Source organism: Helicoverpa zea, chromosome 28 (genome assembly GCF_022581195.2).
Source record: "Helicoverpa zea isolate HzStark_Cry1AcR chromosome 28, ilHelZeax1.1, whole genome shotgun sequence".
Classification (NCBI taxonomy): domain Eukaryota; kingdom Metazoa; phylum Arthropoda; class Insecta; order Lepidoptera; family Noctuidae; genus Helicoverpa; species Helicoverpa zea.
Genome location: NC_061479.1, coordinates 4,533,594 through 4,794,793, shown reverse-complemented (window position 1 = coordinate 4,794,793; position 261,200 = coordinate 4,533,594). Strand labels below are relative to the sequence as shown.

Below are 261,200 nucleotides of genomic sequence, written 5' to 3'. Positions count from 1 at the left end.
GATACATCTGAATGACCGTCAAATTAGACCAGGTTAATGAATCCTGGCTTACCTCGAGGCGACTGACCCCCCCTGGCTAACCTCGAGGCGACTGACCCCCCCTGGCTAACCTCGAGGCGACTGACCCCCCCTGGCTAACCTCGAGGCGACTGACCCCCCCTGGCTAACCTCGAAGCGACTGACCCCGTCTGGCGACTGAGTAAAATGATGACAATAGAAGTAACTTATTAGATTTATGGATCCACCTCAAAAGTATGCCTTTTCCTATTAGAAAAATTATAACTAAAATCGATTGGCACATGCCTATATGCATATAAATCCAAAAAAAGAACTAGCCTGGCAGAGAAATCGATAAATTGAGAAAACTCTGACACTAGCGTATCCCAGGTGATTATACCTGCAGCTAACTCCCTACACCGCACATTTCATGAAATTACCAAATCAACGATATTTATGGTTGCGACATACATAACCAATGATAAGCACATAACGTATTTTTTACAGAAGTCGGTAAACATTGTCATTGTGGAAACCTAAAGCGGTGTCTCCTTAAATATTAATTAAGTTCCGAACGAAAGTGCTGCTGCAATCATGTATATTCATCACTACTTACCGGACGGTAGAGGCAGGTCACTGAAAACGTTACATTTACTGTACCCATACACTGAAAACTTTTAGTCGGCCGATACTTTGTTTGAACTCATCAATCAGTATGAAAATGAATAGTATAGTTATCGGCACGGATAATGAGCTCTCGGTGGAAGAGTGGGGATCGCTTTGCGCAGTACACTTATGGCGATAAACCAATAAATCACTTCTGCGCACGCAGGTAAAGGTCAGGGCTTCCTTCCATCCTTGCCGATGATTATAATACGCACATTACAGCATCATCTTCCGAGCCCTTTCCCAACTATGTTGGGGTCGGCTTCCAGTCTAACCAGATGCAGCAGAGTACCAGCGTTTTACAAGGAGCGACTGCCTATCTGACCTTCTCAACCCAGTTACCTGGGCAACCCAATAGGTACTCCTTGGTAGACTGGTGTCATACTTACTGGTTTCTGACTACCCGCGATGACTGCCAAAGACGTTCAAGTACGCACATTACGAATATCAGGTATTTAATCGATATCAGACCGACTGAAAACTTTGATCGGAATCGAGATTTTCAATTTTTTTTTTGTCGGCCGACTATTTACTTAGTCTGCAGTGTACGGATACATTTAACTTTACATGAATAACATGTTCATTTATATTTCAGGAAGGTTTTGACCTTACTAAAATCTAGGTATATCCTAGGTACTAATACTTTTAACTAGCTGCTGTCCACGGTTTCACCCGCTTCCCGAGGGAAGTACTTTCCTTGCGTGGATGAAAAGTAAGCAGCCTATATTTTATTATGATATACCTGCAATTAAATAATTATAGCCTCGTTGGTCTAGTTCCCGCGTAGTGCGACTAGGTCTAGTGTTCGATTCCCGGGACAGACCGGAATCGCTTACTGGGTTGTAGAAACTTTCACAAACCAGCTCGGAGTCAGGAAGTTGGTGATTGATACACCCGTGCATCGGAGAGCATAAAAAATATCAGTCCTGCTTGTGATCTCTTTCCGGTTGTGTCAGATTGCCGTCCCATCGCACTATGAGAGTGAAGTAATAGTGAGTTCACCTGTGTCTGCGCAAATGCTTGTGCACTATAATATGTCCTGCGCAGCTGGCTGATCTCCTTAGAGATAATGGGTGTTTCGCGTAGTTCGTGCACATTCTGTGATATTTAGCAATTTCAAATTATTGTCAAATAACTTTGTTTTTTTTTCTAATATCGTCAAAATATAGGTAATCCTTCAACTTTGTGTAGTTTCTACCTTCCTTTGATAGAAAACAATGGAATTACAATCATGTTAACTTTTCGGAGTGAGATGGTAATGAGAACTTCAACGATGGTAATGATTTTGTTTAGTTTCCAGAGGAAAATCGAGAAGTTAAGGTTATGAAAATGAAAAGAATCGACTGATAAAAACTTGGATAAGAAAGATTTATTTTTATATTCAATAAACTAAATAAAGAAATTAAAATTAGACTTCTAAATGATCGGATACTTATGATAAGGGTATTTTTCTTGCCTTTTTTAATTTTTTACTTATTTTTCTACACAATAATCATAATCTTTGAGAATAATGAGACAAAAAATCAGAAGCTTTTATTTTTCTTCTATAAGCTAAGAATTAGTATAATATGGAAAAGCGTTAGGGCCAGGTGGAATACGAGTGAAAGTGTGGAAGGTATTAAAGATGGATGGATGGAAATGGCTGACTTTATTCTTCAATAAGTGTTTGCAAGAGGAAACAATACCAGACGAGTGGTGCAATAGTTTTTTTAAGAACAAGGGTGAATTTGAGTGTTGGCCACTGAAAAAGGGGGATGAGAAGACAGTACATGTAGCAGAAATGAGAAAGTTGAGATGGATGTGTGGTGTGACAAGAATTGATATAAAGTGAGGAATGGTTACATTAGAGGAAGTCTGAAAGTAGCGCCTGTTACAGAAAAGATGAGAAGTAAGAAGGTTGTCATGGTATGGGTATGTAATGAGGAGGGATGATACGCATGCAACAAAGTGTGTGCTAGGTATAAATGTAGATGGATGGAGAAGAAGAGGAGGACTTAAGAAAAGATGGATGAATTGTCTGACAGATGACACAAAAAAGCAGAAGACATATTGCGCCGACCCCAAATAAAATTGGGAATAGGGCAAGATAACCTAAGAATCAGACTACAAAACTAAAATTAGACTTCTCGCAATGTAATTATATACTTTTAAAAAAATATTTCGAAAATATGATATCAAAAACAAATGAATTAAAATAACTCATAGTATTAGGAAATATTTTCATCGGAATCATCATCACAAAAATTTTGAATTTCTCTCTTTGCGTATACTCCTTCTACATTTTCTTTGGTATCATGCTCTGGTTCGCTATTGGACATGATAAATTTCCCTAAATCGGTCTGAAAAGTTTTGTCAACGGGTTCCTTTTTATCAACATAAAATTTTCTGTTTTCCCAATCAGTCACATTAATATCAGATAATTTTTTGACTTTCGGTGACTGCGGCCCTTTCGAACACTGATCTTCTTTATACTTTTCAGGACCTGGCTTAATTGCTGCATATTTTTTTTTCTTTTGAAGTCTATCGTGCTCTCGTTTTTGTTTAGTTTTTCTCGGCATTCTTAATTCTTGGTCCTCTGCGAAAATAAATACCTTACACGTAAGTAGATTCACAAGTTTATCAAAGGTAATTTATAACGTAATTAAAATTACTTATAATTATATTAAAAACAAAAATGAAGCACAAATTGCAATAGGCATGATGACAGTAATCAAAGATCATTAAAATAATATATTTATTAAATTAAACTTGAAGCTTGGAATATAAAACGCGCATTGTTTTCTTTATTAATAATGTGATTAATATGTATTTTTATAAAATAAAATTACAAAATAAGGCAATCCGCCATGATATCTTGAACACCAATCAGAGCTCGTGACGTCATTTCTCAAAACAACTCGCGCGAAAGCGCGCGAACGTCACATTTCGTTATTGTGAACTTCCACTGCGATCTTTGTTTTTAATTAATTAATTGTTTATAACACGAGTTATGGAGCCCGGATTTATCAAGGCAAACAGCGCTAATTTGCCTAGAATTGATATCATAATGCTGGGAAAGTTTTTGGCATCAAATAAAGATTTTTGTTCAGCTGAATTTAGAAATGTTAAAACTTCAATGTAAGTATACTAGTTTAATTAAAAAACAATGAGAGATGAAACCTAACCTCGAAATAGTTATTTACATTATAAACTATGCTAGAATCTAGAGAACTACGTAATAACTTACATCAAAGTGATCTTCACAAAAATAAAGTTGTACCCTGGGCAATATTGCTTTTGAATCTCGCCTTGCAAGTTTAAGCCACTTGTTTCGTATTTTTTTATTGTGAGGAACGTACACAAATAACTTATCAGGAGTTGTTTTGGATGTGTTCTTACTTGGTCCCCCAGTGACCCCACAACACCTATGCCCTTTCGAATTCATATTTAATAACACAAAAAACTTAATTATTGCACGAGCGTTGTTTACTTGCGTCTTGTAATTTCAGTCGTGACGTCACAAGTGACACCATGACACTAACAAGCGTTTTCGCGCCGGATTCAAAGTGGACAGAGAAAAATGCAATTATTTGATAAAAAATCTTCGCATTTTCTTAAAATTAATAATTTTTCATATAAAATAGACGTATACCTACATCATACAAAGAAATTTAAAAATTTGTCATCATGCCTATTAAAGTATTTATAGATTCTAAATACCATCGTTTTAATCTCATTACCATCGCTAAAAAAAACGAGGGTAAACAAAGGTGGTGAGGAAGAAGGTAATGAGGTTTCAATCCTTTTTTCAATTTATCTCATAGGATATCAAACTTACGGAAATCTTAAATATTTTAGTAATCGAAGGTTATTATTAGAATCTATAATTAGTAACATTATAAACTAAGTCATAAATACTTACTTAATTATGGCAACGATAGGAGAGAGAACAATTCCAGAATAATCACCTCCTGCGCCACTTTACACGAACATATTTTATTATCATAAGCATGCGTGCACCTGCTAAGACGTTTACTGGCCGACTGAGGGATGTGCGCGGGGTGTGTTGTCGGTGTATCAGCGTTAAGGGCAATACGCAGAGTATAATTCATAGATCCGTCCAACCCGATGGTAATGACAAAAAAAAAATGAGAAACATTTATGAAATAAAAAAAATATAAAATTGCGGAGCTAGCTTTGTCTATGTAGATGAAAAAGTTGTACTTTTTAATGTAGTTTTTTAGTACGGTTACTTATAAATAATTAATAATGATACTTTTGAATAAAATACAAGTATATCTAGGACGATAGCATATGGACACCGAAGGAAATGAGAATTAATTATGTTTTTAATTTATATTTTGTTAATTAGGTTACTTTCATCAGTAAATATTACATGCATAGAAGCCTAACTTTATAACATTTGATTTCCTGTATACAAAACATAGGTATTCAGTTAGTAAATTAAGATTTTTAGGTTGGACGCGTAATATGCACGAAAAAAAAGAATCACCCTAATAGCCGCCATTCAGTCTAGACGCCATTACTATTTATTTCAGTATATCATAATATTATTATAAGGAACACAAAAAGAAAGTGAGTTTTGAATAATTGCTAGGTACTGATTACCAATTGCCGTACTTCTTTCTTCGTCATACTTTATTCAGGCCTACTCTTAATTAGAGCAGTTATTGACCTTAATTTATACTATTTCCCGCGGTTTCACCCGCGTCTCGAGGGAACTTCTTTCCGTACCCAGACGTCCGGGATAAAAAGTTCTTTCTCAAGGTCAACTCTATCTCTGTACCAAATTTTATTAAAATTAGTTCAGTGGTTAAGACGTGAAAGCGTAACAGACAGACAGACAGACAGAGTTACTTTCGCATTTATAATATTAGTAGGGATGTTACTTGGATAGTGTAGCTTTCAGTGAAATAATTTTCCAAACAAACAAAATAATGCTTTCTCTTTATTATATTAGGTACTACAGATGTTGTTGACAAAATGAGTTAGTATTTTTTTTTAATGTCAATGACCTCCTGACTTAGTTTACGATTTAAATTATATAGGCACCTAAACTTGTTGTTTACCTTTGTTTATATACACATGTAGGCATCTAAAAAATTTTGTAGTATAGTTATCGGCACGAATCTTGAGCTCTGACCTACATCTGCGCAGAAGTGATTTATTAGCAAAGAACCAATCCCGAGTGACGGCTATGACGCGATGCGCTGCGGGCTAATCACTGCTTTAGCCCGCCCCAACGCCTCACTTCATACCACAAAAGGGACCCAATAAATTACTTCTGCGCAGGTGAAGGTCAGAGCTTAAGATTCGTGCCGATAACTATACTTGGACCTACTAACTAACATGTCTTTAGGTATAACAAACGTCTCAAGCGGTTCAGACATTTTCAGTAAAAGCGTAATCATTAAATTAACAAACACATTTTCGCATTCAAATCAAAAATAATATTCTTAGCCCTATTTAATGATTTTGGTACATTCTTTCTTACTACTTCTCGCACTTGATACAAAAGTAGCTAGTAATCTTGGGCTGCGGGTTGTTCGAAAGAGTTACCGCGGCCCTGGTACATAAAAGGCCTATGACGGAACACGACGGTTTTTAGTCAGTAAGAGTCTGACACTCCCTCACCGCTGCTAACCCACAGCGGGAGGGGTCATTTGATGATTTTTAACGTCGTAAAAAAAAAAAAAAAAAAAAGCTAGTAATCTTTCAGAGGACTTAAACTGTCTTTGTATCATCATATTAAGTTTATAATGGCTTAATTTTATTCTAGTTTTCAGTTGTTGTTATAACAGCAACATCATCTGCGAAAATTTTAATTTTATAACTATCACTGTTCATGAGACACAGCCGGGTGACAAACTGAACGAAACCACAATAATAAACTTGAAAGTAAAGATTACAGGATAAGGATAATCTAAAATAAACAACCAAATTAATCTTAAAACCTTATATTTCATACAATTACACATTTATTCCATAAAAACTATTTTATCAATTCACGAATTGTTTAACATTTTCAAAAATATATCTCCTTCTTCCCTTCGTTAAAGAAACCATGTATGTAAACCTGATGTTTGTTCAGACATTGCTAAAGAGGTTGGATATAAAATTTTGTACAAAACTCAAGTGTAGGAACCACCAGAATACATAGCCGTAGAAGAGTATTTGGCTCATCGTATCTAGTATCAGCATCCTGAAAAATATAAAAAAGTATTATTATCTCGCTATTTCTAGTAGTTTTATATGCGTCCACGGAGAACTTCTTCCCGTGACTATTTAAACTATAAGAACCACTATAAGAACTACTACTATAAGAACTAGTCCCCGGAAACACAACTACGGTACTTATAGTTTTCTAATCTAGTGAAATAAATTAGTAAAATTCAAATCGGATCTGTAGTTTTGGAGCAAAAGAAATAGACTCCTGTTAGGATTATAAATGTCATAATCTACCTAGTTCTCTAGAACATCATCATCCTCCGAGCCTTTTTCCCAAACTATGTTGGGGTCGGCTTCCAGTCTAACCGGATTCAGCTGAGTACCAGTGCTTTACAAGAAGCGACTGCCTATCTGACCTCCTCAACCCAGTTAACCGGGCAACCCGATACCCCTTGGTTAGACTGGTGTCAGACTTACTGGCTTCTGACTACCCGTAACGACTGCCAACGATGTTCAATGACAGCCGGGACCTACAGTTTAACGTGCCATCCGAAACACAGTCATTGGTGTCTAAGATATACTTAGAAAGTACATACAAACTTAGAAATGTTGCATTGGTACTTGCCTGACCTGGAATCGAGCCCGCGCCCTCATACTCGAGAGGCTGGTTCTTTGCCCACTAGGCCACCACGACTTTTTTTTTAGTTCTCTAGAACATGACCCTCAATAAGATTTTTTTACAAGGAGGGACTGCTCATCTGGGCCCCTCAACCCAGTTGGCCTTGTAACCCAATAACCCTTCCTTATACTGACTGTTAGGCTGGCTTCTGACTAACCGTACTGACTGTCAAAGATGTTCAAATGACAGCCAGGAGCCAATTTAATGTGCCTGCCGAAACATGGAAGAACTCGTCATGGCATATAGTTAAAAACTTTGTTTGATCGACCCGCGTGGCTGAAACTTAGCCATGAGATGAAATGATTCTTATAGATAGACTGAATCTTTACCTCTGATAATGAATTTTAGCTTTCGGCAAATCTTCATCTTTCTCCTTCAGCAAATACTTTTTCCCTCCTTTGACTGAGTTCACAAAATACTCATACTTGTCAACATTTTCTATTTCATAATAGAATGATTTCCTGTCGACTTCCTTGATCTTGGATCGGAGGAGCACCAGGTTTTTATTGTCAAATGTCCACTGCTTCGTAATGTAGTACATTAGAGCAAGGTTTGCTATGTAGATGCGGCGTTGGATTTTGACCAGTCTGAAAATGTCAAAGGTTTGTGTCAGAATTTGTAGTGGACAGGAACTGCTTTGAAGAAGCATTATTTCGGAGTGTAATGAGAACTAATGTATGTTTTCGGGATGAACTTTAGCTTGGCTTATATAGCTCTGAAATTAGTTATACATATTAATTAGTGTCCAGCTTAGGTAAAATGACTATGCAACTGTGATATGTATGAAGAAAACAATATTGTTAATGCGAGAGGTATCAAATGATGAAACCTGTAGTGTTTTTTCATAAGGCATTATACACTATGGTAGCTACAGCTATGGTTTGAATCAGTAGTTGTCAATGGGGGCTACCGTTTTTTGTTTCACCAGATGGCGCAACTGTAGCGTGAGGTCTACGGCATTCAAAGTTCTTTCAAAACTTATATCTGCATTAGGTGATTATATAAGATCATATTTAATACAATAGACCTATATTGTGAACGTATTGGCGATGCCACAGTGTTGCGCAGTGTCGTTTTGCTTGAAAAAGAAAGGCGGACATAAGTTTCCGAAAGATAAAAGTGTGTCAAAGCAGTGACATTTATAGATCCCTAATCTGTATTTGCCATAATTAATCTAAAGTATTGTTAAATACTCACAATATTAATTTAATTAGAAATATAAACCCGCGCGCGTAAAGAAACAGTGACATTTGACGTTTCGATTTGACGCAACACGAGCGCCCCTAGCGGCGATTTCATACGCGGTAGCCCTCAATGTTCCTACAACCGTTCGATCCTTGCGGAATTACATTAATTATGAATTAATGGTAATTGTTTTTTGTTTGTGTAAAACGACTACGTACAGAAACTGTGATTAGAAAGAGACTGGTAATTAATTAAATATACTTACAAGGGTTTTCTACCCATTGCCCAAAGAATGGTGTCCACCAATATGGCCGGTAATAAATGCAGCAATATAACCTGAAAAAATAAATAAAATATAATCCATGTCATAGACAAAATGTATTTGGTCGGTCTTTCGCCCTTCACGCCAGTCCTACTGAAGAGCAAGACTTCTCAGTGTTTCGGATAACACAATTTATGAATGGGTTCCAGCTGTCATTTGGACATCTTTGACAGTCGTTACGGGCAGTAACTAAGGCATCGTTCAGACCAAACGTATTGTCGGCCGCTGACTGTGAGCGCGCGTTACGCAGTTTATTGCCTTTCCATATATATTGAAATTGTCGTTCACACCGAACCGACTATACGCTATTACGTCGTCTGTTGTCGCTGACTCTCAGTGGCCGATTATTTTACTACGCGACTATGCACGGCGGACGCGGATTGGCTACGCGGACGCAGTTGCCGAATAGCGCCGCTCCGCCGCTCGAGAAACAAACTTCAATGAGGACAGACGTGACACGTGACACCTCGCGATGTTCGACACCGAAAAGTTTATTGCAGAAGTACATTCTAGAGAATGTATTTGGAATGCGAATTCAGAAGAATCTAGTGATAGAAACTTACGAAGATGCGCTTGGGAATGCATAGCATCTGTTATGTATGAAGATTGGGGGGTTCAAATACTGAGCTCTTTTATGTGTAGAATAGTCAGCCGCTCAGCGTACGCATCTAGTGTGAACCTACACGAGCCTATTCTTTTGTTCACACATGTAGCGCATCGTACGCTATAGCTTACTGTCGGTTTGGTGAGTACGCTTACTGCAGATTGAGTCGACGTTCACACTGGGGCAGACAGTGAGTATACTCACAGTAAGCGGCGGACAATACGTTTGGTGTGAACAATCCCTTAGTAGTCGGAAGCTAGAACCCTGATAACCAGTCGAATCAAAAATTATCGGGTTGCCCAAGTCACTGAGTTGACGAAATCAGATAGGCAGTCGTTCCATGTGGCACACTGGTACTCACCTAAATGCGGTTAGACTGGAAGCCGACCCCAACACATTTGGGAAATGGCTCGGGAGATGATGATAAGGCTACTATTCATCCATTTTTTTTTTAAGTATTTCCCTCAAAACGCAGGTGATAAATCAAGATTAGAAATATACCCTGCTGTCACCGTAGTTTCCTTACCTTAATATAATGTACAGTCTTGGACGTAGTGAGGTCTCCTCCCACATGCCACAGCATATCGTTGAGGGGCACGGAGGGGTAGATCTGTCGGCCTATAGTCACCATCTCTCCCATGGTGATGTTGTTGAGCTTGCCGGCACAACAGTTGTAGATTGGCACGTCGTCTGATGGTGATAGTCTGGAAAGTATGGATTATATTTAGTAACATATATTACACAAACTTTTCACAATAAAATAAAACCAACTTTAATAATAGGTATGGTTGAAACTTATATGCACATATTATACCTACTTATGGCATATATTTTACTGAAAACTGCATCAACATCAGTTCAGCCAACCTTGAGGTTATCGCGCCTAAACATAGACAAAACTGAGAAGACCTTTTTTGAAGTTGGTTAAAAAACATTCAGGTCTAAAATCTTCACCTTTACTTTAGCTTACAGACAAGATTTGTAAATGTAACTAAAATTATAATATAAATGCTGTTTATTTGCAAAAACATAAAAAAAATACTTCCGAATTGAGTACCTCCTTATTTTTGGGTAGTCAGATAACAATTCATAGAAACAGCCTAAAACCTGCTCCTTTTTGGAAAGTCAAAAAAAAATACACACATCCGAATTGACAACCTCGTTTCTGAGCAGTAGGTTAAAAGTATACTTACTCCTTAGTTCCTCTTAACCAGGACGCTACGATGAAGCTCTTGATAGATATATCGACTGGCATGTAGTCCGCTATGAGGTCAGGGTCCGTGTACAGACTGCGCATGATACCTGAAAACATTGTTATAGCAAACAATATTATTCAAATAAATATATAATATTTAGATTAAAGCAAAGCTTTGTGGATCGATCGAACAAGGTTAAGGAATGTGGATGGGTGACCGTCTTGTCATGACGAGTTCTTCCGTGTTTTGGTTGGCATGATTATATGAGGTCCCGGGTGTCATTTGAACATCTTTGGCAGTCGTTACAGGTATTGGGTTGCCAGTGCAACTCGGTTGAGGAGGTCAAATAGGCAGTCGGTTTTTTTGGCACACTAGTACTCACTACATCTGGTTAGACCCCAACATAGTTGGGAAAAGGCTGGTAGCGCAGTAGTTCACTAATTGTCACCTAATTTTATGAAACTATGAATTAGTTATTTCGGTCTTTTACATGAAGATTCGTTACCTTTTCCACAAGCAACCAGTAGACCTGCTGGACCGTTGAAGTTTTCAATCCATCCTGGCACTGGTTCTTCCACGCTTGATATTACTGAAAACAATACAAAAAACAACATTTTATATTCGATTCTAAATAATTTAGAGGCTCAAAATCCCTAAAGTAATAAAAATAACAATGGCTTCCATACAGAAAGAAATTCGGTTATGGCAGTCAAAGTAGATCATACGTCTACGGAGGACATATTATAGTGCACGCACATTTGCTCGGACACAGGTGCACTCACTATTCCCCCTCTCACATAGCGCGATGGGACGGCAATCCGACACCACAGTAGATAGATCACAAGCAGAACTGACGTGCTCTCCGACGCACGGTTGTATCAATCACCAACTTCGAGGCTCCGGGCTGCTTTATAAAAGTTTCTAATACCCACAAAGCTTTTCCGGCCCGACCGGGGAATGGAACCCACTATGAGATAGCTATACCAACGAGTGCAGTTAAAATTATATAGTAATAGTGGTACAATAATGTAATTACAAATATGCTGCTTACTGAACCAAAGAAACGATGAGACGAGAGGAAGACCAAAGAAACGATGGATGGATTGTGTGAAAGTAGATATGGTAAGAAAGAATGTTACTTGTGAGATGACGGCAGATAGAAGAGTATTGAAGGAGAAAACATGCTGCGCCGACCCCAAATAAAATTGGGATAAGGGCAGGAGGATGATGATGTTGCTTACCGATAGAAGGCCTGATGATGACAACGGGCAGTTTCCCGGCATACTCCGCTACCACGTTTTCAGCCAACTGCTTAGAGAATGTGTATGTGTTTGGCAGTTCTCCTAAATACCTGAAACATAAGTAGAAAGCGAGAAATTAAGCGAGAATTCAGGAATTCAGGAAAGATAGATGATATGATCTTTTGTGTAATTTATTGGCTGAAAAACATATGTAATCCTTTCTGGTACAGTCAGGTAACACAATATTTTAAAGGGGTAGACTGTTTCTTGGATTTCGTAACTATCTTTTGCCAGGTTCTTAAAGACATCTAAAGGAACTAGTTCGTTGATATTATCGAAACCTTGGATATAAGTATATAGTACACTGTGAGCTCCAGAAGAAACATGGTTGATTTTAGTCAGTAAGAGTCTGACACTCCCTCCCCCTGGGTGCGAACCCAGGGAAGGTTCATTCATACCAACTACCAGTCATAATCATCAAACAAACTTACTTAGGAGTAAGAACCTTCAAGATATGAGGGTCAGTCTTCTCGCAGACATCCAGCGTGTCTCTCCAGTCGGCGTGAGGAGGGTACAGGATCTCCTCAATGGGGTCTCTGTTTGTGTTGGAGTACGAGGTCGATACGTGGATGAAAGACTGTGGAAGAAAGAGGATCTTTAGTTATAAGAGCTGATTTCTTCATGGCTAAAAAAGATACTGAACATAGTAAATATTGTTACTGTTACAGCCTTTGTATCGTCCCACTGCTGGGCTGCGGCCTCCTCTCATGGAGAAGGATTGAACATTAATCACCCCGCTTGCTCAATGTGGGTTGGTGATTTCAGACTATATGGTCCATATTAATTATTTATTCATAAGGTGAGCTTATGTTCTTGTGAGTTCAGTAGTATGATCAGGGGTTGACTCGCATAGCTTTCTCTACGATATGACATAGTTACATGTTTCCGAGAAGCTTCCGACCTTTGGCCCAAACTGTATTTTTTTGTAAGTCTAACTATTTGTATAATTATGAAGTTAGAGTCCTATAATAGTCTTGTCTTGTAAGAAAGTAAGACAGATATGCTCCATGACAGGCTTAGGCATCAATTTATTGAGAACAGGTCCATGATTCAACTAGACTCAATTTAATTTGGAAACTCTCTACTGCGTGCTAAGTTAGTATTTGTTTAAGAACTTACGCATAAATTCCTCATATCTGCAGCGAGTTCCACCATCTCCTTGGTGCCTCGGAGGTTCATCCTGACAGCATACTCCAGAGGATCGTCAAACCTGTAAGTATTATAAAGTTTCCATTAATAACTATGTAATTTAGGTGTTGAAACAAATGATCAGCCTGGTAATTATTTTGAGGTCTAGGTACAGAAAGATATCATTCAATTATTCGACAAGAAAGAACCCAAGAATGCTTATCATAACTTTTGTGACAGCTAGTTTCTTCGTGTTTTGGAGGCGCGTTTAATTGATAGGGCCTGACATCTTTGGCAGTCGTTTCGGGTTGTCTGAAGCCACTAACTCTGACAACCAGTCTTACCAAGGATTGCTGGGTTGCTCTGACATCTGAGTTGAGGAGGTCAGCAGATAGGCAGTCGCTAAACGTAAATAGTAAAACACTGGTACTCAGCGGAATCCGATTAGACTACACCAATATAGCTGGGACAAGGCTAGGCAGATGATGAATTGATCTTACCTGACACTAGCAGCGACATGGAACACGATATTGACACGGTTGACAAGAAGAGTTCGATCTTCTTCCGATAACCCTGAAACACATAGATTATCCTTAATAATGTATATTTCCCATATCATGCGTCTTTCGCACACAATCAATACAACACATTTACTTGGGGCTATAGGACTTAAGGAGAGGTTCCAAGGTTCAAGAGGGTCCCAACCGTCATTTGAACTTCTTTACTTTAAGAAAATCCTGCTAAAGAAGTCAAAAAGTTTGACCCACAGACTGAGCAAGGGGTACTGGAGTAGGCCCGTAACCGGGTTGAGAAGGTCAGATATCCCGAGGCTACATGTAAAAAACTGGTACTCAGCTGTGGATAAGACTAGGCAGACATTCTTCAGCAGCACACTTCCATGTGTCTTCGGCACATAGGTCAAAAAACTGCTGTTTACTTACCCAGTCCAACTTCCAAGACATCTCCAGCGATGACGAAGACTTTTGACGCAAATGATGGTCTCTCTCTACGAAGTCGGTCGAAACACTGAAATTAGGAACCGCGTACATAAAAAACAACATTGAATGGGAAAACATATATACATATGTGGTATTTAATTATGAAAGGTTGCACCATTTAACTATAATGATAACCGAAAATTTTTCAGTTGTCAAATCGACGATTTGTTTAATAGGTGGCACAAATACGGCTATATAACACTGAAAGTAATTTTCAATTCGGACCAGTAGGTCCTAAGATTAGCGCGTTCAAACAAACTTTTCAGCTTTATAATATTAATATACCTAGATTAGCATAGGTTTTTTACACAGGTAATATCTAGATTATTCTCTACAAATAGCTTCTTAAAAAATACAAGTACAACCGTGAGAAACGTGTATACAAGTATTTAATCTATGCATTTGAATTATCGAGGTCAACAGTCAACATCTATTGTTAACGCTAAACTCAGAATAATTTTGTAAAACCATTGAAATAGTCGACAATAGTTGAATGCTTGTTTCGAAATATTTAGTGAGTATTGTTTCTGAAATTCAGGGTAGGAAAAGGGCGTATGTTATTTGTAATGTACCTAATGTTAAGATATTTTTGTACTTGGTGTTAGAAATGCGATAATTTGGTATTTATTTTGAGTTTAAACAAACTTCATCTTCACAAATAATTCATGTTTACAATAGTTTAAATTATACTACCCTACACGTGTGTTTGTTACTTCTTCACACGACAACCGCTGTACGGATTTTGATGAAACTCGGCGATAATGTTTTACGATTTTAATGTTTTGCATTTACATTAGAATAAAAGATCACAGTCAGACTGTGTAAAACGTGTTTATTTTTAATTTTGTGAGGAAACTATGTAAATGTATGTTATATTTTAAAAAAGTACTTTGAAAAACATTCAAGTCACTTTTTATCTGGGTACGGGCAGTAGCTTCCATGGAGGGGTGAAACCGCGGGAAGCAGTTAGTATAAAATATTCTTGTCTCAGTTATGGTCCCTAATTACCATAGCAAACTAATACTTAGAAGAGAGGGAGACGAATTTATGTACCTACATATTATGTATTTTATACATACACAATAACTATTTTAAATATTATAATTAATCGAATAAAAGTCTTTACTTACCAAAGAAGAAAGCAACTGAGCAAGTCTATCTTCTGATTTAACGCCCTTCTTGTTTCTGAGAAGAAGGTATATCCTATCGAGATCTGGGCAGGAGTAGAGGAGTTTCTCCACCAGGACCTTGCCCATAAAACCTGGAAAAGTTGGTATTCGATTATCAGTCTTAAGTATAGGTCGTTAGAATTGTAAATTGCTTGATGGTGAAGAGCTCCTGGCTAAATAGCAGCCGCACGAGTCGTTCGATCATAAGGTTAGCAACGATTGGCGCGGTCGGTTCGTAGATAACCATCTTGTTATGAAGAATTCCTCTGTGCTCCGGAATGCACGTTAAATTGTTGGGATCCGGGTGTCATTTAAATATCTTTGGCAGTCATTACGGGTAGCAGAAACCTGAAAGTCTGACACCTACCAAGGGTAAAACAGACAGATCAGATAGACAGTCGTTCCATGTGGCTTAGCTGCTTCCAGTTAGACTGGAAGCCAACCTCAACTTAGTTTGTGAAATAGAGTAGGCAGATGTTGAAATGGAGACGTCGGCGATCGTTTTATAAGAACAAACACCAGAGGGATTTGAAGAAGGCGTTTGTTTCTTTATAATCTGACGAGTTTTGCATTACGATGGGCTAGTGTACAATTCATCATCATTACAGCCTTTTTATCGTCCCACTGCTGGGCACAGGCCTCCTCTCACACGGAGAAGGATACATACAATTGATTCAAAGTAGGAAGTGTACAATTTATAAATAAAAAAACAGTCATCCGCAGGAAGCTTCTCTGCATGCGAAAATATTTTTTTTCAGCAACATAAGTTTAAATGTGCCAGTATGCTAATTAAAGATCATTCAAGAAAAAAAGTTAGCTTATAACATGCCGACTTTACAAAACAAACATGGCGTAAAGTATGACGTCACAAAGAAATTTAAATTTCGAACTCACCAGATCCACCAGAAATGAATATAGTCTTCCCTTTGTAAAAGTCTGCTATACTTGGTACACTACTTAGGTCTCGATCCTCTAAGAAACCCATTTTGAAAACTTAAAAAAAACTCGAACTTAATAAAAAAAAACTACAACTCGAATTCAGAATCCAAATTCAAATTTTCATAAAAAGAACGTCGTCGACGTCAACGGTTCTAAATTCAACTGAAGTGTTCTAAATTCGAAATATTAATGACGGAGTTCTTTTTTCAATTTGTTGATTTTGAATTAATTTCGACCAATTAGAGTTGAGTTGTTTTGTTTCGAACCAATAGTTGAATAGAATAGTGACGATGGTATGCGCCGGAGTTGCAATGTCGTTGAAAAACGATACCTTGATTGCTAGTACTTTATTAAGGAGAAGCAAATACTTTTTTTTTCGATATTTTAGACAAGTGATCTTGGGCTTTACACGTGTATAGTTGGTATTTGTGTTGCTTTGGCTGAAACGGCTAAACTGATTTAGATGAACTTAAACCGTAAGAAAGACCACCATGATACGAAAAGACACCCACAATGTTTTTTCAAATCAAAATGGAAAAAGGATGATATTATCACGTTTCAATTTCTCAGCAACAATTTTTACCTGTTATACAACACACATACAAACATTATATATGCAAAAATATCTAAACCGTTTAATGTTACCTGTGGGAATCAAACCAAGGGGTATTGGGTTGCCTGGGAAACTGCGTTGAGGAGGTCACATAGGCAGTCGTTCCTTGTGAAGCACTGGAATTTAGCTGCACCCGGTTAGACTGAAAGCCGACCCCAACATAGTTGGAAAAAGGCTCGGGAGATGATGCGATGATGATAAATAGTTCAGAATACCTATGTAGTATATCACTTTCTCAGCCGTGAAAACTCTCTTTTTTTTAAGTAGAATACTCGCTAGTCATCATTCGTACAAAAAAAAAACAATTGAAATAAGCATTTCTCCTTAAATGTTAATAAGCAGTTTGTCATTGATTACGTAACGCAATGACTACGCTACCATTTACAATTTATGGTAAATCATTAACCGTGACAATGTTTCTTATCAACGATGAGTTTCACCATTTAATTTTACTCGCGATACCTTTTTTTACACACGTAGTCAGAAACCAGTAAGTCTGACGTCTAACATAGAGGTATCGGCCCGGGTAACTGGGTTGAGGAGGTCAGATAGGCAGTCGCTTCATGAAAAACACTGGTACTCAGCTGAATCCGATTTGACTGGGAACCGACCCCAACATAGTCGGGAATAGGCTCGGGAGATGATGATGACCTTTTTTACACACGGTCAGTTAGCCCCATGGTAAGATTGATTAGCTTGAGTTATGAGTGCTATAGTTATCGGCATGAATATTGAGCTCTGACCTTCACCTGCGCAGAAGTAATTTATTGGGTCCCTTTTGTGGTATGAAGTGAGGCGCGGGGGCGGGGTAAAGCGGTGATTGGCCCGCAGTGCATCGCGTCATAGCCGTCACTCGGGATTGGTTCTTTGCTAATAAATCACTTCTGCGCAGATGTAGGTCAGAGCTCAAGATTCGTGCCGATAATTATAACACAAGTGATAAACTACATCAGTATACGCATATTAAATAAATACATACTATATCACCCAGACCACGACCAACAGGCATGTTCATCACACAAATGTAGAATGTACTGGAAATCGCACACGGGACCTCAGGTCATACTCCAAGATATCTGAACCATTTTTAGCTGAAAAAGCACCGATTAGACTGACGAACCAGCGTTTTACAAAGAGCAACTGCCTATCTGACCTCCTCAACCGGGCAACCCAATACCCCTTGGTAAGACTGGTGGCAGACTTACAGGCTTCTGACTACCCGTAACGACTGCCAAGGATGTTCAATGCCAGCCTGATGATGATGATGAGATTAATTAAAATAATTTTGCAAAATGGTGAGAAACGCAAAACAACCGAGATCTAGGTCAATGAAATAATACTATTTAATTGTTTGAAACAAAGAATCCAAATATACATTAATTGTATGCGAGCAATGAACTTTGCACCCGCTTCCAATGGTACCACAGATTAATTAGAAACAGTTTGAAACAGAGGTCAATGGTATTACCGTAAAAATATATTAATTTATTCTTAAGACGAAAGAAGTCAAGAAAGTTCCTACACTGAATTTGAAGAGGTAATAAACTAAAGATAAACAATCTTGATATGACATTTTATTTAAAACCCAGGTTTAATTACCTTATCAATTGAACCTTTAGTTTAAATAGTAGCAGTATAGTTTATCTGAATAGGTAATAAATGTGCATACTCAAATCGAGTACCTACTTAGGGTCCGTTAACAACAGACCGGCTCGGAGAACATCGGCGCGCATTTTCTTTTCACACAGACCGGAGTCGGCTCCGATCGGCTCCGATCGGCTGCGTGAGATGCAATTGGGGGCAAACGTCAGTAAGACCGAGAAAAAGTACACAATCGGAGCCGATCGGAGAAGGTCGGCTCCTCTTATTATTTCACACCGAGCGGCTTCGAGCATTCTTAATGACAAAAGCAGTGCGCATGCAAAAATAAACCTTACTTCAAATACTAAGTACTCAATTTTCAACGTGTTAACAATTTGCTATCCTCTCCGAGCCGATCTGTTTGAACGGCCCCTTATAGCTAGCTAGCCTTGCGGAAGATTGGTGGGTTCATTTCGACCTCACTCTTTGAACTATCATCATCTTTTCCAAGCTTCATCGGTTTCGTATCACCTGTTTTGAGTTAAACAAAACATTTATTGAGATTAGGCTAAATTTTATCACATTTTCACGACAAAATTACAAAAAGACAGCACGCCCAAAACACCTCCCTTTCACCACTTCCTAGTGTTATGGGTGGAAAGAAGAAGCTGTGAAGAACAAACTTCCCAGCAACACAGCTGTCTATTACAATTTAATTGCAAAATAGAAACCTTCGTCTGGTGTTTTTGTCAGAATTTTGCGATAAAAATGATTTGCTTTGTGCGTCTGACACTAGGTGACTAGACTTGCAGCTCACTCGATATGGTTTTCGTTAAAAGATAAAGTGAATCATGAGGATGGTTGTATTTTAAAATTCTACGCGACGGATAGGGGCTCTGTATGCCTATTTATAAGCCATTGAACTCCATATAAATAAAATATGTAAACACACGTAAATGAAAAAATTGTGATGTCAACCGTTTCACAAGTTTTGATAAAGTCGTATAAATCATCTGCCTAGCCCTTACCCAACCATGTTGGGGTCGGCTTCCAGTCTAGCTTGATGCAGCTGAGTACCAGTGTTTTACAAGAAGCGACTGCCTATCTGACCTCCTCAACCCAGTTACACAGGCAACCCAATACCTCCTAGTAACACACGTAAAGACTGCCAAAGATGTTCATATGACAACCGGGACCCACCAATTTATCGTTCCTGCCGAAACACGGAAGAACTCGTCATGACATCCCCGACGATCACCCATCTACGAATCGACCGCGCCAAGCGTTGCTTAACCTTATGATCGATCGATCCGCTTGGACTAAGCCACAAGTTCTTATAAGTTCTTACAAGTTCTTATAAGTTGGGCAAATAAAACCTTTTCAATGCTTTTTTTATTAGTGAACGCATTACAAAGCAAAAAAAGTTTAAAAATACCAACTAGTTTGTCAATGTCAAATTTTAGTAATATGTCACGAATTTTCTAAATATATATACTTATCAAAAACACATATATTATAATATAGCTTAATATTTTTTTACTATATTTTTGCAATTTAAACATTTCTTTTGTATTTTATTGTAGGGCGATCTTAATTTATACAAAATGGCTAAGAAAAAGGATAAAAAGAAAAAAGTAAGTATTGAGAAATTTTTATTTGTCCATTTAAATAAAATTAAAATTTTTATTATATTGTAGTCTAGTAGTCAAAGTTCCTCTCAAACACGAGTGTGCGAGTTCGATTCCAAGTCAAGCCCTTTAACATACCGTAACTTAGTTTAATTCCCTACGATTTTACAATCAACTTATTATACTAAACTATGAAACAAGACTAAACAAAACTTTTTCCTCTTTTCAGGAGGCAGAACCTCAAGGTAATTAATGTGAAAATCTTTACGTACCTAGTAGAGAAATAAATTCTTATAAAATAAATTGATAGCTTAAAATACGTTTTGAATCCTTGCTGCCGACCGCACATGCCGCGACTGCATGAAGTCGGCCGCAGCTGCACTACTGGTTTGTATGTATTTACATGAAAAAGTTTTGGATCGAAGCGGCAGCAGCACGTGCAGTCGCCCTCAGATATAGCTTTTTTTTTAACGACGTCAAAAATCATCAAATGACCCCTCCCGCTGTGGGTTAGCAGCTTTGAGGGAGTGTCAGAATCTTACTGACTAAAAACCGTCGTGTTCCGTCGTAGGCCTTTTATGTGCCAGGGCCGCGGTAACCCTTACGAACAACCCGCAGCAATCCTCAAATATAGCTGCGGCCGACTTCATGCAGTCGCTGCATGTGTGGTCAGCAGTTGCAGTCGGCAGCTAAAATTCAAAACGTACCCTTAATCTGGCGTAAGCAAAAAGAAAGTAGCGCGTGGGGAGGAACGTACTGTCTTCGCCCTTATACGCCTTCTTTGAACCCGACCATTTTCAGTAACACCAAAAGTCATTGACAGACGTCTCAAAAACCCGAACGCCTCGTTAGTTCACTCGTAACTGATGGTTCTGGTCATGCCCACCGTAAGAATTTGAAGTAGAAGAGGGCGCCTGACCTACCTGCATTATGGCATCTCCGCTCATTCATTACTCCTTATCTATGATTAGCGTTGCCAGGCGTCCGGATAAAGCCGGACATAGTTAGGCTTTCTGATTGCATGTCCGGCTAAAATAAACGGTGACCGTCTTGTCCGGCTTTAGTTAGGCTTTTTACATTTCGCAAACAAGCGAGCATTGCCGCCGCGCCGCCAAGCGTGGCCGAGCGTAGGCGAGTCGACTACCGAAAGGATTTTATTTATTATTTCACTAGAAATTAACAAGATTTATGATAATAATCAAAAAGACTTGATTTTACATAAAAAAAATTGTCGTACCTATTAATACTAAGACAAAACCCTCAACAATATAGGGTGTCCGGCTTTTTTAACCAAATGTCCGGCCAAACTGGCTGGTCTGTCCGGTTGTTAGGTTTGGCGACCTGGCAACGCTATCTATGATTGATAATAATAGCAGCGTTTTACCTGAAATAAAACGCATATTAAATACTTACCTTATTTGAAGCTTACTAGTTTGAGATAGGCACCTACGTGTTTTCCGCTTTTATCTCTGTCCTTTTCTACCCCATATCTTGCATCTCTCTCGCACACCGACCAGTTTCACTCCCCACCAGGCAGGAGGCGACGAGTGTTCTCGGCGGCCACAGTTCGTCATTGAGTCGAAAACACCAGGCAGAAATTAAAATGTAAGCTTCAAATAAGGTAAGTATTTAATATGCGTTTTATTTCAGGTAAAACGCTGCTATTAAATTCTTGACCGTTATTTGAAGCTTACTAGTTTGAGACGTGTTTGTTATCGCCTGGTGGAAGTGGACGCCAATGTGAGCAAAAGCACAATGAAATTGTGTATGTAAATAGGTACTTAGGTACACGAGTAATCACATGTAAGTATGTGTATTGCGTCCTGGAATACTAATGTAATCAAAGTTAACTGGTACTGGTACTCAGCTGCATCCTGTTAGACTGGAAGCCGACCCCAACATAGTTGGGAAAGGGGCTCGAAGGATGAGTAATAAAAATTAAAAGAGAAATGCAAGAACAAAAGCAAAAATTGATTTCATTTTCTAATAGTAATTAACAAAAACATTGCGATACTTCTTAATAACAATAGTAACAAAAATATAGACATTAATCAGCTGGATTAATTAAATAATCGAGATAACTTGCTACTTCTATTTAGTGGGTATCTTTCCCTTCTGTAAAAATGGGCAAATGTATTGCCTGATCGCCAATTACCCTTTGCTAATATATCGTCCAAAGGTATATTGTCAACACAGATTTTGACGCTACCGCCGAGTGGAAGCTTCCTGGGGTTGTAGTTATTCCTGCCTCTTTTAACAATGTCTTAATCCACCCGCATCATCGTTCGGGTGCCTGCCTTTGGTTGGCCTCTAACGGATATAAATAAATTTAAGGAATTAGCCGATGTCCGTCTATCTTCTAACAAGGCTTTAGTCTTTCTGACCCAATACACTGGACTTAGATTTATATTTTCCTGATTATCCATCAAACAACAACCCGACTGCCTATGACTAGAACTGTCGGTCTTAGAGCCAAAGACTGGCCATAAGATTAAATTATCTTTGTTGTTTTTGAAATGTTCTGGGTCTATTGCAAGCAAGGAAAGATCATGGACTCGCCTTTCCGAAACAAGCTAGCAAAAGAAAGAGCAGCAGTGTGCCTGGAAGTTGCAAATGGATTATTCTCGTCTACGTTTACTGCACTTAAGTAGGTTACCAATTGGTCAATATTCCAGATGGACGGCTTCCCGGGGAACAGGTTTGCTCAGCGCTATTGATTTTAAAATGTGTCCGACTAGAACGTGTGAACCTAGCTCTAGAGTGGTTTCTGCATTGCATAGTGTAGCTATAACTGACTTGTGTAATAAAATAGTATTGTATGCTAGTTTATTTACTATGTGTAAGTCCGCTAAAAATTGGGTAAGTATAGGTCCAAATAGGGATTCAAGGATTCATAGGATCCAATTTCATACTTTTCGCCCCAATTTAACCATCGACTCCAAGCTGATTGATAAGTGTTGCATGTGGATTGAAGAAGACTTCAGTCGGAGAGACTCCTTGTCCCTCCCCCCCCCCCATTTCCTTGACCTTGGCAGGGGGTATCCCCGTTGCTGTGTCTATCGGTTTCTGCTCGAGGTTCATCAGTGTGTAGGGTACTGCTAATGATCGGGACTTCAAATCTGCTCGCCAAAATACCTGGTGCCACCGAAGGAACTACTATGAGATTAACTCCCGTTCCTGAATTGAGATGACTGAGGACCTACGGTATAAGGTAAGGTGGCGGTAATACCCATGCTAGCGGGTAAGTCAAAACTTGAGAAAAATGCATCGGGGAACCCCGCTTTCGGGTCCTTCAGATCTAGGGGCACGTAGTACATAACTATGTGTCCCTGGGCTCGCTTCGAGGCAAATAGGTCCACTGCTGATACAAGATGCCACTCCGGTGGAGGTTTGTGTCGGGAGAGATGGTCTGCCTGACTGTTGAATAGGGCTGGTATATGATTCACGACGTGATAGATTTGATACAGCTCAAGATAACTGAATACTCTGTACGTCAAGTTCGGTAGGCTCCTTGATCGGGTGCCACCTTGATTTCTTAGATATGACGCCACAGTCCCATTTCTGCATTGAAAAATGGCTGTTGATCTCTTTAGCAACTTGCCGTGATTTTCCAGTTAATACTGCAAGCATCTCTTTCAGATCGCAGTGAAAGCCTTTTTCTCTCTCGTTCCATGAACCCATTACGGGAGTTCCGTTCAGTTGTGCCCCCATCCTACATCGGAGGCGTCCGTGGTTATAAGGTGACAGGGAAGTGGCGAATGAATATCCAAGGTTTGGTGGCAGCTGACCAGCCACCACTTTAGATCTGCTAAGGTATCTGCTGGTAGGTTCAACATTGCTATACTCCATTCACCGAGCCGTGAGCCCACAATGTAACCAAAGACTGACACTTTTTCAAAATGGTGGGTATAACCCGACCGATGACAAAAACGTCACATTTTTATGTAAAATGTTCTTAGTATCTGTGGTCTTCAATTAAGTAGGGTTCTATGTATGACAGTCAAGACTTCTAGGTTCATTTTAAATGTAAACGATTTACTACATATTTCATTAAAATTAAGAAAATAATTTACGGCATTTATTATATATATTTGATTTCAATTAAGTTTGAAAAGATTGCATAAGTTCCACAGACATCGTTCTAAAATATCATTTCTAATGTTGTCAGTATATTACTTTCGTAGTTATTTTTATAAAATATGATCATTACTTCAATCGTGACTTATAAGAACCCTTTTTATGGTTTGTTCACCGTTTGGCTCACGGTTCCATGAATAGGGTAGGTATAGATTGCTGTTCAACACTGCATTGAGGAAAGTGAGGAGAGCCCGGTAATGCAGTCTGCCGTATGGAACAACGAAAACTTGCGAAGTTTAAAAGTCCTATCAAGCTCTGCAGGTCTTCTAAGTTTGTCGTGCTGTTTGTCACGTAGTGCGTTTTGTCATTATCTTGTTGATAATGCTTGCGATTTATTCACTTGCCATCCAAAACATGGTGCAAATGATCCCAAAGTAGGCAAATATATCTTGGTGAGCCACCAGAAAATCGAGATACACAATTATAAGTAACCCTTGAGTTTTCAAAGTTTGAGCCACCCAAATTGGTCACTGTGGCGAAGGTCTTGGGTGCCGTGCTTAAGCCAAATGGTAGGCACGTAATCTGAAGCAGTCTTCTTCTGTATACTAGTCGAAGAACATATCTGTGACCTTCGGCTACCGGAAGGTAGAAGTAAGCCTGGGCGAGATCCACTTGCACAGCCATTCGTCTTTCTGAAGAAACTCTAGCACCCGAAAAACATTTATTAAACTGAAGGGTTCCGTAATTATGAACTTGTTGAGAACCTTGAGATTGAGTATTGGACGGTTCTTTCCGTCGCCTTTTGGGCACAAGAAACATATTGGAAAGAAAGCTGGCAGAATTTGCAGCTATCAATAGAACTTTTTGTTTTATCATTTGGGATATGACGACATCCATCTCTTTGGACTCTCTGGTCAAATCTGGCATTATCTATCAAAGGTGGCTTTTGGCCAATGGTATGCGATACCCAGTTATTATTTTTAACAAGAAAGGCGGAGCTCCCATTTCTTTCCATTGGTCCTGATATAATGTTAGGCAACCCGCCTGGAAAGTCATAACTTACGTGCCTTGTTGGACGCATCAAAGTCCGCCTGCGGTCCTGGACGCTTTCTGTTTCCTCTGTTGGACATGGTTCCTATTGTAATTTACTCGTGATATCCCAAGGGAGCTTTTAGAGTTTTGCGTCACACGCCATTCAGCGTGAGTGTGATTACCATTTCCCTTCGAGGGAAGGTTATAATGGCGACTCTTCGAAAGTCGATCCAAAAAGCCACCCTGCGAGGGTAGATTGCAATGATGGTACGACCCGCAACATGCATGATTGGTACCCTGCTATTGTGAGTATATTATGAGGGTCCGTGATAATGAGCCGACCCCTGCGGGGGATGGCTAGTATACTTACTGGTCCCTGCTTTGTTTCAAGTGCGGTAGTGACCAGTCCGAACTAAGGAGATGCTGGTTGGACCGCACCTCACACCATTCTTTTTTGTCAAAAAGTTGAACGCCTTGCAGGATTGAACTAGGGCCACAGGTGCCTTAGGAACTTCGGGCTTGCTTTCTTTTCCATAGTCACGTGCACGGGCTGTGGTAGCTTTATTATTTACCGCATCCGTATTTGCTTTATAAGTCACTCATTCTGAAAACAAATTACTGAAAAAAAAAGTACACGGAAGAAACTCGTGACAAAAAAAGGGGTAGATGTACAAAATATTAACACTTGATTTCGCAAAATCGAATATCGAACGGTAAAACCGTTAACAAATTGTATAAAATATTATAAACTCACCTGTGTTCTGCGAGAGCACTGAGTTTATTTTTCAACGAAATACTACAGCGGTTGGTTAGACCAACCTTCTCGGGCGGAAAACAAGACGCCAATGACGAACTGTGGCCGCCGAGAACACTCGTCGCCTCCTGCCTGGTGGGGAGTGAAACTGGTCGGTGTGCGAGAGAGATGCAAGATATGGGGTAGAAAAGGACAGAGATAAAAGCGGAAAACACGTAGGTGCCTATCTCAAACTAGTAAGCTTCAAATAACGGTCAAGAATTTAATGTCTATGTTTTCAGAAGCCGAAGTGCCAGAAGAGGTGGTGGTGATGACCACAGACTTGGAGCCTGAACCTGAAGAGATACAGTTCACTGACACCTCGTACACTAGCGCCTCCTTCGAGGATCTGCCTCCTATGCCTATTGAGGGTAAAATTTTTTTGTTTTTACCCTCAATTGCTCTTATAAAGTTAAACTGGCGTTCGTCACGTGTTTAAGAAAGAAATGTAAGGAGAATTTCCCTGGATAAGGCCAAAATGGTGTAATAGCAATTTCATACTAGCGGATTTAGTAGCGCGTGTAGGTAAGGTACGCGTGGTAAAAAACCTGTCACACACCTGGTCAAATTCGATACTTTTAAAGAATAAACGGTTACTTTTTACGCAATTTATACAAAAATGCGAACTTTTTCGTCACAGATTTTTCACATTTATTTTTACACTAGCTTTTGCCCGCAACTTCGTTCGCGTGGAATAGTGACTACCAGCAGATTTTTGATTTGACCTATAGATGGCGCTATATGTCCGGAATATTTTTTTTTTTGTAATAAAAACTATCCTATGTCCTTTCTCAAGTTTCAAACTATGTCTGTACCAAATTTCACACAAATCGGTTCAGTAGTTTAGGCGTGAAGAAAAGACAGACAGACAGACAGAGTTATTTTCGCATTTATAATATTAGTTTGGATCTTGTCGACAAGTGAAAGTGGCCTTATCACAAAATAGTATAAAACTAAGTCGCTTTCTCTGTACCTAATATATTCCTATGTATGCTTAAATCTTTAAAACTACGCAACCGATTTTAATGCTGTTTTTTAAAATACAAGCTGTTGATTTGCATCCGTGCCATATTCAAGAAGGTAATTATTCTAATGATTCTCGACCCAAATCAATAAAAAAATTGGTACGTAATTTTTTTTTCCTTAATTTTTTTTCGGAATTCCGTAAATGTCATCTAGCCTTATTTAAACTTGGCGCGTGTGTTACTGGCGTTAAAACCGTGCTGCACCCTCACACAAACGCAAACACAAAGCATACGCAACGATCACTCATAAATTTCATTCATAAAATTGGATTACTTCGGAAATACCACGACATTACAATGACAAAAAAGGCAGTGCATATTAGTTATTTCCCATCTACTGTAATTCCAATCGATTATTTACGTATTGTATGTCCTCCTCCTGAACTATGGCACAAATGCAAATCAACACCTTGTAGATATAGTGATTGAAGAGGAAGGTTTATAAGTATAGTATGTTTTTACCATCAGCATTGCACCCTTTCGAAGCCGGGCGGGTATGTAGGTATATAACCAAATGAATATGATAAAGGACCCAATTAAGTACCTATGTTTGTCGTCACTCATATACGTAATGACCCGTAAGCTTAGCCACGCGCAGAAAATCCGCTAGTCTGAAAGCGGAAAAGTCTACAATCTCACCAAAAACTCTTCCAAATTAAATCAATATCCCGTTGCTATGGTAACCGATAAACTTGTTGTGAGACGATAAAATAAAAAAGCATCGAAACAGTTTTTCATATAAATAGCTTTTCAATGGATTGGTAAGTACGATTCAATACAATTTTAATGTTTATATTATGCATTCTGATTGTTACCGATTCTTACCGATTCTTTCCGATGTCGGTAATAACTGTAATGGGCTTGTTTTTAGATATTTACGGGAACATTTAGGGTGATTTTTTATTTTTTTTGTTTTTGAAAATGTATGTTTTAATTTTTATGTATTTTTATCTAGGTGTATGAGTGACGAATGGGATATGACTGAATAGGATAGAAGTTGCAGTTTTAAAAGATTAAGATCAAAGTTAAAAAATATCTTTTTACAGGGAGTTTAACCCAAATAGATATTAATTAATAAGCGCATTTTGACGCTTTTTATTTAATTTTTCATCATTTCTGTAGTTATTAATATATCTAATATTTGTTATTATTACTATACTATGTATAATTTAGTCATAAAAATATAGGTAATAATTTCTAATTTTTTACAGAATTGAAACCTAAGAAAAAGAAGAAGAAAAAGCTTGGGGTATGTTTACATTATTTATACTTCTATACTAATACAATAAAGAAGAAAAATTTTTAATGCCGTTTTTCAGCATAATGTTTGTTTTTTAGGTTTATTGTATGTATCTATGTATTATTGAAGTTTCTTTATTTTTAAGGCTGGAAACAGTGCTCGGCCGACGGTCAGAACTGACCGTAAGTCCAGACCGAATCACATACCAAATCACGCGCGTACCGTCAGCGTAGCTGTGTGCGCGTTCATAGACTTGCACAGATATAGCTATGTCGACACACTCGACACTGTTTACAACCTAAAGCTTTTTCTTATCCCATTTTCTGTTCTCACAGGAACAATCTTCTGTTGTGAAGAAGACCAGCAGTGAACTGTTTGCGTGGTCCGAAGAATCTTTGCCTCGCTATCCAGACTTATGTATGTCCCATCCTTTTCTGTTAAGCCATTTTCACCTATGTATTCACGATTAGGTGATCGCTTGGTTAAACTTTAATTTTAACTAGTAAGAGAAAATTTTCAACAGTTGGTTCAAAGTCAAAGATTTTTATTTTATATAGGCCTATTACAGGTGCTTAAGAAACCAAGCTTAGGACCTCATGCCCAACATTTTATCATCTTCCTGCTTTGTTCTTAAGATATTTGTGATCAGCGCAATATACATATTTCGCTTCCGCAGTCCGATTGCAGTTCAATTGCAGTCGGCATACAATCGTGTGAAATGCATACCCACGGTTGATTTGCAATTATATTGCAGTCGTGTCAACTGCATTCATACATACTGCACTTAAACTGAAAGCAGTTAGATTGCAGTTGAAATGCGGTCCGTCTGTCTAAAGTCTAAGCCACTGACCAATTTTATCAGTCCATCCAGGCTAACCCAACTATCCAACATTTGTAGTGGCAAAATCTATGAGGCAGTTTTACTTAATTAAATTAATAGAATACAACTTATTTTTACATCAGCGACCTTAGAACCGAAACCAGTGCTTCCCAGTGAGCAGCCCGTTGAAAAGAAGAAAGGAAAGAAAGGTAAAAAGGACAAAGGTAAAGAAGAGGAAATACCCGCCTTTGATAAGGTAAACTTCATTGTAAAGGGCTCTAAGGAACATAGTGGCTTTTATGGTGAACACATACCTACTTATCAAAATGAAGGAATTGACCGTGATGAAGGAAATGAATTCTGTGAAGTATGACATTTGTGATTCTTCTAGATTCTGGCGATTTGACCGATTCTCGGCGCCAAGTGTGCGAGGTTTTAACCGATATCGTGTAAAGAACTACAAAATTCGATTCCTTCGCCTCGGTCGGCTCTGACAGATGTGTGTTTTCCATTAGTAAGTAGAGTTCGTCTAAGCTGAAATGACGTGCATCACTACCTTATAAATGCCTTGTCATCATCGTCATCATCAGCCTCCTCTCACACAGAGAAGGATTGAATATTAGTCACCACGCTTGCTCAATGTGGTTTAATGACTTTATATTCAAGGTTTTCTGCCTGTTGACTAAAACCTATCATGTTCCTTCTGGAGCCTACAGTGTACCAGGGCTGCGGTAACTCGCTCAAACAATCCCGCAGCCCTGGGAGCGTCATTTCATCTTGTACGAGCTATAATAGACCATTGCCGTCAAATGGCTTTGCTTCTCGCAAACTTAGACCGCTTTAAATATTTACACATGCATGTTAAAATCGATAGCTCACAACCACAAAATCCTACCTAACCCCTTATTTATGTTTTCCTTTCAAACTTTCTTCGTTACCAAGTCATAAAAATTCGTACTATATAGCCCTTTTTACAATTTTATTGCCAATATTTACGTGAAACCGCAATAAAAGGTACCCTTTTACAATACAAGGCATTTTAATTCCATGTTATGTTGGCAACGCACGACATTTTCTTGTTTTTATTCTTAAAATGTTTGTAGAATTCAGTCGCCATTTTGTATTTTGAATAAAGTCGTTGTAAGGTCAGGTTCTATTGTCAAATTAATATAAATTGTTAGTGGCGTGTTTTGTTTTGTGTCAAATTAAGTGGTTTAGAAATAATGGGATTGGTTTTTGAAATGTGAAGTTGGTTTATTTAAGTGTGGTTCAAAAGAAAATGGCTGATTATCATTCGCTTGTAAGTTTTTAAATTATATTTTTTTTTATCTCGGAATCTTTGGGAATTTATTTAATGTAGTATAATTATCATAAAAGTAAATAAATTTAAAGTTTCAAAAAAGGCAGATTATTAAATGTAAAAATACAATTGGCTATAACTTTTTCGGTACATCTAAAAACATAGCAATTAACACATTGTTTTATTTCTAAGAAAAGCCATTTATTGACAATAGTTTCAAAACAAAAATAGGTACTACGAGTTAACAACTAAAAAAAACGGAATATTTAATTCACTTGTGTACCAATTTAGTAGAATTTTCAAATCTTTTTTCGAATAACTACGGTAACTCTTGGTACAGCCCAAAGCTTGGAAGAAAATGAACAAGAAGGAGCGCGAGGCGTGGCTAGTGCAGAGGATCGAGGATTGGAGGGCTGAGAAAGAAGCCGCTAAGTCAGTTCTATTGTTTACCATCCTGTCCTGTCATCCTTGTTTGTGATTGTATCCTGTCATACTTGGTCATGATCCTTATTTATTTTCTGTCCTACGATAGCAATCTAAGATCCTGTCCTATTAAAGCACTATAGTTAGTTAGCTAGTTGTAGTAGGTAATAGTTTAGAAGTATTAGCGAGATTTTGTAGTGAAATGCATTTAGGCTTTAATTTGCTTTTACTGATCTGCTAGGTTTAGCTTTATATATTTTCATCCATCTCGTGCTAACGTATCCAGACTACGTTTAAATAAATAACAAGTACTCATTACTAATCTAATTAAATTATTATATTAATATTTAAACCTAGTCAGGTAAGCAACACAAATGTACCTACTTATAGCACCTTATTACTTCTGGAATTAATCTTCCCTGCCTTCTAAGTATGTATGATTGCGAAAATAACTCTTCCTACAAGTCTGTCGTGCCAAAACGAATAAACATTTTCACTTAAAAGCTGCCTGGAGTAAGTAAAATAAGAAGTAGCTAGCTTATGTCCTTTTGCAAATACTTGGCTATCTGTTTACCATTGTGTATTTTTTTTAAATCCATTTTACACATATTTTTGCAATCACAGCGCGACAAAAAGAATTAGGTTCTCGTTTATAACAGTAGTACTTTAGTCTTCTCTGATGTTCCACCTGTCTCCAGACAAGCAATCCTGGCCGGAGCCAAGGAGAAGCGGGCAGCAGCCGCCAAGGCAAGGAATGAGCTGATGGCCAGGGAGATAGCGGAACAGGATGTTAGGAGAGATGTGCTGCAGAAGGCTGTTAATCTGTTCCAACGTTTGTAGTTCCATTTATTTACTACTAGCTATAAATGATTCTGACTTTCGACAAGAAGTCGTGGTGGCCTAGTGGGTAAAGAGCCAATCTCTAGAGTATGAGGGCGTGGCGATTCCAAGTCAGGCAAGTACCAATGCACATTTCTAAGTTTGTATGTAGGTACTTTCTAGGTATATCTAAGACACCAATGACTGGTTTCGGATAGCACGGTAAACTGTAGGTCCCGGTTGTCATTGAACATCCTTGGCAGTCGTTACGGGTAGTAAGCCAGTGAGTCTGACACCAGTCTAACCAAGGGGTATCGGGTTGCCCGGGTAACTGGGTTGAGGAAGTCAGATAAGCAGTCGCTCCTTGTTAAACACTGGTACTCAGCTGAATCCGGTTAGACTGGAAGCCGACCCCAACATAGTTGGGAAAAGGCTCGGGAGATGATGACAAGCAATCCTGGCCGCAGCCAAGGAGAAGCGCGCTGCAGCCGCCAAGGCGAGGAATGAGCTAATGGCCAGGGAGATAGCGGAACAGGATGTTAGGAGAGATGTGCTGCAGAAGGCTGTTAATCTGTTCCAACGTTTGTAGTTCCGTTTATTTACTACTAGCTATAAATGATTTTGACAATAGACAAGAAGTCGTGGTAGCCTAGTGGGTAAAGAGCCAATCTCTAGAGTATCAGAGCGTGGCGATTCCAAGTCAGGCAAGTACCAATGCACATTTCTAAGTTTGTATGTAGGTACTTTCTAGGTATATCTAAGACACCAATGACTGTGTTTCGGATGGCACGTTAAACTGTAGGTCCCGGCTGTCATCGAACATCCTTGGCAGTCGTTACGGGTAGTCAGAAACCAGTAATTCTGACGCCAGTCTAACCAAGGGGTATCGGGTTGCCCGGGTAATTGGGTTGAGGAGGTCAGATAGGCAGTCGCTCCTTGCAAACACTCAGCTGAATCCGGTTAGACTGGAAGCCGACCCCAACATAGTTGGGAAAAGGCTCGGGAGATGATGACAAGCAATCCTGGCCGGAGCCAAGGAGAAGCGCGCTGCAGCCGCCAAGGCGAGGAATGAGCTAATGGCCAGGGAGATAGCCGAGCAGGATGTTAGGAGAGATGTGCTGCAGAAAGCTGTTAACCTGTTCCAACGTTTGTAGCTCTTTGTTGTTCTTCTTCGTCTATATAGGACCAGCTGTTTACCCGAGTCACTATATAGGGAACTTCTTCTCGTTCCCAAATAAAATATAGATTATGTTACTTTGTTGTTGTTAGCTTTCCAATAGTGAAACAATTTTTCAAATCGGTGCAGTTTGTTTTGGAGATTCTATAAACAATAAACTATTTTCTCTTCTTTATGTTAGTATAGAAGTAGAGATTGGTCTTTTTCCGCGGTTTCACCTGCGTCCCAAAAGAACTGCCCGTACACATAAGTAACAAGTATCCTTAATATAATATTTAAATTATTTTTTTCTTGTTTCATAAAAATCCATCCGATGTTTTTTGCGTGAAAGACGAGCACTTACACTTACACGAAGTCCTTATTCCACTAGAGAGAAATAATCACGCATATCAATTTATTATTTATAGTTCGCTTCCAAAAAGTACCCAGATATTGATAATGTCACGTGTTTGTAGGTTTCGAAAAGCAGAAGTTGGAGTATGAGCTCAAGAAAGAACAAGATGCAGAGGTTAGTAGATTCTTATTGGACTAGCTGCCTCCCCCAGTTTCCCCAGATTTCAGAGGTAATGTGTATGAAGGATATCCGACAGTCCGGATGCAAACGGTATCGAATAAAGAAAAAAACTATATATTCATACATATCGTGGTATCCTTCATACAAATAAACGTAAGATTCTACCGGTGTGCAGTACTGGGATGCCCACAAATGTTTCTCTCGGTCTACTCTCTCTAGCAAATAGTAAAAAATTGCATGCGAACATTTCTAAAATATCTGCGAAACTGCAACCGCAGTGCGCAAACACATGCTAACTGTGGACTCGCGGCACCGCAAACACATTTCTTGTTCACGAACAAACTTTGATAGAATCGCTCAGGCTGCTGAATCTACTTATATCTACAAGAAATGACTCAATTTCTGCAATTCCTCACAGTGGCAACAGTACCTCCGCTGCGACGGTCTCCCCGACCCTCGCGTGGTCACCGAGATGAACACCTTCCTCCATCTGTGGCAGCAGACGGAGATATGCGATGATAACGAGCTCGACAAGAAGTTTATTGAAGTTCTGCCGGTTTGTATATATATTGTAAGGTGCATGCCAGGAGATGAGTTAAACGACCGAATGACGATTTAAGACTGCCTTTATTATAATAATAATTTGGGTTATATTGTTAGGATTACACGTGTATGTATCGCGAGCTCAACGCGCTCTTATAAAAACAATGTATTTTAAAAAACGAAGGTACCCTACAGAAAATCTCTATCAGATTAGTGATCTACTCTCGGTAAGAAAATTATATATTATACAAAGCATATTAAAAACACATAAGACCCTACCTTATGATGCATCCAAATTAAATAAAAGAAGGAAAGACATTATTGCACAAATCCCTAAAACGAACACCCGCTTTGCCAGTATTCAGCATAAAAAACGTTCAGCTAAATTATACAATAAAATAAATAAAGAATTATCTATATACAGTAAACAATATCGACAGTGTAAAAAAGATATAACTAAATGGATAAAAGAACTTACCTATGAGGAGACAGAAGCACTCTTAAAATAAGCTACATAATACACATTTATTCATAATAACATGTAAACACTCGCGCTCTCACTCATAAACACACACACGCACACACACACTCTTACACTCACATACACATACATACACACGTACACACACACACACGCTTCGGCAAAACTTAATGCATACTTAATTGAATGTAACAAATAGATTTTCTTTTCTTTTTTAATTATAACGATCTCTTGATATGGAAGAGTGGAGTCTACTAATACAAGCATTATTTGCTTAAAAGTAGGCTCCAATCACATACTGATTGTAAACTACTTATTGAAGAAATAAATATTTTGTATTTGTATTTTGTATTTTGTATACTTATTACTACTACAACTTAGGTACTACTACAATATACAGAATGTTAGAAAAGTAACCCTAAAGCCGAAAGTGGTTAAGCGACCCTTTGTAAAGAGTCAGTTAACCATATTTATATCTTTATTTGAATTTCACAAACCATGTTTTATATTTTAGTGGTGACCAAGGGCGAAATAATTTAATCAATCAAAATTCTACTTGACACGACAATTTTTTAATACCAACTTATGTTAGTACTTGATCGAATTAAAATGTATTCTGGCTCGTCAATTCAAAGCATCAAGAGTGGTGTTAAAATCAATTATATTTCCAATGGAAAGGAATGTGGAGAATGCAGTCAATTTATATAAATGTATGTCCCTTCCAGACCTCGGGACTATAGAGTCCCGGATTTTTGGGAGGCGAACGTGGGGCCGAAGCCAACACGCTGAAGCCCTTTTGAGACAACTTTAATGAAATGGTGACATATTATTATTTATCTTACAGATCTTGGACATGCTTGAGATATTTCGCTTCAGGACGAGACAATATACGGAAAGGCAAATTCAGAATTATGACGAGGTAACTTTCATTTTTAGGGTTCCGTAGCCAAAATGGCAAAAACGGAACCCTTATAGTTTCGTCATGTCCGTCTGTCCGTCTGTCCGTCTGTCCGTCTGTCACAGCCGATTTACTCGGAAACTATAAGTACTACAGTGATGAAATTTGATGGGAATATGTGTTGTATGAACCGCTACAAAAATATGACACTAAATAGTAAAAAAAAGAATTGGGGGTGGGGCCCCCCATACATGTAACTGAGGGATGAATTTTTTTTTTTCGATGTACATACCCGTGTGGGGTATCAATGGAAAGGTCTTTTAAAATGATATAAAGTTTTCTAAAAAACATTTTTCTTAAAGTGAACGGTTTTTGAGATATCAGCTCTCAAAGTCGTAAAAAGTATGTCCCCCCCCCTCTATTTTTATAACTACGGGGTATAAAATTCTAAAAAAAAATAGAGGTGATGCATGCTAATTAACTCTTTCAACGATTTTTGGTTTGATCAAAGTATCTCTTATAGTTTTTGAGATAGGTTGATTTAACTGTAATTTACGGAACCCTTCGTGCACGAGTCCGACTCGCACTTGGCCGGTTTTTGTACATATGTAATTAAACATATTTACCGTATATATGGAAAGTAGTATGTATAGATAACATACCTCTTTATTTTTTTGTAAAAGTGTTAAGTAAAAACTGTTTTTTTAGTCTTCGGTTTCTCACAGTTATCCAAACTAATATTATAAATGCGAAAGTAACTCTGTCTGTCTGTCTGTCTGTCTGTCTGTCTGTCTGTCTGTCTGTCTGTCTGTCTGTCTTTTCTTCACGCCTAAACTACTGAACCGATTTGTGTGAAATTTGGTACAGACATAGTTTGAAACTTGAGAAAGGACATAGGATAGTTTTTATTACAAAAAAAAATAAAATTATTCCGGACATATAGCGCCATCTATTGGTCAAATCAAAAATCTGCTGGTAGTCACTATTCCACGCGAACGAAGTTGCGGGCAAAAGCTAGTATCATATACTTTTAATTAATACCATAAGGCTCCAAGTTGGTCTGAGGTTACACCATGTAGCTACAACGATAACCAAACCACAACCCGTCGACAAACAGTCAAATCGGCGATTCAATAGCTGATTATGGTTTTTTTTTTGCAATAGGTAGCCTTAGAGCTGAAAAATTCTACAGACAACCTAAAAATTTGAATAGAAATGTGCAATGTGTAGTCTGTGGCGTACAAATAAAATAATGATGAGGTAACTTTCATAAACATAAGCCCTTACTTTTAGGTCCGTCTAGCCCTCAGAGCAGAATTAGCCAATGCCATCCAAATGGCTTCCTACAACCTACTCCGTGATATTGAGAGGAATCTGGTGTCTGAATCTACGAAGGTGTCCACGTATCAGAGGGAGTTTAAGGGTCTGAGGTTGAATATATGGGTGGCTGTGAAGTGGCCTACCAGGAAACCTAAGCCGGTACCACAGGAGCCGTGAGTAGAAAAAAACATGGTGAAATTGTAAGCTACGAAAACCAACATGTACCTCTTCAAAAGTTCACTAAGAACACCCCTTCAAATCGCCAAATATTTCTCTTGAGGGTAGTTTTTGCCAAGGGAATCAAAAAAACTACTTCTTGGTATGGCCATGTGCCATTTTCAGAGTCCACTTGAAAACTAGCTGTCTGGCATGGGCAAATTCACATCATTTATTCAAACGTGTCAGCAATAAGGGTCCGTTCAGACAGACCGGCTCGGAGAGGGGAGCAAATTCTTAACACGTTGAAATTCGAGTACTTACTTAGTAAATTTAGTAAGGTTTATTTTTGCATGTGCACTGCTTTTGTCATTAAGAATGCTCGAAGGCGCTCGGTGTGAAATAGTAAGAGGAGCCGACCGGCTCCGATCGCGTACTTTTTACCCGACTGCCAAAGAAGGAGGGTAATGTTTTTCTCCGATTGCTCCGATCTCACGCAGCCGATCGGAGCCGATTCTGGTCTGTGTGAAAAGAAAAATGCCCGGCGATGCTCTCCGTGCCAGTCTGTCTGAACGGACCGTCTTTCGGTCTTTTGTCCAAAACGCCTACCATTCTCCACTTCCTATGTCTTTTGCTGGGAAGCATAATTTGCCTTTGCACGATGCTAGTCTGGACTACTGATTTCGCCCACATACTATTTTTCATACTTTCTATTCCGCGTTTTATCTTGTGTTGTATCAATAAATGTTATTTCTTTCAGAGAACCAGTAGAACTATCTTTCCCCTCCATGAAGGTTACAGTGAAGCTGCCAAAGATTATAGACGGTTCGTGTGTCTGCGTACGCGCAGCTCGCTCTCTCATCGATCTGCTGAGCGAGAGTTCTAGATCCTTCGCTCTGAAAGCTCCTATGCCGAAACTTTATGAAGGTTTGTTAGTTTAGCCTAGTATTTTTTTCTTAAAACAACTCAACTTTGAAAATTGAACATGAACATTAAAAGTTCTTATGAAAACTTACGGCTATTTTATCGGCGAACGGGCCTTAAAATATAAAATTTAGAAAAAATACATATAAAATACCTGCTATTCTGACATCATCGCACAAGATATAGGTACTCTTTGCAAATGGCTGCAAAGAGTACCTTTATCACACAATGCATTAAAATAATTGATACATTAGAATATTTCATTCTTTTACTTTTTTTTCTTTCATTCTCAATTATCCAGGTGTTCAAAAGTTTCCTTCAGGAAGTAGGTGAAGAATCAAAAATCGTTTATCAAAGTAGGCTGAAAAAAAGCACTTTTCCAACGTCGCCATTACATGCCAGAGCCAAAAACGGCCACTCTTCACCACTTTCTATGTGTTATTACTGGTGTATTTACCTCTGTTAACATAAATACTAACTTTGCCTTTTCCAGATTTGTTCACCTTCAATGTAAAAGAGTTAATAGACACACAAAAGTTGAAGAAGGAACAGGATGAATTCAGATCGAAGTTTTTTAAAGAAGTGAGGGAAAGGATTAAGGAATTAGAAGCCTTCATCAAAGCTAATGTGTGAGTTACTATCGGCCTAGCCTTTTCCTATTTTGGTGTCAACTTCAAGCGTAGAAGAAGCTTTTTATTTTTCTCGCTATGAGTGCAGCGTGAGGGAGTGTCAGACTTTTATTGACTATAACCCATCATATTCCTTCTTAAGCCCTTTATGAACCAGCGCCGCGGTAACTCGCGCGAACAATCCCGCAGCAGTGTAGAAGAAGCTAAGGTAGACTTATTGATTTATTTCTCGTAGCGATATCGGATGAGCCATACTTCTGTGTACAGAAACCATCACGTAAAGTAACTTACACCTTTCGGTTTAATAGATTTTCAACCTTAACTTTAAAGTATAAGGGTCCAATTTTAACCGGGAAAGTTTTAGAGATTGGAATGGCGTAGAATGCTGGTATACACGTGGTTTTACATAAACATTGTCTATGTATGTGTAAGCTCGGGAGCCGCTCAGCAGTGGTCGAATCGAGTCATACTAACACAATGTGCATGTACATTTACACACACAAGTAAGGGTCATTCGCTTTCGTGTAACAAACCATCTATAGCCCAATTTCATCCTGCCGGGGCTACGGGATTGTTCGAAGACGGCACTGGTATATAAAAGGCTTAAGAAGGCACATGATGAGTTTTAGTCAGTAAGAGTCTGACACTCCCTCACGCTGCACCCACAGCGAGGGGTCATTTTGATGATTTTCAATAAAAAGGACCAATTCCATGATTGTGTTTTTCGAAAAAAAATGTTAGTTACTCTTCAATTATTTTAGGTACCTAAAAAATGATAAAGAAAAAGAAGATTTGGAGAATTTGAATATGGCAGAACCACCATTCATGCCTCCCCCAAGAGAACAAATTGCTTACAATAGTGGTAAGTCCTTAAAAACGAACAAAATCTTCTTCTTATCGAGTACGCTGCAGGTTTAATCTAGCAAGCCCTAGTGTCTGAGTTATCTCAAAGCCGCCTGACGGCCTCTGACGTGGGTATGTAACAACGACTGCTACTGAGTAGCATTGCTAAAAATGTTTAATCTGAAAAATTCTTCTCTGTTAGATAACTACACCATTACCGAGTAACATAGGCTATATTTGATCCCGATACGGGCAGTAGTTCCCACGAGACGCGCCTAGAAACCGCGGGAAAATGTCTAGGATGAGATACGATTCAAGGCTCAATTTTAAATCCTAAGTTAATAGCTAACAAAATATTCTATTCGTTTTTTAATACATAATTTGTTTTGTCTTCAGAACGAGAATTCAAAAGATATTTAAGATCATGTAGAACGAGGACTCGAACTGGTGAACTGAATTTAAGGAAATACAGGTCAGTATTGTAAATAGTGGATACCATATATTTTACGTTAAAATGACAAGTTAACCCATGCATGGCAGTTGTACGGTAGACCGCACATCAGTGGTAACTGTCATGCACCTTAACTCAATAGTAATAAGTACGATTTTCCTATAAAACTGTTACCACTGACCTGAAGTTGACTGCACTTATAGCACAGTAATCATTTTTCGTTTTCATAATTTATAACATCACTAGCTTCTGCCAGCGGTTTCACCGGCATCCCGTGTGAACTACTTCCTGTACCGGGATAAAAAGTAGCCTATAGCCTTCCTCGATAAATGGGCTATCTAACACTGAAAGAAATTTTCAAATCGGACCAGTAGTTCCTGAGATGTGTAAAGCAGAGATAAAGTATAGGGGTACCGATTTTTTGTGCAATTGACAGCTGTCAGTTTTCAAAGGAAAATGCGGTTGTTCTGACCATAGATGTAATATGTTCTGACTATGGTTCTGACTGACTCACTAGTGGTGTTTTATTTCGCGCACATAAATATTTTTTTTTTTTCGAAATATGCTTTTTTTTTGGTTCTGCGCATACTTAATTTTTTTTCTTCGTGCTAATAGACTCACCTTTATAAAGCAATCTATCAAAGTATTTAATTTAATGTGATTAGGTTTGACACAATTTATATAATATCACATTGAGGAATTTAAAAAAATAGATCTCAGTGGCGTGCACTTGGAGAGGCCTATGTCCAGCAGTGGACTGCGATAGGCTGATGATGATGATGATGATGATATAATATCATCATCATCATCATCCTCCGAGCCTTTTTCCCAAAGACTTCTCCCAACCATGTTGGGGTCGGCTTCCAGTCTAACCGGATTCAACAACAAACAATTTCTATACTAAATAACCCCATACTCCATACAATGTATGGGATTATTCCAAAAAATATTTCTTATATGTATTTCAATTTTATTAGTGTATAGTACATTACTATAAGTTTGCCTTATTGGACTGGTGTAACGTAACCATACCGCGATTAAGTTTCGCAGAACACGGGGCACCGCCATCTATTGAGCAAATGTGGTAACGTGCAGTTGTGAGATTTTGTTATGTCCCTTATTTATTACTAGCGACCCGCACCGGCTTCGCACGGGATAACAGTATTTCCCCACTATTTAATGTATGTTATTATACATATAAACCTTCCTCTTTAATCATCTTATCTATTAAAAAAAACCGCATGAAAATCGGTTGCGTAGTTTTAAAAATTTAAGCGTACAAAGGGACATAGGGACAGAAAAAGCGACTTTGTTTTATACTATGTAGTGATTCGTTGTTTCTTGCGTCATTTGTGTGTTGAATAAATGGATTTTCTTTCTTCTTTCTTTCTTTCTTATGCTTGTTTTCAGACATAATCATTTGTTTGTCCGTTTTAGAATATGTGGTGGTGTCCTGAACCTGGATTTGCTCGTCACTCCGCCGCAGCCGAAACGCATGCGACACGCTGTCACTATAACCACATGTAAGTTTCTTAATTTCACTGTAATTACAGAATTACATAACAAAATCATGGCAAGTCAGCTAGTCCCGAACTAAGCAGAACCTATACTATGGGTACTACACGATTTTTGAAAATACATAAGTACATATTTTACATAGAAACATCTAGATTCAATCAAACAACCATGTTCGAGAGGAAGCCTGCGATCTATTATTTCACCTGGTCAATCATCTGTCTTATTTTTGAAAGATTCAGAAATAGCCTGGCAAATTCGCATATGATATTTAGCTATCCGTGGGTGACGTAGACATCATCATCATCCTCCTGCCCTTCATCTCACAAGTACATTCATTCTTACTTTCACACAATCCATCCATCGTTTCTTTGGTCTTCCTCTCCCACTATATCCGTCCACGTTCATACTCATCACCTTCCTCACAACATGACTCTCATTCCTCCGCATCACATGCCCATACCATGACAGCCGGTTTCCACGCAATTTTTCTGATACCGACGCCGCTTTCAAACTTCCTCTTATATACTCATTCCTCACTCTATCCATTCGCGTAACACCACACATTCCTCTTCATTCAAGATTCTCATCTCTGCCGCATGCAAAGCGGTAGAAATTACACTTTGCACCATGACAGGCTACCCTTCTGACAAAGGTGTAATATCTGATAGATCATGTAACAAAAATAAAACAAAACCTTTGTATGAATGTTAAACTACAAAAATATATTATTGTGCCAGATTTACAATTGCATAGTTGCCTTTCATTATAATTTATTCTTATATCCAAGATCTTAAGTTTAATTAATATTATTTTATTATTTTACGCACTTAGATCTAAAATCCCTTATTATTTTTTATTAAAACTATAAAACTTCTTTATTTTTCTATAAAACTATAAAACTTCTTTGACTTCGACTTCAAATGACTTCTTTCGGCGACTTCCACAAGACAATACAGAGTGATTCATCATAAAATTGTTTTTAACACCCTGTATTTTATAAGTGTAAAATTTCATTATTTTTAGTTCCCCAGACAGATCTAAAAAAGACTTTAAGCCAGAGACGCATTTTCTGTGGGTTTGTTCTTTTGGGCAATCAAGGTCTTCTTAAGTCTTTTCCAGAAGACTGGTCTTTCGGATTCGTCTTTTGGCCATACTATGTAGGTCTTGGTCATCATAAGATAATGCAGAGTGTTCGGTCGAAGACGTCGCGGAATGTCTTCTAGAAGAATCAGGGTTAAGTCTTCTCTGCGAGTTTCTAGAAGCCTGTAAGATATAAAAGTTTTTATATTAACGTAGGCAAAGAATACAGATTTATTTGACATTTAATAATGTGGCAACACTTCATGAGTTCCTTTCAGAATTCTATCGAGGGAAGAAATTGAGTAGATAAATGACTGTCTTGATGACTTTATGGAGCATTTGAATACCCTATCTCTATTTATTAATTTACTTACTAGAGATAGAAATCTAACATTACTTTGTAACTAGCTTCCACCTACGGTTCCACTCGTGTCCCATGGAAACTTCTCCATGCACCCTGATAAAAAATAGTCCATAACCTTTCTCGATAAATGGACTACCTAACATTTCAAGATTTTTTCTAATATAGTTCCAGTAGCCCCCGAGATTAGTACTTTCAAAGAAACAACTCTTCAGCTGTATAATGTTAAGTAGCTATAGATCTCAAAAGATCGCTACTAGAACGACTCCTGAGATAAGTGCTTTCAAAGAAACAAACTCTTCTGGTTCACAATATAAAGTAGGTAAATATAGCTATCGGCACGAATCTTGAGCTCTGACCTACATCTGCGCAGAAGTGATTTATTAGCAAAGAACCAATCCCGAGTCCAATCACCGCTTTAGCCCGCCCCCGTTCCTCACTTCATACCACAAAAGGGACCCAATAAATTACTTCTGCGCAGGTGAAGGTCAGAGCTCAAGATTCGTGCCGATAACTATACGTCTCTAGTTAACAAATGGATACACAACTGATGATGATGCAAGGTCTTACCTATGCTGCGCTAAATGCATCTCGAACTGACACCACTGGCTGAGCAGGAACCGCTGTGACAGGATCAGCATGATAGACCGGGAGCGGTCCATGCACGATACTATGTTCTCCAGGATTGAGAGACCGACCTGGAAGAAGTGACAAATTATTAAAAATGGAAGTTTGCCGTCATGCTTAGGATAATATCGTAGTCCACACATCGCCTCTGATCGAACCTGGCAAAAATTATATTATTCAAAAATGGGCTTTAAGTATTGCTTTGAAGATATATTTTCCATTGGAAAAAAAAATTAGTAGACTGTTATCAGCTTGTGACCGTCAGACTGTTAGGATGCGAATTTAAACTATATCTACAGTGCAATATTTATAAAACTATCCATAGTTAATTTAGTACAAGTAAGACATGACGTGTCTTAAAAATAAAACCCATTAGAAAAATGATCCACAGATCCTCTCTTCTCCATGGGATCCATTCTAACAAACAAGATCGTTCAACGTATTATTTATTTATTAAAATTAAACAAATATATTTTTGACAATCAATAAATGCTGTATATGAGGTAGATCCAAATCAAGCTTCATTTCTCTAAATTAATATTTGGAAGGATCAAGTAAAACAGTACATACTCTTTCATATCCAAGAATCAATAAATGTATTTCAGCAAAACAACACTTACTAGAAAGTCCCGCTCATGTAGACAGGCACTGATGCTGCACTCGGCCTCCATGTGTGGAAGTAGATGGTCCAGGACCCATCCCCGGTCCTCGTTGCAGTAAGACACGAAAACGTCGTAGTTGAAGATTGTGTTGTCTGGAAGATAAATACACAGTATATATAAGTATAGTTATCGGCACGGATAATGAGCTCTCAGCGGAAGAGTGGGGACCGCTTTGCGCGCCGTACGTTATGGCAATAAACCAATAAATCACTTCTGCGCAGGTGAAGGTCAGGGCTCAATATCCTTGCCGAGTCTCAATAATCGCGGACAAACATACATACAAACAGGTCAAACTGACAGCCGATTTTTTTAAGTTGGCTAATAATAGACAACTTCAGAGGTCCTATGTTAATTTTTTTAATATAAAAGATTCTATCATTCAAAATTGTTTCCAAATTCGAAAAATAAATGTGTAGGTATGGCCGGAGTCTACTGCTTGCTTGTGTTCACGCACAAAAATATATTTTCGTTTTAACTAAAACTTTCTGTCATAATGAAACTGGATTGTAAGTGATGACCTGAAACACAGGTTTAAATTAAACCTAGTTCGGGCAGTCCACTATCAAATAATGCATTTTCCGAATCTATCGTTATTCATATTCTAGTTCTAGCATATTTGTAAGCACATTAATTGTATCATCCTTGTAATAGGAAAACTTGTTTCTGTTGGATTAGTGTTCTTTTTTGTAAACATTATTTTTAATAAATTTTATTTATTTAAAAAAAAAAAAAAAAAAGGTTGCAGTTTCGAGGATATTTTTGGAATGTTCGAGCGCAATTTACTAGAGCGAGTAGGTCAGAAGATGACATTGCTATCAATCTATTCTATGATTACAAAGCTGAAGTGTTGAGAGCGGTAATCATAGGAACTACCAGCTGGTCCGATTTGAAAAAATATTTCAGTGTTAGATAGCTCATTTATCCAGAAAGCGGATATTATCGGAGTGCGTGGAGTAGTATAAGAGACTTTGGTGAAACCACTATTTAAAATACGTTATTATTTTGAAATCGGAACTTACTCTTACCATCTACAGCATCTTTCTTATTAATCAGACTCAACATGGCGGAATTCCTCATCGTTATAAAGAAATACTTGATACGCCGTCTAAACACGAAGATCAAAGCCACTGGTAGTAAAATACACGGTATTATCAGCAACGCCAATAGTTTCTTCCTACTTCCATTCAATTCTTGCTCATAGTTTATTTCTCTTGCCAATCTTTCACAACTATATACATCGGAGATAAATATAGTCTTGCTTTCTGGTACTTGAAGACATACGTACGCTTCTGGGTAATAATCTAAAAGTCGGAATGAACCTGAATGACCAATATCATCAAAGCATAGTTCTTCACAATCTTCTAAGCCAACTTTAGATCTGTTTTGGATTAAATCATTGTAGTAACTGTATATGTTACGATGCAGTAATTCCTCTGGTAAATCAATGAAGTCTTCTGTGTTATTTTTCTCGTTCTTAGCAGCCATTTTGTATAAGTCTTTCGCGTGACAATTGCATACCATGAAGTTGCCAGATAGTGCTAAATAGTTAACGTTGATCAAATCCGCAATCATTTGTTCGGTTATAACATTTATATTATTGTCCTGAAGCGACAGCAAATGTAGGTTTGGCAGCAAAGAAAATGTCGGTTCAAACCAGGAGTTCAATCTATTCTTATTCAAATTCAGCACTTTTAAGGATCTCAATGTTCTGATAGTTTCCAAATCTACAGTGTTTATTTCGTTACCAGCTAACTGTAGTACTAAAAGATTAGAGAAATTTTGAAATTGATCAATCCTTTGTAAGTTTATCTCTCGGGCGTATAACGCGAGTAGTGTGTCTTCTAGACCTCTTAAAGGTCTTTGGTTGTTCAAAATTCCACTGTTTCGTGATAAATCTAAGACATGCAAAGATGTGGAATTAAATATATCATCTTGAAGAACGGTTAACCCAGTATCACATAAGGATAAACTTCTCACACTCTTGCCTAAACTTTTCAACATCCCCAAGTTTCTTAGTGTCAGTTTTGTGTGTGACAAATCTAAAGAGACTAAACTTTCCAAATAGTTGAAGACTAAATAGTCATCTGTAGCTAGATTTTTCGGATTCCCGTTTTCGTCAAAGGCCTCGTTCCTACTGAAGTCTAGATGTACTAAGTTTTTTAGACCATAAAATGCGGAGGATGATATGAAGTGGATTTCGTTCTCTCCGATGTATAATGCTGTTAGGTTTGGCATTCCTCTAAAGAGGTTTTTTTCTAAGGTCTGTATTGAGCAAGATCTTAAATCCAGTTCTTTTAAGTTTGGGAAGTTGACTGCTGTTAAGCCTGATGACCAGACGCTGACAACTGGAAAAATGAGAGACAGGGTCTTAATTACATAGAAAAAACGTATATCAAGTGTATAGGTAAATACCAATGTAGGTAATATTGTTTTTTTTTTTATAGAGAAAGAAATCTCTTGCACCAATTTCCTTTCTTGTATCAATTTTAAATTGTCTCCTTTTTAATTAGCCAATGCTGTCCCACCGCTGGGCAAAGGCCTCCCCCATAGCCTTCCATCTTTCCCTATATGGGACATACTCTGGAATCACTGTACCGATTTGAAAAATTCTTTCAGTGCTAGTTATTAATCCGTTATCGAGGAAGCTATATAGGAATATTTTCGTGCTAAATAAAGCAAAGCCATTGAAATAACACTAATAAATAAAAATCCTCACCCTGTCTCTGCGGAGAATTGCTCAGATTCATAACAGTAGTCCCCGTAGCGTTAAAACTCAACGTATAGTGTTCACCAGCGGTGCTCATGCCGAGGAAGTTGTTGCCGAACAGGGTCATGTACTCTAACATCATAGCTAGGGGCCTCATTTCGTTGTCTCGCAGTTGGAAGATCTGGGAAATTACAAAAGGAATCATCATTAAGAAAGTCAAATTAATTCATTTCAAACTAGCTGATCCCGCAATTTAAACCTTACCTGGACCTCTACAAACATTTTAAAACCAAAAAAAGCCAAATCGGTCCAGCCATTCTCGAGTTTAGTCATTCTAACGAATAGCAATTCATTTTAATAAGATTGAGCCTTCTATAATCAGAAACAAGCTCAGCCGAGCCTTTTCCCAACATAGTTGGGGTTGGCTTCCAGTCTACCCGGATGCAGCTGAGTACCAGTGCTTTACAAGGAGCGACTGCCCTATCTGACCTCCTCAACCCAGTTACCCGGGCTGTGTGACTGTCTTACCACTTATAAACTTTCTCTTTTACAATAAGGTTTGCTGTAAGAAAATCCAATTCTGGGTTAAGTTCGCCCTTTTTCATTGTTTTCTCCAAAATGTTTATGTGTACCATATTAATAGCGTGTGCTATGAACAAAAAGGTGCTAATTAATAAGTATGAGAAGAGTTATGTGTATCTTTCAAAATACTTCCTGCAGACTTTTTTATCTTCAAAACGAAAGCCTATCTATTAATTAAAATGTCAAAATAACAATGATAAAGCACTGAAAAATAAGTAGGTATTTATTTAATCGTTTATATACTTATTATCATCGTCATTTATTATATTTTTATCGAAATAAGTGATGCGTGTCATTTTTAGATATTTTATATTAGATTAAGAGGATACAAATTGGCATTTTCTTTTGTTTTAATTGATTAATTGTATGAGCCTCTTTTACAAAGTTTTTAGGTAAGAGTTCGTGGCTAAGTCAAAGCCACATGGAACAACATCCTCCGAGCCCTTTTCCCAACTATGTTGGGGTCGGCTTACAGTCTCACCGGATGCAGCTGAGATCCAGTGCTTTACAAGGAGCGACTGCCCTATCTGACCTTCTCAACCCAGTTACCCGGGCAACCCCTCGGTTAGACTGGTGTCAGACTTACTGGCTTCTGACTACCCGTAACGACTGCCAAGGATGTTCAATGAAAGCCGGGACCTTCAGTTATAACAATCGATTATAAAGGTAAGCAACGCTTGGCGCGGTCGGTCCGAAGATGGGTGACCATCTTGTCATGACGAGTTCCTCCGTGTTTCGGAAGGCACGATAAACTGGTGGGTTGCGGCTGTCATTTGAACTTTTCTGGCAGTCGTCACAGTTAGTCAGTAGCCAGAAAGTCTGAGGGCCAGTCTTACCAAGGGGTTTTGGGTTGCAGTCTGGGTTGTAAAGGTGAGATATGCAGTCGCTCCTTGTAAAACACTGGTACCCAGATGCATCCTGTTAGTCTGGAAGCCGACCCCAACATAGTTGGGGAAAGGCTAGGCAAATGATGATCTCTTTATAACGTGTCGTCATATTTATAGGTTAGGTTCAGATAAAAATACTATCTGAATAATCTGAGATCAATAATAGCACCATCCTTATGTGTTTTATCTCAATAAATACATGGAAACATAACCTGTATCGTGGAGTTTATCTAAATCGTATCTTATCACTTCACAGATTATAGGAGCTCCGAAATTATTTCTAGTCTTTTTTTTGTTGCGAAATTTCGTAAATTCTAAGCCTCTGTGCGCTAATTTTGTAGCAAATGTGGTTCTTGAGAAGACCTGGATTTTAAAGTCTGAAATCGCTATACGATCATTTATTCTCCTAGCCCTTGATCGTATCTACGTGGTGATTAACGCTCATTCCTTCTCTGTATGTGAAGAGGCCGCAACCCACACGTGGACATTTAAAAGCCTGATGATGATGATGAATTATATTCTTCAAGTACCGCATTTTTTTTTTTAAAGATTAGGTATGATCTTTTATTATCCTCAAATTACTTTTGCGTATTTTCCGTGCATATGAAAAGGGCAATGTTAGTATTTCTCTATGTATATTACTTATTATGATAGCTTCTACTTTTTTGAAATAATAATTCAATTTGAGGAGCTCGTGCTATGTAACAACCTCACGGGTTGATCGATCATAAGGTTAAGCAACTCTTAATTGGCGTGGTCAGTCATCTTCTTTCATTCTTCTTTCTTCTCATTCATTCTTCGTCTATCATTCTTTTTGGAGAAATTGGTAATCAGTTAAATCCTAAGTGAATGCAACTAATAACCAGTCTCTGAGTCTCCGAGTCTGGAAGCTCACCCCAACATAGTTGGGAGAAAGCTAAACAGATGATGGAATATTATCTTACCGGTGGCACTCTAGTGAGTTGACACTTGGCCAGGCTGAGGTATCTGACGGTTCTGCGTCGTCTGAACAGGTTCATCTTTTCGTTCAGAACTTGCACGGGATTCGTTGTAGTGGAGAGGTCTATCACATTGTCTGAGTCGCCTGTGGAGTATAAGAACATAATGTGAGATAATTTATTTATAGATAGACGATGAGACCAGTCTTCAAGAGTTTGTTGATGAAGGAATTTTATTTTCATTTATTTTCTTGCTGAGAGGAAGCAGAGGCGATATGCGGCCATAAACTTCCAATCTACTAACAGATAGCAAGCGAATCTTGCTTTTCTTTGCAAATCATGGCCAACTATTCCCAAAAAAGGTTACCCTTACATCTCATGAAGTTCAGCCAGTAATCTAGCCATAGATAACGCAAGCCAATTTAAACCTTATCACTCACAAAATAGAGTTCAACACTCACCTGGTTTTGGTGTCAGTCTTCCGTTCTCGTCGACCCAGTTCTGAACATCCGTCATGTAGCCTGACAGACATTTGGGTGGTTTGGGCGGGTGTCCATGCCCGCACAGACATGGTAGAAAGTAGCTGAAGAATCTGAAAAATGGGGTAGATTTTTAAACGACTGTTAAAGAAGGTGTGGGAGTTTTTTGATACAGCAGAGTGAAAAAGGAGTATTTTCGGGAAAGTTTTGTTACGTTTGTAAACTATCTTTATGTAAAAGTTTATATTGTTGATTATTGACCAGTTGCTTCTGTTAGTTACTGTTTCACCCGCTCCCAAATAAAAAGTAGACTTTATTACTCCTTGCAACAGAAAATGTGCATAGAAATCAGTCCAGCTGGTTCAGATGATAGCCGAAATAAACAGCCAGATAGACAGGATAAAAATGATTTAAATGCTCTTATTAAAAAGCATTTTTTTATTACAAACAGATAGTCTAACTTTATTTCTATAAAAATACCAAAATACGTAGATAAAGTTTTTGAGTAATCTATAGGTATCACTCAAAAATTAGGTAAAACATGAATGAACCGTCTACGAAAACCCAGGTAGGTACGTGGGTAATCAAAATAAACGTTAATCAAAGTAGGCCTCTAGACACACGGGTCTAGATAAGAAAAATTGAAGAAATTGAAGGCAATAAATGTATTAAAAACAATATTGTATTTTCAGATCAACATTTAGGTCTTAAACTAGGCCAGAATAAAAAGGCGTCAAAGGTAACCTAGTTACCAATATTTATGGCCCAGACTTCACCAAAGCGGAGTGGAGTTTTTAAACAAGCAATAGATTTTCTTCGCTCAGGGATAAAACAAATCGTTTATTTTGCAAAGAATTGTCAAAGTAGAAGCACAAGAAGATTGTCATGGTATAGGCATGTAATGGTGGAGGGATGATACGTATGCAACAAAGTGTGTGCTAAGTATGAATGTAGATGGATAGAGAGGAAGAGGAAGGCCTAAGAAAAGATGGATGGATTGCCTGAAAGATGACATGAATAGGAAGGGAGTGAGTGTCAGTATGACGAGTGACAGGGGAAAATTGAAGAGGGTGACATATTGCGCCGACCCAAAATAAAATTGGGAACAGGGCAGGAGAAAGAAGATTTTGCAAAGAATATGGGTACAAAATAAGGTGTTAAAGTTATACATAGGAGTTCCAACACATTCTTCCTTACGGCATGTAAAAGATACCTATTACTGGCATACTTCGATACTAAAATACGAGACGAGAAGTTTGAATACCGACATTCTATTCATTATCATCATCAGGCTTTTATCGTCCCACTGCTGGGCTGCGGCCTCCTCTCACACGGAGAATTATTGAGCGTTAATCACCACACTTGCTCAACGCGAGTTGGTGATTTCAGACTTTAAATTAAATAAATTGCCGTCTCATCGCGTTATGAGAGTGAAGGAATAGGGAGTGCACCTGTGTCTGCGCAAATGCTTGTGCACTATAATATGTCCTGCGCAGCTGGCTGATCTCCTTAAATGAGAACAGCCGCCGTGGCCGAAATCGGCCATGGACGCCATTATTATTTTTAAATAAATTGTTTATTTTCTCCGTCTAAGCCTAATTGTTTTCAGAATTGATCCAAACTCCAAATCTTATCAGTTTATCTACATCTACATGTACTATAAAGCAATTAAATTGATTTGCCTATTTCTTATCTCAAAATAACATGTAATTTATCTATAGGAAATCAAATATCTACGCATGTAGGCAATGTACGCTACTTATCAGCCTTTTCTCAACTATGTTGGGGTCAGCTTCCAGTATATTCGGATGCGACTGCCTATCTGACCTTCTCAATCCAGTTACCCGATACCCCTACGTAACACTGGTTATTAGACTTTGTGGCTGACATTTGATTCTCACTAAGTATGAATGTAGATGGATGGAGAGGAAGAGGAAGACCTAAGAAAAGATGGATGGATTGCCTGAAAGATGATATGAATAGGAAGGGAGTGAGTGTCAGTATGACGAGTGACAGGGGAAAATGGAAGAAAATGACATATTGCGCCGACCCCAAGTAATATTTGGGAACAGGGCAGGAGAAAGAAGAAGAAGAAGAAGATTTGATTCTCACTAATTCAACGTGTCTTCCGTAACACGGAGGAATTCGTGTCATAGATGGCCACTCATCATCAACGGATCTACCGCGGCGATCATTGCTTAATCTTATAATCGTTCAGCGAGCTCTTCTCGAGTAATATTTTATGCCTCCATAGAAATAAGAGCTATGACCCTCCCGCTGTGGGTGCAGCGTGAGGGAGTGTCAGACTCAAAAACCCACCATGTTCTTCTAGAGCCCTTCATGTACAAGGGCCGTGGTAACTTTTTCGATCAATCCCGCAGCTTCAACAGCTGGGTATTGAACCTGTGACTTTTATCATGCTAGCTAACCGTGACTTCTGTCACCATCAACAATTATAATGTTTTCATAATCATATGAATCAGTAAACAACTTGAGTAATATCTTATCATTTCTATATTTGTCAATCGAATGATATATACCTCGAATTTTATGAGGAAATTAATTAGAATCTGCAAAAAAGACATATCATTCATCAAGAATGGTTTTTAAACTTCGTGGATACGCCGCGATTTTTTCATGCAATATGTTTTCCGAAACCTGGACTATATATTCTGAAATCACCAACCCGCACTGAGCAAGTGTGGTGATTAGCGCTCAATCCTTCTCCGTGTGAGAGGAGGCCGCAGTCCAGCAGTGGGTCGATTCAAAGGCTGCAACTACTACTATGTTTTCCGCTTCCATTCTTCTCGTCGCCATGCTAATATATACACCCCCTTCTTATTCATGTCCTCTTTCAGGCAATCCATCCATTTATTTTTCGGTCTGCATCTCATTCTCGATTCATCCAATCATACTTAGTACATGGTACAATCATACTTGACACATATAGTACATTCATACTTGACACATATAGTACATTCATACTTGACACATATAGTACACACATACTTGACACATATAGTACATTCATACTTGACACATATAGTACATTCATACTTGACACATATAGTACATTCATACTTGACATATATAGTACATTCATACTTGACACATATAGTACATTCATACTTGACACATATAGTACATTCATACTTAACACACTCATTGTAGCCTGTGTGTCATCCTTTCTCGTCACATGTCAATGTATATCGGGTGTGTCGTTCACAATCACATGAAAAATCAAAACGAAAAATGACTCCTGTGGTTAAACCACTGAATGGATTAGGTTTTTTTTTTTACAATTTGCCATAGAATATCATAAAGTATATGCGATAGGATTTAATGTGATTGTGAACGACACACCCTGTATGACAAGAGCTGACTTCTCATTTATTTCTGTCACTGGCACCAATCTCTGACTCTCTCTAATACACTCATTCTTCATCTTATCCATCCTGGTTACCACAAACATTCGTCTCAACAGTACATAATTTTTTTTGTGATTCAGTTTACTTGACATTATTATAATTACTATTTTTCTTTTCTTTTTAAAGAATGGTTAACTAAATATTTCTGCACAAGCAATGGTAGTGTATGTGAAACAATATTCAATGTAAAACCTCAATGTACCATATACTTCGAAGTAAATGATATTCTATCTATTCTATTCTATTCTATCAACTCTATCAAATTCTGCCAATCGAACATTAACCTTCCACTATTGTGATAAGGTAGAAAATCTACTGAAGAAGACAAATTGAGGTAGGTTGATGTGCTATCTCTACATGCACTTTGATAGCACATAATTAGACTTGTAAAACCATCATTGATATATTGTCGTCTCTTCCAAAGACAACTGCCGAACTGATGGATCGTTTATATTTTAAGGATATAATTAGAAATCCATAGAAGGACATAAGATAATGACAAAAACATGAAAAATCACATGAAAAATGTACGTATATATTTTAGATTTTTCTTTTATATTTAGTGCACCTGCCATGAAATTTCTCCTCCACCTAAAGGTTGACTGGTAGAGAACGCCTAAAGCGTTAAGTCCGCCTTTGTACATTGTTTTTGTGTAAAATGTGTGCAAAAAGTGTAATAAATAAAATAAATAAATAAATAATAATAATATACAGATAGATACCTGGTATTGCAAATTATGATGTAACTCATTTTATCTATATTAATTAAACAATGCTTGACCGCGCTAATTTTAATCAGATTTGAACAATTGATTTTGTATTCGATGTCTGTCCGGCTTTAAGAGCTCGTGGCTAAGTTTCAGACGCATCTGTTGAACGATCATAAGGTCAAGCAACGCTTGGCGTAGTCAATCCGTGGATGGGTGAATTCCTCCGTGTTTCGAAAGGAACGTCGACGAACATCGTTGGCAGTCGTTACGGGTAATCAGAAGCCAGAAAGTCTGACAATTAATGTTAGACCTTTATCATGTTGCCCAGATAACTTGAATGAAGGGGTAAATGAGTGATCACTCCATGTAAAACACTGATACTAAGGCTAAGCTCTATACGGTTCGACTGGAAACCAACACAATTGGGAAAAGTCTTTGCTTCAATCTCAAGATTGCGACACTCAAGAGGCCTGAGAATAGAACGAATCTAGTCACGTTTATATCGCAAATGTGCACTTTTTATCAATGTATGTTTGTAACTCATTCACATAAATACTACTTATTGGATTTCTTTCGATAAAACTTTATACTATTTAGGTTCATCAGAATAATACCTAAAGAGGCTACTTATTTTATTTATTTTTAATATTACTTAGGCAACTCTGGCAGATAAACAGAGCCACAGGTCTAGTGGTTGTAAAAGCTATAGGTAGCTAAACATGATGTCCTAGGTTCGATTCACACGTCAGGCAAATGTGTTTGTCATGTTCTCTGACTAATCTTGACTGAAATTTATTAAAAGCTAAAGTAACTAGGTATCTGTCTGTCTTTCATATTTTCACGCCAAAACTACAAAACCGAATTTAAATTTGTAAGTAAAACAGATAGTCTAGAGATTGATAAAGGACAATAGGCTACTTTAATCCGGTTGTGGGAAGTTGTTCTCACGGGTCGTGGGTATAAGCCCTTGGAACAGCTAGTTTTTACACATTTTTTTTCTATCTTACAGAGATAATTTCAACAATTGAACTTACATGAATACCTTGAAAATCATGGCAATTTATCAATTGACACAAAAAAGTCTTAACTGCGTCATAATTTCGGAAATAAACACTTCATTCCTTCACATGGTCACAAAACACGACACTTATTTCGAAAAAAACACACCAATATTAATTATCTATGCACTAAAATACACACTTTCACTAAAATATACACTTTTCAGGTACAAAATAATAGTTTTTGTTCAAATATATTTTTGCACGAGTTTCGTGTGATAAATTTTATTATAATCTGTCTATCGCAGCCAATGTTTTTGATAATAATAATTTATCTTATCGACAATGGTCAAAGACAAGGATCCGCCATTTTGGATTTCGCCGTCAATATTAATTGTGACGTTACACCGTCTAGTGGAATAACACCTGCTTTTGAAAGCTGTTGCTAAACACTACGATGGCTTCCAATAAGCTGTCTGTAGGTTTATTTGCTATCTGGAGATTGCAATTTTTCATTCCTTGTATGGTGCTTATAATATGATATCCTCTTAGCCGATTATCGGCTACGGCCGCTGTTCTCATGTAAGGAGATTAGCTAACTGCGCAGGACATATTATAGTGCACAAGCATTTGCTTGGACACAGGTGCACTATTCCTTCACTCTCATAGCGCGATGGGACGGCAATCCGATACATTTACGTGCTCTCCGATGCACGGATGTATCAATCACCAACTTCCAGGCTCCGGGCTGCGTTGTCTTACAATATTGATATCAAAATTCTATCTCCAGTAGACAAATGGACACGTGGATAGGATTTATGATTCCGCTGTTGGTGTTATTTCATCATCATTATCTGTATACTATACGTTTTTTAATTCTGTGTTCTAGTAATATTAGAAATTATGTAAGAGCTTGTAAATATAAGTACATACATCATGTATACTTATGTTTGATACTCTTACACAATAAAACTACTGATTGTCAGTCCCGAGGCGGTTCTCTCTAAGGAGATCAGCCAGCTGCATAAGATATTTTATAGTGCACAGGCAGATACAGCACTCACTTTATGTCTCGACTCACATATACCCCGGGCTGCGTTGTAAAAAATTCTTAAAATCCACCCGAGATTCAAACCCGAGTAAGCAGTCACGCTATGCAACTACTAAACCAACGAATGTACCTTAAAATTACAAGTAAAATCCACAAAACTGTTACAAAATCTTCGACAGTGCAACTCCCGAAATGCCTGCAGCCTATGAAGTACCAAGTGCAGTACCGTGCCCCGGCACCCCCGCCGCCAGGAGTCACCAGGACTCCGGAGGAAATTGAACAGGAGATCAAGAAAGTTGAAGCCCAGTATGAGAAGTTGGCCATGGTTTTTATAGAGTAAGTATAAACCTTCCTCTTCAATGCGTAGTTTTAAAGATTTAAGCAAACATACTAAGATATAGGTACAGAGAAAGTGACTTTGTTTTATACTATGTAGTGATAAGTGTAATTTATCATTCTACCTTTTTGTTAGAAATACACACTACTTACTTGCTATCCCACCATTTCACTGCCAAAGCTATTTGAGGCTTACCTACAACTCATTTCCGAGCATGTATTCTCAAAAACCTACCTCATAATCCTACATCATCTCCTGCCGAAGAGTTTGTTGCGCTAATCGCAGGAATCACTGATCCGATTTGAAAAGTTCTTTCAATGTTATATAGGTTATTTATCGAAGAAGACCATAGACTACTTTTTATCCAGTTACGCGAAGTAGTTACAACGGGACGCTTGTGTAGGGAACTGCTAGAAGAAGCTAGTGACTAGATAAACCAAAAGCGACTCTCACAATGTTCCTGACGACAAAAAGTTTGGCGGGTCTATACTAAAGCCTTTTCTTTCAGGCTCCCTCAAGATGTGATGTGGAACGAGCCCCCTGTGGTAGTCCAGTGGCAAGACGGGAGGAAAATATGGACATCCAGCTATGTCAACGACTATAAGTTCAATGAGGACAAACTTAATATACAGTTCAGGACTGGAGTACTCTGTAAGTAAATTATATAGGTATCATCATCTGCCTAGCCTTTTCCTAACTATGTTGGGGTCGGCATCCAGTCTAAAGGGTGCAGCTGAGTACCAGTGTGCCATATGGAGCGACTGCCTATCTAACCTTATCGACCCGGTTACCTGAGCAACCCAATACCTTTTGGTAAGATAATAAGATTGGTTGTCAGACTTTTCTCTGGCTTCGTGACGACTGCTAAAGATGTTCACATGACAGTAGGAATCAGTTTAACGTGCTTTCCGAAACCCGGAGGAACTCGTTATGACATAGATAAACAGGAAGGTCTTCAACTTTCTTCCTGTGCCTTTTTTGCTTCAAATTCATCAAACTCCTGAATTTTTATATGCGAATCTAATTCCAGGGCCGATCGGTATAGCTACATTGAGGTACAGCAATCTACCGTATCAAGGATGGGACTTAAAACCGGATCCGGATGGGTAAGGCATTATTGTTAATGTGATTTTATAAGTTACATATGTATAGCTAGTTCTTATAAAACCCTAGGGAATAGTGTTCGGTTTTACAATAAGCTACCTAAATGTGTAACAGACCTTCATCATCATCATCATCATCATCTCAGCCATAGGACGTCCACTGCTGAACATAGGCCTCCCCCTTTGATCTCCACAGATACCTGTTGGAAGCGACCTGCATCCAGCGTCTTCCGGCGACCTTTATAAGGTCGTCTGTCTAACAGACCTTACTGAAAAAAAATTCAAGAATGTCGTCAAGTCTACTCTTATTAAGAGAGCATACTATAAAATCAAAGATTATATTGACGACAAGGATGTATGGCGTTAGTCCTACATTGCACGAGTGGCTTCCCTGGCGACTGGCAGGCTGTCTAGGAATATCTCTGTTTTCATTAATGTTCTTGCTCTTATCATGTTGTTATTATTATTATTTCTTTTTTCTTTTGCTTTATATAACTTGGTTTGTGTAATTTATTAACTTCTTAAAATAGTTTGTATAATAATTTTCTCTTATAACTTCCTAGTTCAACTTGCATTGTATAACTTTCACAGAGTCAACCCAAAAAATATTGTAAGCATTTCTTTTTCACGTTATTATCGTATGTATCAATACATAATAATTGTAACTTATGTTTTTAAAAAGAAACTCCATGGTTAATGGAGTTTCTTGCCCGTTCTTCTCCATAGGAAGCTACTTTTGGAATGGGCAACTAGAATCAAACTTATTTATAATTTTGTAGTTCATAAGTGCTTGTAAAGAGAAAGATTTGATTTGATTTGATTTGAAAAAACCCAGCGGTCCGTAACTAAGTTTCCAACGCGTATATAACCCGCCATACCTCTGTCTATATACTCCGTCACACGCCGATTCCTAAAATTGGTTACAGCTTGTGATCCATGACGACAAAAAGTCCAATTCGCTCAATCTAAACGAAAACAAAATAGTTCAATAGCTTAGGTACCCCTGAATTACTTACAGACAATCATTTGTGATTGAATGAATTTTAAACACAACCTACTTTTTGCCCAATTGCAGTTCATCGTTCATTGCAGTTCTCCCGAGACATCCCGGGTGAATCAACTGCTACTTTTACAGTAAGATTACTTACTTCTAACTTCTCCATTTTTACTTTCTCCAGGCGAGGAGTCCTGATCACAGTGACAGGTCTCTGCGTGACCGTCACCTGGCTGTGCGTCAGCAACTTCGTTAAACTCAAGTCTATCGCCAACGCGTCCACCACGGCCTTGTCAGAACACTTCAACAAGCCTTATAGTGTTAAAGCGATGGTTAAGGTATGTCAAAGTTAAAGAATTTATTCGCATATAGCACACAAAACAGAAACAAGCGAATGCATATAAAAAACACAAAGACATGGTAAAATAACAAAACCGACCAAGTGCGAGTCGGACTCGCGCACGAACCCTTCGTGCACCCCTACCATTATTTATAAAACGGTAAAAAAAACACGTTTGTTGTATGGGAGCCCCCCAAAATATTTACTCAATTCTAGTTTTCAGTATTTGTTGTTAGGTATAGCGGCAACAAAAATACATCATCTGTGAAAATTTCAACTCTCTAACTATCACTGTTCATGAGATACAGCCTGGTGACAGACGGACGGACGGACGGATGGACGGACGGACGGACGGACAGAGGAGCGAAAACAATGGGGTCCCGTTTTACCCTTTGGGTACGGAACCATAAAAAGAACAAGGTAGGTCCACACTGTCCTTAAAGAAAGCCAGCAAACTCCAATGAGACTCTCTAGAGCCAAAGCCTGCCGGGGCTGCGAGATAGTAGGTAAGAGTCTGATACTCCCTCGCGCTGCACCCACAGCGGAACGTCATTTAATTCTTATAAAAAGAAATGGTGATTGAATGTTACTTGGTAAAAACTTGTTATTTTATGCTTTCAGCTGATGCGCGATGCGTCCTGCGACTTCTTCCCGGACTTCGACGCTCACAACCACGTGGAAGGCTCGACTCCTAAGGAGTGGGTGATGGAGAGGCACACTTACCACGCCATGTCGTTCCTCTCTAGAGCATACAACTTCCAGTCTAGCAGGTAAAGACTTTAAGGGTCCGTCCAGACAGACCGGCTCGGAGAGGACAGCAAATTCTTAAAACGTTGAAAATTGAGTGCTTATATAGTATTTGAAGTAAGGTTTATTTTTGCATGCGCACTGCTTTTGTCATTAAGAATGCTCGAAGGCGCTCGGTGTGAAATAATAAGAGGAGTCGACCGGCTCCGATTGTATACTTTTTCTCGGTCTTGCTGACGTTTGGCTCCAATTGCATCTCACGCAGCCGATCGGAGCCGACTCCGGTCAGTGTGAAAAGAAAAATGCACGCCGATGCTCTCCGAGCCGGTCTGTCTGAATGGACCCTCAGGAATTAGAATTTGCAGTAGGTTAAATACTCTGCAGTCATGAATTAAAATTAATAAGCATACGTATTACAAACCTAAAGTAGGCTGATAAACAGGCAACAAGTAAAAATTGCCTTCATGAGACAGCCCCCAAAAACGCCAACCGTTCATCACTTCCCATGTATTATTAGGAAGAAGAAGTGGCGCAACAAACTCCACAGCAACACATGTCTGGTGAACCGATTTAAAAAAATCTATTACTGTTGCGAAGCTACACTATCCCCGGATAACATAGGCTATATTTTATCCGGGTACGGGCAGTAAAGGAATAAACATTTTTTTTTTTTCAGATGGAATCAAGGTGCAGGTTACCGCACTATAGTCCTTCAAGCTAGAGAAAACGTTGATAAGAAGAGATCGGTAATTTTTATTATTATTACAATATTTCGCTAGCTGTCTATGTATATATTTTCATGTTTTCTTCTTAACATACCTACCTTTTCCATACCTTTTATATTTGTGTGATTTTTCAGAACAAACTCCAGCTTATGACAGTGAGCCCCGAACGGGCTACAGTTCTGCAATGCAACGAATTGTCTCCTGAATTCAATTACGAACCCCAAGTAGGGTTGCCGGTGAGTTTAGCTTTATCATCATCATCATCAACCAATTCAACAAAACGATAATCAAACCATAACCAGGGCCCCGATTCTCCTAATTTTACTTAAGCGATATACGATTCACATTCGACTAAGATCCAATCCCGGCTCAATTACGATTGAAGCGTATGTGGCATTCCGCTATTTTTTCTTTTAAATAAACGTTTGTATCCTTTTCCGTCATTCAATAATGAATCACATTGTCTGCAAATTACTTACGATTGCAATATGATTGTAGAGCAAACTACCGTATAGACCAAAATCATCAAAATAGCAGACCAATCGCAAACCAATCGAATGTCGTTGGAATACGATTGGTCTTATATTAGTAGCAGAATGCCCGATATGGTTAGAACTGCTATAGCGATCATATTGCGATTCAATTTCTATTAGATTTTGACATTATTAACTTAGGAGAATCGGGCCCCAGAAGTGTACTTGCCGCACATTGGTCAAATCGGCGATTTGGTTTGGTTGGTAACTATAATAATACATAAATGGTAGAACCCATCATTGTTATACCTAGGTACTCCGTGGATCCTACTTCCTGCACCCTGATAAAAGTATTCTCATGCTCTAAATATAGTGTCCAGAGTCTAGACTTTAGAGCCTGAAAAGTCTGGATACCAAATGAATGTTCAGTAGTTTTGGCATGAAAGTGCGTCAGACAGTGTTATTTTCGCATTTTATAATATCTGTAAGTAGGTACTTAGGTAGATTTCATCATTTACTTCAAAAGTAAAACAAAATTATCTTGTCTTTATTTCAGTTTTTCCCGGGACTCTTCACATTTAACATGCTCTACGGATCCGTGGACGCTCGAAGAATGACATTCAACATGAAATATAAACTAGTGGAGACAGTCTTCGAGATGTTGCAAGAAATAAAGCCGTGTAGTTACTCTTAATTTGAATGGAGGGAAAAGGACGCCATTTTGAAATATTGTCTTGAACTTGATATACAAAAAACCCAAGATGCACACTCAACGTCTCAAAAACGTACTCACCAAATGAGCGCAACATTCAAAATTGTGCGCTCATTTTCTTTGTCCTAACCGACCACTTCGGTCGTAAAATGTTATTGCTTTATTAACTACAGTACGTTGTAATAACGACTTTAAGCAATTCGCGTAAAGTTGAACTTGCAATAACGTATGCTTGTACCTAATAGAAAGAGACAGAATTCGTGTTCGGGGACACTTTCGAGCGTAACTTTTATTCGAGACTGTGCATCTTGGGTTTTTGTATATGTCTTGAACATAGAAGTTACTGACTATGGCCTGTAGTTACCCAAAATAGGAACTGCAATTTGACAGTCCATTTGGGTCAGAAGCCAAGTTGTAAAAAACAAAACAAAAAAAGTTTTATTAAATAAATCCAAAATTTTATAATAATGTCAGACGTTGTTGCCATCATCTGCCTAGCCTTTTCCCAACTATGTTGGGCTCGACTTCCAGTCTAACCGGATGCAGCTGAATACCAGTGTTTTACAAGGAGCGTCTGCTTATCTGACCTTCGCAATATAGTTACCTAAGCAACCACTTGGCAATATTAGTTGTCAAACTTTCTGGCTTCAAAAAATAACAGTGCCCCATTGAGAAGTAATTTCCGAACATCAAGCTACTCTAATCTGTCAAATTAACCAATCGAACATTAACCTACCACTATTGTGATAAGGTTGAAAATCTATTGAAGACATTTGACAGATTGGATTCGACTATGTCGAGGCTACATACAGACCTACCTATACGTAGGTAAATTATGTAGTAAATAATTATTGTGATCAACTATAGATTCTGTACAAAAATTGGAAACTTGGAATTAATTGTACAAAATTTTATTAAAGAATCAGTTTATTAGAATCAAATTTTGTTTTATTTTAGTACCTACTAGCTGTTTTGTGTGGTTCCACCGTGTGCGTTCGCGCAGCGGAATGTTGTTGAATTTAAAGATTTTAATTATGCAGATAATTAGTGTAAGACTTTCTATAATTGTGTATGGTAAATAAAAAATTGTGTATGCAGCCATTGTGGAGAAATTCACCAAAAGCTGATTCCGCTGGGCGAACGTTGTCCTGGCGGAACTTTTTTTAATCCATAGACTTTAGAAAAAAAGAGATGTGTCCAAAAATTAGTGTGTATTTGTGTATAATTATTTATGTATGAATGAAATCAGTGCATGCATAAACTTCGGAGAAATTCAAGTTTCCGCTACGCGAACGTTTGGACATTAGCTAGTTTTCATATAAAGCGCTTACATAGAGAGCTGTAGATTTTTACATACGTTGTTTTGAATTTGTTTATATTTGTTTAAAAAACAGATATAAAAAAAGTCGTAGGGTTTAAAAGATAAAAATATAAACGTAAAATACACTTATTAGGTCTTAGTTCTTAAAGTATGCAGTTTAGGGTCTAGATTTTCACGTTTACAAAAACTTGTAAGTGTCTGCAACATGTTGCCAAGTATCAATGATGTTCCGTTAGTAATTAAAAAGTTATAGGATAATTTACCATGAATAGATCACTGTTTACAAAGCAGTCGAATATCACGACGTTCTAAAGGAATTGCATGGTAAAATGTTTGCCAATAATTAGTTTAATCATTCAACTATTCACTTGCAAAATTTCATGTCATTAAATTCAGTAATTAAAGAAAGACAATTATAATACTGACGAAGCATCGAAAACCTACATAATCCGACCAAGTTCGGATAGCTATAAAAAAACTATAAATAATTTTATTTACCATACACAATTATAGAACGTCTTACACTAATTATCTGCATAATTAAAATCTTTAAATTCAACAACATTCCGCTGCGCGAACGCACACGGTTCCACCCGCATCTCATGGGAAGTATTTCACGTAGTAGGTTAACTATATGAAAGCAAAGTAAAAGCAAAAAAGTATAGGTATATGTATTGTTGTATTGAAATGTTAGTTACACAATACCACTTAAACCTTATATTTCATGTAAAACAGTATACTGTTGGCTACCAGGGGCACGATTCTCCTAGTTTTACTTAAGCAACATACGATTCACGTTCGACTGCGATCCAATCCCGACTCGATTACGATTGAAGCGTATGTGGCATTCCGCTATTTTTTCTTTTAAAGAAGCGTTTTTATCCTTTCCTGTTATTCAATAATGAATCATTTTGTCTGCAAATGATTAACTATTGCAATATGATTGTAGAGCAAACTACCGTATTAACCAAAATCACCAATATAGCAGACAAATCGCAAACCAATCGAATGTCGTTGGAATACGATTGGTCTTATATTAGTAGCAGAATGCCCGATATGGTTAAAACTGCTATTGCGATCATATTGCGATTCGATTTCTATTCGATTTTGACATTATTACCTTAGGAGAATCGGGCCCCAGGAGTTACATTATGGTAATACATTTGCGTATTTGTTTCCATAAACCCGTATAATTCGGCCGTGATTCGGAACACGTCAAATTAAAATTTTCTCAAAGTAACAAAACTAGAATTAGCTGAGTAAGTGAGATACTGGCTTTAAAATTATATGATCAAGAATTTTAAAACATTTTTTATATAAAATCACTAGCTTTTGCCCGCGGCTTCGCTCCCGTCAACTGACTTCTCTACTTTACCCTATTTTTTTTTCATAAGAACCTTCTCCTGACAATAACAAACACAACAAAAAAAGAATTAGCCAAATTGGTCCAGGCGTTGTTGAGTTATGCGCTTACCAACACATTTTGCGATTCATTTTTATATTTTAGATGTAACTAATCTGTCGTATCTCTATTTGGATGACAGTTTGCTGACTTTGGAGTTGTTTTTAAAGCACCGTGTAAAACCTAATCTTATTAATCACTTTATCATGAAAATTTGTGCAACAATCTTCGAGTTAAAATGCTGTTTTTGAAGATATTGTGTAAAGGGAAATAAAACACACATTGTTTCTATAAACAATTTATACTATTTTTATTTTATCGGATAAAAAATAACTAAAAACTACTAATAGTAAAAAAAGAATACAACGCGACCTTTGCCTACCAAATCATGAAAAAACTATTTACTTTACAAAAAAAAAAACAAATTTCCTTTTTTTAACAATTTTCACGATTTTTTTATTTTCATATTTTATTTTATTTATTGGCAGTATGGTATATACAAATTTATATAATAATCTATATATTTATATTATTGCGCCTCACTTTTGCGTGCGTGTTTGTCGATATCGACAAATTTTATCGATAGTCAGGATCGTTGCTTCAATCACCAAATTAAAAATGAATGCGTCGATTACATTTATCGACATTTAGTCGTTCATACGTATTTCATAAATAAAGCTGTCGATTTTGATTAAAAAATATATCCATCGACATAGTCAAAACAGCCAATATATTAAGTTTATATTAGTTAATAATATAGGTATTAAAAGAGCGCACACAAAAGTACAAAGCTAATTGATTGCATTTGCTATAAGACTCGATTTTTGAGAAAAAAATATTTAATGAGTCTAGATTTTGGGCCAAAAAATATATGTTACCCCCGCTAATGTGGCCTGGCATGTAGATATGAGGCCAGGAATTAACTTTAGAACAACATTTTACATTTAACATATTACGCGGCAAATATTTAGCCTTAAAACTACATCCAGGCCACTTCTACAAAGAAAATATACCATTAAACATATAAAACTACCATCAAAGTCACATTAAATTTAAAACAAATATTAAAATGTGATTTTGCGTTCTGAGAACGGACTTTTTCACATCACTAATCACACACGAAAAAAAAAATACATTTATCGACCGTTCCTGAGTTGAAGAAATAGGACTCAATTTTGACGATCATTTTAAAGAATTATATCGAATCAAAAGTCAGTTCTCAGATTCAGCCAAAGACAGTAGGATCCACGATTTTTGTAAAATAAAAATATATGTGTGACGTTTCTCGCTTCACCCTTTGCCATTCGGCCTAAGTTCATGAAAAAAGGTGCATTCTAAAACATGAAAACTTTTCTATTTAAAAACCTATGGTATTTAGATAAAACAAACGATTTATGGAATTATAAGCTTCAAAATACGGTCAAGTTGTAATAAATGCTTGACATTGGAAAAAGAATTATAATGTGTAATAAATTGGGTTCAAATTAAATAAAATTAACAGTTAATCATCCCCTCACCCTTACATTGCCTGGTTAAAAACCCATTGAAAAAAGATATTGAACCCTAATTCTTATCACATTGATACAACATAGTTTTTTAAATGAAAAAACTCCAGTTTTAGAATCACCTTTCTCTTATTAATAATAATTAATTATTAACAATAACTATACTCCACGAATTTTTATGGATTCTAAAACATATGAGTTCCATAGTTTCTAAATTCAATGGATAAGCCCTTTTATATATTAAATAAAAGCATGATATTCTTTTTCAAGTTTAAAATTAAAAGCTACTAAATCTAAAAAAGAATAAAACTTTTTTTATTACTTAATATTTACAGGAATAAATGATTTAAATGATAAAATGTGTTTACGTTGAGTTACCGAAGTGAATTTTTACAAACATAATTATTTTTTTTATTATTAATAGTATCTACACAATTATTGCGTATTAGACAAGTGCTCATTTTTTTTAAATTTTAAGTATTTTTTTAGTAAAAATTGCGATTATAAGTTGGCAATACCGTTGTCATAGATAATATAACCCGTCATGGGGTTTAAAGTACCATAAACACGCGTGAATTAAGCTTTAAGGTCCAGAATGACCCCAAGTGATTTTGACATAAGAATAATTTCGAATAGATTTTTTTTAGTACATTTTCGATAGATTGGGTTCCGAATCCTAGCAAAACAAATTATTCGCCAATTTCGAAAATAGTTACGGACTTGACTAAATAAGGATTTGCAAGTTTTGAAAAATCGATTTTACAAATTGAAATTACATACGCTGAATATAAATATGTAAACTAAATACACTGTGACTTTTTAGTCGTCTTACAAAGGTGGTCCACTCAATCTATCCGACATAAAATACCACTAGACACGATTATTAATTTTATAGCCTTACTTATTAATTAAGATAATAGATGCAAAGAAAAATACTGAAAAAAAAAATGTACCTTCCCAACGCGCCGCGCTCCATTGATACAAGATACGCGCAGCGCTCACAACAGGGTGTTCTTATAATCTACGTCATGCATCATAATAATGAATTAATTTTTATTTTTAAATTATTCAAATCTCATAAATATATATATTTTTTTTATATGAACGTTTACTAGTCATTGGATACATGAAGTGGGCTGCCGTTGTAAGACGACTAAAAAGTCACGGTGTATATTAGTGACCAAACAACTTTCCCAATAGATAATAAATTAGTTTAATTACAATAACAAAAAAACTGTCTGAAAATTCGGGCGAGGATCAAAGTAGGAAACAGTCGTTAAGTTACTGTAATTAAAAAATAAAATTTCTCTGGGAAAATTGTTTATAATCATGAGTAGAATCGCGTGTTCAAGTGTCGATCACTAATTACCTGTCACCCTAACTAAATTAAAAAGCTTACCAAAAATGTTGTTTATTTTTAAAAGTTGAAATAAAAGATTTTTTAATTTCGGAAAACGTCCTAATCTCGTGTAAAAGCTTTTTTTGTAACATTTCAATATCAATACTTTTTGCAATATTATTTTTAATCTACCATATACTTTCGGGCAGTGGTTATTACCATTAAAAACTACTAGGAAAATATTAATCAATTTTACAACACTTGATGCGTTTTTTTTTTTGTAATTATTCTAATTTATTTCGCATGGGCAGAAATAGTAATTATCTAATTTCTTTCAAATACCACGTTAATATTTATTCTTGGTGATGTTTTTAACGTTCAAACTAAAATTTACAAAACAGAATATTCACAATTATTTGTAGATTAAGCCTGACACAAACAGTCGGTCGACAGTGACCCAATAGTTGAAAAAAATTTATAATAGTGAATTTAATAAATTAAGAAATCAAGGCTTTTTTGAAGGGTTATTCCCGTTCGGTAATACCCTTTCGTGAACACTGTTGACCATCGGGAAAAAAAGTTTCGTTCGTTCAGTGTCCATGAATGCTGGTTTTTATTTGTTTGGATTTTTAATTTGGATTATGCTAGATCTCTTAAAACACAATTAACTAGAAAATAAAAAAATGGCCTTATCATGTTCATAATAACCATTTTAGACTTTAAAAATAAATGACATGTTTTATTTTTATTTCTATATTAAAAAAATTAAAACCAGCATTCATGGACACTGTGAACGAACGAAACTTTTTTTTCCCGATCGTCAACAGTGTTGACGACAGGGTGTTACCGAGCGGGAATAACCCTTTTTGAAGGGATAAGCAGACTGAAATATGTAAAAAAAAACAGATAATTTGTTATTGATCAAAAAGTAAGTATGGAAATTATTTTACTTTGTGCAGTATTGCAAAACTGCGTACTTTTTTATTTCTGAAAATAATCTTAGCTGCACCTTTGCTTATTGTATTCTTATATTTTGAAGGCAAATAAAATATTAAAACTTGGAAGTCCATTGAGTGGTTAAATAAAGATGGATAATATATGAAAAATATAGTATCGTCTAGCAGTGGTCAATTTTTGACATATTATCCAGTAAATGTACTAAAATATTTATTTGTAAGGAAAGCTTAACATTCAGCGTTGATATACTGCCTAAAATTTTAATTTACGAAATAAAAACTGTTGTTTTTTAACGAAAATTATTAAGTTAAATTACGAATGCATTTTCTTTTTTCAAAGAAATATTCTGTCATTTAAAAAAACTACAATAAAAACACTTTTAAATAATAACTGTGTTATATTGATATATTTACACTGAAGTCGGCGACAAACTGATTTTATTTATAATGAATGAACTATTTAAATAAAATAAAAAAAAACTGAAGCGACAAACTTCATATCATATCCCAGAGGTTGAAAATTTCAACATTTCGACGTTTCATCAGAAATATCTTGTATCGAACGCATTTTTTTCTCTTGTCACTATCCTCTAGCCGTATCGATTGACTCGATAAACAACTCGATACCTAAACTAATCGATTATTCTGGAACCTTATTCCAAAGTAAATATCAACACAAGTACTTGATAAGTTGTTCAGCAACTTCGGTTTTGGTTAAGTCCGCGAATTCTGCAGTTTTGCCCCTTTGCAATATTTCTATTGTGGTCCTAGAATCCAGTTGTTTCATATGATAAGTTAGTTTCGTTGCGGACATAGGTTTTACGGGTCTTGCGACTGTTAAGGTCGTGTTTTTGAGGGCTCGAGCGAGTGTTTTGAGGAATTTCGACCATTGCCGTTCGTTGGAAGTCGCTTCGGGAGTGTTGACCAGCATCGATGCCTTGTCTATTAGCGCGCACACGCAGCTTAGGGTGAACTGGAAGGAAATAACGTAAAATCAAAACTTATTTCTAACAAATGTTTTAAAATTATGCGAAGGTATTTAATGCTCTATCTTATGTCTCTTTTATTCTAAGGTTTGCTGTAAAAGAACATACATATTTAGGGTTACTTTCGACTTTGTACATCAACTTTTCAAAATATTGTGTAAATAAATAGATGAAAAGGGAGACCAGTCGGTCTGAAATGAAAACCATTGTTCTCCCTACCTAATTTTAAATTTTAAATCTGACGTCTATAAAATGGGTCTTAAAGGAATAAAATGAATTTTAAAGATCTGGAACAAAATTTCACTGAAAGAATTCGGAAAGTTTTCGGTACTTATTCCCATCAGTATAATAATTGAAGAAGTTCAAAGCATACACATTACATAATTGACTGACGACAGAAAATGGGTAAATGTAAATGGAATTTTCTATAGAAAATGAAAAAACATAGGGAAAGGTAAAATGAGGAGGACACGAGATATCTGACGACTGAAAAATAACGTCACTACTGAAAAAAAACCCAGTAATTTTCCAAGGGCATAACTAAAAACTTACAGCTGTAGTTAACGCATAGGGCGTCCTGGCGGGGTCGAAGGCTTCCGACAGCAGACCGCACGACTCCAGTATCGGCGCCCAGCCAGATGTCGTTTGTATGTAGCTGTTATATAAAAAGTTGTTATTAGACTGATTTAACAGGAATAATTTCTCAAAATGAACTAAGCTTTCTTGAGACAATTATTTAGAAAATTGATCAATAATTTTTCCAAGTTGCACTTTGAATAACGAGTATTTTAATAGGCATGGCGAACGAAAAAATGTAATAGGTCCCTTAAATGATAAACACGTATTTTTTTTTTCTCTCACAAACTAAAAACAACGAAGATTTAACACGATTGAATTTTGTGTTACAACACTTCTGAGTAAAAATTTCACAGACGTGACGTCACAAACCCCCAATCTTAACCTTTGTTGCGTTATATCTTAAAAAATACGTGTCTAATATTTTGACCAATCTTTAATGCGGACTAATTAGAATCACAATTTTTTAACCTTTCATCACACACATATTGCACAAAATTTTTAAGAATTGGTTTTGCAAGATATAAGAGTGTTTATATGTATTTACAATATACTCACTCAGTATAATGCTTGGCGAGCGCCACGCAGGCGGTGTCGTCGCGCCGCGCCGCGTGAGGCAGGGCACGCAGCACCCGCGCCCACAGCCAGCGCAGGCGCCCGTGCGACGCCGGCACGCGGGATACGAAACGAGATATTAACGTCTGTAAGAACATATAATAGGGTTATAATTTATTATTTATTTATATCAGGCATCTAAGGTCCATCCCTACTAATATTATAAATGCGAAAGTAACTCTGTCTGTCTGTTACGCTTTCACGTCTAAACCACTGAACTGATTTTAATGAAATTTGGTACAGTGATAGAGTTGACCTTGAGAAAGAACACAGGATAGTTTTTATCCCGGACTTTTGAAGAGTTCTCTTGGAAACGCGATATAACCGAACTGGACGCGGGCGAAGCCGCGGGCGGAAGGTAGTAGAATATACAATACATAAATATTATAACATTAGTGTATGATTTCATGTTATAATATTTATGTATTATATATTTTTTTTAACATTAAATTATACACTAATAAGAGTACGAGTGTGTGAGTTCGATTCCAAATCAGGCATGTATCAATGCAACTTTTTTAAGTTTGTATGTCCTTACTAAGTATATCTTAGACACCAATGACTGTGTTTCGGATGGCTGTTCTCATGTAAGGAGATCAGTCAGCTGTGCAGGACATATTATAGTGCACAAGTATTTGCTTGGACACAGGTGCACTCACTATTCGTTCACTCTCATAGCACGATGGGACGACAAGCCGACACCACCGGAGAGAGATAAATCATAAGCAGGACTGCTGTTAACTTGCGTTTCGATGCACGGGTGTATTAATCACCAACTTCCAGGCTAACACAGCTAGACCAACGAGGCAGGTAGATAACAAATAATATCGAAACATGAACACTGTATTCATTATTAAATAACATTTTAATAAGCAATCAAAATACCTTTTTCAGCCAGCCAAAAGTATTACAACAAGAAAGAACGAATATAGCCCTTAAAGTATATTTTTTTCTTCAACATCCTTGAATGGTTATGCTATTAACTCACCCGTCCCTTCCTAACAGTGAGCATCTGTTGCACCCGGTCACTGTGCAGTAGGCCGGCAAACATCTTGTTTATGAGGTCATCCTTGTCTTCATCCAGGAGATTCTTGGTGGGAACCGGTTTCTGGTTCACTGCGAGGTTCACCACCTGATTGAAAATATAATTAATAAGTTAATAAATAATATAGTTAACAAAATTAAATTATAAATTTAAAAAAACCCCCGACCCAAAAAAAAGCACGCAATTATTATGACCAGTGGCGGATTTACAAATTTGCCGCTAGTAGGCCATTCAATTTTTGCCGCCCCTAATGATTGTGAACTTAATGATATTTCTGTCAGTTACTAGATTATTTTTGCAACCCGCTTTGTACCGAAGAGTTTAATGTTGACCTAACAAGTTTATCTGACAGCGACTTTAAAGCGTAAAACCTCTGTAACTTTTAAACGGCTCAATTGATTTTCATGAAACTCGCCCGTAAAACACCTGTAATACAAAAAAAATACTAAATTAAAATCGGTTCATTCGTTCGGGTAGGTACTTTATCAGAGGCGCACCCATCGGGTGGCACCCCCAAATTGTAATTGAAGTACTTAAACATTGTGTAGAAATCATTCATGGTGCTTTTTGCTAGGTTTAACATAAAGAAACCGGAGTCATACCACTGCAAAGTTATAAAGCGCTAACTAGTTTTATAGAAACCAGTGTCAAGTAAAAAAGCAGCGAGCGCAGCGAGCGCAAAATTTTTAAGATTTAGAACAGTAAAGTACCAAAACGAGTTTATAAAACCGGCCTAAAGTGAAAAAGTCGCGAGCGTAGCGAGCGCCAAATTTTTTGAGTTTTGAGGACACAAAAGCGAAATTATTTGGGACACAAAAGTCCTCCACCTCCTGAACAGCTTAGAAATCGTCAGCGTAGAGCGTCAGTTGTTTTTGCTACTTCGGTGCTTTAACTTTGTGTTAGATTGGACTCAAAGAGCGCAGAATAAACCAGAAAAGATGAAGAAACCGCGAGCGAAGCGAGCGGATTTTTCAATTTATTTTTATTGAAACGCTATTGGAATATTTTAAAATTCATGATCACATAAACCTAAGCATATATTAAATAAAATAAAAAATAAAATAAAAATAAAAAAAGCCTTTATTCAGACCTTGTTTACAGTATACAATCTTAATCTAACAACTCTGACGAGTTGATGACACCAACGACCTGGTCTGTTTGCCCAACTTTGGTAAAGGCCTCCTCCATTTCCTTCCACTCTGCTCTGTATTGGGCTCTCCTAGTCCATATATTCCCTGCTATGCTTTTAATTTCGTCATCCCATCTTCGGTACTGTCTTCCTCGATTTCTTTTCTTGTCCCTAGGGTACCAAGATATTATGTTTTTGTTAAACTTGTCATTGCCTCTGACTATGTGGCCGGACCATTTCCACTTTAGTTTCCTTATTCTAGTTGTGACATTCTCAATTTTCATGCGCCTTCGGATAGTGGTGTTTCTTATTCTATCAGATTTTCTTATATTTAGCATGCTTCTTTGCATTGCCGTCTGACACGTTTCAAGTTTCTTATATTGCGCTTTGGTGAGAGCCCATGTCTCGCAGCCATATGTCAAGACTGGGAGTATACAAGGTGTTGATTTGCATTTGTGCCATACTTCAGGAGGAGGACATAAAATACGTAAATAATCGATTGGAATCACAGTAGACGGGAAATAGCTAATATGCACTGTTTTTTTTGTCATTGTAATGTCGTAGTATTTCAGAAGTAATCCAATTTTATGAATGAAATTAATGAATAATCGTTGCGTATGCTTTGTGTTCGCGTTTGTGTGAGGGAGCAGTACGGTTTTGAGGCCAGTAACATACGCGCCGAGTTTGAAAACGGGTAAGTGACATTGACGAATTTCCGAAAAAAAATTAAAATCAAAAATTTTCGTACCAATTTTTTTGTTGATTTGGGTTGAGAATCATTAGTATAATCACGTCCTTGACTATGGCACGCATGCAAATCAACAGCTTGTACAAGTGTTATACAGTTTTGTTTTCACGTACGTTTTGATTTCTGTATTCTTCATTATTTCCTTAAACCCCCAGTAGCGTTTCCATGCATTTCCAATCCTTGTGTCGATTTCTTTTGTCATTATATCAGTGACCGAGATTTGTTGGCCCAAGTAAGTGTATTCTTTTACAAACTCTACTGGTTCGCCGTTTAAAAGAATATTGTCTTCCAATGCGTTTGTCATAGCTTTGGTTTTTGAAGTGTTCATCGTCAGACCTACCTTGCGGCTTTCTCTATCCAGATCAGTGATCATGTATTGTAGTTGGTCTTTGCTCCTTGCCAGTATTATTATGTCATCAGCGAACCTCAAGTGTGTAAGATTTTCGCCATTTATGTTAAGTCCGTAGTGGTCCCATTCCAGTCTCCGAAAGATATCTTCCAGTACAGCTGTGAATAATTTAGGTGACAGTGGATCTCCCTGGCGTACGCCTCTGTTTATGTTTATTTGTTTCCCTTGTTTCTCTAGTTTTATTCTTGCTGTACTGTTAGTGTATATGCTTTTTTTTAAAATCCTAATGTATTTCTGGTCGACTCCTTGTTTCTTCAGACATTGCCAGATACTGTTGTGTTCTATTGAGTCAAATGCCTTGTTGAAATCGATGAAGCAACAGTAGAAGGGCACTTTAAACTCTTTGGCTTTTTCAAAAAGTTGTCTTACCGTTAGTATATGGTCCAATGTCGAATAGCCTGACCGGAAGCCAGCCTGTTCCTTGGGCTGGTTTTCATCAAGAGTTTTGGTTATTCGCCTTAGGACAATTTTTGCAAAAATTTTGTAATGTTCGACATTAGGCTTATTGGTCTGTAGTTGTTAATTTCTCCTTTGTCCCCCTTTTTATGGAGTAGGATTATTGTTGATGTAGTCCACTGTGCAGGAATTTCCTCGGTGTGCAATATGTCGTTGAAAATGTGTTTAAGTAGTGGTACTAGCTCGTTTTTACAATCTGTAAGTAATTCGTTGCTGATATTATCAGGGCCGGGAGCTTTATCCTTCTTCTGTGTTTCTATTACCTTGTATATTTCTTCTATTAGTATAGGTGGAACCGCGTCGGTGTTATTTAAGTCGGTGTTTACTATTTGGTTCTTGCTGGCGTAAAGGTTTTCGTAGAATGTAGTTGCTATTGACAGTATATCATATCTTTTTGTTTTCGTTTTCGAAAGTCGGTCTTTCATATTGGGTATCCAGTTTTTCTTTTCTTTTAAAGTTTTTAGAGCTTTTTAATACCTCCGGTTTTGCTTATGTATTTTTCAAAAGTTTCACGCCTAGTGCGTTCTCTGTCTTTTCTTATTTGGTTTTTGATTTCTTTACTTATTTCGCTTATTTTGTTTCTGATAATTTTTGTTTTCTTTGTAGTATTTAACAGTTTTGATCTTGCTTCTAGGAGTGTAATTACTTTCTCTGACAAGTTTTTCTTATCCTTCGTATTATATTTAGTATCAGGTTCTGGTCTCAATGTCAATATTTCATGTAGTATGTTGTACTTCTGCTGAGTATTTATACCCTCAAAGGATGATTCTGTCACTAATTTCAGTTTGTCTTTGATGGTGTTTAACATTTGTTTGTTATTTGGTGTTGGTCTTCTGACTTTGAAGGGTCGACTTTTAATAGTGCCCATTGACCTGCTCAGACGTGCTCTGAGGACTCGGTGGTCGCTATTAAAATTTAGATAAATGGTGCCGCAGTCGTCAATTAATTTTGGTCTATTTGTTAAGATGTAATCAATTTCGTTTTTGAAACTGCCGCCTGGCGATTCCCAAGTCCATCTTTTTGAAGTTCTTTTCTTGAATAGGCTGTTCATTATCCTCATGTTATTTTCCATCGCCATTTCTATTAGTTTTTGTCCGTTCCTTGTTCTTTTCCCTCTGATGTAAGGGCCAAGTACAATATCTTCTCCATTTCGTGGACTTCCAATCTGAGCATTGAAATCTCCCATTACTATGCAGTGTTTGTATGTGTACTTTTTTAGGGCGATGTTGAGAGTTGAGTAAAATGCATCGATTTCTAAAGTAGATGACTGCTCTGTTGGTGAGTAAGCTTGCACTATAGACCATATTTCCTGTTTTGGAGGAATTTTAATATTTAATTTGTTGAGTTTTGAGGACACAAAAGCGAAATTATTTGGGACACAAAAGTCCTCCACCTCCTGAACAGCTTAGAAATCGTCAGCGTAGAGCGTCAGTTGTTTTTGCTACTTCGGTGCTTTAACTTTTTGTTAGATTGGACTCAAAGAGCGCAGAATAAACCAGAAAAGATGAAGAAACCGCGAGCGAAGCGAGCGGATTTTTCAATTTATTTTTATTGAAACGCTATTGGAATATTTTAAAATTCATGATCACATAAACCTAAGCATATATTACAGTGAGTTTATTAATCGTTTATTTATATATGGATTTTACAGTGAGTTTATTAATCGTTTATTTATATATGGATTGTGTACTCGTATAATTATAAAAAAAAAAAAACTGTAAAAAAATTCGCAAAATTTGCCGCCCCTCTAAATCTGCCGCTCTAGGCACTGGCCTACTTGGCCTATTGGTAAATCCGCCACTGATTATGACAAAAGGTTAAAAACGCTAAACCCTATAAAAAGCAAAAAATAACTTTTAACACTACGTAAGTACCAACTAAAGCATGTCAGACTAAACTAAATTTTGTCGTGTCGGGGGACCGCTCTAATTTATTAGCCTAACGTTAGAAGTAATTATATACTACTACATTACATATACTTCTTATACTTTTTATACAATTTTGTTTAGATACGTGTTTTTTTTAATACGAGTGTTGTAATTAGGTAGGTATCATTTGATTTATGTAAGTATTTTTAAAGGTAAAAAGCGGTCCCCCGACACGTCAAAATTTAGTTTAGTCTGACATGCTTTAGTTGGTACTTACGTAGTGTTAAAAGTTATTTTTTGCTTTTTATAGGGTTTAGCGTTTTTAACCTTTTGTCATAATAATTGCGTGCTTTTTTTTGGGTCGGGGTTTTTTTTTAATTTATAATTTAATTTTATTTCATGCTTTTTGAAGGAGCTCCTTAATTTTTCCTTCTTTCATTTAATTTCTTTTATTTTAAGATGGGGTCGCTATATGCGATCTTGGCCAAAAGAAGCTGTTTAACAATCCTCATGACAAACCAGCTCTGGGAGAATTGCACAGATTGAGAAACAACAAAGATTAACCTTTGGTCATTCTAGATTTTCAGCAAAAATATAAATCGGTTTATCCGTTTCATTCCGGCATTCCAGGGTTTCATCCGCCACATCCCATTTCCAGCATCAGGTTCTCGTCAATCAGAAACATGAAGAGAACTCGTCAAGACAAATTCAACGAGCCCAAACTCGATGGGTTTACTAAACGGCAGTTCAGGGTTACGTCTCCTATCTTCGTGTCCTAACAGCAGACCAGCTCAGTGGTTCCAGAAGACATTAGTATTTCAAATTTCAGATCCCACATATGCTTGCAAGTAAACTGAGCGTGTAACATTCCTATCACACCTAACAAACGAGCTGATGACCTTGAAGACCTGAACCGATTTCCACCAAACATAGCTAAGAACACTCCCGAATGACATTCCTTTCAAACAAAAAAAACCGCATTACAATCGGATCATCCGTTTGGGAGCTACGATGCCACATACACACACACACACACACACACACACACACACACACACACACACACACACACAGACACGTCAAACTTATAACACCCCGTCGTTTTTGCGTCGGGGGTTAAAAAGGTACTATCAACCAATGACATGTTAGACGCTCCTAAAATAAGTTTTCGTTGAGACAATCAAATACAATAAAGTCGAAATTCGGAACAAACTGTGTGTCATTGGTGGTTTTCGCAGTTTGAAACTATTTTTAGACAAAATAGATCAAATATGTCATATGTTGGTTAAAAGTTCATAAAAATTGAAGGGCTCGTACAGTTGCACGGTTCGGACGATCATAAGGTTAAGCAACGCTTGGTGCGGTCGTTAGGCCTCTGCCTCGAATTTAGCGGGCAGCGGGGCGGCAGCGGCGGCGGCGCGGGAGCGGGGCGGGCAACGCATACCTGTTCTCGAAACTAGCGGGCAGATCGCGCGGCACTATAGCAGTGTAGTGTTGTGTTCTGTTGTGTTTGCTGTTCCATATGGGTGTCCTCTCAAAGATGGCCGAAATAATTAGCTCTTGCACGTCCGAAGACATTTTGATACGTCACAAAAAAAAATGTATAATATATAAAAAATATAAAAAAATATAACGCGGGCGGTCACCGCGTGACTGGAGCGCACCGCTCGTTGCCCGCCGCCGCGCCGCTCCCGCGCCGCTGTATTCGAGGGCCGGTCCATTTGATTATACGCGTAAGATCCTGCCGCTCCCGCGCCGCCGCCGCCCCGCTGCCCGCTAAATTCGAGGCCGAGGCCTTACTGACTGATAATCTTGTCATGACGATTTCTTCCATGTTTCGGAAGGCACATTAAATTGGTGGGTCCCGGCGGTCATTTGAACATCTTTGGCAGTCGTTACTGAAAACCAGTCTTACCAAGGGACCCAGGTAACTGGGTTGAAGAGTTCAGATAGGCAGCTGCATCCAGTTAGACTGGAAGCCATTCTATACACATGTTTAATTTTTCTATCATACTACCTTCAAATTATTTTGATGAGATTTTTAAAAATCTTTATTGTTCAGAAATTGTTATTTTTTTTATAGTAATTTTCATACCTATATTCTCTGTTTTATTATTGCTTGTACTGGAATAGACGTCCTATCTGTCTACCTACATCTATCTACTCAATTTATCTATCTTACATACCTGTCTTTTATCAATGCTCTCGCTCTTAGGGCTGTCCTGCTTAGGCCTCCGCTGCACCGACTCGATATTCTTGAGGAACAAGTTGGAGACCTCTTGCTGTTCACTCTCCGCCTCTTTTTGTGCCGCCTCCAATTGTTTTTGTTTTTCTTCTCTTTCCTGAAACAAGTAAAGGAGTTTTATAGTTAAATGTTGAATATACTACGTTAGGCCACCGATTTCAGAACTTCTTTTGTGAATATGGATAAAAAGCAGCACATGTTATCTGATATGTAAGCTACCAGAGTGTTTTCTAGAGGGTTCAACCGCAACCCGGGGGAAAATTATTCCTGTACCTGGATTTAAATAAAGCCTGAGTCATCCGGGGATAGACCTCTGGCTGGAGGTCTTAAATTCCGCAAGGAAAAGTAAGTCTGATCAAGCAGTACAGGCCTCCTAGGCTGAACTGCGAAATGCCATACCAAAAAAACCAGGGTGAATTTTTCATTTCAGTTCAGTAGTTTCGGATCGTTTGGGGTACAAACAAACACACAATATTTCCCTTTATCATATAATTATTGGCGGTTTCACCCGCGTACCGTGGAAACTATTCAATTCACTGGTATGAAAAGACACTTTTTCATTAAATACGGAAAATCGACTGATAGTTACTGTTCAAAACATAATTCAAAAGTTCGGATAGAGCGAAGTGGAGGACAAAAAAAAAAGGAAAGCTTACCCCACCACCATGTGGGATAAATAGCAGGAAAGAGAGAGAGAGAGAGAGAATTCAAAAGTTCGTACATGTTACTACAGAAATACTTTAAAATATAACGTACCTTAAGTATAAGCGCGTTGGATATCGCGAGCGGGTCGTTGAGTTCTTCAAGCCGCAGCAGTATCAGGTATAGCGCTTCTATGTCGAGCAGGAGTTGTTTTGTTCTCTTCATTTCTCTGGGAACCTGTGGAAAAACATTATTCTTATTAGTTTAAGTGAAAATGTGAAGATTTGAGAAGTTAGTTTTTTAGGATATATATTAATGGAATCTTTTTTTTATGACAACATCAGACACTTCACTAGAATGAATGCATCACTTTTCTTTCACTCCATATTTACACGACTAGACTTGAGTGATAAAAATTAACTAATCACACAAGTAGATTGTCAAATGTTTAACTGGCCTTTCCTGGGGGGTGGTTATTATTTTTTTGCAGCTGACTCGACCCTGCGCCTGATCTCTCGCCCAGTCGTGTCGGATTGTCGTCCCATCGCGCTAAGCAAATGCTCGTGCACTATAATACATCCTGCGCAGCTAGCTGATCTCCTTATATGAGAACAACCGCATTATTATACTAATTTCATATTATTATTTCATTCCGAATAAAAGGTGAAAATGATATAGCTTTACATAGAAATAATAATGGTAATATTCTCACCTCAGTAGGATGCGTAGTGCTGGCGACGCTAGACGCTCTGGACATCCGTGCCGGAGCGGAGTCGCCGCCCACCACCTCCACGTCGATGATCTTACGCGGCGCCGTCACGCTGCCGCACTGGAACAAATAATATACGTTATTATTTAATATATTTTATTCATCATCTCTATATTTATTTATTTACTATCCTTATTACTAACATTACATATACTTACAATTTAATGCATTAGTGAGAGACTAAACTAATTAAAATATATGTAATTACAAAAAAGAAAGAAACAACATTTTTGCCAGTTGGGTAATAAAAAAGACAAAGTAATATATCGGGAGTGTCACATCAAATCATATCACATATACTTTATGATATTCTATGGCGAATTGTAAAAAAAATAACCTAATCCATTCAGTGGTTTAACCACAGGAGTCATTTTTCGTTTTTATAATTTACAACATCGTGTGTAAAGCAGAGATAAAGTTAGGAGTATCGAATCTTTTGAGCAGTTGTCAGCTGTCAGTTTTCAAGGGAGAATTTCAGTTGTTTGTAATGACTGACTTTTATTTGGTGTTCTAATTTATGCACATTTTTATTCCATTTACTTTGTTTGAAAAAAAAAAAAAATATTTTTACGTATTTTTCTTTTATCTTTGTGTTAATCGACATATATTAACCAGTATATTAACGCATTTCATTTAATGTGATTATGAACGACACACCCGATATATGGATTGACAAGAAAATTATGAAAATAAAGCGCAAATCAAAATGCTGAATTGACACCGTAGTTTAAAACTTACTAGCACTTTTACCTACACTTAAACTTTTAATGTGGACTTTTATTGCCTGAGGTATTTTCCATGGAGTGTCCATAGACTTTCTTGTTGGCTAATGTGACTTTCTAAAGGAACCCTATTTGAAAAAGACACATTCGACTAATTTTGATTTCTATCCTCGCTGGTCGAGTTGTGTCTGGAGTTACATACACAGTTAGCTATATTACCTGTAACTTGCCGAGCGAGTTCTCGAACTGCGTGGGCACGTATGTCCGAGGAGTGGCGCTGTCCTCGCTGGTCGAGTTGTGCCTGTTCGAGTTGTGACGTTCTCTGTGGGTGTGGGATTCTTGTTTCACTCCTGAAAACAGTAAAAATATGTCTTTAATAATCTTCTATGACCCTTAAAATGACCCTTAAACACGGGGAGTGTTTGGGAGGGCACGTGTCGCCGGCGTCCTCGAATGCTACTCAGTAGCAGTCGTTGTACCACACCACATCAGAGGCCTGCAGGCGGACTTGAAACTCTGACAATAGGGCTTGTTAGGTGATTAATGTGCCTACTCGATGAGAAGGTTGTAGTTTTCGAAGGTAGTAGGTAATTAGTAGTTCCCGCATATACGTATATTCTGATATATCAAGCTTTATTACAGTCGATATTAAATGAAATTTTGTACGGTGAATAATGTAAGCTATTTTTTACCCGATTGCAGCAAGTTCTACTTCCGAGACATGGGTAAAACTGTGGTGAACAGCTAGTAGACTATACAACGTTATTTTTTGTTTATGCGAAACCTGATACACCTATCTAGTATTTTTATGTAAAGAATCTATGCACGAAATTTCAAAACCGTATCATGAAAAATCACAAAGTTATAAGCTTGTTAAGTTACGGGACTGTCCGTAAAAATACATAATCACCACAAAACACACACATGCCGCGCGACGCGATAGCACTAGCGCTCGCGCCCGCTATGAACTCGCCGTGACCGCCGTTGTGCGAGAATAAATACCTATTTGTGGTGTCCAACATTCAAAGTTTTTTAGATAATTTTGGGAAAAAATATAACATGGTGTAAAAACTATTGGAATCGACTCAGTTACTAATTCTGAACAAACTATATTCAGGTTTCGCACAAACAAAAAATAACGTTGTATATTACCATGGATGCAAGTAATTTCCCAGAGACATGGGTGAAATCCCGAGAAATATTAACATAAACTATAACTTACCTCCGCTATAGAATGGATGATTCTGTTGGTTTGCCTTATGCGCCTCTTTGACGCCTTCCTTCTCTTTGCTGGCTTGTCGCTCTAAGAACACCTGTAAATAACATAAAAATGAATACAAGGTAAATAACTCTTTATAATTAATACAAATAAGATTTAAATTTTTAATCATCTGTCTAGCCTTTTCCCAACTATGTTGGGATTGGTTTCCAGTTTAACCAGATGCGGCTGAGTATCTTACGCATACAGACACAATTTGAATGTACATTTACACACACATATATGGTTCAACCGCACATATAGCAGTTCGATTCCAGGTCAGGCAAGTACCAGTAAAACTTTTCTATATTTATATGTACTTTCTATAGTTCGGCCATTCAGAGAATGCGTTCCTGACACGTCGCGATTGAACTGACGACGTAATAACATTCATTGATTATTGATATAATAATGTTGTTTTAATGCTCCTCAATTGTTAAAACGGTAAACAACCAGCAAAAATATTTTTATCGTAACTGCAACGCCATTGCAAAGTTACGTCGTCAGTTCAATCGCGACGTGTCAGGAACGCATTCTCTGAATGGCCGAACTATAATTCACTAATTCATCTTGGACACCAATGATTAAAGGGAAAAAAAGGAAAAAATCCCGAGAAAATTTCACTAAAATTCACTCACCATGTAATAAAAGTCGAGTACATAAAGACTGCTGATTACAAGTTGCAACATTAATGGGTGACACAAATGTCGAGGGTGACAGCTAACTAAAATTCACTCACCGTATAGTAAAAGTCGTGTATATAAGGAGTCCCAGTGTTAAGCTGTAACATCTGTATATTAATGAGCCACTGTTTCTCTCTGGCGGTCATGAGACCCGCATATTCGTCCGTGTCACTTCCGCTTGCGTCATCACCGTTTATTGAATGCCTGAAAGTTAATAAATAATTTGTAGCACTAATTATTATAAATGAGAAAGTTTGTATGTATAGATATTTGTTGTGCATGCAAAAACTACTGGATTGGGGTGGATTTTCATGAAACTTGGCATAGTTATCGGCACGGATAATGAGCTCTCGGCGGAAGAGTGGGGATCGCTTTGCGCACTGTACTCATAAGGCAATAAACCAATAAATCGCTTCTGCGCAGGTGAAGGTCAGGGCTCAATATCCTTGCCGATGATTATACATAAGGTAAATATCAGAATAAAATGTAGGCTACTTTTCTACCGGTACGGTCCAACAAGTTGTTTCGGGAAGCGGGTGAAACCGCTGGTGGAAGCTAGTTATATAAAATCTGAACTGATATATTATAAAGAAAAAATGTGTTTATTTAATACTGAACCAATTTAAAATATTCTTTCAGTTTCCTAAGATTAGCTACTTTATCCCCGGGTGACATAGGCTATATCCGGATTCGGGATGTATGTTCCTTCGGAAGCGGGTAGAACCGCAGGTTGCTAGCTAGCTAATCTCAGGAACTACTGGTCCAATTTGAAAAAATATTTCAGTATTATAGTCTGTTTTTTAATCTCGTAGACTAAACTGACATTACGAGTGTTGTCAGTTTGTTGCAAATTCTTAAATAGTGATGTGGCACGACCGAAACTTAGCGTTAATAAAATCAAGTATCGTTTTTTTTACAATAAGTCATCCTGAAATAATGGGCTTATTCTTGATGATTACGCATGGCGTTGCGTGGTCAGATATCCCTGGCAGTTTGTAGCACGACGTGCAGCCACGTGTACGTACGTGAATTGTAAATATAAAACTTTGAATGAATATTAAATTCGTCTATTATAGATAAAAAGTTAAGATTCAATAAACCGGTATCGTAAGTACAACACTGCACAAAAAAAGCTAGCAACATTATTTGTAAGTTTGACATTTTGCAAGTGTCAATTTAGTCTACGAGATTAAAAAACAGACTGTAGATAGCCCAATTATCGAGAAAGGCTATATGCTACTATTTATCCGAATACGCTATGTAGGTATGTCTCACAGGACGTGGGTAAAACCCATGCTAGAAGCAAGACTTACTAAAAATAAATAAGTTTAAATTATAACTCACCTATTATTAAAAGTACCATTCACCCTCTGATTATTGAACATAGGATGGCTAAACTGGCTGTTAGTAAATACATTATTTCTATTATTCAACATCGGATGATGATTGGCGTTATGAAAACTATTATTAAATTGCAACATAGGATGTGTATTTTGTATCAACTGGACCAAATTTTGCGAAGTCAAATTCTGACTTTGCTTCGAATTATTATACACCCGACTTTTTTGGACTTTCTGGTCTTTCGGAACCGGTTTCGGAGTATTTTTACTCTGTGGCGACTGGTTGATTTGGTTAATCTGGTTCATATGGTTCATTTGGTTGCTGGGTGAGTGTTTGATGTTGTTAATTGGTTGCGGTTGGTTTTTTATCAGCATTGGTTGGTTGATCATCATGTTCGGTTGGTTTATTGGTTGCTCTGGTTTTGATGGCATTGAGGGCTGAAAATAAGAAAGAGAATATAATAAATAATCAAAATACTTTGTAGGCATCGAGATTTAAAACTGCAATAATGTGCGCACCAAATAACTTTGCATTTCTGAAGTTAGCTATTTGACAGAAGTAGTCTTTTGATCGGACAATATCTGTTCGATCAAATGTGCAAGGAGTCAAATTGCTAACTTCAGACATGCATGGTATACGACTCGAAAAACACATTTGAGGAGATTTTGCTCAGAACAAGATAAATGCTACAATTCCTACTAAAAACTTATTTTTAATCTGAGAAGAAAATTAGGTATTTTTCATCATTTCTTTTTTATAGGATACTAGCTTTTGCCCGCGACTTCTTTCGCGTGGAATAGTAACTTCCGGTAGATTTTTGGTTTGACCAATAGGTGGCGCTATATGTCCGGAATAAATTTTATTTTTATATTTTTTTGTAATAAAAACTATCCTATGTCCTTTCTCAAGTTTCAAACTATATCTGTACCAAATTTCACACAAATCGATTCAGTAGTTTAGGCGTGAAGAAAAGACAGACAGACAGACAGACAGACAGACAGACAGAGTTACTTTCTCATTTATAATATTAGTTAGGATGTTGATAGATAGATTATATTATTCTTTATTGTACACCAAGAAAATGAACAACACAGGAAATCACAACACACAAAGAACAGTACAATTGTATGTAATTACTTTATCAAAAATTATATACTTACACGAAAATTAGGATTATACTGGCCCATATTAGAATTAAAATTTGGCCTCTGCATATTAATACCGGGAGGAGGCCCCATCATCCTAGGTTGACCCATCATATGCTGAAACTGACTCATACCAGGAAACTGGTTACCATTCTGCATCATCTGGTTAACATTCTGACCCATCTGATTAGGATTCTGACCCATCTGGTTGGGATTCTGACCCATCTGGTTACTACCCATATGGTTGTTCATCTGGCTAAGATTTTGACCCATCGACTGCATGTTTTGTCCCATCTGGTTGACGTTCTGTCCCATCTGACTCATATTCTGAGACATCTGATTGACATTTTGTCCCATATTCTGTCCCATTTGATTGACGTTTTGTCCCATTTGGTTCATACTCTGTCCCATCTGACCCATACTTTGACTCATATTCAAATTCTGTCCCATTTGGTTAACATTCTGTCCCATCATCTGGTTGTTTTGTCCCATTTGGTGAACACTCATATTTTGCGTGAGTTGGTTCATCATATTATTCCCTGGGCCTATAGGGTTGTTTTGAAACTGGTTGCCAATTTGGTTGTTCATGAACTGTGTTACGTTTTGGCCCATTTGGTTGACGTGGTTGGGTAGTAGTTGGTTGTTTTGTCCCATTTGGTTCATGAGCTTGGTTAACGGTTGATTCATGTTGTGGGACATTGATTGTTGGGGGGCAAATGGTAAGGGTACGGGGGCTTGAAGACCCGGAGGTCTTTGTAGTATAACTGGTGGAAATCTTGGCTGTGGAAAACAGAAAGATTTATATAAAACAATTACTGCTTTTGCTACAAATAGTCATGAATTTTGAATGAAAAATATTTAAGTCAACAGAAAAGTAAAAAAAAAACCAGAAAAGTTCAACAATTTATGATGAAACGTGACAGTTACGTAGCTTGTACAGTCAGCACCAAAAGTCGATGAACAGAATCAACATGACAAAACACCTGTTCACAATAAAATGCCATAAGTTATAGTCGCAACTAGGAAACAAAATAGACTGTACACCAGAAACTTACAAAAGTCGTTAAACACGAGTATTTCAAAAGTATCTGTGCACTAGTATTCCTAAAGTCACTGTACACCATCAATCCAAATATCGCTGAACATCATTGTATCAAAAGTCACTAAACAGCAGTAAATACAAAATCAGGTTAACAAAGTATATTTTTAATGTTGCCGTGTGTTAATGTACTTTTGACGCTTATGTTGTTCAGCTACTTTTGGGACAGTACTTGCTTGACCTTATATAATAATGTATGTTAACACGTTAGTATCTATTTCAATAATTTTAATAATTATTTTGGAAATACACTCTTTTGCAAAAAAAGCGGGTACCTATGCGAAATCTTAGTTTTAAGGACTTTACGTGTATTTCAAAGGGTTTTAATGATTGTAGTATGTTTCTAGCATCAAAAGGGTTAGCCAAGCATGCGTGAGAGTGTATTCTAAATTTGAATTTTGTACAATTGCTAAGAAATTGGTTAAACCTTGTTTTGGACTAATTGCTGGCAGAAAGTTCGTCGGTGTTTTGAAAAGTTTTTGAAGTGATTTTCAGAAAACTGATAATGCAGTCTTAATTAATGTACCTTTTTGTTAGATCAAAACATTTTTGAAAAACTATGCGTATTTGATAAAATTTTCACCTGCTCTAAATGGGCTATACTGATGATTGATGGCAATGTTAAGAGTTTCGGTATTTTAGTGTAAAGCGTTCTTCTGCTTAGATATTATACCCACGTGTTTTAAAATATCGCTTTTTCATAATTAAACACTATTTAGAGTATCAGTACATTGGGCTGCGACAAAACCAATTTAAAGTAAGCAGTGCCGATCGCAACTCGTCTCCTATCGTACTTTGACATTAAAAAATACCAAAGGACAATGGGCAATTCCGGTCCAAATGTCCACCACGAACGAGACGTATATGGCTAGATAGCCCATTAAATATAGAACATGTTTTGTTATGAAAGTAAAAAAAAATATAATGCCAGAAAAAAGTTATAGCAAAATCAAATAAAACATTTTATAGATTTTTTCAATTTCATTTTTTCAATTACTTTTCGTGATGTTCGATTTTCATACTTCTGTAACTTCTGACAAATAGAATTGTTCATTATAAGAGAGAAGACACCACCAGTTACATCGAACTTTCTTAGATCCAGGAACCGCTGAGTATATTCAAGCACTTCTGGCGCCTCTATTGGTTAGTGATTAGTACATCCATCGGGCAAAAAAATATGGGCTGTTTATATGCAAATGTGTCTTACTCATCTTAGTTTTAGATAAAATGCGGAAATGGAAGTGGAAAAAAATAAAAAATAATAATGATAACATACAAAAACTACCGAAAATGAAGAATACATTTTTGGCTATAACTTTTTTTGGCATTGTTTTTTTTTTTTACTTTCTTAGTAAAAGTTATTCTAAATTAAGTGGACTATTTAATTATATAGGTCTCGTTCGTGGTGGACATTTGGACCAAACTTCATACATTCTTGCCCAATCTCCTTTTGTGATAAATGTTAAAATTAACCACATGAAAAATGATGAGGAGGGTTTAAGCTATATAAAAAGTCTAATTATTGCCGCGTTGAAGCTCTCTATAACTCCATAGGTATCGGGTTACTAAATGATGATTTCGCTGAAAGGGAGTCAAGAAGTCAAAGGTATTGACCAAACGTATGTTTCTTAAGAAATGAGCAGATAGCCAATTATTGTTATGATTTAAGCAGGAAAGTGCTGTAGATGCTAGGAAATCTCGGTGCAGGCAAGTTTATTTCATAAAATGTCCGTGGGATGAAAACACGCTATTTGAACGCTCAGACTCATAGATCTTCGGAGGTCTACGGAGTTTCCCAAGAGACGAGATTGTTTGAAAATCAGTGATTACGAGACCTTAAGACCTCGTGCGCATGCATGTGCTATGCGCTATTTTCTGTATTTTGTAGAATTTCAAGATTTCAAAAAATGTTAAAGTCCGAAAGGAGACGAGTTGTGATCGGCACTGCTTACTTTAAATTGGTTTTGTCGCAGCCCAATGTACTGATACTCCTCTAAATAGTGTTTAATTATGAAGAAGCGATATTTTAAAACACGTGGGTATAATATCTAAACAGAAGAACGCTTTACACTAAAATACCGAAACTCTTAACATTGCCATCAATTATCAGTATAGCCCATTTAGAGCAGGTGAAAATTTTATCAAATACGCATAGTTTTTCAAAAATGTTTTGATCTAACAAAAAGGTACATTAATTAAGACTGCATTATCAGTTTTCTGAAAATCACTTCAAAAACTTTTCAAAACACCGACGAACTTTCTGCCAGCAATTAGTCCAAAACAAGGTTTAACCAATTTCTTAGCAATTGTACAAAATTCAAATTTAGAATACACTCTCACGCATGCTTGGCTAACCCTTTTGATGCTAGAAACATACTACAATCATTAAAACCCTTTGAAATACACGTAAAGTCCTTAAAACTAAGATTTCGCATAGGTGCCAGCTTTTTTTGCAAAAGAGTGTATTTCCAAAATAATTATTAAAATTATTGAAATAGATACTAACGTGTTAACATATCGCACGCCCAGAACAACACTGCACTAAGTCAAAATAGCTTATTTTTCAGAATTGACGAAAAAGTGTTATCTCACTTTACGTCGCAGTTTTTGTGAATGTCTTGCACATTATCTGTGAAGAATCCTATGGGTGTCAGGATTATACAGTGCAGTAAATTCTAAATGCGTTAATTAACCAAAATAATGGCTTTTTTTACTTACCTCACTGTTTTGGACTGACAGAATGAAATGAAAAAGTATTATTTCGAGTTATGTCTTTTTTACTGATTAATTATGAAATAATGCACTATTATTCTACAGTTTTTGTGTAAAGATTCAATGAACAATAAAGGCTTATTTGTTATGTTTTCAGGAAAAGATCTATTAACAATGAAATAAAACACGAAATTTTAACAAAATCAGTAGGTATATATTTTTAACATAAACTATTACTTGTTACATGTAATACTTAAATAAAAAACAACAGAACAATCTTCTCTTAATCATTAAACAAAAAAAAGGCAAATTTCGCTGAAATAATCATATAAAATATTAAAACAAGACAGTAATTATCAATAAACTCTTTGCCTCTCTAAATTACCCAACTGCCAAAACTGTTTAAAAATGTCTTGTCGTACCAACTTGTCTCTTTTAGTCTTGCATTTCTACTATGCTCGGTGTTTCTCTACGTGATCGAATCCGAAATGAGGAGATCCGTAGACGAACTAAAGTCACCGATATAGCCCACCGGATTAGCAAGTTGAAGTGGCAATGGGCTGGCCATATTGCTCGCAGAGCGGATGGCCGATGGGGTCGAAAAGTGCTGGAGTGGAGACCACGGACTAACAAGCGCAGCGTAGGACGTCCATCAACAGGGTGGACAGACGATCTTATAAAGGTCGCCGGAAGACGTTGGATGCAGGTCGCCTCCAACAGGTATCTGTGGAGATCTAAGGGAGAGGCCTATGTTCAGCAGTGGACGTCCTATGGCTGAGATGATGATGATGATGATGATTTCAACTTGCATTTGTCACCACAAGGTCTATAAAATTTTCTTCATTTGCTATGTTCAGATAAAAAAGAAGCAGGTACCTCCCTATCGTGTACTTCATCGACTGATGCCGCCACCGCTGACGTAGGTACCAGCAGTCGATTCTGCACACGATTTATTTTCGGTTTCTTTTTCCCCGCTGCCTTGTTGAATAGAAGATGTGGTTTCTTCTGTAGTTACTTCCATTGCCTTCTTCAATAACAAAAGACATCGGCCCTTCATTATCTCATCATCAACCTATCGCAGTCCACTGCTGGACATAGGCCTCTCCAAGTGCACGCCACTGAGATCGATTTTTGGCTTCTCGCATCCAGCTCCTGCCAGCCGTCTTGCGCAAGTCATCACTCCACCGTGCCTGAGAACGTCCTACACTACGTTTGCCGAGGCGTGGTCTCCACTCTAGGACTCGTTTACCCCAACGGTTATCGGTTCTTCGGCTAATATGGCCAGCCCACTGCCACTTCAGCTTGCTGATTCGGTGGGCTATGTCAATGACCTTGGTTCTCTGACGGATTACCTCATTTCTGATGCGATCCCTAAAAGAAATGCCGAGCATAGCTCTTTCCATAGCCCGCTGAGCGACTTTAAACTTGTGGACCAGCCGTACCATCAGTGTCCACGTTTCGGCTCCGTAAGTCATGATGTTAGAACTCGACGTAGCTTCCCAAATGCAGCCCAACCCAACTGAATTCTCCTATTCACCTCGTCAAAGTCGTCGTTCCTTCATTATCTGCGAAATAACAATGACAATTTAGATTTATTCAACAACAGTGCATTATTTCGAAAAAAGTATTTTATCAAGTTGTAAATATGGTACAAAACAAATTAGAATTATATTACTTTTAAATTATTATATAAGTAACAAGTCTGCGTATATAAAATATTTATTATGATTTTTTTAACAAAATTAGGTCATCATTTAAATCTACCATCAATACTGCATTATTTCACTGATTTTCACTTTTTACGAACAATACTGAACCATTTTCGAATAATACAAAAAAATTAACATACCTTCATCACCAACAGGGTATTATTTCGAAATAGTGTCAAACACGTTGTATAAACACAGTCACCAATACTGAATTAAAACGAAATAACTCGGAGTAATTTTAGCACTACATTCAACAACACCTCACTATCACAAATTAATTTACTGTTGCGTCGAGAACCTGCGTGCTGTTCCCTAGGCGGACAAGTTGCAACAGGAAATAGTTTTGTGTTCGCGGTATGATTCTGGCAACGCGTCGGCACCAATAAAGAGTTAGCACGCCATCTCTTAAGTATTTTTGTAAATATAAATATGCCTGTCTTCGTGGGATATGCAGCAAATTTTTGGCTATTCAAATACATAGATAACTCTGTTTTGCGATTTTTCGACATAATACAGTGTTGTTCTGGGTGTGCGATATATTATTAAGGCCAAGCAAGTACTGTCCCAAAAGTAGCTGAACAACATAAGCGTCAAAAGTACATTAACACACGGCAACATTAAAAATATACTTTGTTAACCTGATTTTGTATTTACTGCTGTTTAGTGACTTTTGATACAATGATGTTCAGCGACATTTGGATTGATGGTGTACAGCGACTTTAGGAATACTAGTGCACAGATACTTTTGAAATACTCGTGTTTAACGACTTTTGTAAGTTTCTGGTGTACAGTCTATTTTGTTTCCTATATAGTTGCGACTATAACTTATGGAATTTTATTGTGAACAGGTGTTTTGTCATGTTGATTCTGTTCATCGACTTTTGGTGCTGACTGTACGTACATCAGTATGATATAGTCTACTTGTACTAACGATAAATGTGAAAGTTAGCAAGGATGGTAATTACTCTTTTACGCAAAACCTACTGGACAGATTTCGATGTAACTTGGCAGCTCACACATCAAAATAAATTATTGTCTACTTTTGTCCATATTAGGGAAGGATTTCTTTCAAGAAGGAACAGATTTTCATGAAACTTGGCATTAATACATCTTAAACCTTAAACATCAGAAAAACATTTACTCTACTCTTGTCCATGTACAGGAAGTAGTTCCCTCAGACAGCAGGTAGTATATAATATACCTTTTTTTTACTCCCGCTGTGGGTTAGCAGCGTGAGGGAGTCATTTGATGATTTTTGACGTCGTTAAAAAAAAAGCCCCGGCCCGAGTGTTACCTTGGGCGGGAAGTAGTGGAACGTACCTGAAAGTAGTTCTGGTTGAAGTTTGGCTGCGGCACCTGCTTCTGCCGCAGTTGGCGTTCCAGTTCTTCCACCGTGCACACATTCTTCAATCCTTGCACCGGCTATGACGCAAGATATTATGGAATTTAATTATTTTATTGTGGCTTATTACAAATTAGTTGTAGTAGGATTATATCTAAGATTAGAAAAAAGGTTTTCTAACTCCCAAGGACTATCCAAAAATAGAATCTTTGAGCAGCTGTCATTGAACTAGTCTCAAGTCTCCGAGAAAGACGAGGTTATTTGTAAATACGTATGCATATTTACGGCTGTCATTGAACATCTTTGGCAGTCGTTATGGGTGTTCAGGCGCCAGTAAGTCTGACAACCAGTCTTAACAGAAGGTATTGGGTTGCCCCGGGTAACTGGTAGAGTTCGAGAAGGTCAGACAGGCAGTCATTCCTTGTTTTTCACTTGTACTCAGCTGCATCGGATTGGACTAAAAGTCGACTCGAGCATAGGTGAGAAGCAGATCTTGCCCTTACGAGTTTTGGTTGAAAATTGTGCAAAAAAACTCTCAAAACCGGCCTTTAAAAAAATTGATAGAAAATATGAGTAATAAAATTGTATTTACTGTGGGAGCACTTGGAAAGATGGGGTCATGCCTCCACACATTTGAGGAGAAAGACCTCGAGTGTGGTGCATCCGTCTCGTCCAACACTAGCTGTGATAACGACGCCTCTGTAACAACACATAATAATATTATATTAACAACAAAGGAAAAGAAAGAAATGACATTTATGGATACAACACAAAAAAGGCAGGAAAGTATATAAAAAAATTAATGTGGGTGCCAAATAGAACCTTTTATCTTTAGCTACTTTTTATCCTGCTGCGCGAAGTAGTCTCGAACCGGTAGAATCGCGGGGAAGGCTAGTCTATTCGTAGTAAGTTGAAAATTTTGTTTGTACCAAGCTCGGGTAGTGCAACAATTTGAAAAATTATATCACTGTTGGGTAGCTAGACTATCCCCAAGCAACATAGGCTATCTTACCCGATACGGTATGTAGTTTCATCGTCCCTCGGGTGAAACTGCGGGGAACAACTATAGATATCTCACCCAGCTGTGTGTTAGCGAGGTCGTCGATCCCGCTGTTGTGTCTGCGGCTGCTCTCCAGCTGTTCGGCGAGCTGCTCGTGCTCCACCTCCCAGTCGAACTCGTCAGCTAAGGAGTAATAGCACAACTTTAGTATTGTGTCCAGAACTTTTAGGCCAGAAGGGTTTTGAACAAGGCCAGATTAGCCCGGCAAAGATATAAAGGAGACACATTGTCATTGGTTATCTATTGTCTTATAACTGGCATATAGAGTCATGCGAGCATGGGGCCCGTAGTCAAATAAGCGCGAGGCTCTTATTCTCAAAAAGTAGTTAAATTCCTGATAAAGAGCGAAAAATAAATGCCAGTTTGGTAGCATAGAACTTTTAGAACTCTGTAAATCCAGTAAACAATTCTTTACTTACTCCCTTTATTTAGGAAATATGTATGATTTTTTTTCTGAAGCCCAATTACTACAAGGTAATATTTCTTGACAAACAGCACAATGGTGAGATGACGATGGCCACCTTTTTACGATGTTATTCAACCCATAAACCAAGTATGTATTAGTAATTCAAGCATCATGTTAGCTATGTTTAGGTTAACTGACAATTATTTTCTAAGGATGAGCAAGTTGAATGATCAGCGCTTATTTCTTCTATGTTTGTGCAGAGATTTAACGTGCCTTCCGAAATACGGAAGAACTCGTCATGACACGGTCACCCGGTCTTCAGTCAAGCCCACCACCCACCCATCCACTTTTAACCTTATGATCTATCTATCCGTACAACTGTTACTTAGCCACAACCACCTCCTTTCCGACGCCAGTTAAAACTAAAAGCTGGTTAAGGCGACGAATTGGTCAACAATAATTCCATAACCGACACGCGCATCTAAGGCGCCAAAAGGGGACGGAGCGTCTGAGCGGGGCGAGGATTACAATAGGCGCGCTAGCTTATAACTAAAATTCGTAAGCGACAAAATGGTTTTGTAATTGTATTATTTAGAAATGATAATTTAATAAAAAATCCTTCCACAATTTTAAAGAGTATGTATATACTCAACTACTAAAAAAGTTAAGAGGCTTAAATCGGTCCCGTTTGCCCATAATATGTGAATCTCTTTTTAAAAAGAGGTATGTTTGATATATTTTTCTCTGTTATAAAAGTTACCTAATCATGTTTTGAAGTCTAACAAAATAAGGTTTATATCATGAACTTTCAGGTAACCAAGTTGCATTTTGATCCGTTTTGTATTTACTGAGAAAAATTGAGATCCTTGGCGCCAAAATTTCCAATTCGTCCTCTTAATGAGTTAAGCGGTTCCCAGTGCACCAGCTAAACAGAAATACTCACAACCTTGGCCAAAGGTCTCATCGTTGAGAGCGTCATACTCGTCCTCGGATGGTTCACCACCACCTTCGTCATCATTTAAGTTCTGAAACAAGAAATTTGCATTGTTTTATTATTTATTCATACTTTTTTTTATTACTTATTCGGTGTTACAAGAGGTACAGTCAACTTCAGGTCAGTGGTAACAGTTTTATAGGAAAATCGTACTTATTACTATTGAGTTAAGGTGCATGACAGTTACCACTGATGTGCAGTCTACCGTACGTATGTACCCTGCGATGGGACTATAAAAGGGGTACCACACTTAAATGTTAGAACTTTTTAAGCTGCCGGTTGACGGTTACCGCGGCCAAAACTTTGACTATTTCTTTGGACTGTGTGACAATACTGCAAGCCGCGATGGAGAATATTTTTCACGCCTTTCAGTAGTTTTATGGTCTTCTCATTTTATGGTATTCTTGGTTTTATGGTTTTTCGTCCCATCGCGCTATGAGAGTGAAGGAATAGTGAGTGCACTTGTGTCCAAGCAAATGCTTGTCCATTATAATATGTCCTGCGCAGCTGGCTGATCTCTTTAAATGAGAACAGCCGGCCGTGGACGCCCTTATATTTTGGTATTCTTTTATTTTATTATATTGTTTGAATATATGTAACTAATATGATGTACATGTTTTCTTGCGGTGTTTTACACTTATTCGAAAACAACTGAGTCAGTCATACTGATACATCTGTCATACTTTCACGGAAAAATGGCTAGAATGAAATTAGTATTAAAATAAGTAGAACACGGAGCAAAACCTAATCACATTCTGAGCCAAGTGCGTGACTAAGATTCCTCAGAAAACAGCTGATGACGAACTAAAGTAAAGCGCGAATCTACAAATTCTTGAAGTTATTATTTTATCAAACAAAACGATATTTTCTTCTTAAAACTGTCGAATGATTCAATTAAAATTACGTCATCATTAATTTATACTACAATTATGAAAGTCTGCTACAAATAAACAACAGTGACATTTTGTTTCTATACAGAGATGGAACGAATAAGGCCAGCCTTTGTCACGTTATGCCCGTCAAATACATGGAGGAAGGAAAGACGAGCAGAGATGCCATCGTACAGGTAGGTCAAGCGTCTTCTTCTAGGTCTAATACGAACGGTGGGCATGACGTTACGAGTGAAGTAAGGAGGCTTTCGTGTTTTGTGGCACATCTGACAACGATTCTTGGTATAACAAAAAATGATCGGATCCAAAGAAGGCGTATAAGGGTGAAGACAGTACCGTTCCTCGTCACTCGCACACTCGCATTTTGGCGCGCTACTTTTATCTCCCGAACCTTTTCCCGACTATGTTGGGGTCGGCTTCCAGTCTAACCGGATGTGGCTGAGTACCAGTGCTTTACAAGGAGCGACTCCCTATCTGACCTCCTCAGCCCCTTGGTTACACTGGTGTCAGGCTTACTTTTTTGGCGCGAGTTTCTTAAGAGAATTTTCGTTATGGCACCTCCGCTAGTCATTTTGTTCTCCATGGTAGAATATCAATGCTATGGCGACCCAGATATCAGAAATACTGCATTTATGTCACATATTAACTGCATAAAGGGTAAAGGCGAGATTCTACCAGTGTTCAGTGTAAAGCACACAAATGTATCTTCTGGTGTACTCGCTCTAGCAAACAGTAACGAATCGCGTGCGAACATTTTTTAAACGTTCGCGAAATTTTAACCTTGCGAACATATACTAGCAATGGACTCGCGCCGACCCGAATGACCTGTTTGTTCGCGAACAAATGAGCGCGAATATTCTGGTAGAATCTTGCCCTAAGTTTATTGCACACAGAAGTTATCGAATTGTTTAAAATAGTACTAATGGCGTCCACGGCCGATTTCGGCCACGGCGGCTGTTCTCATTTAAGGAGATCAGCCAGCTGCGCAGGACTTATTATAGTGCACGAGCATTTGCGCAGACACGGGTGCACTCCCTATTCCTTCACTCTCATAACCCGATGGGACGGCAATCCGACACGACCGGAAAGAGATCAGGCGCAGGACCGACATTTACGTGCTCTCCGATGCATGGGTGAATCAATCACCAACTTCCAGACTACGGGCTGCTTTGTGAAAGCCAACCCACAAAGCGATTTCAGCCCGACCCGGGAATCGAACCCAAGACCTCGAACACAGCAGCCGCCCTTGCGACCACTAGACCAACGAGGCATTCAAAATAGTACTACAGGGACCCTAAAGATATAATACAGGAGAGCATCAAAACTGTTATTGTCAATAATCTTACTGTAATATAATCCATCATTTAGCCTAGCCTAGTCTTTTCCCAACTATTTTAGAACCAACTTCTGGTCCAAAAGGTATGAAAAATTATTTCAATTTTGGCAACTATCTACAATTGAGAAAGACTATATTTTATTCAGATTCGGGAAGAAGGTCCCTGGGAACACAGTCGAAACTGCGGGAAACCGCTATAAAAAATAATTGTGTTTTGAGATGTTCTTAATATTTATTTTGTCGCTAAACAATCTTTTAATAAGTTAAAACAGAACACCTTAGTTAGGTAGATGTTGAATTCAGACAAATGAAGTAGAAGATAATAAATGTTATTTGTACCTTTCTCTCTTCTTAAATCAGCTATCTACTAAAGAAAAGTCAAACTCAATCTAGGTGTTTTGGAGGTTAGCCAGACAAACAAACCAATAAGATTATACATAAGATTTTAGGTAGGTTTATTCCGATTTTGAAATCACTTTGATATTATAGGTATATTTGTAAACCTAAATTGTAACCTATTTATAATGATACTAGCTTCCGCTCGCGACCAATAAAATGTAGCCTATGTGTTAATCCAGGGTATCACCTATCTACATACCAAATTTCAACCAAATCGGTCCAGCCGTTTTTGCGTGAAAGAATAACAAACATACATCCATACATTCTCACAAACTTTCACATTTATAATATTAGTAGGATACATATTTACTTATTTAACTGTGTCAGAAATACTTTTAAACAGAGCTTTTAAGTCTGACTTAATATATGACACTATTCTACTAACTACTGGAAGAGATTACACTATAAATAAGTTTTACCTTACTACTTTATTAAACAGGCTTCTACCTTTGTCTGTTTGGCTTTTGTCTTTACCTTCCTGTCTCAGTCCATAAAAAGGTTGTGTGGAAAAGATAGCTCTTAGTGATGAGTTGGCCTTAGAAAAAAATATTTTTTTCTTTCACAAAAAATAGCCTGTATGTTTTTGTCTGATTTAGAAGCTATCTTACTGCCAAGTTAAATCAAAATCTATCCAGTAGTTTTTGCATGAAAGAGGAACAAACATACATCCTTTCACATTTATTATAATTATGTATTAGTAGGACTTCTGTCTTACATTTACTATGCACCTTAATAGTTAAATTAAGTACAGTTTGAGTATTTCTAAGTAATTGTATGAAACAATGCACATTATTGTCAGTTCAAAGTTCTTTCATACAAAGTAAACTGCACCTTATCACTGTATTTACTTTAAAACAGCTATATATATTGTTGTCATCTGACATCAGTCAACACATATGGACGTATCAGCAATATGTGAGCAATGTAACCACTTTCCATATGTGGGGTGCAAATGCAACTACCAACACGATTATATGACGAAAACTAAGTACACACGCTTAAAGTGCGATACACAAAACTATAAGTACGTATTCAAAACAAGTGTGACTCAGACACATAAAAATATACAGTCCACAGAAAACAGATTTCATAATGTTTTATCAAGTTAGGTGCACGAATTTTGGCGCGCTTTACGTGCACGGACGTGCTGAGGCGTACTTTATGGCTTTAATCTAGACTATTACGTGTTTTTCTCGAATTTGTTAGCGGAAACAAACAAGTGACAAGTAGAAATTTGAAAATACATAATTATAATATGTATAGGCAACAATACGACGCGTTAGTTGTTTATCGTGCCGTATTGGACAGTTTTAAGGATGTTAATGCCCTAAACTGATGTATAACACGTAAATATAAGGTAGAAAGTGGGAATACTTGATTGTATAGTGAAATGCAGCATTAGAAGTGGCGTGCTGGCAGTCCCAAACCACACAGTTTTAGGGTTATTATATATGAAATAAATCGTCTCTTTCGGTAGAATACTGTTTAGACTTACCGATAACGAAGTATCGAACCCGAAGAAAGAATCTGCCATTGGAATTTTTCATATATCATGGACACAAATGACATGACTTGTCACGGTACATATGTCGCAAAGGCGAAGGCGGCCATGACATTTTGGCTAGTGAGGTAACTAACTGGTACTAAAAGTAGTGAGGTGACCGTATCTAACGTAGTGCGGTGGGTATTTTACTGATATTCTCATTTGACTTACTACGTACTACCAGGTACATTATGATTCCCATGTACATTACGCCTATTATTCGAATCAAATCCCTCATATTCATAGTCGGGACATTTTCGGATAATAATCTGACTTCTTTTTAGGGTTCCGTACCCAAAGGGTAAAACGGGACCCTATTGTTTTCGCTCCTCTGTCCGTCCGTCCATCTGTCATCAGGCTGTATCTCATTAACCGTGATAGTTAGAGAGCTGAAATTTTCACAGATGATGTATTTCTGTTGCCGCTATAACAACAAATACTGAAAATTAGAATAAAATATTTTTTTTGTTTTTTTTTTTGCTATTTTTTGCTCTGGTACGGAACCCTTCGTGAGCGAGTCCGACTCGCAGTTGGCCGGTTTTTCATCTCCTTTTATTGAATATTTTTTTATGGACGGTTTTCTTATTATTGAGAATTAAAAAAAAAACAATGTTGTACCTACTACCGGTACGAGTCCTTTGAGCCGAGATCAAAGAAATTCAGAATTTCTGGACAAATTGTTTTTAAAATCTCTCGGGAAATTCTGATATTAATCTGATTGACTTCTTTTCTCCATTTATTTCCTATTTTCTATTTTTTTAAATGTTGGTGACAAAAACGTTTCGTTTTACGTCCTGAAAAAATTATATGACTTGATATGACGTTCCGTTCCTTGCATTCGCGTACCTAGGTCAGCGCCATCTAGTCATCAGATAAGAAAAGAATTTAAAAAAATAAAAAGAAAATCCCTCATTGTGTGATATTTGAAAAATTCCAATGGCGAATTTTCTCCTCGGGTTCGATTTTTTCTTCTTGTCTGAGTTCTCTGTGTGACTATGTACATAAACTAAATAAAATAAAGAAATGGGCACCTAAATGGCCGAAATCCAAATAAGAACACCTGGCATTATAAGATTGGTAAAATTCTAAACTTTAGGAAAAAATAAAAACAAAGTTTTTTTTCAACGATTTACTGTATTATAAGTACGTCCCATTAAAACAAAAGTTTTGTTATCAATAAATTAACATTAAAATGAAAAAAAAAACGAAGTAACTATATAGCTACTATAGCTACGTATTTTGAATACATAAATAAAAACATAATTTGACAAACTTTTTAAATCAATCACCAACAAGAGTAACAAAAATAAAAAAAATATAGGTAACTTAGTTTTGTAACACAAGGTATTATATAAATACCTTATCAGTTAGCATTAGGTAACTGGTATTTTCATATTAACTGCCGTTTTCCCGCGGTTTCACGAGCGCCCTGTGGAAACTAACAGGATAAAATATGGCCTATTATTATTTTTATTAATAATAGCAGTTTCGAGCACTGAAATATTTTTTTCAAATCGCTTCAGTAGTGTCAGAGCCTAGGTACAAACAAAAAAATGTTTCCTCTTTATATTAGTATAAAATATTAAAAAAAAACACTATCAATAGTGTATAAGCACCATGTTAATTACTAATCTACGATCGTACATAAAAATAAATTACTATATAACTTATATTACATATAAGAGTTTATGTTATGCACCATTAACTATAACGATAAACAAACCATAACCAGCCGCATACTTGCCGCCCATTGGTCCTATCGGTGATTCGACAACTTACGTATTTATTCTTTTCTCACATAAACAAATAATAACGAAGATATAACAAATAAATCGTACCTATTTCCCGATTTTTATCGTGATGGATTATAATTTCTATGTATCGTTTTTAAATAAACGTATATAAAGGTAAAAATTATCAAGAAAAAAAGAAACGTGAAATGCTGTCAGAGTATTAAACATAAAAATAAGTGATCCACATATTATAGCAGATATTTTTCATGAGTATTATGCTAAAAATAATACAGTCATCGTTACCAATTGCAACACAAATTACAAAAGTGTTGAAAAAAAAAAATTGTACGTACTGTATATCAAAATACCTAACACCTGTAACCTACCCAATTAACAGAATAAGTACTTTAAGCACATTATGCGAATAAACTTATGTTTTTAATCATTATAATTTGGAAAGCTCTCCCGTAACACCTAGCCAGAATTTTAGTCTGTCCATATCAGGGTTTGTAATGCATTCTATTTCTTTATCAATTATAAGTACATGTTTGCCCTTTTTCGTGTACGGCAACCATTCAGTTTCCTGGTTTTTCCACGTTGGTTTTCTGAAAAATATAATGTTTATGTAATATACCAATGGTAACACGCAAGTCATAATTTGTCTAGTCTTCCCAACTATGTTGGGGTCGGCTTCCAGTCTAAACGGATGCAGCTGAGTACCAGTGTTTTACAAAGAGCGATTGCCTATCTTAAATCCTCAAACCGGGCAAGCCAAACAACACGAGACTTTACTTTTTTTATATATAAATGGTAGCCGGTCTTTGGCCAAAGATGTTCAAATGACTCATGTCTCTCGAAATACGGAACTCGTTATGACAAGATGGTCACCCATTCACGGACCGATCGCGCCAATTGTTGCTTAACCTTGTGATGGATCAATCCGCGCAGCTTCGTCTTAGCCACGACCTCTTCAATGGAACACATAAGTATGTAATTTTTGTCATTGAATCGTTGGTTTAAATTACGTGATTTTTTTACTCACCCATTTCTAGCAAAGGTACACCAAGCTTCGGATAGCATTTCGACTATTTTTAAATCCTTTGCATCGCATTTTTTATGTTTAGTATCTCTATAGAATTGATATTGTATCATGTCTCCATGGCTCGCTCCCGCTAAATCCAAACTCCTCATGACCCTAGTATTCAAATTCCCTGAATACTGAAATTTGTATACATATACATCAACGTTGACCTTCGACAAAATCTCCGGCAAAAGCATAATTTGATATTGAAAAAATGTATCAGAAACCATATTGACGTATTCCAATTTAGTGCTATCATCAACAGGTTTACCACCGAAGTAAAATTTCTTAATTTTCTCGACAATCTGTTGGGCCCTTTTATCATTCCTTGCAATATGTAAATAATTTGGAATGAAGTAATAAAAGTCTTTTTCGTATTCTACATTGCCTTGACCGTTTTTCTGCAAAAATAAAGCCCCTTCGTGGGAATTCATGCCGGTTAGAATGGGAACTTTCGTGAATCGATTTAGGGGAATATCGATTCGGGGGTATTCGTTGAAAAATTGCTCGACCCCATCGAATTGTCGTTCGACGACTGGTAACAAATATGCGTTGATTACTGCCGGTGGTCGGCTCATTTCTGCCATGCCGAAAGCCACTAAAAGCTCCTGTATGGGCACTTCTAATAGAAACTCGTATATACTTCTTGGGGTAGTCAGGTCTTTGTCCAAGTTTGCAGCTATATGCTTCGCTTTTGCTATAGGATCATCATCTATCATATAAATATCTGCTATAGAGTTCCCTGACTGGGATATGACTTTGTGGAACAGTCCTTCTGCCATTCTGGAAGTCATGTAGGACGCTACTGCACCCGCTCCCGCGCTTTCTCCGAAAACGGTCACATTGTTGCAGTCTCCATTAAAATTGTCTATGTTGTTCCTAACCCAGCGTAGAGCGAAAACTGTGTCTTTTAATCCAGCATTACCAGGCACTTCTGGTATATGTAAGCACAAAAACCCTAGTACATTCAATCTGTAATTTATTGTGACCAAAATAACGTCATGTTTCATAAAATAATCTGGTTTATAATAGTCACCGTAACCAAAAATAAATCTACCACCGTGAACGAAAAATAATACTGGTAGTTTTTCAAGTTTTTCGCTTGGCAAACTCGGAGTGTATACGTTTAGGTAGAGGCAGTCCTCAGAACCTTCTAGATTCGATTGTATGTATGGATTAAGCTGGCAACACTTATTGCCTGGTCTAGTAGCATCTCGTACGCCTTTCCAACTTTCTGGTTCTTGTGGGTCCTGAAAATATTAAATACCAATTGATTAGAATGCCAACTGAAAAGTTTACTTGCAATGAAGACATTATTTTTTTAGCCCACAACAAAAATTTGCTAACTAACTGCGCAGGCCATACTCTCATTGACCAATGGGACGGCAATCCGATACCACCAGAGAGATCAGGCATAGGAGAGACATTAACGTGCTCTCTGATTCACGGGTGTATCAATCACGTGGAAGTTTATTAAACCTTTAAAGCGATCTTGGATCGAATCTGTACACAGCAGTCACACTATGCTACTAAACTTTAAGATAGAGTAATTATACAAAATATATATAAGTATATAAACTTACACGAAATCTCAATCGGCCGACAGGTGGCTTAGCATAGGGTATTCCTTCAAAACTATAGAATTTTTTCCCATAGTATGTTGTGCATTCTTTTCCTTGCAATGTGCCTTGGGAAACTTTTACTTGTACCAACATTTCTGCTGAAAATAATCATTATGCTGAAGCTAGTATAAAAGATGACAGCTCATCAACCTACCTGTCACATTTCTTCAATAGATTTTCAATTACAGAATTATAATAGATTAAGAATATTACAGAAGTGGAAAGTTACTGTTGGTTTGATAAAATTGACAGTTTCGGGTAGGTTGACCTACTGACATTTGTACAAGAGACATGGCCTAGCCTAGACCTAGAGGTCAGCTTCCAATCTAAAGGAATGCAAAAAAAGTATCAGTCTTTTATATGGCCATAAGGACTCCTCTATCCAGTTTTCTAACTCGATACCTATTGGTAAGACTGGTTGTCAGTCTTTCTGTTTCCTACCCATTTTATATTACAGTATATTTTAAAAATATGCTATGCTACTAACTTCATGCCATTCTTACCTACTTATTAAAGTGTGTACTTATTATAATTAACAGAAAATTACTACTAGTTTTCGTCATGACAAGGTTAAGCAACCAATTAACTTATTTAGGTAAAAAAGATTCTTATGAATCTTAATATCATTCAAGTGATGATAACTTAGAATACTTAGATTAAGCTTAAAAAGACATAAAACGTAATGAGAAAAATACTAAAAAAATAACTATTTACCTAGCTTAAATTTTCCCACAGATTTCAATAGGTAATATATACTTTGCAACTATAATGATGGTCTACATTGTGAATTAAATTTACATACATGAATTTAAAAAAGCAATAGTATATTAAGTATGTAAATTTATTACTAAATTGTATTGAGACCTTGAAGGAGAAATATTTTCTGTAAGTATGCATACAGTTAACCCCCAATAATTTGACCTCTGAGTAATTTGGTGCCGCTTTTAATCCAACATGAATTAACTAGTAGAGGAAATTAAAAACATTATTTTATTTACTTTTTTCCTACATTAGCAGGAGTTAAGAAAATACTTTCAGAGAATTGAATAATATTACAGTAGAACATTGATTACTGTATGCAGCATTTTACTGTACCTATGTATAAAATAATATTTAACTCAATAAAGATGTAATATTTTGGTGTTCAAAGTAATTTTGTATGTTATACATATTCAACACATTATTATTATATTTACTACACCAACTATATGAATATTGGATAAAAATTGAAAAATATATTAACAGTACATAATATTATTTCTGTTTATTATATTTTTATTTCATCGTCTAGACAATAAAGATAAAAGACTGCAATAGACTTAATTATCACAAAAAGATAAGGTAGTTGTAGTAAGATAATTCGTTCCAAAGTACAACTTATCTATACTAATACTATGAAGAGGAAAACTGTTTGTTGGTAATGAATGGACTCAAAAATTACTGGACCGATTTTAAAAATTATTTCATCATTAGAAAGCTACATTATCTGCCAGGAACATAGGCTATATTTAATCCCGGTGCGGGCAGTAGTTCCCACGGGACGCGGGTGAAACCGAACGAAAACGGCTAGTTATTTGTCAGTGGGTCGTCTACATTAATTAATGTAAATATGGCAGTTTTTATGCGTAACGTATCTATTATAATAATTATGATTGTTAAAAATAATTAAATCAACTTACTTTCCAGGTTTTTTATTTACAAGTTAGCAGAACAAATCCAAACACTTGATATTTTTAACCTGTTTCTTAGCTTATTTATGGTCCAAAACGATTTATTAGATGACCTTTATTTTACATTCATTCATAACAAACCCCGCACAAGACCGACAACAAACAAAATAATTTATTTTGAAAATTGAAAGTTTTTAAACATTGAGTGACAGGAAAATGTGTCATTTTGTTTGACGTTTCCTTCAACTGACAACGTCACAAAGGCGAAGGCGGAAACGACATTTTAGCTAGTGCGGCTGATACTAAAAGTAGTAAGGTTATCATATCGAACGTAGTGCATGTAGTTTTTTGATGATATTCTCATTTGACTTACTTAGTACTAGCCGGGACATTTTTATTCACCGGTACATTACACCCATTATCGCTGCTATTATAGTGAACGAGAGCTTACTAGTGAAACCGCAGTCTAGAAAATCATAAATCGAATTAAGTTTTTTTTTTTTGTAAAGATCTTTCTGTTCCGCTTTTGGGTCATTGGTATAAAGGCAGGCCTAGACGTTCAATTAAAGTGATGGCTCTCCGGTCGGTCGGTCGTGTTTGACTACCGCTGCCTGCATTGCAGTATCGCTTTGTGCAATCGCACCTTTATCCTTAATATTTTTTCTAAGTGACGTTGTCAGTTTAAGGAAACGTCAAAATGTCGTCATACTGTCAGTCAATGTTTTAAAACTCTCAAAATAAATTATTTCGTCTGTTGTTGGTCCCGCGCGCAGTTTGAAATGAAGAACCGAAAAGCAAAATAAAAGTCATGTAATAAATTGTTTTTGTACATAAAAAAGCTAACAAAAAGGTTATAAATATCAAGTGTTTGGATTTGTTCTACTAACTTTTAAATAAAAATCTGGACGTGAGTCGAAGTAAGTTGTTTTTTTTTATAAGTTTTACTTCGGAACGAATTTTTTTAAACTTATTGTCGAGACTATAAAATAAAAATATGTTAAACAGAAACAATGTTGTATGTAGTTAAGTAATATGTTTTATATATATATTTTTTTCCTAATTCGTAAAGAGTGGGAAAAAATTTTAGTAGGCAAACAGTTTATTTTTAGGGTTTCGTACCCAAAGGTTAAAACGGGACCCTATTGTTTTCGCTGTCCGTCCGTCCGTCCGTCCGTCCGTCCGTCTGTCACCAGGCTGTATCTCATGAACCGTGACCCCCTAAGACGACCCACTGACCAAGAGCTGAAATTTTCACAGATGATGTATTTCTGTTGCCGCTATAACAATAAATACTGAAAACTAGAATTAAATAAATGTTTTGGGGGGCTCCCATACAACAGACGTGATTTTTTTGTCGGTTTTATAAATAATGGTTTGGAACCCTTCGTGCGCGATTCCAACTCGCACTTGGCCGGTTGTTTTAATTATTTTTTTCCAATTACATTTTATGTCTTCTTAAGCATAATCTAAGTTATCATCACTTGAATGATGTTAAGAGTCGCAAGAATCTTGCTTAGGTACCTAAATAACTTAATTGCTTACTTTACCTTGTCGTGGGGAAAACTAGAAATTATTTACAGTTATTTATACATAGTTCTTATGTATAAGAATATAATATTATCTATAATAGCGTTAATAGAAAAGGGATAGAAGCCAGAGAGACTGACAACCAGTCTTACCAAGGGGTATCAAGTTAAGTAACTAGATTGAGGAGTCCTGTAAAACACTGAAAGTTTGCTACTGTGATCAATCATAAGGTAAGACACAGCAGGGCCAAGGCCTGCCGGGGCTGCAGGATTGTTTCCGCGGCCGGTACGTAAAAGGCCTACGACGCAACACGACGGTTTTAGTCAATAAGAGTCTGACATTCCCTCACTGCTGCTAACCCACAGCGGGAGGGGTCATTTGATGATTTCTGACGTCGTTAAAAAAAAGGTAAGGTAACGCTTGGCGCGGTCGGCCATGGATTGGTGACCATCTGGTTATAACGAGTTCTTCCGTGTTTCGAAAGGCACGATAAATAAACTATAGGTCCCGAATCCCGACTGTCATTGGTACATCTTTAGCAGTCATTACAGGTAGTCAGAAGTCAGTGACCCTGATAATCAGTATTGCTTAGGGTATTGGGTTGCCCATGTAACTAGGTTGAGGAGGTCCAATAGGCAGATGTTCCATGTAAAATAAAATACTCAGCTGCACCGTTAGAAGGCCTATGTTCAGCAGAGGACGTCCTACGGCTGAGACGATGATGATCTCGTTAGACTGAAAGCTAACCCCTGCATAATTTGGAAAAGGCTAGGCAAATTATGACTCTTGGTTCCACTACAAGACCACCACAGCTTCAATATAATTATTATTATTTTCAGCAGAAATGTTTGTACAAGTAGACGTTATGCAAGGCACATTGCAAGGAAAAGAATGCACTACATACTATGGAAAAAAATACTATAGTTTTGAAGGAATACCTTATGCTAAGCCACCCATCGGCCGATTGAGATTTCATGCAAGTTTATATAATTATATATTTTTTGGTATAAGGCTAATAGTCGCATAGCCCCCGCCGACTGCTGTTTACAAATTCGATTCAATTTTCACAAAGAAGCCCGTAGCCTTGAAGTTGGTGTTGATACACCCATGCATCCAAGAGCACGTTGATGTCGATCCTATGCCCGATTTCTCCGGTCGGGTCGGATTACCGTCTCAATGGGCTATTAGAGTGAGGGAATAGAGAGTGCACCTGTGTCTGCGCAAATACTTGTGCCCTATAATATGTCCTGCGTAGATTGCTGATCTCTGTATTAAGTTAGAGAGCAAATTTTAGTTGTGGGCTAAAAAATAAGGTCTACATTGCAAGTACACCTTTCAGTTGGCATTCTAATCAATTTGTATTTAATATTTTCAGGACCCACAGCCACCAGAAAGTTGGCAAGGCATACGAGATGCTACTAGACCAGGCAATAAGTGTTGCCAGCTCAACCCATACATACAATCTAATTTAGAAGGTTCTGAGGACTGCCTCTACTTAAACGTATACACTCCGAGTTTGCCAAGCGAAAAAATCGAAACTCTACCAGTCTTATTTTTCGTTCACGGTGGTAGATTTATTTTCGGATACGGTGACTACTATAAACCAGATTATTTTATGAAACATGACGTTATTTTGGTCACAATAAATTACAGATTGAATGTACTGGGGTTTTTGTGTTTAAATATACCAGAAGTGCCTGGTAATGCTGGGTTAAAAGACACAGTTTTCGCTCTACGCTGGGTTAGGAATAACATAGACAAGTTTAATGGAGACTTGAACAATGTGACCGTTTTCGGAGAGAGCGCGGGAGCGGGTGCAGTGGCGTCCTACATGACTTCCAGGATGACTCTAGGACTGTTCCATAAAGTTATAGCACAGTCTGGGAACTCTATATTAGATATTTATATGATAGAGGAAGATCCTATAGCTAAAGCGAAGCATATAGCTGCGAACATGGACCAAGATTTGACTACCCCAAGAAGTATATACGAATTTCTATTAGAAGTGCCCATACAGGAGCTTTTAGTGGCATTCAGCATGGCAGAAATGAGCCGACCACCGGCAGTAATCAACGCATATTTGTTACCAGTCGTCGAACAAGAATTCGATGGGGTCGAGCGATTTCTCGTCGAATACCCCCGAATCGATTTTCCCCTAAATCAATTCACTAAAGTCCCCGTTCTAACCGGCATGAATTCCCACGAAGGGGCTTTATTCTTGCAGACAAATGGTCAAGGCAATGTAGAATACGAAAAAGACTTTTATTATTTTATTCCAAAATATTTACAAATTGAAAAGAATGATAAAAAGGCCAAACAGATTGAGAAGAAAATTAAGAAATTTTACTTCAGTGGTAAATCTGTTGATGATAAAACTAAACCGCAATATGTTAATATGGTTTCTGATACGTATTTTCAGTATCACCTTATGCTTTTGCCGGAGATTTTGTCGAAGGCCGATGTTAATGTATATGTGTACAAATTTCAGTATTCAGGGAATTTGAATACTAGGGTCATGAGGAGTTTGGATTTAGCGGGGGCGAGCCATGGAGATTTGATACAATATCAATTCTATAGAGACACTAAACATCAGAAATGTGATGCAAAGGATTTGAAAATAGTTGAAATGCTATCCGAAGCTTGGTGTACCTTTGCTAGAAATGGGTGAGTAAAAAAAACACGTTATTGAATAAATTACAGTATCTATTCAATGAGATTTACTTAATTCACAGTTTAAAAAACACCTTTAAATTCACACTGATCGTGGTCCAAGATCATTACAAGATTCTTCTATCAAGTCCAAACACAGCTACGATACGATGTTCCATCAAGAAGTTCCAGTTCATATCTTCCGTCTCCATCATCAGATCAGTTCCTACCATATTGTTGTATTGTTATCAGAACTATATACAGCTGACAATTTCCCTGACGCTACGATCCTTGGAAATTTGTTATCTTAGATTCCATTTCCTACATAGTTAGTTACATACAGGTCGACCTGATAAAAGCGTGTTAATAAAAGTTACAGCCTTTGTATCGTCCTACTGCTGGGCACAGGCCTCCTCTCACACGAAGAAGAATTGAGCGTCAATCACCACGCTTGCTCAATGCGGGTTGGTGATTTCAGACTATATAGTCCAGGTTTCCTCGAGTTGTTTTCCTTCACCTTTTCTATCAGCCATTGGTGTCCAAGATATATTTAGAAAGTACATACAAACTTAGAAAAGTTGCATTATTACTTGCCTGACCTGGAATCGGACCCACACACAAATACATGAGAGGTTGGTGCTTACCCACTAGGCCACCACGACTACGACGACTGTGTTAATAAAATAATACGAAAATTAATATTTGAATTACTTTTCAGGAGACCAACATGGCGCAACCAGGAAACTGAATGGTTGCCGTACACGAAAAAGGGCAAACACGTTCTTATAATTGATGAAGAAATAGAATGCATTACAAACCCTGATATGGACAGACTAAAATTCTGGCTAGGTGTTACGGGAGAGCTTTCCAAATTATAAGAAATTATTAAAAAAATATAGTCTATTTGCAAAATGTACATAGAAATTATAATCCATCATAATAAAAAAAATCGGGAAATAAGTACGGTTAATTTATTTGTTGAAATTCTGCATTCTGTGATAAAAAATTTCAAGCATCTTATATCACAATGGGCGTGACGACAGGGTTATAAAATAGTGAGTCTAATTAGTCCGCAATTTCGATTGGCAACAATATTGGGTGATACGTGTTTTTTTTTTAAACAGAACATTAACCGTCGTACCACAAAAACTTATAAACGTCTGTAGAACACTTGTCAAAAAAATGTGACGTTGATATGAGAATAAGGTTCATTTTGCAGCCACACTTTTTTTAGACAAGTGTTCAACAGATGTTTAAAGGCTTTTGTGGTACGACGGTAAATATTTACTGACTCATACATAACGGAACAAATATTGAGAGTGGGGGGCTCGTGACGTCACGTTTATGTAAAATTTGTAGGTACTTAAGTGACGTAACACAAAAGTCAATCGTGTTGTATCTTCTTTTTGTTTGTGAGAGAAAAGAAAAAATACGTGTCCATTATTTTAGCGTTATCTAAAAGACGGACTAATTAGTTGGTTTCATTCGACATGCATATTAAGGTGGCTTGCACCATTTAACTATAACGATAACCATCATCATCCTCCGAGCCTTTTCCCAAACTATGTTGGGGTCGGCTTCCAGTCTAACCGGATTCAGCTGAGTACCAGTGCTTTACAAGAAGCGACTGCCTATCTGACCTCCTCAACCCAGTTACCCGGGCAACCCGATACCCCTTGGTTAGACTGGTGTCAGACTTACTGGCTTCTGACTACCCGTAACGACTGCCAAGGATGTTCAATGACAGCCGGGACCTACAGTTTAACGTGCCATCCGAAACACAGTCATTAGTTATAACGATAACCGAACCATTTGAAATTGTCGAATCGCCGATTGGACCAATGGGCGACAAGTATACGATTGGTTATGGTTTGGTAATAGTTGAATGGTGCACTCACCCTTAAGTTACTAAGTCCCAGGCATAATAAATTCATATTATATAGCATGGTGCTTTTACACTATGATAGTGTCGATTTTTTATCTTCTATAATAATGGTTTTTTTTTATTGTAACAAAAAAAGGTTTATTACAATAAAGGATAAAGGGATAAGGCCTTTAGGTCCGAAACTACCGAACCATTTGAAAAAATATTTCGTGTTGGAAACTGCCATAATTAATAAAAAATATAAAATAGGCCATATTTTATATCGATAGGTCCCACGGGGCGCGGGTGAAACCGCGGGAAAACGTCAGCTAATAATAAAAATACCAGTTACCCACTGTTAACTGATAAGGTACATATACCTTGTAATAAAAACTAAGTTACCTACCTATATATTTTATTTATTAAATGTTAACCTTGTTGGTGAAAAATGAAAAACGGTTTGTCAAATTATGTTTTTTTTGTGTAAGTATATTCCAAATACATAGCTGGTTACTTCGTTATTTTTAATGTTAATTTATAGATAACAAAATTTATGTTGTAACGGGACATTAGGACATACATATTATTAAATCGTTGAAAATAACTTCGTTTTTTTTTTCCCTAGAATTTCGAATTTTATATATTTTATTCCAGGTTTCCTTACTTGGATTTCTTTCAGTAATAATTTCTTATTGAGGTAGCTAAACTATTGAACTGATTTGAAAAAATCTTTTTTAATTAAAAAAAGAGGCTCATACCTACATATGGGCATAAGTAATTTAGTAGGCATTGCTGTTGATGTTATTAGATACTTGAGGGTAAAAAGATGCCTGTTTGAATAGTAGCCTTTTTTATTTACTTTTACAATAACCTGAGAATCATACAGTAACCTTGTGCTTGTGCAATTCAATTGCATTCTTGTAAAATGACAGCTATTTAGAGAAAAACAGTTCATAGTAAAATAAAACAACGATTAATTATATAACATATTTTATTTACGCATAATAATTATACAAAAATATAATTCTAATTCTATTCATTATAATTAAAATGGAAATTATGAACACTAACAATTATATTGGCACATAATATCTACACTATAGATATAAAAATAATTTCGAAAAAAGAAACAAAAATAAATAAAATTGCAAAAACATTTTTTAACGTCAGACTATGTCCAAAAGTTTTTCAGGCAAAATAAAATAAAGTAAAGAATTGAAAACAATATTTTTGAGCTTAATTTTTTTGTTTATTATAGCAAATATTATGATTTATTTTTGAGCAATTTTTCTCCGCTCAATACACTCATTATGAATTAAATTCCTTAATAGATATTGCAGACTTAATTATAAAACAAAAAAGTAAAAATACGACTAATAAACTGACTAAAACAAGTAAATAGGTAAACGTTATTAATTTAAAAAAATAATTTCACATACCCAAGTACATTATGAACCGCAAAAATATAGGTATGATAAACAGACAATTTAATTTATATTTACAATTCAATTTAAAAATATCATAACTATCTGTCTGATCCCTATAAATAAGCCTATATACTAATGGAGTCAAGGCCACGGCGGCTGTTCTCATATAAGATCAGTCAGCTGCGCAGGACATATTATAGTGCCCAAGCATTAGCTTGGGGCTTGGACTGCGGTGAACTCACTATTCCTTCACTCTCATAGCGCGATGGGACGACAATCCGACGCCACCAGAGCGAGGTCAGGAAAAAATATAGGATTATTATATTTGCTGGTTTTATGCATTGAATAGGGTACGAAACTTGTGAACAAATTCAAAAATTATTTCGCTGTTGGAAAGCTACACTATCCCAGGGTGACACAGGTCATATTTTATCCCGGTAAGGGAAAAAAGTAAAACCGTGAAAAATAGTTGCATTATGATATTTTTAAACTCAAAATTAAAACTGTCCTAGTTCAATAATTAAGTCTTAAATATCTTCAAAAATGTAAATGACTAAATTGATTGAAAATTAATAAAAATTATGGCATATAAATATTGCAAAAAAATACATGTAGAAAAAGAAGTTTTTAACTCTTAAAATAGGTATGTATGATAATAATGATTGGGATTTTTAACAATATAATAATAAATACATAGAGTATGTTATTTTATAATATTATACAACCTTTAGGAAGACAAGATATTATCAACTTTTTATATAGTAAATAGTGTATTTGATTTATTACTTTATTACGTCACATCTGTAGGAATTGTATATGTCACCGGAAAATAACAAAACTCGTAAGTTGATCAATTTTCTAGATAGTTGATCAACTCTCGGAAAATAATAAACGGCTGTTGAACGTATGTACTATTTAACTCCTGTATTTTAGTAGGTTGATTAATTTTCCGGTGACATAATAGAATCTTATTACGGGGTTCCACCAAAAATATGTACGCTATGTCGCGAGTCCACAGCTAGCATGTATTCGCGCACGGCGGTTGCAGTTTCGTGGACATTTCAGAAATGTTCGCACGCAATGTGTTACTGTTTGCTACAGCAAGTACACCAGAAGATACATTTGTGTGCGTCACAGTGCTACACACTGGTGGAATATCGGTTTTACATTTGATGTTAGAAGCATTAGTTATTCAAATTTTTAATACAAATACTAGATGAAAAAATAAATCAACAATTTCAAATACATAATGATTATGAATCAATAATTTAAAGGTAAGTTTTCTACAAATACGAACATTCAAATATGGTTACAGAAAGAAATATTTATTCTTAAGAAAATATTTGAATGGAATGTAAATAAATACTGTTAATTAGAAACTATTTTAGTGACTAATATCTACAGACTAATTGATTGTTTTCAATTTTTGGAGTGAATCATTTTTGAGTCAGTTATGGCCTTAGATTTTGAAAAAGCTGAACTGTCTTTTATTGTTTCATTTTCAGTCTTTAATAAATGCTATTTTATTTTACTACATTTGTTATGTAAAATAATACGTTTTGGCACTACCAAAAATCTTATAAATGTCTTAATTAATAGAGACTATGGAATTTTTATAAACAACTACAAAAAAATGGAATGTAAGATGTTAGTGTATTTCAATCTCAACTGAATTCTAGAATGTTGTTTTTTTTAAAGACCGAAATCCAGCACATAAAACCACTTTCGTTAAGTTTTGAAAATCTTTTACAATTCACTCCAAAAACAAGAACGCATCAGAAAATGACTATCTTACTTCTTAGCTCCAAGCGATTCGAAGAAGTTGACAAACTTATTGACGCCAATATTTTTAGGTAAATCATCTTCTGGTGGGTCATTGGCCCTTATTACATCCTTAGGAGCTCCATTAGAACGAGTCACCATCTTTATCTCATTCGAAAGTCTTGGTTTAGGCTTCTGGTCACCGTTCTGAACAACCCCAGTTACAACGGGTTCCACATCTTCAATTTTAACAGGTTCGGGTGTAGCAGGCTTAATATGAACTACGTTATCGACTTCATTTCTTTCCGGAACGACTTCGTTATTCTCCGTTACGACTTCGTTATTCTCCGTTACGACTTCATTATTCTCCGTTACGACTTCGTTGTTTTCCGTAACTACTTCCTGTATTTGGGGAACGGAGTCGTCATTACCCGTTATGATTTCGTGTGTTTCCGAAATTATTTGGTTGTTCTCGGTTATAATCTCGTGGCTTTCTGATATGAAGGTGTGATGGGATTCAGTCGTTTCGGAGTAAGTGTATACAGTACCGCTTTCTGAGATCGACTCAACGATTTTGGGTTCAGAATATATGACAGCCGTTTCTACAACATTTGATCTGGGTTGTTCCCAAATGCGGTAGTATTTGCTGTAAAGTTCATCCCAGAATTCCATCTTTTCTTTGTCCGGGTTGGTGGCCAAAGATAGCTCTTGGCCCAAGTTCAAGTAGTAAAGGTTGTCCTTGGTTACTGGCAACCAGGTGACGGTTAGGTAGTGGTTCTCGTCGGGTGTTGGATTTCTGAAATTGAGAAAATAATAGGTTATGTTCTGATTATGATACCTAATCGAAAATGTGTTGATGGAGGGAGCAAAGATTGAAATAAAATATGTAACACTAGCGCACAGGGTTTCTTCCACGGCTTTGGAGAACTACTTTCCGTACATGGACAAAAGTATCCTACGTGTTATTCTGATATGTATGCTATTACTGCCAAGTTTCATCAAAGCCATTCAGTAGTCTTAGCGGGAAAGAGCATACACCCATACATTCATTCTTAAAACCTTCGCCGTCTTAAAAACTGTTACTTGAACTCAAACTATTACTGACACTATATATTGTATGGGAATCGAACCTGATACTCAACTATTAAATGGAACAGATGGATAGTATAGATATCAAAAACTATACCTACTGATAATAGTAAAGTTCAACTCACCCACTCTTAGCGAAGTTAGTCCAAAGCCTGAGCATCCTTTCCCTCATCTTAACATCCAATGTAGTTGGTTCCACGCCCTTCTGCAAGTCATTCTTGAACAGATACCCTAACTCATCCATATGCATTGCCCTTTTCAGGCCAAAGCTATTCAAAATCTTGTTGGAAATGTTCAGCTCCCCTACGTAATCAAACTTGTAGTAGTAAACAGGTTTCTTTGATACATTAATCAAGTATTGGACATGTCTGTGAGTGTCTATATTGATGATTGCATCTGAGAGAAGCTCGAAATACTCTGGTAAACTTTCTACCCCAGTATGACTACCCTTAAAGTATAAAGTCTTAATTTGTTCGGCGATCGCCAGCGATTCCTCTGAGTTCCTCTCGATATTTAACTCGTCTGGGATGAAGACTTGCAAATCATCTGTTTTCCTCTCTAAAGTAAACTCTAAAGATGTTGAACCGATCATAATTGGGATGTCTGCGACCCTTCCAGATGTTAACAGGTCTAAGAATGATTCTGTTATAACAGCCTCGACTCCCGGGAACTCCTTTTCAACAACGTAACCAAAAGCATTTATTGTGTCCGGGAATTCTTCTTCAGGACTTAGTTTCTGATGGGCCTCGACTAGGTCTTTCGTTGATGTAGCGTTTAAGAAGTCCAAAATCTCTTCGGGATCAGTCGACTCGCATCCTAAGATTTTCGCGATGTTTCTAGCCGATTCTAGGGGATTCCTCTGTATGGACCAGTTTGATAGTGCAGTTCCAGACTGTATAATAGCCTTGCTGATCAAGTTTTTAGTTAAAGGACTAGCTGTTAGCAGAGAAACTGCCGCTCCGCCAGCACTTTCTCCAAAAATGGTCACATTCCCGCTGTTACCTCCAAAATTGTGAATATTATTCTTAATCCACCTGATGGCTTGGACCATATCTTTAAGGCCAGCATTACCAGGCACTTCAGGAGTGTTCAGACTCAGGAAACCAAGGACACCGCACCTGTAGTTTATTGTAACTACAATTACATCTTTTTCTACTAAATAATCAGCTCCGTAGAAGTCGGAATTGCCTGATCCGAACGTGAAACCCCCTCCGTGGATGAATACCATTACTGGGAGGAATTCTCCGTCTAGGTTGGGGGTGGAAATGTTAAGGAAGAGACAGTTCTCGTCACCGGTGAACTGTTTGGATCCCAAGAAGTCTACTTGTGCACTTACGCTCCCTTCGGAAGTCGCTTCGCGGATGCCGTCCCATGGCTCTGGGGGTTGCGGTGCCTGAAATCAGATGATGGAGAGAATTACTACATTGCACATATATTTTGGAACTTAAGAATTTTAGGGTGCCTCAATGATGAATGGCTTTTAATCCTAGGAGAATCAATTTTATTGCTTAGACCATTTATGACTCTTTTTAAAAACTAGTCATGCCATGAGGTATTGGGTTGCCCGGGAAAGTGGGTTCAGGAGGTCAGATAGGCAGTCGCTCTCTATAAAACACTGGTACCCAGCTGCATCCAGTTTGACTGGAAGCCGACCCCAGCATAGTTGGGAATAGGCCAGGTAGATAATTCCCTCTTTTAAGAGGTAAGGAATGGTTCAGTTTAAACCAATTTTTTTCATACCTCTTACTCTTGGTTATATAATGATGTCGTGTTCAAGATGCTGTAGCTCTTATCTTGTTTGCCGGGAGATAGTTGAGATACAGATATAACTTATCATTGTACGAACTGAATAATATTTGTTCGTGCAATTTGAAATGTGGTATTGTAAAATGGAGTAGGTAACTAAGTTATTTTTACCTTTTCAGTCTTAACTTGCCATTGGCATCTTTATTATGTTTCAAAGTCAAGGCAAAAACTACTTTAGTAAGACTACCAAAGTTTTTGATATTCACACGTAGGATTGAAAATTCTTCAAAATCTATCATCATGGGTCATGAATAATTAGTTCAGGGCTTTATAAGTCGGCTCAGCTTGAGGTCATCATTGCCCCATGGCCCACGACTTAGGGCCATCATTTTGTGAGCTTTTCATTTCATATTACGAGTATTTTTTACTATTATTTGTCAGACACATCGCTACCATGATAATGGAAAGCGGTAATACTAAAAATGTTCATCTTACCTTGAATCTCAAGGATCCTAGAGGGGGTTTAGCATAAGGGATCCCTTGGAAGCTGTAGTACGCCTTCCCAGTGGGGCTGTTCACCACTTTGCCTTGCAGCTGACCTTGTTCCACGGTCACTACCGGTGCGTCTGTCATCCTGCCCCCTCTGTGAACAAAATTGAGGAGGGTTAGTGGTAAATCAAATTTTTGGAGGCACTTTTGCCATAATTATGGCTGTACGCGCGACACATTGCGCACGGCTAAAGTTGCGTGGATTAAGAGCACACTACTACCTTAGTCAGTCAACAGTTTGTTGGGGCCCAAAGATCAGTATTGAAATTGAATGGTAGTACGCTGATAACAACGATCGGGTATTTGGCCAGTATCATACCGAATAAAATCTATGATTGCATTCAAGAAAATCGTCAATATTCTTTAAGAACATTTTTTTTATGAAGTTTCACGATTTTCTGCAATGTGCGGTCTCATGATCTGTACCGGTAATTTCCAAGTGTTTGTTGGCACTCGTATACGCGTGACACAGCCTATACAAAAACGGAGCGGAAAACCCGCTAGTGTGAAAACACTCTTAAGCATTAGTAAAATAGCCACAAGTGTTATCATGACATATTTGTCACAGTTAATAGATAGCTAGAAAAAGTACACAAGCCCAGCATTCCAAAAGCGAATATCAACTATCATTCCGAGAAAACCAAATCGAAATCAATGGAGCCGTTTTTGAGATTATCGCGAAAACAATAAAGATACGTAGATAAGAAATTAAGATAATCTATATCTTCGTAAATACTTAACGATAGCATCAATATTGATCATTTAATTAGTCAGTTTTGAATATTATAGTGTTATTTATACTTTTCAAAAAGTGAGTGATCTGATGATATGGCGGTAATTTTACTACTTTTACGCATTTGTTATGTTAAAGTGTACCTATTACATAAGTGCACACTGCACATACCACTTAATTCCTTTAAGAGGTTCATACCTGCTCCTGTGCCACATTTATCCGTCAATATTCGTCAAAATATTTGCCATTATAGGTATGTTGTCGAAATCATCATCATCATCCTCCGAGCCTTTTCCCAACTATGTTGGGGTCGGCTTCCAGTCTAACCGGATTCAGCTGAGTACCAGTGCTTTACAAGAACCGACTGTCTATCTGACCTCCTCAACCCAGTAACCCGGGCAACCTAATACCCCTTGGTTAGACTGGTGTCAGACTTACTGGTTTCTAACTACCCGTAACGACTGTCAAAGATGTTCAATGTTGATTGTCGAAATCGTTGATTCGAAGTCCAAATATTTTTGATTTTGTGAATGATATACACATTTAAAGTTAGTACCAAAATTTTTTTATGAAGGGCAATACGGAACTAAGATGTTTTCCTTCATATCACGAACTGACAAAAATCGTGCTTTCCGCGTCTATGGTGTTAAAATGACTTCAGCAAACACATCTTACATAATTTTAATGAACGATAAAATTGTTTACTGAAAATGTTAGCATACTGACTTTTTACATAATTATCATATACCGCAAATACGGATACTTTAAAACCGATATTCTGAAGATTATAGATTCATGGATTTAATTACGGAACCTTTTATCAAACATATTGAAATTATAGCCCTAGATTGGATAATTTTTTGATAATCTTATTATAAACTTAAAAGGATGCTATATATAGTCGATTTGAACGGTACTAATTTCTCCGTGTACCCATATAAATGAAGCCTATCGCCTTCCTTGATAATGGACCATCTAACACAGAAAATAATTTATTCAAATCTTCTAAAGATTTTAATATCGGTGAAAAAAATTAATTTGTGTACTGATTTCCTCTGTTACTTCAAGATGGAAAAACAACTGTTGGTTAGTAACTAGACGAAGACGCACTGACAGAGAAGTTTTCTAAAACTATTATGACTACACTATTTTTACTTATTTTATAAAAAAAATCTCACTCACCGAATTTCACAGATTAGTGGTCAGAATAATCCACAGAACCACTTCGATCAAAAGTTAGAGATATACTAAGGCTTATCGGAATGCTAAAGATATCGTATCGAGTAGTATTTCGTAATAGCATTAGTAGTTTTGTCATAGTATTATTGATCACTGATAGGAGTTTGGGATATGATGATCTTATAGACGGCGCACACATAGCGTAGAGCGCAGATTATTTTCAGTTTCCAATATCTATACTTATAGGTATTAGAAAGCTGAAGACTACTTCAGTTGTTTACTTGAACGCGCTGATCTCCGGAACTACTAGACTGATTTGAAAAATTATTTCAGTATGAGGTAGCGAGGTAGCCCATTCATTGAGGTAAGTTACAGGCTAGTGTGACGCGAGTAAAGCCGCTGACAAAAGCTAGCTATAGGTACTATATGTTCGATATTGTCCTTATTAATATTAAATTGAATTAACTGTGATGAGGAAATCCAAGGGACAACATAGGTACGCAAGATGTACGTAGGTAACTGTTTTTAGGCCATTTCAAACAATATTTAAAATTATTTGCAAATATATTCTTAGGAAACTGCCCTTCGATAGGATCAATGCACACGACCCGTTACGGCAATTTACGACAAATATTGCTCAATCTAAAGTAATTCAGATTCGTGCGTCGTGTGCTAAAGCTCTAATTAGAATGTTTACACTGCTTTTTAGCATCTAAGTCCCGTTTCTATTATGTAAAGACTGTTATTACATCGTTGGTCAAAAATCATGAAAACGTAACTAAAATATGTCGTAAGTATCGATGTTTTAACGTCGGAAGTTGGCGAGTTACACCCCCATGCCTGAGAGGGCACGTGTCGCCGGTGTCCCCGAATGCTACTCAGTAGCAGTCGTTGTTACAATTCCACGTCAGAGGCCGTCAGGCGGATTTGAGAAAACTCTGACACCAGGGCTTGTTAAGTGATTAATCTGCAGCTCACTCGATTAGAAGATAGTTTTGTTAAGTGTGCACTCTAATCGCAGATTACAATGACCTTACCTTCAGATGTTTTTCGATAAGAGATTGACATTCAACATAATTTGTATGAAGCTAATGTTAAAATTCTTTAGAAATGCATTTCTGTTGAAGAATCTACTGAGATTGTTTTTATCCTGAAGCCTATGAAAGTTATAGATACAAAAGTATTAAAACAAAGTCAAGTATTTTATCAATAATTATTGTCTTTGCGAGAATATTATTAAACTTTCGTTCAGAATCCAAATATTTAAATCTTACCGGAATCTCGATCTGAAACTGCTCAAAAGGTCTTGAGAAATGGAATCTAGGCGGTATCTTCTAGGCAGATTAAAAGTACTTTCCTCTTGTAACCTCCAATCGTAAATATTCACGTTCCTCGTAACATCTTCACTAAAAGAATCCAAAAAACCCGACCAACTATCGTTGTGTTCGTATTTCCGAACGAAGTTTGCAATTTTTTTGTTCACCGGTTTCTGCCCGAGGGCTAGAAGCTTCGATTCCCTTGCTAAAAGATATCTTAAGGCTGTCCTTTTTAATATTATTAACTCTTCTAAAGTTCTTGCCATATAATTAGATCACAGTCCAAAAAACTTTATTTTAAAACAGTGATTTTATGCACAAACAAAAAACGATCACTTCATAATTACAAATTTAAAACTGCAAAAATGCAAATTGCGCGGGAACACCTGTCAAAATTGACAATTAAATTTCTCTTTTTTTTTAAAAGCACTCGTGTTATAAGACAAAGGCATCTGGTATAGAGCCAGCGACACAACTGCGTTCTAACATCAATTATCAAAGACGTGACGTGATGGATAGTGCAAATTAGTTTTGAGGCTCCTGTGAATGATTTTACATAATAGATAAATGGTTAACTTTACTGTGTACAAGTAAATAGCGTTATGTAAACGGTTGCTTCGGAGAGAAGATGAAAATTGATAATAGGCAAGAATAATAGGAAGTAATATGAGGTTCTGCCTCGTGGAAGAGGTCAGATTTTTGAGACTTGGTTCAAACCTAAGCAGTAGATAATTTCTGTCGTTACTGATTTTTCTTAACACTATCTGGTTAAGATAAGATTAACACATTGCTTGTTATCCATCTTGATATGAATCATAGCTTTCCTGTACACTTCTGTAAAACCATAATACAGTGTTTCCAACATATATGAAACAAGAAAAGGTAAATATAAAGTCCTGAAGGAGGCCCATTTTCGAAACTTATAGGGCGTCAAAAACGTTACTTAATAACCCTGGACAAAACACTTTGTCTGAATATTAAGACGAGGTACTTTCAGTCAAAGCTAGGGTAAACCCACCACTAGATGGACGGGCGATCTGGCCAACATCGCCGAAAGGAAGCAATGGATGCGGGTTGCTGAAAATCAAGCAAAGTAGCGAACCTTGGGGTTGGCAGCAGTCCAGCAGTGGACGTTTTTGGGCTGTGACGACCAGTAAAAACATTACTGAAGCTGCATGTTTTAAATTTTAAATGGCAGATGTTATGAACCAAGTACATTCAGTAACTTCAATGGTTTATAAAAATATAACAATCATAACTTATGCGCTTATCTGAAAAGGTATGCATGGTATGCACGCTAATTTGGCATTGATATGTTTTTTACAGTGAAAACAAGCCCCAATAAGAATAACAATCATAAGATGTATGACAGAAAAAGGCATGCTTCGCTAACATTCAATAAGAAATAAGGTTAAGAGCAGGAGGATTATAATGACATCATCAAATTACCTCTTTCGGACCCCTTAACTTATAAACAGACCCATCCGTGTCCTTCAAGTATTGTGGCCTATTTATCCAAACTAATATTATAAATGCGAAAGTAACTCTGTCTGTCTGTCTGTCTGTCTGTCTGTCTGTCTTTTCTTCACGCCTAAACTACTGAACCGATTTGTGTGAAATTTGGTACAGACATAGTTTGAAACTTGAGAAAGGACATAGGATAGTTTTTATTACAAAAAAAAAATAAAAATAAAATTATTCCGGACATATAGCGCCATCTATTGGTCAAATCAAAAATCTGCTGGTAGTCACTATTCCACGCGAACGAAGTTGCGGGCAAAAGCTAGTTTTCAATAAGTACAATGGAAAATACCTTGAAAGTATTACAATTACCCCTTTGTAGATTAGACGAATACAAAAGTAATTCATTATACGATTTGATTCAAGTTCATGGTTATGAAAACATGATCCAAGGTTAACCAAGTTTGCTGCGGGATTGTTCGCGCGAGTTACCGCGGCGCTGGTACATAAAGAGCTCCAGAAGAAACATGGTGGGTTTTAGTCAGTAAGAGTCTGACACTCCCTCACGCTGCACCCACAGCGAGAGGGGTCACCTGATGATTTCCTATAAAAAGCGGTCCAAATATTAAGCATTTTGTAAATCATGTTAGTGATTAGCTCTTAAACATTAAATTAGTAAGTAACCCAATTAGTTTTAGTCACAATGGTTAGTTCAGCCACATACTAAACTCACCGCAGATCGTCTAAAAAGTCGTTGACGGCTGATATCATTGCCATATTTTGAGCTGCAAAAAAGAGACAAACATTACTAACTACTTTCTATTTCTAAACATTTATTTCTACAGTTAGTATAACCATAAGGGTCAATTCCCACTGAAAGAGCAGCGGCCGGCAGCGGCCGGAAGAGCACGGAAAATGTAAGAGCGCGGCGCGGTACGGCGCCGCGCGGCGCCGCGTGGCCCGCCGCGCACGCGCTCAATCCCTTGCAATTACGGCCGCTGCCGGCCGCTGCCGGCCGCTGCTCTTTCAGTGGGAATTGACCCTAAGAATGGACTGAGAAACCCCGTATATTAACACTTTCTAGAAATAGATAACCTTTTTATTTTCGTCTTTGCCCCTGGTCCCAATATTATTTTGTGTCGACGCAATGTTTTCTTCTTCCATACTCTTCTATCAGCCGTCATCTCACAAGTAACATTCTTTCTACCCATGCCCATCCATTATTTCATTCGTCGGCCCCTTCTACTATATCCATCCACATTCATGCTCATCACTTTCCTCACAACATGATTCTCATTCCTCCGCATTCTTTGGTTCGGTGTGGATTCCACAGTCCATTATGTGTCTATACGGGTTATTATTAAACTACTTAATATTAGGACAAACACACTAAAAACCACTTATCTAAGATGTAGGAAAACAATAGGTATTTAAGTGAATATGCATAAAATAACACTCTTCTTTAAGGTTATCGGGAGGAAGATGCAAATGCACCCACTAGCCTTGAAAGTAAAAATAGAATATTCAGCTTTTTAGAGTTTAGGTGGTTTTCTAACTAGGTAAAATATACAGTCACTTTTTCATCAGAGAAGAATTGGGATTGTGTGAAAAATATGGCTAGAAAGAAACTTGTAAGACGACGGCAGATAGAGAAATATCCCCTTGCCGTTATGAATGATTTTTTTGACGATGAGAAATTATATTATTCTCCAAGATATACATATAATTCTTCCATTACATATTGACGTTTTCAATAATAAGGTTTATCGATCTATGTAATTAGGAGCAAACCCTCTATCATCATCTACTTTGCCTTGTGTACATAATATGTCAACGTTAAGACCACGACAAAATAATCGAGAACTCAATCGATTCGAATCATAATAATATCGATATCAAACGTGTCCAGCTGTCTAGTCGTGCATACAGTGACGTTATACGTGGATGACATCATACTGCGTCCAACCCTGTTATGTAAAACTGCAGGTCAGACTTTTGGCGCCTCGTTGAAAACTAGTGAAAGAGTCGAAAGAAAATGGTTAACTTTAGATATTGTATCTCAGGAAAGCAGAGGTGATCCCTATTTGTGTGTGTGAATGTACAAGAATATGCGTAAAATAGGAGCGTTAATGTGGTAATCAGGAGCGCTCCGTGGTGGTTCAAGTGGCAGAGACAACATGCATATAAACTTACACACACGTTTGTCTCACTCGCATTCTTTAAATACGACATCTACATATTGTGATTGTTGGGGTGTATCGTAAAACCATTACGGAAAGGAGTGTCAAATTCTTACTAACTAAAACACATCTATGTTCCATCTGGACTCCTACGTTTTACCAGGGTTACGGTAACTCTTTTGTACATGCCAAAGGTTTATACTAGCCAAGAAGTCATTACATACTAAGTAACCTTTCCTTTAATAAAACACCTGTCATTAATCAACATACATGTCTTCATATAATGAAAACCTTTGACTTTGACGATACATAGATTCCACTGAGAACTAGAAACCTTATACAAGCTAATAATCTGCTTATAGTATTGCGTTTTTATTTAAATGTTGTATACTTACTGCAGAAACGTTTACAAATCAAGTAGGTCTGAAACGGCAGTAACCAAAGGACTTGGTAAACGAGTAACGTTGCTGAAATGGTCCTTGACTTAATTTTTTTTTCAAACTTCTCAACATCTTCGAGAAACAAAGATTAAGTTTATAACTTTCTAGCTTGATTATGTATTAGTCTTTTATGATTAAGGTATTCATAAGATTTTTTAATATTAAGCCCTTTTTAATTTTATTAACTGACCCATTTGTACCTATTAATTGAGATCATGTTGTTTAATACATTTTAGTTTATTTATTTTATTTTATCTTCACTAGCTGAGAACGACTCCCCACAATCGAAAGTAAAAGCTAGGCTATGTCATTTCTCAGGCTCTAGAAGCTTAGCTTACTTATCTATCTACCACATTACATTTAAATCGATTCACTAGTTTTAGCGTGAAAGTATTCATATAAATGCATTTGCATTTATAATATGTTTAAGGATGATGCCTTAGAAGTTAATAAAAGTACAGGAAATAGCAGGCAACTTGACGACAGAATTCCAGAAAATACATTGACAGGAAACTCTTAAAATATATTTCAACAAAGGTGACACATCCCAGAAAAGTAAAGCAACATATATCTCCCCTAACTCAGGAGTCAATGATCCATATTTAAAGTCATACAAGACTGTCAAAAATGAAACAGAAAAAAATCAAAGAATCAAACCACATGTTATGGATGACAAGTGTTTTAAAAACCGCGGTGTATTAAAATGAGTCATTATACCTAACAAATGAGATGAGCAAGAATGTGACACTGTTCAGTTTTATTTTTAATTAATTATTGCACTGGTAAGGAAAGTTGATTCAAAGACTGAAGCTGCGTTTTGGGAGGAAAAAGCTCCAGAAATAAAAGTAGAAAGTTCTAGACCTTCGTGTAAACCGAAACCGAAACTATTTTAAATAAACTTAAAACAAGAAAGACGAACTGTAGTTAAAGAATCTAGAACTCTTTAATCTACTGTATGGAATTTTAAAAAATCCTTATGTATTCTAATCAAACTAACAATCAACTAAGGCAAGTGAGTCACATCAACTCAAAACTTTTCAATGTTAAAACTAAGACAGCAAACGAAAAAACTACACGTAAACATAATAACCAGCAAAAATCCCACATAACTACAGTTATATCTAAGATAAACAGAAAAAAGATAGCAAAGGTAAAGATAACGCTAAAGATATAACATCTCGTGAGAAATCCAACGGGTTTTGATGCTCCACTTCACGTTGGCAGAAAGATTAGATGGTGACGTCAGAAGTCATAACCATCCAAATATTGATTGCAGACGCTGGTTACGACTCGACAAATCCATCTACCTAGCCTTTCCCCAACTATGTTGGGGTCGGCTTCCAGTCTAACTGAATGCAGCTGAGTATCAGTGCTTTACAAGGAGCGGCTGCCTATTTGACCTACTCGACCCAGTTACCCAGGCAACCCAATACCCCTAGGTAAGACTGGTTGTCAGTCTTGTCTACTGGCTTCTGACTACCCGTAACGACTGCCAAAAATGTTCAATGACAGTCGGAACCTACAGTTAAGCGTGTCCTACGAATAAAATATAGGCTACTTTTTACCCAGATGCGGGAATTATTTCCCTCAAGAAGCAGGTGAAACCGCTAGTATGCTATAGTAAGTTAAGATCTATAAGATCGATAATATCTAATCTTATTTGAATATGAACGATAACTGTGTGTTGACTTCTTATCATTTCACGGAGGAAAGGAATTTAGATACTATCGTCAGTTTTTAGTTTACAACAGAACCATTCAATCTTTGGGTATATTTATCATCATCATCATCATATTTTTGTCTATTATGACGTCATTAAAAACTGAAAACTGGATCGAACCTTTATCTTAATATTTTGCGAAAGTAACTGTCTGTCGGGCTTTCATGCAAAAACTACTGAACTGATTTAAATAACATTTGGCATGCCTATAACTATATACCTACAGTCTAGAGCCTGAGAAAGAACATCGCTTCTTTTTATCCGACTACGGGAATTACCGTTGAGACGTGGGTGGAACCGTGAGGGACAGACAGTTAGACTATATTTCGTAAGGAAGTTGATTTCTAAAAATTTTTCTCATCCAGATACAGAAAATACAAATACCCTAATTGGGAACCTCCTTTTTGGGAACTCAGTTAAAAATGCGCGTACCATTACTGGAAGCCACCACCTATTACTTATCTAAAATATTTTTCTCTTGCAAGAATCACTAGAGAAATATTAGTCTTAGAACAAGTTCTAAAAAAAAACACTTAAATAAATTAATACACGAACCAGCCATCAGATCCTGTATGTTTACATTAGCGACGACGTAGGTACTTTTACTTTTTCACTGCACACACTGAATATGACCTTGCAATATATTTATATGTATGCATAAAGCTCTTAAAGTGAAAGTTTTTGCGACAAGTGTGGACCAAAGTTGGAGACATAGGTATTAATTTAATAGGGTTGTCACTTGTCATGGTAACGATTCGGTAACAATTGTTTTTATAAAAAAAAACCTAGCTGCTTTTTTGCAGTTTCTGGGGGATAAAATATAGCCTATAATATATATCATGAAGGGATAGTGAAGCTTCAAAACGTTGAAAGGATTTTTCTTATTGGTTCAGTGGCTTTGGAGCCTTTGGGTTACAAACAAACAAAAAATGTTTCCTTTGTATAATAAGAATTGAGAACAAATCGGTTGTCGACATGAAGCTTTGTAACAAGGAGTGAATCGATCAATTAGTCAAATACCCCTGGAATCTATTCATCATTTTTTTTTCTTTCGAGATGTCAAACTTCAAATTGTTGACCTAAAGATAGTTATAGGGATGATATCCCTAATATTTTTCAAACATCTTCTGCTAGTGTCCCGTGGGAACTACTTCCCGTACCTGGATACAAATAACAGCAAAACGGTAAAAGGTTAGAAAAAATACTTCGTCATTTACGAAACGAGACATCCTTAACAAAAATACCGTTCGGAACAACGCATCTACATCAAAACATACGTACAAAAATGTTAATTAATTATAATAAAATAAAGTTTTAACGATCTTTCTGTCTGTTACGTTGTCTAGACACTGGAAACTTTCAATAAATATTCTTTACAAGAAATACACTTTCACACTTAAGTTTCTCTAAGGTGACAGATGAAAACAGCTGTTTACGTGAAACTGTGTGAATTTATAATTATTTTTATACTTGCTGTTACATACTCGTACTTTTTTTATGGGCAATCATCAAGAGTGTCAGACTCTTACTGACTAAAACCCACCATGTTCCTTGTTAAGCTCTTTATGGACTGGGGCCGCGGTAACTCGCGCCAACAATTCCACAGACCCGGACCCGTGCTATCTCCCATTCATATTAATTTATTTAGAACTAGCTTCTGCCAGCGGTTTCACCCGCATCCCGTGGGAACTACTTCCCGTACCGGGATAAAAAGTAGCCTATAGCCTTCCTCGATATATGGGCTATCTAACACTGAAAGAAATTTTCAAATCGGACCAGTAGTTCCTGACATTAGCGCGTTCAAACAAACAAACTCTTCAGCTTTATAATATTAGTACAGATTGATATATGAAAAAATGATATATGAGAATGATATATGAATAAAGAATTTAAATTACCGACTGTAAAAACTGCAATGGAAAAACCATTGCAGTTTTTACATCCCCAGGTTCTAATTTGCCTCCTTACCAAGATTAATGACAATCGGTTCAGCCATTTTCTCTTAAAAGTAACAGAGACAGAGTAATATTGTTTCATAAGTAAGGGCATTAGTTTCGCAGAGGTTTAGGTTAATCGGACAGACAAGTGAAGGATTTTGTATAATAATTATGTATGTATCAAAATCTATTGAATCAAAATTATGCGCATCCCAAATGCTTTTCCTCAACAAAATGACATCACTTGATCAAGCAGAGTTACGGCAAAACATCATGGAGGTACCTTTCTAAGTAAAAGTTTTGTTAATGTATTTTACTTTCCTGAGCTCAGTCGTTTGGTATGCAGACGATGAGAAAATACTCACTATAGCCATTCATGTTTAAAGAAACCGCTTTTTATTATGTTCAGCTTTACCTCTAGATAAATAATTGCATAAGTGGTATAGTAAAGACATTGGAAGAACTCGTGTCTTAGTAAAAGCCACGCGAATCGAAGGTTAAGCAACGCTTGGTGGGGTCGTTCCGTGGATGGGTGAACACCTTGTCGACGAATTCTTCCGTGTTTCGGAAGGCACGATGAATTGATGTGATTTGAACATTTTTGGCAGTCGTTATGGGTAGTCAGAAAGTCTGACAACTCAGTGTTACTAAGGGGTATCGGGCTGTCTGGGTGCTCCATGAAAATACTGGTACTCGGCTGCATACGGTAAGACTGGAAGCTGACTTCAACGTTGGGGACAAGCTAGGCAGATGATAGTAGAGACAGCATTAAGTACAAGTCCTTAATACACGATTTTTACGATTTCATATAATCAAAACTTTTGCGAGAAAGAGGAACAAACTTTCACATTTATAACATTAACAGGAATATAGGTATTGAGACTGTCATTTTACATTTGAAACTAGCTTCCGCCGAACTAGCTTAGAGTTCGGTTATATCGCGTTTCCAAGAGAATTCTTCAAAAGTCCGGGATAAAAACTATCCTATGTTCTTTCTCAAGGTCAACTCTATCTTGCCCAATGTTGCTGTGCCCTAACAGGGTCCACAAATGTACGTAGCTGTAAGCTTATTGTAACACCATGTGAAACTTGTGGAACGCAATAAATGATATAAATGAATGAATATCTCTGTACCAAATTGTATTAAAATCAGTTCAGTAGTTTAGGCGTCAAAGCGTAACAGACAGACAGACAGACAGACAGAGTTACTTTCGCATTTATAATATTAGTAGTGATTATAGCCACCATTATCTCAAAGCACAATGAAAGAATTCCCATACTTTATAGACATGAGTCATGACTCACAGGACGCAAAGCTAACAAAATGTCGTTGACAGGCGTAGAATGCAAAATTAAATGAATCATTAGCATTCCATAGCTGTCTGGCTGTATGTAAGATCTGTGTATGGGCGCCTAATACTGGATCTTTGGGTAATATTCTGCCTTTAGGCACGAGGCTTGTGGTTTAAATGGATGGTAATTTTCGGGGGTTTGGTTATGAATGAGGCAAGCAGGATCATCAAATCTTACTTAGTAATTCCCACTACACTTTTCACACACTAATAATAATTACTTTGACACAAAAGTTTACCTATCTTGACAATAATAATAATTACTTTTTCAGACATCATCCTCCGAGCCTTTTTCCCAACTATGTTGGGGTCGTCTTCCAGTCTAACCGGATTCAGATGAGTATCAGAGCTTTACAAGAAGCGACTGCCTATCTGACCTCCTCAACCCAGTTACCCGGGCAACCCAATACCCCAAATGGTTAGACTGGTGTCAGACTTACTGGCTTTGACCACCCGTAACGACTGTCAAGGATGTTCAATGACAGCCGGGACCTACAGTTTAACGTGCCATCCGAAACACAGTCCTTGGTGTCTAACCTCCCCACTCAGAGACATTTAATGATTACTTAAATCACTCCTTAGTGACGGAATGTCATACAAATCCTTCACTAAGGAATGACTTAAGTAACCATTAAATGTCTCTGAGTGGGGAGGTAAGACGTAATTACTGTTTCAGACGTTTTCTAGAATAGGTACTTAATTTCTATTATGTTCGCGTGTAAGAAGTCAAGGTGTCAATAATAATGTCGTTAATTTTAAAAACACAAACATTTTTCTGATGAAGGCCGTTTTACAAATTAATTGGTGTCAAATTAAGCATTTATCATCGTATAAAAAGTCGTGGTGGCCTAGTGGGCAAAGAACCAACCTCTCGAGTATGAGGGCGAAGGTTCGACTCCAGGTCAGGCAAGTACCAATGCAACTTTTCTAAGTTTGTATGTACTTTCCTAAGTATATCTTAGACAACAAAAACTGTGCCATCCGAAGATGGCACGTTAAACTGCAGGTCCCGGTTGTCATTGAGCATCCTTGGCAGTCGTTACGGGTAGTCAGAAGCCAGTAAGTCTGACACCAGTCTAACCACGGGGTATTGGGTGTGTGGAAGGTGTGGAGTGTGGAATCTATATTAATATAAGATTTTTTTTTGTCTGTTCTTGCCATTTTCTGGGACTAGCATATATCATCGTGCTGCCCTTAACCCAGTTTAATTTGCGGTCGCGTTTTCTATCTGCTGTCATCTCACCGGTAATATTATTTCTAACCATATCATATAATACATATAATTATATGTAAAATAAAATGTCTTAGCAAAATCATTTCAATTGTTTATTAATTCATTCTATAATTAAAAATGAGATTTATAATGTAATGATTAATGGCAAGAAAACATAAAACAATCAAACTTTACTTTTTCGTTGGATAAATATTAACCCTATGTGGCACTTCAAAGCCATTACCTAAAGCCATTATTTTTATAACTAAATCATACCCTGGGAATAAAAACCTGGGCAAACTAGTTGGCCAAACTTGGTCTTGGTCTGTGGTACAATAGATAGCAAGGATTGGTTTGTCCAGGTAAATTTCTGAAACCACGGATCTGATCCATGAGAAATGACTCTCAAATTCCTTCCCTGAGTCTACAAGTTGTACAAGTGCCTTCCTATCACTTTCTTTAACCTGTTTTATAATAGCTCGTTCATATGTATCAGGATCCTGTACTCTTACAGCGCAAGGTCTACCAGGAACAATATCTTCATCACTCATCGTTCTTCCTTTACAGTGCTGGGCAAAATTTGATGCATCAGAAATCATTTCTTTGAACTCCTGCATTTCGGCAACGTAAAACCCAGATAATGATGTTCCACTTTGCACCCTGACGTGTAAAACATCTCCTACATTTAATGTCCTGTGCTTGTATTTAATGATGTGTGAAAGATGAGCAGGTCCCGCTACGTCAGCAGTATTGGTGAATCTACTCACTGAAGGGAGAACTTTTAATAATGTAGTGTAGTCGAGTAATACTAACATAGTTGCGATGTCTCGAGGGGAATCCACAGTCATTAGCTCAACTGTCAATTTTTCGTTCGTTGTTGCGTTTACAATGATAGTGGCCGAGTGTTTCCCATCCCTTGGTTGCCCTACAAAGAATTTCATGGCATCAATCACCTCTTTAGGAAACTCTTCAGTTTTGGGGTCACATAAATTTAGTTGACAGTGGATGGCTAATCCTGGAATTTGATTTTCTGGCTCGGAATTTTTGTCTGGATCATGTATGTTTTTTAGCAAGACTGACTTGTCGAAGAATCCATAATCGATTGCAAAAACATCGCAAGTAATCTCTTCATTGATTTGAATCGAGCATATGTTGCCACGAACATATTTGTCAAGTACATTTGACTTGTACACTACCCGCTGGCCCAGGTTTATTCTGTCAGCAGATATTTGTTGAGGATCTGGCTTTTCAATCTTATCCATTATGTCTCTAACTTCAACTGTCCGTACGTAAAAACTATGCGGGTGATTAATGTGTGTTACATCGACTGAATGATTAGTTCCGACTGTAAAATCATATGGATTGTTCATTTTCAGCCTGGCCGCTTTGAACGCCTGCAACCAAAGTTCATGATGAGTGTTCCAGTAGTTTGTACTCTCTAAAGCATCAACTGGGGCAGTGTTATGGTAATCTATGTGGATCCCCTCGGACTGTGTATTTAGCTTTATCCTTTCCTTAAGTTCAATTTACTCGAACGCCGAATGTCTTTTTAATCAATTTCGATTTGAGGCGTAGGTAAAATGGAAGAAATTAAAAATCGTGGATGTATACGGGGACATTGGAAGAAAAAGTAAAGGTATTTTCGCTGACAAGCAACATGAAACATGTTCAGAACTGGCTAGACAAACCGTAGACAAATATGACCTAGTGCAATAAACAAGTCTACAACCGCTAAAGACTAGACTGGCTTCAAGGCCAGGCTACCGGTAAAAGTATATAAATAACCGATGACTTGTGGGTGCTGAGACCAGTTTCCATTCTTCGAAGGGATCAGGTCAAACCAGAATTGATGGTGCTTTGGTATTTTACAGCTATGCACTTGAATTTATTTTGGATTAACAGGTATGAAGTGTCGTGCGAATAAAGTAGCGTATTTAATTACTTTTTATTCGGAACTTCTTAACTAAAATAAAGATAAAAGGACATACAAAAACGCAACTGAAATAAATAAATAAAAGTAAGGCTAAGATAAGGTATTTCGCCAAAATATTATACATGGAACGAGGCTTAGTTGTAAATATGTTTTTATATAATAATTTCTTAGGTGGTTATATTGAATGCATAACGGATGATATCTATGGCTTAAATTGAATCTAAAAAAGTAGCAACTTACTGACATAGTTTATAATAATTATGTTTTTACTTATGAACCTAAGTACTCAGAGGACATTGACATCTCTACAAGTTCGACAAGGACCGCAATAGGTTTCAAATGCAAAACGGTAAAGTCATTTGCAATGCCTAATTAACTTTTGCTAATTTACACTACTTAGGCGCAGTGTGAATGTGCTCAAGCATTTCTCATTATCGGCGCATTTAATTGTTTTCTGATATTCAACAGTAAATTATATTACAGGGTGTCGTTTTAGGGATATCGGGTTACCCAGGAAATTGGGTTCAGGAAGTCAGCTGCATACGGTTAGATTAAAAGCCGACCCCAACATAGTTGGGAAAATACGTTTTTTTTCTACATAGTTGGGAAATGGAGATGATGAGTTTTTTTAAAGAATCAATATGTTTATGTTCTTAGCGAACGTAGGGATTGGAGCTATGGGAAATACTTAAGTACGGCCCTCAGATGCACAATCCAGTGTTTTTGAGATTGGCGAATATCAGAAAATTACAACTAGAACAAGTGTTTAAACTTGCTTTATTTATGGAGACAACAGGTCTAATCCTGGCAGCAAAGGCCTAAGATAACTTATAATATCGTTTATGAAAGCATACTCAGCATTTTTAACCGTTTATAAAATGCATTGGCCGCACAAAGCGTTTTAAAGGGGGATATCTTGAGACGGGAAGTGTTAAGTGTTTACAAACTATTGATTTTAGGGGAGGCTGCCAAAACCTAAACCCATTTGGATCATAAAACTGCTTAACGCGAGAGGCGGTTAAAATTACCCCATTTCAATATGGTGAAATGGTTTTATAATAGGTACATATAAGAATATTATAATAAACTCATGCAAAAATTACATAAGTGAGTTGGTTAAAGTTTGTTATGTGTTACGCTTTCATGGAAAATCGTAAATACATAAACGATGGCGATGTAATTGATATAGAGATAGGTGGAAATTCGGAGACAGTAATAGGTATACCTAGATGAACGGGAAACAGCTAGTTCAGTAGTAAAGTAAAAGTAAACTAGTTACAAGGTGGACAGACGACCTTATAAAGGTCGCCGGAAGACGCTGGATGCAGGTCGCCTCCAACAGGTATCTGTGGAGATCTAAGGGGGAGGCCTATGTTCAACAGTGGACGTCCTATGGCTGAGATGATGGTGATGATGAAACTAGTTGAATTTTTTTGAGATCAAGGGGAAGGCCTGCGTTCAAGGCCAAAAATGATGATGAAGAAAGTTTTAAATTAAATCCCAACTCATCTCATTGCAAATTAAACCAGCCTGTATAATAATGTTTATATTTAACGTTTCTGATAGAATTTATTACAATGCACTGACCGCTTTATCGTGTCAACAAATCAAGTACAATAAGACGGCCGAGTGTTATGGACATTTTATGAAAACGTCTTTGTTTTAGTCCTGACTCGTCTTATACACTGGTGTCTCCTTACAGTTACTGTTTCATTCGTCTTATGGACGCAGGCGAGGTCTTGAGTTCTATCCCTGGGGTGGACCGAAGTCGCCATGTGGGGTTATAGAAATTTTCACAAAGTAGTTGTAGTTTGGAAGTTGGTGATTGATACACCCGTGCATCGGAGAGCACGTAAATTTCGGCGGTGTCGGATTGCGGTCCCATTAGTGTCTTCGCAAGCTTGTGCACTATGACCCAGGCAGCTGGCTGATTTTCCTTATTTATTTTAAGTTAAAGATATCAAACGTGAACTTTACGAACCCGACATAAAATATATATTAAAAAAAAAAACATTTGAATTCTCTGCACCTCTTCGTGTCACCTAAATAGCTACAGTTACATTTGTTTGTATATCTATTTTTATCACATACAGGGAAAATATTACCAGGATAACAAAACCTCTGCATATAGGTCCACGTTATCCTCTTAATAATGGACAGACCATAATTTAATTATAGAAACATGTATAAACAATAGGAGGTAAAAAATGGTCGTTTCGTATTAAAAGTCCATGTATATGTTAGGCAGAAAATAAGCACATTTTCTTGATGCTCATAGAACCTAAGGATTGGAAAACTACCCCTTAGAAACCAGTTTTCGCCAAAGCAAACTACCCTCCAAGCTGCTTTGCAAGTTTATTTACAACTTCGATATGATTGGACAAGAAACCCCAATAATAAATAGCCCATTCGAGTCTAGTTACGATCACAAAACTAGCGAGGTCAAAAGATTTTCCGTCAATCATTGTACGTGATTAAATAAAAAACTAATGAACGGATTCCATGCGGTTTACAGCAATACAGGAAAGATATTTTTGGTCAACTGTTTGCTTGTGAACACCTGAGAGAAGAAACTACTGAGCCGATTTGATAAGTTCTTTCGCTGTTGCGAAGCTACACTCTTCCCGAGTAACATAGGCTACATTTTATCCCGGTACGGGCAGAAGTTCCCCTTGAAACCACGGGAAAGCAGCTAGTAATTTATATTAGTGCAAAACCTGGTAAGCACCGGACGGAGGCTCATCACCTGCCTAGACTTTGCAACTATGTTGGGGTCGGTTTCCAGTCTAATGGGATGAAGCTGAGTGTTTTACAAGAACTTGAACCAGTGTTCGATAAGGAGCGACTGCCTATCTGACCTCAACCCAGTTACCCGGGCTATTGGGAAATAAACGGCGAGACTATGTTTAGCACTGGACGTCCTTTGTCTAAAATGATGATGATGCTGATACATGGACTGGTTACTGCAAAATGGTGGCCATTCCTGCCCAAGGCCCAGAATGAAGTACCTAAAACTTTATAGTCATCCCTATGTATAGAGTAACGTCACTATTTATCATACAATCGTCCATCGATTCTTCCTCCGATTGTTTTGCAAAAGGATCTCTTTATCATTGTTTGTATGTTTCAAGCTGTGTTTTGTATGTTGGTTTTGTTTGGGTTTTCTGGAGTTTTGGGTGGTCTGATAGTGTCATTAGACAACATTGACAAAAAAAATAAAATGATAGGCACGCGATTGGTAAAAAATGCTGAAGATACAGAAACACACATCCGAATCAAGAGCGTCCTAGCTTTTAGAAGTCGGTTATAAAGTTAGAAACGCAGAATTCATAGTGTTGCCATCATCGGTAAATAGGTAACCCCTGTTTTAGTGTGTTTAGGCTCGGGAGTACTCAGACAATTGGCATCTCCACTTACACACACAAGTATTGCTTACCCGCGTTCAACTTCTGAAGTGAAAATAAATACCTAAAATACTATTGTAACATTACCTAGGCCTGGGTGTGTAACATTTTTATCACAAATAGTACGATACAGTCACCATCTCTCCGGAATCACACAAATCGATGAATACCTAGATAAAGACATGAGTCAATACGGGTTATGATTCAAAAACCTACTATTAACTAACTTAAACTTTATTCTTGTGAGTCATTTTCTTCACATTTAATGTTTTCTAAAGATTCTCAATAGCAGCAAAATGCACTATGCTATTTGTAATGAAATTGTTAAGAAGATCAGGTTTTTCCACTTGAAGTAATTTGCGAACTGAAAGAACTAATTGTCTTTCGTTTAAGTTAATTGTTAACTTACAAATACGTTCTGTAATTAATGAGTGAAAGAGTCAACAAACATCCTTAAAACTTATGAAATATGCGTAACTCTCTTAGTGCACATGCAGACTCTCATTCTTTCGCGACATACACCATTGATGCCGTTGATAAATGATATAGTGGGGAAACCCCGGTTGGCATACATTATAAAAACGCCAGTTATGAAGCTTTTAATTAACTGTCGAAATATAATAGTGTTTTGTTTATATAGCAAGTAACGATATGAATCATCGTCTGGTGTAACACGAGAAGTTAGATCCAACTTATGACAAGAAGGTGTAGAATAAATAAACTACATTAGATACTATTCGATTGAATAAAAAGTTGATATGACATGAGATCACCGAAATCTGACTAAAATAAAATGAAATTTGCTTAAGGTGAAGGAGAAAAAGTAAGGAAACTTGGAATTGAAAAGTCTGAACTCGCCAATCCATCTTGAGCGTGGTGACTATCGCTCATTCTTTTCTCGGTGTGAGAGTCCTGGGCCCAGCAGTGGGACAATAAAATGATTTATTATTCTTATTTCTTTCAGGCTCAGTCTTTTTGGAGATGTTACTTTTTTTCGAAGGATATGTACCACTTCTGGAACCCTATGTACTGCAATTTCGCGATAAAAAATTGCAACCTAGCGTTAAATACTTTCAGTCAATCATCATCATCCTCCTATCCTTATCCCAATTTAATTTGGTGTCACAAGTCACATTCTTTACAGCCATATCAACTTTCAAATCCATCCATCGGAATACTTTCAATGTATGTACATAGATTTAAAATTTAAAATCAATAGAGCATTTTGGATGCAGTCTCACTCACACATATATACATTGTATATGACTCATACATACTACTACTACGGTTACTGACGTTTCCGTGAAATAAGCAGACGACCCGGTGAAGGTCACAGGTAGCCGATGACTAACTGTGAACCGTGCATAATAATTGGAAGTCAATGTTTTAAGTTTAAAGCATATTACGACGACGTGAAAATGGAAATGTGTTGCTGGGGAGTTTGTAGCGCCACTTCTTCTTTCCAGCACATAGGAACACAAAATTAAACACATAGGAAGTGGTGAAAGATGGGGTTGTTTTAACTTTATAAAAGCTCTGATTAGATTTTTTCTACTACCTGTCTATACTGTACTGGGGGCTATGGGAGTGGCTTGTCTCTCTTTCGAATAAAAAACTATTAATTATTTGTTATCTTACGGGAAGAGTAACTTTTTGTGTTTTTAGTTTCGCGCATCCAAAAAGCAAAAAGGAGCCCATCGTAATTCGTCATCTTACATGGAGGGTAACTTTTTGTCTTTTTTACTTTTTCGTACATCTAAAGCAAAAAGAGAAAAAAGAAAAAAAAGGAGCCCTTATAATCACTTCAGTACAGATTTTTTATCTTTTTTTAGAGGATATACTTTGTACTCATTGTTCGGAACACTCGGTGCGAGAGAAATACTCGCACTTGACCTGTTTTTGTGATACAGATCGATACAGGTGGACCGATCCTGGACAAATTTTATATTTATATGGACCACAAATTGGTTATAATGTATGTATTGATCTAGGTATCCAAGATACATACCCACAAACTACAGAAAAATAGCCTAATAGATGATTTTTTTATTTATAATTTGCTGGCAAACAAGTAAATCTATCTAGTCCATCTGTATTAATATTGTAAAGCTGAAGAGTTTATTGTAGTGCGAAACTGAGAAAGTATTGGGTCCAATTTGATATATTATTTCGACGTTAAATAACCATTCATCGTAGGAGGATCTATGTTACTATTAATCCAGGTGTGCGAGAACTGTAAGAAGTGGGATGCAGGTGAATGCGGAAGACACACATCCTCATCCTCTGAGCATTTGTCCCAACTATGTTGGGGTCGGCTTCCAGTCTAACCAGATGTAGCTGAGTACTAGTGCTTTACAAGGAAGAAACCACGGAAAACATGTAGGAGGGTGTCAAAAGTTAAGTAGGTACCAACTTCAGTTCGTCCATATAAAATGATCAGTCTTGGTAAAGCTCTTGATCATTGTCCACAGAAAGACGAAACCACAGAATTAATTTTCCTCCCTACTCTTATAGAATCTTAGTTCACTAGTCTGGAAGTATATGGGTGAACAGACACATATAAAGTGTATATAAGTATGTATGTGAAGCACTGAAGTGTAGTACACGATGAAGCGTGAATGATATTACGGTATGCTATTAGAAAAACTAAGTGGGTGAATCTTTCATTGGGTTTTCACACCTTGGGAGAATACTTTCCAAAAAAGATTTGGTTTAATCTGGATTTAGAGAAGTCTTCTTAATACTTTTTGTATATCTACCTGTCTGTTCGCGACAATCTCAAAAGTTACTGCACGGATTTTCACGCGATTTCCATCAGTAAACAGAGTTATTTACGAGAAAGGTTTAGATTAGTCGGCCTGGGCTGATAACTAACTTCTCCGTGCAGGTTTTTTTTTGTTGAAATAAGGTATATCGTAAATCCGCATTAGTTAAAACTCTTATAGGAGACAATTTATTGCCATTAGCCCATAAAAAATCTAATTCTTTTTGTGCCAGTCTGAAACCAATTAGTATTTCAAATATTGAAGCTAAACATTATACTTTGTACACAGTCCTGAAGCCTATAATAATATTTTACCCGTGCAAAGCCTAAACGAAAATAACTTGACCTTTTAAAAATAACCGTGGGCGTTTAGGGCAGACTAGGGTAATATTTTTTTATTATGAAAATATTAATATTTCAAGGAATTATTCCCGAAACTCATTACTTACTCTATGGGCTACCCCTAGGCAGTATAATAGGTCCATTGCGGTTTTTTTGGGTATACAGATTATTTTATTCAAAACTAGCGGTGTCCAACAGTTTCATCCGCGATTCGTGGATACTATTTCCCGAACCTGGATAAAAACATATCCTATGTGATCAAGGGATAGGAAGCCTCCCAACAGAAAAAAAGGGACAAGAGATTCGATATAAAATATTATATGAGTGATAAGTCTAGCTAAAATAAAATCTGCTTTAAAATAATGTAAGAAAGAAAACCCCCTCTAAAATGACTTTGCTCTTTAAACTGAAAGTGACAAATATCTAGCGAAGGTCGCGACTCGTACAAATGACAAAGATAAAGTAATTTTCATATTCTCTTGGAAACTCAGATCTACGTTTTACCAACATATAAAAATCATTTTGCGTTTTAATCAGTTAAGTACTTCTTGAATGAATATTACACAATCTGAATCCTGGAAAAAACACCTATCTTTCATCTTTTTCTTTATTCGAGGACTGGTAACAATTAGATTTGTGTGGTCATGATATCTACTTTAATATTATATGTAAAGCTGAAGAGTTTGTTATTTCCTTACAAACTAAGACGCACTATTCTCATAAACCATTGGGCAGATAAAAAAATATTTCAGTGTTACATAGCTACTTTTTCAAGAGAGGCTAGACTATTTTTAAAAGGGGTGCGCAATGTCGTCACCTATCGATTCAATAGTTTCGGATCCTTAAAATATTCATCATTATCAGACTTTTTATCGTCCCACAGCTGGGCTACGGTCTCCTCTCAGACAGAGAAGGATTGAGCGTTAATCACCACGATAGCTGAATGCGGGTTGGTGTTTTCAGACAGTATAGTAAAAACTATATTAGTATAGAAAACTATAGAACTACAAACAGCTCCAAGCTAGTGTCCTGTCCGTCATATGATATCGGCAAACGATACGCCCACATCAGCCGCAAACCTTGGCGCTACCTTAAATACAACTCCAATGATGTCTCTGACATTTGGAAAGCATTAACGAAATTATGCCAATTTTGGAAAATGTTTTTCTATGATTTTATGTGCGGAAACTTCTAATACCCTTCAGAATTACATGAAACAAATTGATGATTTATTTCAAATCTAATGCGGTTCACTCGTATTCCGTTGTAATAACTTTGGGTACCTGGATAATAAGTAGCCTTCCTCGATAACTGGGTTCCTGAATTATTATTTGTTTTATTTCTAAGTTGTGTGGCCGAGGGCAATAAGCAGCATCGATGGTTAACTTACAGAGAATGCCTTGTAGCATTCCAATAAATCTTGTGTGTACTTACATGAAGTTATAAATAAATAAGTGACTGTTACAGCCTTTTTAACGTCCCACTGCTGGGCTGCGGCCTCCTCTCACACGGAGAAGGATTGAGCATTAATCACCACGCTTGCTCCATGCGGGTTGGTGATTTCAGACTTTATAGTCCAGGTTTCCTCAAGATGTTTTCCTTCACCTTTTTACCAGCCATTGGCGTCTAAGATATACTTAGAAAAAAAAAAAAAAAAAACAAAAAACCCTCTTTCATAAAGAACTGAGAAAATGGCTTAGTCTGTACATAATTACAAACGTTCTCATGAAGTTTAACGTACGTAATAATCATTATTTCTGTCCAAACAAAATGGTACGGTCTAAAAATTACTTTAACCTGATAAGGTAATAGGTATGACTAACTTCAGTAACATTTTCAAGGATACACATACATACACTTTCATTGTTCACTACACCTTTTAATAAAAACTAAACTATAGTTTGGTAAACAATGTCAAATAAAGTTATATAGAAAAAGATTGCAAGTTTGTGTGTGTGTCTCTATGTGTAATTGTGTTTGTTACTTCTTCAAGAGCAAATGACTGATAAACTGATTTTAAAGAAACATGGCAATAATACAGCCTATATGTGAGAATAACATACAGGCAACTTTTTAATTTATCCGCTCTTCTATACATAAATAACATCGGTCAAACTATTTCACAGATAGTAAAATTCCATATAATATTAAATCTAGATATTTACATGACGTAAAAAAAAAGCCTTATTTATACATATATATAACTAAAAAATGGCATCAAAAAACTTTTAATTCAGACGCCTGAAGTAGTTCCCTCAGGAAGCGGGTGAAACCTCTGGAGGGAGCTAGTATAATGCAAAAGTAACGACTGATTCCATCCAGATGAACTTTTCCATGAAGATATCTGATACTCTGGAGTTTGAAATAGGTTACTTTTTAACCAGGAGCGGGACGTAGTTCCCTCAGCACGGGGACAAAGCCATCGTTATGTCCTTATCCTATTTTTTTATTTGCACACCTAATGACCTAGCATGTTTTCTTCTTCCATACTCTTCTGTCTGCCGTCATCTCACAAGCAACGTTCTTTCTAAGGGACAAAATAGTGGGCGATTTGTTCTACGACCTTAAAAACGCGCATTTTTTCACATCCATTAAACACAGAATGATGCATTGAATAAGTATTTCTTGTTTCTTATCATCGTTTCGGTCAAAGTCCTTCGTAATGTCTGTCGCATTAAGATGCTATGCTAGTTTGCTTTACTGCTTTGCTTATCTTTTACTATGCTTGAAAGTGTTATATTAGGTGCTGTTATTTCAATTAAATAAGCGGAGATATCCGGGGTATTTCCGAATACAGCAAGCGACGCACAGGGTTCTCCTAAGAAACACGAAGAAAGTCAGCATTTTTTTTTATACGAACGTATATCTATGATTATTGCTGGCAGGATTATAAAAGAAACGCTTAACAAGGAACAAATCATTATCTGCCTAGCCTTTTCCCAAACTATGTTGGGGTCGGCTTCGAGCCGGGTGCTATTGAGCATTAATGTTTTACATGAAACTACTGCCTACCTGACCTTCTCAACCCAGTTACCCGGGCAACGTGATTCTGGCTTCTAAATACCCGTAACGGCTGCCAAAGACGTTCAAATGACAGACAGAAGCCAAATTACAATTCTACAAGATTCTAAAATCAATAAACATCTCTGAAATATGACTACAACCTTACGACCCAGACAGTGACCTTATTACAACGTCCTTACAAAGGTTAGGTGCGCCCATAAAGCCTGCGCACGTGATAAAATATGCATTTACGTGGAAATACATAACAAGGTTTAGTAGGAGTAACGATCAATACTTGGTATACATATTTTATCTTACGAAAGCGAGTGGGTTATGCTTGTGTGTGTACTAATGTACGTGCACACTGTCTTTGTGTGGTTCGGCGACTCGGCCAATAGTGAGCGCTCCTGGGTTTACGCATACAAAGATATTGTACATGTATATTTACACACACAAATACGATTCAACCGCTGAGATAAAATATGTATAGATGCTTCTAGCGTTTATTGGTGTGGTCATTTTATGTATATCTATAGATATTTAGTCTACTTCCCGAGCCTGGATAAAATATAACTTACTAGCTTTCCGCCCGCGGCTTCGCCCGCGTGGAATTCGGTTCACCCCTCCCGCTGTGGGTTAGCAGCGGTGAGGGAGTGTCAGACTCTTACTGACTAAAATCGTCGTGTTCCGTCCTAGGCCTTTTATATACCAGGGCCGCGGTACCTCTTTCGAACAACCCGCAGCCGCGGCTGGCCCTGGCGCTACTGGGCCCCACTGATTTCAAAACAGACTAATTCGCGGCGAACCTTAACACCACGATACAGAAAAGCACAACGCCATCTATCGAGCTATCGGGAAGCTCGCGATTGAACAATGAGCTACAGGTTAAAGCGCGAGATATCATTGCACTTCTTACGTATCTTAAAAAAAACAACGTCACCACGTTTTAAAAAGCTATCATTCCACTTCTTATGTATTTTAAAAACACATCGTTACCACGTTTTAAAAACACCCAGCGCCATCTATCGCATACCTCAAGAACGAAATAACTTAACTAATACTTATACCAATTAGTAATTCGTTGAATTATAGTTAATTCAGGATAAGTAGATGTAAAAAAAACAGTTAAGACGATAAAACAAATCGTACGTCATCCCTCGGGAATTCCTCATTTTCGAGGATTCATTATCGTATCATTTAGCTTCTAAATTTATATGTTCATATTCGTTTGCAATATATAAGTAGATGTAAAAAAAAAAACAGTTTAGACGATTAAACAAATTGTACATCATCCCTCGGGAATTCCTCATTTTCGGGGATTCATTATCGTATCATTTAGCTTCTAAATTTACATGTTTATATTCGTTTGCAATATATTACCTTGTTTTAAACGACACACAGCGCCATCTACAATCCATCCATCAAGCAAACAATATTTTTGTTTTCCCTCGGGAATATCTATTTTTTTCGGGATAAAAAGTACCCTATTATTTAATCCGGACTTCTAACTTTACGTCTGCAAAATTTCAAAGCAATCGGTTCAGTAGTTACGGCGTGAAAGCGGAACAAACAAACAAACAAACAAACAAACTCACTTTCCGATTTATAATATTAGTAAGGATGACACTGACAAAAGGAAAAAAGTCGAGACTGGTTCAAATCCGGTATAGCAAATCCAAAAATTAACCTTTACAACTGCACAAACACAAACTGTACTTCTTTATAATAATAGTAGGTATAGATTAATGAGAATCAAACCTGTGAAACTTGAAACAGTTTTGAGACAACTTGAAACCGTAATAATGCAATACTCCATTTAATAAAATCGATTGAGAAGTTTCAACACAGAAGTGCAATCAACTAACTGGTACCTATATATACTGAGTTCTGACCGTTTTTTGGTGTGCTCAAATCTGTCAGTCAGTACAAAACTGTCATTTTGTCATGAAAATTGACAGCACTGTCAACTGCAGTGAACATTCGGTACCTGTACACTTGGAATCCCTACTAATATTATAAATGCGAAAGTAACTGTCTGTCTGTCTGTTTGTTACGCTTTCACGTCTAAACCACTGAACTGATTTTAATAAAATTTGGTACAGAGATAGAGTTGACATTGAGAAAGAACATAGGGTAGTTTTTATCCCGGACTTTTGAAGAATTCTCTTGGAAACGGGATATAACCGAATTGTACGCTGGCGAAGCCGCGGGCGGAAACTAGTACTAAATAAAGAATTCCTGAGATTCCATTCTTAGCACATTCTTCAATAATGTTATTTAGAAGCATTCCAACAAAATTGAGGACCAAACTTTTTCTTATTTGAACTCCTTACATTCTTTAGCGAATGCATCATCTTGGTCACCATATGGCAACTTATCTGAGCCGAGAGCAAAGAAAAAAAAAATGCTCAGCTGTTTGTCATACGCAAGTTTGTGGTCTGACGTCATCCGTGATTTTATTTCTGGGTGTATCATCTGCATAGCCTTTTCCCAACTATGTTGTAGTCGGCTTCCACTGTCAACAGATGCAGCTGAGTACCAGTGTTTTACATGGAGCGACTGCCTATCTGATCAGCTTCAGCCCAATTGCCAGGGCAACCCAATTTGTTACCCCTAGGTAATCTGCTATTTTCAAACAAAATACAATCAATACGGCTAAACGAATGATACAATCGATCACTCTTGCGCATTCCTGTTATAACTATTCCAATTAAATCTATGTACCAGTATATTTTCAGCTGATTTCCTTGGTTGGTATTGATATTTATTATAAACCTTGTCATTCCATATTGTGGTCTTTTTCCTCAACATTTTCAAAGTCCAGCGTTTGAAATAAATTGTACGAAATATTGCGATTGCGCGAGGCGTGTTGTGGCTAACTCTAGACTCTAGCTAGAGGACTGTACAAACTATCCATGACCAACCTGTTTTTTTAACGACGTTAAAAATCATCAAATGACCCCTCCCGCTGTGGGTTAGCAGCGGTGAGGGAGTGTCAGACTCTTACTGACTAAAAACCGTCGTGTTCCGTCGTAGGCCTTTTATGTACCAGGGCCGCGGTAACTCTTTCGAACAATCCCGCAGCCCCGGCAGGCTTTGGCCATGCTGGGCCCCGATGGGGTTGCTAACATCTCTTTGAGGAGCGCGTGGAACAACACGTTGCCGACACTGGTCTGTTGTCTATCCATGACCAACCTGACGTATTCATAAGATGCTATGGCTGTCATGTCCAGCTTTTTCCCGCGTTTTCACACGCTTCCCAAAAGAACTACATACCTACTTCCCGTATCTGGATAAATGGCGCCCTTACGAATAGTAAAGTGACTTTGTATAGGCATTAAGTATAGAATTTCTGCAATGGAATTAAATATAAAAGTGATTTTAGATGTTTTTACGAAATCGGAAAGGATATTTCAGAAAATAAATCGTTTTGGATAGAGACTAAATAAATCACGATGAAGATTTAAATAGTATCTATTTAATGAAAGAAAAACATTCTAGCAAAAACGATGATGTATTATTATGAAATATATTAGATTGTCTTTGTAATTAAAAACAGTTCACTCAAACCTTATCATTTAAAAGTTCTAATGTTAGTTTCGATAAAAAGCAGATTTAGAAGTGTTGAATCCTTTACGACCAAACTCATTATGTGGGCAATTATATAGTAAAATGATAAAAATTTTATTTTTAGTTCTAATATAGTTTTCTAAGAATATTATGATGCAAGAAATTACTTTACAATACATAGGTACTTTTTGTGTAGGTTTAAAGATCGAAATTTGTCATAATTTATATGAAGCTAATGTGAAAATTTAATCTTTAATCACTAAATAACAGAAAGATTTGGTTATTGAAATCCACGGTTGACTTAGGTATTTTGGAAAAAAAACTTGTATCAAGTACGAGCAAAACGGAATCTAGTTTGAATTTTCAATTATCAAACTGATTGTGTCATCGTGTAAAAAATGCTACCCTCATATTTATTAAGGAATAATATTGATGAAAAAAACATAAATAGTAATAGTAAAAACTATTATGAGATAAATAAAAGTAAATAATAGTTCAATACATTTACTAGGAGCCAGTAAATAATACACATATGTAATCATAGTAGAATCGTATTAAAACATCAGGTGCCTTATATTTATAGTTTAAACTTTAACGAGGCATATTAACTGATATAACCCGATTCGCTATGCAGTAAAAATAAAGTTTATAAAACAAAAGCGGCCGAGTAAAACCTGTTTGCAAAAATCACACGATTTCGCGCGGCGCAGCCGGTGCGCCGGACGAGTTTTTTTAATTCCTTTTTTTACACACTTACAGTAAGATTATACACTTGTTACATGTAAAAGAAGCTGAAATATTAACTATTTTTTATAGACTTACCTGTTATTAAAACCGGCACGAAACTAATCCGTAATTTTATTTAACAATTTGCTTAGAATGCAATTCACAGGCGCACACTCGTGACTCCAGCGGACATTAGCACTGACGGAGGTACCAACGTGACTACGTGACGGGCGACGGAGTTTTACTGTATTATGTTGGCAAGCCAAGCTGCTTTGTTTTCAGGGTTTACAGTCAAAAGGTTAAAATTCTCCTTGTAATATTTCTTTGTATCCATTAAATGATTAATTCGTTGGATATTAGCGTGACTTGATAACAATTGTTCGAAACATAACCGGTCATGTATGATTTTTAAGTCTTCAGAAAATTATTTTCGCTTTGAAGTTTATTGAACTGGATGCGGTGCGTTCCAGATCAAATGCAGCCCACATAGTTTGCATTCGATTTTGCTTAACGTAAAGGCGCACACATACACCCTGTTCATGTTGAATTTTATTATTTGTATTTTTGACGCCAATATTTAAATTTTGAAAACCCAGTAAATAAAAAAAAATCCGTCACATGCAATGTTAAGAAAGAATTTCTTGTATAAAGCTCGAAGTGTTTAACAAAATCGAAAACCTAATACTAGCTAAGAAATACTACTACGATGAGAAAAAGGTTACATACACCTAACGTTAGCCACTGGTGTGCGGCTGCACCTAATTATAACAGCTCTAATGAAGGTAACATCGAAGATAAAGGATATAACTCAGTTTAGTGGCCAGCTACATCTCGGTTTCACCGGCTGCACCGAAGTGTAACCGCACTTCGGGTTTTAGAAGTAATATTTAGGGTTATTTTGTAATCTTTGACGTGGATAAGTAGGTGATAGTCAGCAATATTCTGATAGTTATGATGCTATGCATGTCAATCACGGTGGTACGTGGGGAAATAATAATAGATGTCTCTATTTGGCTCATTTTGAAGTCGCTCTTCAAATAAAATTGACCGTGAGGGATTGATATTGAAGATTGATTATACTTATACTTCTTCTTCAATTTAAGAGCCCAGCTCTTGTCAGTGCAGCTCCTTCTACTTATACATGTTAATATAAATCGAGAACTTCATCCTCCGAGCGAGCCTTTTTTCCCAACTATGTTGGGGTCGTCTTCCAGTCTAACCGGATGTAGCTGGGTACCAGCGCTTTACAAGGAGCGACTGCCCTGTCTGACCTCCTCAACCCAGTTACCCGGGCAACCCAATACCTACCCCGTGGTTAGACTGGTGTCAGACTTACTAGCTTCTGACTACCCGTAACGACTGCCAAGGATGTTTAATGAGAGCCGGGACCTACACAGTCATTGGTGTCTGTTTGTATGTACTTGCCTGACCTGGAATCGAACCCGCGCCCTCATACTAATATAAATCGAGAACATCATCCAATAAAAAATATGAGTACATCTTAACTGTTAAAGTCAACCAATAAAAAAACAAGAAAGAAATTAAAAAGTATAAATATATAAAGACTTCACATACCAAAATCATCATAACATAAATTGATTATATCAAAGCAAGTTACATTTTTTTAAATCAAAAAAAGTTTTGTTATCCTTAACGACATACAGATGTGGAGAACCGCCATAATAGTCAAAATGTTTACAATGTTGCAATAAAGAACTGGAACGCGGCAGCAATTGTTTTGATTTTTGAACTCAAGCGGTGGTTTTCGAAATTTCAACCGCCATTTTTGATCAGTTGAAGAATTCGTAGTGACGCTTGGTGTGTTTTTATTATAAAACGGCTTATTTCGTGTACATAATAATGTGCTTTTAGTGTTCACAAGGTTTGCGGTATTGAATAAGTAAAATATATTACATTAAACGTGTTTTCGAAACGTTTCATTAGAATTTTTTTCGAATTCGATTCGGCCGATTAATTTCTTGTTATAAATTAGACTAATATCTTAATTACTTGTGTTTAAAAAAATGGATTCAGTATCGGATCGCTTAAATAAATTGAGGGAAGAGAGAATTGCCAGAGAAAAGGCGCGGATTGAAAAGGTATCAATTTGTTATTATTCTCTAATTCTCTGACCTCTTTAAAGATGCTCCAATTCTGCACTTTAATTTGTTTTCATGATAACTTTCGTTTCTTGAAATAAGTCAATAATATTATACACTATTGTATCATCAAAGAAACTCCAATGAATTATTATTTTGTCACTTTTGAAGTCTGCAAGTCAGATGGTGTATAGTTACCTCTTTTTCCCTGTTCATGTCTATTACCAAAAGTTAAAAAAAAATATCACAATGTTGTAAACATTCAACTTCTTTTCATATAATATTAAGTTTGTATGCAAACCAAGATTGTCTTATAAACATCTGTAAGTAATCTGATTGTACAAAAATTAACAAAAGCATTATTTTAATTTTACTTGCATTACAAGTTTGTCGGTTTCCTCTGTCAATATGTAAAGGCCTCCAAATAAACGACAATTTATATTTCCAGTTGCGAGAATTGAATCTCAAAAAATACAACAAGGATGGAGAATCAACAAGAAATTCTACAACAAACTTATCTATGGTTAACAAATCTGTTAAGTCTGAGGTTAATTTTAAAAACCCAGGACCTGTAAAAAATAATTTCCACGTAAATGGCACATCTAAAAGACCAATTTCCGTACCAACCTTAAAAAAGGATTTGGTTAAGCCTAAAACCGATGTCAAAAAAAGTAACTCCAGTGGGGCAAATGCTAACAAAAATATTCCCAATGTTGACAAGAAGCCTGCTAATCCTTCAAACAATGACCGAAAAAACGTAACAGACAAAAAAGTACAAAATAATGAAAAGAAACCGCTGCAAGTCAGTAATCTACCAAAATTGGCACAAAATAACGACAAAAAACCATCTCAAGTCAGTAATTTGCTAAAATATGAGAAGAAATTCAATACTACTACTGCTAATAATGTAAAAAAACAACACTTTCCTATAAGAAAGGCAGATAGTATTACTACAAATGTAAAGGTGCGTCAGAGCCTTGCTGTCACTAACAATAAACCTACAAACAACATCGCTAGAAAGTCTATGATACCACAAAACTCTTCTAAGACCACGTCGAACGTCTCAGTCTTCGAACGTCTGTACAAACCCAAAAATGTCCCACAAATCCAAGTAAATGATGTTGAAAAGCTTCACACGGATCCTAACTACTTAAAAAAAGTAATCCGTAACACTGGCCTCATTTTGAATAAACGTCATACAGTTTTTGAGAATACAAAACCAAAAATAGCCATGCCGGTCCGCAGGTCCATTTCTGCGGTTCACTTCAAACGTATTGGCAAAGAGGAATTAGGTAACTGTATTCACAAATGGGCTTCAATCGGTGATAAATTAAATAATGTACATTTAAAACATATAAATGAGGACGAGAATATAAATGAAGATAGAGTTGTATCTGCCGTTAAGAGTGAACGAAAGAAAGTTACGTTTATGACCCCGATGGGTAACTTGAATACTCCTAGGCCGGAAGAGCTTCAAGCTAGACTAAAGTCTTGGTTACAGAAACGTGGAAAATCTTTAGACTCATACCATCATTTACAATGTTTTGGCCTACACCACTTACCGCATAGCATCAAGTTCGATCCAAAGGCATTCGACGAGGAAAATAAAGAAAATATTGCAGTGGAATCGGATAGTGATGATGATTCTTACACGGAGAATATGAATGGAGAAGTTAAAGAGTCGGAGAAGTGGAGAACAGCTAGCGTTGTTAGTGACAGCGTGGATTTCAATGAGTCTCAGAATACTACGGTGACTTGCAGCGATGTTGTGAACTTGGATGATGTGGTTGTTGGAGCCTTGAATGACCTCACTGAGATATTGCGAGAGGTAAGTTCTATTGTTTATTAGATGATTGACTTCTATGGCTTATATCATCCTCCGAGCCTTTTTCCCAACTATGTTGGTCTAACCATCCAGTCTAACCGGATGTAGCTGAGTAGCAGTGCTTCTATGTTTTATATCCTGTAGAAAATCAATTTTATCTTGCTTGTAAAAGTTTCAATATGTATTATTAGTACTAAGCCAAACTCAGACAAAAAAAAAAAATCCAATTGGCCATCAGAAAACTATTGCTTAGTACTACATATTTTTTTATTTGTCACACAATTGTTACATATTGTCTGCCCAACAATAATTTACATTCCTATATAAGTAAGACTACACCGGTTTTTATGAAATAAAACATTGCAAAAGTTGAATTAAGTATATGTATACGATTTCTGAAGACATGTTTGATGTAAAATTTTGGAACAAAATGATTTTTTAAATACAATAAGAGGTAAAAGCCCTATAAAGACTGTTCTCTCTGAAAAAAAAAAAACTTGTCTCTTGTCAGGGTTTCGATTGGGAACAATGTGCCCGCTGGCTGCGCGCTATCCGGGAGCGGTTCCCCGGCGCCCCGCAGTGCGCCGCCTACTGGGAGTGCCGCGCCGCGCTCGAGGAGCGGCGCGGAGACCTGCCCGCCTCCGTGCAGTGCTGGGAGGAGGCCATCGCTAAGGGCACCGAGGTATGACTAGCTTCCGACAGCAGTTTACCTGCTTCCCGTGGCATCTAATCCTCGCACCTGGGCAAAAAGTAACGTACAGCTGCGTCTACGCTAGGAGAGCCGAGCACGGAGGAGCACGAGCCGAACACTCAATTCGTCCAGTGTGGCTGACCAACTTACAAACCTCTAACGAGCGCGCTGCGAGCATTTCGTTCGTGCTCGGCTGCGTTTCGCCTGTTGTCGGTTTTGCCCTTGTGACGCCCTTTATAAAAAGGGCTTGGTTGGCTGCAACAGCAGCGACTACTGCAATTTTATTAATATCGTTCATATTCGCCAAGAGCCGCGAACTCACTGCAGAAAACTACGTTCGAGAACAGCGATCGTTGTAGGTTCGTTGTACGTCCACACTTGACGCCGCGAACGACGAGCCGAGAACGGCTCCGCTTGCGCTTCGCTCGTGCTCGGTTCTAGAGATGGGTAACTCAGGAGTGATAGATACAAATGATATGAATCATTCCATTTGAATCAATCACTCTTCATATCTTTACATATCCGAATGTGTCAGTAGTTCAGTATATCTTTCTTTACACCTCACTCACTCGTCGGTCATCGCGTCGGGTACTAACTAATCTGTGGCGTCGGATAGCTTCGTCGCGCGCCATTGGTTGAACGTCAGGCGAGCCGTCTCGCTCGCACCCATACGATTACGAATATCGTTACTTTGACCACAATAAGTTGATAAGTTGTTAACTCTATTGCTGACGCATAAGGCTTATAATTGTTTGTCCTTAGTGAATATTTCGGTATTATAATCTTGTCAACCGAACAAACATGTTTTGACTCGAAATACACATTTTGAACTAAAATTTAATTTTCACGTAAATAATTACGTAGGTAGACAGTCCTAAGCCTGTGTAAAGTATGAAGGGAAATCAGAAGGCCATTTCCATTTTTATTTTCTAATACTTACTAAACTAATGCTTATACTCAATACTAGATTGCGATTGACTATTCATTGAACTAATTAATATAAAAGAAGTAGGTTGTACCTACAGTCATAAGAATAGTATATTTTTTAATTAGAAAAAAGTTGTTAAATCGCAACCGCTCAATATATCAGAAAGATGCAAACAACCAACCTATCACTATATCTGAATGATCTATTTGAATGAGTGAGCCGCACACGAGTTTCGAGTTTAAACGAGCTACTGAGTTATACTGAGCTACTGATATAAAGATATGAAAGAGTGATTCATATCCCAGTGATTGAAAGATTCATATCTATCTTTTCTTTTCAATGACACATTTTGCCCATGTCTACTCGGTTCGTCTAGCGTAGACCCGCCTTATCGTAGGTATAGCCACAGATTACTAAATAGTTACTAGTATAGCCTTCCTTGATAAATGAGTCTGGCCAGCCAACTACACACTACTTAGTGACACTCTCAAGGTCCACACGGGGAGCTGAATGTAAGCAGAGGGGGTGATTTCAGATGATAACCAAGCTGACTTGGCTGTACCTAACATTAGTCCAATAGTTTCTGATATAAGCCTGATCCAAACAAACAAGCTCTTCAGCTTTATAATATTAAAAAGGATGCATATCTTAGCGCTGCTGCAAAAAGGTACAATTTCAATATTTCGTCATCCTCCTGCCCTTTTCACAATTTTATTTGGGGTCCACGCTTCTCCTTCAATACTCTTCTGCCGTCATCTCACAAGTAACATTCTTTCTAGCCATATCGACTTTTACACAATTCCCTTCCACTCCATTCACATTCATGCTCAAAGCCTATTATATAATTTTTATACTTATTTCTTCAAATATTCCAGCGTTCGGTAGTAGAAGCCAATTTGGATCAACTCCTGGACAAATTTATGCAACTCAAGATCAGCCCCAGCAGTGGAAAGAGACGCCAGGCCGATCCCAAACTGGTGGACGTGAAGAATGTCTTCAAAAGCACTATAATCAGATTTGCAGTCCAACAGGCTAAATTGTAAGTATACTTGCTGTTGTAAGTTTCACTCGCGTCCCGTGGAAATTAATAATCGTGTCAGGATAAAATGTAGCCTATGTCACTCGGGGATAATGTGGCTTTCCAACGGTGAAAGAATTTTTCAAATCTGTTCAGTGATTGTGGAGCCTTTAGCGAGAACGGTAAAACAAAAAAATCCTTTTTATAATATGTATTAGTATATATGTATAAAGTTTACTTACTACCTCTGCTTTATTGCCGTAGTAGTCGCATAGCGAAACGTTCGATAGCTGGCCCGGGCTGAAGCAGCTTTCCCAAAGTAATCTGGAAGTTGGTGATTTATTAGTCAGTCCTGCTTGTGATTTCTCTTCGGTGGAGTCGGATTTCCGTCCCATCGCGCTATGAGAGTGAGGGAATAGAGAGTGCACCTGTGTCTCAGCTTTACATAGTTGGATTGATTTTACTTTTTGCCTGAAGAGTGGTAAAACATAATAAAAAAATTATTATTATCAGGTACCAAGATGTCTCAGAATATTGGAAAGCTTTCAAAGAAATGATTTGGAGATCTGATAGACAAAGAGAGATTTGAAGGTATAGCTGGACTTTTTAAGTCATGTAATGTAGAATACCTTGAAAGTAGTCCAATTGTAAGCTTTTAAAGAGTATAGTATATTTAATTTATTAGCTTTCAGATATTTAAAATAGTTCTTGTACTATTTTACACATGTATAATAATTATATTGCGTATGAATTTCGCAGACACTCATTTACCTAGCCATTTTTTACTAATAATGTAAATATTTGAATCTAAGAAATCATTCAAATAGATGTCATAATACTTGGAAAAAACACATCTACACTAATAAGACGGAAGATATGATTGTTTGACCTGAATAGGCTCCGAAACTACTTGACAGATTACTTCACTGTTGGAAAGCTACAGTATCCCTGGTGAACATAGGCTATATTTAACCTTGTACGGGAAGAAGTTCCCTGGGACGCGGGTGAAACCGCGGAAAAACGGCTAGTAACTTATAAAATTTACATCGTTAGTTGCCTGATTAGGCATCAAACCGCTCACACATGATTATAAATTACATTTTAATATTTCCAGACGCCAATCAAATCAATTCGAAGCCCCCAAGTACACAGTGACCCCCGTCCGTCGCAGCGCCCGACTCAGCTCCCACTGGAGCGCTAAGAGGACGCCTCTGCAAGTTTGCACCACTGTCAGACAAGCCGATGAGATTCTAGGAGAAAAACCCTTGTTTGTACCTAACGGGAGTTTGTATGGCACACCTTAGGAATTACAAGATTGAGGCCAGTTTCACTGGTAACCGATAAAGTTTCAGTTAGTTGCTGTCTAACAGATAAAGGCTGCTTATAAGTTCTGCCAGGTATTGCTTGCTTAAAAGTTGATGAAAAATTGTTTATCTATCAGGTAAGTTCCTGATAGGCTATCAGAAACTTTATCAGTAACCGGTGACACTGGTCATAAGGGTTGCACCATTTAACTATAACGATAACTGACATTTTCAGTTGTCAAATCGCCGATGTGACCAATGGGCGTCAAGTATACGGCTGGTTATGGTTTGGTTATCGTTACAGTTAAATGATGCAATCCACACTTATAAAATGATTATAATCTAACTTATAATTATGTATTCTAATTCAAAATGGTATTGGATATATAAGACATAATAGACGGGAGCTATTGATGATGTGAAATTTTCTCTTTGGACATAAAACTTGCATAGATTTTCAAGTAATTGTAAATAAGGTTTATTTTTAATGTTATTTTCAAATACATGGATGCATTGGATTCAACTTGCCGAGCACAGATTAATTAGGTCAAAGCATACTGTAGTCTATAATGGAAATAAGAATAAAAATGTGTATAAATTGATACTAGATTCAAATGTCGATGTTAGAACATTTACAGCCTTACTTATAAACGTGAATTAATAAGTAATACTTAAGGGCTGTTTAAGAAAATTCTTACTTATAAACGTTGCTTAAGCATGTCTTAACTAATGAACCCAAATATTTAATCACTACTTAAGGCTTTAAGTTAGTTACAAATGATGCTTAGAAGATGCCTAGAGAATTAATAAGTAAGGCTGTTAATACTTCTTCTAATACCTATACAATTTCCTTATTAATCTGTGGTATACTATAGTACACAATTTCCTTATTAATCTGTGGTATACTATTTGGCCCAGTTTGTTCTTAATATATAATCATTAATTACATGATATTTCAATAAATACAGCGAGGCTCATATGTATTTAAGATATATGACTTGGTTCAGTATTTATTAAGCCTAACTTGAGCATTAGTTAAAATAGGCATGATGACAGTAATCAAAAATCATTAAAATAATATATTTATTAAATTAAACTTGAAGCTTGGAATATAAAACGCGCATTGTTTTCTTTATTAATAATGTGATTAATATGTATTTTTATAAAATAAAATTACGAAATAAGGCAATCCGCCATGATATCTTGAACACCAATCAGAGCTCGTGACGTCATCTCTGAAAACAACTCGCGCGAAAGCGCGCGAACGTCACATTTCGTTATTGTGAACTTCCACTGCGATCTTTGTTTTTAATTAATTGTTTATAACACGAGTTATGGAGCCCGGATTTATCAAGGCAAACAGCGCTAATTTGCCTAGAATGGATATCATAATGCTGGGAGAGTTTTTGGCATCAAATAAAGATTTTTGTTCAGCTGAATTTAGAAATGTTAAAACTTCCATGTAAGTATACTAGTTTAATTAAAAACACTTCCATGTAAGTGTATTAGTTTAATTAAAAAACTTCTATGTTAGAATATTAGTTTAATTAAAAACAATTTTAGTTATAAATAATTCCTCAAATAAACACATACATATAATACATGATATGAATAAAATGCGTAATATAACAGCAATGAGAGATGAAACCTAACCTCGAAATAGTTATTTACATTATAAACTATGCTAGAATCTAGAGAACTATGTAATAACTTACATCAAAGTGATCTTCACAAAAATAAAGTTGTACCCTGGGCAATATTGCTTTTGAATCTCGCCTTGCAAGTTTAAGCCCCTTGTTTCGTATTTTTTTATTGTGAGGAACGTACACAAATAACTTATCAGGAGTTGTTTTGAGATGTGTTCTTACACTGGGGGACCCCACAACACCTATGCACTTTCGAATTCATATTTAATAACACAAAAAACGTAATTATTGCACGAGCGTTGTTTACTTGCGTCTTGTAATTTCAGTCGTGACGTCACAAGTGACGACATGACACTGACAAGCGTTTTCGCGCCGGATTCAAAGTGGACAGAGAAAAATGCAATTATTTGATAAAAAAACTTCGCATTTTCTTAAAATTAATAATTTTTCATATAAAATAGACGTATACCTACATCATACAAAGGAATTTAAAAATTTGTCATCATGCCTATTAGGCTTAATCTGTGCAGTGGTTTATTTTTCAACCTTTTATGAATTCGACATTATATTCGATATATGCTCTGTTTCACGAAAGCGGATGAGCAAGACTCATGTGTGTAAATGTACATGATCATTGTCTTTGTATGCGGGCGCTCGGAAGCGCTCAGTAGTGGTCGAGTCGCCGACTCATACAAACACAATGTGCATGTACATTTACACACACTAGCATGGCTAACCCGCTTTCGTGAGATAAAACCTCTATATTATACAGTATTGTCTAACATCTTTAGAGTGTGAAATAGAAGCCATCTCCTTAGTTTAAGGCCCCCACGTAGGAAAATATATGAACACGCGCCAATAAGCGCTGACCGGCGCCGACAAAAGCTGGAAACTTATAAGCGCTTATCGGCGCGTGTTCATATACAAGCTGTTGATTTGCATTTGTGCCATAGTTCAGGAGGAGGACATACAATACGTATATAATCGATTGGAATTACAGTAGATGGGAAATAACTAATATGCACTGCTTTTTTTGTCATTGTAATGTCGTGGTATTTCAGAAGTAATCCAATTTTATGAATGAAATTTATGAGTGATCGTTGCGTATGCTTTGTGTTTGCGTTTGTGTGAGGGTGCAGCACGGTTTTAAGGCCATTAACACACGCGCCAAGTTTAAATAAGGCTAGATGACATTTACGGAATTCCGAAAAAAAAATAAAGAAAAAAAATTACGTACCAATTTTTTTATTGATTTGGGTCGAGAATCATTAGCATAATTACCTCCTTGAATATGGCACGGATGCAAATCAACAGCTTGTATTTTCCTGCGCGGGTTACCAGCGCTGTCACGCGCCGATAAGCGCTTATAAGTTTCCAGCTTCTTCCAGCTTTCTTTCTGTATACGGCCTAAATCTAAGTTTATATAATGCTCAAGTCAGCCCATACAATCGGGACCATATTCATTAATAGTTATTAATTTCTGAAAAAAATAATGTAATCATGTTTCTTATTAATTTTAATAAATAATAATTGTTTATTTTATTGTGTAAATAGTGTTTTTTCGCTGCTGGATAAGCGCCTATCTGCGGACTTCAATAAATCGATCCGACATTTGCGATTAGAGATTAGCTTCATGTAATTAATTCGCAAAACAAACCATGGATTGGTTATTGAAATCCGTTGTATATTGTATACAGATTATTTCTTTAACACCAAATATGTACGCTTAAAGTGTTCTTTTCTTTCTTCTTGCTATGTTATTTCTAGTGAATAAAAGACTTATATTTGATAAAAAGTATTGTTGTTTTATTTATAGTTAAAATTCACTATATCTTTACTAATATTGTAAAGCTTCACAGGTTTGTGTAACGCGTTAATCTCAAGAATTACTGGTCAAATATAATACTTTCAGACAGCCCATTTAGCGATGAAGGCTACATGCTATTTTTATCCGGGTGCACGAAGTAGTGCCCACGGGACGCGTGAAACTGCGGGACAATGGCTAGTCCTCAATAAATGCATTGCATTGCTCAGTTCTTATGTACGTTTTCAACAGAAGCTTTAGGGAACCTTAACAAGAAATACTTCTATGGATCCATTTCAACCACCACCACAGTAGGTGAGGTCATTTTGAAAATATCCCAATGTAAGTACCTATGTTATCTGCTTATCCCACCAAAATATGCATGCTTTTAAAACTTCAATTTATAACAGCGCCATCTAGGTATGAGTCGTGGGACTACTCTACACGCAAAACGTATTCAAGGAAATACTTTTTTTACAAACAAGTCTTATTCAATTAAATAAATAACAAAGAGCATTTTAGTAGCATTAACATAAAATGAAAAATCTACTTTAAATAATAAATAGAGTGAAATCAGCCAAAAGCTCTCAGTATTTACATTTTACAATGGCAGCACTAAACAAGTTTTGATTCGTGAATCGTGTTTCATCATTTTGCTTCCCCGTTTGTTCAGCCGTCTCGTGTCGGAATGACAGCTCGAGTGACAAGCTAGAAGACAATTTTTCGAATTTCTGTGCCTTTGTGCGGGTCAATTTTGTTCTTGTTTTTCTCTGTGTTTGTGTAGAATATACTAAATAAAATCTTACACTGTTATTCTGGTTATAATCTTGGTGCTGTGCGTGTATTATAGGATTTATATTAAGTCAGCTGTTCAACAGCTGATTCCACTACGAATTTCCAATTTTGGTGAGTACTTTCTGTTTGTAATAATAATTATTAATTTTAGTGAGAAGAATTGATGAATAAAACCAGTTCACGTAATTTTATGTATTTAAAATGTTTTATAAAAATATCCGGTTTAAAGTGACATTTGAAGAGTATTTTTATTAAATCGAGATTCTGAAAGAAGGTTGTTACCGATTTCAAGTTCAATGTATTGAAAAGTAAAGTTCGTTCGGTATTACTTACGAAACACGAAGAACAAAGGTTGTTGCCATGCGATTGACAGCAAAAAAGTCCGCGTATGTTGTTATATATAATAGAATTTTTTATACAACTTTTTTACAATAGGTAGTTCATTCAGCACGACAACTTTTTTGTACGTGCAAAGTTCGTCCAATATTTTACCTAAGTAACTAACATAAAATCGGTTCACATTGATTACTTCGTTTTTCCTGTTGCGATTTATTTTAATGTGCTTGTAATTCTACATTGAAGCTAACTAGTTGTTTTTACCTTTAAGTTAAGGTACTTACATTCACTATTCATTGTCATGCGGCTGTAGGTACCTATTCTAGGTACCTAGGTACTTAGCTCGCTAAATTTCATTCATACATACATAGTGTTAATCTTTTCCTACTTTAGTCAGGTACTTCTCACAACTTTTGTTGCGCAACTGTGTGTAAGAATTACCGTCGACTCGGGTTTATTTACAATTTAAATTTTCCGAGAAACTTTAGGTAAGTAAAATGCGGTCTTGTTTTCTTGAGAGACTGTTTTATTTTAGAGTTGAAAATCGACCTATTCATTTATGTAACCTAATAAAAGCTACCTACAGATAGACTGGAATGCTATGAATATAAGTTTAAAATCATTTAAGTAGGTAAAAAATTATATGTACAACCGAATTGAAAATCTCCTTTTTTTAGGGTTCCTTACTAAATGGGTAAAATCGAGGTTCTATTTCTAGGATTTTTTTGCCGCTTTTGCTCGATAATTAAATAACGGAGCTTTTTTCGAGCGGGAGTCCGAATCGTAAAATAAATTATCTTTGTCTTTGTCTTACATAACGGGCCGGTTTATTTTACATCTCTTGAAAAATCTCACCGCCTATCTACCAGGTAAAATTTATTAATAAAATTACCGTACCTAATTTTATTATTTTTTACCTTGATTGCGGCGGCACGCTCGTCCTTAGGTAGTACTATTTATTGTGTTTTTATATTTTTTCCATAAGAGATTATTATTAACAATAAAATTTCGGAAAATGCGGTTTGTCTAGTACTGGACCGTGAAGACGAAGGAAGTGGGGAAGCTTTTAAACATTATTTACAGACCAGATAAAAAAAAAAACAACATCGTAATTCTGAACCAAATTTTTGCTAAGTTGGTGAAAAATATATGTAATAACATTTTCTCACGCTATTCGGCTCTTGAAGCCCGATAAAGAGATTAAAATGGCTTATTCAAGTTCTCTATTACGATGAAAAGCTACCGCGGACATAAAAAATGGAGTACCTACCTATTTGTAATAATATCTGCCGGTTGTTGTCTGTCTGTCTGTCTCACCCTCGTCAAAATAATATTCCCCTTGAATATTCACTGGTCGTCAGGTGAAACATCATCCTTTCTTGTAGGTAGATTATTTGACACTTGATAAAAGTCCAGAAAATAAAGTTGCTCTGACACGTCGGGACTTAAAGAATACTAATCTTCAAAATCAAAATGTTCTCTTCATATTTTACCCAAATTAACATGAGATATAAGGCGTGATTTTTTCATTCACGCTCCAATATGTTTTAAAAGTTGAAGTCCTTTTAAACGTCATTGTTTGCGCTTATAATATCCTTCAGAGTATTTTTTGATATCTTTGTCTCCAAAAGTACTTTCAATTCATCTGTCTGCAAAACGTTTTTACTCGAAAAATATTTAGAAACATTTCGAGTTTAAAGAACTCTCCGGCTATATTCTTTTGTGCGAATAAAAGCTGTGCAAATGCAACATTACTCATACATTACACAATAAAATACCTACTCAATACTGTTCACATTGTGCTGTGATCATAAACGCGAGATTTAACCGGTGTATGCGGCTTGAGACGTTGACGCCCCGTCGTCGCTGGCTCTTGATATCGGGTTTCGAGGAGTGGACTGTCTTTGGTCTTTGTTTCTTCTGGTGTACTCGCTCTAGTAAACAGTAACACATTGCGTGCGAACATTTTTAAAATGTCCGCGAAATTGCAAGCACAATTTGTTCGTGAACTAAAGTGCGCGAATATTTGTGAAGGAATCTCACCAATGACTCAGCAAGGCACTCTCTGTTATTTTTGGCTATCATCACTGAAATCAGCGACCTTTTACGGTCGTTCCCAATATTCTATTCGTTGTTTTGCTTTCTAGAGAAAGATAGAATTTGACATAAGGTAGGTAGATACTTGTATAAGGCTAATGTTAAAATTCTATCTCTAGTAATGGCATCCACGGCCAATTTCGACCACGGCGGCTGTTCTCATATAAAGGAGACCAGCCAGCTGCGCAGGACATATTATAGTGCACAAGCATTTGCTTGGACACAGGTGCACTCACTATTCCTTCACTCTCATAGCCCGATTGGACGGAAACCCAACAAGACCGGAGAGAGACGCAACACATAGATAGAATAATGGGATAATAGATCTTTAACTGCTGCTTATAATGTGTTTACATAACATTATAACATGTAATATCAATTATAATTACATAAAATAAATACGACCTCGTTTTCCGCCACTTATAATGTTCAATTAGATACCAACTTGTTTATCATTGATGTTTCATATCGTAATACTGCTATGTAATAAAAGCTTTGTGTATTTACTATCTACATAATAAATTATAGAATATATGTTCATTTTATACTAGCTATTTCTTGCCCGAGGTTTCACCTGCATTCATACGGTACTCTTTCCCGTATAGGGATAAGAAGAAGCCTATGCTGCTCTTCGTTTATCATCCTCCGAGCCCTTTTTCCAACTATGTTGGGGTCGGCTTCCAGTCTAACCGGATTCAGCTGAGTACCAGTGCTTTACAAGAAGCAACTGCCTATCTGACCTCAACCCAGTTACCTGGGCAACCCGATACCCCTTTGTTAGACTGGCGTCAGACTTACTGGCTTCTGACTACCCGTGACGACTGCCAAGGATGTGCAATGTTGCTCTTCATTACATCAGCTTTATGCCAGTGAAATGCCCATCAAAATCGGTCCAGCCTCCAGACAAGAGATTAGCCGGAACAAAAACTTATTAAAAAGTTTTTTTGATACTACGGACAGACACAACACTATCACTCACTATATCATTAGCTTATAGTAAAGTACTTCCCGAATCGAGATAAAATATAGCCTTTTATGCCACAGATAAAATGGCTTTCAGTTAATTATTGGTAACTAGCTGTTTTCTTTTTTACTCGGAAATAGCTGTAGCTACCCAACAGTGAAAGATTTTTTCAAATAGGTTCAGTTATTCCTAAGATAGCACGTTCAAACAAGAAAACAAACTTCAGCTTACATTTTCTGCAATTTTCGCAGATGATTTCATAGGAAGAAGTGCAAAAAACAAAAAAAGGTTTCCTTTTTATTATGTACCAGCTTCCGCCCGCTGCTTCGCCCGCGTCGAGTTCGGTTTTCTTAAAATTCAAGTCCGGGATAAAAACTATCCTGTTGTTTCTCAAGGTCAACTCTATCTCTGTGCCTAATTTTATTAAAATCAGTTCAATGGTTTAGACGTGAAAGCGTAACAGACAGACAGAGTTACTTTCGCATTTATAATAATTAAGTAGGAGTAGGTAGTAGGTATGTGTAGAATATGAGTACAATTGACACATACTATAGGTATCAGGAGTCTGTTTCATAAATGAAATCCCACACGGAAAAACCCAGTCGCACTTCCTGAAGGGAATATTTATTTTAAATAGTTATTGTGAATTGAGATCTAATTACCTAATTTGTTGTCTAAATCTAGCGTCAAATTACACTCAATTTGCATAATTTAGTGTTAGCGTGATAATTTGTTCTAAATTCCCTCAAACGTCTTTGCCAATTAGATACAGACTAGACCTATAGTTTTTCGTTCAGTTTTCTGTCATTCCAGCTTCCACCAACATTTTCATAAAAAACTGTACCTGTACCTGTTACAGCCTTTTTATCGTCCCACTGCTGGGCACAGGCCTCCCCTCACACGGAGAAGGTTTGAGCATTAATTTTTTTTTTTTTCATAAAAAACTAACCCGAATAAAAATTAGCCTATAGATATACTTAACCTGTAACCTGCAGCCTTCCTCGATAAAATAATGAACTATCTAATACTGAAAGTTTTTTTCAAATCGGACCAATAATTCCTAAGATTTACGCTTTCAAACATAGGTACTCTACAGCTTTTATGATTTTATATTTTTTTCGTTTATGTGTCGTGTTGTTGATTTATATTTTTTTCTGTTATATTTGCGGGCAGTTCCACGGGAACAAGCATGTATATCAGAGCTTTACTTACGTACTATGATGATTGACAGACTATTCGTCAAAACTCGTCCCACGCTATAGCAACAGATAAAATTAGAATAGAAATAACGGTGAAAAAATACAACCTTGGACAGTATTTGGAGGTAAACGTTTATGTAAATTTTACTAACGGGATATTTGAAGACGGCGCAAAATGTTTTATGCTTCCATTCTTCTCTGTCAGCCGTCATACTGGCAGTAACTCCCTTCTTAGTCATGCCCTTCAGGCAATCAATCCATCTTTTCCTTGGTCTGTCTCTCCATCCATCTACATTCATACTTTGGAATGCAAACGCTTTAACCTCTCACCCATGTATTGGTTGTTAGACAGTTGACATTGTTATAGATGATATATCTATAATACGCTATAAAAACGAACACTAAAAACTAAAATAAAATAAATACGTATGTACGTAAGCAGCTCCCATTTTTTTTGCAAGTTTGTTTTTTTGGCCGCTTTATAAAATAATGGTATCTACGGAACCCTTCCTGAGCGAGTTTTACTCGCACTTGGATTTTTATGTCACCTGCTAAACTAACGGAAAATTCTTACGTGTTTTGCCAATAAAGCCAATAATATCTTCAGTTATCGGCTATTTGGATAATAATAATACTTATTGTGCTTCCTATAATGTATTGTAAAATCATCGGTTTTGTGTCACCATTTCATTAAAGTTGTCTCAAAAGGGCTTCAGCGTGTTGGCTTCGGTCCCACGTTCGCCTTGCAAAAATCCGGGACTCTGGTCGAGACATACAAAATATTGTGCAATCCAATGTCTGGCAAAATGGTGACGTCATTTGGTAGTGTAAACGACCTCGTTCGAAATTCAAGTGCGTGTGACGTCGGGCTTCGTGGCGGGAAAATTTTGACAGGACCAATTTTTCCATGGAATCCTTTCGTTACGAATTGTTATGTAAGTTTAGGAGCTTTGATTTCAGCACCATTATTTCTTTTCCATAATTTCTTTATTATTATAATCTACTCTGACCGTTTTCCCACGATTGCGTTCGCGTTCCGGGGTAACTGCTGCCCGTGCTGAGATAAAACATAGCCTATATTACTCAGAAAGAGCATAGCATTCCAACGTTATTTACTTTATGATTCAAACAGTGAAAGATTTTTTCAAATCGGTTCAGTGATTTCGGAGCCTTTACTGCACAAAACTAACAAAAAATGTTTCCTCTTTATTAGCATGGAAGTTTAGATTATGTAAATCTAGGATTGGAAATATATTTTGGCATCAGAAATGTCGCTGATGTTACCTGACCCGGGAATTGAACCCAAGAACTACACAACCAGTCACGCTACACCTACTAGATAAACATAGCAGGTTTGAATATAAATAAAGTCATTCAATAAAACAAAAACAAACAAAATTTCCCACCGTACAAGTTCTCAGAAGATTCCTAACATTGAAAGAGTAAATATTGCTATCAGTTTTCAAATACCATCATTGTAATTATATTATCTAAGACAATATAAGATGCAAGACGGCTGGCAGGAGCTGCATGCGAGAAGCCGAAAATCGATCTCAGTGGCGTGCACTTGGAGAGGCCTATGTCCAGCAGTGGACTGCGATAGGCTGATGATGATATTATCCAACTAAGACAATACTATAAAATCCTTGTAGATTCTGATCACGGAGTAAGTAACGATGAGCGGAGATGCCAAAATGCAGGTAGGTCAGGCGCCTTCTTCTAGGTCAAATACGTACGGTGGGCATGACCAAAACTATCAGTTACAAGTGAACTGACGAGGCGTTCGTGTTCTTTGAGACATCTGTCAATGGTTTTTGGTATAACAAAAAATGATCAGGTCTAAAGGGCGAAGACTGTAACGTTTCTCGTCCTCCACTCACAAGCATATTGGCGCGCTTCTCTTATTTTCCGTTATGACACCGTGAAAAATCATCAAATGACCCCTCCCGCTGTGGGTTAGCAGCAGTGAGGGAGTGTCAGACTCTTACTGACTAAAAACCGTCGTGTTCCGTCGTAGGCCTTTTATGTACCAGGGCCGCGGTAACTCGCGCGAACAACCCGCAGTCCGTTATGACACCTCCGCTAGTCATTTTGTTCTCCATGGTTCTGATTTACAGTTATCTTCATAGTTATTTAATTAAACAAATATGTAATACGCCTACTTCGCAATGGAAAACGGAGTTCCCCGTCATAATATTATGAGGAAAATTGTGTGTGAAAGGGAAATGACATAATCATTACTAGATAGGTAATTACCACATAGGAAGGTATGCAAAACACAGGTAGCCTTGTGGTTAAAACAGCAGCCTCTCGAGTATGAAGGTTCGATTCCAGGTTAGGCATATACTAATATGACTTTCGTACGTTACATGTACCTACTGTCTCTCTCTCCCTGGCTCTAATTTTTTTAGAGCCAATGATTTCTGTAGTCTTAACTCTGGCATAGAAACAGGCATACCAAATGATTCGCTCGGTAGTGGTATCGGATTACCGGCCCATAATTTAGCACAATGAGACAGCACTATATCTGTAAATATACAGGATAAAACTGCCATTATAATATCTGTTTACGTAGAATTCATGCAGAACATTCAAACAAAGAATGAGAAGCCAATCTTTGTCAAAATGGTCCAAATCATCAACCTCCTGTCCTTTATTTAATTTGATGTCTGCGCAGCATATCTTCTTCTTCCATGCCTCTCTGGGAATTACATTATTTCCAGCATATGGCCGTCTTTCACTCAATCCATCCATCGTTTCCATAGACGCCCCTTCAACTACCTTATTTTATGCTCCAGATTTTGCTCACAATTGATTCTTCATTATTTTTATGCAAAAAAAATAATGCCAGCCAATGATAAGTTAAAAGGTCTGATGCTGTTACTTATAAAATGTCAACTGTAGAAGTTAGAAAAGTTAAACGCATGGTATCTGGTAAAACACAACCTCTATCAGTTTGACGAAGTTATATACCACCATAAAATTTACAATCAAGAGACTTAATATTAGTTTTTAACGGTGGCCATTCAATTTACAAGCACACGTCTTAATTGTTCATCTGTTTTGTTTGTGTGTACTGTTTATTGTCCATTGACCTCATTTAAACTCTTCAATTGAAGATTGTTTAATACTTTGGACCCTTTTTTAATAATAAGAAATGTCCTAAAATGTCTCTCTTATTAATAATAATAAGCACGGATTAAAGTTAATCAGCCCTACTGCAACAAGCTAAACATCTGTTGAACACTTGTCTAAAAAAGTGTGGCTGCAAAATGGACCTTATTTCAACGTCATAATCAGATTTTTTTAGACGATTGTTCAACAGACGTTTAAAAGTTTTTGTGGTAACGGAATAAGCCCTGGTGGCCTAGTGGGTTAAGAACCAACCTCTCAAGTATGAGTGAGGGTTAGATTCCAGGTCAGGCAAGTACTAATGCTACTACTAAGTTTGTATGTACTTTCGAAGTATGTCTTAGACACCATTGACGGTGTTTCGGATGGCACGTTAAACTGTAGGTCCCGGCTGTCATTTGAACATCTTTCGCAGTCGATACGGGGAGTCAGAAGCCACAAAATGTGACAATCAGTCTTACCAAGGAATATTGGGTTGTCCGGGAAACTAAGTTAAGGAGGTGAGATACGCAGTCGCTCCTTGTAAAACATTGGTGCTCAGTTGCATCCGGTTAGACTGGAAGCCGACCGCAACATAGTTTGGAAAAGGCTTGGGACATGATGACTTGATGTCCTTTCAATTGCCCATATGTTCAAGAGGCGTGGTAACAGAAGCTATATTATACCATAGTAAATTCAATTGAAGTTTCGTTATTGCATGTTAATTTAATTCAAAATACATGTCGTGACTCATAGCATAAAATACGATATTGTATATACCTGAAATTAGCTTATTACACTTAGCAACTACATGAACACGTGTTATACGTTTTAAAATTAAATTATGTAAGGTATATGGTATTTACGTGAAACAATAATGTCATACGGTGCTGTAATTCTTACTAATATTATAAATGAGAATTATCTCTCGCGCATTCACACTAGAGCTCATCATCTCCCGAGCCTTTTCCCAACTATGTTGGGGTCGGCTTCCAGTCTCGGATTCAGCTAAAGCTACTGAACTAAAAGGAAAGGTACACTGATAGAACCTGAGAAAGGACATAGGCTACTCTTTAACCGGATAAGTGAGTGAAGTAGTTCTCTTGGGAAGCGGATGGAACCACGGGGATTCACACTTCATCGGATTTTCCTCGTTTAGTTCGTAAAAAAACCAATGATGTGTGCTCAGATTAAATTAAGTAAAGATAGATATTGCTTATCGATACTTCTGCATAAGATCTTTTATATCACACTTACATTATAAAGGTGAAAGTTTAGTGTGTGCCTATGTAGATTTGGATGAAACGTAACAGTAAAATGTAGCTTATAAATCAGAATAACATAGGCTACCTTTAAGTACTGAAAGTAGTTCCCTCGGGAAGCGGGTAAAGGAAGTAGTCCCCTCTGGAAGCAAACAGGTATTTCCTAAAAGCAAATTTTCACCAACTTATTCACGTAATATAAATAAATATAACACAATATACGTAATTCGGCCTTCAAAGTCTTCAGTTCTGGCAAGGAAAATTAGCGTTTCTTGGTAAGGACATTTAAAACAATGGGCGATGTATATCTTTTGATAGATTTTTAACTGTCTATGAAAAAAGGTAACCGTCTAATGGTTTTGTTTTTCTTACATGTGATTTTGTCTTTTAAGGGTCCTGTTCCCAAAGGGTAAAACGAGACCCTATTTCTAAGACTTCACTATCCATCTGCCCTTTCGTTAACTACCGGGTTGTATTTCATGAACCATGATAGTAAGACATTTGATATTTACATAGATGATATATGTATGCATATCTGTTGCCTCTATGATAAAACTTTTTTTTTTTAATTAAACCGACTTCCCAAAACACTAAAAAACAAAAAAAAACTAATTTTAGGTGCATCGGCCTAGAAGTCGGTGTCTAATGGATGTTACTAAGTTAATTTTGACACCGACTTCTAGGCCGATGCACCTAAAATTAGTTTTTTTTTGTTTTTTAGTGTTTTGGGAAGTCGGTTTTTTTTTTTTTTTTTTTTTTAAGTTTTTTATTTACAGCTTTTCAGTAATACGAATAGCTGTCACTATCCATATAAGTGGGAAGTTCTCATCAATACAAAGAATATAAGTCCAAACACGAGGTAGTTTACATATTCAGATGTCGAGTTCCCTCGGCCCTCTCTGGTCTCCATCATCAGGTCAGCTCCAAATCTTCACTGTTGAATAGTGCTTTTAGGCGTACACCTGAGTGTCAAGTTTTTACCCTATGTATGCCTACAACTTTCGAAGGTTGCCCTCGATTTCTCAGGGTTTCCATCATCAGATCCTGACCTGATGACTATGGGACCAACTGGCAGCTATTCCGAGTCGAACAAAAAAAGAATCACGTAAATTGGTCTATAAACCTCGGAGTAATCGATGTACATACATAGAAAAAAAACATACCGGCCGAATTGAGAACCTCCTCCTTTTTGGGAAGTCGGTTAAAAAATACTGTAAACTAGAATATTTTGGGAAGCTCACATTTTTTTTTTAAAGACATCTAAAATCATCAAATGACCCCTTCCCGCTTTGGGGTAGCAGCGGTGAGGGAGTGTCAGACTCTTACGGACTAAAGATTCATATTATATACCAGGGCCGTGGTAACTCGCGCGAACAATCCCGCAGGGTAGCTCCCATCAGTCCCATCTCATACAACAAATGTGATCTTTTGACCATTTTATAGATAACTAGCTCTTTCCCGCAGATGCAGCCTTATCCCGTGTGAAATTCAGCTCATGCCGAGATAAAACATAGCCTATGTTACTCGGGAAGAGTGTAGCTTTCCAGAAGAGAAAGAATTTGAAATCGGTTTAGTAGTGTCAGAGCCTTTCAGGTACCTACAAATAGGGCTGCCATCTCGAATTTCGCCAAACCCGGACAAACATTTAAAAAACCCGGACATTTGGCGTAAATCGCATTTTTCCCCCGAACCTAATTTGTAATCCCTTTACTATTAACATATACTTAAATTCAATGAGGTGCTTCCTTACATGAAAAGTGTCCGGGTTTTCCCCGGACACTTCTTGAAACCCCGCCCGGACGGCCCCCGGACGGCCTCCAAACGAGGACAAATCCGGGGAAACCCGGACGGATGGCAGCCCTACCTACAAACAATGATTACTTTGATGAATTTATAGATAACAATAGGTACGTACAGATCTACCCGCACGAGTCTGTCTTGCACTAATCCGGTTATTCGTATAAATATTATTTTGTCTCATTTATTTAAAATTAATTAAGTCGTTTGACTTGCTTAATCTTCACTCCGCAGATCGTTGACTTCGGAATAATTTAAAATATCAAATAAAAATAACTTGTGCAAAAAATTCCATACACAACAGTCTTGCATTATTTTACTTTTCTTAAAAATTGAGGCAATGTTTTGATTTTTGCCATCTCCAAAATGTTTTTGTAATTATTTTTCACAAATGTGCTGAACACTATTTTTAGATCAACTGAAGTAATTAAATACTTGCTTTTTTGCGCATCCCAAGGTAATTAAATCGTTCCTGTTCTAGGCTAAAATATGGCCTGCGACAGTCATAAATAATGTGCTTTCCATAGACAAAAATAAAAATCGCACAAAAAAAAGTTGTATATGACTTTGTAAAATGTAACTTTGATATACTTGGATGGATAATGTGTCGTTCTCATAAGTATTTGTATATGTAGCCTTTATCTTTACCTAAACTGGTAAATTCGCAGGTATTTCCAGCACCTAGATAAATAGCCTATTAAAAACAACTAGAATCGTGATAGTTATTATTTATGAACAAGTACTTTTGCAATCGGGACACGAAATCTTCGTCTTTACATTAGAAGTCAGCGCAAACAAGGTTTTTCCTCGAAAGATATTATTAATACCTACGCTACTTGACTTACATTTAGTAACAAGACTTTGGACTTTATGATATTTATGTGGTAGTAGCGAATTTCTGCGGTTTTGTCCGCTTCCCGAATGAACTATTTTCCGTATCCAGATGGAATTTCTATAGCCTATGACATTCACAAATACCGTAGCTTTATATTGGTGAAAGAATTTTCAAAATCGTTTTAGTAGATACAGAGGTTCTTGCCAGTTCTTGACGTGACTTGAGCTTGACGTGTCGAAAGTCTAAGCCTACATGAAATAAAAAAAAATGACTTTGAGATTGCCCTTAACAACGTCACAAACACCCACACATATCAAAAAAATCATTCTCTGCCTGGCGCGGTTTGCAGAGCCGCCATAAAGTTAAACGCAAACTATTACCCAAGAACTGTCATCATCATTATCATATCAGCTAATTGCCGTCCATTGCTGAACATAGGCCTCCCCCAACTACAACCAAGGCCTTTAGCTCCACTTGGAGTGAAATTGGACAGAGCCTATAGTAACAGTCCAATCGATAAGATTAACAAGGTTAAACTGTATTGGACGCTTAAGGCGGTCAGTTCACGGATTACCATAATTCAAGGGTGCTTCTAACCGTTTGTTTGTCTTTGACCCTACAGTTTAAACATTTATTTGTCTTAAAACAATTGTTTACTTCAGAATTGAGTGACAGTTAGTATGTGTACCCATGTGGGTAGGAGTGACAGTTAGACGTGTTTTTTGCTGCTTATATTTATTATTTATTTAAAATTAGAAATTCCAGTATTTTGATAATTACATGTATTGATTTGGCTCTTTAACTCACCTTTCATCACTTTTCTATTATAAACACTCCGTTTAACAACACTACAACTTCAATATGGACAACAAACTTGCACAGAGCATGGCTGACTTGGAGAAACTCTTTGGTTCCCGTATGCAAGACTATGAAGACAAGCTGCTGAAGATTGCTGCTGGCAGTGCTCCAAAGCACCCTGACTTGGCTTCACTTTCTCTTGAATTCATTGAATTTAAAAGTTTTGTGTGTCAATCTCTGACTCTCCTGAAAGCACAGATTGAGCTTGTTTCCCGTGCTCTTGACAAACACGAAACCGCCATGCGAAGGAAGATCCTGCTGTTCCATGGTATTCCGGAGAAGGCCAATGAAAAGCTCAACGAGACTGTTCTGGACATTGTTGTTAAGCGCATGAAGTTGGACGATGCCTGCCTGGACATGTTTGAGGTGTGCCATAGACTTGGAGCCTCGCAGGGTAAAACCAGGCCTGTGCTCGTGCGCTTTAAGGACATGGAGCATCGTCGAGTTCTTTGGGACAACAAAACTTCACTCAAAGGCTCGGGTATTACTATATCCGAGTTTCTGACTAAGACCCGTCATCAGGTTTTTGTTGCTGCTCGGAAACACTTCGGGATCAGTAGCTGCTGGTCGGCGGAGGGAAAGATCATCGTTCAAGCGGCAGATAAATCTCGTCGCAAGATCTCCAGTATGGGTGAGCTAGACGATCTCATTGCATTGTTTCCCGCTAGTGTTGGTGCAGTGACTGCTGGAGGTAGTGCGTTGCCTTCAGTGGCTAGCATTTCTCCAAAACCTGATGCAAAGAAGGCGAAGGTGCTGAGGAAGACGCGTCGTTAAATGTTGTTTTAATTATCACTTTCTACTTTCCGCTTTAACCTTTTAATTTTATAGTTCCTTTTTGTGTGTCATACTTTTTGTGCGTGTAACGTCGGTACTAAGTAGTTTCTTGTTTTCATTTAATGTCGGTAGCTAGTTTTCCTTTATTTTTTTTTCTAAATTGTGTTAATTTTGTTTCCATTGTATGACAACAATGACAAGTGGTTCTGTTTGACAATGACAGTTCCATTTGACATTATTTTATTGCTATTCTCGCTTAGCTTACCGACGTCTGTCCTTTTATTTGTGTTGCCACTTTTCTTTATTTATTTTTCTACTGTTATTCTCGTCTTGTTTGTTTTTTTTTTTCTATTATTTATTTGTATATTCTTAGTCAATGTAGCGTGTATTGTACTGTTTGTTTAAGTCTCTTGCTTTTTGTGACTGTTGTGTGGTGAGTTAAAATAGCCGAGAGTTATTGATACTTTATTTTTTATTTTATTTTGTATGTCTCTACCAGACCTCGGGACTATAGAGTCCCGGATTTTTGGGAGGCGAACGTGGGGCCGAAGCCAACACGCTGAAGCCCTTTTGAGACAACTTTAATGAAATGGTGACACAAAACCGACGATTATCCCTGTATACACTATAGAAATGTACCCAAGGACAATCCCCGGTTCTGTGCTAAACTATTGCTAACTATGGATGAAAACTACTTGGGCTATTGTGATGGGATGCTAGTGGACTAGGAATGGGGAAACTACGGGAACTATGGCACCTGCCGATAACAATGTAATAAATACACGTAAAAATGGCAGGTGGAGACTCGCCAACTCACTTACTGGGCCCCCGGGAATCAGTCGCTAAATGGCAACAAGGGGGCAACAGGTACATGAGCGGCTGAAGGGTGAGGATACCTCGGCGGACTTTAAACGCAGATCACGCGCTCCCTGTGGGTCCAGCATCACCGGCCCACTCGCCACTTACCACGAGGCACCTACCCTCCGAGCGGGCTGCTAACCCTACTCTAGCGACTCCACTCTGACCGGCCGGTGAAGGCAAGCCAAGAGGCGGGAGACCTCTCCTCCGTCATGCTTCTATTATTATTAATATTTTTTAAAAATATTATCTTTATTGTATATCTATGGATGATTTCAGCTTGGATGATAGTTTTTTCTCTTGCTCTTCTACTTCCGACAGTTTTGTCAGTGTGGATAGCGACTCGTCTGCCCCTCTGACATTGGGTGATCAGATCTCCTCACTTCTGGCTCCTTATCCCAACAATTTCAACATAGCCCACATAAATGCTCAAAGTGTTCCTGGTCACTACTCCGACCTTCTGGCATCTATTGACAGTGCGCACCTCGATGCTTTGTTGATTTCCGAGTCTTTTTTAAAACCTTCACTTCTATCTACTCACTATGCCCTCCCTGGTTTCGTTCTGGTTCGAAATGACAGAACTGGAAAGGGAGGTGGGGGCGTCGCCATGTACTTGCGGGCCGATATCCCGTTTAAGATCGTCAGTGCTTCGCCTTCATTGTACTCGGAATCAGCAGAGCATCTATTTCTTGAAATTCTCCTCAATCACACCAAGATACTTCTTGGAGTATTATATAGTCCTAATCTTAATGTAAATTACTTTGACATGTTAGACTCTCTGTTATATGATTATTGTCCCTTGTACGAGCATGTAGTTATCATGGGTGACTTTAACACTTGTTTGCTTAAGGATGACAGTCGAGCGTATAAACTTAAATCTCTCCTTTCTTCTTTCAATCTTAGTATTTTACCTCTTTCTGCTACTCACCACTTTCCCAATTGTACTCCTTCCTTGTTAGATCTTATGATTGTATCTAAGATCAGCAATGTTTCTTTTCACGGACAGCTTACTGCTTGTTTTTCCTACCACGATTTCATCTTTCTGTCTTACAGGATTCGTCCTCCTAAGCGAAAGCCACAGTACCTTTTCCTTCGGAATTACAAGGGCATTGACTTGGAGGCGTTGAAGCGTGATGCAGATCTCATTGACTGGTCCTGTATTTTTGAGAACGACAGCATCAACGATATGGTTAACTGCTTCAACGCTAAATTGCTAAATTTGTTCGACAGCCACGCCCCTATTCGTCGAGTTAAAGTAAGGACTATTCCGGCTCCTTGGCTCACGCCTGCTATCAAGGAATTGATGGCCAGTCGTGACAGGGCGAAGAGGAGGCTGAAGCGTAGTCCGTCTGAGCGCAACCTCACAGCGTACAAAACTTTACGTAACCGCTGCAGTCGAATGTGCAGAGATGCTAAGAGACGCTACTTCCACAATTCTCTTGATAGCCGTAATCCTTCTGAGGTTTGGAAATTTTTAAAAACTATCGGTATCGGTAAAACTGCGGCTGCTCCCAGTGGTGACACTGACGTGTGTGCTCTTAACAATCACTTCTCCTCTCCTCCTGTTCGTTTGGGTGCGCACGTCAGGGCCAATACTCTGAGCAGGCTGGCTAGTGTGCCGTTGCCTGATTGCCCTCCTTTCGAATGGTGTGCTGTGACTTTAGATGATGTGAAAAAGTCTATTCTTTCGATTTCGTCTAATGCAGTTGGCAACGACGACATATGCTCAAGAATGATTTCCCTCACTCTTTCCTCTGTCCTTCCTGTATTGACTCACATTTTTAATTTTTCATTGTCCTCCGGCTCCTTTCCCGATCTATGGAAAGCAGCTATTGTTCTTCCTTTGCCCAAAATTTCAAATCCTATAGCTTTGACAGATTTTAGACCCATCTCCATACTCCCATTCCTTTCTAAAGTTCTTGAGCATCTAGTTCACCGTCAACTGACTGCGTATATAGACAGAATGGATCTGCTGAGTCCGTTTCAATCTGGCTTTCGGCCTGGTCACAGTACATCAACGGCATTGTTGAAGGTCACTGATGACATTCGCCTCGCGATGGAGAACAAATCTCTCACTTTACTCATCCTTCTTGATTTTAGCAGTGCCTTTAACTCTGTTGACTTTGATATTCTACTTGGTATTCTTAAATCTATAAATATTTCCCCTTCCACCCTAAGTTGGTTTGATTCTTATTTAAAAGGCCGTTCACAAAGTGTTCGCCTCGATAACTTGACCTCTGGCTGGTGCAATCTCACTGCGGGTGTACCTCAAGGTGGCGTTCTCTCTCCTCTCCTGTTTTCTATTTTCATTGACTCTGTCACAAAGGTCATTTCTTCCCACTTCCATCTCTATGCAGACGACTTGCAGCTCTACAGACATTTTCCTTGTGCAGATGCAGCAGCTGCTGTTACTGCCATGAATCATGACCTGGATGCGATTGGTGATTGGGCGCAGTCCTTTGGGCTGCAAATTAATCCCAGGAAGTCTCAGGCTATGATCATTGGCAGCAGATACATGCGTAGCAGGTTAGATGTTGCATCACTACCACCTCTAAGTTTGAATGGGGTTCAGATTGACTACGCTAATACAGCAAAAAACCTGGGTATTACACTTGATATAAACTTATCGTGGACAGCTCAAGTCAATGAAGTTAGTCGTAAAGTTTACTGCACTTTCCATGCGCTGAAATGCCTTCAATACTTTTTGCCCTTGAAAACCAAAATATCTCTTGCTCAGACTCTCATCCAACCCATCATAGATTACGCCGATGCCTGTTATCTGGATGCCACTGAGGAGCTTTTAAATAAACTTGAGCGCTTGCAAAATCTTTGTATACGTTTTGTTTTCAATCTTAAAAAGTATGATCATGTCTCACACTTTCGCAAGGAACTCAAGTGGCTCCCAATTCGTCTTCGCAGGAACACTCGCATTTTGTGTCTTCTTTTTAATATCCTCTTTAATCCTAAATCTCCTTCGTACCTGCGGGAACGTTTCTCCTTTCTTCGCTCACCTGATGCGTCCTGCAGGACACATCTCAAATCCCTTCTTAAATTCCCTTCCCACACCACTGACTTCTACTCCTACTCCTTCACCGTGCACGCTGTACGGCTGTGGAATAAGTTGCCGCCTGAGGTGAGGAGCTGCCAGACTGTTGCTGTGTTTAAACGCAAGTTGAAAGAACACTATCTTTCCTCTCTGTCATAGATGTATATAGTATTTATTTTATATTTATATATATATATATGTATTTAAGTAGTTTATGTTAGTATATTGTATATAGTTATATTGGTTATATCTTCTTTCTTTTTACACTGTCTATCTGTACCTATCTCTTCTATTTCTAACTCTCCCATAACGGGCCTGCTGGAAGAAATTTCATTAGAGATAAGCTGTGCCCTTGTACAATTTTTTCCTATTATTTATTATTGTTTGTGTTCTAAGTGTACAAAAGTGTTAAATAAATAAATTAAAAATAAAAGTGATAATTTTTAGGTGTTTTTCAATAAATAAATAAAAATTCATAGTAAATAGTGGTCTTAAGAACTGACGTTTATGTGGTCTGAACTTGGGTATTTAAGCTATAACTATGTTTTTTAATGTTCGCTGTTATCATCATGCCTTTCCTGTGGTTTCACTCGTTTCTCGATGGAACTACTTCTTTCACCCGGAAAATGCATTTTTGAAGTAGTAATCTGCAGATGGTTTCAGCATAGATATACATATTAGCCAGTTAAAGTTCTTGCCAAAGTTGATAGTTTTTATCCGGGTTTGGGCAGTAGTTTCCTCGGGAAGCGAACATTACCGCAGTCGGAAGCTTCTTCTACATGTATTTCAACCTTCGTAGTTCCCCCTGGAAGCATCTTAACTGCAGGGAACGGATCTATACCACATTTCTTAAACCTGTCTATATATATGTAATAGGTACCTACCACAATGCGTGCGACCTCTCGAGATTGCCTGGTACTTCCCACAAACGCTCTTCCGTGATAGTAGTTCCGTTAGTAACAAGCATATAGCTTTTACCGTGACTCCTAGTCATTGTTATATTCATTATAGCCTTATCTGACAATCTGCGTCCTTTTCTTTGCCCGTCCGTTGTCATTATTGAGATTTTCATCGTCTCAAAATAGCGTGTTTTGTTGAGACATCGCTGAAACACTTGCTCTGTTGGTCTTAAAGAGCTGCATGTAGTGCGACAGACAGGCACACAAATAAACGCAAGGAGAGATGCTGTAATTATAAGTATTTTTCCGTTGGGGGTAAAAAAAGCCTCTTCTTACGCACATAAAATATTTAACATTGATATAATTACGCCATCAGTAGATTGGCGCAGGCTAGCAGCTTTCATTCTGCATACGGCCGTCAGCGAGACAAAACTATCAAAATTGTAAGACACCATCTCTTTTACGTAACCGAATGTATAACTATCCAGCTAGTCATAGACCTCTTGTCTATTAAAAACCCGGAACAAATTATGTCATGCCTTTGTCATGTTACATTAATTAATTTAAAAGTAATCATTACCAAACTTCCGCGTAACTATTGGATTCTTTAAATAGAACTTTAATTATTTCTGCATTGGAAAAATGCAGGCTTTATCTTGCTTAGTTGTTTTTAGACCACATTTTATTTTTACGATTCTACCTATTTTTTAAAACATGTGGAAATTAAAACATGTCATGAATACTAGATAAAAGAAATTACTTCCTATACCCCCTTGTTCCATACATTTTTATATGATACTATCTGTTATCCTTGGTTCCACCTGCATCTTCGGGAACTACTTTCGGCACGAGGTCATAAGTAGCCTACGTCTTTTCTCAAGCCCTAACTCGACTCTCTGTGTGGATCTGTGTACCAAATTAGGTTTACATCGTTTAAGTACTAGCTTTGCCGTCCAGTCTAACCAAAGTGTATTGGGTTGCCCGGGTACCTAAGTAGATTGAGGAGGTCAGATATGCAGTCGCTCCTTGTAAAACACTGGTACTCAGCTGCACCCGGTTAGACTGGAAGCCGACCCCAACATAGTTGGGAACAGGCTAGGGAGATGAAGTAGCATTGGCGTGAAAGCACGACAGATAGACAGTTAGGTCTACCTACAGAAGGCGAGTGAAACCAGGGTAAAATACCTAGTATTCCACAAGGTTTCAGGTCAATTTCGATAGTCATTCAATATCCCGTTTACCCAACATGGCGTTCATTATTGATGAAGCTTGATTAATTGCCATAATTCGTTAGTATCGTATTACCGAGAATTGGTTCAGCCGATTTACCGCGAAAGCGTTAAAGACAAGAGCCCCGTTTATAAGGCTATGGAAAGCTTTGATACGAAATTAGTCGCTTAGCGACTAGTAGCTATTTATGAAAACTTCTTAGTTCTGCCCGCTTCCCGAGGGAACTATAGCTGCTTTTACACGCATAAAAAGTAGTCCTTTCTGTCTCAGACTCTAGACTAGACTATATGTGTACAAAACATAGTTTAAATTGTTTCAATAGTTTTAGCGTTAAAGCTAGAGAAGTAGGTGTGCCAGTGTACCAAACTCTAATAATTTATATGGTAGTCGCATAAAGACTCGTCAGATATCGCAGTCTAATGTACGAAAGGCCTTAGATTGGGTGAAAATACGTGCGAAACTACCCTGTCGCATTTTCATCCGACTTCCCAAAAATAAGAAGTTTCTTAATACGGATGTTTGATTTTTTTTCCTTTTTGCCCCTTCAAAGTTCCCTTTCGATTTTCTACCGACATCCCAAAAATAAGAAGTTTCTCAATTCGGATGTTTCTTTTTATCTCACAACCTACTCTCTCGCTTGTGCAAAGAAACTTGAACAAGCAAAACAGGTCACATTCGGAGTAATACGCCTGTTTGTGGAAGAATTGTCGAGTTTCTTATAAACAGACGCCGTTTGTTAGCCGTCGCGTGTTGTCATAATATTGTATCTGATTTGTCAAACATTCGCTGTTGGGATGTACTTATCTCGCTAGGGAACAGATTTGCTTTGTCAATCTGACTCAATCAGAGTTTATGCAACTAGTAAAATTAAACGAAGGTGTTTTAACCATAGAAAGATTTCTACGTTTTCTAGTTTTTATCGAGTTTAAGAAAGCGAGATTTAAGAGCAGAGAGTCAGGCAAGCACTAATGCAACTTTTCTAAGTTTGTATGTACTTTCTAAGTATGTCCTGGACACCAACCAGTGTTTCGGGGGGTATGATAAACTGAAGGTCCCGGCTGTCATTTGAACATCTTTGACCGTCGTTACGGATAGTCAGGAACCTGAAAATCTGAAAACAATCTTACCAAGGGGTATTGGGTTGCCTTGGTAACCGGGTTGAGGAGGTCAGACAGGCAGTCGCTCCTTGTAAAACACAGGTACTCAGCTGCATCCGGTTAGACTGAACCCAGCATAGTTGCGAAGAGGCTAAGCAGATGGCGACTTGCTCTAGCAAACACTAACAAATTGCGTGCGAACATTTCCTGTAATGTCCGCGAACAATTTCGCTGAAATCTCGCTATTACAATAATCACACATTATGTATATGTTGTTTCACACGTGTGTCCTCCATTGATCGTTGACTCTCATGACGTCACTCAGATAGTCAGACACGAGCCATGCACCGAGTTCTGTGTTATCTATGATATTGCTAATGTTTAGTCGTGCTTAGATAGAAACTCAATAAATAATGTTTAGATGAACTGGCGAATCCTACTTCAGTTAGCATGAATCAGCCAGGTAACGTAGTCTCAACTTGGAATGAAATAGAAGACACTTTTGACAATGTATTATGTACTTTATGTCAATTCATCCCCCGAGCCTTTTTCCCAACTATGTTGGGGTCGGCTTCCAGTACTTTCTGGACTGTTTTATGTACTTTATGTCCATTGTATAAATATGTTTTATACATGTTACCATGTTCAGTGCAGATAGTGTAGCTTCCTAGCAGTGAAGAATTATTCAAACCTATTGGATGTAAACCAACATTCGACTCTTTTCTCTTTATAACTAGATAGAAGAAAACGGGCCAAAAAAACTCATGAAAAAGTGCGTGAATTCAGAATATTCAGAGAATTTCAGCGAGTTTTTTTAGTCTCGCAAGTTAAGGCTTAATGACGAATTTTATTACTACTAACTTTAATCTGCGTCCTGGTGAAACTAATTATCGCACGCGCGCGATATTAACTCAAAGGCTCATCGAAATCCGTTCAGTGATTTTCGCAGTTAGTAGTAGGAAGATGATTTGTAGTATCTGTTTGTGAACTATCAGCTGACTCATAGTAATTCGTGCTCGTGGCCGACTTCTCTTATCACATATTACATGTAGTAACAACTCACAATATTGTGTAACTTTGTAACTGATGAAAACTGATAAAAAGTTGCCATCACGTTACAGATGTGTTACAAATGTGTAGTGATGCTTATGAGATCGCAAATGAGTTAGACAATGCTTAATACTTTAAAAAAAATTCCTATTTTACACCTATAACACTGGTCAACAGCATTTTTGGTGCAAAGGTGAAATATATCATTTCTTATAGATAATTTGATACGTAATCGAAGTCCAGAACATAAAGTTGCACTTGCACGTAGGGATTTAGAGATATACCCCTCCTAAAGTACCAAAAACGCGTTTTTAACGATATTTGACGATTTTTTTGAAGGACAGCAAAATTGTTTTTTAGTTCCTATCTATAGCATTATATAGTACTACTCTTCCCGATTGAAATTCATTTTTATTTCGAACGCTAAGAGTTTAAATTTTCATGAAATATGTATACAGCTACGATAGTTCGATCTTCCCTATATTTTATTTGGCCTGTTAGTATGAAAAAACTTCACTTTATATTTAAAATGGTATATATTGAGAAAGAAAACTTGCAAAAATATATACTAAAATGGGGTTAATGCGGGGAAAGTAGTACTATATAATGCTTTAGTTAGAAATTACTAGAAAATTCTGCTGTCCCCAAAAAATTACATCAAATATCATAAAAAAACGCGTTTTTGGTACTTTAGGAGGGGTATATCTCTAAATCCCTACGTGCAAGTGCAACTTTATGTTCTGGACTTCGATTACGTATCAAATATTCTACAAGAAATTGTATATTTCACCTTTGCACCAAAAAAAATAATAATAATTTGTTGACCAGTGTAATATATCGTTTTTGGCCTACCTAAACCTACTATAAACCTTTCAGCAGTATATTTTATGTATCAGAGGAAAGTAGTTCTCTTAGGAAGTATTTCCGACACAAAGTAGTTCCCTCTGGAAGCGGGTGTTACCACGGGAATCAAGTACCCTTACCCACATGCCTTATGTTTGTATTGTTTGAAATTAAGAAAACATATGTGTTATATGTTAAGTCAAAGTTAAGTGTGACCTATTAAATTAACTGGCATATAATTTGCAACAAAGCGAGATAAAAGCAATTATACATGAACAATTACCAATTATTATTACTTATTATCACACCAGAAAGTCGTTACAATTACTATTATCACATTATGAATGGCAATTGTGTTATAAATGTTAATTAATAATCAACCCGTATTATTTATTATTTTATCGAATACCTATACCTACTTAGCACTGGTACTCAGCTGAATCCGGTTAGACTGGAAGCCGACCCCAACATAGTTGGGAAAAGGCTCGGAGGATGATGAACCTATACCTACTTACTTTGAAGCCAGAAAGTCTGACAGCCAGTCTTATCATGTTGCCCAGGTAATTGGGTTGAGGCGGTCAGACAGGCAGTCGCTTCATGTTAAACTTTGAGCTCGTCTAAGCTGATTCATATGAAAGTTCCGTCACTAATTTAGTAGTTTTAGGCCCCTTAAACAAGTAGACAACTAGCACTAAAAAGGGCGTTTACATATTGGGTACCACGCAGCGTTTTTAATTGGACCGGTAATATGTAAGGCATCGTTCACACCAAACGTATTGTCCGCCGCTGACTGTGAGCGCGCGTTACGCAGTTTATTGCTTTTCCATATATATTGAAATTGTCGTTCACACCGAACCGACTATACGCTGTTACGTCGTCTGTTGTAGCTGACTCTCAGTAGCCGATTATTTTACTACGCGACTATGCACGGCGGACGCGGATTGGCTACGCGGACGCAGTTGCCGAATAGCGCCGCTCCGCCGCGTACGCACCGCCGCTCCGCCGCGTCCGCACCGCCGCGCAGTGATGCCAGATTGGGGGGATTCCCCTCAAATTTGGGGGTATTTTCTGCCCACGGGGGATTTTTTGGGGGGAACAATCCTTTGGGGGGATCAGCGGGAAACTACACAAGAAACTGTAAGAATTTTCACTGTACATGAAATATTTTTATTGAGCCTAAGTTACTATGGACGTCTGACATTGTTCTTTTCGCAATTGTTTAAACGTGATTGATTTGATTATAATAAATAAGTGTTGATTACAGTACAAGTTGTTTTCCTCTTACCTTAAAGTAATTGTCAATCTTTCTTCTGGCTGAATAGCACGTCGATAATTAGTGTCCCTTTTATATAAACTTATACGTATTAAAGATAGTAACTCATCGAATGTTTTTACTGTCATACGAAAATATTTCTTGAACTTATTTGGATAAAGTCTATATTCGAAATATAAAGTATGAAATTGACCAAGAAAACATCTCTTCAAAGGTGATGGTCCAAAAATGTATGGACCAAAAACCCAGAGTCGATTTAGACAAATCAGGTATCAATAGCTTTATTAAAATGCACAATTTACCCCACCGAAAAAATTATGCCCATATCCATGGGATATAAAAGTTATAGGCTAACAAAGTATATTAGAAAAGTCATTTTTACCAGTTTTTGCAACAGCAATATATTAATAATGAATAACTTGTTATTTTTATCAGTTTTTTCAACAGCAATCTATACTAATATTATAAAGCTGAAGAGTTTGTTTGTTTGTTTGTTTGAACGCGCTAATCTCAGGAACTAATGGTCCGATTTAAACAATTCTTTCGGTGTTAGATAGCCCATTTATCGAGGAAGGCTATAGGCTACTTTTTATCCGGGTTCGTGCAGAGGTTCCCACGAGATGCGGGTGAAGCCGCTGGCAGAAGCTAGTATATTAATAATAAGTTAGCAATAGTTTAGCACAGAACCGAGGATAGTTGCATATGATCGCTAGTTATATTTATTATTGTCCTATGATTATTATTTTGTATGTCTCTAACTGACCACGGGACTATGGAGTCCCGGATTTTTGGAAGGCGAACGTGGGGCCGAAGCCAACACGCTGAAGCCCTTTTGAGACAACTTTCATGAAATGGTGACACAAAACCGACGATTATCCCTTTATACACTATAGAAATGTACCCAAGGACAATCCCCGGTTCTGTGCTAAACTATTGCTAATTGTGGATGAAAACTACTTGGGCTATTGTGATGGGATGCTAATGGACTAGGAATGGGGGAACTACGGGAACTATGGCACCTGCCGATAACAATGTTTGCACACGTAAAAATGGCAGGTGGAGACTCGCCACCTCACTAACTGGGCCTCCAAAAAAAAGTCGCTAAATCGCAACAAGAGGGCAACAGGGACATGAGCGGCTGAAGGGTGAGGATACCTCGGCGGACTTTAAACGCAGATTACGCGCTCCCTGTGGGTCCAGCATCACCGGCCCACTCGCCACTTACCACGAGGCACCTACCCTCCGAGCGGGCTGCTAACCCTACTCTAGCGACTCCACTCTGACCGGCCGATGAAGGCAAGCCAAGAGGCGGGAGACCTATCCCCCGTCATGCTTCACTCCGGCAAGCCGGAGGTGGGGGACAGTATACTCTCCCTGGAGCACTCGGATATATAGCCCCGCGGGGTCGCTACTCCCCGTCATCGGCCTCAGATGCCCTGCGGGGCTGATTATTATTATTAATATAATGCTGTTGAAAAAACTGGGAAAAATAATAAGTTATTCACGATTTTTCCATATATACTTTGTTCGTCTATAACTCATATACCCCATGGATATGGGCAATTTTTTTTTCGGTGGGGTAAATTGTGCATTTTAATAAAGCTATTGATACCTAATTTGTCTGAATCGACTTTGGGTTTTTTTTGGACCATCGCTTTTAAGGGATGTACCCACAATCTCTTCTTTTTATTATTTTCGTCTTCCTCTAGAGCTTCGCAAATGGCAACTATCTGAATGCGCATCATTTAATTGAAATATCAGTAAACGTCCGATTTTTTTTAAAAATACACTAGTTTTATCGTATGGGAACCACGAGTGATCTCAGAGATCGTTTATAAAATACTACGAGCAACTTCAAATACTGAGCTCTTTTATGTGTAGAATAGTCGGCCGCTCAGCGTACGCATCTAGTGTGAACCTACACGAGCGTATTCTTTTGTTCACACATGTAGCGCATCGTACGCTATAGCCTATTGTCGGCTTGGTGAGTACGCGTACTGCAGATTGAGTCGACGTTCACACTGAGGCCGACTGTGAGTATACTCACAGTCAGCGGCGGACAATACGTTTGGTGTGAACAATCCCTAAGGCTCTATCATGGAGAACAAAATGACTAGCGGAGGTGCCATAACGGAAAATCTCCAAAGTAATTGTCATCGTCAAAATGCGGGTGTTCGGGGGACGAGGAACGTTACTGGCTACGCTCTCACACACCTTTGGAACCAGCAATTTTTGTAAAACCAAAAATAGCCGACAGATGTGTTAAGGAACCCGAGGCTCCATAGAGAATTCAATTCAATGTATTTATTTGTGAGCATAGGTATACAGAAAGGTCTTAGAATTAAACATGTCAGAGCTCTATGTTCTACCAAATGGAATTGGTGTACAAATAATTTTAATCCTATTTAATTTATGGTCTAGGCGCCATGATGGTGAAGATAAGGCCACAGATTACTAATATAAATACAGCTGCAGTATTGTGTAAATGCCCTGACTAACAAGCCACAGTTATTATTTACCTAGTTAAACAATAAACGTGTATAAATGTAAACATACTTTTGATATCACCTGTGCGTGCAAATAGTAGGGTTTTCTCCTTTATTACAGTGTAGATAAAATTAATATTTACTGTAGTAGCAAGTATTCTATTTGTTTAAATTGAATTACGTAGTAACTACGCTACGCAGGGTTTTAGAAACTTTAACAAAAGCAACTCGGAGTCTAGAAGTTGGTGATTGATACACCCGTGCATCGGAGAGCATGTAAATGTCGGTCCTGCGCCTGATCTCTCTCCGGTCGTGTCGGATTACCGTCCCATCGGGATATGAGAGTGAAGTAATAGTGAGTGCACCTGTGTCCAAGCAAATGCTTGTACACTGTATGTCCTGCGCAGTTGGCTTATCTCTTGAAGAGAACAGTCACCGTGGCCGACTATCGGCTAGGACGACAAACATTTTAGGTTATTTTTTCATGGTAAGTTTTCTTTGGTGATTTTCAAGCAGCTGTATCTCCGTGGAAATACCTATGCCGACTATTGTTCCTACCTACAGCAATTTCTCTTATATTTTAGAAATGTTTGCACGATTTTCTAGAACGATTAGACCAGAAGATACATTTAAGTGCGTCACAATTACACACTGCGGTGAAATCTCTCTTTTAGATACACCTGAAATATAAACATGTAATTATTTATTAATAGTAAATGTTTATTAACTAAATAATATGTATGATGTTTATCATTACAAGGTATATGTTTTATTACTGTGTAAATATTAGAGTAACTTTGAAGATGAAGAGTATCATTGCACCCTTGTTGCAAAGGATTTCATAATGTTTATTTTGAAACAATGATTGATGATGATGATAAGGTCTAATATTCACAATATGAGGCTAGAAGACAGTAGTAGAACAGCCATGATTTCATTTTAAAAACTCATTATTTAATATTTATGGAAATAATATATAAGTAATATAACCTTAAATGAATTAAAGGTAAACAATATTACTGTCCTGAGTTATATAATTAAATTAGTAGGTATACAATTACTAAAAAAAACACTTATATTAAAAAAAACCCTAAAAATGTTATACATGCTCTAATGTTGTAACAATAAAAGGTTATGCTCTTATTACCCCTATACATATAAAATCTAATTTGAATATCACGCGCACGTTTACACATAAAATAGGGTACTGCAGCCATCAAAGGGCGCATAGAAGAGCTGATCATCCTAGCTCTTCTCTCAATGATAACTGAAAGCAGTCACCATAGCCGAAATCGGCAGGGAAGTATATAATTTGAATATCTACAGAAGTTTTATTAATAGTTAAATTAACTTACCTCTATTTATCTACATGAAAGTATCTGCTTCGAAACAAATGGTTTATATTGCTTGAAAGCTAAATCTGTGATGCATGTTATGAAACTTCGATTATTTTGAAAATCTTACAAAAAATTACCTATAAAAGATTTGTAGCTATAGTACGTAAACAAAATATTTTCTAAAAACGTATAAAAATCAACCAAACAAAATTTGTTCAACGTTATACTCGGTAATACACGTTATGTTAAAGTTACGTAGCTACTGAATGTTGTAACAAACAATGATTCTTTCAATTAATTTCTCTGTTAAGAAATTCAATTAATATTTCCTCGTAAAATCCATTCATCGTAGTATTAAATTGATTTATTGTATGACTTCTTATAAAGAACTAGCCGTTTTCCCGCGGCAGCACTCGCGTCAAATATTTTTCAGTATCCGGATAAAATATAGCCTTTGTTACTCTGGTATACTGTATCTCCCCAACAGAGAAAGACTTTTTTTTTAAAACGGTTCAATAAAAATATCGTCTTTATTATTTTAGTATAGATTGGCTTACTTCATGAAATGCTCGATAATTTCATGAATGAAAATAAACACATTTCATGAAGATGCAGATACAATAAGTTAACTTCACTTCCCAAGGGAACTACTTTCACACCCGGATAAGTAGTCCCTATATTACTTTGATACATAAGCTGCCAAGCTAGCTGACTGAAGATAAAAAAGGTATACAATGATTTTAAAATCAAATAAAAAAAAAATATAAATTCAGTCTTTATTTATCATCATCACCGACTAATTACTCGTTCTGTCAAAACTTGCTTCTGTCAAATACCGGGTCAACCTGATCCAATTAAATTGTTTATTACCTATTATAAAGGTTAACATCAAAAGTCTTCCAAGATATAATATTGGTCCAAAAACCAGTCATCGTGGTACCCGTAGTCTGAAACATATGAAAACATTATGACCGAGTTGCACCATTTAACTATAACGATAACCAAACCATAACCAGCCGTATACTTGCCGCCCATTGATCAAATCGATTTGACAACTGAATATGGTTCATCATCAGCCTATCGCAGTCCACTGCTGGACATAGGTCGCTCCAAGTGCACGCCACTGAGATCGATTTTCGGCTTCTCGCATCCAGCTCCTGCCAGCCGTCTTGCGCAAGTCATCACTCCACCGTGCCTGAGGACGTCCTACACTACGTTTGCCGAGGCGTGGTCTCCACTCTAAAACTCGTTTACCCCAACGGTTATCGGTTCTTCGGCTAATATGGCCAGCCCACTGCCACTTCAGCTTGCTGATTCGGTAGGCTATGTCGATGACCTTGGTTCTCTGACGGATTACCTCATTTCTGATGCGATCCCTCAGAGAAATGCCAAATATGGTTCGGTTATCGTTATAGTTAAATTGTGCTATTCACCGTAAGCACGGACGTATTTATAGCTTTGACAAGGGTTCACGAGGTAAAAAACAGAACTCAGCCCAAACTATACCTATGTATAGTTAAGTAACTGAATGCGTGAGCTTTTAGTAAGTAAGCAATTAATTAAAGATGGAGGGATGTACCTATAGTTAGTAAGTGCGCGAGCGACGTAAGCGCAAACATTTTTTGAGAACTCGAAAACAAAAATTACATAAAATAGGTACCTACATAACTTTTTGATGGTCGGCATAGAAAACATAAGAGAGTACATAAGAGAGTACATAAGAGAGCACATACGAGAGAACATAAGAGAGCACATACGAGAGAACATACGAGAGAACATAAGAGAGCACATAAGAGAGTACATACGAGAGTACATAAGAGAGGACATACGAGAGAAAATACGAGAGAACATAAGAGAGCACATAAGAGAGTACATACGAGAGTACATAAGAGAGGACATACGAGAGAAAATACGAGAGAACATAAGAGAGCACATAAGAGAGTACATACGAGAGTACATAAGAGAGGACATACGAGAGAAAATACGAGAGAACATAAGAGAGCACATAAGAGAGTACATACGAGAGTACATAAGAGAGGACATACGAGAGTACATACGAGAGTACATACGAGAGTACATAAGAGAGGACATACGAGAGTACATACGAGAGTACATACGAGAGAACATAAGAGAGTACATAAGAGAGTACATACGAGAGAACATAAGAGAGTACATAAGAGAGTACATACGAGAGAACATAAGAGAGCACATAAGAGAGTACATACGAGATAACATTAAGAGGAGTACATATATATTCTACTACGTACTACGTATATTTTTTCTGTTAGACAAGTAAGATGAATATGAATGGGGGGGGGTCCGGAACCCCCCTTATATACGTCCATGACAGTAAGACCTAAAAGAACTACTTCGGACAATTTAAAAGTAGTCTATAAGCCTTGCTCGATATATTAGCTTTTTCCCGTGGTAACCGGGATAAAATGTAGCCTATGTTACCCGGAGATAGTTTAGCTTCCTAACACTGAAAAAAAAAAATCAAACCGCTTCAATAGTTTCGGAGCCTTAATAATACTATTAAACTTACGCATATATTCCTTAATTTTAGGTAACTCAAAACAAGCGCCCATGTGCACAACTTGCCATACTGTAATGTGAAAAAAACATAAAATACATTTGAATCTTTGGCAGTCGTTATGGGGTATTCAGAAGCTAGTAAGTCTGACAACCAGTTTTACCGAAGGGTATCAGATTGCCCGGGTAACTGTGTTAAGGAGTTCAGATAGGCAGTTGCTCCTTGTGGCACACTGGTACAGTAGACTGCACATCAGTGGTAACTGTCATGCACCTCAACTCAATAGTAATAAGTACGATTTTCCTGTAAAACTGTTACCACTGACCTGAAGTTGACTGTACATCCGGTTAGACTGGAAGCCGACTCCAACATAGTTGGGAAAAGGCTCGGCAGATGATGACTGAACATTAATACTTACTATCATCTCCTTCTCTGCAATTGATGAAATCCATATGACAATAACTTTCGTAGGACCGGTATTCGTAGTAAATTGTTCTAGCACATAGCTTGCCAGTTCTGTAATATGAATAAATAAGTACATATTATCAAATGACCCCTCCCGCTGTGGGTGCAGCGTGAGGGAGTGTCAGACTCTTACTGAATAAAACCCACCATGTTCCTTCTTAAGCCCTTTATGTACCAGAGCCGCGGTATATCTTGGGTACCTATGACTGATTAAAGGAGAAGGAAAAGATCTTGAGGAAACCTGGACTGAAATCACCAATTCGCATTGAGCAAATGTGATTAATGCTCAATCCTATATAGATATTAGGGATAAGAACAGAAAAGATAATCCTATATGCCTATTACTGAATCACAGAAAATGATAAAAACGTTCATTTAAAAGACAAAATAGCGGAATGTCACATACGCTTCAATCATAATTGTGTGTCGCTTAAGTAAAATTAGCAGAATCAGCTTCTGGAAACGTGCTATGCAGACGATGTTGATGAAGAAATAGTTCGCTCTGAACGCGGCTGTGACGATTATCGGCTAAGAAGTAATATTACGTACCCTAGCGGGGCCCAGCAGGGTCATGGCCTACCGGGGTTGCGGGATTATTCGAAAGAGTTACCGCGGCCCTAGTACATAAAAGGCCTACGACGGAACACGACGGTTTTTAGTCAGTAATGGCCTTACTACAAAAACTTTAACAACTGTTTTACACTTGTCTAAAAAAAATGTGTCTCCAAAATGAACCTTATGTCAACGTCATAATTTGACATTTTTTTAGACAAGTCTTAAACTGACGTTAAAAAGTTTTTGTGGTAAGACGGAATGAGTCTGACACTCCCTCACCGCTGCGCTTAACCCACAGCGGGGTCATTTGATGATTTTTGGCGTCGTTAAAAATAAGGTGTAATATTACCTTTCGATTAGAAGACAGTTTCCCAAGATATGATCACAATAATGGTGTAACGAAGCTGGCGTGGGGGAAGATCGCTGTAATTTCGTAATCGCTATCGCCACCGGTGAGGCTGTCGAGAATCTGCGAAACGAAAACATACGTATTACAGTATAAAAAAATAGTGATGGCCTAGTGGGTAAAGAACAAACCCCTCGAGTATGGTGAAGGAAAACAAATTGAGGAAAAAAAGGTGAAGGAAAACATCTTGAGGAAACCTGGACTATTAAGTCTGAAATCAGCAACCCGCATTGAGCAAGCGTGGTGATTAATGCTCAATCCTTCTCCGTGTGAGAGGAGGCCGCAGCCCAGCAGTGAGACGATAAAAAAGCTGTAACAGGAGTGTTTGGTTGTTTTGTCTGTTTAATGTAGTTCAATCTGTAGTAGGACTATCATAAAGAACTAATTATACAATTTATATTATACACCTACTAACTAAAATGAAGTGAATTAAAAATGGTATCAAAAAACTCCTCGTCATCGCTGTTCACCGGGAGCGTATCCAAGAAGGTGGCAGCATTGCCACGTTGGATGGCAATGCTTAATTTTTGACCAAAGTAAATCCAGCCCTTGGGTCACATGAAGTGTCAGCAATTCGCTTGGGCAGATCTTTATAAAGTAGATGAGCACTTGACCCCACGGCTACCGAGATAAAATGTAGCCTATATTACTCGCAGATAGGGCTGCCATCTCGAATTTCGCCAAACCCGGACAAACGTTAAAAAAACCCGGACATTTAGCGTAAATCGCATTTTTTCCCCGAACGAGTACGATTTTTTTAAACAAAATAATACCAAATTTTTTATTCATTTACTATTAACATATACTTAAATTCAATAAGGTGCTTCCTTACATGAAAAGTGTCCGGGTTTTCCCCGGACATTTCTTAAAACCCCGCCCGGACGGCCCCCGGACGGCCCCCAAACGAGGACAAATCCGGGGAAACCCGGACGGATGGCAGCCCTACTCGCAGATTATGTAGCTTTCTAATGGTGGAAGACTTTTTTAGTCGGTCCAGTAGTTTTTGAGTTTATCCATTACAAATCTAAAATACGATTTTTTCCTTTTTATAATATTCGCATAGATTTATGAAATCATCATCCTCTGAGCCTTTTTCCCAACTATGTTGGAGTCGGCTTAAAGTCCAACCAGATTCAGCTGAGTACCAGTGCTTTACAAGAAGCGACTGCCTATCTGACCTCCTCAACACAGTTATCCGGGCAATCTAATACCCCTTGGTTAGACTGGTGTCAGACTTTCTGGCTTCTGACTACCCGTAACGACTGTCAAGGATGTTCAATGACAGCCGGGGCCTACAGTTTAACGGGCCATCCGAAACACAGTCATTGGTGTCTAAGATATACTTATGATATAAATATATGAATTAAAGCTAAAGATTTATGAAATAAAGCTACCTGTTAGCTGCAGCAGCATTTTGATCTACCTGTGGACCCACTGGCGCCTGCCTAGCGATATTTCTCATAGGTCCACCCTGAACCCCTTGTCTTCGCATAGCTTTGTGCAATGGGTTATAACGAGAAGTTCTTCTTAAGCCGTACACTTGTACTTGAGAACACCCTGTGAATAACAGAGTAGTTATATGAGAACACTTCCTTTCTCAGGCTTTGGGCTATCTGTGTAATAAATATTTAAATCGGTTTAGTTTGGTAACTTTCACAGCCCTTTTTTTTGTGGGAAATCATCATATGAACCCTTCCGCTGTGGTTGCAGCGTGAGGGAGTGTCAGACCGTTACTGACTAAACCCCATCATGTTCCTTCTTAAGCCCTTTATGTAGCAGCACGGCGGTAAGTCGCGCGAATAATCCCGCAGCCCAAAGTTTGAAGCCTGAGGGAAGAATGTAGTTTCTTCGGGTTACGACTGGCTGGTGGGTGGAGCTTCAGGGAACAGCTAGAAAGTGCTCTAGAAAATAGTGCAGCTACAAAATGTGCTTTTTTGAGAAACATCATTAAAACTAAAATATATCTAATATCTATACTCACAGAAAAGGACCTGTAGAATAATGATAAATTTCATTTCCTCCAAAATGTTTGTTCAATTATCTAGTACATAAAAGTGAGCTTTTTGTTACATAGTTTTCTTTAAAAAAAAAGTATACAAAATTGATTTAAAAAAAACTCGACACGAACGCAGAGAGCGCCGAAAAACAATTCACTATAACTCCGTACTAAAGTATTGTGGTATTTCTTATCAGTTACGAAAATTAATTGTAATAGAATATCAACGTTAATCAAATCTGACTGCTCGTGAAAGTAACGGAGTAAAGGTTGTAGCACACATAACAACTTGAAAACGGATCTCAACTTACACCTATATGCCGGGGCTGCGGGATTGTTTGCGCGAGTTACCGCGGCGCTGGTACATGAAGGGCTTAAGAAGGAACATGGTGGGTTTTAGTCAGTAAGAATCTGACACTCCCTCACGCTGCACATACATCGGGAGGGGTAATTTGATGATTTCCAAAGAAAAAGGTGTTTAAATTACGATTCCGATTAGTTTACTTTTGAAGTATGATGGTTTTTTATCTTTAGTTTCATAGAAAAGGTACTTAATAACCGTTTTATATGTGTGCTATGACCCTTATATTCGCTTATTTTCTTGTGTATGAAAGGTCAATAATATAGTAATAAAAACGTCTACGTGTGAGTCGGACTCGCGCACGAAAGTTTCCGTAGCGTTTGTAATATCGAGTACAAAAAAGCGATACGATATTTTGCTGTTTGAGAGCCACTCCAAAAAATATTAATCTTTTATTAGTTCTTATAAATATAAGGAGATTTATTTGTTGGTTCTACTATTTTTGTTATAGCGGCTACATAAATATTTGAGAAAGTTTCAAGTGTCTAACTATTACAGTTCATGAGATATAGCTTGAGATACAGCTTGTGACGGACGGACAGACAAGTCCTAGGAATAGTTTCCCGTTTTACCCTTCGATTATTATGGAACCCTAAAAAATCGCTTAAGAAACCGAAATACAATCAAAAAATATTTTATGAAGTAATACCGTTACGTAGCGGTGTAATAACATATCCCACCCAAAACAAAAATGTGAAAGACTGCCAAGTTCGATAATATGGGAATGCTTCGCCTATAAAAGAAGTGAGATCTGAATAAGTACCAAGTTCCATACACATACCTCAGTTAAAAATAGTTACTTTTTAATGATGTTACTTGGAAAGTTTTCATACACCTTGTTATAAACCTACTAAACGCAATGAATCAAGTATTTAATTTTCTATTAAAACTTGCCAAGTAACATCATTAAAAAGTAACTATTTTTAACTGAGGTATGTGTATGGAACTTGGTACTTATTCAGATCTCACTTCTTTTATAGGCGAAGCATTCCCATATTATCGAACTTGGCAGTCTTTCACATTTTTGTTTTGGGTGGGATTTCATTTATTTTTGTAAGGTTGTTTATTTTATTTTTTTCTTATGATGAAGTTAGTTAAAGAAATGTCTCATTTATACTATCTTTCTGATTTTTTAATATGCACTATGTTTCTTACAAAGAAATGAACTAGATTAACTAAATGGACTAGATCTACCAACTGACTGACATGACATGTTATCATATATTATGTTCGTGGATCAAAGTTACACATTCGTTATTTTCGAAAGTGATTCACACTTGGCCGTTTTCAGATTTTTACTTTACTTTGACTAAATAAAAACCTTTGTAACGAATTTCAGATCGGTACGACCATTCGAAGATATATTATATAAATATAGATAAATTTAGTTCGTTTTAGTTCCTTAGGGGTATACATTTACACCGGGTATAAAACACCTTCATTATTTTGAAACCGACTCACACTTGGCCATTTTCAGATTTTTCCCTTTACCTTGACATAAAGACCTACCTTCATGCCAAATTTCAAGTCAATACGACCATTGGAAGTGGTCTAGGTTTTTGATGAGTGAGTCAGTCAGTCAGTCAGTGAGTGTATAGTAAAAATAGCGATTTTCTGACGTCAATATCTCAAGACCTACAATAGGTATATTAATGAAATTTTGTATTTTAGATAAGTGAGGGGGTCTCAATAGATACTAGAAATTTGATATGCGTAAATAAAATAGATTTTGAGTTACAGGGGGGTCGAATTTGGCCCGAAATGGTTCGTGTAATATAACCCACGGCCGGTGTGTCGCTTTTTTTGCTCGAACTTGGCGGACACACTGCCGTGTGTCTAGATCTACCTACACTTCCTGTGTGATTTATGCAATAATATTATTTTTAGTTATGATAGGTCATAGTCGTCATCTCGATAATATATTTCTGTCAATTATATCTCAAGGCCTTCTCATATTGATAAGGTTATCGCGGCTTAGTCATGTCTGTTTTATACGAAAACTGGGCTAGTAGTATCTGGTTCTATACTAGTTATTAGGGACTCATATTGGGAGTTAAGTTAAACCATTTTTTCGTCTTCTTCCAAGCCTTTTCCTAACTATGTTAGAGTCGGCTTCCAGTCTAACCAGATGCAGCTGAGTACCAGTGTTTTACAAGGAGCGACTGCCTGTCTAACCTCCTCAACCCAGTTACTTGGGCAGCCCAATACCCCTTCGTAAGACTAGTTGTCAGACGTACTGGCTTCTGACTGCCCGTGACGACTGCCAATGGATGTTAAATGATATTATTAGGAAGACCTAAGAAAAGATGGATGAATTGCCTGAAAGATGACATGAATATGAAGGGAGTGAGTGTCAGTATGACGAGTGACAGGGGAAAATGGAAGAGGATGACATATTGCGCCGACCCTAAATAAAATGGGGATCAGGGTAGAAAGAAGAAGAAGAAGCCTTATCCTATCTCCAGTTAACAAAAGAGCAGATAGATAGAGTATTGAAAACGTTAGGTGAATTGATACTATTATGTAACCTTATATTCTTTGCGCCATGAGAACTGTCATGAAGCCAATGAAACGAAGATAAGTTTTAAATACGGTAACTGATATAGAAGGGGAACCGGTATAGCTTGGTGAAAGTTTAGGTACTGTTAATGCAAGGTAGCTTAGGCCTTAGAGACAGTAATAAAAACTTTATGTTAACCAAAGTATTTAAGTTACTAATTGCCAGTGTTACAGTTATCGGCACGGATATCGAGCCATGACCTTCACCTGCGCAGAAGCGATTTACTGCCTTAATGCCTTATGCGTACGGGTGCGCAAAGCGATCCCCACTCTTCCGCCGAGAGCCCAATATCCGTGCCGGTATCTGTACCAAGGGGTATCGGGATGCCCGGGTAACTGGGTTGAGGAGGTCTGATAGGCAGTCGCTCGCTCCATGTGGCATACACACCTGATCCGGTATAACTGGAAGCCGACTCTAACATAGTTGGGAAACGCTAGCCAGATGATTTAATCCGTTATTTCTTACAATTCCTGTTCCGAGGAAACTACTTGCCGCACCCGGATAAAAAAGCTATTGCCATCCTATTACTTACATCCTATATTGCTACAAATGGGCTTTTTAATACTGAATGAATTTTAAAATGCGTTAGTTCTTGAGACTAGCGAGCCTTAAGTAAACTTAAAAAAAAAAACAAAATGCCGTATTTTAAAATCACAATATCTCACAAAGAAACTACTTGTAATAGTATAATTTAGATAATAGCGGTATTCAAATGTCTGTAATCATTTGATCAGAAACATACCATCCATATTACATACTATTATATCTTGACCCCTGTACTTATTACTGAAGTTAGATATCGCGGTTCAACTTACACTGGAAATGATGTAGGTCAATGACATTAGCGAATGTAAGCGATAAGTCGTAGACATAACTATTATATCATACATATCATAATGTATGATAGTTAATCATCGAATTACGTATTAAAAGACCCTTAATATCGTAATTTTTACTGCAAATGTTCACCAAAAAAAACCGGCAAAGTGCGAGTCGGAATCGCTCACGAAGGGTTCCGTACCATTATTTAGAAAATGAGCAAAAAAATCACGTCTGTTGTATCGAACTCCCAAAATATTTATTTTATTCTAGTTTTCAGTATTTGTTGTTATAGCGGCAACAGAAATACAACATCTGTGAAAATTTCAACTTCCTAGCTATCACCGTTCATGAGATACAGCCTGGTGATAGACGGACGGACGGACGGACAGAGGAGCGAAAACAATAGGGTCCCGTTTTACCAACGGTTTAAAAAAAAACTCAGCGGACGACGCGACGATACGCCACCATTTATCAAATAGTTCCAAATAATATTGAGATCAAACGTCTATGGGATCAGTCCCCACTAACCTAAAGCTTAGCTCGCTGAAAATCAATGGCGAGTTCCCTCGACCTTCTCAGGTCTCCATCATCAGGTCAGCTCCAAACCTTCACCATTGCATAGTGTTATTAGGGTTCTGTACCCAAAGGGTAAAATGGGACCTTATTGTTTTCGCTCCGTCCGTCCGTCCGTCCGTCTGTCACCAGGCTGTATCTCATGAACCGTGATAGTCAGAGAGTTGAAGTTTTCACAGATGATGTATTTCTGTTGCCTCTATAACAACAAATACTGAAAACTAGAATAGAATAAATATTTTGGGGGGCTCCCATACAACAAACGTGATTGTTTTGCTCTGATACGGAACCCTTCGTGCGCGAGTCCGACTCGCACTTGACCGGTTTTTTTTCAGACATATACGCCTTAGTGTCAAGTTTTTACTCTGCATATGCCTACAATTTTCGAAAGTTGCCCTCGATTTCTCAGGGTTTCCATTATCAGATCCTGACCTGGTGATTATGGGACCACCTGGGAGGTAAACCCAAATCAGTCCAGGCGTCTTCGAGCAATCGGTGAATATACATAAAAGATTCCGACGAATTGAGAACCTCCTCCTTTTTGGGAAGTCGCGACGAGACGCGATCATTTATCAACTAGTTCCAAATAATATACATAGGTCGGACGTCTATGGGAACAGTCCCCATTAACCTAAGGCTTGGCTCGCTGAAAATCAATGGCGAGTCCCCTCGACCTTCTCTGGTCTCCATCATCAGGTCAGCTCCAAACCTTCACTACTGCATAGTGTTATCAGACATACGCCTTACAGCCAGTTTCTTCATCAAAAGTTAAAGCCAAAGTAAAAGTCAAAGTAATGTCTAAAGTAAAAGTAACGGTCAAATTCAATTTTTCTATTAGTTTTGATGTCACTTTAGCCTTGAAAAAACGAATTTGACCGTTACTTTTACTTTAGACATTACTTTAACTCTAACTTTTGATGAAGAAACTGGCCGTTAGTGTCAAGTTTTTACCCTGCATATAGCTACAATTTTCGAAAGTTGCCCTCGATTTCACAGGGCTTCCATTATCAGATCCTGACCTGGTGATTATGGGACCACCTGGGAGGTAATCCCTATCAAACAAATAAAAAAATTGCAAATCGGTCCAGGCGTCTTCGAGTAATCGGTGAACATACTTAAAAAAAAAGATCCCGTCGAATTGAGAACCTCCTCTTTTTTGGGAATTCGGTTAAAAACTTTGCGGACGACGCAACGAGACGCCACCATTTATCAACTAGTTCTATATAATATTCAGGTCAAACGTCTATGGGATCAGTCCCCATTAAGCTAAGGCTTGGCTCGCTGAAAATCAATGGCCAAAAATAACCATTGACCTTTAGTTATGTTGAATGTTACCTAAGCTTTCAGACGAAGGAGCGGTTACAGACTAGCGTGTTGTACGCGCGTTTTTGATTATTTACGAAAGTTCTCGCAATTTTTTTGTCGTCACAGAAAATTGGCCGAGTTGCTGGAATCATTTTTAATCGACTTACCAAAAAGGAGGAGGTTATCGATTCGGATGTTTGTTTCTTATTTTTTTTAGGTTTAAGCACGTACCTAGCAGAGACGCGGTATGCACTACATACATAAGCAAGCATAGGTACTTTTTTTACCAGTCTAATCAACTCACATTTATCGGAACATGCTAGAAAATACTCCTGTTTTGGCGTCAATCTTTTTCGAACTACGCCTGTAAGCTCATGTCGAAAGCGCGCTGAAAAAGTGCTAGTCAGAAATCGCCCTTTTACTTTCTAATCAATAGGACAAGGTCGAGTTATTTTGACGTTTAAATGTTAAGTCAATGTCATTCTAGTCACATTTTGGAATTGTTAAAAAAATAAGGGCTGCTATATTCTATTTGTGGCTTCGTAGCTTAGAAATGAATAAACTCATTTGGATACATGCTTTTCTCTGCGGTTTCATACGCGGGCCGAGGGAAATATTTCCCGCACCTGGGTAAAAGTAGTCTACATATTATTCTGTTGATACACAGAGAGAGAACGATTTTATATTTTATCTGTATGAAAATCTTTTGTCCCATGTAAGGAGCATTGAACTAACTGACGTTTGTAAGAATTTTCTTAAAATATGCAGTCAAGAGATTATATTTTACGGTCCAGATAAAGATAAGTATCATCATTTGTAGGCAATTCAAATATGACATACATAACTTGTGTATTACAAATACACATTAAGATAAAACTGTGTAAAAAATTGACAACGTAATCAGGTGGATTCCAAATAGAACTAGACTAAACTAAAGCCTAATATTCTCTTGATATTTCTTAGTAAAGCAAATATAGGGATTCTAATACTCCCTGTTTATCTCTTCTTAAGGTTTACACATCCGTTCACACAGAATGGCTCGGAGAGAATCGGCGCGCATTTTTCTTTTCACACAGACCGGAATCGGCTCCGGTCGGCTGAAATAGCATGCAATAGGAGCCAAACGTCTGCAAGACCGAGAAAAAGTACGCGATCGGAGCCGGTCGGCTCCTCTTATTATTTCACACCGAGCGCCTTCGAGCATTCTTTTTGACAAAAGAAGTGCACATCCAAAAATAAACCTTACCGACTACAAATACCAAGTACTCCATTTTCATCGTATTAAGAATTTGCTCTCCTCTCCGAGCCGATCTGTCCGAACGGACCCTAAAGCAAACTATAAACATATTCTTCGAGTAATTTTGGCAGGTACCCAATATTGTTATCCTACAAGATCCTACAGGGCGTTTCACCCTGATTAAATGTGTGAATGTCCCAATAAATTCGCAACTTTGGCGCCAGGGAAAGTTGGAGTAAATATATAACAGAGATCTGGGTTTGTTTAAAGGTGGTGTGGCATGCAAAAATGGTCGTTATGACAGTAGGCCTTAAGTAGCATTTTCTTTGAATACGCTTAAGTTTTTAATAATATTAGAGAGAGGCGATACTGCAAAATATTGTTAACTTTTTTCGGAGCGAGCTTTTTTGAGTTTTCGACAAAGATTATGTTTTGTATCTTTCCTTGAAAATCAGCCCTGGAATTCCTCGTGTAGAATAACAGCATTGTGCAGAGAAAGGACAGTTTCACGTGGGCGTTACTTACAAATATTTATTTCAAGTACCAACCTTATCCGTAGTTACACACAAGTTTTCTGCGTACCTCCCTAAAACACATGACTACCAGCCAGCTCTCCTCCAATGTTTGGGTTCTCCATACATTTCTATAATCTGTTACCCTCATCGCCCAATCGTCGCCATTGCGAACAATATTTGACCTACATAAGTACATACATATAGTGCGCTATATACCTACATTCATACTAAACTGGTCACCTTAATGACCTTGCGTTTTTTCATTAGTACTGAGCTATGCAAAAAGTATGTGATTGAGTTTTTTTTTGCATGTAAATGTGTGTTGATAGAGTGGTAGATAAGTTTGTTTGATTGTGTGGTTAATTTAAACAGGTTATAAGGTGTTAATAAGAAAGTTGTAATAACACAAGAATGGCTTAACAATTATTTAAACTGGAAATTAGAGGGAAGGTAGCCTAGACCCGAGAGGACATAGGACATTTTTGTCACCATTCGGCTACGGGAAGCAGCAATCTCGACACTTATGTGAAACCGCGGCCGGAAGTTAGTTTACTATTAATATGACATAATAATTTATTTTATTTGAAATATATTTAAAATAGAATCCCACCAGCAGTTTGTGCAGACTTTCCCCCCGTAAACTCTTCGAGTATATAAAGCATATTTTAAGATTTTCGTTATACATGGGAATGGCCGTAAATAGTCCAGGTGTTTTGCAGTAAACAGAAACTTTTATGCGGATGCGGGAAGTAGTTACCTCAGGACACGGGTGGAACCACGGGGAACAGCTATTCACATAGAGCATATTCACCAGTTACTAATTTACACAACGAAATAAAGTACTAAAATGCATTTTATATTTTTTTTGCAAATTAATTAGCTACATAAATTTGATATTCGATGCTGATAAACGAAGGTGCCTACAGACAGGGTTTCATAATGTAACGCCCAAGTTCACCAACAATATAAATGTCAGTTTTCTTAACACAACTGTTTATTATGAATTTTCACGTTCAATTTTCATAGTTAACGGTTGTCTTATGGGAGTATTTCACTTACAGCAAACAACATTTTAGCACATTGTATGGATACTCGGTGTATTATGACTGTGTTTCGGAGGGCACGTTAAATTGTAGGTCCCGGCTGTCATTGAAAATCTTAGGCAGTCATTACTGGTAGACAGAAGCCAGTAAATCAACTTGACAACCAGCCTTACATAGAGGTACTGGGTTGAGGCCTTCAGATAGGCAGTTGCTTCTTGTGGTATACTGGTACTCAGCTACATCCGGTTAGACTGGAAGCCGACCCCAACATAGTTAGGAAAAGGCTCGGCAAATGATGAATTTTCAAAGTAGACTGTTTTTTACGGAAAACGTACGTTTAGGTTGTCGGTGAAAATGAGCATAATTTGCATGTGTTTTGTGTAATTTCAGGGCCGGTTTGGCTTTGTCAATTATACACTGTATCATGGTTTTATTATGTTTTCGAGTCTCAGTATTCACACCTAATTTGTCCTAACTCACTTTTGAATTTTGTTGTGTATTTTATTACTTTAGATTCTTGTAAAGAGAATTATTGTTTTTGCGATATTTCGTTATAAAATTTTGTTTATACTTATTAAATTTTCCCTGGTTTCGCCCGCGCCATGAGGGAACATTTTCCTACACATGGATAAAAGTAGCCTGTATGTTATTTGGATATATCACATTAATGATATAAAGGCGAAAGTTGGGGGTGTGTATATTTGTTGCTTCTCCACTCGCAAATGGCTGAAAGTGTTTTGATGAAACTTAGCACTCCTATAGTTTACCTTTTATCCGATTATAGGAAGAAGTTTCCCGAAACTGTACATTAACGCAAAGTTTTTTGTTCCTAGGTACTAAATTTTTTACTAAAATTCTTTTTCTTTTGTTACAGGTATCCAATATTGCTGAAATAAAAATCTACTTACGTTCGTACTTAAAATAAGTACTTACCTAATTATTCCAAATGTTATAGTTGTCACTATTTTAAGTGCCAAATATACGTAAATTTTAAGTAAAATGGATCCTGGCTACTTCGACGTCGAAAGGAAACAGAATCCCAAAGAAACTGCCAGTTGTTTATCGAAGTTTTGTTATTGGTAAGTTTTCATAATATACACAAAAACATATTATTATTCTTTATTGCACACTTAACAATTAATACACAAGGAACTAAGACAGTTTATGTACAACGGCGAGCTTAACCCAGAATTGGGTTCTCTTACAGCCAACCTTAAAGCGATAGAGAAAGGACAATGCCAGGGTCTGGGCTCAAAGTTTGCCCAGCAGTGGGAGTAGTTCCAACTGGTTCCATAGTGCACTCTGAACATGAAATCCAAATATTTTTGAAATCGGTCCCAGAGGTCCCGAGAAAAACCGGTTCAAATGTTCTCCATAGATAGTCACTTAACAAAGCCTGAGCCATTTGCCCAGTAGGAAAAGTGGTCGAAATAGGTTCTTTACTGCACTGTTAACACGAAATCTAAATATTTTGGAAATCGGTCCAAGAGGTCCCGAGAAAAACCGGTTCTAATGTTCAACTTGAACAGTCACTTTACAAAGCCCAAGCCGTTTGCCCAGTAGTGGAAATAGTTAAAATAGGTTCCTTACTTCACTCTTAACACGGAATCCAAATATTTTTGAAATCGGTCCCTGAGGTCCTGAGAAAAACCGGTTCAAATGTTCTCCATAGATAGTCACTTAACAAAGCCTGAGCCATTTGCCCAGTAGTGAAAGTGGTCGAAATAGGTTCTTTACTGCACTGTTAATACGAAATCCAAATATTTTGGAAATCGGTCCCAGAGGTCCCGAGAAAAACCGGTTCTAATGTTCAACTTGAACAGTCACTTTACAAAGCCCAAGCCGTTTGCCCAGTAGTGGAAATAGTTAAAATAGGTTCCTTACTTCACTCTTAACACGGAATCCAAATATTTTTGAAATCGGTCCCTGAGGTCCTGAGAAAAACCGGTTCAAATGTTCTCCATAGATAGTCACTTAACAAAGCCTGAGCCATTTGCCCAGTAGTGAAAGTGGTCGAAATAGGTTCTTTACTGCACTGTTAATACGAAATCCAAATATTTTGGAAATCGGTCCCAGAGGTCCCGAGAAAAACCGGTTATAACGTTAAACTTGAACAGTCACTTTATAAAGCCCAAGCCATTTGCCCAGTAGTGGGAATGGTTAGAATAGGTTATTTACTTCACTCTTAAGACGGACTCCAAATATTTTTGAAATCGGTCCCAGAGGTCAAGAGAAAAACCGGTTCTCATGTTAGCCAGCCATTGTTAGCTAGCCATTTTAAGCAGCCACAAACCTAACAACCTTCTTTTCTTGAAATAACATTCAGATAGTTAGTGGTTTCACTGTTAACAGGATAAAATAACAGAAATAGACGTTTAAAGGTAATTGTTGTTTCTCTTGCTTTTCAGTCTCTATCTACTACAATCAGTCCTAAGTTCGTGTAGCGTCATGCAATTAATATCCGTAATGGCAATGGAAAAATCTTATCAGGACGAATTAAATAAGCTCGAACACGAGGTAGTAAATAGTTACCGTTGAGGAGTTCCCTCGTCTCACTGTCGTCTCCATCGGCAGGTCAGGTCTTAACCTCCACAGTTTTGTGGTGTCGGAGACATATACCCGAATGACAAGTTTTTATTCGATATGTGCTTACAATTTCCGAGAGTTCCCTATTGTTTTAAGGTTTCTATCACCAGACCCTGGACCGAATAACAAAGGAACTATTTGGAAAGTAAATCCTTTCAAACAATAAAATGATTGTTTAAATCGGTTTTTTTTACTTACGTAAAAAGAATACAAACGAACTGAGTGAGAAACTCCTCCATTTTTTAAAGTCGGTAAAAAAAATTCTCGTTCAATACCTCATATTTGTCGATTAATATTATAATGCATTTCAATTAAGGTAATAAAAGTGGAATAGTTAAGAGTTCGTAAGGATGTTTTTCGTAATATTGAATAAGAGTCAAACCAGTTTTTCTCAGGACTCCCGGGATAGATTTCGAAATATTTCGGTCTGGGACCTATTATAAGCCTATGGAACATAATACACTATGCAGTTACTGTGGGCAACTCTTGAGCCCAACTTCCATACAAAGAATAGCATTGTCCTTTGATAGAGGTAGGGTAAATTTATTAATGAACATATTTTATATAGAGGTATATTAAGTTGAGGTGGCCTAGAGGGTAAGGAATCAAATTCTCAAGTATGAGTGAAGGTACGATTCCAAGTCAGGCAAATACCAATACAACTTTTCAAAGCTTGTGTGTACTTTCTAAGTACATCTTGGCCACCAATTACTGATTAAAGTCTTTCCAAAAGTGAAATAATTTTTGAAATCGGTTTTTTTAGTTTCCGAGGCCTAATGGACACACTCAGAGACATTTAATGGTTACTTAAGACATTCCTTTTCAGGAGTGACTTAAATGTCTCTTGAGTGCGGGGGTTAGAGTATAAACAAACAGTATATTTGCAAATGCACCTTTTACGTTATCAAAAACCAAAATCTTACCTTTGATATTCGTGAGAAAATACTACATACATTCGACCTTTTTCGCAGGTACACAAGGCCAGTATTCGCAAAGGGCAGGAAAGGTCAACTCAGCATATCCGATGTATATAGGTAAGTACTAAGTAAATGTTTGTTTAATGTTTACGAGGTCCCCTTAATTAATTAATTCAAAGCTCCATTAAAAATCCCTCTTTTTATAGCTATCAGGGTAATACGGTCAGCGTCGAAAGTAGCCACAAAAATCAAAATTCTCAAGTGACTAACTTACCTAACAACGAAGAGGTTCATAAAAAAAACTCAATTCATAATATACAGCGTCCAAAGTAGCTGAAAAAAAAACGAAAAAATGTATAAGTGTCAAACAATGTAAAAATTCATAAAAAAAAACTCAACTCAATCATTTATTCAATCTTGGCTGCAAAACAGCACTTGTACGTAAGGAAAGTTACAAAAGACAGCCCCCAAAACGCCCACCCTTCACCACTTCCTATGTGTTTTTGCTGGGAAGAAGTGGCGCAACAAATTCCCCAGCGATTTCTTAGCAACACAAGCGCCTAAATTTACTTAACATCCTATACTTAAGAAAAAGTAGTCGAATAGTCTTGTAAGTTATCGACGACACAGTATTTAGCAGTTTTGAAAATGTATACTTTTTTTATTTAATTTTATTTATTGATATTTAAATAATTACATAGGTGTGTACCTTAGTCTAAGCTCGCCAAACTTTTACGTTTGATGACGAAACTTGAACACCTACTTTTGATGCTGACTGTACGTTATCTGGGGATCTAATTAATTTGGGGTTTCCGAGTTTTTGTTTTCGTTTTTGGGTTTTCGAGCCCCCAAGTGGGTCTTGCTTGTAATCTCTCCGGTGGTGTCGGATTGCCGTCTCATCGCGCTATGCGAGTGATGGAATAGTGAGTGCACCTGCGTCTGCGTAAATGCTTGTGCACTATAATATGTCCTGCGCAGCTGGCTGATCTCCTTACATGAGAACTTAAAGACCGATAAATATTAGATCTGGACGCTAACATGTTTGAATTCTGAATCAGCATGTTTTAGTGATTATAGAATCATCATGCATCAACATTTTTGCACAGTGTTTCTGAGAATTTTATACAGTACAGGGGATTCCCACTAATAATATTGATAAATACAAATGTTTTTTTTTTGTCACGCTTTACCAGTATTTTTAATAACTGTTGTATTTTTTTTAAAGACTGTCTATGAAGTTTCATGAGACTAACTCTTTGGAACCGTGCAACTAGTTTAGCGTTTCGATAGAGCTTTCAGAAGCCCCTTTGAAATAAAAATGTTGACTTTTGTCTTTGAGTAAACAGCTGAACCAATGGAGATTTTATTTGCAATGTCACTGCCCGAGACTGTTATGTCATGGGCTATTTTAATTCCTATTTACTCAGTAGCAGTCGTTGTTACAATTCCACCTCAGAGGCCGTCAGACGGATTTGAGAAAACTCTGACACCAGGGCTTGTTACGTGATTCAACCTGCAGCTCACTGGATAAGAAGATCTTGTTAGTTTGTACGAACTTAACACTATTGTAAGGGACTTGTTCACTCGATAAGAATAATCCTAGTTTGGGACGAATTTACATAGATACGTGGGTGAAATTACTGAATATAATCTAATTATGAAATAATCTGATTTCAGGTGTACACCGGGACATAGAGCTGCCCCTCGGGGTGATGAAATGGGGGTGCAATGGAAGAAACAATTGGAGAAAAGAGGTTAGTATAGTTGAAGCCAAACTTAATGGCGGCTCGCAACTGATTTCGTTGGTCCTTCTCTGTCGGCCGCGGTCTTCTAAGACACAACGTTGTTATTTGTCCTTCTTAAGTACATACCTAGCATTTTAAGCTAATCCAATCTGTAAGATCTTCCCAATCGACATTGAACCTTAAACTTTAGAGATAAAGTTGACATTCTGTTAAAGAAGTTTGACAGGCAGCTTCATAGCTTGATGTGTCTGAACCATTTTGAATTATGGTAAACTTTTGGCGATCTTCACACTGCCCCGCATCACGCTGCATGTTGCGTGTCGACGCACCTATGCGCGTTCCTACGTGAGTGCAGATCTGCATCATCGTGCGGGTTTTTTGCGCACTCACGCGCGTAGGTGCGTTTCGTAGATTCACGCACGGCGGCCCCCATCGAGATACATTTTCAAACACATACGTCACGCCCATTCAAAATCACGCGCGGCACTGCGGGATTCGGTGTGCCATACCTAGCGTCTCGCCCCGCACCTACGCGCGGGGGTGCATGTTTCTCCGCGTGTATGCGCGTGATCCGCATTAACGCGCGTGGATGCATTTTCAGTGTGTTGGACTGTGCGTGTTTTCCATACAAACGGAGATACTTACAAGCAACGGAAGAATACGCATCCACGCGCTACGCTGTCTCATGCGGGGCAGTGTGAGAATCGCTTATCTCTTTGAATTGAAAACTAGGAAAGCACTGACAAATCAATATTTTTCTTTATCGTTTTCAGAAAAAGGCAAAAACCCATCACTGCTTCGAGCTATTATCTGCGTGTATGGGCTCCAGTTCATCATAGGAAATATTATTTATGCCATCGTAGACGCCGCTATAAGGTAAATATCTCCATTCCATTCAGTTTAGTGCAAAATACATATTACCTTCACGTCTTGTCAAGGATCTCCGCCAATCTGAAGTTCGCTACTAGTGACGGTTAAAATAAATGAACAAAACAATATTGCGCATGTGCAAAGCTTCTTCAGAGCAGCAAAATTATTTGACGAGACCTGTACAGTGCTTTCACACTGGAAAGTATACGCGCAATTTTAATAAGCGTTTTCACTTTCATCGTTTGTTCAAGTAAACAATAGTTTTCTGTTGCTCGTAAATTCTGAAAATGCACACATTTTGTCTATAATGAGATCATTAATAGAGAAGTTCCAATAATAATATTTCTATGATACTGAAGATAATTTTTAATGATTTTCTTCTTACTATTTTCCAGGCTATCAATACCGATGTGCTTAGAAGGTCTGATCAACTACTTCTCACCAGCTCACGCGGGCGTCACGGCTGAAGCTGCCTACTTATACGCCATTGGTGTTGTCAGGTAAATATTGGGTAAATAGTAGTCTAAATGAAAATTATCATCTCTCTTGATAGCACTATCACTTGATAAATTGTTTAAAGGTAAACTACTGCATAACTTGCCATCATCTTTAAGCTGTGCTCTAACGGGGTCCATATTGTGTCCATCTTGTAAAATCTACTACCTGTATAACATAAAGTCAAAGTATTTTTTTTTTAAAATTACAAATTGACCGGTAACAGCTCTTTTGAAAAGTCAAGTTAGGCCTTTTGACATCACAATGACTTTTGACATCAATCACCACGTGCGCGGAATGCCAGTTAGCGGTTTCAGACTTTATAGTCCAAGTTTCTTCCATGATGTCAATATTTATATATTGCATGTTTTTTCTTTCAGTTTCATGGCGTTGAGCGCTAGTTTCGTACACCCCATGTTGCTATGGTTACTGCATATGGCCATGAAAGTCAGGGTTTCATGCGGGTCCTTAATATACAGAAAGGTAGGTATTTTTACTTTTTATTACCTATTCTTGTTTTTATTTGTGTCCTATGTTCATAAAATATAAATAACTAGTTTTTGTCCGCGACTTCGTTCGCGTGGAATAGTGACTTCCGGCAGATTTTTGGTTTGACCAATAGATGGCGCTGTATGTCCGGAATAAATTTTATTTTTTTGTAATAAAAACCCTCCTTCCTCCTTCCTCCTTTCTTTGTCCTTTCTCAAGTTCCAAACTATGTCTGTACCAAATTTCACACAAATCGGTTCAGTAGTTTAGGCGGGAAAAAAAGACATACAGACAGAGTTACTTTCGCATTTATAATATTAGTTTAGATCTTTTTAACCTAACCTAACCCCCCTTTTTTTGTTCCAGCTACTCCGCCTAGATTTAACCAAAGGCGGGAAAGCGTCCGAAGGTTTAGCCGGCCACGTGGTCAACCTACTAACAACAGACGCACAAAGATTCGATATGGCTAGCCTGTTTATGATGGATTTAGTGAGAACGCCCATAGAGAGCGCTCTGATCGTCTACCTAATGTACCGACAGATTGGTGTGGCTACCCTCATAGGAGTGGCCTTTTTACTCATGTTTATTCCTTTACAAGGTTAGTAATTTATATGCTAATTTTTAGGCCATATTTTAATCTATGTACGGACCAATTTTCATCTAAATCAGTTCAGTAGTTTCTGAGTTATCGCTCCATAAACATTTGCTGTCAGATTGGTGCTGCTACGCGCTTAAGGTAAGTTATTTGTTAGCTATGTTTTAGACCCTATTTTCAACTGTATACAAACCAAATTTCATCTAAATCGGTTTAGTAGTTTCTGAGTTATGGCTCTGCTAACATGTATGGAGGGTATATGGCTAGCCTGTTTATGATGGATTTAGTGGGAACGCCCATAGAGAGCGCTCTGATCGTCTACCTAATGTACCGAAACATTGGTGTAGCTACCCTCATAGGAGTGGCCTTTTTACTCATGTTTATTCCTTTACAAGGTTAGTAATTTATATGCTAAGTTTTAGCCTATATTTCTATCTGTAAATTTCATCTAAACAGGTTAAGTAGTTTCTGAGTTATAGATTTGTGAACTTGTTACATGGCTAGTCTAGTCTAGTGAAACATACCATATTTTCATTCTTACTAGCGATTTAACAAGTTTAAAAATATTATCATTTACCTCCAGGCCAAATAGTATCAGAATCTGTTCAGTCGTTTCTGATTTAAATTACTCGCAGACATCGAAAGATTTTGCACTATAATATGTCCTGTGCAGCTGGCTGATCTCCTTAAATGAGAATTGCCGCCGTGGCCGAAAAACGGCCTGGACGCCATTACTGTTATAAGATATAAGGTTTACTAACTATACATCATATACAATGTAAGCTTAAAGTATATACCTTTCTATGGGTCATATTTACCTAAAAATTAAGTTTTAACTCATCATCCTCGCAGCCTTTTTTCCCAATTATGTTGGGGTCGGCTTCCAGTCTAACCTGATGTAGCTGAGTCTTTACAAGGAGCGACTGCCTATCTGACTTGCTCAACTCAGTTGCCCGGGTAACCCAATACCCCTTGGTTAGAAACTAAGTTAAGTTTTAAATAAAACAAATAATAATTATTATTTCCAGGCTACCTCGGCAAAATAACAAGCAAGCTTCGTCGCCAGACGGCCGTACGGACAGACAACCGCATCAGACTCATGAATGAAGTCATACAGAGCATAGAAGCCATCAAGATGTACGCCTGGGAGAATGCCTTCGCCAAAATTATTGGGAAGGCTAGAAAGTAAGTTAGTTTTTGTACTAGCTAGTAGATAGCTAGATTTAATGAAATCTAAACTATTATTTTTTAAGAGTTTGTTTGTTTGAACGTTAACGTTTGGTAACCTTAATTAATGCAGTACCGATTCGAGAAATTACTTCAGTGTTAGATAGCCCATTTATCGAGGCTGTGGGCTAATGTTTATCTGGATGCGCGGAGTGGTTCCTTGGGGGTTTTAAGTTGTCTTATCAAAAATTGGATCCGATAAGAGATTAATTTCAATAATATTTTTTTCTTGAAGAATATTGGCTGTTTTTCTACCGTTTCATCCTCGTCCAACTATTTCCATACAGAATTTTATTAAAATCGGTTCAGCAATTTTAATGAAAAAGCGTTGGAAACAAACAAAGATATAGATTCGAATCAGAAAGATTTTTTTTTTAAGTATTTTTACTTCACATTTTCGCTTTTTTCATTAAAACACTAACCAATAACATTTGTCCACAGAAAAGAAATGAGCGTAATAAAAAAGATGTCATGGCTCCGAGCTGTCATGATTTCCTGCGTTAAACTGAACACAAAAGTCGCCATTTTGCTCAGTATAATGTCATATATTTCGTTCGGAAACGATTTAACCGCCGCTAAAGTCTTCGTAGTATTTTCCTACTATGAAATTTTGAAATATACGCTAGTAGATTTTCTGCCTTTGTCAATAACTTTTACGTTAGAAGCGTATGTGAGCGTGAAAAGGATACAAGAGTTTCTGTTGTTGCCTGAAGTCGATAACCAGGATGGGGTCGATCTGATGACTCTTGAAGAAAAAACTCCTATTCAAGCTAATGGCGTTTTTGAGAAGATTGGTAATGGGTGAGTATTTTTTAACATTTATATGTAAAGGGTAATTTCTAAGTATATCTTAGACACCATTGTCTGTGTTTCGGATGGCACGTTAAACTGTATTTATTATTTATTTATTTATCTTATATCACAAAGGTAGCCATCTGATGATATAATATGTAAAGGGTTATTGTGGGAGGGAGACTTTTGATGATTTCTCACTCAAAAAGAGACATCCCCTTTTTTGATTGCTGCCAGAATTGAACATTTTGCTATCACAAATCTCTTGTTAAAACTATGAAGATATGAACAACCAAACAAAAATAAATACAAGCATCCGAATTCATAACCCCTCTTTTTTGAAGTCGGTTAAAAAAGAATATTACAATTAGTACTCACTCTCATATCAGTATTTCTTATTTCACTATTTATAAAAGCTGTTAAAAATCTCGCATATTTCTTTTTCCAACAGCCAGCAAGCGTACATAAAGTCAGAAAGCAACTTGGAACACCTGAAGCCACATGTTTTGATAGCCATGAAGGACTACACCGCTCACTGGAAGAATGTAGACGATGATACCATAGACGGCAAGATACCGGCCCTTGTGGATATTAATTTAGCTGTAAGTATACTTTATTTAACACGTTATATGGTCTCCATCAGAACCACAAGTCACTCCTCTTATTTCATCGAACGAAATACATAATACTTATAGAAAGTTATATCTTTTAAAGTTGAAATCAGTTTGGCTGGTCACGTTTATCAGGTAATAAACGATCACGTAGATTTCGATAGTAGGTGGGAATTTTTATTTATTATTTTTATGGTAAATGTCTGAAAACATGCTGAGTCAATAAAAAAAAAAAATGATTAAGGATACTAGCTACCAGCTGCCATTAATTTCTACCAATTGCTACACTCGTGGTTTTGAAGATAATCAGCATATAAAACTTTTTCCAGTATGAAGAAATTTTGTTTGTATCTATTTGTGAAAATTGCAAAAACCGTCTGTAGTTTTTAAACTTATCGCTGACAAACATGTACAACTTATATGTACTTTTGTCCACAGATAAAACCAGAAACTCTAACGACCGTAGTGGGCACAGTCGGGTCGGGCAAGTCTACTCTCCTACAAGCGATGCTAAGAGAGCTCTCGCCTACCAGTGGACATCTGTCCGTCAATGGCGTGCCGGCCTACGCTTCACAAGAACCTTGGCTTTTTGAGGCATCTGTAAGTAAAGTTTTTTAGTAAAAAAGCTGTTAAAAATCCTACAATAGAAGTTTGCAGGCTCTGCAAAGTCGCTGTAGTTGAGTGTTCCAAGACTAAATCTTCCTCTGGTTCTATTGGTCTTAAATCTAGGAAGAAAGGTACAAAATGTTGTATAAAGGCAACCAGAGGAGCTCCTCCTTTTTGGGAAGTTGGTTAAAAATGAGGGTAAATAATAAAGGATGATAAGCTCTGAACAAGGTTAGGAGTCAATGCTAAGAGAGCTCTTGCCTACCAGTGGACATCTCTCCGTCAACGGAGTACCGGCTTACGCTTCTCAGGAACCTTGGCTTTTTGAGGCTTCCGTAAGTTAAAATCTTATTTAAAAGACCTTCTTTGGTGCATTTGACAGTTGCTGTCAGTCATTAGGTAAAATGACAGCTGTCAAATGCTCAAAAGACTCTATAGCAATATAAAAGTTATTGAAAACTTTGAAATAGGTAAGTGACAGGGTCTATTGGAAAGCCGCTGTAGTTGTGTGTTCCAAAAAGGAGGTCCAATTTAGAAGACAGGTAAAACTTTTTGCAAAATAATCCTAATTGAAGACCTCCAAATTTTTGGGAAGTCGGCTTAAAAGCTAGCAGTTACATTATACAAGGTTAGGGTCTATGCTAAGAGATCTCTCGCCTACCAGTGGACATCTCTCCGTCAACGGAGTGCCGGCCTACGCTTCACAAGAACCTTGGCTTTTTGAGGCTTCCGTAAGTCCAAAAGTTATTTAAAAAACTGATATAGGTCTTTACAGGGTCTTAAACAGAGACCCTCTAGTTATAAAGGTGACTTCAGTGGTGTATTTCATTGCTGCACCCGAGTAACACGAAGGGGCCCGGGTACCCGTGTGGGCTAAAAGCATTCTTTATCCGTCTCCTAACTCTTAGCTACCTCGTTGTCAACTTTCAGCTATGATCGTTTTAACAGTTCTTGAGATATAAATAGTACATTGAGTTACACTACGAATTTATTTTGTACCTAATATTGATATGCCAAATATAATATTATGTAACCATTATATTTATATTTCAGGTTCGTCAAAACATTCTATTCGGTCAAGACATGGATCTTCGCAGATACAAGCAAGTTATCAAGTGTTGCCAACTCAAGACTGATCTCGAAATATTGCCGCATGGAGACAAAACTGTCGTGGGAGAACGAGGTATGTAACGATGATCTTTAGAAATTACTCGTTTTCAATACTATTTTATAAAGGAATATTTTAACTTGGGTTTCGCTTTTCGAAATGCTATTCAGTCGTTCCATGTTAAATTATATTATCTGTGTATGTGTATTTCTTTTAAATATATATGAATGAGGAAAGGCATAGGTTTGTAGATATAATTTATATTCACTTTTCTGACAGTTCCGATGAAAATGTGAAGTGAAGTTCAGATAAGTTTTAAACTTCATAAATAAAGACATTGCAAACCTCAGCGGGGTTAGAAGAATTGAGAATTTTTTTCGCTACTTTAACTGCAGAAAACTTATTTTGATAAATCGATAGACATAGAACGTTATATATATTTTTTAATTGTAATTCGCGTATGTATATATGTGTATATTAATTTCCAGGTGCATCATTATCCGGTGGTCAGCGAGCGAGAATATCATTGGCTCGCTGTGTTTACCAGAACGCCGATGTTTACTTACTCGACGATCCGCTAGCTGCTGTTGATGCCAAGGTATGTAGATGAAATAAAATATAATGTCGGTCCTGCTTGTGATCTCTCTCATATGTGTACCTGTGTCTACGCAAATGCTTGTGCACTTGCACCTGGCTGATCTCCTCATATGATATAGGAGGTCATCATTGTTTCTGCGGGTTATCGAAAAGAAAGTAAGGGAGACTCTCAAATCTGTCTGACGGCTTCTGACGTGTAATTGTAACAACGTCTGCTACTGAACAGAGTTCGGGGACGCCAGCGTAAAGCAGGCCGCACGCCAGCGCCACATGCTACACGTATCGAACATTTACATCGACACAATCGTTGCGCTACAATTCAGCTTACTACAAATGAATCGTATATACGCACATCGGAAGTACAGTTGTAGCGTGGCACCGCTTTCAGCATGTTGACTTCGTCTTCTTGATGTGGCGATTCATGAGAAAAGACGTTATTGGGTTCATCCCCTAACCCTTTTCATTGAATTTTTCACCAAACTTAGTCCAAATAATTTCTGTAATCCGTCTGTTACTATAATCATTGAGTGTATGATTGTATAATATAGGGTTTTTTTCGACATCTGCAATAAATTCAACGTAAAACTCAATGCTGTCGTTCATTTTTTCAAACCAACTAATATATGGGGGCGTTAAATGTGTCGCATTTCAAATGTGGCGCTACAATTGTGGAGAAACATTTGAATGCCTGGTGTGCGGCCTGGCTTACGTGCTATTCTAAGCACGGGGTATCGTCGGCAAAGGGTCTCAGGGGTACGGGGCATTGTCAACTTCCAGACGCCGCTGCTTTGGTGAAAGTTTCTATAATCTCTTGAGCAGCAGCCCCGCTTGCGATAGCCTGACCAACGAGGCAGTTATATATTTGTATATGTTTGTTTGTCAGGTAGCCCACGCGATATACGAGGACTGTATCCGCACGTTCCTGCGCGACAAGGCGACCGTGCTGGTGACGCACCACGTGCAGTACGCCAAGCATGCGCACTGTGTCTGTGTCATGCGCTCAGGACGGGTGAGTCACACGTCATCAACATCATCATCTGCCTAGCCTTTTCCCAACTAGGTTGGCTTCGAGTCTAGCGGGATGAAGCTGAGTATCAGTGTTTTACAAGGAGCGTCAACGGAGGAGGAGTAAACGGTTATTTTTTAAGTGCCCCAAAAATAACACCCCAATTGACCCTATGTCCCCAGTAAAAAGAATAGTCTCCTTTTCTCAGGATACATAGAGAGATATATATTTTTTTCGTCAAATGTGTTCTTTAAATGACATTATCGTCTACCTAGAATTTTCTTAACTATGTTGGGGTCGGCTTCCAGTCTCACTGGATGCAGCTGAGTATCACTTTTATATGAAGCGACTGCCTATATGACCGCTTCAACCCAGTTGCAGAAGCAACTCAATACGCCTCGGTAGGACTGGTTGTCAGACTTTCTGACTTCTGACTACCCGTAACGACTGCCATAGATGTTCAAATGACAGCCGGGACCCACCACTATAACTTGCCTTCCGAAACGCAGAGGAACTAGTCATGACAAGATGTTTACCTATGGACCGACCGCACCAAGCGTTGCTTAACGTTATGATCGATTGATCCGTGCGGCTGTCGCTTAACCACAAACTCTTCAAAACTAAAAATAAATTGTTTTAAAAACTAAAAAGCACGCTAGAACTCAGAACTCATCACTCATCAGAACTCGGAGCGTGTGCAAAATTTCATCCAAATAGAAGACCGGGAAGTGGGTCAAATTAAGATTCCCAGATTTTCTTACATACACAAGTACAAACTTGCATAATATTTGTTATTTTTCTAGATCGTAGCACAAGGCACTTACCACGAATTGAAGAATGGCGTGGCAGAATTTGAGAAACTCATTGAAATGGGAGAGAAGGTTGAAGAGGAAAAACAGAAGAAAGCATCCACTTATGAGAACACTGAGAGCATTGTAAGTTATAGATACTTTATCTATGCTAATATTATAAAGAGGAAAAAAAATGTTTCTTTGTAGTGAATGCTCCGAAGTTACTAAGCTTATAAAAAATAAATCACTGTATTGAAGTTAATATATTATTATTATATTCCGGGCGATATCGACTAAAATTTATCTGGATACGGGAAGCAGTTAAAACCGGTATATTATACAGCGGAAGAGCTCGTTTGTTTGAAAGCACCATTCTCAGGACCTTCTGGTCCGATTTGAAAAAATATTTCAGTGTTAGATAGTCCATTTATCGATGAAAGATCTAGGCTTCTCTTTTACCGGGTGTAGAAAGTAGTTTCCTTGGGAAGCGGGTGATTCCCACGGGAATAGCTAGTAATTGACATATCTATGTTAATATGTAATATTTTTCTCTAGGTCTACAATGTTATGGTAAAAACTGATAAAGCAGACGTCAAAAGAAGTGTTAGTTAATTTATTAAACAGTAGTTTTTGATGTTGTTTGTATATTCTATGTTGTAGCATAAGTATAGATTTTAACTGTAACTTTTTTACTGGCCCACTACTTATTTTGTGTATTTCAGTACAAAGATAGAGTAAGAAAAGTTAGCGTGCAGTATGATAAAAAGTTGAGAATTTAATTAAACAATGTAAACACTTTACTCAGGAATTACCTATGATCTTTGTAATTTAATGTTGTTTTTCACAAAATGTAAATACACACCTACATAGTTTATGACCTAGACTCCGCCAAAGCGGAACGAATATTTTTTTAACAACCAACAGATATTCTACTAATGCGAAGACGAGATCTTTGAATAACGAAATTCTATTGGTTGATTAAAAACTTTGCTGTTTGGTTTGTTGAGGCCTAGGCTAGATGTTGTACTTAGTTTTTTAAGAACATGATAAATTCGTGTATCCTAATTTATGACTATATTTTTAGGAACACAGTTACAAACTAAGATCGCAGCGGTCCATGTCCGAGGCTTCACAACTCTCCTTTAATCTAGATCTAGACAATAATTTAGACCCTAAATATGAAGGTAAGAATTTAATAACTTAAAAAAGTCTAGACCATATTCTTAGGGTTCCGTACCCAAAGGGTAAAACGGGACCCTATTGTTTTCGCTCCTCTGTCCGTCCGTCCGTCTGTCACCAGGCTGTATCTCATGAACCGTGATAGTTAGAGAGTTGAAATTTTCACAGATGATGTATTTCTGTTGTCGCTTTAACAACAAATACTGAAAACTAGAATAAAATAAATATTTTGGGGGGCTCCCATACAACAAACGTGATTTTTTTGCTTGATTTCGATAAATATATATATATGTATATAGTATATTAGTTTGGATGGTACGGAACCCTTCGTGCGCGAGTCGGACTCGCACTTGGCCGGTTTTTTATTGAGCGTTTTTGATGGAAAAAAAAATAAACGACTTTTTTTGACATTTGATTCTTGGTAGGATACTAGAATAAAAAAACATAGGTACATTAAAATGAGGTATTTAAAACGGTCAAAAATTAAATATTTTGATGGTTTTTTTGTCATTTATTATTGACATTATAAGTAAACAGCTTGATGTGAAAAATTTGTGACGTCAAAGTTCACGTAGAAAGTGACCGTTTTTGACAGTTCAATAAAAGTATATGATTATAATTGTTCGTAAACTACTGTATTATCTTCATAAAGTATTTTTTTTAATCTTTTATTTTAGGGGCTTTATTCTCAGACCTCATATAATACCAATTTCCAGGTGAATCCCAAAAGAAAGGTTCCGTAGACAACAGTGTCTATGTCTCGTACATCCGCAGCGGCGGCAGCACGTTGTCTATGGCGCTGCTAATACTACTGTTTCTACTGGCACAATGCTTCTACTCGTCTACTGATGTCTGGCTTAAAGAGTGGTGAGTATTTCCTAAAAAAAAAAAACTTAATAAAACCATGGCGTGGTTCGGATTTATCAATAAAAAGATGGCAAACATTGACCAATACAAAAGTGCATCTAAGAGCAATGAAGTATACTTAAATCAATTGATAGCAATTTAGCAGACGTTTTATACTTCGGCCGTTCAGAGAATGCGTTCCTGACACCTATCAGTTAGTCACGACTAGTGATGGGCACAACATAACACTGAGTTCGTTACCGTTCCTTCAAAATGAACCGCCGCATTATTTTAAGATTATTTTCGTTTTAAATTGGCGGAATCATTTGTTTTATATTTTAGTTATTTAAGTGGAAACCAAAAAAAGGTAATATTCATATAATAAAATTGTTTTATTTATTCTTTGTTACAAGTACATTGAATTGAATGTGCGAACAGAATATTAATCAGACTCCGATTTGCTTGAGGAGGTGGTGTCTTCATCATCATCTTCGCCTACATGTATAATTATATTATTATCAATAACAGAATCAATCCTGATATCTCGGTCTAACAAAAGCCGGGTAATCAAATAAAAACAGATCGAAAACACTTGAAAAACGTGGTCTATGCGCACGAAACGACAACGGACGACTGTTTTAGCGTCACAAAATGGCGGCCCATAACGCCATTTGGGGTTACCATTTTTAATCTAAGTATAAAAATGCGGTTTGGTCATAGTTTTATTTTTATATTTCATAAACGTTATAATTAAGTCTTATAGTCCATTATTTTCCAATTCTTAAAAAGAAAATCAAAACGTATTATTTTATATTATAACTGTATAAGAACAGATTACGATACTTGCCTGTTATTTTTAGCACAGCACTACAAAATATAAACCGCTGACATAACCTTGTAATAGCGCAGTATAGATTTAGAAAAATATTGTTTACCAAGTTATTTGACACTCAGTTTGGCACAAAATTATAACATTCATTGATTATTGATATAATAATGTTGTTTTAATGCTCCTCAATTGTTAAAACGGTAAACAACCAGCAAAAATATTTTTATCGTAACTGCAACGCCATTGCAAAGTTACGTCGTCAGTTCAATCGCGACGTGTCAGGAACGCATTCTCTGAATGGCCGAACTATAGAAATGTTTGCGCGCAATTTATTACTGTTTGTTAGAGCTAGATCCTATACCAGGAAATATATTTGTGTGCGTTAAACTGGTGAAATCTCGCCTTACTTAAATCGATTTAGCCAGGTCTCTTTGTTATACGAATTCACGAAAAAACTGATATTGTCAATTTTTTAAATGTTTAAAGTGTAGTTTTAGTGAGAAAAGCCCTTTTCGCTATGTAGGTACATTATTGACAATAATGTCGATGTAAATACCACTTTGAATAATATAAAAAGTTTTAACATCGTTTAATTTGTTCAGGGTTAACCTAGAAGAAGCCAACAGCGCGTTGGTGATAGCCAACAGAAATGCTAATGAATCCGGAGCCGCACCACCTCCACGTAAGTATTATACAAAAAATAAATAATCTATACCTTATAATTATATAACGAAAAGAATGATTGCTTGTAAATGAGCCCTAAAGGCTCGGAAGATTATTTTTATCACTATTATCACTATTTTCCAAAAGTGATACATATATTTGTATTTTGGCTGTGAAAACAGCCAGTGAAAATACAAAACAGTTAATTGGAATTACCCTACGCAATAAGCCTGTGGTTTTTGAAAGTCAATTTAAAGTCCCAAAAATGATTTTTTTCCTTTGTGAAGAACCTGCCTCGCCTGTGAATAAAAGCTGGCACAAATATGTACAATAAATTCTATGTATTCTTCTCCACTTAAAAAACTCTAAGACGTCTTTCACACTAGCAGATTTCCTGCTCCGTACATTCCGCGCCGAATATGATCAGATTTTACACACTTTGTAACAATTTTTTACCTTTTTTTTCAGCTATAATCTTCGAAGACATACCAAGCAATCGTTTCGGGTTAACTCGAGAGCAGTGCCTATACATTTACGGCGGTCTCATCGGAATCTGTATAGTGTTTACGTGGAACAAACTCGTCATATTCTACAATACTTGTATTAAAGCTTCCGTTACTTTGCATGATAATATGTTTAGGTAAGTTATAGTGATTAATTTGAAAATTGAATTTTATTAATATTTATATTGAGGTGTTTTCAGAAGTTTTCCTTAAAAATATTATATTTTACCCTTAGCTAAATACTAAATAAATAAAAGATTTAAAAAGTTTTTAAGAATATTACCGCCCACTTATTTTCAATTTCAATTGCACAGTTTTAACAGATAACCAGATAACTTTTATCGGAAGAATAAGTCTGACGTTTTGATAGCTTTTGTATGTACGAGTATGATAAATTGTATTGTTTTGTATGTATAAATAATAGAGTTTGTCAAACCGCCATTTTTATTCCTCAGATAGACGTTAACTGATTATTGAAAAATCGGCCCCAAACTGTACAGTTGTATCTATGATATTTAAAATACATTGTCAGTTCAACTGTATAGTTCTCAGTTTTTGCTTGCACGCGAACAGCTAAAAGTATTCTTTAGCCGGCATTACGACATGTGACATATCTAAATCTTACAATTATCGACCAAGTGGGTTATATATGTCACTGGACAATAGTACCTAAAACTTACTGTCGCGAATACCTTTCGAATTATATCAGAATCAACATTAAACTAAATATTTCTTCTAACAGGGGTGTAACCAGTGCTCCAATGTGGTTCTTCCACCACAACCCGTCAGGTCGCATCCTCAACAGGTTCTCCAAGGATATGGGACAAGTAGACACACTGCTGCCAGTGGCTTTGGTCGATTGTCTTGGGGTGAGTTTGACTTTCTTTATTTATGATTTTAACTAGGTTTTGTAAAGGTTCGACTTCCTGTATATGTATAAGAAGTAGCATGTAGCTTTGAAAATGAAAATGAAAATGAAAATGAAATCTTTATTTGTAAACATAGGTTTAAAAAGGTGGTTCAATGTCATTATAATATTAGTCCATCTATGTCTTGCATTGAAGCGTACAAATACATGCATTTTATGCCATCATTATTAATTTGTTATTATTAATTCAAAGTCAATATAATTAATTTGTCATTATTAATACAAAGTCAATATTATTAATTTGTTACAATAAATTTATTATGTTTGGTATCTGTCATTTAGATATTCGTTAATTGAGTAATAGCATTTTGTAACTAAGAATTCATATAAAAGTTTTTTGAATAAATCTTTATTTTCGATATTTAAAATATGCTTCGGTAGTTTATTATAGATTTTGGGTGCCTTTCCTTGATAAATGGGCTGAGGGCTATTTATTGGTGCAGTGTATTTTTTTTGACATTGTCATTTTGGTGATTTGTTAAGCAGCTTTCAATTTGATACATTGCTCAAATATTTTGTTTTCTAACACTGTCAAATGTGTTTAACTTTTTTGTGGTAACACACAGTTAGGCCCATTTTTCTTAAAACAACTGTTTGCTTTGAAGATCTGACATTTATGCTGTTGCTATACTTCTTACTTCGTACGCCTTAATCTTCTTTGCAAGTATTTCAACGTCGTTCAATTTCGTACTAAGTCTAAAAAGCAATTTTTATTTATAACAATTTTCGCTGAGAAATTACTCATTTACTTGAAAGATTTACTTATCAATTTCTACTATTTCCCCCCACAGTTCTTCCTAGAAGTCATAGCGATCCTGGTAGTGGTATGCCTGGTGAACTGGTGGCTGCTGCTGCCGACCGCCGTGGTGGCTGTGCTGCTGTTCCTCATGCGGGACCTGTTCCTCAACACCAGCCGGGAGCTCAAGAGGATTGAGGCTATAGGTGAGCATTGTCTACTATCTCCTAGTTCCTGGTGGTGGTATGCCTGGTGAACTGGTGGCTGCTGCTGCCGACCGCCGTGGTGGCTGTGCTGCTGTTCCTCATGCGGGACCTGTTCCTCAACACCAGCCGGGAGCTCAAGAGGATTGAGGCTATAGGTGAGCATTGTCTACTATCTCCTAATTCCTGGTGGTGGTATGCCTGGTGAACTGGTGGCTGCTGCTGCCGACCGCCGTGGTGGCTGTGCTGCTGTTCCTCATGCGGGACCTGTTCCTCAACACCAGCCGGGAGCTCAAGAGGATTGATGGTAAAAAAATTTGGAGTACTCATGTAGGCGTTGTTTAGCTCCTCGAAGAAAGAAAAAGAAAATTAACTTATTTGTACACAAAAAATAAATAAGAGCCATATGCAAATATCTATAATCAGAATTTAGTCACAAACCGCCATAAACTTTAACTACACATTAATTAAACCCCTTCTTTCCACCACCAGCTCGAAGCCAGTCCCTCAACCATCTCTCAGCGACCGTCTCCGGGCTGACCACCATCAGGTCAGCTCGGCAGCACCAGCGGACCCTGGCCAGGGAGTTCGACAAGCAGCAGGACCTGCACTCCTCGGCGTGGACGCTGGTGCTCAGCACCAATAGGGCGTTCGGCTTCTGGATGGACATGCTCTGCTGTGTTTACTTGGCTTTCGTCACATTTAGTTTCTTTTTGTTTGCTGGGGAAGGTAAGAAATAAAAAATATATATATTCTGAGGTACTCTTAGGTATTCTTATGTACTGCATAGTCTTTTCCAAACCGTTACCAGTCAATAGGGATGATTATTCTCTACTGTTAGCTTTTTGTTTTCGCGGGGGAAGGTACAGTCAACTTCAGGTCAGTGGTAACAGTTTTATAGGAAAAACGTACTTATTACTATTGAGTTAAGGTGCATGACAGTTACCACTGATATGCAGTCTACCGTACATATGAGAAGCAACTTAATTTATTGTCACTTTATTATTTATATTGCTAGCGCAAAATCTTTCTTCAAATATTGATAAAATCAAAAATAATTCTTGACTGTTTTCGCCAGTTAGAAAATTGTTGTTTGAGGTGGGAATTAAATGTTATTTAGGCGACTTTGTAACTAATCAAATTATGTTAAAAATTATTATGTGTTTGTTAGAGTTTTCTATACCACTTTGTTGCAAAACTAATTATTATCTTTACCTGCAGAAAAAATATTCACAATTCGACATTACTCTTGCAATTCGAAATACATAAACTACATTTATTGTTCTATTTCAGACACGCTGGGAGGTAACGTGGGTCTAGCCATAACGCAAGTAATAGGCCTAGTCGGCATGTGTCAGTACGGCATGCGACAGACCGCAGAGGTCGAGAATCAGATGACGTCGGTGAGTATTGCGCAAAGTTGCGCAAAGGTGCTATGTTTTGCGCAATGGTTTTTGAGTGTTGCGCAAAATTGTTTTCAACTGTAAATAACACTGCAGAACATTCTTAGCCGCTTTGCAAAAGTACTTTAAATAGTAATTGCAACTACCATTAATCAGTGAATACAGTCTGAACCACTCTATAATATTCTTGTCCAATGATCAACTAAATATCGCTCTTCGCAATAGCAATTAAATTTTGTAATACACCGTAAAGCAACTAACCAGTGCGAATGAGAAATTAGGCACTATGAAACACCTTAATATGTAGATATTTTATTGTCTGCGCTAACTTTACCACATTTGCGCAACATTTTAAACCTTAACTTGCCCTAGTACGAGTAATAACTTATTAAATTATTTCAGGTGGAAAGGATATTAGAATATACTAATCTACCCGCGGAGAAACCAGTAGAAGTGGATAAAGAGGCTTTGAGGAAAGAACATCCTAATCTAGACTTTGAGAAATGGCCTACACAAGGTAAGATAAACAGCTTTATAACAGCGTCTGTCAATAGTCAGCTTTGTATGTTGTTTACGTAATTTCTATTTTGTCCACGAAAATACAAAACTGTTCGTATTAGCTGTTTTCTAGTTTCACCAGCGTTCCGTGGAAATCACTTGCCATGCCATTCGGGGTTAGTGTAAATCGGTTCATTATTTTTTTAGCAAAACAAACAAAAATGGTTTCCTTTTATAATGTCCGCAGAACCAAAGTTTATACTATGTTTTACTCATATTTGTTTATTTCTACTATAAGGGATCTGAAATTACGTTGCCAATTTGAAAAATAATTCACTGTTGTAATGCTAAACTATCCCCAAGGAATACTGGCCATATTTTATAACCTTATGGAAATAAGTTTCCCCTACTCGAATAAAATAAGCTAGTTTTTGTACATAATTCAAACAATACCATCACTAATCTCTTCCAGGCGAGATAGTATTCGAGGACGTATCCCTGGAATACGAGAAGCCGCCCGGCGTGACCGGAGAGCCGGCCTACGCCATCAAGGGCGTCAACTTCACCGTCAGACCCGCTGAGAAGGTCGCCGTCGTCGGACGTACAGGGGCAGGGAAGAGCTCGCTGCTTAGCGCGCTGTTTAGGTAGGTTCTTTAAGTGTATAGATGTTTTTTTGCAGGAAAACGGGTGAGCAGTACTTGTGTGTGCAAAACTGTAAATGTACGTCTCGGTTCTCTGAATGATTCAGTGATTTGACTACTACTGTGGGTTCGGAAACCTTCGACCTTCTTTCCCATTCTGACTTTCAACGTCTCTTTGACTCAACTTCCCCATTCTGATCTTTGCTCTTCTCTGATTTCTGATCTTTGATTTGACATTTGATCTTTAGGAACAAGTTTAAGTTTTCAACTCCACAATAGAATAAGCTCCATAATCATCAAATGCACTTACGCATATGGTATTTTGACAGCCTGTTTAACAGAAGATTAAAAATGACATCAAAGAGTACTTAATTTTAGTGGGAGATCATCAGATGACCTCCCGTTGTGTGTCGAGTAAGAAATTGACGGACTTTTACCTATCTTGTTTCCTTTTGAAGTCTTAGATTTTTGTTTTTCGTAATCTGTCCTTCGTAAAATATAGGGTTTTCTAACTTCTCCCATCAGATTAGCCCGTGTATCGGGCTTCGTTCGTGTGGACGGCGTGTCGGCGCAGACAGTGGGGCTCCGTGCGTGGCGCTCGCGACTGTGCGCGTTGCCGCAGCGTCCTGCGTTGTTCACCGCTTTTTATTACCTTCCCTACTTTTTCACCTCATGAAATTGGACTTATTATACATGAAATTATACTTGGATTATTTCAACTTGACAATAGAATGACCTCTACCTTCAATGGTGATTTTCACTCTCTAATGACCTGTTAAATAGTCAAACCACACATGAATGCCTTCAAAAGATTCAAACGTCCGAATTGAGAACCTCCTCTTTTTTTGGAAGTCGGTCAAAAAAACCCGTTTTTTGACAATTTAATATAGAAATGCCACTCCAAAGTATATTTCAGCAATCTTGAAGTATCAGAAATACCCTTTTTCCCATCAGACTAGCTCGCGTGTCAGGCTCCGTTCGTGTGGACGGCGTGTCGGCGCAGACGGTGGGGCTCCGCGCGTGGCGCTCGCGGCTGTGCGCGTTGCCGCAGCGCCCCGCGCTGTTCGCCGCAGCGCTGCGCGACAACCTCGACCCGGAGGGGTTGTATTCCGATGCTGATATACATAGGGCTTTGGATCAGGTTAGTACGTATGTTAGGTTTGTCAGTTATAATTAATTGTATAAGTAGGTGATTTTTTGAACTCGTTTGTAAGTCTTATTAATTTATTGTCTAATTAATAATAGCATTAGCTTCCGCCAGCGGTTTCCCGTGAAAACTTCTTTGCGCACCTCTGCACAATACTTTGATTTGCGCAACGGTTTCTAAGTATTGCGCAAAAGTTTCGACTTGTTTTAACAGATTACATATTGGCTACTTGTTTTAAGCAGAGCCCCAGAATGTGGTTGTAAGCATGTGGAATACCTATCATTTTATAAATAAGTTTTTTACACTTTCATGACAAAATGCCGGACTTTGCAACACTTCAATCAGTTAAACGCAGTAGTTTTTTCTCTGTACGAAGGTAGAATTGCAGCTATTTTAAATTATAAGCGGGAAGAAGTATAAATACCCACAAATTTCTTCAAAATCCCAATTTTTCCTTTAATTGATCCCTTGCCAAACCTTCCCAGGTGGAACTCCAAGAGATGGTGAGCAACATGCCAGCAGGCCTCAACACCAAAGTAGGGGACGGCGGGGGCAACCTCTCCGCGGGACAGAGGCAGCTCATATGTCTGGCGAGAGCCGCGCTCGCTGGCTGTAAAGTGCTCATACTGGATGAGGCGACCGCTAATGTTGATACTGAGTAAGTTACACACACACATCATATTTACGAGAAGATCCAATACCAATAGTGGTATACACACACGGTTAACAGTACTTAAATAACTTACAGCCAGTTTCTTCATCAAAAGTAAAAGCCAAAGTAATGTCAAAAGTAAAAGTAACGGTCAAATTCGTTTTATTTATTAGTTTTGCTGTTACTTTAGCCTTGAAAAACACGAATTTGACCGTTACTTTTAACCGTATTGTTAGATAGTTGTTAGATCATTTGTTAGCCACATGAAGTTGGCCACTATTTTCATTGCAATGATATAAAAAGTCATAATAAATTATATTTATATAGCCTTTTATACATTAATAAATATGTTTATAATTATCAACATATTTTTATCTGTTTTGTCCCCTAGCACGGACAAGCACATACAGCGCACTATCCGCACGAAGTTCGCGCGCTCCACCGTGCTCACCATCGCGCACAGGCTCAACACCGTCATGGACTACGACAGGGTCATCGTCATGGACAAGTCAGTACATGCATACACTTTATGTACATACGACAACACATCAACCTACCCCAATCTGTCAAAGGAGGACGGGATACAGGGCAAGGATTTTTTACGTACTTCAACTTTTATTCCCATATCGTTGTGTGAAAAAAATTATGGGTCAACAAAGTATATTATGTAAAATAAATATATACATAAAAAAATCTTTCTAGTGGCATATCGCAAGTCGTTATACGTTACTATACAAACGTCCATACATTTTTGCCCGTAGTCCTTTCTTCAATAGATTTTCAACCTTGTCGCAGTAGCGGAAGGTTTATTCGATTGGGAAAATTTGACAGATTCGGTTAGGTTAGTGGTTACCTGTCTGTTATATATTCCTCTTTAATTTATGTACTACCCATGTAAACACCCCCCTATGTACTTTTCTCACCCTGTGTCCCTTATGTAAATTTTCAAGCTATTTTGAAAGAGGGAAAATCATGAATAGTCCTAATTATCATATACACGTAAAAATAAGTTGGTTACGTTTTCACTGTTAAACGGCTTAACTGTTTACATAAATTATTTTGAAGTTTAAACCAACATCCACCTGATTTCCAAAAAAATCTAAAATAATCCTTCATTATTGCCTGCAGGGGTCGTGTAGCAGAATCGGGACATCCGTACGAGTTATTAACTCAAGCCAATGGACAGAGGAAAGACGACAACACGCCTAGAAACAGATTGCTGTCAAAAACACAGGTGAATCAGGTACACATTGACTTTACTATGGCGAGATACCACCAATATGTCTAATGTCTACAGCGAGTAGACCAGAAGATACATTTGTTTGGCATAGCGTCGCACACTGGTGGAATCTCGCCTTTAGATATATGTACTGTTCATATTTGATTTACTTTTAAATAAAATGAAACTTTATTCAGGAATACTGTAAAAAAGCTTGTAAAAATACAAATAGAGCAGAATGTATTTTTGTTTCTAAATAAATATTTTTATTTATTCTTGCAAACAAATCAGTGTTGTAAGTTTTTTTCCGCATTTAATTCAGAATCCAATAAAATAGAAAAACACTTACAACCCGTGCCAATAAAGAATGGGATTAGAAATCGCGACAGCTGTATTTACCTCTCGCTCATGTGCTATAGTGTATGAGCGAGAGGTAAATACAGCGGTCGCGATTTCTAATCCCATTCTTTATCGGCACGGGTAGTACCTACAGTTTTATAAAAAAAAAACTATGTCATTTTTTTTTCTAACTATGTCATTTTAATCTTTCTTTGTGTGTGTTATATTTATTCTTATTATTTGTTATTGTAATCATCGTCTACGTTGCCTTTTCTTAGCTATGCTCGACTTCCAGTCTAACTGGATGCAAAGAGCTACTGCCTATCTGACCTCTTTAACCCATTTCTCTGGGTATCCCAATTCTTATTTTAATTGTTTGTTATTATATACATTTATTCCTTGTTAAGTTACTTCTAAATATACTTTCAGGCGCCGCTGGCCATACCTGAGAACTTTACTTACGAGCCGAGTCCTACACAAAGTGATCAGAACAACGAAACTCTAGTGCTACCCAGAGATAGAATACGCACTTATTCTGGACGGTAAGAATACTTTATAATTCGATTTCAATAAAAAATACGGTTAATTAGTTAATTAGAACGCTGCCATAGATAGACACACGTAGTGGTCAAACTTGTAACTTTTGTGTGGGGGTAATCTTAGTCCGAAAGCCGTTATTGAAGCCCCATGTTTGCCTTAAAAAACATAAAAATATACTTTTTTGCACCTTTGTATTATGTTTACCTATGTAATAAAGAAATTAAAATAAACAGTCAAAGAAAGTGTAACATATAAATGAGTTAGAATAAGTTACCTATTTCCATTTCAAGTAAGTCAGTCATCAGTAATGTTTTTTTTTGTAGCGTGACACAGATAGGATGTTGTAGTTCAAATATTACACTACTCATAATATTGCACTTACCATAGTACCTAAGCATATTCTTTACAATAAATACATTTTTTCAGTTCTGAATTATCCGAGCCGGAGAGTGGGGGCATTTTCAAGGCTTTGGTAGAACAAACCGGACAAGAAACTGCGGCTTTGCTTTACCAAATGGCTGCAGAGGTAAGACATCACTTTTTTATTTTGTGCCAAAGTTTGCACATAGATTGCGCTAAATTGCGCAAACTTTTGCGCATAAATAGCGCAAGCTTAGTTATTTTTGGTTTTGTTAAATACAAAAGTATTATTATGATGTTTTCTTTCATCTTTAATCAGTCCAAAATAGACACAAACTTACTCTATAGTCAAATTAGTGATTTATTTTTTAGGGTGGCCCATCCATAGGCGTCCAAAAGAAAAATTTATAAGCTCTATGCTATGGGGTATCCGAATGACCCCCATGTATGTTCAGCGATTTTTTGTACTTTAGGAGCTAAAATTATTTTTAAACAGGAGTAAAACCACTATTAAGGTCTGATTTTTATGAATATTTATTGTCACAGGTTCTTAGCAGTTTTTAAGAATGCTTAGAAACCTCTGGCACCCCTTATAATTTTTTTTAAGCCCTTAACATTTTTGGCTACTGAACTCCAACAGTAATTTTGAACTTCTGATAAAATTGTATGTATGTTCTAGAATGTTTAGCCAAACTGCTTTTTTCAGGTGCTAGCTACTATCATGATGATTAATTACACCAAAAAAACATCTGTAAACGTTAGGAAAAAAAATATAAAATAGAAAAAACAATGTTGAAATGAAAATTATGGAAAAAAATAAAAATAATTCTAGCTCCTAAAGTACAAAAAATCGCTGAACAAACATGGGGGTGATTCGGATACCTCATAGCATAGTGCTTCTAAATTTTTCTTTTGGACGCCTATGGATGGGCCACCCTGTATAGTATGACTCGGCGACTACTGAGCGCTCCCGAGCTTACGCATACAAAGACAATTTGTACACACACTAGTATGACTTACCCGCTTTCGTGAAATATAACGTCTATTGAATGAATAAAATCTTTCTTTACAGAGTTACAATAAAATGTTGGAGTCGAAGAAAACCACGTGAAACGCATAGTTTAATGACTTAATACATTCCTTCCAAAAGCCTTTTATATAATGGCTGGCCAATGTAGGCTAAATCTTACTAATATGATAAATATTAAGTTATGCGCAATACGGCTGGACCGATTTCGATGAAATTTGATATGGAGAGAGTTTAATACTTGGGGAAGGAGACAGTATTGTCTATAAGGCTTCAAAATATAGGTAAGGTAAGTTTTTCAAAATTGAAGCGATTTTTTTTTAATTTCAAAATTGTGAAGTTAGTGAAAAATCTATGCAGAATTAACTTTTGAGCAATACTTTATAGGTGCTAAATAAAATAGTTATATTATGGTGCATTTTTTAATTCATAAAGTAATAATAATTTCAATAGGAAATACATTTTTGTCGGTAAAATGTATTTTCGATTTCAAAATGCGTGATTTTTTAGCTCTGAAATTCCAAACTAATCCAAAATGAAATTTAAAAAAATTTTCAAAATCAATATTTCTTTGCACATACGTACTTATCATTGGCCAGCCGAGTAAAAAGGCTTGTTAACAACGCTGCCATTTTTTGGTAATATTTTTACCACCAGTATTTAATTGTAATTATTATACAAATTAATATAATTATATCAATGCCATTAGTAAATAATTAGTGTCAATTTTAACATGCCTTACGCCTTTGTATAAGTTTCATAAGTTACTGATAAAGTCTCTGATAGCTTATCTGACAGATAAACTAGAACTTTTGGTTTTACCGGTCTGGGATAGCAATATCTGGCAGAAATTATAAACAGCCTTTATCTGACAGATAACGTTATCTATCAGATAACTAACTGACACTTTTATCGGTAACTAGTGAAACCGGGCCTTACTTAAAATATTACTTGATATAAGTTGTACCATTTTACTATAACCGAACCATTTTCAGTTGTCAAATCGCCGATGTGACCAATGAGCGGCAAGTATACGGCTGGTTATGGTTTGGTTATCGTTCTAGTTAAATGGTGCAACTGTGTCTTAGTTTCACAACCGGACTAACGAACAAATGATTATGCAATTACTAAATTAATATACCTCCAGTTCTTGTCATATAACTTTGCCGCCCTGAAGTTGTCCACTGGTAACTTTACTATAGTCGAAAGGTAGGAACAAAAGACTACAGCTGTTGTCATATAACTCTACCACGCTGAAGTTAGTTTACCATATGATGCCTTGTGCATGATAGGTAATATTTTTTTACTCCTGTGAAAACAATAGTAGCCAACTTCAGTCAAGCAAAGCTTTTTAAAGTTAAGGTCAAATCATTTTATTTCATTGAAGCCTCCACTAGCACTTATGAACGTCAAAAATATAAATAAGCTTGATTCTAGTTGCCAATTCCAAAAGTAGCTTCCTATGGAGAAGAACGGGCAAGAAACTCCATGGTTACATGGTTTCGCCAATATTGGTAGGAACAAATGCGTAAAAAATTAAGTACTTAGCTAAATTCAGGAATGCAAAGTTAATTGGCGCAAACATTAATCTGAAGTTAGCAGGATGCCTTGCACATGCGCAATAGTGTTTTGTTCATACATTTTGGCGGTTGCGAAGTCACAAGCAGCTAACTTATTTCATAGAGGCAAAGATATTTGACGAGAACTGTAGATAAGTCTTATCTAGAAGTTTTAGATACCCAACAAATATGTTATGTGTATTTGCAAATTGAGGAAAATGTATGTGGATCTATATTCAGGTTGTATAAAAAAATGCTTAAGTATTTAGTTTTTGTTGAAATTTACACATACTGTATATGAAATCTTATAGACTGCTTCGTAGCATTAACGGTTGCTAAGCATAAGGTATCGGGTTCGATTCCCATGCTAAGCAAAATTAGGTGCTGATCAGTTAGAAACCCGCCGTAGTCAATTAAATGTAAAATTTTGCCTTTTATACCAATAATCACGAAATAGCTCGAATCTTCTTCTTATCGAGTAGGCTGTAGGCTTAATCACCTAACAAGCCCTAGTGTCAGAGTTTTCTCAAATCCGCCGAGACGGGCTCTGACGTGGAATTGTAACAACGATTGATACCTCGAATATGAATATTATTTTTATAGTACTGAGAATAACCGCTCCATGTGGCACACTGGTACTCAGCTGCATCCGGTTAGACTGGAAGCCGACCCCAACATAGTTGGGAAAAGGCTAGACAAATAATCAAAAATCTTAACAATTCCATACTAGATTACTTATGAATTATTACACTGAAAAACTTGAACTTTTAATAGAAAAAACAACAATATTTTTTTATTTGATTAATTTATAAATACTTAACAAACAATGTGATATAAATCGACTGTTACCAGTATTTACTTAAATATAGCAGTAACGAATATTTTACGTTTTACATATTTCTTCGAATTTTTAACAGTGAATTGCACAATTTAACTATATCAACGGTAACCGAACCATTTTCAGTTGTCAATGATGTCCTCCTAGCCGATTATCAGCTACGGCGTCTGTTCTCATGTAAGGAGATCAGCCAATAGCGCAGGACATATTACAGTGCAGGCACATTTGCTTGCACACAGGTGCACTCACTATTCCTTCACTCTCATAGCGCGATGGGGGGCAACCCGACACCACCGGAGAGAGATCACAAGCAGGATCGACATTAACGTGCTCTCCGATGCACGGGTGTATCAATCACCAACTTCCAGACTACGGGCTGCTACGTGAAAGTCTTCTAAAACCCACAAAGCGATTTCGGCCAATAGGCGGCAAGTATACCTACGGCTGGTTATGGTTTGATTATCGTTACAATTAAATGGTGCAACTCACCCTTACCAATTAAGTTTTTGTACTGAAATACAGTTCTGTGCCTTTTAGAATAGAATTAGCTATTCTAATAATAGAGAAAAGAAACTGTAAGTCTGTATGTGAAGAGCAATCTCTGAAAGTGCTGAACCATTTTTTCACTTAGCTATATTGTTCTAGAGTGCTATTTACTAGTTTTATATGCTTATAACTAGAGTGATTATGTGGGTAAAGTATAATCTATACTGAATAATGAGAAAAAGAGGAAACATTTTGTTTGTTTGTGCCTCATAGGCTCCGGAACTACTGAACCGATTTGAAAAATTCTTTCACTATTTTAAAGCTACACTCTTCCCGAGTAACATAGGCTATATTTTATCCTGGTACGGACAGTAGTATCCACAGGACGCGGGTGAAACCGCGGGAAATTGTCTAGGATTAAATTTGTTGATTTTGCAGGTCCAAAACTTATTCAAATTTACTTAATAGAAAATTAAGTATGTATATAAAAAATACTGTACTTAGGCAATTTGTAACATAGTTATAGTTATTTAATTTCAATTATAATAGTTAGCCGTTGCAAATGTAATTATTTTGTCAATTTTAAATGTATGTAATTTAAAAAATATTATGTATCTAGTAAAATTATTATTATTGTCAAAGAAATTAAATGGAATTTCATTAAGAAATAGGTTGCCACGGAGGAAGGAAAGATAGCGGAGATGCCATAAGGAAGGTAGGTCAGGCGCCTTCTTGTAGGTCAAGCAACGTATAGTAGGCGTGATCAGTTACTAGAACTAACGAGGCGTTCGGGTTCCTTGTAAAATTAAAACCAATCTATCAAAGATTGGTCTTGATTCTTTGGTGATTTTATTTTGAAAATAATGAAGGCGTGTAAGAGCGGAGCTAGTAACATTCCCCGTCCCCCTCGCCCCGCATGTTGTCGCGCTACTTTCTTAAGAGATTTTGCGTTATGACATCTCCGCTAGTCATTTTCTTCTCCATGGTTTTTACCGACTTGATAGAATTGTATTTAGTTTATCTTTGTTGTTATAAATAGGTCCTGTTATGTACAAAAGTATTTTCTACGCATGACGGTGGTACCTACATAATGTGATATATTGTAGCAAATAAATATATATTTTTAATATGCATTGTTTTATTGTTTAGTTTCATAATAATTTATAAAAACAGCTTTTGAAAATATAATGGAAACTGTAATAGGTAGGTACGTAAATATTAACCAAGTAACTGGGTTGTTGAGGAGGTCAGATAGGCAGTCGTTCTTTATGTTCAAATCAATTATTATTTATCCTTACTATGAACTCAAAAACTAGTGAACTCATTGTCATACGGTTAACACAGATATATGAATTCACGAGGAAAGTTCTATAAACCTGTATAGAACATTTATTTCATAAAAATTAAAATAGATTTGTCCCTGTTTACATCCTCATAATTTTTTTACAAAATACCTACAGGTACATTAAAATAATATGACCATAAAAACAAATAAATTACATTCATCATAATTATGTTTTTATTGCAAATAATTCTAAATAATAAAAATATCACAAAATTAGACACTAAAATATACAAAGATCCGAATTGAGAACCCTCTATTTGATAAGTCGGTTAAAACAAAACAATTATAGATTTTATTTAAGATTGTCTATGGTGAGCCCTTATCACAGATATTCGACCGTACGGCGCATCATAGACAACACTGTATCTAGTCTGTGATACATTTGTTTTCGGTTTACAAGTATCATAATTAACTTCAGCGTAAACATTACTTTGTCTATCGTTATATATGTTTTCGCTTACCGGAGCGTTATGGAATCCTTCGTTTACATATTGACAATCAGCTTTGTCATTTACGTATGTATTTATATAATCTGGGGCCGGCGTATCGTATATTGTGTATAGATCTTCTTGTTTGCTCTGAAAAAACAAAAAAATATATATGAGATACCTATATACTAAAACTCCAGACCCGCGAGATTTCACTTATTTTTTCATGTATTAAATGGGTATGTTGTGTTAGTAAGTTTACATCTCTGAAGTTAGTTGACTCAAAGATTTTGTTCATGCTTTTTTTTTACTTTTGGAGTCAATACTTTGTTTCTCTGGTAAAAAAGATAAGCAAAGTTTCTCAAGTTGTCCAAAAGTTAATTTCAGAAATTCGAAGTTATTTGGCTCGAACTGTATTTACCCAAGGATATGCATACTTTTTAACTAGTAGACGGTTCGGGTCGCGGACGAAACCGCGGGAAACAGCCAGTCAGGAAATAGTTTGCAAAAGTTTGAAGTAAAATCTACTTACATGTTCATTTTTGACGTTTCCATGTCTTTTAAAATAGCACCCTACGCCTATTAAAATAAGGACTAAAATCGCAGCGCCAACAGAACAGCCTACGATCAGAAATGTACTACTCTTGTCCGGATTATTTGTTATTTTTCGTATGTAATTTGCTATTGAGCCTGAAAAACAATACATTTTTTTTAATAACAAATAGATATGTTAGAAGTAAATGAAAATCGAAGTAATGAGAATTTATGTGGGTAGGCAAGTCGCATTTGAAACTTCGGTCTGACTCGTAAGTTGGTTAAAAGTCAAAAAGTCGAAAGTTGTAGTTGCAGAAAGCCTGACACCAGTCTAACCAAGGGGTACTGGGTTGACAAGGTCAGATAGGCAGTCGCTCCTTGTAAAACACTGGTACTCAGCCGCATCCGGTTAGACTGGAAGCCGACCCCAACTGTGTTGGGAAAAGGCTCGAGAAATGTATTTCCAAACCATATTGGTTGTTTTAAAACTTCCCCACCCTCGTTTTGGTAGACGCTGGGCCTTATACTTACTCTCGTCTGTATGTTTTGGAAGAAAGCTAATCTTGTATACGTATGTTTCATTGAATTCTGACGTATAAACGCATTGAAAGGATGAGTTTACGTATTCTGATGTTAACTTGATGGTAAACTTAGAGTTGTGTGTCACGTTTTTCGGGTCAGCGTATGAAAAACCTGAAAAATAAATAAAAATGGTTTAAACCTTCGTGCGCGTAAGTATGCCAGCAGTGGATTACCACTGACATATCCATACACATTAAAAAACCATGCTGGACTGCTGCCCCCTCCGAGCTGAAGGAATAGTCCATATTCAGAGCGCTAGGCATGCGTGTTGGTGAGCGCAGTTTGATATGTTTACCTTCTAAAATGGCTGCCCATTTCAAAGCAAGGCATTTAATACCCTACTTCGTGCAATGTGGCGTTTTTACCACCACCATTCGGTCGCCAGAACTACATCCGTTTGATAATTGTAGATTAGAGTTGGATGTTGGTTTGCACCCGAAGTACGTTCTGAATTCTTGCTGTACCGCACATGCCGACTGCATGAAGTCGGCCGCAGCTGCACTACTGGTTTGTATGTATTTACATGAAACCGTTTTCGATCGAGTGGCCGCAGTATGTGCGGTTGGCAGTTGCAGTCAGCAGCAAGAATTCAAAACGTACCTTTACTGAAATGAAATGAAATGAAATTTATTTATTTGCCAGAATAGGTACAATATGATGGACGATACAATAAAAAAAAAATATGGTCTCACTATATTCGACTTATAATTAGTCATGCAAATATTTAAAGTTCTATAATCTTATAGCTAAAAAAGTACCTACAATCATTTTACATTAAAACTCTTTCTCCTCTAGGTACTCTTTGACTGTATAAAAACATTTATCAATAAGCCAATTTCTGAGGGACCTCTTAAATTTACTCATTGGTAGGTCTTTAATGCGAGATGGTAGCTTATTGTATATTCGAATGCACATTGGGTAACAATTTCTACGGTACAATTCGGTTCTCATAAATGGTAAATTTAATTTCTTTGGGAATCTACAGTTAAATGTGCAATCATCACCAAGTTTCTTAAACATATCTTCATACAATTTTGTAAATTTGCAAACTTCCTCTATATAAATGCATGCAAGTGTTAGAATTTTTAGCTGTTTGAAAAGCGGTTTGCATGATGTTAAATTATCCACATTACAAATAGCTCGAATACACCGTTTTTGTGAGACAAAAACTCTGCCAACATGCACCGAGTTTCCCCATATTAAAATGCCATATCTTAATACTGATGCGACATATGCATGGTAGGCTTGCATAGTCGCCTGTTTTGTGGAAACATGACCTAATCGCCACAAAGCATATGCAAATCTGTCGATTTTTCCGCACACTTTTTCCACATGACCGCTCCACGAACATCGTTCATCAAGAACCATTCCTAGAAAGGTGGTTTTGTCCGTTTTATTTAATGATTTGTTATTTAGTTTTAAGTTTAGGCTCGTTTTAGTTGCATCTTTATTGTAAAATTGTATGTAATTTGTTTTGTCTACATTAGGTTTTAAATTATTATTTTCCATCCACTTGGCTATTTCATTTATTGTACAGTTGATTTCATCCTCATAATTTTTCTCTAATTTAGGTATAGTTACCGATACATCGTCAGCAAAAAGTGTGCAGGTATAGTTGGTTACGTCTGGGAGATCATTTATATAAATAAGAAAAAGCAATGGTCCTAAAATGCTACCCTGCGGAACCCCGAATTTATTTTCAATTTGCGTGCTTTGGCACGTTGACCAATTTATATCGTGGCCCTTACTTTCTATTTCAACAAATTGTGATCTGTTTGTGAGATAGCTTTTAATCCAATTGTTAGCGTTACCACGTAATCCATATTTATCACATTTTTTTAATAGTAAGTCATGTGATACGAAGTCAAAAGCTTTTGACATATCAAAGAATACTACGGTGGTCGGTATTTTGTCATCTATATATTTGGTAACTTTGCTGATTAATGAGAATGCGGCGAGGGTAGTAGATTTACCTTTCTGAAAACCATTCTGTTCTTTTCTTAGTATTTGAAATTTATTTATGAAGTGTAGTATTCTTGAATGCATAACTTTCTCATAAACTTTGGAGATAATGGGAATCAAAGCGACCGGTCTGTAGTTTGAGGCATTCCTTTTATCACCTTTCTTATATATTGGCTTGATTACGGATATTTTTAGTCTATCTGGAAATACACCAGCTGATATAGATTGATTTATTAAATGAGTTAGTATCGGGGTTATTATTGGCGCAGCTAACTTAATGATCTGTGTGTTTATCTGGTCATATCCGGTTGCGTTACTATCTTTGAGTGATTTTATTATTCGAAGTATTTCATAACTAGTGGCGGGCCGTAAAAATATACTTGAGTCAGTTTGATTAATTTTGTAATTGTTGATTTTACTATCAAACTCCTTATTAGTTAATTTAATGAAATAGTTGTTGAAATGGTTCGCTATTTCTATAGGTTTATTAATAGTTGTTCCATCTATTTCTAATTCCTGAATATGAGTGTTATATGTTTTTTCATTATTTGTATTATACCTGATTAAGTTCCACGTTGCTTTGCATTTATTTTTAGCCTTGTCTATATATTTAGTATTACTTAGCCTTTGCGCTTTTTGTATGCATTTTCTCATTAAATAATTATATTTAGTATATTTGTTTCTATTTTCTTTATTAGGCATACGATAGTATTGAAAGCGAAGGAGTCTTTTAGTTTTAGCCGATTTCTTTATCCCTTTGCTGATCCATTTCATGTTATTTTTAGTTACATCTATTTTTATTGTTATTTTAGGAAAGCAAAGGTGGTAAAATAACATAAGATTTTCATGAAAGTTATCAAACGCTATATTCACATCTTTTTCATTATATACTTCAGACCAATTCAAATTAGATAGATAGTAATAAAATTTTTGTTTATTTTCGGAGCTAAAGTCTAGTTTAGTAATTTTTCGGAAACGATCTGGTTCGATTTTTGTCTCAATCGGCACTGATATTAACTGGGCCGTTTCATGATCTGATAGTCCTAATGGAATGACTTCACAAGACGAGTCTTTTATATTGCTAATAATTTGATCCAGACATGCGTGTCTTCTAGTTGGTTGTTGTATGTGTAACTGTAGACCAAAATTTAATGCTATTCTATTCAGTTCAGATACACTGTCGTGCTTCCCATCCTTCCTACCTAGTATATTAATATTTAAGTCACCTAGTAATACTATTTTTTTCTTAAATTTATTACGAAGTTTGCACAACATCGTTTCTAATGTTTTTAGAAAAGTAAACGGGTTTGAGTTTGGTGTCCGGTACAGGACAATTACTAAAATGTTGTATTGCGGCAGTTCTATGCCACAACACTCAAAAACTTGTTCCTTAGCGAATTGTTTTACTTTTTCTATGACTTTATATTCAACAAAGTTCTGGCAAAATACACAAACACCTCCTCTCTTTTTATTTTTCCTAGAGAACCAATCAGCTAATTTGTATCCCCTTAAGTTAACATTGCTCTCATCGCCAGCTTTAATAAAAGTCTCTGTTAGACATAAAATATTATTGTTTTTATTTTTGTCATTAAATGAGTCAATTGTTATTTCCAGATGTTCTTTCTTACTTCTAAACCCCGCTATATTCTGGTGAAGAATGTTTAGAGCACTATCATTTTGTTCTTTCTGTCTATCATTTATATTACTAAAATCATCCGAGTGTCTTTTATTGGGTTCGTTATTTTTATCCTCTGCATTATTTTTTATGTTATCAATATCATAATCTGTTATACTTTTATCGACGTTTTTAAAAGGATCTAGGTTATTATTTTTAACATTATCAGTAACGAAATAAATTTATCCTGTTTATTTTTACACTATTGTTTTGTTTGATTTTAACTGAATTATATTTTCTTAATGAATTTTTATAATGATTAACTGATATTTCCTTGTTCGAATCACATAACCACTTGGTGCATCTTGCCTGAGCCATACCTTGGTTAAAGAGTAAATACTTATTATTATAATCAATTGAATCAATTAGCAAGTTTAGTTTATGACATGTGTTGCTATCAGATTCTAAAAAATAACAATTCTGATGGTTTTTACAAATTAACTCTATATACTTATGTAACATTTTCTCATTAAGATATTTATTAGACACAATACTTAATACTATAATAGGACATTTGTTGTTTACTTTTATAAAATTACATAGTTCACTAGAAATCACAAGAGGGTTATTGTCATTCTCACCTATACAAATAATAATTTTGTCCGTTTGTCTACATCTGAGATCGTAATTATTACCTATCAGCTGGGTTGCTGTCGCATTGCTCTTTATTATCCCAGATACCATATACTTCTCGAACTTAGAATTAGTTCTCATGTCATTCAATCGAGTTGCCATGTTTACAATCTGCTGGGTTCCAAGTATATGTATTTTATTTTCTTGACATCTCGTTTGCTCTGTTCTATTAGCTATCTTTATACTATTTCGTTTATCTGAGCTGTTATTTTTCTTCTCAGCGTTTATTGCTTTATCATTAGTAATCTCAGAGCAATCGCGGTCTACCATAGTTTTGACACAATTTATTTCATTAGGGTTTTTTTGCATATCCACCGTGTTTTGTACTACATTTTCAGTAAAATGTTCATTTGTTTTATGTTCAAATTTCTCCTTCCTTACATTAAAGGTGTTTTTAGTCAACAAGTCATTAATTTTATTTCCTTGTTCTTCTACTATTTTTCTCAGACAATTCTTTTCTATTTTTAGACTCTCTATTTGTTTCTCGGCATTTTCAAGTTTCTCTTTTAATTCTTTGATATTATCCTTAAGTAATTTTATTTCTGGATAATTCCACGGCGCCGTTGATAGGTCAGGAAGACTTCTCTGAAGAATGTTAGATTCCGTTGAAATGAATGAGTTGTCATCAATGCTGTCCAGTGAAGCATTTAGAGCCGTGTTTCCTCTTCTGATCGTGATGTTTTCATAACTGCGATCCATTTTAATGTTTTATTTAATTTACTCTTTTCCACTTTGTTATAATTCGACTTCGATAAATTCAATTAATTTTACCAAATCAAGTATAATTTTTTAATGTGATATCCCTGTTGTTCGTACTACGCTCCCCGTTACTGGCGTCAAAATATGTACTCAAAGTTTCAACGCCCGTGTCTCGTAGTTCCATAAAAAAATGCTTAGGAAATCAGCACATTTTTATTACTTAAAATTCTTGAAGAAAACTTGTCTTAAAAAATACATGCAATCACAAAAAGCCAAAAAAAAGTAAGCAAAAGTTGCATGCGTCAGGCGGATTCGAACCAGCAGCCAAAATCATTGACCGAACGCCTCCTCCAACACGCCACTCAGACATTAACAACGCATGCGAATTATCGGTATAGGTTGTAGGCGTAAAGATCGTTGAAGTTTTGAAGCGTCGTTTGATAATTTGAATTTGAATTAACTTGCAGAAAGCGTATTTTTTTTGTGCATCACTTATAAATGTCTATTTACTTACAGTTATTTGTTCACTGGCTTCAATTATATTCAGTTTAACTTCAGTTTTATCGAATATTGTTGGATTTTGTTTTTATTTGTGTTAAAAGTTTGTTTAGAACTGAATCACTTTACTGTATGATGCTTTCGATAAAAAAGGAACTTTCACATGCCACTTTTGTCTGCAAACACTGTCACTGTATATTTGAACATTTTCGATCTTATTTATGTGGTTTACAACTTGTTCTACAGGGTTTTAATATTTTTAATGAATTTTTTTTACGGAGCTTATGTTTACTTGGCGAATAGCGCCATCTATTTTTCTATTCGCCATATATTTATCTATTTACTTTTAAAAATAAATTAACAATGTGCCGTTAACGTTAAAGCTATCATCCTTACCTTTTGTAATGTACTTAATATGAACTGATCCTTTAGAAAATTTGTTAATACAGAAAACATCTACAGTTTCGTCTTCCTTAAAGAAATACTCCGCTTCTCCATCATAAGGTTCCGATAGATTTGCTCTGACGAACGATAACTCTGTATTATTTACTGTTACTTTCACTGTTTCTGTAAAATGGTAAGAACTTTAATACCTCATCTCCCGAGCCTTTTCCCAACTATGTTGCGGTCGGCTTCCAGTCTAACCGGATGCAGCTGAGTACCAGTGTTTAATGAGGAGTGACTGCCTATCTGACCTGCTCAACACAGTGACCCGGGGCAACCTGATACCCCTTGGTAAGACTGGTAATCAGACTTTCTGGCTTCTAGCTGTCCGTAACGACTGCCAAAGATGTTGAAATGACAGCCGGGACCTACAGTTCATCGTGCCTCCGAAACAGGGTCATTGGTGTCATACTTCAGAAGTACATACAATCAAAAAGTTGCATTGGTACTACTTTCCTGAATTGGAATCGAACCCACAGAAATACTCTCTCTTCAAAGGTTGGTGCTTTACCCACTAGGCCACTGGCCACTATGAGCTAAATAGTTGATACAAGAAAAATATTAACAAAAACTTTTCAACGTCTGTTGAACACTTGTCTAAAAAAATGACAGATTAAATTCTTGACCGTTATTTGAAGCTTACTAGTTTGAGATAGGCACCTACGTGTTTTCCGCTTTTATCTCTGTCCTTTTCTACCCCATATCTTGCATCTCTCTCGCACACCGACCAGTTTCACTCCCCACCAGGCAGGAGGCGACGAGTGTTCTCGGCGGCCACAGTTCGTCATTGGCGTCTTGTTTTCCGCCCGAGAAGGTTGGTCTAACCAACCGCTGTAGTATTTCGTTGAAAAATAAACTCAGTGCTCTCGCAGAACACAGGTGAGTTTATAATATTTTATACAATTTGTTAACGGTTTTACCGTTCGATATTCAATTTTGCGAAATCAAGTGTTAATATTTTGTACATCTACCCCTTTTTTGTCACGAGTTTCTTCCGTGTACTTTTTTTTTCAGTAATTTGTTTTCAGAATGAGTGACTTATAAAGCAAATACGGATGCGGTAAATAATAAAGCTACCACAGCCCGTGCACGTGACTATGGAAAAGAAAGCAAGCCCGAAGTTCCTAAGGCACCTGTGGCCCTAGTTCAATCCTGCAAGGCGTTCAACTTTTTGACAAAAAAGAATGGTGTGAGGTGCGGTCCAACCAGCATCTCCTTAGTTCGGACTGGTCACTACCGCACTTGAAGAGGGCTGGTGGTGTCAAGAAAGCTTTTCGGCCTTGAAAGACTTGGTACGCTCCCCTCAGACTGCCAGTAAGTCTGTTAGCCACCCCCCATGGGGGTCGGCTCATTATCACGGCGTGTGATGGTTTTCGGCCTTGAAAGACTTGGTACGCTCCCCTCGGACTGCCAGTAAGTCTGTTAGCCACCCCCCATGGGGGTCGGCTCATTATCACGGCGTGTGATGGTTTTCGGCCTTGAAAGACTTGGTACGCTCCCCTCGGACTGCCAGTAAGTCTGTTAGCCACCCCCCGTAGGGGTCGGCTCATTATCACGGCGTGTGATGGTTTTCGGCCTTGAAAGACTTGGTACGCTCCGCCTAGGACTGCCAGTAAGTATACTAGCCACCCCCCGCAGGGGTCGGTTCATTATCACGGACCCGCGCAGGGTACCAATCTTGCATTTTGCGAGTCGCAGCATCATTACAAAGCAGGGACCAGTAAGTATACTAGCCACCCCCCGCAGGGGTCGGTTCATTATCACGGACCCGCGCAGGGTACCAATCTTGCATTTTGCGAGTCGCAGCATCATTACAAAGCAGGGACCAGTAAGTATACTAGCCATCCCCCGCAGGGGTCGGCTCATTATCACGGACCCTCGCAGGGTACCAATCATGCATGTTGCGGGTCGTACCATCATTGCAATCTACCCTCGCAGGGTGGCTTTTTGGATCGACTTTCGAAGAGTCGCCATTATAACCTTCCCTCGAAGGGAAATGGTAATCACACTCACGCTGAATGGCGTGTGACGCAAAACTCTAAAAGCTCCCTTGGGATATCACGAGTAAATTACAATAGGAACCATGTCCAACAGAGGAAACAGAAAGCGTCCAGGACCGCAGGCGGACTTTGATGCGTCCAACAAGGCACGTAAGTTATGACTTTCCAGGCGGGTTGCCTAACATTATATCAAGACCAATGGAAAGAAATGGGAGCTCCGCCTTTCTTGTTAAAAATAATAACTGGGTATCGCATACCATTGGCCAAAAGCCACCTTTGATAGATAATGCCAGATTTGACCAGAGAGTCCAAAGAGATGGATGTCGTCATATCCCAAATGATAAAACAAAAAGTTCTATTGATAGCTGCAAATTCTGCCAGCTTTCTTTCCAATATGTTTCTTGTGCCCAAAAGGCGACGGAAAGAACCGTCCAATACTCAATCTCAAGGTTCTCAACAAGTTCATAATTACGGAACCCTTCAGTTTAATAAATGTTTTTCGGGTGCTAGAGTTTCTTCAGAAAGACGAATGGCTGTGCAAGTGGATCTCGCCCAGGCTAACTTCTACCTTCCGGTAGCTGAAGGTCACAGATATGTTCTTCGACTAGTATACAGAAGAAGACTGCTTCAGATTACGTGCCTACCATTTGGCTTAAGCACGGCACCCAAGACCTTCGCCACAGTGACCAATTTGGGTGGCTCAAACTTTGAAAACTCAAGGGTTACTTATAATTGTGTATCTCGATTTTCTGGTGGCTCACCAAGATATATTTGCCTACTTTGGGATCATTTGCACCATGTTTTGGATGGCAAGTGAATAAATCGCAAGCATTATCAACAAGATAATGTCAAAACGCACTACGTGACAAACAGCACGACAAACTTAGAAGACCTGCATAGCTTGATAGGACTTTTAAACTTCGCAAGTTTTCGTTGTTCCATACGGCAGACTGCATTACCGGGCTCTCCTCACTATCCTCAATGCAGTGTTGAACAGCAATCTATACCTACCCTATTCATGGAACCGTGAGCCAAACGGTGAACAAACCATAAAAAGGGTTCTTATAAGTCACGATTGAAGTAATGATCATATTTTATAAAAATAACTACGAAAGTAATCAGTGGCGGATTAAGAGTATCCGAGGCCCTAAGCACAGAGCCTGTGTAGACCCCCTATTACTTAAATGGAAATAGAAGGTTGAAGAAATTGACCGAGCAAAGCGAGAGTGATGCACATGTAGTTTCAAATGCGCGAGTGAAGCGAGCGCGAAATTTTTTTCGGACTCGTACGGAGGTAAAATTTATCCCAAACGTACTTAATTTTTTGTTTGTTGACAAATGCAAAAACGAAGGCACATAGTTTCTGAATACGCGAGCGAAGCGAGCGCGAAATTTTAATTATTTTTATTATAAACTCAGAACCAAAATTACGTACAATGTAGCCCAAACGTACTTAACTTTTAATTTGTTGACAAATGTAAAAACGAGGACATATAGTTTTTGAAAACGCGAGCGAAGCGAGCGGGAAATCTTGATTATGTTTTAAGACTCAGAACTAAAATTTCGTAAAAGGGCTACATTTCAAACCTTCATTTCTTTCTGTTGGACAAGTAAGATGGATAACGTAAGATCGATAACAACGTCCGCGGACTTAACCGGTGGTCCGCGGACCACTTGGAATGCCTCCAGGCACCACCAGCCCACCACCACCAGGACCACTGATCTAAAGCATCCAAAATTTTCGGATATGTTTGTTATATTGCACTCGTAGTTACAGCGTGAGCTTCCCAACGACTGTACGATAGCGACTTCGGAACGCTATCGTTGCCTATTAATTCTTTGCCCAACGATGAGTAGAAGCCGAAAAAAATTGTATAACAACTGCACAATTGAAAAAAAAAATCACTGCGATCGTACAACAATCTACAGCACTGCGACCAATCAAGTTTAGAGGCGGGGGTGTATGAAGGGTCACTCCCGAACTGCTCGCGCCTTGTGATTTCGGATATATTGTGGATGAATCTCGATAAAATGTAGGTATAAAATGAAACGCCAGCAGAGGATGGAGGCCCCTGGAGAACAGGGGCCCCAAGCACGTGCTTGTTGTGCTTATAGGGTTAATCCGCCACTGAAAGTAATATACTGACAACATTAGAAATGATATTTTAGAACGATGTCTGTGGAACTTATGCAATCTTTTCAAACTTAATTGAAATCAAATATGTATAATAAATGCCGTAAATTATTTTCTTAATTTTAATGAAATATGTAGTAAATCGTTTACATGTAAAATGAACCTATATAGAAGTCTTGACTGTCATACATAGAACCCTACTTAATTGTAGACCACAGATACTAAGAACATTTTACATAAAAATGTGACGTTTTTGTCATCGGTCGGGTTATACCCACCATTTTGAAAAAGTGTCATTCTTTGGTTACATTGTGGGCTCACGGCTCGGTGAATGGAGTATAGCAATGTTGAACCTACCAGCAGATACCTTAGCAGATCTAAAGTGGTGGCTGGTCAGCTGCCACCAAACCTTGGATATTCATTCGCCACTTCCCTGTCACCTTATAACCACGGACGCCTCCGATGTAGGATGGGGGCACAACTGAACGGAACTCCCGTAATGGGTTCATGGAACGAGAGAGAAAAAGGCTTTCACTGCGATCTGAAAGAGATGCTTGCAGTATTAACTGGAAAATCACGGCAAGTTGCTAAAGAGATCAACAGCCATTTTTCAATGCAGAAATGGGACTGTGGTGTCATATCTAAGAAATCAAGGTGGCACCCGATCAAGGAGCCTACCGAACTTGACGTACAGAGTATTCAGTTATCTTGAGCTGTATCAAATCTATCACGTCGTGAATCATATACCAGCCCTATTCAACAGTCAGGCAGACCATCTCTCCCGACACAAACCTCCACCGGAGTGGCATCTTGTATCAGCAGTGGACCTATTTGCCTCGAAGCGAGCCCAGGGACACATAGTTCTGTACTACGTGCCCCTAGATCTGATGGACCCGAAAGCGGGGTTCCACGATGCATTTTTCTCAAGTTTTGACTTACCCGCTAGCATGGGTATTACCGCCACCTTACCTTATACCGTAGGTCCTCAGTCATCTCAATTCAGGAACGGGAGTTAATCTCATAGTAGTTCCTTCGGTGGCACCAGGTATTTTGGCGAGCAGATTTGAAGTCCCGATCATTAGCAGTACCCTACACACTGATGAACCTCGAGCAGAAACCGATAGACACAGCAACGGGGATACCCCCTGCCAAGGTCAAGGAAATGGGGGGGGGGAGGGACAAGGAGTCTCTCCGACTGAAGTCTTCTTCAATCCACACGCAACACTTATCAATCAGCTTGGAGTCGATGGTTAAATTGGGGCGAAAAGTATGAAATTGGATCCTATGAATCCTTGAATCCCTATTTGGACCTATACTTACCCAATTTTTAGCGGACTTACACATAGTAAATAAACTAGCATACAATACTATTTTATTACACAAGTCAGTTATAGCTACACTATGCAATGCAGAAACCACTCTAGAGCTAGGTTCACACGTTCTAGTCGGACACATTTTAAAATCAATAGCGCTGAGCAAACCTGTTCCCCGGGAAGCCGTCCATCTGGAATATTGACCAATTGGTAACCTACTTAAGTGCAGTAAACGTAGACGAGAATAATCCATTTGCAACTTCCAGGCACACTGCTGCTCTTTCTTTTGCTAGCTTGTTTCGGAAAGGCGAGTCCATGATCTTTCCTTGCTTGCAATAGACCCAGAACATTTCAAAAACAACAAAGATAATTTAATCTTATGGCCAGTCTTTGGCTCTAAGACCGACAGTTCTAGTCATAGGCAGTCGGGTTGTTGTTTGATGGATAATCAGGAAAATATAAATCTAAGTCCAGTGTATTGGGTCAGAAAGACTAAAGCCTTGTTAGAAGATAGACGGACATCGGCTAATTCCTTAAATTTATTTATATCCGTTAGAGGCCAACCAAAGGCAGGCACCCGAACGATGATGCGGGTGGATTAAGACATTGTTAAAAGAGGCAGGAATAACTACAACCCCAGGAAGCTTCCACTCGGCGGTAGCGTCAAAATCTGTGTTGACAATATACCTTTGGACGATATATTAGCAAAGGGTAATTGGCGATCAGGCAATACATTTGCCCATTTTTACAGAAGGGAAAGATACCCACTAAATAGAAGTAGCAAGTTATCTCGATTATTTAATTAATCCAGCTGATTAATGTCTATATTTTTGTTACTATTGTTATTAAGAAGTATCGCAATGTTTTTGTTAATTACTATTAGAAAATGAAATCAATTTTTGCTTTTGTTCTTGCATCTCTCTTTTAATTTTTATTACTCATCCTTCGAGCCCCTTTCCCAACTATGTTGGGGTCGGCTTCCAGTCTAACAGGATGTAGCTGAGTACCAGTACCAGTTAACTTTGATTACATTAGTATTCCAGGACGCAATACACATACTTACATGTGATTACTCGTGTACCTAAGTACCTATTTACATACACAATTTCATTGTGCTTTTGCTCACATTGGCGTCCACTTCCACCAGGCGATAACAAACACGTCTCAAACTAGTAAGCTTCAAATAACGGTCAAGAATTTAATAGCAGCGTTTTACCTGAAATAAAACGCATATTAAATACTTACCTTATTTGAAGCTTACATTTTAATTTCTGCCTGGTGTTTTCGACTCAATGACGAACTGTGGCCGCCGAGAACACTCGTTGCCTCCTGCCTGGTGGGGAGTGAAACTGGTCGGTGTGCGAGAGAGATGCAAGATATGGGGTAGAAAAGGACAGAGATAAAAGCGGAAAACACGTAGGTGCCTATCTCAAACTAGTAAGCTTCAAATAAGGTAAGTATTTAATATGCGTTTTATTTCAGGTAAAACGCTGCTATTATGAAGTTGAACTAAGGTCCGTTTTACAGCCACACTTTTTTTAAACAAGTGTTCAACAGACGTTTAAGTTTTTGTAGTAAGGCTGTAAATGTTTAATTCATATAATTTACTTACTTGCGCCTTTAACGTGAAGATGAAAGGGAAATACGCTATTAGTAGTGTTTATTTGCAAAACTTTAGCAAAAGGGTCCCATCCTTGATCGAGAGTCAATACACAATTCCATAATGTATTCATTTCATCGGTGATATTGGAAAACTGAAAAAAATATACAAAATTGAAATATAAATAGGTACAGGAATCCGTCTATATTGACTATATTGACTCCGCCTATATTGACTAGCCGTTTATTGTGACGTAATTATTACGAAGTTTGGTTTTCATATAAAATTCTCTAAAAAGGTATGCACTTATTGCATATTATTTCTATTTTATCTCTTATGTTTTTGTATAGTTAAATAAATATGTAAATACTGACAAAATGAGGTGTTTTTTTTTGACGAAATGCTTTGTATGACATCCGCTTGGTATGACGAGTTTGTAACGTCCCTTCGATGTCATTATAAACGGATTCAACTGTATGACAAAGGGGTAATTCGGGTTGTGAGGTCCGAATGCCCACATCCTATTTAGAAATCTGGGTGGTTGGTTGACGCTTCTCGTGACCAAAAGGCTGGCTATTACCTCGGACAAAGAATCAGCATGGCCATCCAACGGGGTAATGCTGCCAACCTCTAGGGCAGTAGTTCTCACGGGACGCGGGTGAAACCGCGGGAATACGCCTAGTAAAAAATATAATAGATACATATATTGCTCTCACATGAATTCCCGACGCATTTACTGTAGGTCCGTTTTCAATTTGATTGTCTAAATCCAAATTGTTGCACCTGTAAAAATTAAAAAATTGCACTAAGTATACTTTTTTAGAGAGCATAGCCGTCGATAATCGTTGGACGTGATATCATATCTTCATAATGAATTTTACTTCTGACAACCAGTCTTACTTAGGTGTATTGGGTTGCCCGGTTAACTGGGTTGAGGAGGTCAGATAGGCAGTCGCTCCTTGTATAAAACTGGTACTTAGCTGCATCCGGTTAGACTGGAAGCCGACCCCAACATAGTTGGGAAAAGGCTGGGCTGATGATGACCGAATTTTACTTTAATCTATTTAGCCATTTTCAGTTGGCAGCGTAACAAACAAACAAATTTGAGGCAGTACTTAGTACTTAGGGATTCAACCCAACAACCGATCTCTAAATAACTATTTTCTTTATTTTTATACTAGCGACTACTTTATTACTATACATAGATATTCTATCACTCTATCTGTAAAAAAAACCGCATCAAAATCCGTTGCCTAGTTTTAAAGATTTTAGCATACATAGGAATATAGGGACAGAGAAGACGACTTTGTTTTATACTATGTAGTGAGTGATAACTATTTACTTACCAACCACAAGCTATTGAAAAAGTTTTTAAATCTATTGTAAATGGTTCATTTATAGTTGCTACATATCTCGCTTCTGGTATGACGAGCCAATTCTTCGGCATATCTGAAATCGACAATCCAAAAAATCTGTATTTGTAACTTATATCATTGGGAACGGCTGTAATTCAATCTATATATGGCCAATAATAAACACCTACTGAAAAGGACATAATTTTAGGAAAGCATTTTATTTTGAAAATAATGGACGGGTTCCACAGAAAGCGTGTAAGGGTGGAGCTAGTAACGTTCCTCGTCCCCCTCGCCCCGCATGTTGTCGCGCTTCTTTCTTAGGAGATTTTGCGTTATGACATCTCCGCTAGTACCTAATTTTCTTATCCCTGAAATTAGCGCGTTCAAACAAACAAACAAACAAACTCTTCAGCTTTATAATATTAGTATAGATCAGTGGTTCTTAACCGGTGGTCCGCGGACCACTGGTGGTCCCTGGAGGCATTCCAAGTGGTCCGCGAAGCTTAGCTTCGCGACGTTGCTATACGTTAACTAACTTTATTTTTATCGACTTATTTATGCGCGCGCGGGTTTTCGCAAAATTTTACGTAATTTTGGTTTTGAGCCTTAAAAAATAATTAAAATTTCGCGTTCGCTTCGCTCGCGTATTCAAAAACTATATGCCCTTACTTTTGCATTTGTCAACAAACAAAAAGTACGTTTGGGCTAAATTTTACGTAATATTTGGTTTAAGTCCGATAAAAATTTCGCGCTCGCGTCGCGCGCGCATTTTTGGAAACTACATAGGCGTATGTTTTTCTTTCTTTGCATTTGCTTACCTACAACTGCCGACATGCGTTTAGCTTTAAGTAGTACTGAACCAGACTACAGAAATTAGCAGTACACAACAGACTACAAAAATGCAGTCACAAAAATCTCATTAAATTAAATCTGTAAATTTTAGTTTTTTTTTGCTAAATAATAAAGAAATGAGTGCAAATTATAAAGTATACTTGTATTCTTTATCAAAGAACTCTCAATTTAGGTAAACCGATGGTGGTCCCCGGCAAGACAAACTTTAGTTAAAGTGGTCCCTCATGTCAAAAAGGTTAAGAACCACTGGTATAGATATAGATTATGCATGTATTATAAACACAAACTTTATTCTTGAAACACTGATCTGATAAAAAAACCGCATCAAAAACGGTTGCGTAGTTTTGAAAAATTAAGCGTAGGTAGAGAGGGACATAGGGACCGAAAATGCGATTTTGCTTTATACTATGTAGTGATTTATAGTAAATTAAAACGGTGCAATAGGTAATGCACATAGAAACAGAAATTAAAAACATAATATAGTCGACAAACGAACTTAAGACAAAAGTGCTTATTACACTTGACTAAATTTAGTCGTCTAAATGCTGCAGTTACTAAATTCATTAAAATGAATTCGCATTTAGGAAGGTAGGTTTTTAAATTTAATAAAAAGTACAGCTACTGACTCACTACATCATTTAAAAACCTAATTAGGCTACTAAATTTAGTAAAGTGTAATAAGCCCTTAACACGGGAAAGTGGACACTTTGGGAACCCTTTTCTCACAGAAAACCAGACATACACGCATAATATTTGTTCAATGCTTCAAAACTTACCCAACCCGATATTAGCAGACACAAACAACACTTCACAATTAATTAATAAAACTATAGCAATTAATATTTTTAATAACATATTAAATTCAATTAATACTAATTTATACGAATAAAATGTCATATGGCTACATAGCAATGTGCAAAATGAATTACCTAGCTGCGTCTGATGAAGGCCAACAATTCATTCCATATTTTCCCGGAAAACTGGCTTAAATAAATATGTTTCATTGTCGTAATTGTAATTGCTCAAATTATTTATAAATTATATGAATATTGTTTGTTGAAAAGGGCCATTAACTTGATCAAATAATTTTCTATCTAGGTAGGTATACTAATATTACCAACATATCAAATTGAATTAGTGATTTCTGACACTTACACGAATATTAGACATTTAAATAAACTACTTTTACGGATTATATCGCAGTTATATTTAATATTATTTAATCCCGACGTTTCGGATCCTTTACAGCATCCATGGTCACGGGCAGACTAAGGTGTTGGTCGTCGCCCGTAAATGTAGTTTTATTTAAATATCAAATTGAATAGTTTTTTCAGCATAACATGCTAATCTTAGGAGATACTATTCCGATATTTATCAAGGGAGGCTAACGACTACTTTATATCCTAGTACTGGAAGTAGTTTTGACGGGAAGCGGGTGAAACCGCAAGCAGGAGCTAGTCACTATATAGTTAAAACGAAGTTCTTGGCACCGTTTGCTTGTTGGCGATTGACTTGAAAACTATTGCACGGGTTTTGTTATGGTTTTTACCAATAGATAATAGTGACGCATGAGGAAGGTTTACAAATATCTGTTATGTTACATCACAGACTAGTACTTTTGAAGAGAGACTAACTGTATAGTTCTATAGTAGAGTATTTATTAACTACTAGCTTCTGGCAGCGACTTCACCCGCGTCGTGTTCGGTTATATCGCGTATCCAAGAGAACTCTTCAAAAGTCCGGGATAAAAACTATCCTATGTTCTTTCTCAAGGTACACTCTATATCTGTACCAAATTTTAATAAAATCAGTACAGTGGTTGAGACGTGAAAGAGAAACAGACAAACAGACAGTTAATTTCGCATTTATAATATTAGTAGGGATAATTCGTGGTGACCTAGTGGGTAAAGAACCAACCTCTCAAGTATGAATGTGGGTTCGATTCCAGGACAGGCAAGTATAGTAAGTTGAACTCAGTCTTGCGCGCGGCCTTATGTGTGGGTAACCCTTGTACATACACAGTGACTTTGTGTGCGTGACAAAAGGTACAGTCGGGTACAAATACAGTTATTTAGGGGTTACGGCTGTTTAAAGAAAAACAGTTATTACGTAATTTAATGTTTATTTATTTATAATGATTCTGAATCGCTACTTGAAAAATCAAATGATGAATTTTCGGATTCGCTATTCTCACCGAGGTAAATTATAAATTTTGACTCCATGTCAAAATGTCTATAGTATTTTTCTTTTTTCTTTTGTTCTTCTTGTCGACAAGTATTACCCAACATCCCTTCATCAATATGACTTAAACGTTCATTTATGAGTTTCATTATTTCCGTCTTATTTTGGTCGACATTATGCGAAGCAATATTATTTTTTAAAATTCCCCACACATTTTGTTTACATTATTATACTAGATTATACGTCTTTTTACATTCTTAGTCCACACTTTTATTTATTGTCCGCGTACCCCGAGATCTAGAAAATATGTAAAGAGTATTTAATTCATCTTAGATATTTCACCTCATTTATTTCTTAGATACTGTCAACGTCAATTTGAAAAAACTTATGAGAAAATAATGAAAAACTGTAAAATGTAATAATAAAAAGCTTTGAATGTTGTTTCATTTTTTGAAACGCTATAGATAGTTCAACTCAGATTTGCGCGCGGCCCTATGTGTGCGTCGGCTTGTAAATATACAACTTTCATTCGTGTGACAGTGACGTCGTCCGAGCATGACGTGTTCTTATCGCTTTTTGTTATGGGTACAGTCGTTTACGAAAATGTCTAGTTCTTCACGGAGAAAATGTTTAAGGAGTCAGGTAGCGTTTCAAAAAATGAAACAACATTCAAAGCTTTTTATTATTACATTTTACAGTTTCTCATTATTTTCTCATAAGTTTTTTCAAATTGACGTTGACAGTATCTAAGAAATAAATGAGGTGAAATATCTAAGATGAATTATATACTCCTTACATATTTTCTAGATCTCGGGGTACTGTTATATAGTTAGGTGATTTGGAATAAAAGGTCCAATTTCCAAATATTAGGTATATTAGAATTTTCTGCAGTAAAACACAAATGAGTACATAAAACGTCACTGGTAAATGTCACTGCATGAGAGATACACTGGATAAGATAAAGTCACTGGATGAGAAAGTCACTGGATGAGAGAGTCACTGGATGAGAGAGTCACTGGATGAGAGAGTCACTGGATGAAAGAGTCACTGGATGAAAGAGTCACTGGATGAGAGAGTCACTGGATGAACGACTGGTTAGATCGGATTATTAATTAGTACTACCCGCTGTCTCACGGGATGACAAACATCGCGCTGGGTGGTCTCTCACACATGCTTAAAGTGCATACAGTGTATAACAGCCCCCGAGGGTAAGACTAAACTTCACCTGAAGAGTGAAGTTTACGTTTATGATGTCCGGATTTTAGGTGCAGGAATTTCAGTAGAGTCGGCAATTTCTAAAGGTTCCTCATTTTTATCAATATTCTTCTTGTTTTTCTTATCTGTCATACGGTGACATTTGCCTGATCTGATACACTTATATAATAAGTATAGGGTTAAGATTAAAACTACGATACTAATTAAAATAGTAGTATAACAATAATATTCACTGTATAAAACTATATGTGGTTTTTCAGTTATTCTGTCTAAACCTTTTATAATAAGGCTTGTTGCTTTAGTATGTTCTGCCATAACAGAATCAAGATTAACATTTTTTAAATTCAATTTTGGAATATTTTGTTTAAGTTTATTGAATGTTACATTATTACAGCATGAATCGTTTATCAAATTAAAATTTGAGTTTATTTGTTGCATTCTAATAATTTTAGTAACCTTTGGAATTAACCTTAACTCTTTATAATATGCTATACAATGTCTCGGGATACTCAGTATACCTGTGCCTGAAATAGTTGTTTCTGTGTTACTTGGATTGTGACAGTCAATTAACAATTTGGAAGGTTTGTTTATTACATATATCCACTTATTATTATTCAATCTTTGCCAAATTTCATAATTACCTTGTAAGAATTTGGTTTCACATTGATTCGGCACACAAATTAGGGCCTTTGAAATTATTTCCGATTCGCAGATCGGAGTTACGGAACTAGAATAAGTATCTAATGTTTCACATATATAATACGAGCTATATAAAACTTTACAATTAGTTAAACTATCTAGCTTACAATAAGACGATAAATCCTTAGTTATTCCTAAATATTTAGTAGAGGGCACTATTGTAGAAAACGTGTTATTTGTGAGTGTTACAGGAAATGGGATACAATTATATAAGTTAAAATCTTTGGCTGTTACAAGGGGAACCCTCAAAACAAAAACAATTTTATCATCTTTAAAGTAACAAGCAATTTCAGATACATTAATTAATAGGTAAATATTTTCTAAAGATAGACTAACAGGAAATTGATTATAGTCAGCCAGAAATCTATAATTTTCAGCCAATTCGGAAAATAATTGCTTAGGGGTGATAATAGAAGGAAATAAAATATTTGATTTACTAAACATAATGCCATTAATAATATCTTCTAACTTAAAGGACAGTGCTAATAAACTTCCCTCTAACATGTTTACAATTTCATTTAATTTAGCTCGTAACAACAAGTTACCTGATAACGAAGTTACATTCAACAAATGACGCGACAATAATTCAACAGCACTATTTAAACGTTGTTCATTTATAGTAATATTTTTTGTAATTTCTTTAATGGAAGACAGAGTTGAAGTGGTAATTAGAATATTTTCTTTTATCAATCTAGACAATTGGGTTTGATCCTTTTCGACAGTTTGAATAGCATTGCTGTATCTTATGGCGTCTTCTTCATCCATTACACCAAAAAGGTGTTTGAACACTGTACCGATACCACCAAACCAGGCTGATCTTTTAGATCGATTATCAATCAAATAAGAAATTGATTCAAAATCGCGTAATATGTCTTGGTACCGAGTAGATAAAGGTTGGAGCAAGTTCAGACATTCGATATCAGTAAACAACTTACTTTGTTTACATAAGCGCTTGGAGGAGTCTATCACACCGTACAGATTGTTAATATGTGGTCGTATAAAAGAAATATCAGAAGGTATAATAACGCTAAGATAACCATCTATTATTTTTAGAGAACCAACAGGGTCGAAGTATATACCGGGGCTATTCACAGTGGGTTGGATGAAGGGTTCTTGTGCCAGGGATAGTGAACTGTAATAAAACATTAAGTACATTATAATAATATTCTAAATAAGACTTGAAGGTTTTAACACTAAGACATTAAGTTACGGTTCACAACGACGGGCAAGTTTAACTTCGTCATAATGATGAGTCACGTGACGTCTGTTTATGAGCAACGTTAGGTTATTTTTACCGTTTATTTTTACAACTTTGTAAGGACCTTTCCATATGGGAGATAAGGCCTTACGCAGCCTGAGATGGTTCTTTAAATAAACAAAATCGCCAACATGATACTTTACAGGACGAGTGCGGGTATCGTAATAAGCTTTGGAAGACTCTTTGGACTTTGTTATGTTTTCAATTGCCTTATCTCTTGCATATTTAAGACGATGTTGTAACATTCTAACATAGTCTGGATAAGTGACGTGTGGGACTGGTTCATATATGGAATTAGGTATGTATGGTTTGTGGCCAAAGATCAATTCATATGGTGAAAAATTAGTTGTTGTATGAATTGCTGTATTATATGCCAACATAGCAGTGTATACATATCTAGCCCAATTATTTTGATTTTCGGAAACATAAGATTTTAAATATTCTTTAAGAGTAGAGTGGCTGCGCTCTAAAGCACCTTGAGTCTGAGGGTGGTATGCGGAAGAAAACAATTGCTTTATTTTTAAGAAGGAACAGGTCATTTTGAATAGTTGCGCTGTGAAATTGGTACCCTGATCTGTTAGTATAGTCTTAGGAATGCCAAACAAGGATATGAAATGAACTAGGCATTCGCTGGTCTCTTCAGCAGTGGCATTTTTAATAGGATAAGCTACAGAATACTTTGTTAAATCGTCTTGAAGAGTGAGTATGTATTTAAGGTTTCCTGGACTTGAATCTGGAAGCGGGCCAACAATATCAAGGGATAATCTTTCAAAAGGCGCTGTGGACGTAGTTGTAATCTGCATGGGTGCCCTGTTTGTTTTTCGTAAGGCTTTATTTTGTTGACATAAAACACAAGTCTTGACGTAATTTTCTATGTCTCTGCGCATTTCTTTCCAGTAATACTGTTCTCTAATTTTATTGTACATCCGGGTGGATCCAAGATGTCCTGCGACAGGGATATCGTGGTTTTCTCTAAGAATTTTATTTATTTCACTAGGGCTCGGATAATATATCTTATTACAATAAATATGGACTTGTATTCCAGTATTATTAAACAGATACGTTAGCATATTATAGATTTTGACATAAACGTGCCTATCAAAAGGATTTTTAAAATCGGTTATACTTATTTGAGTTATAGAATCATTATTGGATACTAAGTGATTCCTAAGGTTTTGTAAGGACTCGAATATTTCGCCGTAAGTGCAGGTGTCAAAATGGTGCACTTTGGTGAACAAGAAATAATAAATTTTATTATTATCTGAAAATGATTTATATGAATATAGAGTTCTTTCAGAGTTAAAAATCGTTTCAGAGTTTTCTACGTTTGACAAGACATCTTGAACATAGGGTATGGAGTCGTCTAGATCTAATGATGTGGGAATTATTAGAATTTTATTTTTGCTTTTTAATAAACTATCGTTGTGTTCAACTATTATAGTGTTATACTGTGCGGTTAGAGAAGTTTTTAAGAATTTTGAATATGTTTCATCAAGATAAGGTATTGCATTTCTGTGATTACTAGTAGAGGGTTGAAGAGGGGAAGGCGTACAGTCCAGTGAACTAGGGTCCGTTAATTCACCTTTAGGGTCATTTTGATTTATAGGGTTCACAGGATAACGAGAGAGGGCGTCAGCTGCGGAATTTAGTTTGCCTTTTCGATAGATAATTTCATACTCGAACTCTTCAAGTTGAAGACGCCAACGTTGTAATTTACTACTAGGATCAGTATGATTAAACAGCCATTTTAATGGCCGATGGTCGGTTATTATATAAAATTTTCGGCCAAATAGGTAAGGTCTGAAAGTTTTACAACCCCAAACTATAGCAAAAAGTTCTTTCTCAGTAGTGCTATAGTTTGTCTCGTTTTTATTCAAGGTTCTGGATGCATAAGCTATAGGATGGTCCTTACCTACTGGGCCTTGAGAGAGTATTGCTGATATGGCATAATTGGATGCATCACAAGTAAGTGTAAAAGGTTTTGTAAAGTCTGGGTATATGAGGACAGGAGCAGTGACTAGTTTATTTTTAAGGGTCTCAAAGGCCAATTGCTGTTCGTTGGACCAAATAAAAGAATTATCTTTTTTGAGAAGAAGTGTAAGGGGTTTTGATAATTTTGAAAACTCGGGAATAAAACGTCTGTAGTAGGATATTAGACCTAAAAAGGATTTTATGTCTTTTGGACATTTTGGAATTGGAAAGTCTTGAACAGATTTAACTTTATTAGGATCTGGTTTTACACCGTTTTCGGTAATAATATGTCCAAGGTAGCCTACTTCTTTCCGTAAGAATTCGCATTTATCAGCTTGTAATTTTAGATTAAAGTCACGGAGTTTTTGGAAAACAGCGGTCAAATTATTTATATGTTGCATTAAATCATAAGAATATATTACTATATCGTCTAAATAAACGAAACACCTTTCACCTTGAAGGCCCGTCAAGACATTGTTCATTAAGCGTTGGAAAGTTGATGGTGCATTTTTCAGACCAAACGGCATTCTTGTAAATTCAAAGTGTCCTTGGGGAACATTAAATGCGGTTTTACAGGCGTCTTGGGGAGCCATTTTGATCTGATGAAATCCTGAAACGAGGTCAAGAGTTGAGAAATATTTGGAATTTCCTAATTGATCTAAAATTTCGACAATATTAGGAATGGGGTAGGTTTCTCCAATCGTATTATCATTTAATTTCCTATAATCAATGACAATACGCCATTTTTTCTGGCCCGATGCATCAATTTTTTTTGGAACTACCCATATTGGAGAAGACCAAGGTGAAACAGAAGGTTGGATTATTTTCTGATCTAACATCTTTTGAATTTGTGAGTTAACTTCTTGTTTGTGTATTTCAGGAAAACGGTAGGACTTAACATTAATTGGGTGATCTGATGAAGTTCGAATTTCATGTTGAATGGCGTCAGTTGACGTCAGCTGATCGCCTGGTAAGTGAAATATATCGGAATATCTTGAACATACTTCATAAAGGGCTTCAACTTCTTCAGAATTTAGGTGGGAGACGCGGAGGAGTTTGAGAACTTCTTGAGTTCTATTCAAGCAAGATTTATTTGAATTATTTGGTTGGAAAGGGTCGTGATCGACGGGGTGTAAGGTAAGTTGAAGATTCGACTTCAGCGTAATAGGTTCCTCAGAAGCGTTCAAAATTGTGAGGTTTATCCTATTGTTTTCTTTAACTTTAACTAAACAGTTTGCTATAAAAAGAGTATCACTGATATGTTGATCTAGGATAAGACCTTCTTTTAATTCAGGGTTCGTGACCGTACATTCTACAATCATTTCTGAACGAGCCGGAATATGATAAGTAGGGTCAGTTAAGTTTAATTTTATTTTATTATTTTCTAGGTGAAGTATTTGCTGATTATAATCAATAAAGCATTGAAAACGGGTAAATAAATCATTTCCTATAATACCGTCATAGTTAAGATGAATATTTTCAACAACATGGAAATTGAAAGAAATTGACTCTTTCCCAAATATAAGACTTAGATCAAAACTGCCTAAGGTTGGTACTGTATCTTCAGTATTATCTATGCCCTTTAATTTAATTATGTTGTTTTTTAGGGTAAGATTAGAATAAGATTGGATGGAAGATTTTCGGATGAGACAAACAGAAGACCCGGTATCGACAAGTAACGTAAGTGGTTTGTTGGAAACACATGTCTGGACAATAACATGAGGTAAGGATACTTTAGTAGGTTTGCAGGATATTTCATATATTACATTATCTTTATTAAGGACACTTGCTTGGGGCTGGTTACCCTTGTGGTCCTTGGATATAGAAGATTGGACGCTTATTTGGGGCTGGCTACCCTTGTGGTCCTTGGATATAGAAGATTGGACGCTTATTTGGGGCTGGCTACCCTTGTGGTCCTTGGATATAGGGGAGGTGTCGTTGTTATTAATGGGTCTAGCAGAAAATTGTGATTTGGGTCTCACGAGACACCTCCGTGAGCCCATTATTCGTTTAAATCATTATTATTTGAGTAGTCATGACTATAGTGTTTGATTTCATCTTCGTCATTTACGTTTGGGTGATTTTCGGGATTATATTCAGTATGATCTTTGATCATGTAATTTACATGAGCGGGTCCCGGTTTTGGGTAGTTTTGACTTGAGGCTGGCTGTGCCGTTTGTGGAACCCTAAATCTATTATTGTTATACTCACGTTTTTTACAGACTTCAAGAGTATGACCTTGAGCTTTACAGTAGCGACAGAACAACCCTTGATAATTTTGAGCCATAGGTCTATGCGATTGAGGTTTAGTGTTTACATTGTTTATAGCAGGTCTAAAGGTATAGTGTGGTTTTTGGACATAGTTAGATACTTGAGAATTTCGTTTGTATAGCGAATTTAATATTTTTTCTTCGGAAATGGCTAAGTTTATAGCTTCATTGAGGTTAGAAGGGTTTTTACCACGGACTAAGTTTGAGATGTTAGATTTAAGGCCAAGTAAGAAAGTATGAAGAGCCAGTTCTTCCATAGCTGCTGTACGACCCGCTAGTTCTGATTTTTTCTTATTAGATAAGGTCACTTCAGTTAATAATTTAGAGAGGCATGTTTCAACGCGCAATGAAAATTGATGAACTTGTTCGCTGGTTTGTTGACGACATTCCTGCAAATCGGTTAAAAGATGAGAATAATGCTTCCTTTCGCCAAATTGTGTCTTTAAAAACTCACGCAATTGATCCCACGATTCGTATTCTTTTATAGATACAGCAGTTTCAGCTTTACCTTCTAGTTGAGAAAGGATATATTTGAATAATATTTTTTTTTGTTCTGCCGTAGCTAATTCAAATGCATTATCACAATTATTTATAAATGAATTTAATTTGTCACGTGAGCCATCAAAAGTTTTTATGAATTTAAATAATGTACTTATTTGGATAGTTTCACCCTTTTCTTGTTTCAATTGCGGATTTGTAGCCATGTTTATAGCAAATATTTAATTTAATAAAGTGAAGGTAATTTTATTTAATAAAGAGTAATATATAGTACGGTGTAACAGGCGGCCACCTAAGTCGCTGTCTGTTATTCGCAAAACTCTGTGTCAGCAGTTGCTATGTGGTATCGGTATGCAGGTGTGCGATGAGCGACGAAGCTTCTTAGAATTGACAATAATAACTGTGAGAAAGTTATGTTAAATAATATGTTGTAATAAAAGTGACAATAATGTAAATGTTATAATTTTGAAATTTAATAGTTGTTCAAACGAGGTGATGGAAGTTTCACCCGGATCACGAAGTTTCACTCGGATCACGCACTTGCACTTGCACTATAACCACTTTATAAATCACTTTATAGTTACTTACAGGAACGCGAAGAAAATGTACAGGAACATGGTTTTCTTTGCAGGAACGGCCACGACGAGCACTTTCACGATCAGAGAAGTATGCTTGGAGACGAACCAGGGATACCTTGTATCCCGCTACGCTGCCACCAGATTTGTTATATAGTTAGGTGATTTGGAATAAAAGGTCCAATTTCCAAATATTAGGTATATTAGAATTTTCTGCAGTAAAACACAAATGAGTACATAAAACGTCACTGGTAAATGTCACTGCATGAGAGATACACTGGATAAGATAAAGTCACTGGATGAGAAAGTCACTGGATGAGAGAGTCACTGGATGAGAGAGTCACTGGATGAGAGAGTCACTGGATGAAAGAGTCACTGGATGAAAGAGTCACTGGATGAGAGAGTCACTGGATGAACGACTGGTTAGATCGGATTATTAATTAGTACTACCCGCTGTCTCACGGGATGACAAACATCGCGCTGGGTGGTCTCTCACACATGCTTAAAGTGCATACAGTGTATAACAGTACGCGGACAATAAATAAAAGTGTGGACTAAGAATGTAAAAAGACGTATAATCTAGTATAATAATGTAAACAAAATGTGTGAGGAATTTTAAAAAATAATATTGCTTCGCATAATGTCGACCAAAATAAGACGGAAATAATGAAACTCATAAATGAACGTTTAAGTCATATTGATGAAGGGATGTTGGGTAATACTTGTCGACATGTACAAAAGAAAAAAGAAAAATACTATAGACATTTTGACATGGAGTCAAAAGGAGATGGCCAAAAAAACACCCAGAGTCGACAGAAACTTCATATGTACGATTGGATTCAGTATAATGTAAGGATTAAAAAAAGTATTTCATATCATCTAAAAACCATGGGGTTCTCTTTTATAACGTTTTTTCGATCATGATTTTAGTTCACAGAAAAGTTTACTTTTACTGTTTCATGTTCATTAGAAGTTGAATGCAGACTCATGATTGGACCGTTTTGCATCGCTAAGTCATTTGTTACATTTGACAATGTCACATGGCGCGATTTTCAAAGACAATTTTTAAAAAGACGTTTCATAGCCAGTTGTGAAGGTTGCATATAACTGCGAAACCTCTCCAAGTATGTAAGGTCGGTGCTTTCGTGTTTGGAGTGGTTAAATATAAGACCTTTTAATCACCAAGCAATCTCAGTAACTATGGGGATATTACTGTTGGCTAGTATAATCTTAGTGTACATAGATTTTTTTTTATGTTCCTTGATGTAAATGATCTTTAAAATCAATATAAATTCAACGACCTATTTTTGTGAAAATATGATATAGCTCCTATACCCCATGGATTTCAGGCTGGAGTTTTTGGCACCATCAAAGGTCTATCATAATGAACCTATTGGTAAGCATTTCATTGCTGTCGATTCTGGGTTTTTTTACTATGAAAATTTGGCCATCTCCTTTATAATTTACCTCGGTGAGAGTAGCGAATCCGAAAATTCATCATTTGATTTTTCAAGTAGCGATTCAGAATCATTATAAATAAATAAACATTAAATTACGTAGGTAATAACTGTTTTTCTTTATACTTCGGCCGTTCAGAGAATGCGTTCCTGACACCTATCAGTTAGTCACGACTAGTGATGGGCACAACATAACACTGAGTTCGTTACCGTTCCTTCAAAATGAACCGCCGCATTATTTTAAGATTATTTTCGTTTTAAATTGGCGGAATCATTTGTTTTATATTTTAGTTATTTAAGTGGAAACCAAAAAAAGGTAATATTCATATAATAAAATTGTTTTATTTATTCTTTGTTACAAGTACATTGAATTGAATGTGCGAACAGAATATTAATCAGACTCCGATTTGCTTGAGGAG

At 37.2% G+C, this 261,200-nt stretch overlaps 10 protein-coding genes across 23 annotated transcripts; 4 read left to right on the top strand and 6 right to left on the bottom strand.

Annotated features, from left to right (window-relative positions):
• Positions 1–6,604: 6,604 nt before the first annotated feature.
• On the bottom strand, positions 6,605–16,555 carry LOC124643669 (putative fatty acyl-CoA reductase CG5065). The gene is made up of 13 exons (XM_047182701.1): positions 16,308–16,555; positions 15,375–15,505; positions 14,188–14,272; positions 13,747–13,819; positions 13,238–13,328; positions 12,550–12,695; positions 12,059–12,168; positions 11,323–11,406; positions 10,815–10,923; positions 10,148–10,325; positions 8,961–9,031; positions 7,840–8,097; positions 6,605–6,865 (listed from the first exon to the last, which is right to left on the bottom strand). The coding sequence occupies exons 1-13, from the start codon at positions 16,396–16,398 to the stop codon at positions 6,751–6,753; spliced, it is 1,542 nt and encodes a 513-aa protein (XP_047038657.1). The 5' UTR covers positions 16,399–16,555; the 3' UTR covers positions 6,605–6,750.
• A 3,595-nt stretch (positions 16,556–20,150) lies between these two features.
• Positions 20,151–61,760, top strand: LOC124643647 (dynein axonemal intermediate chain 7 homolog). Its single transcript, XM_047182664.1, has 25 exons — positions 20,151–20,180; positions 20,404–20,419; positions 26,319–26,447; positions 28,313–28,350; positions 28,677–28,758; positions 29,305–29,417; positions 30,802–30,893; positions 31,583–31,716; positions 33,336–33,388; positions 33,813–33,950; positions 35,263–35,337; positions 36,610–36,809; positions 37,553–37,719; positions 38,210–38,345; positions 39,107–39,207; positions 39,585–39,660; positions 41,077–41,162; positions 55,847–56,003; positions 56,513–56,655; positions 57,035–57,110; positions 58,286–58,439; positions 59,063–59,211; positions 59,865–59,934; positions 60,048–60,149; positions 60,943–61,760. The coding sequence occupies exons 1-25, from the start codon at positions 20,151–20,153 to the stop codon at positions 61,078–61,080; spliced, it is 2,655 nt and encodes an 884-aa protein (XP_047038620.1). The 3' UTR covers positions 61,081–61,760.
• Positions 41,853–54,953, bottom strand: LOC124643759 (toll-like receptor 13). Of its 3 annotated transcripts, XM_047182831.1 has the most exons (9): positions 54,653–54,951; positions 49,463–49,593; positions 49,008–49,147; positions 46,604–46,775; positions 44,913–46,232; positions 43,846–43,979; positions 43,169–43,296; positions 42,052–42,420; positions 41,853–42,016 (listed from the first exon to the last, which is right to left on the bottom strand). In XM_047182831.1, the coding sequence occupies exons 1-8, from the start codon at positions 54,670–54,672 to the stop codon at positions 42,207–42,209; spliced, it is 2,259 nt and encodes a 752-aa protein (XP_047038787.1). In that variant the 5' UTR covers positions 54,673–54,951; the 3' UTR covers positions 41,853–42,016; positions 42,052–42,206. The 3 variants fall into 3 exon arrangements, with proteins under 3 accessions (XP_047038787.1, XP_047038786.1, XP_047038788.1); XM_047182830.1 differs by lacking the exon at positions 41,853–42,016 and having other exon boundaries at positions 42,050–42,420; positions 44,907–46,232; positions 54,653–54,953; XM_047182832.1 differs by lacking the exon at positions 41,853–42,016 and having other exon boundaries at positions 42,050–42,420; positions 44,907–46,232; positions 54,661–54,952.
• A 6,236-nt stretch (positions 61,761–67,996) lies between the features above and the next one.
• Positions 67,997–97,857, bottom strand: LOC124643764 (type-2 histone deacetylase 1). 4 transcript variants are annotated; one of them, XM_047182837.1, is made up of 17 exons: positions 97,701–97,857; positions 93,530–93,611; positions 92,133–92,303; positions 91,713–91,819; positions 91,099–91,200; positions 84,274–85,038; positions 83,117–83,550; positions 81,829–81,976; positions 81,054–81,144; positions 80,051–80,181; positions 79,053–79,169; positions 78,455–78,577; positions 77,640–77,795; positions 70,787–70,930; positions 69,742–69,884; positions 69,160–69,262; positions 67,997–68,594 (listed from the first exon to the last, which is right to left on the bottom strand). In XM_047182837.1, exons 1-17 carry the CDS (start codon positions 97,737–97,739, stop codon positions 68,292–68,294), a joined length of 3,159 nt encoding a protein of 1,052 aa, XP_047038793.1. In that variant the 5' UTR covers positions 97,740–97,857; the 3' UTR covers positions 67,997–68,291. The 4 variants fall into 4 exon arrangements, with proteins under 4 accessions (XP_047038793.1, XP_047038796.1, XP_047038794.1 ...); XM_047182840.1 differs by having other exon boundaries at positions 92,199–92,303; XM_047182838.1 differs by having other exon boundaries at positions 93,533–93,611.
• Positions 97,858–99,916: 2,059 nt separating this feature from the next.
• On the bottom strand, positions 99,917–104,087 carry LOC124643838 (esterase FE4-like). Of its 2 annotated transcripts, none has more exons than XM_047182946.1 (4): positions 103,864–104,087; positions 102,146–102,282; positions 100,524–101,812; positions 99,917–100,086 (listed from the first exon to the last, which is right to left on the bottom strand). In XM_047182946.1, exons 2-4 carry the CDS (start codon positions 102,275–102,277, stop codon positions 99,927–99,929), a joined length of 1,581 nt encoding a protein of 526 aa, XP_047038902.1. In that variant the 5' UTR covers positions 102,278–102,282; positions 103,864–104,087; the 3' UTR covers positions 99,917–99,926. The 2 variants fall into 2 exon arrangements, with proteins under 2 accessions (XP_047038902.1, XP_047038903.1); XM_047182947.1 differs by having other exon boundaries at positions 102,146–102,279; positions 103,864–104,084.
• A 465-nt stretch (positions 104,088–104,552) lies between these two features.
• LOC124643871 (esterase E4-like) lies at positions 104,553–109,188 on the top strand. Its single transcript, XM_047182993.1, has 4 exons — positions 104,553–104,771; positions 106,221–106,357; positions 106,757–108,045; positions 108,749–109,188. The coding sequence occupies exons 2-4, from the start codon at positions 106,226–106,228 to the stop codon at positions 108,906–108,908; spliced, it is 1,581 nt and encodes a 526-aa protein (XP_047038949.1). The 5' UTR covers positions 104,553–104,771; positions 106,221–106,225; the 3' UTR covers positions 108,909–109,188.
• A 1,679-nt stretch (positions 109,189–110,867) lies between these two features.
• On the bottom strand, positions 110,868–145,985 carry LOC124643659 (juvenile hormone esterase-like). Of its 3 annotated transcripts, XM_047182677.1 has the most exons (5): positions 145,836–145,985; positions 121,889–121,940; positions 116,413–116,560; positions 114,297–115,564; positions 110,868–113,878 (listed from the first exon to the last, which is right to left on the bottom strand). In XM_047182677.1, the coding sequence occupies exons 2-5, from the start codon at positions 121,930–121,932 to the stop codon at positions 113,113–113,115; spliced, it is 2,226 nt and encodes a 741-aa protein (XP_047038633.1). In that variant the 5' UTR covers positions 121,933–121,940; positions 145,836–145,985; the 3' UTR covers positions 110,868–113,112. The 3 variants fall into 3 exon arrangements, with proteins under 3 accessions (XP_047038633.1, XP_047038635.1, XP_047038634.1); XM_047182679.1 differs by lacking the exon at positions 121,889–121,940 and having other exon boundaries at positions 145,836–145,983; XM_047182678.1 differs by lacking the exons at positions 121,889–121,940; positions 145,836–145,985 and adding an exon at positions 118,382–118,428.
• A 1,519-nt stretch (positions 145,986–147,504) lies between these two features.
• LOC124643805 lies at positions 147,505–154,644 on the top strand. Its single transcript, XM_047182903.1, has 5 exons — positions 147,505–147,838; positions 148,287–149,666; positions 150,175–150,345; positions 152,158–152,321; positions 153,415–154,644. The coding sequence occupies exons 1-5, from the start codon at positions 147,764–147,766 to the stop codon at positions 153,602–153,604; spliced, it is 1,980 nt and encodes a 659-aa protein (XP_047038859.1). The 5' UTR covers positions 147,505–147,763; the 3' UTR covers positions 153,605–154,644.
• A 3,060-nt stretch (positions 154,645–157,704) lies between these two features.
• On the top strand, positions 157,705–231,730 carry LOC124643613 (probable multidrug resistance-associated protein lethal(2)03659). Of its 5 annotated transcripts, XM_047182622.1 has the most exons (34): positions 157,705–157,960; positions 200,447–200,651; positions 203,130–203,192; positions 204,753–204,829; positions 205,594–205,696; positions 206,086–206,190; positions 206,566–206,668; positions 207,041–207,272; positions 208,298–208,454; positions 208,938–209,297; positions 209,740–209,890; positions 210,338–210,499; positions 211,559–211,688; positions 212,102–212,211; positions 213,094–213,219; positions 214,020–214,151; positions 215,092–215,191; positions 215,903–216,053; positions 217,464–217,543; positions 217,993–218,164; positions 218,770–218,896; positions 219,747–219,776; positions 219,932–220,052; positions 220,387–220,623; positions 221,188–221,297; positions 221,700–221,814; positions 222,268–222,439; positions 223,391–223,577; positions 224,069–224,241; positions 224,627–224,743; positions 225,364–225,478; positions 226,223–226,335; positions 226,760–226,859; positions 227,766–231,730. In XM_047182622.1, exons 2-34 carry the CDS (start codon positions 200,572–200,574, stop codon positions 227,802–227,804), a joined length of 4,350 nt encoding a protein of 1,449 aa, XP_047038578.1. In that variant the 5' UTR covers positions 157,705–157,960; positions 200,447–200,571; the 3' UTR covers positions 227,805–231,730. The 5 variants fall into 5 exon arrangements, with proteins under 5 accessions (XP_047038578.1, XP_047038579.1, XP_047038577.1 ...); XM_047182623.1 differs by lacking the exon at positions 219,932–220,052 and having other exon boundaries at positions 219,747–219,897; positions 225,364–225,469; XM_047182621.1 differs by lacking the exon at positions 219,932–220,052 and having other exon boundaries at positions 219,747–219,897.
• Positions 231,731–232,146: 416 nt separating this feature from the next.
• Positions 232,147–249,656, bottom strand: LOC124643614. 2 transcript variants are annotated; one of them, XM_047182628.1, is made up of 8 exons: positions 249,587–249,656; positions 247,797–247,899; positions 247,167–247,233; positions 246,463–246,604; positions 239,356–239,526; positions 233,442–233,603; positions 232,909–233,066; positions 232,147–232,526 (listed from the first exon to the last, which is right to left on the bottom strand). In XM_047182628.1, the coding sequence occupies exons 2-8, from the start codon at positions 247,895–247,897 to the stop codon at positions 232,245–232,247; spliced, it is 1,083 nt and encodes a 360-aa protein (XP_047038584.1). In that variant the 5' UTR covers positions 247,898–247,899; positions 249,587–249,656; the 3' UTR covers positions 232,147–232,244. The 2 variants fall into 2 exon arrangements, with proteins under 2 accessions (XP_047038584.1, XP_047038582.1); XM_047182626.1 differs by lacking the exon at positions 249,587–249,656 and adding an exon at positions 249,434–249,572.
• Positions 249,657–261,200: the final 11,544 nt, after the last annotated feature.

Coding starts and splice junctions, on each gene's coding strand:
- LOC124643669 (XM_047182701.1), bottom strand. CDS start 16,398: ATGGGTTTCTTAGAGGATCGAGACCTAAGTAGTGTACCAAGTATAGCA. Junction 13,329..13,746: donor CATGTCGCTGCTAGTGTCAG/GTAAGATCAATT, acceptor TAATACTTACAG/GTTTGACGATCCTCTGGAGT. Junction 12,696..13,237: donor CAGATATGAGGAATTTATGC/GTAAGTTCTTAA, acceptor TTTCTTCCACAG/TCTTTCATCCACGTATCGAC.
- LOC124643647 (XM_047182664.1), top strand. CDS start 20,151: ATGGCTAAGAAAAAGGATAAAAAGAAAAAA. Junction 28,759..29,304: donor GCCTCGCTATCCAGACTTAT/GTATGTCCCATC, acceptor TTTTTACATCAG/CGACCTTAGAACCGAAACCA. Junction 33,389..33,812: donor AGAAAGAACAAGATGCAGAG/GTTAGTAGATTC, acceptor AATTCCTCACAG/TGGCAACAGTACCTCCGCTG.
- LOC124643759 (XM_047182830.1), bottom strand. CDS start 54,672: ATGATTTTCAAGGTATTCAT. Junction 49,594..54,652: donor ATGATTTTCAAGGTATTCAT/GTAAGTTCAATT, acceptor CCCATTTTTCAG/ATTCTTCAGCTACTTTCTAC. Junction 46,776..49,007: donor AACTCACTAGAGTGCCACCG/GTAAGATAATAT, acceptor GTAATTTCCCAG/ATCTTCCAACTGCGAGACAA.
- LOC124643764 (XM_047182837.1), bottom strand. CDS start 97,739: ATGGCAGATTCTTTCTTCGGGTTCGATACTTCGTTATCG. Junction 91,820..92,132: donor GAAACTACATACCGTATCGG/GTAAGATAGCCT, acceptor GTGTTGTTACAG/AGGCGTCGTTATCACAGCTA. Junction 85,039..91,098: donor TCAACCAGAACTACTTTCAG/GTACGTTCCACT, acceptor TGTTTTCCACAG/CCAAGATTTCCACCAGTTAT.
- LOC124643838 (XM_047182946.1), bottom strand. CDS start 102,277: ATGTTGGTACAAGTAAAAGTTTCCCAAGGCACATTGCAAGGAAAAGAA. Junction 101,813..102,145: donor TCGGCCGATTGAGATTTCGT/GTAAGTTTATAT, acceptor TAATATTTTCAG/GACCCACAAGAACCAGAAAG. Junction 100,087..100,523: donor TGTACCTTTGCTAGAAATGG/GTGAGTAAAAAA, acceptor TATATTTTTCAG/AAAACCAACGTGGAAAAACC.
- LOC124643871 (XM_047182993.1), top strand. CDS start 106,226: ATGTTTGTACAAGTAGACGTTATGCAAGGCACATTGCAAGGAAAAGAA. Junction 106,358..106,756: donor TCGGCCGATTGAGATTTCAT/GCAAGTTTATAT, acceptor TAATATTTTCAG/GACCCACAGCCACCAGAAAG. Junction 108,046..108,748: donor TGTACCTTTGCTAGAAATGG/GTGAGTAAAAAA, acceptor ATTACTTTTCAG/GAGACCAACATGGCGCAACC.
- LOC124643659 (XM_047182677.1), bottom strand. CDS start 121,932: ATGGCAATGATATCAGCCGTCAACGACTTTTTAGACGATCTGCG. Junction 116,561..121,888: donor GACTTTTTAGACGATCTGCG/GTGAGTTTAGTA, acceptor TTTTGTTCACAG/AGGGGGCAGGATGACAGACG. Junction 115,565..116,412: donor TAGGATCCTTGAGATTCAAG/GTAAGATGAACA, acceptor ATCTGATTTCAG/GCACCGCAACCCCCAGAGCC.
- LOC124643805 (XM_047182903.1), top strand. CDS start 147,764: ATGGATTCAGTATCGGATCGCTTAAATAAATTGAGGGAAGAGAGAATT. Junction 147,839..148,286: donor AAAAGGCGCGGATTGAAAAG/GTATCAATTTGT, acceptor TTATATTTCCAG/TTGCGAGAATTGAATCTCAA. Junction 152,322..153,414: donor GCAGTCCAACAGGCTAAATT/GTAAGTATACTT, acceptor TAATATTTCCAG/ACGCCAATCAAATCAATTCG.
- LOC124643613 (XM_047182622.1), top strand. CDS start 200,572: ATGGATCCTGGCTACTTCGACGTCGAAAGGAAACAGAATCCCAAAGAA. Junction 204,830..205,593: donor GAAACAATTGGAGAAAAGAG/GTTAGTATAGTT, acceptor TATCGTTTTCAG/AAAAAGGCAAAAACCCATCA. Junction 207,273..208,297: donor CATGTTTATTCCTTTACAAG/GTTAGTAATTTA, acceptor TATTATTTCCAG/GCTACCTCGGCAAAATAACA.
- LOC124643614 (XM_047182626.1), bottom strand. CDS start 249,554: ATGACATTTTATTCGTATAAATTAGTATTAATTGAATTTAATATGTTA. Junction 246,605..247,166: donor TAAATGCGTCGGGAATTCAT/GTGAGAGCAATA, acceptor TATTTTTTTCAG/TTTTCCAATATCACCGATGA. Junction 239,527..246,462: donor TCTTCACGTTAAAGGCGCAA/GTAAGTAAATTA, acceptor ACCATTTTACAG/AAACAGTGAAAGTAACAGTA.